At 41.0% G+C, this 288,358-nt stretch overlaps 6 protein-coding genes and 1 long non-coding RNA gene across 20 annotated transcripts in view; 3 read left to right on the forward strand and 4 right to left on the reverse strand.

Moving 5' to 3' along the window:
- Window positions 1-6,025: 6,025 nt before the first annotated feature.
- On the reverse strand, window positions 6,026-28,954 carry bicral (BICRA like chromatin remodeling complex associated protein). 5 transcript variants are annotated; one of them, XM_028820429.2, is made up of 13 exons: window positions 28,825-28,951; window positions 17,978-18,101; window positions 17,573-17,618; window positions 17,310-17,358; window positions 17,063-17,128; window positions 15,228-16,667; window positions 9,218-9,314; window positions 8,892-8,983; window positions 8,282-8,334; window positions 7,589-7,734; window positions 7,399-7,493; window positions 6,591-6,693; window positions 6,026-6,501 (listed from the first exon to the last, which is right to left on the reverse strand). In XM_028820429.2, exons 2-13 carry the CDS (start codon window positions 17,982-17,984, stop codon window positions 6,179-6,181), a joined length of 2,517 nt encoding a protein of 838 aa, XP_028676262.1. In that variant the 5' UTR covers window positions 17,985-18,101; window positions 28,825-28,951; the 3' UTR covers window positions 6,026-6,178. The 5 variants fall into 5 exon arrangements, with proteins under 5 accessions (XP_028676262.1, XP_028676260.1, XP_051775505.1 ...); XM_028820427.2 differs by having other exon boundaries at window positions 9,218-9,317; XM_051919545.1 differs by lacking the exon at window positions 28,825-28,951 and adding an exon at window positions 28,533-28,799 and having other exon boundaries at window positions 9,218-9,317.
- Window positions 28,955-29,152: 198 nt separating this feature from the next.
- LOC127525978 (uncharacterized) lies at window positions 29,153-31,834 on the forward strand. 6 transcript variants are annotated; one of them, XR_007933593.1, is made up of 3 exons: window positions 29,153-29,603; window positions 30,081-30,109; window positions 31,734-31,834. It is a non-coding gene; the product is annotated as an uncharacterized LOC127525978 (long non-coding RNA). The 6 variants fall into 6 exon arrangements; XR_007933592.1 differs by lacking the exon at window positions 30,081-30,109 and adding an exon at window positions 30,566-30,594; XR_007933596.1 differs by lacking the exons at window positions 30,081-30,109; window positions 31,734-31,834 and adding exons at window positions 30,566-30,639; window positions 31,046-31,080.
- A 16,029-nt stretch (window positions 31,835-47,863) lies between these two features.
- On the forward strand, window positions 47,864-49,074 carry tbcc (tubulin folding cofactor C). Its single transcript, XM_028820720.2, has one exon. It carries the CDS (start codon window positions 47,966-47,968, stop codon window positions 48,941-48,943), a length of 978 nt encoding a protein of 325 aa, XP_028676553.1. The 5' UTR covers window positions 47,864-47,965; the 3' UTR covers window positions 48,944-49,074.
- A 19,644-nt stretch (window positions 49,075-68,718) lies between these two features.
- On the forward strand, window positions 68,719-94,099 carry LOC114665811 (peripherin-2-like). The gene is given in 4 exon segments (XM_028820436.2): window positions 68,719-69,253; window positions 69,255-69,565; window positions 80,618-80,864; window positions 93,595-94,099. Coding segments are annotated over 4 exon segments (1,053 nt in total). The 5' UTR covers window positions 68,719-68,983; the 3' UTR covers window positions 93,820-94,099.
- A 4,994-nt stretch (window positions 94,100-99,093) lies between these two features.
- Window positions 99,094-182,244, reverse strand: ubr2 (ubiquitin protein ligase E3 component n-recognin 2). 2 transcript variants are annotated; one of them, XM_028820709.2, is made up of 47 exons: window positions 182,100-182,244; window positions 169,412-169,671; window positions 164,598-164,676; window positions 164,095-164,205; window positions 159,907-160,037; window positions 158,861-158,999; window positions 158,404-158,466; window positions 158,195-158,315; window positions 145,843-145,950; window positions 145,633-145,721; window positions 144,816-144,914; window positions 144,340-144,503; window positions 143,731-143,830; window positions 143,510-143,638; window positions 143,234-143,417; window positions 141,746-141,807; window positions 140,558-140,668; window positions 140,405-140,470; window positions 136,215-136,337; window positions 136,073-136,136; window positions 135,872-135,996; window positions 133,419-133,471; window positions 132,059-132,161; window positions 131,494-131,542; window positions 128,321-128,475; window positions 128,144-128,246; window positions 127,944-128,053; window positions 127,641-127,721; window positions 127,380-127,561; window positions 122,185-122,384; window positions 121,978-122,071; window positions 121,426-121,587; window positions 121,213-121,286; window positions 117,605-117,671; window positions 116,195-116,343; window positions 115,775-115,830; window positions 115,380-115,476; window positions 115,145-115,212; window positions 111,381-111,516; window positions 106,832-106,934; window positions 106,360-106,490; window positions 105,186-105,294; window positions 100,439-100,495; window positions 100,272-100,349; window positions 99,989-100,159; window positions 99,804-99,905; window positions 99,094-99,587 (listed from the first exon to the last, which is right to left on the reverse strand). In XM_028820709.2, exons 1-47 carry the CDS (start codon window positions 182,178-182,180, stop codon window positions 99,446-99,448), a joined length of 5,241 nt encoding a protein of 1,746 aa, XP_028676542.1. In that variant the 5' UTR covers window positions 182,181-182,244; the 3' UTR covers window positions 99,094-99,445. The 2 variants fall into 2 exon arrangements, with proteins under 2 accessions (XP_028676542.1, XP_028676541.1); XM_028820708.2 differs by lacking the exon at window positions 144,816-144,914 and adding an exon at window positions 144,979-145,077.
- A 58,295-nt stretch (window positions 182,245-240,539) lies between these two features.
- On the reverse strand, window positions 240,540-242,708 carry zfp36l2 (zinc finger protein 36, C3H type-like 2). Its single transcript, XM_028820957.2, has 2 exons — window positions 242,445-242,708; window positions 240,540-242,328 (listed from the first exon to the last, which is right to left on the reverse strand). The coding sequence occupies exons 1-2, from the start codon at window positions 242,493-242,495 to the stop codon at window positions 241,621-241,623; spliced, it is 759 nt and encodes a 252-aa protein (XP_028676790.1). The 5' UTR covers window positions 242,496-242,708; the 3' UTR covers window positions 240,540-241,620.
- An 8,979-nt stretch (window positions 242,709-251,687) lies between these two features.
- Window positions 251,688-288,358, reverse strand: part of LOC114666192 (thyroid adenoma-associated protein homolog) — a 200,495-nt gene continuing 163,824 nt past the window's right edge. For 3 of the 4 annotated variants that reach the window (XM_028820955.2, XM_051919539.1, XM_051919538.1), the window contains exons 29-38: window positions 286,520-286,688; window positions 275,745-275,860; window positions 274,541-274,611; window positions 271,749-272,089; window positions 267,248-267,372; window positions 266,306-266,378; window positions 265,902-266,091; window positions 265,621-265,752; window positions 252,679-252,836; window positions 251,688-252,231 (exon numbers count right to left, since the gene is read on the reverse strand). In XM_028820955.2, coding sequence (XP_028676788.2) covers window positions 251,902-252,231; window positions 252,679-252,836; window positions 265,621-265,752; window positions 265,902-266,091; window positions 266,306-266,378; window positions 267,248-267,372; window positions 271,749-272,089; window positions 274,541-274,611; window positions 275,745-275,860; window positions 286,520-286,688 — 1,705 coding nt within the window. In that variant the 3' untranslated portion in view covers window positions 251,688-251,901. The remainder of the gene's footprint in view (window positions 252,232-252,678; window positions 252,837-265,620; window positions 265,753-265,901; window positions 266,092-266,305; window positions 266,379-267,247; window positions 267,373-271,748; window positions 272,090-274,540; window positions 274,612-275,744; window positions 275,861-286,519; window positions 286,689-288,358) is intronic. The other variant, XM_051919540.1, reaches the window with a different exon arrangement.

Here is a 288,358-nt window from a genome sequence, read left to right on the forward strand (position 1 = left end):
AAAGTCTGCATTATATACATAAACGGGCACCATTTATGCTACTGAAGGGGCTTGCGCTCAGCATACCGAGGGGTACAAACAGGTCATTGAACTCTAATAAGAACGACTACCTGCTATAGACAAGGGGCAATGTCCGTCTCCGCCTAAAGCTCCAAATTGGCTTCGACTGGCACTGTAATAGGAGAAAAGATTTATAAAGAACTGACGAAGAACACTGGTGGGAAAACAAAGTACTCTATTGATAGATGAGGCGTCCTAACAAAAATAAACACATTCAATGACAGGAAGCCACTGCCTAGAAGAAAAAGAATAAAAGTAAAAACTTTTTTAAAAAAAGGAAGAAACCTTTACCTGGATGGAAGCTTCTACTGCAATGACATGTCATGTCTTAATAGGCCTAGACAGAAGACTTTAGTGAGATGAGACCACCTGCTCAGATTGAACACTTTTGTGAGTAGGACCCCGGCCAAGGGCAAAGGTCACCTGACCACAAAGGAGGCTCCTATTAAATATGAACTATCCAGGCAAACGTCTCAATGACAGACCACCTGGAGAGGAGATAATCTTTCACACACACACACACACGGCAGGGAAATGTAGCTGATGTCTTTGTGCCTTCGTCTCATCTCCCACTTTTTCACAGTCTATCCAGGTCTGCCTAACAGAAACAAAATCAACCAAAAAGGGTTGTCAGTTTCCATTCACCAGGTGATTCAAAGTCAACACTGAGACATCTCCTTTGCTGTCCCATATTGGCCTTATACTGTACTTGCTCCGTGTCTTTCTCAGGACTATTTACCCTGCTTATGAAGTGTCACCTTCCTTAAGTCTAATGCCAAACTTCATGTTTTTCCTTGCCCCACTTCTTGTCAGTTCCTAGAACAACGTCCATCACAGTGTGTTTTGTGGACAGACCTCAGTTGGAATGAATTTTATACCACAAACAGATCAAGGTGGGTACATATTGTGGCTCAACTAACATTACATGGTGGCTGCTCCAAGTAAAAAGCGGAGCACCGGTAGGCGAATTATCAGATTACACTGAGCTTACAGAGAGACACTTCACACTAAGCCAATTCTTGGTCTCAAATCTCTCAATCTTACACGGTGTGAACTTAAAACTTGTACTAATTAAATATAGAAATATTTTTAAATGACATCATTATGGAGATGTGTTCATACTTCTTTATATTACCATCATCATCCCATAGGAATCTCATTTTTCATAAACAATGAGGACAGATATACATTTAGCTTTCTAACCAACATAACTGAGTTGTAGGAAGATACAGCTCATCTCAGCAGCATTGGAGCACAAGGCAGAACCCAGCCATGACATGGCATACACAATTCCACTTTAGAGTGCAAATTAATCTGTCCTCCACATTCCCTAATCAGTACTCAGTTCTGTTAATATCCTCGATAGATAGATAGATAGATAGATAGATAGATAGATAGATAGATAGATAGATAGATAGATAGATAGATAGATAGATAGATAGATATTCAACACCAGGATACATTTTGGCTTTAACTTTGTAATGGACCATTCAGCCTCATCCTCCCAGTATTTTCTAGGATTTTGGTACCCGCTACGTGTTTCCAGTATGTTACCAAAAATCCAAGAAACAAAGACTGCTTCCCACCTGACTCATTCTCCAAGCTGATGACCATTAAGTTCTGCACAGTACACCAGTCAGCCTGTGGATGGCACAACTTCCATTATGAAATGGCCTTTTAACTTAAGTTTCTCTTGCACCAGTGGCGACAGGATTTCGTTATAGCCATTGTTTAACTATACAAGCCAATTATGAAAACACATTTTTGGGTTGCTTGAGGAGCACTGGAGCACATTTGGAATTCTGGGCCCTGCAATTTAATTTCTTGTCAAATATTTTAATAAAACCAATAATTTAACAGACAGGTGCAAATGAACCCAAGTTATTTAACTGTCAAGTGCCTTTTTCATTTGCCTCTCATTGTGAATTGGAAGCAGGTTTGAGAATTAAGCACTTTAACACAACGCTAAAAGTAAAACAATCAAATGTAAGGCAAAAATGTGCACCATCAGTGACAATAAAGGGTTTCAGATCAAGAAATTGAGGACAGTGAAATGTGGCATGGCAATGAACATTAGCCTAAAATGCTTAAAATTCTTTTTGCACAAAGCTCTTCTTTTTTTAATCAGCCATCCTGCTTGCCAGTGAAGAAACCCAGTCAAGTCCACTATTTATTCGTCCAATTACAAGGTCATGAGGATGGAGCCTATTCCATTGTATAAAGCCAAGGACTGTTGAAGCAGTCAGCGGCACCATGCCATCAATCTACTCCCTCTCATATACAGTACATATACATTCTTTTGTGGTTTACACAGCTGTAGCTAATTTCCACGCTGTGTGTACATTAGCATGTTTTCACATGATGAAGTAAAGATGTCTACACTCTGTCAGTGTGCTCCCAGTGGGTTGTCAGCCATCACAAGAGCAGGAGGCAATGGCCAACAGTGGGGTTTGCAGCACTTCACTTCCACCTCATTTATCCCTCCTGGTTTCATCAAATTGACACAACAGATTTCCTTTGGGCCTATAAATTGTATTTCCCTTAGGCTTTGGGCTGGTTTACCAATACACCAGTAGGAAAATACGGTGCAACCCAAGAATTAAGAGTAACCCCACATGTTGTTTTAGATGATTTATATTCAACATAACAAAAATAACTGCCATTTCTCTCGGAATTAAAAAAAAAAAAAACAAAACAAAAAAAAAAAACTTATAAATATTCATCTTTTCAGTTTTTTTTTCTTTTTATACAAAAAACTGTATACAAATCAAGCTTCAAGTGAGACCCAATCTGTACAAACAAAAGAAAACAGTCTTCCCCAACCCCATTCTACTGGACATGACTTGTGGTCACTGGAGTAAGGCCACAAATCAAACAGCAAATCGCTAGAGGTGCCCAGAATTCAGCAGTAGCAGGGTGGCAGTCCGAGTTGCAGTTAGTTCATCACATGTATAGGGTGCTTCAGTTCATAGAGGAAAAAGTGGGATTCAAAGTTTTAACTGCAGCGTCTCTCTTTTCTTGCCAATACATACATCATGCCAGCAAGTCCCTTTTGACACTTGTATATTTCTATTTGCAATCAGAACGGCACAGTCACGTCAGTTTTACTTTCAAAGACAGGACTTTTGTTTCGTTGTCTAATATTTTAGAGCAATGTTCTGCACATAGTCTCTCCAGTTTGATGCTGACCATATGTTTACATCTAGAAAATTCTAAAGCCAAATCAACCACTGCCAGCTGGAGCCTCCTTGTGGCTGCTGACTTTCATTACAACAAATGTGTTAATCAGGGGTTAACTCCTGTCTCCAGTTTCATTACTATTATTATTACTGTATTTTGACATGACATCTCTGTCCAAGGCGACTTACATGCTCTCATGGTACCTTAAAATTGTTTGTATATGTTTTTACAGTTGGAGCACAGATGAGTTAAGTGAATCAGAGGCAGGAACTGAACTGGCAACCATCTTGTGGTTTAAAGTTCAACACCATATGTTGTTTCCTCGATTCTGTACGCCACCAATCAATTTGGCCTACCTTGTAAAGAATTTTGGAAAGAAATGTGTAGTTTTATTCACAGAAATGGATAACTTTGCTGAGCTTGCATGTTAAGAGATTGCTCAGTAGTTTCTTGCCAAATACACAAGCAGTCAAATGATGATGTGCACAGAATTCGAGAGTGGAAATGAGTTTTCAATTCCCATTTGGGATATGACATTTTTACACTAACTAAAAGAGAACAATATTACCAAAAAAGTGAATCATTTAACATAAAATTAACAAAGAGCATAAAGTCAAACCAGGCATGCTATGAAAACAGAGTGATTTGTCCGTTTCCTGCTTGTACTTTCTTACTCCAGTCATGCCTATAGGAATTCACCACTTGATGTGTTTAATTTCTCATTAAAATTTATTGAACACTACAGCCGCCTTCTTCTCACTCACATTCAGTTTAGGAAGGCTGTAAGATTGCTGGTATTTGTAGTAACCCAAATGTGTGGCTAATCTGTGTCTATAAAAGAGCAGGTAACACTTTATAATAACTTTTTATTTCATTAACAAACCTTTACAATGGATGGGTAGTTTCAACTTTAGATACTGCAAAAAGCTCTACAACTAATGAATGCGTGATTTATAAAGAAGCATTATATAGTGTTTCTTAATGATCAATTAATGAAACTTACTATAAAGTGTTACCAATGCACTCCTCACCTTATAAATGTTGCTGGTTAGTTATTTCTCCGTTCTTAGTACCGTTCAGAGAGAGATACTCTATGTAATCAGGACCTGTATCATTTCCTTGAATTTTTACATCATAGGGAGGCACTCATCCTCTTACATTTGACTGATCTAAAATAAAATTGTCAAAAAAATATGCAGGTATTAATTAATGTCAATATGTGGTTCTTAGTAACAGCAGTCTGAGATTCTCATTCGTCATTCACCAACAATACTGCCCACCGCCTGTTCTCAAAGTCTGAACAAGAATCAGTATTACATTAAAGAGACGAAACTCAGCCATACCACATTCAAGAGACAAAAATCAAAACACGGGAAAACATTTCCAACCCACATATTTACAAATGAATTTATAACGCTAGGTATTTAAGAATAGACAGGTAAACAAAAAAAAATAAAAGGAGCAGGAATTTGACACAGATTAGAATTTCAGAAACCTACAGCCAGGAATGAACTAACTTACCCAGCACTGAGAGATGAGAGGAGAAACGAAGTGTGTAATTAAACAAGGACAAAAAGTTAAAAGTCTGGAATTAACCTCTGAATAGCAGATTGTTTGGAATGAAAACCAACAGTCTGAGTAGGTTGGGGTGTGCAAACCACTGGACTAGTGCCTACACCACATTAAGAAAAAGAAAAAAAACTGGGAAGAAACATATGGCAGCTGTGAGACCAGTGCACGCATATGCAGATGGGACACCTGGCATACAAATCACAAAGAAAGACTTTTAGACCCTCACTAGCCAGTCACACTCCTGCTACACACACTCACCGTTATTATGTACTTCATTGGCTCTACTGTAAATCAGCTGGTTCTCTTATTTCATGATGTCTACGGGTCCACACTTCCAAGTAAAGCTACATGGGCCTGAATGCCCCCACGTCCCCTTCACAACCTGCTCGGTGAAAACAATTCTAAGACTCTGGATTCTCAAGTCTGGTTAGCTGACATTCAAGATGTGATTCAATCAGACTGTGTTTGTTTTGTTTTTTTTCATTCTTGGACCTATTTTTGTGCTCTTTCAAATTTCCAGCCTTAATAAAAAAGACCTTTAAAAAGTTCTTTTCAGGAATATGTTAGTTTAGTTAAAGGTTGTGGTCACTGATTTCAAAATTCAGTTACGATTTAGCAGTAGCAAGGAGCAGGAGGCAAAATAACTCTGTATGGCACACTGTGCCAAGATGCAGACTAGCCAAGACCCACAGTCCCAGTGTGGCAGTTATGTGTGTCTCTGTGTGTACGTATATATATATATATATATATATATATATATATATATATAGTCAGTCAGTCATTTTCCAACCCGCTATATCCTAACACAGGGTCTGCTGGAGCCAATCCCAGCCAGCACAGGGCGCAAGACAGGAACAAACCCCGGGCAGGGCGCCAGCCCACCGCAGTATATATATATATATATATATATATATATATATATACACACACTGTATATACACACACACTTCCTATAAAGTATGTATTTTAAATCTTCATTCTTCTGGCCATATGGAGCATAGTGAGCACTACTTGCTGGGCCCTCCAGGGATCTGCTGACAGGCATTTTCCTTAATGTGAAAGAATGCTCTCAATATCCTGTGGTCTGGCCAAAGAAGGAATAAGCAGACACAGGACAGCGAGAGTGAGGTACACTGGGATCCACATAAACCTGTCAGTGATCAATAGCACACCTCACTGCCAATTTGACTAGCCACAAAATACCACTGTAAAAACAGTGAGGACGGAGTCAGGCTCAAGCATGTTATAGCAGTGAGCAGCATATGAAAATTCATCCAAATGAAAAGTGCTTCAGTAGTAGCATACACCTGAACACAGAGAGCTTCCATTACTCAGAATGAGACAAAATATTTACAACTCTGAAAATTCAGGGATCTAATATGCTATTTACAGCTGCTTCCAGAGCAGAGTCTGTGTGACCCACGGCATGGGTTTGCCCTGGAGACATGCAATTTTGGGAATTCTTGTGTTCCAGAATGCTGCCAATTGCTGTCTGCATGTGTCCACTTATGGGTGCCTCCTTTTCCGAGGTTGAAGCAGGCAGCTCCTTAGAGAGGGATATAGTCCTAAAGGTCTCTGTGGGTGTGGATACATTTTTTTGCTCCAAATGCGGATCATCTTTAGAGCATGAAGAAACTGGTTCTTCTTTTTTTGTCTGGGTCAGGCAGCAGAAGTCCTCAAGGAAGCCATCTGAAAAAATCAAAGAAAGGCACAGAAATGACAAAAAATATATATATATTTAATTTGGGAATCAACTACTAAGAAAGTACATGCCTCACCTGGATCCATGAGAGCAAGGCGCTTGTCTCGGGTCAGGTTGGCTCTCTCTTCCTGATTGAATGTTCTGTCAATCATGACCATCTCTGAGGAGGGGTTCAATCGCTGTAAAGAAACATAACATATGAAATCTGACAAACAAGAGCAGATCACTCAGTTCGTCAAGTGTGTTTGTTTAGCCAATGGCTGAGCTGTTTCAGTATCACATCCAGATATTTCTTAAAGGTTGTCAAGGTTTCTGCTTCAACTACATGACTCGGTACTTTGTTTCAGGTGCCCACAACTCTTTGAGTTAAGAAGTGCTTTTTGGCATCATTCCAAAAAGGCAATCCCTCTTAATTTCCACTGGTGTCTTCAAGTACATTATTCACCATTAATATAAAAATTCTGCTGGATCTATTTTATCAATGCTTTTGAGAATTTTGAAGATCTATATCAGGCTGCCATGCAGTTTCCACTGTTCAAGATTAAACAGGTTTAATGTTCTGAGTCCTTAAGCCCTTGGATACACTTGGTTGCTCTACTCTGAACAGCCTCAAGTGCTGCTATGTCTTTCTTGTAGGGAGGTGCCCAGCACTGCACACAATGCTCCAGATTGTGGTCTCACAAGTGTATATACAGTCTGAGCAAAAAGTCTCCCTTGATTTATATTCAACAGTTTTTATTATATAACCTCACACTTTATTTGTCCTTTTAAATAGCTTCTATACATTGCTTAGATCATTTTTTTCCAACATAACATATTAAGTTTGAGAAGCAGAGATACTGCAAATAAGAGTATGAGCCAAAAGGCAAGAGGCAAGCACATACCTTGGCCTCCTCCAGGAGCAGCCATCTGTACTTGTTCAGCATTGCCTTTGTCCTCAACAGCACCTGCTTTGCAACCGCTTCAAACTCTTCATCCACTGTAGTAATCAAAACAAAGAAACACATATCATACCTCAGGTCAAAGCACCCCTTCATCCTCTCTTTAGCTTTCAAAAGTCGCTCCCTCTAATACCTTTAGTGAACTCTTCTTCAGAGGGCAAAGAACCTTGAAAGACATGATAGGGCAGAAGTCTGCGAATAGCGTCATCTAGAGAGGAAAAGTGATCCCTGTCTGCAGTTTGGACAGAGGCTTGGTCTTTCTGTAGCTGCTCTAAAATGCTATAGTGAAAACAAAAGCAGGTAGTTAGGTCTTTCCAGGGAGGACTACAGAGGAACTCTTCAAGCAGTAACAATATCGACACCAACATTGAGTTCCTCTGAAACTACCCCAATTATCCATCCATCCATTACCCAACCCGCTATATCCTAACTACAGGGTCACAGGGGTCTGCTGGAGCCAATCCCAGCCAACACAGGGCGCAAGGCAGGGAACAAACCCCGGGCAGTGCGCCAGCCCACCGCAGGGCACACGCACACACACACACACACACCAAGCACACACTAGGGACAATTTAGGATTGCCAATGCACCTAACCTGCATGTCTTTTGACTGTGGGAGGAAACCCACACAGACACGGGGAGAACATGCAAACTCCACGCTGGGAGGACCCGGGAAGTGAACCCAGGTCTCCTTACAGCAAGGCAGCAGTGCTACCACTGCGCCACCATGCCACCCCTACCCCAACTAACTACCTGAATCTTACGTTTCTCTGGGACAGCACATGGTTCTGCCCACTTCCAATTAAACAAGCAGAAGGGTACTCACAAGGTGCTTTTTGTTAGCTGATGAGATGCCTGTCTCTTTTTTGCTGCAGAAGCCTGAGAACAAATAAAAATCCTATTTTATCTTCATAGTTCCTAAACTAAATGTTCGTGATGCTGCACTGTTAAACAGTATGATCATATCCATTTCCTATTTCTTATGTCGGAGCAAATAGTAACCCTGATTTCATTAATAAACAGTAAATAGTAAAAACAATAGGAAATAGTAACACTGGTTTCATTATAGGCAGACTGACCAGAGCAGTTAATGATTCCAGAAAAAAACAACTGAATCAGAAGAAGGTATCTAAAATAAAGCCACAGTTAAAATCAGTTTCACTTTGACCAGTATAGGACCTGACTGAAGTAAGCTACTCACAAATCTAGTTTGACCTTAATTTTTCAATAACCTGGGGTGAGCAACAGCAGTCCTGCAATACAGTCTGGTGTTTAATCAGTAACATCACCAGTCTGTGCAAAACCACTAATGGCACTAGTCAGAACTTGGCCCATACATGCTCATCCTAGGATGACCCATCAGTAACTCAGTACTCTGCTGAAGTGGCCATTACAAAATACATTTATGTTAAATTGTGGTTTTCTAAGATTCGCACCCGAACACCGTGCTGCAGAATGGAGTGTCCAGCCACTTTGTTGGGAGGTCCATTCTCCACAAGTGGTGTAGGTCCCCCTGAGCTCTTCAAAACTGAAAGAAACACACAGAGCAAGAATGTAAGTAACTGCTTCTCCACCCTTTATATCGATTGCCCACTACTTTCCCCTCCGGTTTTAACTTTATCAATGTTGGCTTTACAGTTTTACATGCTGTACTCAAGAAAAACGTACAGAAATTGTCGATGTGGTACGCTGCTTAATATATCTCTGATGGTATCAAACCAATGTAAGTGAAGAAAGCCTATCTACGCTCTCATGGTCTCACCTTTTTTATTTAGGAGGTTTGCCATGTGTCCTTGTCTAGGCTCTTGAGGCTTTGAAGAAAGTCCTGGAGAAGTCTGCACTTGTGCCTCTAGAGTAACCTGCTGAGCACATAAGGATACAAACAGGATGGGTAAGACTGGGGAAATTTTGAGGGAAATATCTTCAATATAGTGACCTCTGTGGAGTAATTTAGAATACATTTAAATCGTGTCTGCATGTTGTTCCATGCGAATTTTACTTTAGTATGAAAGACATATCTACATATTCATTCCATAAAAAATAAATACATTGATTCAATGCACTCAAACCTCTAAGCTAACACACCACACACATACACATATATTTTTTTAACCTGCATTTTTTACAGTTTCATGCCAATAGGTGGCAGCACCTGATTTACTCTGTATTTTACGGCAGATCTGAACCTACTGGGCGTGGATATGGGAAGACTGTCTGGGACCACTAAAGCAATCAGTACTTCAGAAGCTGCAGAAGAGTTTCCCCTGGGGACAAATAAAGTATCTATCTATCTATCTAAAAGAAAAAACAGAGGTGATATCTGACAGGTCCCTGATGATGAATGCCAATCAGCTCCACTGTTTAACTTAAATGGCTACAGATTAGGAATGGCAAAACATTCCAAAACAAGCAGAAATATATGTGGTAGTGTGGCACAGCAGCTAAGGCTTTGGAATTCAAACCCTGAGGCTGTGGGTTCAAATCCCATTGCTGATGTCAAGTCAAGCTGGGGAGCATGCACTTGTACAGTGTGTTGCCACACCCACCACACGACGACACAGCTCGGGATCCTGGTTCGCAACCCCCCAGGCAGACACACAGTCCAGTCCCACCCTACAGAAATGACCCTCTATCTGCCACAGCCAGATGTTACATGGGTGACCTCTTGGCCTGGTCTAGCCACTCAGGTCCCCAGCAATGAGGATCCTACGAGCGCGATCACCCTCGGGGAAACGCGCCACATGGCCGTAGTGCCGCAACTGACACTCCCTCACAATGCAGGTAATGTGCCTCATTCGGGACTCCATGAGCAACACAAAGTCAAACCAACGGAACCCAAGGATTTTCCGGAGAGACACAGTACCAAAGGAGTCCAGTCTTCATCTCGGGTCACTGGATAGCGTCCATGTCTCGCAACCATATAGCAAGAAAGGAAGCGCCAGGACTCTAAAGACTTGGACCTTCGTCGTTTTGCACAGATATCATGAGTGCCACACACCCCTTTTCCAGCGACCTCATGACCCCCCCACAATCTCCCAATCCATCTACGGACTTCAGAGGAAGAGTCACTAGAGACATGAATGTCACTGCTGAGGTAATTAAACCTCACAACGAGGTCGATATTCTCTCCGCAGACAGACACATTGCTGATGGCTGTGCATAAGAGGTCATTAAAGGCCTGGATCATGGTTTTTATCCAGGACACCCGCAAGGCCAGACACTCAGACTCCTCGCTGTGATCTCTGCGGAGTCAATGGAGGCTCTGAACTTCACTTGCCTGTGCTCCAAATGGAAAAACAAAAGAAACGTAACCAACTGTATCTGTCAAATGTTGTAAGTTGCTATGGATAAAGCTGTCAGCCTAATAACAACAATACTCAATTAAATGAGGACAAGACAGTGGTAAAGCAGCACCACCAGGACAATGGGATTAAAGCCTAATTCAGAAACTCTGCAAAGTTTGCATGTTTACGCTAGACTCTTACAAATTTTCAAATGGTTACACTGGTTTCCTCTAACATCACAAGTGTAAATTAGGTTGAAATGTGGTTATACACTGGTTTTTAACCAGTATGTGTGGGTGTGTTGATTATTGTGTCTTGTAATGGGATGGTGCTCAATCCAGGGTTGTTTTGTGACTTAGGCACAGTGCTCCCAGAACTGGACTAATCAGGCTTATTCAGTGGATAGAAAAAAGGTAGTATAGAACATTAACAAATAAAAATCCAACAAGTGAAGGAACGATATATAGAAATTATAAACATAAAATACTGTACAAACATAATGGGGTGGAGGTATAATGAGAAACATGATATGAACTCAAAAGGATTGTTCCCTTTTCGATCCTCAATTTCAGCACTCGGTCTCAGTGTGGATTCTGTAACACTGGGACATTGACTGGTAGCAAAATGACCAAAGTGAAGGAGTCAACAGCACAAGGGAAACTAAATCTAGAGCTGCACTGATGAGCATACATGCTGATTGATTAGTTCTCTGTGAAACTCCACCATTCTATAAAATAAACCAAAAGTCATTGCACACAGCCTAAGCCAGGTAACCACACACTGAGTGAATTCTTTGGGGGCACCCTGCCTAAATATTCTTACTGAGGACATGACAACAACTCTACAAACAACTAAGCAAGATATCAAATTCTCTCTGACTGATCAATAAAACTTTGAGGTCTCATACTCTACAATGGTGTGGCACCCCATACTGAGCAAGTTCTTGCCATTCACTTACCATTGCTGGGGTAGGTTTTTCTCTAGGGGGCGCTAGCTCCCTGGTTGGAATAAGTTCTTTTTTAATTGCAGTGTCTTAAGTAACCCAAAACTATATAGATATAATAGTAAAAAGGAGATACCCCCCGGGCGGCACGGTGGAGCAGTGGGTAGCACTGCTGCCTCGCAGTTGGGAGACCTGGGGACCTCGGTTCGCTTCCCGGGTCATCCCTATGTGGAGTTTGCATGCTTTCCCCGTGTCTGCGTGGGTTTCCTCCGGGCACTCCGGTTTCCTCCCACAGTCCAAAGACATTGCAGGTTAGGTGGATTGACGATTCTAAATTGGCCCTAGTGTGTGCTTGGTGTGTGGGTGTGTTTGTGTGTGTCCTGCAGTGCGTTGGCACCCTGCCTGGGATTGGTTCCTGCCTTGTGCCCTGTGTTGGCTGGGATTGGCTCCAGCAGACCCCCGTTATCCAACCTGCTGAATCCAAACACAAGGTCATGAGGGTCTGCTGGAGCCAATCCCAGCCAACACAGGGCGCAAGGCAGGAAACAAACCCCGTGCAGGGCGCACACACATCCACACACCAAGCACACACTAGGGACAATTTAGAATCGCCAATGCACCTAACCTGCATGTCTTTGGACTGTGGGAGGAAACTGGAGTACCCAGAGGAAACCCACGCAGACACGGGGAGAACATGCAAACTCCACGCAGGAAGGACCCGGGAAGCGAACCCAGGTCTGGTAAGAAATCACATAAGAGAAAATAACTTAGCTTTCTTTAAAGACGATTTACGCGGCATTACAGATGAGGAAGCCAATGACAAGACTATCACCGAGGTGGGATCTCGATATATACAGTATGATACATTATAAATATGATACGGTTATTAATTTAGCCACAATCCTGTTTGTGACGCCATTTGTTTTCCTCTAGGGGGCGCAAGGTCCCTGGTTGGAATAAGTTCTTTTGTAATTGCGGCATCTTAAGTAACCCGAAACTATATAGATATAATATAAAAAGGCGATACCCCCCTCCCTTAGTGATACGGCGGTAAGAAATCACATAAGAGAAAATAACTTAGCTTTCTTTAATGACGAATTATGCGGCATAACAGATGGGAAGCCATGACAAGACCTTTGTGTAGAGTCTGCCATTTTCGTCGCTGCGCTGGAAGGATTGTCAGGATCGGATGACGTTATCTCCCATCCGTCCGTCACCTTCCCATCTGTTATGCCGTGTAAATTGTCATTAAAGAAAGCTAAGTTATTTTCTCTTATGTGATTTCTTATCGCCGTATCACTAAGGGAGGGGTATCTCCTTTTTATATTATATCTATATAGGTTCAGGTTACTTAAGACACTGCAATTACAAAAGAACGTATTCCAACCAGGGAGCTAGCGCCCCCTAGAGGAAAACAGGGTAGGACTTGGCTCCCCACAAATCTAAGACCTGCTCATACTAACATGGATGAATATGAAAACAAATTTTTTTTTTTTTTGCTATTTTTGGCCTTATACACTACAACAGCATTTTCAAACACAAAAACAAATTTTTTTCAGAAACGCTTTCCAAAGTGTATAAATTTGTTGTTGCAGAGTGGATGGGGAAAGCTAAGTTAGTTTTTAAAATGCTGATGTGTGATTTTTATGCTATCAGTTTTGTTGTGATAATGCCCTTGTGGCCCCCTCATCTTTACAGCGAGGATTATAATTTTGAAACTTCTCTGCATTAGCTGATGAAAACTGCATCAAATTCTATTTTCTCAATATCTTTGGCCACCTTCTGCATATTTGCAACTTTTAAAAGCAGTTGCACATGGTCTGCCCAGATAAAAGTTGGGTGTTGTGTTTTCTGAAGGTGATCTTGGTTTTCTTTATAGTTTCAGTATTTCAATAAAGTTCTCATTTGCTCTGTAAACAAAAATTGCTCTTAGCTGACAAACCGCACATGCCCAGTCATTAAAAGTTGTACGCTTTTAGTGTTTCCGTGATAATCTGAAAAAGCTAGTGTGAACAGAAAGCTTTTGAAATGAAAGCAGTGTTTTAAATGTATCCAAAATAGTGTGGACTAAGCAGATTCTAAAAATGAGAGCACGAGGTGTCAAAATTACCCCCCCCCCCCCAACGCCAATCCAAGCTCTAATGTTTTGAACATGCAAGATTCTAACCCTCCTATACACTCCTCAAAGAGAGTCTGAAGATGCACCATCTCAACATTTCTTAGTGAGGCCCTATCTGATTTTCTCTTCATCTCACTTAGAATAATGTCAGTGAGGCCCGGTCCACTGTCTGTTCACACATCTTCAATGAAGCACTGCCCAATCTGTTGTCTTCACAAAGATCATGTACAAAACCATCACTGCCAAGCTGTGAACCTTTACACTACAAAACGATTTTATTTACTCCTTAATCAACATTTGTACATGCACCCCTGTTAGGTGTCTCGTTGACTCTAAAACTCAGTAAGGCCCCCTCTATCTCCTACATACACGGTGCCCCAAAAGTCACTATCACACTTCCTTTTTTCTATTTCATTCCAGATGTCATTCGGAGAGACTTAAGCCATCAGCATATGACAACTTATGCTTTGCAGTTTTTGTAAACATATCATTCCCTTTACCATGGCGCCCCTCCCCACTTTGACAGGTTTGTCAGAGATTTCCAGAACATCAAGTTTCCTGACCGATGGATCAGTTGAAAGGGTCCCCTCGAATGGGCTCCGCGCTCCCCTGACCTTACACCTTGTGACTTTTTTTTTGTGGGGCTATATCAAAAGCAAGGTGTATGTCACAAAGCCACATAACCTGTCACAGCTTGAGGAAAGAATCCGCACGGCCTGTAGCAAGGTCGGGGAAGAGATGCTGCAAAACGTCAGAGAGGCTTGCATCTGAAGGTGGCTGAAAGTGCTCAAAAATGGAGGCGTTCACGTGGAGGTATACAACTAGTCTTCAAGGCGTTGGAACGTGATGGCAAGCTTGGCAAGTAAAACTGCAATGACTCCTTTGTTGATGCTAGAAATATTAATAAACTCAGTTTCTTGTGTAATTTTTTGAAATTTATTAAAAGTGTATAGTGACTTTTGGATATAGATATGCACCATCCAATAAGCAATTACTACACTCACTCACATTCTGTGAAAGCTCCTCTCAGCAAGGACTCACTTACTAGGCAGCAATTAAGTACTGTTACATATCAGAGAAGATTCTCTGCTAGTCATTTTGCTCCACCCTCACCCCCTTAGACTAATTCAGATAAGCGGGGCAGACATTTCGTCTAAAAGAAGCCGGAAGCTTCAAGGTAAGGTGGTAATATTCACTGATCATGCTGCTGAAGAGTGTGGCGAAGTGTTGCATGTTGGTTAGCACAAGTAAGAATTTCACTGTACTCAGTTGGCGTGACAACACTGATCCTATAACATTCTTGGTTGGTCTCATTAATTATGTTATACTGAACCATGAATATCTTACTTAACTAAAAACAAACTGATCAGAGAGTCACTTCCTAATCCATTTTTGTACCTTGTTAACCAACTTGTAAAGTACATACCTGGTTCTGTCCGAACTGCTGCTGCTGCAAAGATGAATTATCCTGTTGCTGGTTGCTTCCTAAAGGGATAAGGAACTGATGTCCTACGCTTGGGGGGCACTGTGGCTGAACTTGTCCCTGTGAAAGCAGGATTTGCTGGGAATTGAAGCCCTGAACTGAAGGTTGAGATTGAGTCTCATAGCTGCTAGGGATGGGGCTGTTGGACTGTACAACAGCAAATTGGTTTTGGATCTGCATGCCATGGATGGTCCCTAAAGGAACATTTGCTCTGACCTTGGACATGTCCGGTTGGGGGGCTGCCAGGTGCACAACAGCTGGTGAGACTTGCTGATGGACTATAAATTGACCCCTAGGTGACATAAGATTCTGCCCAGCAATCAACTGCACGGGTGTGCCATGCTGGGGGAAAATGGATTCCGAATAGGGAGTGTTACTGGCAACTTGTGCAGAAGGTTCAGAGGAATTTACAATTGCTTGGCTTTGTCCAGCCTGCCCATTCAGTGTTTGCATTCCTTGGTTTGCGTTGCTGGATGTAATGGGACGGGAGGTGGGGAGAAGAAATTGGTTGTGAGGCAAGCAGGAAGGGTGCTGGTGTATGCTACTTGCGATGCCCCCAGGGTGGACAATCTTGCTCATCCCTGGCTGGTTGATAATACTGACAGTCATTTGCTGCTGGTCCATTTGAGATGAAGAGACTGGAACAAAAGGGTTGCTCTGCTGTTGTACACCCACACTATTGACACTGTAAACAGCATGCCGACCATCCACCATAGGCTTGGGCTGAATGTTGATTGGGCCTTTCTGATTTCCAAGGGGCTGTGATGGAGTCCTCTGAATGATGATATTTTGCAGTGGTAAAGCAGTTTGCATTTCACAGCCTTTGAACGGCAAACTCATATGTCCACTTAGTGAGTTGTTAAAGATATTGCCACTGCCAAGGTTTGCAGAATTTGCCTGCCTTTGAACAAAGAGCCCACTACCCACATTAGGAGAAGATGACTGGCCGTGCTTGAGAAGAATCTGGGAGCGATCCAGATGGTTTATTGTCATTACTGAGGGCTGTGTGTTAAAGGAGCCTAAAAGCTGAATGGGCCCACTTGGGTTATTGTTGTGTGACTGCACACCAGAGAAGGGTGGGAATTGAGAGAGGCCCATGTTACCCAAGTTAGAGGTGTCGTTAGCTACTTGTGTAGCAAAGAGGTGACCAGGGCTGAGACCTGAAGAGGACTCCAGAAACGCCTCCTGCGCCAATGTCTGTTCTGTGATGTTGGCTTCCTGCAGTGACTTCTGCAGAATGTCAAAAGGTTGCTCCTCTCCCAGCTCTGTCTCGGTCCCTGGAGAAGAGCCATCTTCCTCCAGAAAGTGCAAACTGTTAGATAATGGCAGACCCTCCACACCAGGGCTGCCCAGATGCTTAGTCACATCCTTCAGGGTGGTGCTCTGTAGTCAAAAGAGAGGGGAAAAAAAATTGAAAGCAAAAAATAAATTGATTCATGCCAAAGGTCATCCATACAGCTTTCGCACCATGACAAGGAAGGCTGGGCTCACTACAAAAGTGACACAGCGTCACTCACCCACTGATCCACACTCTGCACATGACACAACAGAGGCCTGAATGAAAGTGTCCCTCACCTGTCACCTCTTCCCTACAAACAGACACAACAGAGCAATGATTTAGTGCTGCTCATATTTCAGTCCCCTCTCTCACCACAAATTCCCACTTCACAATGGCAGTCACCCAGCCAGCCATTCCTTGTCATGAGAGTTACAATGCTGTCTTCCCTGACTGGCATTCTGGTTCCAGGATTCAAAAAGATGCCAGCCATGGTACTTACAGTCGTACTAGCAAACAAAGAGCTGGCTGAACTGAATGTGGTCCTGTCCAAATCCTCTTCATCAATCTGTAAAACACAGCATAGGGATGATTACCTGACCGGGCCTTATCTAACGATAAATGACTTTATAGTGTAATAGCCCAAACCCACAGCAAACTGCAAGTGTGCCAGTGCTATTAAGGGTGATTTAAAAACCTTCATTCTTTCAGTCATAAGGCAGGAGGTGCAAGTTTTCAAACTGACTTACTGCTTTTCTGCTGGTGCCATGAAGGTAGGCATTCAGTGCCTGCACGTCCCTGGAGGAGAGAGGAAACAATGATGAGAGAGGAAGAATATGTGCATCTAAACAAAACAGCTCCCAGCACTTGATTTGCTCATATCTTAGTACCACATGACTGCAGCTCCTTGGTATTTCTAATGACAAAGTCAAATTTCAATCCATTATTGCCAGGAGCAATTCTGATGAATGCATTTGGTGACCAGCATAGGAATCTGCTTTGGCTAACTTACCCAATAATGTCTAGAAGCCGGCGGTCATCTTCATCCTCCATGACAACTGCAAATGTGAGAAACTCTGTTAAAGTTGACCCAGCTGTTGAATTATCAAAGTTTACATCTTTTTGTTCCAGCTGCTTACAACATCAGGCAGTAGGATGGAAAGCAAAGGAAGGAGCCATATTCTCTACAAATAACATTTACCTGAACCTGCACTGTGCCATCATACCAGCAATAAAGCCATCTGTGCTTAATGTGCCAGCACTGCAGCAGAAGTTCTCTATACTTCAATTGAAGTAAAATGGACAGCAAAGTGCAAAGACATGTGCTTAAAGCTGACAGTGTGTCTACAAATTATGTTCATTAAAGGTCAAGGACAGGAGTAAGAATAATGCTTACCGAGAACTAACAGCCACATACCTGTCATTCACGTGTGCACGGTCAGACATTTTCTAGATGTTTTACTCCTTCCACACGCATTGCCCATTAAATAAATGCCCTCTGACTCATCCATTGGTCTCCAGTCTTTTTAAGACTTCATGCTCTGTGGAAAAAATGTAAGAACACAGCACAATATTATTCGATATGACTAACAGTTTGAGTGAAGATGCTGGCTTGTCATTATGTAGTACACAACCTGTACAAACAAGTGTCACAGAGAGTTCTTCTTCCTATACAAAACATTGAGCACACAGCTTTACAAAAATCAAACACCTCTGTCTCAATAAAACCCTCCACAAAACAATCTGCTTGTTTCACTTTGTCACCAATTGACAAATAGAATAGCACAGAATATTAGAAACCAGTAAAGGCAGACTGCACAATAACGTGCAGTGAATACACTTGACTTCGTTTCATCCTCTTTCTCTGTATGTTTAGCATTTGTTTGCTCACAGGTTGATGCGCTTGCTGCTTTGTGAGCAGCTTTTTATCTCCACTCTATCGGCCTGCTTCTTCTCTTCTTTTGTTGGCATCTTTTCACGTTAAAACTGATTAAGTCAGTTTTTGTGTTGCAATGACTTAGTACGTTTTTCTTAATTTTTCACATAAGCTGGTAATTAAGTGTTCAATCTGCCTCAAGAATGATTTAAGATATGAAGAGGTAGGGGAAATGACCGTACACATGCACCGCACGGCTGCTTTGCTGGCCCCTGTTGAGAGTTGAAACTACATCCATCCATTGTTCACCGCTTATCCATAGTCGGGTCGCGGGGGCAGTAGCCTAAGCAGGGAAGCCCAGACCTCCCTGTCCCCGGCCACCTCCTCCAGCTCCAGAGCCAGTTTCGGTAGCCAAGGGTCAGAACGCCAGGGCTCCCACCTTCGGCCACCACCCACATCACATTGCACCTGACCCCTATGGCCTCTCTTGCAAGTGGTGGGCCCACAAGAGAGCGGAACCACGTTGCTCCTTTGGGCTGAGCCCCATGGTCAAAGGTCCAGCCAGTAGGCGCTCGCCAGCAAGCCCCTCCCCCTGGCCTGGCTCCAGGGTGGGGTCCCGGGTACCCTTTCCCAGGCAAACGCTGATCCTTGATTTGAATCCATGTGGGGTCTCAGGATGGAGTTAGTCTGGATCTTCACCTCAGACCTGTTTGCCTTGGGAAGCCCTACCAGGTAGCATGTAGCTCCCAACAACATAGCTCTGAGGATCACTAGACCGCGCAAGCCCTTCTGCCACGGCAAGGCCTCGAGTTGAAACTACAATATAATAAAAATAAAAAGAGTAATAAAAATCATCACCCCAAAAGCGGACACATAGTATATGTGTACCAAATTTCAGGTCAATAGGTCAAACAGTTTGTGAGCTACAGGTGATTTAAAATCCTGGACAGACAAACGGACAGTCACGGTAGCAAATTATATAGAAAGATGACAACTGACCCCCCCAAAGGCAAGGCTGAGATGAAGCAGAAAGGCAAGCAAGTAAGTGGAGTAAAATTACACACCCAGTTAAAATATATGCTGTATATTTCTCACAAATACCAGTCACAGTGCAACAAGTGCAATGTTTAATGAACATTTAACTAAAAGGTTTATAGAATATCACTCTGACTTGACGAGCTACAGTTTAGAAACTGAGACTACGACGGAATCAGCATCACACAAGTCAAGCAAATAAAAAGTCAGCCTCTCAGATATTCAGTTACTGTACACAATACCACAGGGCTGGTAACCTATAACTTCGGGGACCTGCCTCAATTCTCCCCGCCTGGTCATAGGTGATGCACTTTTCCGTCATGACACTACGGGTTTGCTCCTCGGTCCTCCAGCCTCTCACCACATCTCACAAACATGTAGATTAACTGTCAACTCTAAACTACCCTGTTATAGCCAGCCATACCCTCATACCCGATACTGCTGGGATCGACTTCAGAAGCCTACGACTATGGAAAGAACAAGGCAGGCTCAGGAAAGTGATGGGTTTTAGACAAGTCTATGTGTGTTCCAGCTTGCAGCATAGTATTTCTATCCAGAGGAGTTTGGGTTTGTCTGCTGTGCAGCTCACTAGGAGTGGGACACTGTGCATGTCGATTTCTGATTAAACACTGATAGCAAGTATGTTGCTTTTTATTTCATAGAACAACAATTGTAATCATACGACTTTCTTTAGGCTCGTTTTGACTTTTAGTTCAATCGATGAACATCACATTTGGCAGGCGCTCGTTTTCTGGTGTAAAAAGATGGATCACGGATCTTTCCTCGAGGTTGGGGAGGAACACTAGAATACAAAATGCTCGAGGAGATTTCTAGTATGAAGCTCAGAAATTTCAAAATAAAGGGACTCGTGGGTGCTGTGTACAAGCAGTAGAGATGTGAAAAAGTAATTAACTAGTCCAACGATATTTTGTACTACGAGGTGATACAGAAAGCTGCGATTTAAAACAAGACAGGACGAGAAGTGATAATGAAAGTAGTGACCATCACACAGAGACATAAGATATTTTAATGAGATTAAACTGTGAAATATACTTTCAAACAGAATGAATGCAGCTGGGTGTTGACAAACCGTTCTCAGGTTGTCTAGTATAGCATTGACCGATCACTAGGAATGAAAACCATGGGACAGTCCAGATGAAGCAGACATCTAGTCCACCACTGCAAAACTGAAAGCATCAACACATTTATGTTAAATAATGAATCATGTACAAAAATGAAAAGTGGAATTGAATGGATACTACCTTCAAAGTGGAACCAGACGGTCTTTCTTTGCATAATTGGGCATGACAATCTAGAACAGGGGTGGGCAATGTCGGTCCTGGAGGGCCGCAGTGGCTACAGGTTTTCATTCCAATTCCGTTGCTTAATTAGAAAGCAATCCTTGCCAATCTCAGACCTTATTTAATCTTACGGCTTGTTACTCTACAATGTAAGGTTCTTATATCGTAGATTTTTTCCTTTCCAAGTCATGTCAAGTCAAGTCGGGGAGCAGGCACTGGTACAGCGTGTTGCCGCACCGACTACACGACGAAACAACTCGCGATCCCGGTTGGCAACCCCCCAGACAGACATGCCCATCCAGTCCCACCCTCCAGAAATGACCCTATATCTGCTGCAGCGAGGTGTTACGTGGCGGTCCCCTTGGCCAGGACTCTAAAGACTTGGACCTTCGTCCTCTTGCATAGATATCGGGAGCACCACACACACCTTTCCAGCGACCTCATGACCCCCACACTCTCCCAATCCTTTCCAAGAATATCCTCCAAATGATTTTTGAACCTAAAACATGTAATTTTCAGTCTGTCACATTCTTCTATTAAGTGTTTTTGTTAAATCAAACAGTGCAGAATGAACACACACAGATATAAAAAGAAACAAGCTAGATGGAGAACTGCTGGCTGCTTTGTCATTTACATCTTAGTGCTGATCAGGAGCCATTAAAACACTGAATGCAGTGGTTTAAGATTGAAATAAGCAGTTAAGGGTGGGGGAACCTTAACAAGCGAGACAACTAAAATGAAGCATCAAAATGTCACTTAAGCAATAAAGGACTTCATCAGCAATAATTGACATCTCATTAAGTAATGGGGTTGGAACCAAAACCTGCAGCCACTGCGGCCGTCAAGGACCGACGCTGCCCACCCCTGATCTTGAACAAACTACAAAGCTGCATTTTACACAAACAGCAATACAACATAAAGGTTTCCTGCAGTTTTTAACATATTTCTGACCTTACACCACTTAATGAAAACAAGGCACAACAGTGTTACTTTATTAGTTTAGCATTTCAGGGTTGTTTTAATGCCACACCACAGACATATTGACTTCCAGCTTTCCTATGCAATACCCCAACCATCTTGATGCCTACCAGAGCTGCAAGCTCTCCATTTTTGACTACTGATAACTGTGATAACTGCACCCCACAGTAAGATTTTATATTTACTGATTAAGTAGAACAATTAAAATAGCTGCCACAGGAAATGAACCTTAACCACACCTGGCAAGAAATTAGGCTTTTCTATGCTTTGTAAAAGCAGTAAAACCGCACAAGACGTGGCCCATTGTTTCACGTAGACGGCTTCCTGAAAGGAAATTCGTGCGTGTGTAGCTCATACTTTTAACGTATGCAATCAGCAGACTGTCAGGCAACATTCCAGCAGTTTTCTGTGTGTGTTACTGCTGTAGACAACCTGTGTTTAGCAATGACTTGATAACTGGAACAGACACATGATGAATTATACTATTAAGTACTAATTACAAGTTACACTTGAAAGGCAAAAGAAACGGAAAGCAGCAGGATAATTTACGATTTCGCTGGGGTCTTTTCACAGACAATATTGAAAAATTGGATCCAACAAAATTATCTTTTTAAACAAGCATATAATAAGTAGCTTAAGGTTGCCTTTAACTTATCAAATGCATAAAACAGTTAAGCCAGAAAACGAAGAGTCGCGCCATTGCTGTCCACATTCCCATGGATGCTTTGTATGCTGGCTTTGCGTGCATTAAATTGTTCTGCAAGGGCACGCAATTGCAGGTTACCTCAGCATCAAGGTAATACAGAATGAACACCCGCCCTGAGGAAAATATGAAAGAAAGAAAAACAAAACTCCATCACTGTGGATTTATTAGATACACATGTGGACAATGACAGCAAAAATATTCAAACCAGGCTTGCGTATCTTTATGTTTTGCAGTTTGGAGGAATTTTACTTGTCGCTTTTGGACAGCCATTCCGGCAAGTACTATATGGGTAGCCAAAATCTTAGCAAAGTTTAGAAGCGTCGCACCAGAATAAAAGTATGATGAACAGAATATCTAAGACTGGGACTTAACTAAAAGACTCGTCTGGAGCACCCAGCGTTCTGTGAAGGCAATGAACCACCAGGTAGGCACAGGCAGAGCAGCACAAGAAATGACAAACAACAAGTGCAGTTTTTAGAGTGCTGTATGCTCCTTCCTGTAGCCCTTTTTTATTTTCGCCTCCTATGTTGGTGAGATTTTTAAGGCACTTTATTGAATAAAATAAGCATTGCTGTGAATTAAGCAATTAACTGAAATGATTCCCAAATCTAAACAGCTACTTTGAATTAGGCGTTCCATTAGCCTCTAAGGAGCTGAAAACTGAACTGCACAAATAAAAACAAGTCCAAGTGCATACTTTACTCATGAACGCAGCTTTTGGTCATTTTAGTTATGGGAGTGAACTCGCTTTGTTTCCAGAAGAATTGTAATTTTTTTTTTTTTGTTTTTGTTTTTAAATAAAACACGCAAGTCATTTCCTGCTCCCTTAACGGGCCTTTCCTGTCCCAGCAGGCTATAAATCTTTCTAGGCCGCTGCCCACCGCACCGCCCCGTTCTCCACCATGAGTGCAGTCCTCAAGCAATGCTTCAGTTTCTCACACATTTAAGTCTCAACTTGCAGTTGTACATGATTACAATACTGAACAAAACAAATTAAGAAATCTGAAAGAAGGGTCCCGCTGTTGCATGACTTCCTTTGACGATCAGCAAGTTCTTCTTGCTCAGGCTGTGCACAGAAACTAAATCTTGAAATTCTTCCAGGAGGCAAAAATCAAAGCCATGTACTGTAACTCACACCCTTAAATGGCGAAAGATTTATTCGGGATGAAGGGAACCCAGAACGTGTACGTATATTTCATTTTAAATTCTCCTCCTGAAAACATCACTGGCTCTTATTTTTCTTTTTTGGAGTCTGCAGTACCCCAACCAAGTTGGTTTCAATAACTACAAAAAAAAAAAAACAAGGGTTCCTTCGAAATAAACTTTAGGTAGGAAACATAGTTTTCTGTAAGAATATTTTTATTTTACTGTCATGCAAAGCGCCAAAGGGTGGGGAATTTTAAACTAATAATGAACCGGTGTAAAAACATGCCGAACACAAGGCAGAGTGTCAGACTAAGGCGTCTCCAAAAACAAACCGCTTTACTTAAAGTGTTCCATGCATAAAATATTCCTCTGCAAACCACACTGAGCTTATATATGAATACGTCTATTTTTACAGCTTGCTTAGTTCGTCTGACAGCATAGAGTTTAACATAAAAACCCACCCAGGATGAACACTAGGCGCACAACTGAATAAATAAGCAAGCATCCTCACATTGTCGGGGCTATAAAGTAGACCTGCCCGCATTGGAATGGGCACGCAAGGTACAGACTGTGCGGGCAAACCTGAGCTCAAGTTCTGCTAGTTAACATTACTGCTCGCAGTCAATAAAGTTCTGTCCAAACTGCAGCAGGATCAAAACAAAATAAAAAAACGAGATTGTGTCGTTTTATTACACATTAGCAGTGTCGTAATATTAAAAAGCACAAGGCCACGGTGATAAGAGCTGCCACCTCACAGATTCAGCAGTCTTGTTTTCAATCCTACTGCCAGTCACTGCCTGTGTGGACTTCACACATTCTCCATTTTGTCAGGGTGGGTTTCCCTTTCACACAACCCCCTCCACCCCACCCCACCCCAAAAGGTATGTGCTAACTCATAATTTCAAACTGTTCCCATGTGAGTGTGGGCGTGCACAGGACTGGGCCCTGTGATGGACTGGCACACTGCAAATACTGCTGGGGTGGGCTCTTGTCATTCCATGACCTTGAATCAGATCAAGTGGGACTCATTTTCTTGGAAACCTCTGGGTGTTTTTATAGAAGCCTTGTATATATTAAACGGCCAAGCATGGTGTACAGAAACAGCGCTGAATAACCCATGACACTGAATTTATTTAAGTAGGTATATGATGATTAATTGCTGAATGCTGGTGTGTATATATATGTACTTTTTTATAAACACCACCGGCCAAAGACAACCCTCCTTCAAGACAAATGTGCATATCTCATTAACAACTAGCAGACTTTTCAGAGTGTTGGCGGCTTTGCAAATTTCGAAGGACAGAAGAGACTCTGGCTTGCCATGTCCCTTAGCAGGACGATTCATTTGTGTTAAAATTAACAAATGGTTAAACTGCAGTGTGTACACTTGCACTCGCTTCAACAAGATGGTATTCACACTATGTGCTTTTTAATATTGCTTATTATGGGATACATTTATTCTTGGGGTGTAAATTAGCTATGTTGAATTACCAAAAACAAAACTAACTCAGTGAACCCTGGAGTGTGTGACATCTGAAAGAAACTGAAACTACCTAACAGTTACAGCTAAAGAAGAAATCTGAATCAAAGCATCCAAAAGGGAATTTTCACTTATGTGTGGAAAAAATGATACTTCGCTTCAGAGATTTTTTTTTTGGCAATTACATGGAGTGCATACAGTATGTTTTATTTCAACTGTCATACCAAGGTGTTAACCAATTTACAAGCAAGTTATCTCCTTTCCATAATGAGAACCTAGCAGTCATTGACACAGCATAAAGCTTTCTGTGTTATAGTGCAAGTTTAAGATCACAACTGCAACCATGAAATTATTGCTTCAATCTTTATTAAACTAGGAGGTATTGCCATGTACAAATAGGTACACATTGGTTTATAATAAGCTACTTCTTTCAAATGGAATCAGTGCCAAGGATGCCACTCTCTTACATTCAAAAATGGTTATAATGAAACACCTTAAAGATATGACACAGTTAAATGGGTAAGAAGACACCTGAAATGGCAATTACATTACCAGAGGAAGGTATGCATAAAATTTTATTTACATACAAGTCAATCCAAGTATACATTATGGGATGATGTGTAACACACTCATAAATGGGGGTAAGGAGACAACCCTTGAAATTACAATTACACAGTACAACACAGACCAAGCACTGTAGTCGGAGTTCTTAATGACACATAGAAAGCTAGAGAGTGCCCGCCTATACTCTACAACGCCATGCAGGGCTGTGTTAAACAAGGAAAAAGTTAACACAGTGAGCCTTTACCCAAATGTGTTCAAATGTTGCAAAAACGTATTGTATGTCGGCAAATGCCCCCAATTCTGATCTTGCAAACCAAAATGGAGTAAGTAAGGCACATATAATGCCAATGTCTGAAAGTTTCAGCACTGCCAAACTTGCCTGAGGTGCTCAGGTTACTGGCGATGACCGACAGAAATCCTTAACATTATTACAGAATGAAACGAAGATGACTGCTGCTGCAAAATTGTCTGGGGTACAGTTGAGCAGTGTTTTTATTCAAAATAAGACTATGCACATTCTGAGTCATGTTTTCAAACATACAGTTTCAAATATACGGAAAGAATTACCTGGAGGAGGAATGCAAAGAATCACCTCTGGGGAGCTTTATGTCTTAACTGAATAGCACCAAAAGGTGTAGGATTGGGATTAGCTGCCTATTCGCACCAAAACATGTCCTTAATGCTGCTACAAAAGGAGGAGAAATAAATTTTCGTTTATGAAAAGCCACTTAAAAGCAAAGACGCACTACTGTATTTTTATGCCTTTACATTTCAGCTGTAACAGCGTCTATAAATTGGTACTTTGCTGATTATTTATAGTTGATGAAGTGAGAAGTTGAGCAAAATGGCGTCTTTAATTAGCCAACGAAAAAAGATTAGCTGTCGAGGCAGCTCAAATGGGCCGGAGTTGCCTCAAAAGCTTCCATATTGTTTATCGTTAGCCAACAAAAGGTGCAATTTTGCTTGACTTCTCACTACATCCATAATGGCTAAGATGGTACAACACCCTAGTATTACATCCAACCATCCATCCATTTTCCAACCCGCTGAATCCAAACACAGGGTCACGGGGGTCTGCTGGAGCCAATCCCAGCCAACACAGGGCACAAGGCAGGAAACAAACCTGGGCAGGGTGCCAACCCACCGCAGGACACACACAAACACACCCACACACCAAGCACACACTAGGGCCAATTTAGAATCGCCAATCCACCTAACCTGCATGTCTTTGGACTGTGGGAGGAAACCGGAGCGCCCGGAGGAAACCCACGCAGACACGGGGAGAACATGCAAACTCCACGCAGGGAGGGCCCGGGAATCGAACCCAGGTCTCCAGATCTCCCAACTGCGAGGCAGCAGCGCTACCCACTGCGCCACCGTGCCGCCCCCCTAGTATTACAGTAGATGTAAAATACAGGTTTAAAAACGGACTCTGGGGCCCACGATTTGGAGGTGGTGGTTCACCGGTTACTTGATCCTTAATGAAGTAACAGCCCAATGCTTCAGAATGGTGTTAGAATTGGCTCCGACCTCTGCATGTAATCCTGTAATGGGGTGCAGGAGGCGAGTGGGGCAGACTGAACAAACCTGGGACTGACACTGGAGAAGGAAGCCAGTTCAACACGAGGCAAACATGCACAACCTTGCTAGAATTTAAGTGTTAAGACAGGATGGATCTTGTAAGGTTTAGCAATACATCTAACACTCCTAACATGGGATCAGCTGGCCTATTTTTTCATTTCTGCGGTCTACAAATAGGTAGCGATCACGCCAACACCGCACATCCCGCACAGCTCACGGTCCTAAAGCTCTGAGGCCGAGTGTTGTGTGGTGCCCGTTATTTATTTATTTTTTTTGTTTGACAGGTAACTCAAACACAAAGCATTAACAGTGAGGAATGGAGCATATAGACCATTGATCTGAAATGGCAGAGCAGATCGGGTGAACCGCAAGCAAAATGGAGGTAATTAAAGAGGAGCGAGACGGCAGAAAACAAACAGGACAAAAAGAAAAGCAAGCACTAACAGAAACGAATGAGCAGCTAAGCAAGCGACAAAAGGAACGAGAGATGAATGTAAAGCAGACGGTGACTAACGATTGTTTTTAATCCACTAACGCTGCGTCGGCCGTAATCCCAAGAGCTACGAAATTCCCCCATAATCGCCAAGGACGCGATTGACCCGTCATCAAAAACTGTACCCAGGGAAAAAAAAAAAAAAAGAAAGAATTGCAGAATCCACGTGAAGGCTGGCGCTGAGGAAATCACCGACGCTGCGGCCGTGCCGATTCCAGTTCACGCGACCGATCAAACCCACAAAACGAGCTCTCGGAACGATTTTTTTTTTTTTTTTTAAACGATGCCCTGTAGGCAACACAAACACAAATGGCCTCGACGGAATATTACAAACACATCAACGCGCTTGACCAAAAGGGAAAAACGGATGCCTGACCATCCGCGCTACGGCGGTGACTGCCTTTTCGGCGCGGTGATCTCCGAAGCGCGAGGCGCGGCCATTTTCTCCAAACAGCTGCGCGAGCTTTGGTGCGGGAAGAGGGCGGCTGACAACGACACGCGAAGAAGGAGAGGCTGCACAACCAGGCCCGCCAGCGCACCAGCAGCAGAGGTAGCGACGTGGAGGGAGGAGTTTGCGAAACATGATTTTTCATTCTTTTTCCCCTTTTTTTTCCCCTCTCGTCGACATTGCAGGGGCGGATAGAGAAGGTGAAGCTCATCTCTCTCTCTTGCTTGCTTGCTCGCTCTCGCGGGGGCTTGTCGCCTCCCCGGCTAGGCAGGACTCGGCTCAGTTCGGCCCGCTCACGCGGCCTCCGGAGCCCCCCATTCGCAGCGCCTGGCCCCTGCACATACAAGCGCTGCGATTTGCATACCATCGAGACGATTAAACCGGGCGCGCCGCCCGCCCGCCTCAGCGCCCTGAAACATAATCTCTGCGTTTGGCAACTTTTAATTTGCCCCCTCCCTCCACCTCCTCCTTTTCTAGTGTGCTCCGTGCTGTCTCTCCCCCCCTCGCTCGCTCTCTCTCGCTCTCTCTCTCCTCTTTTCTGTCTCGGACACATTTCTTTCCCTCTCGCGCGCTTCCCTCCCCGAAGGAAGGAGCGCGTGTTTTTTTTCCTTGAAATTTTTATCACAAAATTATAATACACTCAAAGGGAAACTCACCGTCACGAAAAAGCAGAGCCCTGTCAACGGGGTTTCCTCGCCATCGCATCAGGGGCCGGCGGGGCAGTGCCGCTCGTGCAGACAGCAGAGGCAGTGTGCGGGAGCCGCGCGAACTGGGAGCGTCCCAGTGCGAGAGCGCCGGGGAAATGTGCGCTGGTGGGGCGAGCCCCACCGAGACGGAGCAGTGGTGGGGCTAGCAGTGGAGTCTAGAGGGTGGGAGAGGGACCAGTGCATACTGGTGGTGTCCCAGTTAGCGAGAGAGACACACGCGGTAGGAAGAGGAGGAGGGGGGGCAGGGGGAGTTATTACCAGTCCCGGCAGCATTCGGTCCTGCCAAGACTAATGCTCTGGACGGGTGGCTGAAACTCGTGCTAACCGGGGATATACCGAGTAGAACTTGAGCAGTAACCAGTACTGACTATGAAGGGTCCACGTGAAAGAGCTGGGGAAGAAAAAACAAACAGTCCCAAAAGACTGGAAACTTCGTGAGAAACGGAGGGACCGTCACGGTATTCCAAAAGGAAAGCAGGAACCCGCGTTGACTTTGGTGGGAGTGTCCCCAGGAGATGGGAGGGGTCAGAACAGTCGAGAAAAAAAATAAATAAACACAAGACTAGTGCAAGTAGGGCAAGTGCCAGGACTGAGTGAGTAGGTGTGCTGGGCATAGGGTTAGCCAACTACTTATACGGTGAGCATGGCAGCGCTTATAGGGTTGGCACAAATAATAATACATCATTTACTTATAGATGATAAAGGATGGACATTCCTTACACAGCAAGGTGTTGCTTTTCATTTCCTGAGTGAATAAGTGTGCTGGGCATAGGGTTGGCACAAGTGACCAGCTGTTTATAAGGTGATTATGGCGGAGCTTATAGGGTTGGCACAAATAATAATACATCATTTACTTATAGATGATAAAGGATGGACATTCCTTACACAGCAAGGTGTTGCTTTTAATTTCCTGAGTGAATAGGTGTGCTGGGCATAGGGTTGGCCAACTACTTATAAGGTGAGCATGGCAGCGCTTATAGTGTTGACACAAATAATAATACATCATTAACTTATAGATGATAAAGGATGGACATTCCTTACACAGCAAGGCATTGCTTTTAATTTTCTGAGTGAATAGGTGTGCTGGGCATAGGGTTGGCCAACTACTTATAAGGTGAGCATGGCAGCGCTTATAGGGTTGGCACAAGTAATAATACATCATTTACTTCTAGATGATAAAGGATGGACATTCCTTACACAGCAAGGCATTGCTTTTCATTTCCTGAGTGAATAGGTGTGCTGGGGATAGGGTTGGCACAAGTGACCAACTCCTTATAAGGTGAGCATGGCAGGGCCTATAGGGTTGGCACAAATAATAATACATCATTTACTTATAGATGATAAAGGATGGACATTCCTTACACAGCAAGGCATTGCTTTCATTTCCTGAGTGAATAGGGTATGAGGGCAAAGGGTTGGCACAAGTGACCAACTACTTATAAGGTGATCATGGGAGGGCTTATAGGGTTGGCACAAATAATAATACATCATTTACTTATAGATGATAAGGGATGGACATTCCTTACACAGCAAGGCATTGCTTTTAATTTCCTGAGTGAATAGGTGTGCTGGGCATAGGGTTGGCCAACTACTTATAAGGTGAGCATGGCAGCGCTTATAGTGTTGACACAAATAATAATACATCATTTACTTGTAGATGATAAAGGATGGACATTCCTTACACAGCAAGGCATTGCTTTTCATTTCCTGAGTGAATAGGTGTGCTGGGCATAGGGTTGGCACAAGTGACCAACTCCTTATAAGGTGAGCATGGCAGGGCCTATAGGGTTGGCACAAATAATAATACATCATTTACTTATAGATGATAAAGGATGGACATTCCTTACACAGCAAGGCATTGCTTTCATTTCCAGAGTGAATAGGTATGAGGGCATAGGGTTGGCACAAATAATAATACATCATTTACTTATAGATTGTAAAGGATGGACATTCCTTACACAGCAAGGCATTGCTTTTAATTTTCTGAGTGAATAGCTGTGCTGGGCATAGGGTTGGCCATCTACTTATAAAGTGATCATGGCCGGGCTTAAAGGGTTGGCACAAATAATAATACATCATTTACTTAAAGAATGGGCGTTGCTTTTCATTTCCTGAGTGAATAGGTATGCTGGGCTTATAGGGTTGGTACAAGTGACCAGCTACTTATAAGGTGATCATGGCAGGGCTTATAGGGTTGGCACAAATAATAATACATCATTTCTCTCTATTATAATAAAAAAATTCCTGGGATGAGACGTGACTTTTTCAGAGAGATACTTTCACGTCCCACGAGACGAGACTTTTGTGCCAAGAGATTTAACCACACCCGGGGCCGGAAATAAAAGACAAAGAGTAGATGACGTAAGTAGAACATTGCAAAGAATTTAAAAACGTTGGCACAATACACATGCAGAGCAGGTTAGAGATAATGGAAGTACGAAAATTTGAATGTCTCAAAAAAAATGATAGTAAAGATCACAAACAAATGGAAGTTTTTACTCGGTGATATAACGGAACAGCGAAAAGAGATCGAATATATGGACATGGGTGATATGACAGAAATATGTAGATATTGTTTTGATTTAAACTTTAAATTGGAGACTTGTAGATTGTCTAATTTGTGTTGCCATCAGGGAAAAGTAGTGTTTCTTCGCAATGAAGAGGCTTATCCGCGAGAATTAAAAATTTTGTTGTTTGGTGAAAGTGAAATCCACATACATGAGCGGCAGAGACACGAAATGGCTGGCACGTAGCGCAGGCCGGGTGGTTGGCGAGCAAAGCCCTCTAGCACTTATAGATGATAAAGGATAGACATTCCTTCCACAGCAAGGCATTGCTTTCATTTCCTGAGTGAATAGGTATGCTGGGCATAGGGTTGGCACAAGTGACCAGCTATTTATAAGGTGATTATGGTGGGGCTTATAGGGTTGGCACAAATAATAATACATCATTTACTTATAGATGATAAAGGATGGACATTCCTTCCACTGCAAGGCATTGCTTTTCATTTCCTGAGTATCTCTTCAATGTGCTTCAGACACCCTCTGCCCTCCGAAATATTTCATCTGCTGCTTTTCATTTTGAGGTAATAAGCTACAGAAACCAAATATGTCTGTGTGCAAATTCTCTGAAACTTTCATTAATGTTTGGATAGCATGTTTGCTAATACTGATGAATTTGTGTTAGCCCTCTTTCTTTTAATGACCACCTGTCATGGTTATGTGCAGTTTTTAAAAGTGACTTTGTGACAACCTGCTCACATGCAGGCAAAGTTTTAAGTGTGCCAGTTTTTAGAATGGTAAATAAACTCACGTGTGTGAGTATGGCCTACATATTTTTAATTGTGGATACTGTACAGTACGTGTGAACCATGTGTATACATTGTAGATTTCTCTTTATCTTCTCATCAACTTTTTATGCTTCACCCTTCCTTCCAGTGTTTTTTGAGATTCCTTGATTCCCTGACTCTGTTTTAGTAAGACTCTTTTTAGATTAGGAGTACTGGACACGTGACTCCCACTTCCTGGTCATGGGATCCTGGTTTGTAGTTTAAATGCTGGTATTTGTAGTTGTCACTGAGAAGATGGATAACTAAATAGCCCAAAACAAGGAAAATGTCTACTGGTGTTTAGTGGCCCTCTTAAGACCTTTCTTCTCACTATATGCATTTGTTTGGGTGCACTTTTAAGTTTACATTAAGTTTATACATAAGAGCACAATTATGTTGTGTAACCAAAGCTGAATTATTTCCAGTTGGGAAATTGCTTGCATTGCATATTTTTTTAGTGCCCTTAGGCAACGTACTGTATTTGCCAGAAATGGGTAGGACTTCGGTGACAGTTTCAGATGTGCATCTCGGTGGCTTTTTGTGGACTCTGCATGTTCATCCCCAAGGTTTATTGACCCAATATGTGTATTGATCAGTGATGCAGTGTAGTGTGAGAAGATACCGCTCTTTTGTGTTTTGTAATAGGTGATCATCCAGGGCCTAGTTGAACATCTTGGAGGATGCAACAAAAACAAAATTATTTTAACATTTGTGTTTTGGGGTCAGATACTTGAAATCAGTGGTTGACCAATGAGGTAGGATTACAGTTAGGTGGGCTTTTATTATCCCAGAGGGAAATTTGTTTTTTTTTTGTTTTTTTTGGAATCAGGAAAGTTCAAAACTTAAGGCATTGTTACACAGACACAACAACTGACTGCTAGTGTTATCATAAATACACACACTCATGATTAGTACCAAAATGAATAATTACCTTAGCAGGGGTGTCGAACTCCAGGCCTGGTGGGCCTCAGTTTCTGCAGGTTTTCATTCTAACCCTTCTGCTAATCAATGACCCTCTAATTAACTCATTTTCCATTCATTTTAATTGCTCTGTTTTTAAGGATTCAGTCCTCCTGAATTGATTCGTTTCTTCATTAAATGGCAGCCAAACAGAAATGAGACATGAAACAAGCTGACAGATGACCAGCTAAACTGGGATTTCAAACTCCAACCAGTTTTACTCCCAAGCAATCTCCTCATGAGAAGCCGATTCTTGCTGTTAATTAAACTCGTTATTTAATTCCATGGCTTGTTGCTGCTCTCATTCTGCCACAGCAGACATTTACCAAACTGTTTAAAATCTTTTGGCTGAGACCTTCACCTTTCTTTATTTTCAGGTAAGCTGGTCATGTGACGGCTTGTTTTGTGTCTCGTTATTATTTGGCTGCCCATTAAGAAAAAAGAGACAACTAAGGGGCCTGAGTCACGTCAATTAAAACTTAAGGCAAAAGAAGTTAATTAGCAGCAAAAACGGCTCACTAATGAAGAAGATGGTTAGAATGAAACCCTGCAGCCACTGCGGCCCACCAGGCCCGGAGTTCAACACCCGTGTGCTTAAACCATTACACAGCGTAATTCAGAATTCAGCAGCATCCCTACAGGTACCCAGATTCAAAGTCCTTGTAGTTCTAGGAATAAGAGGTCTTAAATCTGTTGCACTTTACCCTGGGAGCCTAAAGAGCAGCCTAATGGCAACAACTGAAGTTCAGGAAAATGTGGGTGGCTACTGACTGACAGAATCAAGTCAGCCTCCTTTGTAACCTTTAGTCATATGGCTCCGTCACCGAGGTCTGCTGTAAACAAATATTTTTTTCCATCATATTTGTACACTGTTGTTGATATAGTTTATACTATTAATACTGTGGTTGCCAAACTAACGTTTAAGATGATTGTACTCGTAGATACGCTGAGCTGATAGGCAGGTAGAGAATAGCGGACAGACTGATAAAGCACTTCCTGTTTTAGTGAATATAATCTTACGTGTTATTTTTTACAGCACAGTGGCACAGCAGTTAGCACTGCCTCCTCATAGAGCCGGTATTGTTGGTTTGAATCCCACACCAAGAAAATGTCCATGAGATGTTTGTGTGTGTGTGTATCCCCACAGTACAGGTTTTTTCCTCCGCTGTTTCCTGCCCTGTACCCAGTGCTATAGAGATTGTGTCTGCCCTCTTACGACGCTGAGCTGCAGTCAGTGGTTTTGAGAGTGTTACGTTTTATTTTCTAACATTTCATAGAAGTTGAAAGCATCTTGAAGCTCAGAAGGCCATGACATTTTTTGTTGTGACTTTTTGCGAGTAAATCAAGTCATTTGCCAACCCGCTATATCCTAACATAGGGTCACGGGGCTCCGCTGGAGCCAATCCCAGCCAGTGCAGGGCATGAGACAGGAACAAATCCCGGGCAGGGCACACACCCACACACCAAGCACACGCTAAGGACAATTTAGGATCGCCTACCTTGCATGTGTTTGGACTGTGGGAGGAAACCCACGCAGACACGGGGAGAACATGCAAACTCCATGCAGGGAGGACCCGGGAAGTGAACCCGAGTCTTCTTACTGCGAGGCAGCAGCGCAACCCACTGCGCCACTGTGCCGCCCACTTTTTGAGAGTTCCCAGTATAACTCATTTGTGTAAAATTCGCCTTGCTGTTCCGGTCACTTTATCTAATCTTGATTTGTTTTAATGTTTCAGAAACCTGGCACTCTGACTGTGATCTTCATTCACTTCATCTGTAATGGTTACCATTTCCTCTACAAATCATGTAGGCAGAGTGACATAAAGTATACCGCTGTTTTATATTTGTCCCGTTTTGAGGCCTAGCTCCCTTCCTTTCCAGTTAGAGGGTCTCTTGAGCATATTTATTTTTTACAAATTACGATTACATTCTCATTCTTCAGTGTTGTGATTAGTCTTCCTCCCGTCTGTAGCCGACCCTTAGTTTTAAAGCAGGGTCTCCAGCCTTTTTTTCCCCTGAGTGCTACTTTTACAAAATGAAAATGGCCGACAGCTACTCGTGTTTTCTAACGTTTATTCTCATAGCTTATTTCAACCCAAACAAACTGAGTAAGCTTGTTTTTCCTGAACATTTATAAAATGTTGGTGTCCACAACTCACATTTTGCATTAAAGCATCACAGAAAATATTTAGTTCACCTGCACGTGCATTTTCAATGTCTGTATGTATTTTCTAGTGTATTTCGAATTAAAACATGAATGCTGTCAAAACAAAACAATGCAATTCCAAATCCACAGATATGACTTCGTCATTTGTCATTTTGTTCCATGTCACTGTGTCACTTTAGTCACATGTCCAGTTGCATGTGTGATGTGTTTTTAGTTAGATGACTGGCACTGCATGGAGTCAACTAGAGAGGTTGTTGCATACAAGTTGATAAATATTTTGTATGTCTTTATTTGTAACTTATGTTATATTAGTGAGAAGCATTCATGTTTACCCCCCTTTTTAGGACTGAATCTCTTTGTAATTTTATGACAAGGTTGCCTTAAACAAGTTTGGCTAATATTTCTGTACTAAAGTTTCTCAGTCAACCCCCACAGGAAAGCCAGGCTGCCTAACTGCCAAGCGTTACCTTAACATATGGTTTGGAGGGCAGGTGTGAGGGTATTCTGTCCCCCCATTGGTCTGAAGTATGGCTGTTTGGAACTGTCTTGTATCAAAAGCCTTTAAGTACCATGACGTCCTATTGGCTGTAGGGGTTGGACAGAAAACCTATAAATTTGCTTGCTTTACCTCACTCTCTCTCTGTTACCAAACTGATGAAAGGCCATCTCACACCATGAACTGAAAAGGACAACACAATGAAGAGCACAGCTCAGCAGCCATATTGAGACAGGCATGTAGCTTGTTCTGAAGAAAGCGGACCAAAAATGATGCCTTAACTAGAGACATTTTAAGTAACTAACAAGTATGTGTGCCACCTGAAATTACACATCAGCATTTATCAGGTTTTATGGTTGTCAGTATTCAAATGTACTTTGCATATTGTTATTATTTATGAATATTATCAATAATACATTATTTAAAGTGTAACTTAACTCCAGCTTGTCTTTTACTACACCTAATTGCCAGAGGTTATAAACGTAGAAGGGAAGGTGGGGAGAAGTTATATGGTTACAGTACCTTATAAACAGTGGTAAGTCTGGGAGATCTGAGGCATTCTGACAAAGGCTACATATTAATAATACAATAGGGGAAAGTAGAGTAATACTCTACCAAGACAAAACAGAGGTGTATGGTGGAGTGCAGCCACTTCGGTTCACTCTTCTGGAGTCATTTAAATGTTCGTCGTTCAGTCTTGTTCTGAACTTTGATTTCATGACATTCATGTCAGACTCGCAGAGGTATGGAGACCCAAAGATTCTTATACTGTAGTTATCAGGCTCTACTACGCTCCAGAAATGCTGAGAATGCTGTTGAGACTTTAACTGCACATTATTTTGAAGGTTTACTAATATATAATATATAAAATCTAATGTCTGTCTGTTTGCTTTTCACGAGAGAACTACTTCACGGATTTAGATCAGGTTTTTTCCTATAATTTGCTTGACTATTCCGGTTGATTTTGTGACTTCTCTCATTTCGCTATGTATCATATTTCGCTTGCAGTCCCGATTTATTTGTGCGAATCCAAGAAACACGAATGGACCGAGGGGTGGGGCCTTCCTCAATCACCTGCCAGCTTCGGAGCGTGGTCCTTAACTCCACTTAGCTAGCGAACGAGAGAACAATTGAATTCAACATTGTCTGATATTTAAAACAAGGGGGCTCCGCCCCCTGCTCGCTTCGCTCGCCAACCCCCGGCGTTGGGTATCCTGAAATACATTAGTCGACCCAAGCAGCACATTATTCCTAACTTCACTCCACAGTAGTGCCACTCACAATATGGCGGTGACGCCTGTGCCTTCACTCCGCAGTAGTGCCACTCACAATATGGCGCTGACGCCTGCGCCTCCCGTACTTTATGGACCCGTGGGGCCTCCATAGCCTCTTCCGTTTGAATCTGGGCTGCAGCGCAGAGTCCTCTTTTTTGTGTGGCTGTCGTTAGTCGTTAGCTATGGGCGCGTTGTTGCTTCATTTCTCATTCACGTCAGTTGAGCTCTTTCGTTTTTGGGCCGTGACTCCTTCGTGCGCGGTGGATACAACTTCGCGTGCGGTTTACGTCTCATGGTCCCATCGCCGTGTACCTGCGTCCATGCCATCCGGTTTACCATTCTCGGTTAGTAATATGGATAAAAGTGTTACTTAATGTCTTGATGATTTTGAGTCTGGATATTTTCTTAAGTGTATGCCACATTGAAAAGATAGATTGCAGTTCAGATTGTGGATCGTGATATGATTTTTTGGAAAGATCGCCCTCCCCTAATTTGACTAATCAAGTTTTCAAATTTATGTAGGACTCATTAACCCTTTGGCAAGCTACTTGGAAAGGGGTTGCGATCTACAGGTAGCTCGCGAGCGAAGTGTTGGAGACCCCTGTTTTAAAGCTTTCTAAATTTGTTTTCTTGCACTGCAGCAGCAAAGATACACTTCTTATTCTGCTCAGGCCTCTTATTTTCTATCTCTGTCCAGTCTTTTGATCTTGTCCAGTCAGTCTGCATCCTTTCTTCCTGTGTAGATTTCATCCATCCATCCATCCATTTTCCAACCCGCTGAATCCAAACACAGGGTCACGGGGGTCTGCTGGAGCCAACCCCAGCCAACACAGGGCACAAGGCAGGAATCAATCCCGGGCAGGGTGCCAACCCACCGCAGGACACACACAAACACACCCACACACCAAGCACACACTAGGGCCAATTTAGAATCGCCAACTGTGTAGATTTGCTTCTTTAAATTACTTGATTCTTGTTGTCAGGCTTTCTGAACGCATCCTCATCAGCACAAGTCGTCCCTTTCTAACATCCACCGTCACAATAGACACCAGTGGATTCAGAAAGTATTCAGACCCCTTCACTTTTCACACAGTTTGTTACGTTGTAGATTTCACTTTAAATGAATACGTTTGCAGTTTTTGCCCCTTAATCCATATTCAAAAACCCATAATGGCAAAGTAAAAAAAAAAACAAGTTTTCAGAGAGGTTTACAAAGTCATTATAAACAAAAACTGAACTCTCATTCGTAGACATTTTTCAGACCTCTAGTTCAGTCCTTTTTAGAAGCACCAGTTGTAGCAACAAGTCTTCTTGGGTAAATCTCTACAAGCTTTACACACCTGCATTTGGGCTGTTTGTCTCGTTTCTTCCTGGCAGATCCTGTCAAACACCATTAGATTGGATGGGCCGTGTCTGTAAACTGCCATCTTCAAGTGTCCCCACAGATTGTTTTATGGGCTTAAGTCCAGCCTTTGGTTGGGCCCCTCATGGACAGTCTGGAGATTTATTCCAAAACCATTCCAGTATTGTCTTGGTTGTATGTTTCAGGTGATTGTCACTCTGAGGCGGTGTGCATCCTAGAGCAGGTTTTCTTTAAGGACCTCTCTGTATTTGGCCATAATCGTCCTTCCCTCAAGTCTGTCCCTGCTGTTAAAAAGCACCCTCGTAGCCTGGTGCTGCCACCACCGTGCTTCACTGTAGTGATGGTATGGGTAGGTAGGTGATGAGCAGTGCCTGGTCTGTACCAGACACAGTGCTCAGAGTTCTGCCCAAAGGGTTCAATTTTTGTGTCATCAGGTAAGAGAATCTTTTTCCTCGTGTTCTCAGAGTCCTTTAAATGCCGTCATACAAGGTCTGATGATTAAGTTAGTGAACTCACCACTGTGCACTTACAGTACACTGGCAGCGCTGTACAAACAGCTCGGTAAGGTTTCATAACCTTGGTATTCACAGCTGTGTTCGTGTCGATGTGTGGCGGTGTCTTGCTGAGTGGCCTTCATTATTAATGTTGTGTTCTTCTTGTGTGCGGTCGTGAGAATGTCGGCGCTTGCATTACAACAACGAACAAACAAACCCCAGCTCACACGGCACTGTCTGTGAGGGAGCTTTAAACCTGTAAAAATAATAACAGGATGGGGACACCTGATCTAGCCCCCCAAAAACTTTTTCTCTCTACCCGACGATAAAGGAAATATTGAAAGGAAGACATTCAGGACATCAAGAGTCATACAGCTCTGATGGCCACTCCAGAAAAAGAGTTCCAAAATTGCTTTGGTGGGTGGACTAGGCGCTGGCGTCACTGTATCACTTCCCAATTTGAGTATTTTGAAGGTGATCCCAGTGATATTCAGCAATGAGGTATGTAACACTTGTTCTAGGATGAGTTCACAAACTTAATTGTCAGACCTCTTCTATTGAAGGGTGGCTTCCTTCTAGCCCCTCTTAACATAAATGCCTGGTTGATGCAGAGCCACTGAGATGGTCATCCTTCCGACTGGTTCTCTCAACTCATCAAAGGACTTGAAGTGTTGTTGCAGATACCATTGGGTTGCTGGTAATTTTCCTGACCAAGGCCCTTCTTGCCCAGTTTCTCAGTTTGACCGGATGGTCCATGGTGGTTCTTCCTTAACATCATTATTCAGGAGTGAAATTGGTCTGTATGATGCACATTGTAACAAGTCCTTATTTTGTTTAGGAAAGACGGTTATTAATGCTTGTCGAAATGTTTGAGGTAGTATTTAGTTGTCTCTAGCTTCTGTAAATGTTGCCAATAAGAGGGGAGCTAGCTGAGTGGAGAATTTCTTATAAAATTCTACGGGGTAACCATCAGGGCCTGATGATTTCCCGCTTTGTAGTGACTTTATAGCATCTAGTAATTCTGTTAGCGTTAGAGGTTTATCCAGTTCCTCAGCACTTAAAGCATCTATTTGTGGTATCTGTGAAGTATCCAGAAATACATTAGATTATGCATGGTGGTTCTTCCTTTGCACAGTTTTTGAGGCCACTGTGCTCCTGGATACACTCGAGCCTGTAGAAATGGTTTTATATCCTTGCCCTCGTCTGTGCCCCTCCAACCACAATTTAGTCACGGAGAGTTTCCTGGACTTGATAGTTTTGTTTCTGTCTTTTCTGACATGCATGTATGTGAATTTCACCTTGGGATTAATAGAGTATCTATCTATCTATCTATCTATCTATCTATCCAGTGTGATTGTGGACCATATATACACAGGCGTGTGCCTTTCAGTGGCGTAGCTAGGGGGCGGTCCGCCCCGGGCAGCACATTTTTGGGGTCGGCATTAATTGGCCAAACGGCTCGGTACAATTCGTGTGTAAGCAGCGGGGTTTGGAAAAATATCACTTATGAATGAAAAAAGTAAACTTCTCTGATTTTTATCCACAAATACTTCAGAAATAATTTTCAGACTGTCCTTCTGTGACGGCCTCAGAATTGATTCGGACTAGCACTGTGAACGTTTATCTACCAATCTAAAATGGTGGACACTGCCATCACAAATATCCTCTAGGCAGTGATATCATACCATGTCACATGGGAGTAAGGGGTCTCCACTACTAGCAACAACGTGGATGCTAATCTGAAAAATAAACCAAAATGGCACACTTTGAATATAAATACAGTATTGCCCCCAGAATCCGAACACCCCAGAACTCGAGCAACTTGGAATCTGAACGAAAAATTTGAGCAAATTTTGCCCCGGAATCCGAATGCCCAGCACGTTGTTCGTGTGTGTTTGTGCGTACATTTCCCCAGTGGTCAGGCCACCCATACGCTTTGCCGTTCAGTTCGTTGTCGGACGCTGTAGTGAAAGCATCTTGTGTGATTTTCGCTGCTAATTTGATGCGTTTGTGCCTGTTTTGTGTTATTTTTTATATAAGAACAATATTTCTTAATATTTGAATTTAAAATACAGTGTATTTACTGTTAAAATCATTTTGAAAATGATGTGGGACCTAGGAATGGATTAATCCAGTTTCTATTATTTTAAAGGGGAAAAATTGTCTTGGAACTCAAACGGGGTTCTGGAGCGGATTCCAAGGTATCACTGTAATAATTATAATAAAATGATACTAAGGGGAGTTTCATTTGTGACCTGCCAGTGCCAAATCCTGCTCTGGTCTTACTAGAATATACTAAACAATATTTTTTAGAAACCAATCTTTTACAACATTGTCTGTTTCTTCATTAAATTATGAAAGCCCCTCTTCCAGTTTCAACATAGAGTACCGTCACCATTTCTTAGCATAGCAGTGAGGGTCTCGTCAGAGATCTCCATCATGGCACGCGCTCTGATGGATTGTCATTGTATTGTGATGATCTGTGCTTCATGTTCCTGGCACCTTTTCTGTCATTGTATCGCAATGATGCAACCGTGTACTGTAAGTATTACCCCACACACACCCCCACCAAACTATTTGTGTGAATGTCACTGTACCGCCATAACTACCTGTAAGAGTACCATCAGTCATTTGACTTAATATCAAGCACTGCATTCACAGACAGATTGCTAGTTGGCTACCATCTCAGATAAGAAGGTGGCCTACAAATGTGCTCCGAACAAACAACTGTTAGATTACTTGAACCCAGGGGTGTCCAACTCCAGTCCTGGAGGGCTGCAGTGCCTGCAGGTTTTCATTCTAACCGTTTTATCTTCTTTCGACTGCTCCCGTTAGGGGTCACCACAGCAGATCATCTTCTTCCATATCTAGTGGCCTGTTGTTGCTGTTCATTAACTTCTTTTGCCTTCATTATAATTGACTTGACTCAGACCCCCCAAATTGTTCTTTCTCATTTTTCCTTCATTAGCAGCCAAACAATAATAAAACACAAAATGAGCCGACACGTGAGCACCTAACCTGCATCCGTCACATAATATCTGAAAATGAAGAAAGGTGAAGGTCTCAGTAAGGATGATCTGCTCAGGTCACCAAAACATTTCTTAGTTCTTAGAAAAAACAGAAAATCAACAACAAGCCATGGAATTAAGTAACGGGTTTAATTAGCAGCAAGGATCGGCTTCACGTGAAGTAACTGGATGAAGTGAAATTGGTTGGAGTTTGAAGCTTCGATTTAGCTGGTCGTCTGTTGGCTCGCTTCACAGCTCATTTCAGTTTGGCTGCCATTTAAGGAAGAAAAGAATCACTTAGGCAGTGCGGTGTAGTGGTTAAGGCTTTTAGGCCTCAAAGCCTGAGGTTGTGAGTTCAGATCCCACTACTGACACCATGTGTGACTCTGAGCAAGTCACTTGACCTGCCTGCGCTCCAATTGGAACACCAAAGGAAATGTAACCAATTGTACCATACATGGTGTTAAGTCGCCGGGGATAAAGGCGTCAGCCACATAAGTAAATGTAAAGCAAGGGCCTACAGTACCATTCATGAGGTGATATTCAGAGGACTGAGTCCTTAAAATTAGGGCTGTTAAAATGAAGGGAAAAGAAGTGAATTAGCAGTGAAAACTGATTAGGAAATAAGTTAGAATGAAAACCCGCGGCCCCCCAGGATCGGAGCTGGACACCCCTGCTTTAGCCTGTTCAGTAAGAAATAATGGATATATACTAGTTTCATTACCTTTTGTAGATTTTAACAATATTTGATAGCTTTACATTTACAGCCGACGGCTTTATCCAACATTTATGATCCAGCTGGGTTACATTTCTTTTGGTTTTCCGATGGGAGCTCAGACAGGTCAAGTGACTTGCTCAGGGTCACACAGCGTCAGTGGCGGGATTTGAACCCACAGCCACAGGGTTTGAGGCCTGAAGCATTAGCCGCTTCACCACACTGCCTGCAGCTCTTACCTCTTACGTGTGTCACCCATGTTCCTTGTCTGCCTTTCCTGATGACCCTCGTGTGTCTCGATCTGTCTTGCCCGGTGCTTGCTCTTCTCAGTGGCTGTCACTTCGAGGCACCTTGCTCACCTCCCATCCACGTTTTCAGTACTGCCAATGGTAGATGGACCCCCATTACTCACTGTAACAACGTCATTTGTATTCTTCTGAATGCTTCCCATGTTTAAAGCCAATTAGGGCTGTGCCTTGTAATTATTAGGCGAGCCAACATTGTTGAGTACGTTATCCACTGTATTGACATTGAAATGCTCCATTTGAACTCTTTGTTTGTCCTTATTAGGGGTCTCTGCTCACTATGCACTAGCCACTTCAAGGCTCTGCCGCTCGCGTATGGCGAAGCGGATGTACAATTTAAACAGATTATTTTCATATGCATAATAGAACTAACTATTTTACATTACAGCGTGTAATTAAAAAATAGTAAAACGCAATAATTTGAAAGACAATTGTTTCATGTTGCGTTAGAGGTATTCGTTGTGTTATACATTTTCATTCTGTTTGGCTTTGAAATTAACACACAAATACTTTTTAAACTTACACTTTTACTTTAAAACTTCAGCAAAAACAATATGTGGAATTCACTTTTCGTCAATATCGCATTGAATTTTGATTCCGTGTTTGGACTTACATCGTGACAACGCAACGTACAACTGCCCAGGAGTGAATATCATTTCTTTCTCTCTAATCAATAAAATGACTTTTTTGAACGTTTATCCCTGTGATTTAATTGTCATAGCAAAAGCTATTCTAACGGGAAACTGTAAATATTTTAATACAAATGGCATATCAAGAATTCCTTGGGTGTCTAATGTTATCCCATGAAGATGGACTACATTACCTTTCTTGTCGCCTGTTCAAATTTTACATGTTAGAATTGTTTGACCAATTTTGAATACAACTCATCATGTCCAATTGTATAGCCCATCACTCAGGCATAAATTATGCAATAACATTACGATCCATCCTTCTTTCTACAGTAATGTGTGCGGTGGAAGACCAGACGGTGTTAACGGGTGTAGATATTCTACATGATATTGTAAGTTGTTGTTTTCATCTTCCGCACCATCACCACCAACTGTTTCAGCAGAGTCTATTGATATGCAGTTAACTAATTTGCTGTGTAACCGATTGACAATTTTCACGTTAATTTTTTGACTTCATTGTTTTTCAGTGCTAGGATTGCCCTTGTACTCATTTCTTCTGTTGATAAGCCTTCTGGATGGAATTCTTCAATACGATTTGGACATAATACGTCTTCTTTTATTGGGAACTTAAAGTGAGGAAAACATAAAAATGTATAAGAGCTGAGAGCGCAGGAACTGCGTCTGACAAAAGCATTCACACGAATGAGAGGTGAGAGGACTGTGGGCGCGGGCCGTTAACCTGAAATGGTGGAGAGGAGGGCGGGACTTGAAAAAAATCTCTTGGCAATAAAAATATTGTCACAATCAGGAATTGAACTTTGTACCTCTAATGTATGGTGTCATCATCCCTACCACTGAGTCACCAAAGTCAAACCGACCAATCACATTGTTCAGAGGCACCAGACACATGCACGCGCACACACACGGACAGTAAATAGCATTTTATTATATGTTAGACTAACCGTCCAACGCAGCTCCGCCCGCACAGAAGTGAAACAGGACAGTGAGGAGGGTCCTGCCTAATCCTGACGTCACGCTTCCCCCTCCACTCGGCCCGCAGCCTCTGTCTCAGATTAATGCGAATAAATCACTCCAGCGAGCGAACTTTGATTCTTAGCACGATGAAAGAAGTCGCAAAATCAACTGGAATGTTCAAATTATAGGAAAAACCCTGATCTAAATCCGTTAAGTAGTTCTATCGTGGAAGCGGACAGACAGACTGCCTCTCTCTCTCTCTCTCTATATATATATATATATGTATATATATATACAGTGGTGTGAAAAACTATTTGCCCCCTTCCTGATTTCTTATTCTTTTGCATGTTTGTTACACAAAATGTTTCTGATCATCAAACACATTTAACCATTAGTCAAATATAACACAAGTAAACACAAAATGCAGTTTTTAAATGATGGTTTTTATTATTTAGGGAGAAAAAAAATCCAAACCTACATGGCCGTGTGAAAAAGTAATCGCCCCCTTGTTAAAAAATAACCTAACTGTGGTGTATCACACCTGAGTTCAATTTCCGTAGCCACCCCCAGGCCTGATTACTGCCACACCTGTTTCAATCAAGAAATCACTTAAATAGGAGCTGCCTGACACAGAGAAGTAGACCAAAAGCACCTCAAAAGCTAGACATCATGCCAAGATCCGTAGAAATTCAGGAACAAATGAGAACAGAAGTAATTGAGATCTATCAGTCTGGTAAAGGTTATAAAGCCATTTCTAAAGCTTTGGGACTCCAGCGAACCACAGTGAGAGCCATTATCCACAAATGGCAAAAACATGGAACAGTGGTGAACCTTCCCAGGAGTGGCCGGCCGACCAAAATTACCCCAAGAGCGCAGAGACGACTCATCCGAGAGGTCACAAAAGACCCCAGGACAACGTCTAAAGAACTGCAGGCCTCACTTGCCTCAATTAAGGTCAGTGTTCACGACTCCACCATAAGAAAGAGACTGGGCAAAAACGGCCTGCATGGCAGATTTCCAAGACGCAAACCACTGTTAAGCAAAAAGAACATTAGGGCTCGTCTCAATTTTGCTAAGAAACATCTCAATGATTGCCAAGACTTTTGGGAAAATACCTTGTGGACTGATGAGTCAAAAGTTGAACTTTTTGGAAGGCAAATGTCCCGTTACATCTGGCGTAAAAAGAACACAGCATTTCAGAAAAAGAACATCATACCAACAGTAAAATATGGTGGTGGTAGTGTGATGGTCTGGGGTTGTTTTGCTGCTTCAGGACCTGGAAGGCTTGCTGTGATAGATGGAACCATGAATTCTACTGTCTACCAAAAAATCCTGAAGGAGAATGTCCGGCCATCTGTTCGTCAACTCAAGCTGAAGCGATCTTGGGTGCTGCAACAGGACAATGACCCAAAACACACCAGCAAATCCACCTCTGAATGGCTGAAGAAAAACAAAATGAAGACTTTGGAGTGGCCTAGTCAAAGTCCTGACCTGAATCCAATTGAGATGCTATGGCATGACCTTAAAAAGGCGGTTCATGCTAGAAAACCCTCAAATAAAGCTGAATTACAACAATTTTGCAAAGATGAGTGGGCCAAAATTCCTCCAGAGCGCTGTAAAAGACTCATTGCAAGTTATCGCAAACGCTTGATTGCAGTTATTGCTGCTAAGGGTGGCCCAACCAGTTATTAGGTTCAGGGGGCAATTACTTCTTCACACAGGGCCATGTAGGTTTGGATTTTTTTTTCTCCCTAAATAATCAAAACCACCATTTACAAACTGCATTTTGTGTTTACTTGTGTTATATTTGACTAATGGTTAAATGTGTTTGATGATCAGAAACATTTTGTGTGACAAACATGCAAAAGAATAAGAAATCAGGAAGGGGGCAAATAGTTTTTCACACCACTGTATATATAATATATATATATATATATTATAGAGAGAGAGAGAGATTAGATTACATTGAGAGATGTCTCAAGGAATTAGCAGTAAGAGTGCTCAAAAGCTACTGTGTTTATTTACACGACACATCGGCTGTAGACATCAGAGGCGTTTAGTTGTAAACACTGCACTTGCCACAGCACAGGGTTTCCCAGACTGAGCTGCCCACCACCCCAGGGGGTGCGAGATGGCATTTCAGGGGGTGCGACAAAGAGAACGGCTGCATCACAATTCACCAAAATTGAGTGAGATGCTTTGTCGTGGTGCACATGGTGTCTTGGGAGCGTGTCTTCATCTGTGGGTCATTTATTAGTTCGGGTTTCTGTTCTGTGAAATGAAAGGAATCGAGCATTGTGCACACAACTGCCACCTGTTAACGAGCCACAGAAATGCACATTCTTGTGGATTCCTTGCTGCCGTTTTTGTAACAGGGCCATCTTAACGCATGGGCACTTTGGGCAGTTGCCCGGGGTTTGGGGGGGGGCACGTTTTTTCTGATGCCTCTGTATGTTTTTGTTTTGCTATCAGAACAGGGGGCCCAGTGCCCTACTTTGCCCCAGGGGACTATGATGCTATTAAGATTGCCCTGGTTTGTAAAGGCAATTAACTTTTTTAAGAGAATGGAATTTGGACCTTCCAATGGTCTGTAGAGGAGAGTGAGGTGTAGTATTGATTTCTGTGCAGGCCCTGATCGGGAAACGTCACTGATTTCAAGGTTTGATTGGCATTTTTACCAGATGGGGACACAATTGGATGCAACACCTGCTACTTACATTCAGGCCATCTCTCCTGTTGGCGGTCCTGGCAGTAGCGCAGCAGTTTAAACTGTGTGGCACATCTGCAGTGCAGGTGTTATTGGGGCACAAAGCTCGTCGACTGTGTTACATTGCTTAGTGGAGCGGTGGCACCCATTGCTTCACGGGGGTCTCCAATCAGCCAAACACCTCGATCGTTGATTGTGTTTCCTTTCCTCCCGGCACTTGATACTTTACGCGATACCCCAACCTCCGGATCGCCAGTCGAGTGACTAAGCTAAACGTGGCCACTTTTACAAGGTACTGTAATTGAGATTTGTAAAGGTAATTTGCACTGAGTTAAAAACTTATTTTCCGAGTTCAATTTGTTAACCCACAGTATTGTATGTGGTTCAAAAATTATAAATTTTGAATGTGAAAACATAAATATGCGAACATAAATCATAGCATTGAAACGTTTGGTCACCACTGGCTCGACGTGACAGCAGCGGTACTGCAGCTTTAACAACTGTGCAACCAGACGGTATGACGTAAGTGATTGGGCGGGTAAACCGGAAGGGCGCGTCCAATAGCAAAATATCTTGTTGCAGAGCCCGAGCCAATGGCATAATACATTGTTGCCGTCCCCTCGCGCGTAACAGGAAAAGAGCTCAGTGTAGAAGCCGCGTCTCGTCGCTATGGCGTGCGTAGATGATAAAGAAGGCCTCCCGGAGAGGTTGAAGCGACGAGATCGGGAACGACAAGAAGCCCAGGAGAAGCGGAGGGAAACGCGCGAGCGCCAGGTGGTGTCAGAGGAGAAGGCCGACTACTTCACTGAAACCTTCAACAAGGAGAAGGCGTCTGTGGAGGAGCTGCTAGCTACCTGCGGCCCGGAGCAGTTGGAAGACGCCTCCAGCCGGCTCTCCAAACTGCAGGTGTTTGTCAACGACAGCCTCAGTTTCTTGCCTTCTTACGAGGTGAGGCAGGCACAGGCAGCGTTACAGAGGCTCCAGGCATCCCTCACGGACAGACGGGAGCAGCTTCTTCCTAAAAAGAAGTTTACTTTCCGCTCCCGTAAGGCCGCACTTGCTGAAGCTGCCGCTGTTGTTCCCGAATGTAATATCGTACCGGCCGCCGAAGGAGCCCCCGCGGTCGTACCGGAGTCGGCCGTGGAGCCGCGGTGTGGCTTTTCAGACGAGGACTGTCAGCAGCTGGTGAAGACGGCATCGGAGATAAATGGCCAGGACGTGCAGTTGACGCGCCTGACGGGCTGCACAGTCAAGCTGTTCGGCGCTCCTAGCACTCTGCACATCAGGCAGGTGAGGGACTCGCTGGTCCTCTGCGGGCCCGTCAGCAGCTCCGTGTTCATCGATGACTGCTCCCACTGCGTCTTTGTATTCCCTTGCCAGCAGCTGCGCACGCATAACACCGAGGAGTGCAGCTTCTACCTGCACGTCACCAGCCGGGCCATCATCGAGGACTGCCGGAGTATGCGCTTCGCACCCTTCACTTGGAGCTACCCGGCAATCGAGGAGCACTTTGAGACGGCCGGCTTAGACAAGTCCAAAAACAACTGGAGCCAAGTGGACGACTTTAACTGGCTAGCCAGGGATGTGCACTCGCCGAACTGGAGTGTCATACCGGAGGACGAGCGCCGAAGCGAATGGGACTCGTGAGAGATGAGTCGTGGGTTTCATGCAGCTAGTTAACGGTCGGGCGGCTCCCCCCTTGCTGTCAGTAATAAAGTCCCTCTGTCATTGTGGTTGTACTTCTAGTCAAAGGGTGGCACTAAGTGTATGTTGTTGCTCAGCAGTGTGCCTTATCTTTTAAGACTGTATAGTAAAAATGGATTAGTTTCAATCGGGTCCATTATTCAGTGTACGGAATAAAAAAATAAAAAAAATTCCGTTTCCCCTACACGTTTGTGAAAGTCTGTTTGATGAGTCGAGTATTTTTAAATGTTTAAATGGTAAAGCCCTCACGTTTGAGGGGTGTTGGAACAAAGACTGGTCACAAGCTGGTGACAGTGCAGTTGGTAATATACAGTGGTGTGAAAAACTATTTGCCCCCTTCCTGATTTCTTATTCTTTTGCATGTTTGCAACACAAAATGTTTCTGATCATCAAACACATTTAACCATTAGTCAAATATAACACAAGTAAACACAAAATGCAGTTTGTAAATGGTGGTTTTTATTATTTAGGGAGAAAAAAAAATCCAAACCTACATGGCCCTGTGTGAAAAAGTAATTGCCCCCTGAACCTAATAACTGGTTGGGCCACCCTTAGCAGCAATAACTGCAATCAAGCGTTTGCGATAACTTGCAATGAGTCTTTTACAGCGCTCTGGAGGAATTTTGGCCCACTCATCTTTGCAAAATTGTTGTAATTCAGCTTTATTTGAGGGTTTTCTAGCATGAACCGCCTTTTTAAGGTCATGCCATAGCATCTCAATTGGATTCAGGTCAGGACTTTGACTAGGCCACTCCAAAGTCTTCATTTTGTTTTTCTTCAGCCATTCAGAGGTGGATTTGCTGGTGTGTTTTGGGTCATTGTCCTGTTGCAGCACCCAAGATCGCTTCAGCTTGAGTTGATGAACAGATGGCCGGACATTCTCCTTCAGGATTTTTTGGTACACAGTAGAATTCATGGTTCCATCTATCACAGCAAGCCTTCCAGGTCCTGAAGCAGCAAAACAACCCCAGACCATCACACTACCACCACCATATTTTACTGTTGGTATGATGTTCTTTTTCTGAAATGCTGTGTTCCTTTTACGCCAGATGTAACGGGACATTTGCCTTCCAAAAAAGTTCAACTTTTGTCTCATCAGTCCACAAGGTATTTTCCCAAAAGTCTTGGCAATCATTGAGATGTTTCTTAGCAAAATTGAGACGAGCCCTAATGTTCTTTTTGCTTAACAGTGGTTTGCGTCTTGGAAATCTGCCATTCAGGCCGTTTTTGCCCAGTCTCTTTCTTATGGTGGAGTCGTGAACACTGACCTTAATTGAGGCAAGTGAGGCCTGCAGTTCTTTAGACGTTGTCCTGGGGTCTTTTGTGACCTCTCGGATGAGTCGTCTCTGCGCTCTTGGGGTAATTTTGGTCGGCCGGCCACTGGGAAGGTTCACCACTGTTCCATGTTTTTGCCATTTGTGGATAATGGCTCTCACTGTGGTTCGCTGGAGTCCCAAAGCTTTAGAAATGGCTTTATAACCTTTACCAGACTGATAGATCTCAATTACTTCTGTTCTCATTTGTTCCTGAATTTCTTTGGATCTTGGCATGATGTCTAGCTTTTGAGGTGCTTTTGGTCTACTTCTCTGTGTCAGGCAGCTCCTATTTAAGTGATTTCTTGATTGAAACAGGTGTGGCAGTAATCAGGCCTGGGGGTGGCTACGGAAATTGAACTCAGGTGTGATACACCACAGTTAGGTTATTTTTTAACAAGGGGGGCAATTACTTTTTCACACAGGGCCATGTAGGTTTGGATTTTTTTTCTCCCTAAATAATAAAAACCATCATTTAAAAACTGCATTTTGTGTTTACTTGTGTTATATTTGACTAATGGTTAAATGTGTTTGATGATCAGAAACATTTTGTGTGACAAACATGCAAAAGAATAAGAAATCAGGAAGGGGGCAAATAGTTTTTCACACCACTGTACTTAATGTACGTGGAATGGCGGAGACTGAGCCGACAGACGTGTGGCTTCTCAACGCTGCCTGCTCGGTGGTCTTTTCATAACCCAGACTGTTACTTAAAAAGACCCTCTAATGAGAATACAACTGTTCGTGTGAAAATGAATTTGCAGAAGGTGTTTGACGCAAGTCTTAATGCAAACCCACTTAAGGACAAATCATAAAGGAGTAAAGTGACCTAACTTGAGTAATGACACCTATGTATAGGTGACCAAATTTAAATGGCCGAGTCTAAACCGTGATCAGAACCGGGCCTCTTTGACTACTCCACTGTACACGTCCCAGGTTTGGTCACCCTCGGCAGTGTGCCAGGTAAGGCTGCAGCAGATTTGAGACCTGTGGCACAGTGTGACCCTCATGTTTGGAGGACGTGGAGGTAACTTTCTGCAGGATCATATGTGCCATTATCAAATGGATGCGGGTACTTTGGGGTCTGTTTGGGGCGCAAGGCTGTCAACGTGCTGATGAAAACGTCGCTGCAGTTATTACTGACCCCGTGTATGTGCCAGGCCTTACCAGGTTTTGTATTTGGCTGCATTGTCATTGCAAGCTGTTAGAAATCCTAACACAAAGGCATGTTCACGGTTAATATACAGTATCTGCCAAAAGTGAGTCCACCCCTCACACTTTTGTAAATATTTTATTATATCTTTTCATGGGACAACACTGAAGATCTGACCCTTTGATACAATACAGGAGAAAATAGGGTGAAATGACACCTTTTATTGGCTAAATGGATTATAAATACAAGCTTTCGAGGCAGGTAAGGCCCCTTCATCAGGCATCATCATCATCATCATCATGAAGGGGCCTTACCTGCCTCGAAAGCTTGTATTTATAATCCATTTAGCCAATAAAAGGTGTCATTTCACCCTATTTTCTCCTGTATTGTATCAAAGGGTCAGATCTTCAGTGTTGTCCCATGAAAAGATATAATAAAATATTTACAAAAGTGTGAGGGGTGGACTCACTTTTGGGAGATACTATATCATCGTCAAGGGAAGGAAAGACCTCAAACACTTCCATCGGGGTGCAACCTTTCACCTTCATCTCTTTTAACGTGTATAATTTGGCTTTCACACAGTCTCTCAGATTGCATATCATGACAGTGGGGTGGCATTTTGAACATGACAGGCGTATAGTATCTTGTGTTTTGTGCCTTAAATCTGAAATGCACTCGGCCTGCTAGGCAGCAATGAAATGATCTTCAAGTGTATGCAGATAAAAGGATGGTGTTGGTGGGGGATCAAAAAGTCCTCGCAACCAAAGGCTGACCAAGCCATCTGAAACACCAAACACCTTCTTCTTCTCAAATTGTGCTCATCCAGTCAGTTATTTCCAGCCCAACAACTTGTGCAGTTCAGGTGAGCATCTGGAACGTCACCAATCCCTACTGGACTTGCACTTTCCAGCATTTGTAGTTTTTCATCTTCCACAGCCCTTCAAGCTCCTTCCCTAAACTGCCACCGATCAGAGAATTTACAGCCTCTTAGTGTCATTGTCATTGGAAGTGGCAGCGATAGCCAGAACTCCATACGACTAGCAAAGGTCTGGAGTTTGGCTCTTGTCAAACTGTTTAGCTTGTGAAAGCAAATTGACACACAAGGCTGTGTATTTGTCTTTATCATCCATCATTTGGGAAGTCCGTTTTATCTAATTTAGTGTCATGGAGGGCTGTTGGCCATCCCAGCAACAGGGAGTGCAAAGCAGGGACCAGGGATGGAGAGCCAGACCTCACAATGGGTCAAATTGTGCATTTCCAGGTAATCTAACTGTGCAGTGACACCTCCGAATGCTACACAAACTTCTCAAACCCTCTTTGTCAAAGTCTGAGTTTATCCCAGCAGCACCGAGGGCAATGCAGGATACCAGTTTGGAATTTCTGATTAACATCTCTGGAGACGGGGAAGGAGAATCAGCAGATAGGGTGAGAGAGCGAAAGAGAGAGCATGCAAACTCACGTCAACCTGGCCCAGGAATCAAATCCGAGGTGCTGGATGTGTAAGGCAGCTGCGTGGTCCACTATGCCGTCCTGGCAGCAGAAATTCTCTCCTGTTGGTGTTGCAGGTGGTTGGCACCTGCCTTTCGAGTCATTGCTTTTATTCTTAAAAGTTAAACATTAAGCTAATCAAACCGGTGTCTTTATGCCAAGTGCATCTCCCATCATGAAGATGGCGTGTCGTGCAGTGGACCGGCACACGTGGCGTAAAGTCGCTTTTACATCTGGGCAGCCTGCCGCTGGCATTTCATTAAGCTTGAAGTTTAGAATAACAAGTGATTTGTAGAGGGGTGAAGGAGCACAAATTATGATCAGAAAGACTTGAAAATATAAGTGAAGTCAGTCCTGGAGGGCCGCAGTGGCTGCAGGTTTTTGTTGCTTAATTAAAAGCCAATCCTTGTCAATAATTTAATTTCATGGCTTGTTAGTTGCTTTAACTCTGCCATGTCAGGTCATTCTCATATCCTCGATTTTCTTCCCCTTTCTAAGGATATCATAGAAATGATTTAAAGTCTAAAACAGACGAGGTTTTTCTCAGTGCTTCACTTTTTTCTCTTCACTTTCCTTCCAAGTATTTAATTAAACCCAATGGTGCATGATAAATACACACAGGTGTCAATGGAAACAAGCTAAACGGAGAATGGCTGGTTTCTTTTATCATTTGCATCTTATTGCTAATAAGGAGCCATTAAAAACCAAGACTACAGCTGTTTAAGACTAAAATAAGCAATAAGGGTTCAAAATCTTAACAAGCGAGACCACTAAAGTGAAGCAGAAGTGTTACTTGAGCAATGAGAGCTTCTTATTAAGCAACTGGGTTGGAACAAAAACCTGCAGCCACTGCGGCCCTCCAGGACTGACTTTGCCCACCCCTGGATTAAGCTATTAAACATTCATTACTTTAAAGTGTTATTTTAAAGAACTTATCAGCACATTTATCATTACGTTTGTCAGTCCAAAAATCACTTTGATTGCACTGAGCCACGTCCATCCATTTTCTAATTTGTTTGGGGTCCAGGGGTCTGTGCCTAACCCGACAGCAGGGGTGCAAGGCTATCGCCAGGGTCCCTCACAAACACAAGGCCGATGCAGAGGTAAAGCGGAGTGGCTGGAGATGACAAGCGCACAGGAAGAACATGCAGTGTCTGTCAAGAGAAGTAATTGTTAAACACCTCCTTATATGAAAGTTGATGTTAACTTCTTGTAATTGAGGGATGATCCCTAACTCGCACGAGAGACATGGTGGTTATAAGAAGGATGGCTGACCTGTAAATGAAACACTAGAGTAATTCATTAGTAAAGACTTTATTTAAATAAATCTTTGTAATATTTGACTTTAATAAAGTTGAAAGTAACACAGGAAGATTTATTTAAATAAATCTTTGTAATATTTGACTTTAATAAAGTTGAAAGTAACACAGGAAGATTTATTTAAATAAATCTTTGTAATATTTGACTTTAATAAAGTTGAAAGTAACACAGGAAGATTTATTTAAATAAAGTCTTTACTAATTAATTACTCTAGTGTTTCATTTACAGGTCAGCCATCCTTCTTATAACCACGTGCGAGTTAGGGATCATCCCTCAATTACAAGAAGTTAACATCAACTTTCATATAAGGAAGTGTTTAACAATTACTTCTCTTGACAGTGTCCACGCTAATAATCAGACCCCGTGAGCCCCCTGGCATAACCTCCGTGTTCCTCAAGATTACTTGTGGTTTGCACATTTATTGATAAACTCCCCCAATGATAACGAATGGCGATTTGGCGCCTGCATTATTAGGTGTAAGGCACAACGCTCCAGAAATGCATATTGTGAACTTGGGCTGATGGAGTGATGGGGGGGGGGGGGGGGCATAAAATGACTGGTTCAAGTCCCACCTTCACTCGCTGTGTGACTTGGAGTAACTTACTTGACCTACATTTGGAAACACTGTAGCGGGGCTACATGATAAAAGTATGTTATATGTTTGTGCGGAGTGCGTTTCGTTTCATCGTCCCGTTTACTGTCCGTTATGTGTGCATCAGTGAAAGTTGTCCCCGTAAATGAAAAGGGGAAGGATGATGGAGAGAAACCGCCGCCCCGAGACGGAAGTTGTCTGTCAAACGCGCCTGACACATCCGGGACATTGCGTATTTAAAAAAGAGGAGCGAAAGGCAAAGGAGGGAAAAAGAGGAGAGACAGACAGTGACACTTTAGCCATTCAGGGTGGCTGCCGATCATTGCTTTAATCCACTGCTTGCTTTTTTTTCAACATCCGATTCATCATCACGACAGGCACAGCCGATAACCCCGGGGTTCGAATCCATCCCAGCCATTTCCAGGACTTTCACGGTGAGGTCGTTTTGTTTTCGGGAAGGAGCACAATAACATTACAGTCAGTATTAATACCACCGGACTCATTTATCATAGGGTTGCCAGACGTCCCTTACAGCAGGGGTCCCCAACCCCCGGGCTGCAGCCGTCTGACAGCCGGGCCGCGAGAGAACTGCCAGCAACGGAGACTCACTCAGACTTTTCAGAACGCAAGGCTTTGCAGCGGCGCAGAGAGAGGAGAGAGTATTACAACAAAGTACTGTATTTTGATGGTCCCGACAGTTTCCTCATATGACACGAGTCTATAGAAATCTCGTTACTACGAAGTACATTCGGCAGATTTACATTTACACTTTCATTACAACGAAGTGACTTTGAAATGCTTGAATGAATCATCCGCAGAGCAGTTAGATCGCAGCTCAGTTGTGCACATTTGCACAAAGATCCCCAAACAGTAACATTGTTAAAAAAAAAAAAAAAAAAATTCTTTCTTCGAACTTTCCTCGTACTGTTTTTGTTTTCTGTGGTTTTCAGTGATACCTTTTGCTTATTTCTTGTCAACATCTGAAAAACATCCATTGGAATTTAACTCATTGTTACCCTCCTATAGAAGCGGTAGACACGAAAAAACGATAAGAGTGTTAATGTTCGTGATGTGCAATTTGTTGGAATGACAAATGCAATGGACATGTCTTTGTTATATGCAAAAAAAAGAAGAGAAATCTGGGGTTGCAAACGTATGCGAACTGCTTAATAACTTAATAGAAATGTAATGTAAATTGTGTATAAAACTGCCCTACGAACCCGCCCTGAATCCTCAAAATCCCACCCCCAACCGGACCCTGGAAAAATTTGCTTCTAGTAAAGTGGTCCTTGCTGTCAAAAAGGTTGGGGACCACTGCCTTACAGTATATACGGGACATGTCCCATATTTGATCATTTTGTCCCCTGTCCCGTACTGACCTTTCAGGGACATCCAAATGTCCCGTATTTAGTTCATTTTCAAATTTTCATAATAAAAATATATTTTTACTACCGTCTTACAGTACTTAGTTGTAACTTTATAAGTAATTATACTTTCTTTTCTCAGAGTCACTTGATGAAAATAACCCAAATGTAATGAGGAAACTCGTGTCTGCTGCCTGTTTGCAGCTTGCTCAGGTGCTCTGGTTGGCTGAGGACGGCGACACTCTCACCGTTTTGCTCTCCAGCCGCGCTGCTGTGTAGTTCTGGATCAGCACTGCAACATCCAGTGACTATCAACAAAGTGTGTTGTTACTACTCACCACGGCCCACTTTTTTTCTATCTTAAAAACGAATCCATCCCAAGATGCCAAAACGCAAGTGTAAATATCGTGATGAATATTCCAGCGAATGGACATTTATCAAACAAGGCAGAAGCTGTTTTGAAGCAAACTGTAGTGTATGTAATTGCACTTTCAGTAAATAATTTTCAAATGATTTTACTTTTGTTTTCTTCGTAACACAATTAAAATCCTTGCTTTATGTTTTTAAATTGTGTCTCTACTTCTATGTAATATATTGGTCTCGGTGTGTAGAGGGCATGTATATATAAATATACATTATATTTATATTATATCTATCTATCCATCCATCCATCCATTTTCCAACCCGCTGAATCCGAACACAGGGTCACGGGGGTCTGCTGGAGCCAATCAGCCAACACAGGGCACAAGGCAGGAACCAATCCCGGGCAGGGTGCCAACCCACCACAGGACACACACAAACACACCCACACACACTAGGGCCAATTTAGATAGATAGATAGATAGATAGATAGATAGATAGATAGATACTTTATTAATCCCAGGGGGAAATTCACATACTCCAGCAGCAAAAAATATTAAAGAGTAATAAAAAATGCAGGTAAAAAAACAGACAATAACTTGAATAATGTTCAACGTTTACCCCCTCTGGTGGAATTGAAGAGTCGCATAGTTTGGGGGAGGAACGATCTTCTCAGTCTGTCAGTGGAGCAGGACATTGACAGCAGTCTGTCGCTGAAGTTGCTCTTCTGTCTGGAGATGATCCTGTTTAATGGATGCAGTGGATTCTCCATAATTGATAGGAGCCTGCTGAGCGCCTGTTGCTCTGCCACAGATGTTAAACTGTCCAGCTCCATGCCAACAATAGAGCCTGCCTTCCTCACCAGTTTGTCCAGGCGTGAGGCGTCTTTCTTCTTAATGCTGCCTCCCCAGCACACCACCGCGTAGAAGAGGGTGCTCACCACAACCATCTGATAGAACATCTGCAGCATCTTATTGCAGATGTTGAAGGACACCAGCCTTCTAAGGAAGTATAGTCGGCTCTGTCCTTTCTTGCACAGAGCATCAGTATTGGCAGTCCAGTCTAATTTATCATCCAGCTGCACTCCCAGGTATTTATAGGTCTGCACCATCTGCACACAGTCACCTCTGATGATCACGGGGTCCATGATGGGTCTGGGCCTCCTAAATTTCACCACCAGCTCCTTGGTTTTGCTGGTGTTCAGTTGTAGGTGGTTTGAGTCGCACCATTTAACAAAGTCCTTGATGAGGTTCCTATACTCCTCCTCCTGCCCACTCCCGATGCAGCCCACGATAGCAGTGTCATCAGCGAACTTTTGCACGTGGCAGGACTCCGAGTTGTATTGGAAGTCCGATGTATATAGGCTGAACAGGACCGGAGAAAGTACAGTCCCCTGTGGTGCTCCTGTGTTGCTGACCACAATGTCAGATCTGCAATTCCCGAGACACACATACTGAGGTCTGTCTTTAAGATAGTCCACGATCCATGCCACCAGGTATGAATCTAATCCCATCTCTGTCAGCTTGTCCCTAAGGAGCAGAGGTTGGATTGTGTTGAAGGCGCTAGAGAAGTCTAGAAACATAATTCTTACAGCGCCACTGCCTCTGTCCAAGTGGGAGAGGGATCGGTGTAGCATGTAGATGATGGCATCTTCCGCTCCCACCTTCTCCTGATATGCAAACTGCAGAGGGTTGAGGGCGTGTTGAACCTGTGGCCTCAGGTGGTGAAGCAGCAGCCGCTCCATGGTCTTCATCACATGTGATGTTAGAGCGACAGGCCTGAAGTCATTCAGCTCACCAGGACGTGATACCTTTGGGACTGGGGTGATGCAAGATGTTTCCAAAGCCTCGGGACTCTCCCCTGTTCCAGGCTCAGGTTGAAGATGCGCTGTAGAGGACCCCCCAGCTCTGATGCACAGACCTTCAGCAGTCGTGGCGATACTCCATCTGGACCTGCTGCTTTGCTGGCACGAAGTCTCCTCAGCTCTCTGCTCACTTGCGCTGTTGTAATTGTGGGTGGGGATGTCTCTCCTATGTTGGTATCAGCAGAAGGATGTGTAGAGAGTGCAGTACTCCGAGGTGAGAGTGGGTTAGGGTGGTCAAACCTGTTAAAGAAGATGTTCATTTGGTTTGCTCTCTTCACGTCTCTCTCGATGGTGGTACCCCGCTTTGAGCTGCAGCCAGTGATGATCTTCATCCCATCCCACACTTCCTTCATGCTGTTGTTCTGCAACTTCTGCTCCAGCTTTCTCCTGTATTGCTCTTTTGCTGCCCTGAGCTGGACTTGGAGTTCCTTCTGCACGCGCTTGAGCTCATGCTGATCACCGCCTTTAAAAGCCCTTTTCTTCTGGTTCAAAAGGCCCTTGATGTCACTTGTAATCCATGTCTTGTTGTTAGCATAGCAGCGTACAGTTCTTACTGGAACTACAATGTCCATACAGAAGTTGATGTAGTCAGTAGTGCAGTCAACAACCTCCTCAATGTTCTCACTATGTGATCCCTGCAGGATATCCCAGTCTGTAGTTCCAGTCTCTCAGAGCATTCTCTGCCTCAGGGGACCACTTCCTGAATGATTGTGTGGTTACAGGTAGGACTCTCACTTTTGGTTTGTAGTGAGGCTGAAACAGAACCAGGTTATGATCTCCTTTCCCAAGCGCAGGCAGCGGGGTGGCGCTGTATGCGTCTTTAACGTTTGCATACAGTAAATCAATAGTCTTATTTCCCCGGGTGTTGCAGTCCACATACTGGGAGAATGCAGGTAATGTTTAGTCCAGCGTCACATGGTTAAAGTCTCCAGCGATTAGTACAAGTGCTAGAATCACCAATCCACCTAACCTGCATGTCTTTGGACTGTGGGAGGAAACCGGAGCGCCCGGAGGAAACTATATTATATTTATATATTATATAATTATATATCTATATATATATAAAATCCCTATGTGCGTCCAGGTGTCCGTGTGTGGGTGTCTTCTGGTGAAGTGCGCATGCGCTGGGCACGGTGCGATGCGCGATATTACTGTCAGAGAAAGTTAGAGGCGTTTTACGGAAATACAAACCAGTATTACTGCGAGAGGAAATTAAAGGTACACAATACAGTGACGCATATTACAGCCACATACAAGCCAGTATTACTGTCAGAGGAGATTAAAGGCATATTACCGACGCGCACGCCTGTATTACCGCCAGAGAAAATTAAAGGTTTATTACGGACGTACAAGACGGCATCCTTCAATAAGGGCGCGCACAAAAAGGCGAGCCTCAAAAGGGCGACCTCAATTGGGCGCAGCGAATAAAGACGTGCGTAAATAAAGATCTGCACCTTTGTTGCTCTTCACATATTCCAGAGCCATTTGAACTAAATTATCTACGAACGCCTTTATGCGCCGCGCTCAATTGAGGTCGCCCTTTTGAAGCTCGCCTTTTTGTGCGCGCCCTTATTGAATAGAGCCATACAAGACAGTATTACTGTCACAGAAAATTAAAGACACACAATACACGGCGGCAGCCCACGAAGAACGGTCTGCTCAGCAAGTAAACATCAACAAAAGAAAGACTGAAAGAAAGAAAAATACGACCAACAAAAAGAATGAGGTCAAAGTCCCTTGCCACTTAATATAGACTGTACTACTAATGTTTATGCACTACTGTTCTAGCGCCCGTTATTGTAACAGGCTAAATGACTAGTTTTTATATATTATATATAATGTAATATTTAATATAATAAATATTTCTTAATTTTTTAAATATATAAAGCAGAGCCTATGTATGTTTGTTTGTTTGTCCGCCATACAAATCTGCACCGGACGTCCGATCGCCACCAAACTGGGCATGGGGCTGCTTTGTGACCAGGAGGAGGTATTATATATATATATATATATATATATATATATATATATATATATATATATATATATATATATATATATATATAAAGGTCGGGACTCAGACTACGAATGCAATATAGTAATATAGACTGAGATTTTAAGAGTTTCCCGTATTTCTAATTTTCTAATCTGGCAACCCCAATTTATCACCACTTTTCAATTGCTGGGGTGGCGCAGTGGGTAGCGCTGCTGCCTTGCAGTTAGGAGGGTTCGCTTCCCGGGTCCTCCCTGCGCGGAGTTTGCATGTTCTCCCGTGTCTGCTTGGGTTTCCTCCCACAGTCCAAAGACATGCAGGTGAAGTGCATTGGCGATCGTAAATTATCCCTGGTGTGTGTGTGTGTGTCTGTGCGTTTGTGTGTCCTGCGGTGGGCTGGCGCCTGCCTTGCACCCTGTGTTGGCTGGGATTGGCTCCTGCACACCCCCGTGACCCTTTGTTAAGATACAGCGGGTTGGATGACTGAGTTTTCAATTGCTGTATTTAAATAATCTGTGTTTGTATTAATTGTTTAGGAGCAAAGAGAGGGTTCAATGTAAATATTTGTATATTCGTGTTTTCATATAGGAATTAGTCGCTGGTGTCATTGGGATAGCGGTGTTTTGCGCGCACGTATCGACGTTATTGAATATTTGTTGTCTTTTTCATTTACAGTATATTCGTGTTTGATTTCACATTCCTGTCTACTGTTTCTGGTTATTTCGTCGCGTGGGGTAAAAGTACAAGTTGTAAGGAGTTCGGCTTGTTATTCGATCAAGAAGCGTCCGGTGATCCAAGGAATAGTCTCGTAGTGCAGTGGCCGGTCTGGGTAAGGGGTCGGCCGTCACAACACACTTTATATATTTAAGGAATTCTAACGCATCTTAAACTTGCTGAATGGGAGGGCTAATCCATTACTGAAATGTGTTGCTGGCTGGAATGAAGATAACCGAGAGGACTCGCTGAGTTCGGGGGTCTATGAACTCCCCCCCCAACCAAAAGGCCGAATTTCCAGCGGATGTGCAAACACGTTATTTACCTCTGATTTCCAAATTGAGCCTCACCAAGGGAGCAGCTGTGCCATCGCGGACACTTCATACTGCGATCGAATCCACTGTAGCGGCTGCACTTACGTTTGGGTTTAATATTCGACGGCTGATTTTTCTTTTACTCTGGGAATTGTCAGCTGTGTTGTTAACGGGGTCTCAAACCAAAATGACACACAATACGTGACTTCTAACCTTGGCGAATTGTAACTGCTATGCAGAACTAAAGTTGTATTTGATGGTCGGCTAAGGACAGACGCTACCTGTCCCGAGAAGTTCCTGCCTTGTGCCAGATGCTGCTGGAAAAGCCTCCACGCTCCCGCCCCCAAGATCAGGTATTGAGTTAACTAGCTGAAAGGATGTGTTTGGCTTTGGTAAATCTAAAAGATATTGTTCATCTAAAGTAAACCACCATCCTCCATTTGAAACTGAAATAGCGAAATGTACGAGGGACGTTCAAAAAGTTTCCGCACTTTCTTCTTTTTAACGCAATTTATTAAGGATTTCAAAAACAAATGACAGGACTTTTCCACACAGTCTCCTTCGTTTGCCATGCAGTTTTTCCCAGCGCCGTCCCAACGTTTTAATGCCCAATTACATCTCCTCCTCCCGCCTTCAACGTTTCCAACAAAAATAGAAAAGTGCGGAAACTTTTTGGAGGTCCCCCTCGTATGTTCAGGTTGAGATAAGGAGCGGGTTGTGGTGACGCAGTGTCCCGAGCTCCTGCTGTCTTAGATCAGTGGTCCGGGAGACCCCCTGTGGCTGCAGGTTTTTGTGCCGAGCAGATTGACAATCAGTGATAATAATCGATAACAACAATTAATCTCATTTAATTAGCTGGTCTTCTTTTTTACTCTTCTCTTATTCTGCGTTCAGAAAAACACAATAGTATTTTTTTTTACATTTATAAGACATTTAGAAATATTTCTATTTTTTTCTAAAGCTATAAATGTTTAACCCTCTCTTTTGTTGTTTTCCTTTAATTTTCCACCTTTTCTTGTGTAGTTTGCGCCCTTCATTTTAACCCTAATAGTGACACCAGCATAGCAGACACCCAGGACGATGAACGCTGCGGCGACTTCAGTCTCAGGCCCGCTAAACTAGTAAATAATCAATTAAATAACCAACACACCTGGAAAAGCAGAATAAAAATTAGGTTGAAAATACTGGTAACGACTAAAATAACTACTGCTTATTACATATGAATCAAAATCTTCCAAAGTTAGTTTGTAATTTCTACATTCGGTGTTGTACACAGAAACTGAGAAATAACGACTCACTTAATTAGACTAAGAGTCCAATGAAAAATGGAAGTTGGTTGGAACAAAAACCTACAGCCAGAGGGGGTCCCCCATGCAGGGCCGAGTTTGGGAAGCACTGTTTTAGATGACGATATACTTTTCCGAGGCTGTTTTTCTATTACAGGGTGTAGAAGCTTATCCTGACAACACTGAGGGGACGGCCAGCTCTTTTTTGTTTCTAGAATCTGCTTGAACTTTCCGGTTGATTTTGCGACTTCTCTCCTCGCGCTAAGAATCAGAGTTCGCTTGCGCGCCAATCCGAATCCGAGACGGAGGCTCGTGACGTCAGGAGTGGGGAGCTGGGCGGGGCCCTCCTCACTCACGTGCCATCCTCGGGGAGTCCCCAACCCTACCGTTACTGGTAGATGGCTTATAGTGATGGGAAGTTCGGATCATTTTACCGACTCGGACCTTTGTGTCTCGTTCACCAAAATGAACGAATCCTTTTTTGAGTCATTTCGTTCATTTTAGCAAAATATAATTAAAATGTTACCTGTTACCTCCCTAACACATCTACTGCTTACACAAATGTTGATCACACTACAAACAAGACAAAACTATAATGCTATAAGAAACAGAAAATATTAATTCATTGTTTACCTGGGTCTTTAGTCTATGATTCGCTCACCTCGCCTCTTATCTGACAAGTCTTCGGGTTCGAGTCGTTCGTTCATCACGTGACAGCCCCATAAGCTTTACCTATGCAGTCTGAGCCGGAAAGAGAATTGGCTTAGAAAGTTGGGATTTTGGACCTACCTTCTCTGTTTCTGTTGATGGTCCGCTTGTCAAACCTGCTCCTGTTGTCAGAAATCTTGGTGTTTTGTTTGATTCATCACTTAACTTTGAGTTACACATTAGGTCTCTTTCCAAAATTTTATTCTATCATCTCCGTAACACTGCCCGCCTAACAGGGCCGGATTTTCCTATAGGCTAACTAGGCTTCATTCAGTCTAGGGCCTCAAGATCAAGAGGGGCCTACATTCAAATTGTTAGCAAAATTAAAATTACACTATTCTTAAAACAGTGAACACTAAAACACTGAACCGAAAATAAGGAGAAATTCTACACATATGACTAATAAACAAACATAAAAATGTATTGGTTAAGATCAACGCGTATTACGTATTTTATTATCTCTCATGTAATTTACACACTTAAAAATGGAAGGTGAAAGGGCTTCATAAGTGGAATAGCCTAGGGCCTCTTTTCATATAAATCCGGCCCTGCCACCTCCGTCCATTTCTATCCTTATCTGATGCTCAGACTCTGGTTCATTGTTCCATAATGTCTCATATTGATTACTGTCCTCACAGGTGGTGCGGTGGTAGTGCTGCTGCTTTTCAGTGAGAAGATTGTGGGTTCGCTTCCCGGTTCCTCCCTGTGTGGATAGTGCTTTGAGTACTGAGAAAAGCGTTATGTAAATGTAATGAATTGTTATTATTACTGTAATTCCTTCTTCATTGGCCTGCCTGGCCAAACTATACAGAGGTTACAGTACATTCAGAACTCCTCACCACACAAAGCGTTTTGCTCACATCTCCCCATCTTCTCTCCCAACATCACTGGTTACCAGTTCCATCAAGGATTAAATTCAAGATTCTGCTTCTCACCTTCAAAGCCCCTCTATCTATCTTACTCAGCTCCTTACACTCCTTGTCGCTCTCTCAGGTCCTCACTCGGTCACCTCCTTACTGTCCCACACACCAGACTCTCCACCCTGGTAGGCAGGTCCTTCAGTGCTATGGCCCCTCAACTCTCTTCCTCAGCTTCTCTGAGTTTGCTCCTGTTTCTGCATTTTTAAATCTCAACTGAAAACTTTCCTCTTCTACAAACTTTTGTCATCTGTGTAATTTATTTATTTTTTTTACTCTGTATGTAAAGCGATCTCGGGGTTTGTGAAAGGCGCTCAATAAATGTAACCTCTTATTATTATTATTATTATTATTATTACCTCTGCTTAGCAAGCAAACGAGCGAACTACTTAACGGATTTAGATCAGGTTTTTTGTTTTCTATAATTTACTTGAACATTCCGGTGTACCGTAGCTCGTACCACATAGGCCTGGAATCAGGCTGGTTACTCGTAGTCTGACGTTTTCCTTTCTAATTCACAGCCAGTACCTCACACAAAATTCTAGACGAGCCCTCGCCAGTGCGTTGTACAGCTGAGGAAGGACGTCTAGCTCGTCTGAACATCACTCGTACCAGTTTAATCAAAATCTGTCTTCTCACAATCGAGCCTTGCTGCAGTATATCTGGTGCATAATCCCCCCATACTGATAAATAATTTTATGACTTGGATAATCCACATGCAAATATGTGCCCCCTGCCCAGGGAATTAAACTGCGGCCTCACTGAACACAGTGTCTGTACATCTTGATGCTTTGGCCCATTCACGTGAAGGTACAGGAGGTCTCAGCAAAGTGAGAACTGAGACTTCCTTTTTAACAAGCTGTTACCAACCCCAGCTCTACAGAAAGCTCGAGTCCAGAGACGTTTGTAAAGCTGAGCTGTTGATTTGCTTCAGTTTTGTAATCAGGTTACAAAGTGTCAGCATTAAACATCAACCCACCCTAATTACAGGATAAGCGTGTGTCCATCCAGGGCTAGGACTCTGTTATATGCCGCTTGGTATGGCAGGGGTAGGTGCACCAATGATGTTTGTGATGTGCCATCTGTTGGAATGAAGAATGCAATGTGTTTTATTACTACATGCATTACAAAATGCATTCCAATAGATGGTGCACTTCAGATGTTAATGGTGTTGATTACTTGCCTTAGTAGAATACTAAACTCTGTTAAATAACCTTTGTCCTTTTGCTGTTTTACTTACTGTGCACTTTACTACCACAAATAGGTCTTAAGTTTACATTATACTGTATTGTAATATTGTATGTATTATGTATAAATATTGTATCCATATAGTGCAGGGGTAGGCAACGTCAGTCCTGGAGAGCCGCAGTGGTTGCAGGTTTTTGTTCCAACCCAGTTTCTTAATGAGCAATCAATTATTGCTGATGAAGCACTTATTGCTTAAGTGATAGTTTGATGCTTCATTTTAGTGGTCTCGCTTGTTAAGTCTCCTCGCCCTTAATTGCTTATTTCAATCTTAAACAGCTGCATTCAGTGTGTTAATGGCTCCTTATTTAGTAATAAGATGTAAAAGACACTGCGGTGGGTTGGCACCCTGCCCGGGATTGGTCCCTGCCTTGTGCCCTGTGTTGGCTGGGATTGGCTCCAGCAGACCCCCGTGACCCTGTGTTCGGATTCAGCGGGTTGGAAAATGGATGGATGGATGGATATAAACAAAACAATTCAAATCAATCAATTTTATCAACACAAAGAAGAAGGAAGCAAATCCCTAACTTTAAACTAAAGTAAGGGCAGTAATGGAGCACCAACCCCTCTTTTTTGTATTTTTCTTTCACTTCCAGGGCACCAGTGGGATTGCCAGGCTCCATTGCCATGTCACAGCCCCCGGTCCCCCACACGTCCCTGCCAGTCTGGTAAAATCCCCCCTTTGGAGAGTCCCTGTGTGACTTCTGGCTGCCTTGTGTAACTCTGGAGGCTTTTATATCCCTGGTAAGCCCCCGAGGCAGTGTGGTAGCCTTCCAGAGCGGTACACAGGGATAAGAGGATATCAGAGAAATTTACACAAAGCATGCATTCAGTGTGTTAATGGCTCCTTATTTAGTAATAAGATGTAAAAGACACTGCAGTGGGTTGGCACCCTGCCCGGGATTGGTCCCTGCCTTGTGCCCTGTGTTGGCTGGGATTGGCTCCAGCAGACCCCCGTGACCCTGTGTTCGGATTCAGCGGGTTGGAAAATGGATGGATGGATGTAAAAGACAAAGCAGCCAGAAGTTCTCCATCTAGCTGCTAAATGGAGAACTTCTGGCTGCTTTGTCTTTTACATCTTATTACTAAATAAGGAGCCATTAACACACTGAATGCAGCTGTTTAAGATTGAAATAAGCAATTAAGGGTGGGGAGACTTAACAAGCGAGACCACTAAAATGAAGCATCAAACTATCACTTAAGCAATAAGTGTTTCATCAGCAATAATTGATTGCTCATTAAGAAACTGGGTTGGAACAAAAACCTGCAACCACTGCGGCTCTCCAAGACTGACATTGCCTACCCCTGATATAGTGCAATATCACAATCACTGTGAAACGATGTGCAATATTTTCTTCCATCCATCCATTTTCCAACCCTCTGAATCCGAACACACAGTCACGGGGGTCTGCTGGAGCCAATCCCAGCCAACACAGGGAGCAAGGCAGGACACAAACCCCGGGCAGGGTGCCAACCCACCACAGGCAATATTTTCTTTCATATTATATTTCACCCACTGACAGGCTTACATGTATCTTATATATAATTTGCCAGCCTCCTCACTCACTCACTCACTCACGTCCGTCCCAAGCCGAATGTGCAATCACCTTCTGCGCAGCTGGCCGAAAAACCTTACGAGACCGACATCGCGGCAGGCGGCGGATTTACGGCCGCGAAAATTCAAAAAGAAAGGCGACTTCGATTAAAGCTCTAGAGGCCTGAAAGGCGATTTCGACTACAGCTCGAGGCCTAATTACACATTCATTCAATACACCTACAGTATATCAGGTTTGTGGTGCTTATACTTATTATACTATTCCACTCGTGCCCGTTTCATCTTACGTTGTCGAAACGGGCTCTTTGTCTAGTATATATATATATCTTTTGTTTTTATTGTTTGTACTGTCTTACGCTGCCTTACCTACTTTCTGTGTAAGAAGTGAAATGTTTGTAATGTCTGTATGTTGTCTTTTATGTCTGCACATTGAGCCTGGAGAAACGCAATTTCGTTCAGCTATGCATCCGTTGTTGTACTGTTGTATGGTATGAATGACAATAAAGTTCACTTACTTACTTACTTACTTATTAGACAGGTAATCCAAGTAGAGATAAAATAGTTTGAGATAAATTGTGAAATATTGTGTCTGCCTGATAAATAAGGTGAATTGCTGAGGGTTGAATGGGCAAAGGGTGGCACGGTGGCGCAGTGGGTAGCGCTGCTGCCTCACAGTTAGGAGACCCGAGTTCGCTTCCCAGGTCCTCCCTGTGTGGAGTCTGCATGTTCTCCCCGTGTCTACGTGGGTTTCCTCCTACAGTTCAAAGACATGCAGGTTAGGTGCATTGTCCCCAGTGTGTGCTGGGTGTGTGCCCTGTGGTGGGCTGGCACCCTGCCCGGGGTTTGTTTCCTGCCTTGCGCCCTGTGTTGGCTGGGATTAGCTCCAGCAGACCCCCGTGACCCTGTAGTTAGGATATAGTGGGTTGGATAATGGATGGATGGATGGATGGGCAAAACCAAGCCCTTGGTGAGGGGCTGGTCCATCATAGGGCCCACTTAAATGACACACAGCCACTGTCACTGTCACTTGTACAGGGCAGTCATCAGATATGAACCTGGCATCCCCTAAACTTGCACTGTCCTCGGCCTTACCCAAATAGATACATATCACTCTCTCTCCAATCCCCTCTTCAAACCTTCATAATCCCATCCTTGCACCTTCATTTCTCTTTTCATTCATCCACCTCACTGAGATGTTTCAAGGTGTCTTCCTCAAACCCTGATACTCTCTATCCCTCCCGGCCGCGAGTATACTGGGGTAACTAATGGTGACACTCGTGACCTTGTTCACTTGATGTCACCAAAGTTAGGAGTTCCTTCAGAGGGACACTCCTACTTGGTCTTAAGTAGGTGAGAAAGTGCTAGATACCCCCCGCTACTTAAGTTGCATCTCCCGGAGGAACTGACCACCTGACACACCGGCCAATGAGACTGGAGAGCTGCGGATTACTTTGTTACTTCACCTGCTGCCAAGGATTTCTATAATTGGGATAAGGCCGATTAGAAGAATTAGGATGACGCAAGGATCTCCGACTTTCATCACTCGCATCCTCTCGTCCTCCGCCATTAGGAATATCACCTCTAACCCAAGAAGTCTGCACAAGGTGGTGTATTTGGATTCTATTTTGCCCAAAATTAAAAGGTGGCTGTGCGGTCAGCAATGATGGACAGCATTGGATGTTTTCCAAGTATTTTGAAGGGATGAGAGCCAAATTCTGAAGTTTATTTTTTGAAGTTCCCACAATAAGAGCTTTTGTTAATTCTTCAACGGGTGCTCAGCTGAAAGCTTGAAACAACATGGCCATCATGAAAGTAAAGTTTGATGCCAAGAAACGGGTAAAGTTGGCACAAGGCCTTTGGCTCATGAGCTGGTTTGCTGTAATGACTGGAGTTTTAGTTTTCGGCTTGGGCCTCTTCTTCAAAATTGAGCTGCGCAAGAGGAGTGAGATGATGGACAATAAAGAGAGCCACTTTGTCCCCAACTCTCTCATCCTCATGGGGATCCTTGCCTGCTTGCTCAATGCTTTTGGGGGCAAGATATGTTACGACTCATTGGACCCAACCAAGTTTTGTTCGCTGGAAGTCAATCTTGAAACCGTACCTGGTTGTCTGCTTCTTGTTCAACGTACTGCTCTTTCTGACGGCCATCATGTGCTTCACCATGCGCTTGGCTTTGGAGAGTACATTAGCCAATGGGCTCAAGAGCGGCATGCGCTATTACAAAGACACGGATACTCCCGGCCGCTGCTACATGAAGAAGACATTGGATCTGATGCAGATTGAATTCCGCTGTTGTGGAAACAACAACTTCAGAGACTGGTTTGAGATCCAGTGGATAAGCAACCGCTACCTCGACTTCGGCTCCAAGGATGTCAAGGAGTAAGGCTTCATGCATTCTTTTACATATCGCCTTTCAGGGTGGACCGACTTGACACAAGGATTACAAGAGATAAGGAGAACAAAAAGGGGGCTGTAGAGCTGTGGGGCATTAGATATCAACTATAAAGAGTTAAAGGGAATGGACTTTACGGGCCAGGGCTGGCAATCCAACAGGCAAATCCGTGAAAAACGTACACAACCGGTAGACTGCCTAACAAAACTAACGTTTTATGCACGACATCTGGTGTTTAGTGTGACGGGTTTGTTACATGTGCAGAACGCAGTGAAACTGTAACTTGTATGTGCTGATTAACATGTCACCACTCTACGGACCAGGATGAGTTAGCACACCTAGTGTCACGAGAACATGAACCACCCAACATGCAGTGCAACTAACACATGTGCCACTCAGTATCCACAACACAAGACGCACAACATGAACATGGTATGCATCCATTTATGTGGTGTGGCAATCGCTGGCACACTGACACGGGACTGAAATAGTCAGGGGAGAGCAGACAGGCAGGCATCTGAGCTTACGAGACTGTCATGGTGCTGGACAGTCGCCATGTGCAGCGTGTGGGGCAGAGAGGTGAGTAAGAAACGAACCGCACTTCATGCATGACGGTGTTAGTCAGTGTGAGACGCTGCAGTGCCCACACCATTACTGTAGGGGACACATTTGTCTCAAGTCTACAAACAATGTGTCATCGTGTACTGTTAATATGGGAACAATATTGTGTATAGTGTAAGTAATATACAGGTTAGATGTAGGTGTGTTCAGTATATGTCCTATATATATAATATATACAGGGTGAGGCAGAAAGGACGAACGTTTTTTACAAAAATCACAAAATTGTTAATTTTTTCTTACAAAGAAATTTATTGAAAGATTTGTGTTCATGTTGAAATAGCACTTGACAAAATCAAGTGTGGAAAACAACATCTCCCATGTGATGTCCGTTATCACTGATGCATTTCTGAAGGCGTTCATGGAAGTTGGCCTCCACTCTTTTCAACATCGCTCTGTCGATTTGGCCGACTTCCACGCTAATGGCTTCCTTCAGTTCCTCCAATGTACGGGGCTTATGTTCGTATACATGTGCCTTGAAGTGACCCCACAAGAAATAATCGCACATGGATAAGTCAGGGGACCGAGGAGGCCAATGAATGGCACCAAACCTGGAAATGAGGTGACCAGGGAAGAGAGGGCGAATAACATCCATTGATACTCTAGCTGTGTGGGCTGTCGCGCCATCCTGTTGAAACCACACACGTCGGATGGGAATACGTTTTCGTTGTAATTCATGTAAAAAGAAGTTGTTTATCATCTTGATATAGTACTCCGAACGATTACTGAGGCCAAGTTCAGAAGAATGCTTCCGAGCAGATCGACTTGGACTGCGCAGCAGGGCTAGTCGTACGCTTTCCACATTTTCAGGAGTACGTGCCATTTGTGTAGCCCTCGGCTGTCTTTTGTTCGTTAGTGTACCTCGTGTACGAAGTGCTTTAACCCAACATAGGATAGTGTTACGAGCGGGAACAGCTTTATTTCTGTGGATATTGAAATGGCAACGAAACTGACGCTGAATTGCGGTAATAGATTGGTTGTTCTTGACAGAACAGTCGTACTCAAAAACGCGGTGTTCTATCGTCCACGGCTCCATGACTTCAACTAAAAAGAAAATAAAAAAATGCTAAGACTTCGCAAACCTAACGCCACCTACCGCACATCTGTCACTCCACCTAGTGGTGAGTTCTAGCCATTTCAAAGACGTTTGTCCTTTCTGCCTCACCCTGTATATGTGTGTGTGTGTGTGTGTATATATATATGTATATATGAATGTATGTGTAATATTTGTATACATACATATATATACAGTGATCCCTCCTCAATTGCGGGGGTTGCGTTCCAGAACCCCCCACAAAAGGTGAAAATCCATGAAGTAAATTTATAATATATAGTACATTTTAAGCCCTTATAAACTCTCCCACACTCTTATAAACATTTCCTGCACAGTTATACAGCATAAACCCTTTATATTCTCTTAGATATTAGGTAAGATTATGTATGTAAACACACTGTTTATATACTACACACAAATATACTTATCGTATATCTTTGAGGAGTTTTATTTAATACGTAATGATGCCGTAATGGCGGCGTAGCTGTTCCCCTCCTTCAACATATCCAAAACTTTTACCTTTTCGGCAATCGTTAGCATCTTCCATTGGCTTGACTACCTACAAAGATAAACACAAAAGTTAACTCTTTACACAGCGAAACACGTTGATGCTGAATGAGCGAGATGAGATGCTGGCTAACGCAAAGCGGAATCGAATGCTGCTCTCTGTCGCTGAGCCAATCAGCACCCAGGAACTTAACGGCGTGCTCTGATTGGGTAGCTTCTCAGCTCTCCGCCAATAGCGTCCCTTGTATGAAATCAACTGGGCAAACCAACTGAAGAAGCATGTACCAGAAATTAAAAGACCCATTGTCCGCACAAATCCATGAACTAGCCAAAAATCTGCGATATATATTTAGATATGCTTACATATAAAATCCGCGATTGAGTGAAGCCTGCGAAAGTTGAAGCGCGATATATCAAGGGATTACTGTATATATATATATATATATATATATATATATATATACATATATATATATATATATATATATATATATATATATATATAAAACATTAGTAGGAACAGTCTATTTTAAATGGCAAGGGACCTTTTACCTCATTCTGTTTCTTGTCTGAAGAAGATATTTAGGAAAAATTTTCTATTTTTTTACCTCATGAAATTTTTCCGTAAAATGCCTGTAATCTTCTCTGACAGTAATACTGGCTTTGCTGTCCGTAATATGCGTTTAATTTTCTGTCACAACGGTGGGCAATCAGCAGATTCTCCCCAGCAACTGATGTAATGTGCGCGAAAAATAAATCTAGTTTTAAAAGTCATCGTATTGTAATATCATGAAAATTCGTATATTTAGGAAAACCCCTTCAACGACTGACACTTCACACTTTACCGGGTCAAGCTTCTTAATTGCAAATCTGACATCCTCAGAGTGAACACTTGCACAACAATGGGGAAGCTGGTCTCCGCGACTCAGTACCCGATTGGATTTTTCGTGTTTTATGTTTTAGGTCTTACCTCATTTACCGAAATCCGATTGGATCGGCCCTGCAATATTTTATAGGTCCCGCCCTCTCTGTCTTGTGTGACGCTTTAGGCGGCCTTTGAAGCATCACACCGTGCCCCGCGCATGCGCACTTCACCAGAAGACACATACACACGGACACTGGACACACACAGGGGTTTTATTAAAGAGGATACATATATATTATTTATTAAGTGTGAATCTCCGCCACGACCCCTCAGTTCCAAGAGGCAGCTCAAGACAGTATCTGCCAAATAATACTCCCTTATTGGGGCTCATCGGGTGTACGGAGTTTTGCATCCCCTTATGGAGATCGAACCTCCGACATCAGTGTCCGAGGCAACACTGTGCCATGGTGGCTGGTCCGGTTATTTGGCAGGGTGAAGATTGGAGTATTACATTCTTTTTAAATCTGAATCACAATCTGATTATTAGGCGGCTACCTACCAGGTAACACTTGTGATTGGTCAGCCAGTCGGCAAACACCACACATTTTATATATATATATATATATATATATATATATATACACACACAGAGAGAGACATATTGTATTGCTGATTCTCCCGTTAACTCAGTTCAAGGTCTTAAGACATGATAATAATAATACATTTTATTTATAGAAGGCGCCTTTTTAAGCAATGAAGGACGCCAAACAAATAATAAATAAAAAAGCACATTATAAATAAAACTTAAAACCTCAGAAAATATAAAAATTAAAACCAAACAAAGCCTCTGTAATCATAAAGAAAAAGCCATTTTAAACAGATGGGTTTTAAGTTTACATTTGAAGGTTGAAAATGATTCGATATTTTTAAGCTCAGTAGGTAGTTGAGTTCCAGAATGGCTGAATGCTCTGCTCCCAATGGTGGTTAGATGGGTGAGAGGGACGGTCAGATGGATGGAGGAAGAGGATTTAAGGTTATGGGAGGGAATGGCAACATGAAGAAGGTCAGTCAGGTATGGAGGGGCGAGGTTATGAATGGCCTTAAATGTTAACAGCAGAATTCTAAAATCAATTCGAATTTTAATCGGGAGCCAATGAAGCTGCTGCAAGACCGGAGTGATATGGTGAATAGATGAGGTTCGAGTAATGATGAAGGCAACAGAATTCTGGACCAGCTGAAGTTTATGGAGAGAGTTATTAGAAAGACCAAAGAAGAGTGAATTGCATTAGTCCAGATGAGAAGTAACAAGACTGTGAACGAGAATGGCAGTGGTATGGGGAGTGAGGGAGGGGCGGATGTGATTAACATTACGTAGGTGGAAGTTAAGCAGATCGGGTGAAGTTATTAATGTGAGATTGGAAAGATAGAGTACTGTCAAGGATGACACCCATGAGTCAACCAGTCTGTTGTAGGGCCTACTCACCTCCACAACTTTGGAATGTTGGAAGAAAACCAGAGAACTTCCAAAATGATTACAAGAAACACTGAGTGACCACTAGAGTGACAGGTGCTGACAACACTCCAGGTGTCAAAAGGTAAACCTTCCAGTGTGTAATTTGCAGCAGGTGTCAGTCACTTTAAGTTACACTTGAGCAGTTAAGTACTAATTTGCATGGAGATCAAGCATCGCTTAACGGTCTTGTATGCCTGCAGTGTACTGGCGCCTCGTCTGCGGTTGGCTCTGGCATCCCCGGCAAGTCTGATGATGCGATGCTGTGTTATGTTCATGAGTAGAGCACAATCAGATCTGTTGTATCGTCTCACAAGACCGAGGCATGATGGTTAAGGCTTTAGACTTCAGACCCTGCGGTTTTGGGTTCAAATCCTGTTACCGACCCTGTATGACCCTGAGCGAGTCACTTCATCTGTCTGTGCTCCAATTTGGGGGAAAAAAAAGAAATGCAATCAATTGTATGGGCGGCACGGTGGCGCAGTGTTAGCGCTGCTGCCTCGCAGTTGGGAGATCTGGGGACCTGGGTTCGCTTCCCAGGTCCTCCCTGCGTGGAGTTTGCATGTTCTCCCTGTGTCTGTGTGGGTTTCCTCCGGGCACTCTGGTTTCCTCCCAACGTCCAAAGACATGCTGGTTAGGTGGACTGGCGATTCTAAATTGGCCCTAGTGTGTGCTTGGTGTGTGGGTGTGTTTGTGTGTGTCCTGCAGTGGGTTGGCACCCTGCCCGGGATTGGTTCCTGCCTTGTGCCCTGTGTTGGCTGGGATTGGCTCCAGCAGACCCCCGTGACCCTGTGTTCGGATTCAGCGGGTTGGAAAATGGATGGATGGATCAATTGTATGATACATGTTGTAAATTGCTTTGGATAAAAGTAAATGTAAGAAAATGGACTAATGGAAGAAAGAGCAATGATTTGTTTAGATGTTACGGACACCTCTAAGCGGTATGCAGACTGCAGTAAGTGTTTAATGGTCAGTACATGGAATTAAATCTGCAGAGCAAATAACTCACACAATCTGTGGCTTAGCGTGATTTCAATGTAACACTTGTGATGTGTATTGTGTGCAGCATGCAAATAGGGTTAGGTGTAGGGTTAGGGTTTGGGTTTGGTCCAGCATGGAAGACACCTGCAGTCTGTGCATAGTAAAGTAGAGGAATGCAATCCCATTGTAAGGCACACTGTGATGGTACCCCCTTTAACAGGCTAAACTAGTCAACTAGTGTGATTAACACACCAATAGTCTGGCCAGAACAATGATAGCACAGGCCAGGGTGTGCTGTGGTTAAACTGAAGGTAGTTTAATCCTAAATTGGCCCTAAAGTGTGCTTGGTGTGTGTGTGGGTGTGTGTGTGTGTGTGTGTGTGTGTGTGTTCCCTCTGTGATGGACTGGCACCATGTCCCAGGGTTGTTCCCTGCCTTGTACCCTCTGCTAGCTGGGATAGGCTCAAGCCGGGACTCCTGTGACCCAGTTCAGGACAAAGTGGGTTAGACAATGAATGACTGACAGAGTTTAAAACTCGTATAAAATGGAGTTTGCCTAGTGTTGTAACACACAACTACTAATTAGATTAATTCAAGTGATACAAAAAAAGTCTGCTGCTTTCATAACATTCAAGTGTCTGTCATACTAAATGTGTAATATAAACCCCCCCTTGACCTATAGACCACACAGTCTTTCACCAGTGCGTAGTACGTACGAAGTCCAACACTTAGTGGGGATGACGAGCAGACAAGTCTGTTGTGCAAAACGTGTAGTGTGGAAGGTGAGGAACATGGCAACCAACAAGTAGGGAAAACACTCACAGAGCAAATGACACACAAACGGCCGTCTACTGTTGAAGTCTGCCTTCTTTCCCAAACGTACCATCCATCCATCCATTTTCTGAGCCTGCTAATTTCATTTAGAGTCACAAGGGACTGTAAGCTATCCCAAGTAGTATCAGACACAAGGTGGTGGACACTCCTGGATGGGATGCTGGGCAACATTCACTCACACTGAGGCCAATTTAGAGTCACCACAAATCAAACAAGTGCATTGGAGGCTATGTGGAAGAAAAATGAACAACGGGAGAACTTCAGGCAGACAGAGACCCAGACTCCCAGGAATATGGTAGAGCAGCCCAGATCCCTGTGCCCCCAACGTACAGATCACTGGAATTCTCAATTTCAAGTCATTAAAAATAAAAACAAATACAATGGTAAACGGCCATCTCTTATCAGACTTGTTAGTGCTGTTCAAAAGTGGGGAGTGCTTGCAGCTACGGCCTATGTGCCACTCCACACTCGCACACACCACCACCAGTTGAGGGTCACCAGTTAAATCACTGCACATGGAATGGGGGTGTAAGTGGAAGACCAGCGGGCCGAGAGATACGTGAATAACAGGAAACATTCTACGCAAAAGTGAATTCAAAATGGAGGACTCTGAGGCAGGTGTTGAAAATGAATGGATGGAAGGGTGGGCTCGGAAGCTATGAGAGGGGGCAGCATCAACCAGGAGAAAGAAAAGAGAGAGAGAGAGAAAGAAAGAAAGAATGAATAAAACGATGCAAATCTAGTAATGAAGATTGGGGTGGGGGGAAGAGCACAAGCTATCTCTAATCTATCCTTTTAATGCTTATAATAATAATAATAGGCTTCATGGCAATAACTTCTGGGGAAAATTGTAAATTTAGGTCAAAGGTGTCTCACTTCCAGTTAAGACTACAAAATGACATCAGAAATTCAGAATCAATGTCTCCATCATGGGACAGTTAACGTTATGAGCTGGAATGGTAAAGGCCTGAATCACGAATTAAAGAGAAAGAAAATATTCTCTCACCTAACGGGTCTAAACACTAAAATAGTATTTTTACAGGAGACCCACTTATTAAGCAATGATCAGGTCCGGCTGCAAAAAGACTGGACTGGCCAAATGTTCCATTCCAGCTTTACAAAGAAAACTAGAGGGGTGGGAATTCTTATCCATAGAACAGTCTCATTTGTAGCATCAGATGCAATATCTGACCCTGAAGGGTAGGATATGTGATTGTCATGGGTAATTTATTTAACTCTCAAGTGATTCTGATAAATGTTTATGCACCCAATGTGGATGATAGAGAATTCATGCAAAATGTATTTGCATCCATTCCCAATGTGAACACTCATAAAATTATAATGGCTGAGGACTTTAATTGTGTTTTAAATCCAGACTTAGATAGGCCTCCTGTCACAGGGGTGAGGACATCTAACACTGCAAAGACAATTACACAATTTGTAACTTATCAGACCCCTGAAGGTTTCTAAACCCAAACTCGAGAGCATATTCCTTCTAGTAATGCAGATTGAGTATGGTCGGCAACCTACAGCTATTTTCAATATGTGGTGGAGGAGATTCAGTGAGGGAAGCCCAGTTGTTAGCGTTTTGGCTTGAAGACTCCGGTATTCTGGTTTTGAATCCCGGGCCTGTTCTTGCCGTGCCAGGTGAGCATTCTTCCCACATTTCCAAAGATGTACTGGTTGGACTAACTAGCAGCTCTCCATTGGCCCTATGTTTGCATGAGTGGGCACTGCATACTACTGTTTTGAGTACGTACCAAGCCCCCCTGTAACCCTGAATCGCTTTTAAAGCGGGTTTGGTCTGAGCTACTCCTAGATTAGTTCATCCCCAGGTAGAAAGTTTATCTTTTAGAATGTTTTACTAAACCGGTGACTGACAGCTAAACTAAATAAAGCTGAAGCGCAGGGCGAGAATCACAAGAAGCCAGCGCTTTCGTAGTTGTGCCCGTTGTGATCTGATAAGTGACAACTCTGTCCTCACTTTTGGTGGCTCTGAGGCTAGGGATCTGCACTAGCAATCGGAAGGTTGCCGGTTCGAATCCCGTAAATGCCAATAGGGACTCTGCTCTGTTGGGCCCTTGAGCAAAGCCCTTAACCTGCAATTGCTAAGCGCTTTGAGTAGTGAGAAAAGCGCTATATAAATGCAAAAAATTATTATTATAATTACTTTTATACTCCACTCATCATCATACTTTGCATTTGAACACCTTTTTTTTTTTTTAAACTTGCATCTTATGCCACTTGTATCTTAAATGTGGGGTCAGTGAGCCTCCCTGAGCACATTAGGGTTCAGCCTTCATGCCAATGTCAGACATGCCTCATTTTATGCCGTTAATGTCTTGACACAACAATGGCAAATAAAACTGAAATGAATGGCAGGGGTCAGCCTGAGACAATCGTTTGTAATGGCCCAGAAGTTGTGCTAAATGTTGTGCCTGAAAATTGTATTCATTCAGACGCAGAGAGCTGCAAGCACTAATACAAGAGAAATAGTCTGAACCTAAATTTTACAGAATGTCTGTCTCTAGGGGACACTTTACAAATGCAGATCCACAGTTGAGCTGTTTGGAGTATGGACAGGTTAAGTGACGTGCTTAGGGTGACACAGTCTCCCCAGGGTCTCGAGGGCAGCTCCTTAGCCACTACAACACACACCCTGCCAGTCTGATGGGTCACAATGAGCCAGGCTAGTGTGTGGTGCAAGAAAAAAAGGCAACTCGCAAGGATGTGGCGGGCCAGCATGTACTTAATGTGAAATGCAAGCACCAGATGTCCACTTCAGAGGGCGATACGTTAGGATAGTGGAAAGCAGTGGAGAAGATGTTCACCAGAATCAGAAACTGGACTAAATGAACATGTCGCTTCATGAGACTGAACGTTTAGTTTGGTTCTTTTAATAAATATTCACACAGACAGGTCTTATAGCTGGAATCATTCATCTTTGGTCAGGCGGCCTGGTTTGAGGTTGAATTTATGATTAGTGAATTGTAAAGTGGCCGAAACCTGTAATTTATACTGTTTTCAGCTAATTATAAGGAAAATCAGAGTCTGACCATGAGAAGAGTAAGTCACATCCCATGATACCTGTATGGTGTAGAAGGCTAAAAAAAAAAGTGACTGCCTGCAATTTTTAAATGACAGTGTAGGTAAATCATCTCCATCACTGGCTGTGCAATGAAAACCTGCAGCCCTTAAGGACCACATCTATCCACAGATGGGGTAAGTGTCCAATGGGATCTGGGTGGTCTCGTGGCCTTGGAACCCCTGCAGATTGTTGTTTTTTTTTTTTTTTTTTGCTCTCTAGCCCATGGAGTGTTTTTTTATTTTCTGTTCTCCTGGCCACCGGACCTTACTCGATTTTTTTGTTACTTAGTGTTGCCGAATCTTATTTTTATATTTTTTTTGTTCATCTTGTAAAGCGCTTTGAGCTAAATCAGCTGTATGAAAATGTGCTATAGAAATAAATGTCATTCAAGAAATTGGGCATTCCAGGGAGCACTCACACACGGCCTCACCGAGTCAGCTCCTCTGCATGCATGTGCATTGAGGAGCCCCATTGGAAAAAGCACACAGTTTGATCACGGCAGCCCGAAATGTGCCTGTGCTTGTTCACTCACTGAATAATCCGGATTCAGTCTGGTCTCACTACTGAGACGCAACACTTTTTTTTTTTTCATCTTTTAATGAATTTATTAAACGCATGTAATGTTTCATATAAGTCAAACTTAATAGAACTACTCTTTAATTAGAAGTATTTAGTAACTTGAGATTCCCATGCGGGAGGATGAACAGACACTGTGAGAAGGAACCAAAGTCAGCATGACACAGAATCCAGTCAAAAAACACAAATCAAGGAAAACCAAGAGCCAAAGTCAACAGGTCAACAAAGGAGCAGCAAGCACCCTTAAAACTGGGGTGCCATACGTGAGACGGGGGCACCCACTCATTTTGTCTGAAGTGGTTTTTGAAAATGAGGTTCATGCTTCTGAGAAGTCAAGAGACTCCTAGCTATTCAGGGTGGGTTATGCAGGAATATTCCGAAAACTAAACATCAGTCCGAACTGAAATAAGGAAATAGAAAGAGAAAGAGTGGATTTTGCTTTGTCCTTCAGACAGACAGACAGGTAGAGAAGGGAAAATTCATTCGCTCCAACTACAACATAGAACGTGCAATTTTTAAAACAACCGTTAACTATAACAGAAGTTCAAGACAATACAAACAATATAATGACATGACAATGACACAGACTCCTCTCCAGATGGACTGAACAGTCAGTCACTCATTGCCTAACCCGCTATATCCTAACACAGGGTCACAGTGGTCTGCTGGACCCAACACAGGGCACAAGACGGGAACAAACCCCGGGCAGGGCACACACATCCGCACACCAAGGACAATTTAGAATCGCCAATGCACCTTACCTGCATGTCTTTGGACTGTGGGAGGAAATGCACGCAGACACGGCGAGAACATGCAAACTCCATGCAGGGTGGACCCGGGAAGCGAACCCAGGTCTCCTAACTGCGAGGTAGCAGCGCTACCCACCGCGCCACCATGCCACTAGAATAACAGACAAGCACATTTCTTTATCGTGCGGAGAGTCAATATAAACACGCTGCCATGGTGCTTTATGTCTAACGTGACGCTGTTCTTTTCTTCTTCGGCAGCCGCATTAAGAGCAATATCGATGGGAAATACCTGCTAGACGGAGTGCCCTTCAGCTGCTGCAATCCAAATTCTCCGAGGCCCTGCATCCAGTATCAGATCACCAACAATTCAGCACACTACAGCTACGACTATCACACAGAGGAGCTGAACATTTGGACACGAGGATGCCGAGAGTCCCTGCTCAGCTATTACGGTGGGATGATGAACTCCATCGGAGCCCTGGTTCTTCTGGTTTGGCTTTTCGAGGTGAGTGGAAGCCCAAAGGTCTCGCTCTATATTGGCATGTCACTACCTTCTCAGAGCAAACAAAAAAAGGACACGTTAAAAAACATGTGCAATTTTGATTTTCTAGCTTTATGTTAAATTTGGGACACATCTGGAACATTTACACCCTGAAAGTCTATGAGGTTTTGATGAATGTGTGCGCTTGTAAACGTGTCAGAGTGCCATTAACAGGACATAACCCATACACACCCGTCAAATGGACATGATAAGAGGCTGGGTCTTCTGTTCACGCTAAACAAGAGGCATATGGCTACAGACGAACGTTTGCATCATAAAGTACAAGGGTCTTTCTCAAATATTAAAAACAAACTAAACTGACGTGATGTCAGTAAAAGTGCGCGACAACAGGATGATGTCCTGTTTGGAATCATCTCCTGCCTTGTTGCTACTACCTAAAGCAAAATGAGGTGAGGAGACTGGACATAAAAATGCTCAGTCCAGGATTTTAGAGGGCAGATGGATGCCACCAGCCATACAATATTTGATTAGCAAGAATGTCAGCAGTTGACGTTCCACAAAAGGTTAGTGAAACTGTATTTTCATCACCATGTAGACTGGCGCTCAGAAGACACAGCTGCACTAGAAGCCATATGATGCCCTTATAAAAGGACCTCTTCAGGCGTTTAGTAGACAAGTCAACAGAATGTTGGGAGGAGTGAATTGGGCCAAAGGGAATTCCTCCACTGGAGTTTCTGACAAATGTCCAGTCAGGTTAGACCCAGAATACCTTTTAAGAAGTGGAGGGATGAGACCCTGAAATTCAAGTGATCAGTTTATCAGAAAACCGAGATACACTTACAGTATAAGTGGATAGGACTGGCGAGCTTTGTTGGGCTGAATGGCCTGTTCTTGTCTTGAGTGTTCTAATGAGTTTAAAGGAGATGCATCATCTCCTCTTTGTTTTAAACCAGGGGGCGAATATAAGAACAGAAACAAATCGCCAAATTCCATGAGATCTGCTTAACACACAAATTGGAACCAATAAAGCCAACACCAGTGGCAATAAACAGCCTCGCCATCCAAAACTGTTCCTGTAGACACTCCTGGCCTGATCATGTCAAGCACAACAGCTTAGGGACGTCGCTTCACTACGCAAAACACAAATGAGAGCAAGCAAACATAATGTGCATGGTAAAGAGAAGTGGACTCGTCTCGATCCAAATGATTAGTAAAATGTGTTTGGGCTATGATGGGTATGGAGGAAGGGCAGGGTGCAATGCCTGCCATTGGGATATCCATAAACATCAACAACAGTGTGCATGGCAGCACACAGAGCCATTTTTGAACTCCACCTGTGCAGTTCTCACATTTGCACATCTCAACCCACGCATGTGGACTGGCACTTGGTCCACTGTCTATGTGTACAGCTGGAAGCATTTTCCTGGCAAACTCAAGACCTTTACCATTCATTTAATGGCCAGTAAAACACAAGCATTGGGCACACAGACATCCCATCATGATATAATTCATCTCATCGGCCTGAGTAAGCTGGTTGGCAGTCCACTAGTGACAAGTAAGCTGAGCTCTTCTGTGAATCCAGCAGACTGAGCCAGTCAAGGCAAAGACCACACCTCATTTTATTTATGATCATATATTGGTTGTTCCTTGCCTTGTGCTCGATTCTGTGAGGACAACCCATGACCCAGAAACAGCATGAAACTGGTTTGACTTCCACGAAATGTCTTTCTCAACTCCGTTTCCCCTTACGACATGCACTTTGACTTTTAAACCCAGATCACTAGATATCAGTGGTTCTCAAACTGTAGCATGTAAGCAGCTGCCATGTTGTACATGAGGGAACAGCAAAAAAATAACGAATGCACAGCAGCCAAACCCAGATTTCTATGCTGAGCTACACTTGAATTCCACCACCTTGCCTCACTGTGCTCCTGCTGCAAGACTTCACTCGCATGGCCTCATTCTTTTATTTGCCCATCATCCATGCCAGTTCAAAGTCTCTCACTTCTGACACGGGGGTCCGAGACAATAGCTCCCTCTGAATCTCCACCATGATGAGCCAATCCATACCGTGGTCAAGGCTCCCCAGGAATCCATGTTAATCTGAACTCACATGTAACTGTGTAAGTGTTAATAGTGAAATGTATGAAGATTTTAGGCTTTCTAGTTCTTTCTAATATCAAACCACACTACAGGGTGGTCCAGATCTAATTATGCAATTTTCATTACGCTATAACTTAAGTTTATTACATAGAGAATTCACAAAAATTATTTTTGTTGCCGATAGATGGCAGCACCTGCCCTGCATTCGTTTATTACAAGATATTTCAAACAATTCTTTTGTCTTGCATTGTTTTCCTGCATTGCATTAAAAGTTGCATAATTAGATCTGGACCATCCTATACTGTTCTTACACAAAACACTAAATCTATTGCAAAAAGTATTGTGTGTACATAAACAAAAGTAAAAAAAATACACACAAATCTGTAATCCCTTATTAAAATCCACAAATGTAACTTATTACGTGTTTCTTTAGAGCTCAGTACGTAATAATTTAAAATGGTAGTACTTTGAAACATTTCAATTCCTGTAGGTGGACTGATTGGGGGGGGGGGGGGGAGGTTGAGAACCCCTGCTACACACTCTTAAAAAATACACCTGCCCATTTCTGAACTAGCTTAATTCAGCTGAGGACTGTGTGGCACCAGAACCCATCCTGGGCATGTCCGCCAGTCAGTCACTCACATGGGCAACTGGAATGTGGGAAAATGCAGGAGCACCCCCGAGAGAGAGAGGAAAAAATAAAAAACTTACAGACATATAAAGAACGTGCAAACTAAAAGGAAGCAGTGACTGCGCTGGGATTTGAGCCGAGTCCATTGGAGCGGCACTAAAATAATCAGGATAGTGAAAACACAAAATTACATGGAAAAACTATCACACATTGTAATATATACATGTATGTATCTACTCTATCTATATCTAAATATATCTATACACATCTCTCTATATATCTATACATATCTCTCTCTCTCATATATGTTTATTATATATCCATCCATTTTCCAACCCGCTGAATCCGAACACAGGGTCACGGGGGTCTGCTGGAGCCAATCCCAGCCAACACAGGGCACAAGGCAGGAACCAATCCAGGGCAGGGTGCCAACCCACCGCAGGACACACACAAACACACCAAGCACACACTAGGGCCAATTTAGAATTGCCAATCCACCTAACCAGCATGTCTTTGGACTGTGGAAGGAAACCGGAGCACCCGGAGGAAACCCACGCAGACACGGGGAGAACATGCAAACTCCACGCAGGGAGGACCCGGGAAGCGAACCCAGGTCCCCAGGTCTCCCAACTGCGAGGCAGCAGCGCTACCCACTGCGCCACCGTGCCGCCCTATTTATTATATATATACAGTATATATATATATATATATATATATATATATATACAGTATATATATATATATATATATATATATATATATATATATATATATAAAATCCTAAGCCTAAAAGTGCAACGATTTTATGTGGCGTTTTTATGTGACGTTTTTCTCACGCTTTAAATCGGGTTAATTTTAAAACCTACACATATATGTTTGGTATCATTCTTTTCAGAAGTTGTCGAAATTTAATGTGATGTTGTTAGATTTTCAGATTCTTACTCCACTTTTAAATTATAAACTAAAATTTCAAGAACTCATGTCCCATGAGACGAGACTTTGTGCCAACAGATTTAACCAGGCCCGGGGCCAGAAATAAAAGACAAAGAGTAGGACAGCTGCTGTACAGGCTTTTAACTGTTTGAAGCACTGTGTGAGATGCAGATCACACGGCACGGCAGCAGCAGCAGCAGCAGCAAGCCAGCAGCTGATCGAGCAAAGAGGAAGTATAAAAAAACAACTTATTTGTTTCCGATTGTATCACCATTTAAGAGGGGGTTTCGGAGGAGTAACCACGTCTCCTTGGAATGCGTTCAGCCCCCCTTTTCACAACGGCGTGTAGGGCTTGGGGGGGGAGAAGGGGTAGGCGAGCAAAGAGTAGATCACACGGCACTGCAGCAGCAGCAAGCCAGCAACTGATCGAGAAAAGAGGAGGTAAAAAAAACAACTAATTGTCTCCCATTGTATCGCCATTTAAGAGGGGGTTTCAGAGTAGCGACCACATCTCCTTTGGGTGTGTTCAGCCCCCCTCTTCACAACACAAGCGGCAAAGACGCGAAGTGGCTGGAGAGCAAAGTGACCGGGGGTAAAGACCCTAGTGAGTGTGTGTGTATATTATGACAGATAAAGGTCTCCGTGACCCCTTGAACCCTCAGACTAGACGTCAGACACCAGGTAAAAGTCCAAATAATGGTTTATTAATAATAATTATAATAATAATTGTGCACAAAGCACCCTCCTCTCCACAGTACTCAATAATAAATCAATAATCAATCCTCCACACTCCCAGACACTTTGCCACCCTTCCACCCAGCTCAGCTCGACGTCTGGGATTTCCCATCGTCCTTTTATACACCCTGACCCGGAGGTGTTCCTGTCCAATCCGTCCACAGTTCCTTATCCCTTCCGGGTCAGGGTAAACAGTCCTTTTCTTCAACCCGGGAACACATCGTTTCTTCCTGTCACGTGACCGTGACGTACTCCCGGGTTATAGGGCGCATAAGAGTCCACGAGCCCCCCTACAGCGACTCCTGGTGGCCCCCAAGGTATCCAGCAGGGCTGTGTATAAAAACTGGGAGAGCTCCTCCTGGCGGCCTGGGGGTGAGGACCGGAGTAAAAAGCCGGCAAGCCTTCACAATATACAGTATATAATATATACTATATACACACAGTATCACCAGGATGTTTTCTGAAATACTGACCCTGTGAAGTGTCTTGTTAATTGCCATGCAGTGAGGTGGTCCAGCACCACAGCACTGCTTTATGGTGGTATTTATACTAAAAGGTACTGTTACCTCTGCAGGTCACTGCCAAACCGCCCCAGCTCCATTTAAACCAAAAGGGTGAACTGACAAATGCTGGCATGGCCTCCTCCCACTGGGCCTTTAGGAGTGTACAGATGAAGAAGCTCATTCTCTTAATAATTCAAGTTCTCTGATGAGAACAGTATGACCCTGGAAAAAAAAAAAAAAAAAAAAAAGACAGGAAACCAGCCATGCTCTTGAACATCTACCAAGTAAAAGCATTCACGTTCAGAGGTGTGTATCATCAATAACTGAAAATGGTATTTCCATTTTCTTTCAATTGTATTCAAGAGTAAATTGACATCAATTCTGGCTTTTGGCCTACATACCTAATGCCAGATAATAACAGCCATGTAAAGAGGCTGGGATGGGGATGGCCAGTGAGAAGCACAAACACAGAGAGGTGCAAATTCAGAAGTCATTGATGTAATGGACCATCTGAGGCTCACTACAGGCCCTCCTGGATGTTTCACTTAGTAACATATGAAGTGGGATTGATTTGTGAAAAAGCCCAATTCAGTTTATTCTAATGCAGTTTTTGCCTTTTACTCAAAGGGTCTGGGGTCAGCTGCCTGGGGGAAATAAGGCAGAGAGAAAGAGAGCGTCTGCCACTGTGTAATACTGTAACAATTTAATAGAAATGGACTTCACTTCACCATTCACTAGGTAGGTGGACGATGTTAAACAACATTCAAGCAGAGGCAAATAAATAAAGAAAAGAAAATATTATTATTATTACGGGCAGCACTAACACTACAAATAACATGCAGTAATATATATTCAAAAGAAAATACAACACACCAACAGTAAATGCTCGTCCCAAATTCTTACCCTTCTCCAAAAATGAACAGTACTTGCACCCTATCAGATATATACAAATATCAGTCATTGAAACAAAACAGGGTAAAGATTTAATGAAAACGTATTTTAGTTTAAAAAAGTTAGGTGTAAATATTCAACCCAACATGCTGTGGAAGACACAGGTCCAAAGTCAGTCGTACCCACACAAGCAACTCAAACAAGAATGCAGGTAGTGCTATCGCAAACAAAAAACAAGTCTGACTCACCAATCAGGAGAAACTCGGATACTCGATGTTAATGAGTTCTGTTCTCATCTGTTTAGGGATCACCGCACATCACCGTTCTCAGTATTCTTTTTTTTTTTGTTTTGAAAATGACTACGAATGACCAAAGATACACAATGCAAATGTCAATTGTGGAAGAAATTTACTTCATAATGTGCTGAAGCCAAATTTAACAGGATTTTGTCATAAATTCAGAGTAACTACAACAGTGGCACCTACTGTACATCATCATCCTCATTGTCAGCCTGCTTGTGGCACCAACAGGCTGGGCTGCTCTGATCAGACCACCCTAGCCGCAGTAATTCCTTTCAAAAACCGCCTGGGGAATTAGCAACACTCTCACGCCAGCTGAATGATTAATTTCCTCCAGCATGTCCCGGGTTCTGCTCCTCAGTTTTCTCCTACTGTACCATTCCTTGGACATTACCAGACGGGAAGGGCTGGGGCATTCGAACTACATTCCTAAAACACCTTTGCTAGCTTCTCTTGATCAGGAGAAGCAGCAGTTCTACCCTAATCCTGAGTCCAGTAATGGTACAGAAGCCAAATTACCACCATGGTTGTTTCTCATCCACTCCTGTGGCCTTGTCACTATGGACCTTTTTAATCACCACTGCAATGTCAGACACCGAGACGAACACAGACCTAACCGATGCTTCTGGCTCTGGTTTAAGAGTTACTCGCAGTGCACTTTTCACTTCTCGACGATATCTTCAGATGGGGTCAAGGTTACTCCACCATTGCCAAGAAAAGTCTGAGTGACGCCCCACCTACCTTTCTTCAGTTGTTGAACATTGTGCTAGAACCTCTTTTAGGTCGCCCTAAATGAATTCCTCATGGCCTCACCCAACTCCACCCAAACGCGGACTTTCACAGTGGCCTTATTTCTCACCTGCTTGTACATCTCAGTCAAATCTGGGTACTCTTGGTAACATTGCCTGAAAGTGCAGTTTCTTCAACTTGGCAGTGTTTCCACGAATGGGTCATAGGGTTGCTGCCATGACAGTAACCAACAAGGCTTTCACCACAGTTCTTGGCAGCTGTCCCCACTGCGGAGATCTTGGATATGGTGTATTCAGTTTCCAAGTCCCAGACCTCACCCAAGACGCAAGAGATGCTCTTCCAAGGTTAGAGTTGAACTCATCCCAAACTTGATGAATCTGCTTAACATTCCCAACACACCCTTGTTATTTTTTGGGGTCTTTCGAATCTGTCCATGGAGACTTCATTTGTCAGAGACAGCTTCGTGGCAGCCCTGACAACACTTTTCTTTACCTGATGTCTGGAAAATATGGCATCAGATCAGACAACATGACTACAAAATCGATCACTGATCTTTTGTCTAAGGTACTCTAGTACCATGTACAGTTATGAGAAACCTTGGTTTTGATTATGGTGTTCATTATGGGCAAACCATTAAGAAGAAGAAATATCCAACAACAATCCATGCACCAGATTCAGATCAGGCAGACTATTCCTCCCAATTATGCCCCATCATATGGTATCTCTGTCATGACCCACGTGAGCACTGAAGTCTGCTAGTAGGACTATGTCCCAGTAGATGCATCTTTTCAAGCAGGGAGCATATTGTCTCTAAAAATGTCAAATATTCTGCATAGTGATCTGGTTCATGTGTGCAAACAACAAAGTTTTCCTTCCTGCAACTTGAAGTTGCGCTGAGGAGGCAAACTTCTCACCCCCAAAATAAATCCCAAATGCATGGGTCGCAGCACTGTTCTGTCCAATGGTGCAATTGCAGACACTTAATGGTGCCATAGGCCAATGGTCTGGATAAAGATGAGGCTCAACTGTATCTAGTTAGTCTTTTTCAACAACATGCAAGGTTCCAGGCTCCTTCACTGGCACAAAAGTCATTTTCCAAGTTCTAATGACTGGTTTCCATCGCCAAGGTCCAATATGCCTCAATCCATCTCACTGTTGACTGTGGCCAGACTGGCATTGCACCAGACTCTTACCCATCACCTTCTGTGGGTACTAAATCCACATCACGACTCTATGCCGCTTTTTCCACTACAGTTATGTCCATAAATACTTGGACAGAGACAACTTTTTTCTAATTTTGGTTCTGTACATTACCACAATGAATTTTAAATGAAACAACTCCGATGCAGTTGAAGTGCAGACTGTCAGCTTTAATTCAGTGGGGTGAACAAAACGATTGCATAAAAATGTGAGGCAACTAAAGCATTTTTTGAACACAATCCCTTCATTTCAGGGGCTCAAAAGTAATTGGACAATTGGCTCAAAGGTTATTTCATGGGCAGGTGTGGGCAAGTCCGTCGTTATGTCATTATCAATTAAGCAGATAAAAGGCCTGGAGTTGATTTGAGGTGTGGTGCTTGCATGTGGAAGATTTTGCTGTGAACAGACAACATGCGGTCAAAGGAGCCCTCCATGCAGGTGAAAGAAGCCATCCTTAAGCTGCGAAAACAGTAAAAACCCATCCGAGAAATTGCTACAATATTACGAGTGTCAAAATCTACAGTTTGGTACATTCTGAGAAAGAAAGCAAGCACTGGTGAACTCAGCAACGCAAAAAGACCTGGACGTCCACGGAAGACAACAATGGTGGATGATCACAGAATCATTTCCATGGTGAAGAGAAACCCCTTCACAACAGCCAACCAAGTGAACAACAATCTCCAGGGGGTAGGCGTATCGATATCCAAGTCTACCATAAAGAGAAGACTGCATGAAAGTAAATACAGAGAGTGTACTGCAAGGTGCAAGTCACTCATAAGCCTCAAGAATAGAAAGGCTAGATTGGACTTTGCTAAAGAACATCTAAAAAAGCCAGCACAGTTCTGGAAAAACATCCTTTGGACAGATGAAACCAAGATCAACCTCTACCAGAATGATGGCAAGAAAAAAGTATGGAGAAGGCGTGGAACAGCTCATTATCCAAAGCATACCACATCATCTGTAAAACACGGTGGAGGGAGGCAGTGTGATGGCTTGGGCGTGCATGGCTGCCAGTGGCACTGGGACACTAGTGTTTATTGATGATGTGACACAGGACAGAAGCAGCTGAATGAATTCTGAGGTGTTCAGAGACATACTGTCTGCTCAAATCCAGTTAAATACAGCAGTCAAATTGATTGGGTGGTGTTTCATGATACAGATGGACAATGACCCAAAACATACAGCCAAAACAACCCAGGAGTTTATTAAAGCAAAGAAGTGGAAAATTCTTGAATGGCCAAGTCAGTCACCTGATCTTAACCCAACTGAGCAGGCATTTCACTTGTTGAAGGCTAAACTTCAGACAGAAAGGCCCACAAACAAACAGCAACTGAAAGCCGCTGCAGTAAAGGCCTGGCAGAGCATTAAAAAGGAGGAAACCCAGCATCTGGTGATGTCCAGGAGTTCAAGACTACAGGCTGTCATTGCCAGCCAAGGGTTTTCAACCAAGTATTAGAAATGAACATTTTATTTCCAGTTATTTTATTTGTCCAATTACTTTTGAGACCCTGAAATGAAGGGATTGTGTTATAAAAATGCTTTAGTTGCCTCACATTTTTATGCAATCGTTTTGTTCACCCCACTGAATTACAGCTGAAAGTCTGCACTTCAACTGCATCGGAGTTGTTTCATTTAAAATTCATTGTGGTAATGTACAGAACCAAAATTAGAAAAAAGTTGTCTCTGTCCAAATATTTATGGACCTAACTGTATGTAGTATTTTTTTCCTACCTTTTAGCATAACTCTCATGGGGTCCTTCTTACTTGGTTCTTGTTTATACCCATAAATCCTGCCTGGTAGGTCTTGCCAATGGGGGTAAGACACTGTACTGTAACTCTGCAGTAAGATGATATTTGACGCTTACCAACTCACTGTGCCAGCCTATAATGAAATTGTTAAAAAAATTTTAAATAATAGTTAAAAAAATAATAATAAAGCCATGGAAGTCTGTAAGCAACTGTAATAAAATGATGCACTTGAAAAGCTCCTTGAGATGGTGGCCAGTAAATACGTTGTAAAGATACTATAAAAGGCACCTGTTCTTTATTTCTGTATCCTTACTTGCACGCTTTTGATATTCCCCTATCAGATTTTAATAGGTAACCTCTCTCATGCTCCTTTCTGGACAATCCTGTATTCTTTCTCCTAACCCTTCAGGTTACCATTCACCTTCTGCTCGACTCTCCTGCCATGGTGCTCTTGGGACTCATATTACCCCATATCCACCTTGGAACCCCTTGGATTTGACTTCTATTGTCTTCCGCATGTAATCTTTTCTTACTTGTACTCTTTGTGGTGCATTGACCTATCAGTTCCTGCCACACAATTTCATTTTTCATTTTATTAAGCATTGTTTCTAAACTAAAACATCACAAGTTTCCTCTTATGCCTTACCCCCCAGTATGCCACAGACATTGTTTTATACCCCCAATGAATCGGTACTTCTAGGAGAACTTGTGTTTATAAGACCTCAGTGCCTGATAGTAACCCAGGCAGGAATTCAGACTTGATAAGTGAACTCCTACCTGGTTCCACATCAGCAGCACTGCCGCACATCTAATTCCAGAACCATTATTATGTCTCCAGTGCCCAGCACTCAATGTCAGCATCTTGCCCGGAGATCCAAGTTTTTTTGGAAAGTTAAAATGAGGTCAATATAATATGAAACATTCAAACAGGAGTCACTACACAGATTGTCTTGCACGACTACAGACAACATAAGTGGCATCTGCCTTTAAAATATACAGTATCAAAAAAAAAAAAGTTAAATATGTACTTTGGATTTAAGACTTTGATTAGTCAGTCCAACCTAATACGAGGCCTTACTTAGGTCTCACCTTTTTTTATTTTTATTTTATTAATTTTCATTGTAATCATTCCATACAAATAGATCAATTTATAACCCAACAAAATTGAAGACAAATCAAACCCCACCCCTGAGAAGGAGAGCTTAGCTAAAGGAAAATTGCTTAAGGCTTTTTAATAAGGCAACAATAAATAAAAGAAAGGGAGAAGTAAATATATATGTAAATAAGAGATGGAGAAGGGAATTAAATGCGGTAATAGTTATTTCTCTTATTCTAAAATAATATTGATTAAATCCTGCCAGGTTTTGAAAAAATTTTGTACAGATCCTCTAACTGAGAATTTGATTTTTTCCAATTTCAAATAATATAAAACATTGGTTTCCCACTGACTTATCAGAGGAGAATTAGGATTCTTCCAATTTAACAAAATAAGTCTGCGTGCCAAAAGTGTAGTGAATGCAATCACCGTTTGCTTGTCCTTCTCCAATTCAAGTCCATCTGGAAGAACACAGCTGTTAGTGGGTTAGGAGGGATTGTGACCCCAAGGCTGTCTGAAAGGCACTTAAAAATTTTTGTCCAAAATGATGTTAGATTGGTGCAGGCCCAGAACTTGTGACCCAGTGAGGCAGGAGCTTGGTTGCAGCGTTCGCAGGTTGGATCCTGCCCTGGAAACATTTTGGGCAGTTTTGAGCTCGATAAATAATTTTTAGTTGAATAATTCTGTGCTTTGCGCATATAGAGCTCGAGTGAATTCTCTGCTTTGCTACCTTCCACTCCTTTTCTGATATATTGATTAAGAGATTTTCTTCCCAATGTCCTCTTGGATCTTTGAAAGGTAGGGACTCTATTTCCACATTATATAAAATCTTATTAGTGTTTAATTCCTCGAAATTGAGCAGTATTTTTTCCAGCATTGTGGAGGGTGTGAGGTGGGGGAAATCAGGCAATTTCTGTTTAACAAAATTTCTAATTTGAAGATAGTAAAAGAAACGTGTAGCTGGGAGGTTGAATTTTGAACGTAATTGTTCAAAAGATGTAAATATGTTGTCTATATAAAGATCTCTGAGCATTTTAATCCCAAAACTTTTCCAGGTATTAAAAACTGGATATACTTGCGAAGGTTGAAAGAGGTGGTTGTCTTGCAGAGGTGCCACTGATAAAAGATTTTCCATCTTAGAATATGGAACCAAATTAGAAAGCATTTTAAGTGAGTCTCACCTTCTACTGGAGATGTTTGTAACATAAGTAGTGACAGACTGAGACAATCACCTATAATAATCCCGACAGTTTTGACTATATAGCTAATCCAGCCTACTGAGGTGGCACCTCCAAACTCCCCAATTCAGGTCCCATGTTGAACTACACACCATGTTGCTGCCGTGACTGCTTATCCATAGCCTGAGTAACAACCTTCCTATGCTGTTCCCAATGCCCACTAAGTCCATTAGAGTAGCTTATTATTTTTTAATCCTTATTTCTTTTATCCAATTAAAGTGTTTGTACCTCTCTCAGCCACAGGCTTTTATCCACTTCAGGGACTTACAGTATCATTTGCCTTTTATGTCTTTGAAAAAAATTTCCAGGTGAAACACGGTTTCCTTTTATAGATTTAAAATGAAACTTTAAAACTTATGCCCACAAAACCAGACTGAATTTAAAGAAACGTGCGTCAGATCTGGAAACTGGCTAACCCACTGGAAGCTACAGCAGGAACGGGATATTCCAGCTGCCCACCAAGTAACAAACAGCACATGCTGTACAATGAATATTTCTTGGCCAACCATTTTTTCTTTAGCGGTTTTAAAGCCCCAGATGATAAATGTCAAAAGTCTAAACTCATGTTATTTCTGCTCCTAACTGGTTTTTATCATTCTCTACAGATGGCAGTCATGGTTGGCTTACGCTACTTGCACACATCTCTAGGAAGTCTGTCAAATCCTGACGATCCAGAGAGTGAAAGTGAAGGCTGGCTACTGGAAAAAAGCATCAAAGAAACTTTCAGCTCATTTGCAGAGGACCTCAAGTCCATGGGTAAGCTCAACAAGGTTGAGGCTGGAGCTGAAGGTGGTGGAGGAGAGGCTCAGACTGTGGCGACTGTCAGCTGAACAGGACATCACTGTGGAAGCAAATGAAGGAGCAGTAATCCTCTCCAGGAGACAAAACAAAAATCCAACAAAAAGTGAACAACATTTTTGAATGAATTGCAAATATAACCATTGTATACTGGTATTTTCAGGAAAATGCAACATGCAATAAATGCCATCGATTTACAGATGCTGGACACCTGGGCTTTCTAAACACCAACATGACTGTGAGCAAAACTCAAATCAGAGTGGAATACAACCCGCATCAGCCTTCAGGACCTAACAGCATGATTTAAAATTCACCCCCCAGTGCAAGCATCCAACTGTCTGTTCAGGCTCTCAAAGGTCGACTGGCTCACATTTTACGTTCTCTTTTAGTTCAGTTGTCCTTGTAGTCTTAACCTGTCTCTGTGTTCAGTCCTTTCCTTTGTGTTGGTATAATTCTCTCTGCCAAAGAGACACCCTTCCATATCCCAATTCTAGCAGGATGGATAGAAGACACGGACATAACCCGCTATTCCTCTCTCCATGGCAGATCCAGGCACGCAATAAATCACAAGTTTACTTTTCTTGTTTTGTGTTTTGAGATTTTCTAAATTTCATATTTTATTTTTAGTGATTAAGAAATGTAAACTTCTGATGTGAAGCCTGATGAGCCCTGGGCCTTTAAATCCTACAATTTCAGGGAGGTTTGCACTCATCTTAGAAAGCTCAGGTGTCTTAGATTTTGCTAATGCAGGGACAGCTGGTGAAACCCATCAGGAGTCTCAAATGGACCAGTTGGTATATCAAATGGCCTCACAACTGCAGCCAGGAGAACACAGCACGAATAGAAACTGCGTTCATCTATCAGAGAGTCAGGGAAGGCAGAAGATAGAAGGTTGGGCTGCTCTGGGAAGCACTGATCTTTGAAGTGTTTCCCCGTTTTCCATTTTCTTTGCACTTATATGTACTATATTTGGACTGTACTTGCTAAACCGGGTCTGTTCATCTAGCAACCTATTAGATGAGGAGTATTTTATTGCTGGAAAAAATGTACATCTGAGATCACTTAAGACTGCAAATTGTACTTGGGTGTTGATATTCTACTTATTATGTTCTAGTCAAAACATTAAAAGCATGCTGCATGAACCACAAATTTTAATTTGTTCAATAACAGCAAGGCCTCAAAGCAGGAAAACTCCTGTTTTAATTAAATAATGAAAGTTAAAAAAAAAAAAATGATTATTATTAAATACTGTACACTGAAGCAAAATGCAGAAACCTTACTTCATTCATAAACATTGTCCTCTTTTGTGTAATGGAAAATTAATGTCTCATTAGCAATCCTAACTTACATGGCAGCAGTTACTTAAAAATGTTTACATTTAAAAGTAGTCCAAATAAATTGTACATTTATTACTGAATTTCTGATGCATCATTTCAACTCTATTAGCTTGACGCCACGGTAGGTGGGCGATTGGTTATTTTAACTTACCACAGTAAATAAACTCTACAGCATTGGTAATATGTCACGAACCATTCTGAGAATGTGCAGTCGTCATTTCAATTTCAGCTACAGCAGTGTCTGCTCTAATGGCGCAGCAGAGGACCCTTTGTAGCCATGTGTAAAAATGCTGAAGTGTTGTGGCTAAAAAGAAAATTAAGACAGGCATTTGGGTTTGCCATTCAGTTAACACAGATAATAAAAAAGAGAATGCAGACCATAGAAAGCTTCTTTTACATTCACTGTTCGTATAGCATAGCAGTAGATGTGTAGCAACAAACATTTTTTTTTATAAATATTGCAATATATGTAGTATTAACATCTGACCTAACAATTTATTTTGTTAACACATCTCAAATTATAGATTTTTATGCATTTCCTGAAACTCTGTACTCCTATGATAATTGTGTAAGCTGGAGTTTACTGAAACAGCATTGTGCAAAAGGCAGGAAACAACCTTTAAAAAATGGAGCAAGGTACACTGCTGGCCAAAGGAAATCCTGTATCTTCCTGGTCATCCGGCTGCTGCTTCGAACCTCATATGAATAAGCATACTTGAAACAGATGGTGGATATACTCTATGGGATCCATTCATATTTCTTCCCCCAGCTAAGGATAAGAATACAATCCACAAAACAAGCTGCAATCAGATAAAAAAACATATTCAAATACTGGATTAAAAAGCTCATTTCAAAAATAAAAAGCTTGCATCTCTCCAGAAACTTCAGCCTTCTACACATCTGCCCAGTAGAGACACTCATCTGGCTGAAAATTATTTCAGAAACTGGTTCAACTGAATGATGCCCTGACACCCATGTATTTGTTACCATCACAATTGTAGTTTTTGTTTGTTTAATTAAACACAGAAATAAAACAGTTTTAAGAATAAGCTGTATACTCAATTATACCTGTATTTTTCCATGAGTAAAGCTAGACTGTCCCATAACTATTTTCAAAAATAAAAAACGTAATGAAGTCCATATCATGCTGTTCTGCAAGATTCAGGGGTATAAATAAAAGGTGGAATTATCTAAAAGAAAAGAGTTTTCTTGCAATTTGGTCACAAGTTGTAACTGAACAATCACTGCAGAAGTCAATGTGGTGAGGTGGCACTGCCCAGGCCTGGAAGGTTCATAGCAGACCTAGGTACAGACCCTTGAGCAGTGGTTACATTGCTTTCTGCATGAAGGAACTCAGTCTTGTTTTACCACTTTAAAAGGGCTGCCCAGTTTTGAGAACAATGGAATATTGCAGGATGACAGAAATGTCTCCTAAACTAGCTCAACGGCTCAGGGCTCCAAAGAAGCTTTACTGTCCTTTATTGGATTCACTCTAATTGTGCATGACAGACGGTGAAGGACAAATGGTATTAACACCTTTTTCTAGGACAATTCCTGCTGAGGAGACACTAACAGCCTGTCCCAAGAAAGTCTTTGGTGATCCAGTCCCCCCCCTCCCAATATGCTGCCATTAAACTCAGAGGTAAATAGAAAGGTAGGCACTTTCTGACTGCATGTAGTTGGGAAGGGCACTGAAGAACACTACTTTAAGGAACTTGCTGTACTTAAATTTCCATATATCAAAGACTAAAGCAGAGGTAGAAAACACTTAAAAGTAGAAATTTGTGGACACCATTATAGAAAAGCATTCCTATCTCATTAAAGTAAACAAAACCAACTCTTTTTCCCCAAAAAGATGCAAATGTACATGTGATACATTCAGTTCAGAAGCAACAAAGTAGAGTTTTGACCAAGAGAGCCCTCTAAACTGTCAGTTGCTCCTTTTCATATAGAAGTGAGAACCAGGACACAAATGCATGCAAAAATATCCATAAATATATGAAACCACTAAATGATTATGCACACAAGCATAAGAACCCCACCTTTGTCTCAATGCACAGATATATGAAGCATAACCACAGGACCACATGACCAGGTGCTGAAAATGTCACATCCTCTTAGCAGTATCAGTAGAGTAAGGCACACTCATGTGTAACACATTTAGAAATGTACAGGGACTCTAAAGCAGCAAAACTGTTTGTTCACATAGGTGCTAACGATTTGCAGCGATTCTGAAAAGCTCACTCATGAGGTGTCCACTATTGGTCATATTTCAGACTTCCTAACACAATGGAACAGACCTTAATATCTAGAACTAGGCTTAACAGTATAAAAAAAACCCACTCAGTGTGTGCTAAAAGTGTGCTTTCCATTTGTCATGGCCAAGTTCCTAATAAAAGGATCTTGATAAAAATAGTTTAATAAACTTAACAATACCATGAGTGATTCAAGGCTGCACTGGGGCAGGTAAACAACAGCAGCTTTATCAGTGTCGAACCTCCTGGAAATAAAACACCACATTTACTTTGAATCCTTCCTCAGAATAACAGCTTATTCATAATTTCTAAGCAGCACACCCACATTTGAAACCTCATACATATATCATCAAAACATTGTCAAAAAAAAAAATACCCCCCCAATAACATGCAGTGAATACACTTCACATGAGCATTCCTAGTTTTCATACTCTTTCTCTGTATATTTATCATTTGTTTGCTCAGAGGTTGATACGCTTGCTTCTTCCTAAGCAGCTTTTCTTTTCTCCACCCTAGCGGCCCACTTCTTCTTGTCTTCTTTTGTCGGCATCACTTCATGTTAAAACTTTGTATTAAGACTAATTAAGTCAGTGTTTGTGTTGCAATTACTTAGTAGGTTTTCTTAATTTTTCACTTAAGCTGGCACTTAAATCTTCAATCTGCCTCAAGAATGATTTAAGATATGAAGAGATAGAGGAAGTGACGGCGAAGGTGGTACATGTGATTTCTCAGTTTTTTTATTTTTAATAAATTTGCAAAAGCCTCAAGTAAACTTTTTTTCACGTTGTCATTATGGGGTGTTATGTGTAGAATTCTGAGGAAAAAAATGAATTTAATCCATTTTGGAATAAGACTGTAACATAACAAAATGTGGAAAAAGTGATGTGCTGTGAATACTTTCCGGATACACTGTATAATTATTATATTATATATATATATATATACATATATATATATATATATATATATATATATATATATATATACACACACACACACACACAATATATTATATATATACATATGTATACACATACATATATTCACACACTAGGGGGCTTTGCCCCCTGCTCGCTTCGCTTGCCAACCCCACCCAAAACCCATACCCCCCAAATGCACTTTGCGCCAGCCACTTCGTGTCTCTGCCGCTCACATGTGTGGATTTCACTTTCACCAAACAACAAATCTTGCAATTCTCACAGATACGCCTCTTCACTGGGAAGAAACACTACTTTTCCCTGACGGCAAGATGAATTAGACGATCTACAAGTCTCCAACTTAAAGTTTAAAACTGAACAACATATTCGATCTCTTTTCGCTGTTCCGTTATTTGACTGTGTAATAATTTCCGTTTGTTTGCGCTAATGCGATCTTTACTATCATTTTTTTGAGACTTTCGAATTTTGGTACTTTCATAATCTTTTACCAGCTCTGCATGTGTATCACGCCAACATTTTTGTACCTCTTTACGACATTCTACTTTGTCATCTACTCTTTGCCTTTTATTTCCAGCCCAGGGTGCGGTTAAAACTCTTGGCACAAAGCCTCACCTCGCCGGGACTTGAAAGTAAATCTGTCTGAAAAAGTCATGTCTCGTCCCAGACTAACAAGTCGCATGTCATCCCAAGATTTTTTTTTTTATATAATAGATATATATATACATATACATATACACATACATACATATGGTAAATTATATAAAAGAATAGCATACTGTGAGAAAAAATTAGAAATTTATTAATTTTTTCACTGCTCTGACTCATCTGTCCCATTATCACACAATGAGGAAGATGCACATAAGGCCTTCCCAGCAATATCGGGTGCTGGGTGCTCTGCACGTGAATGGAAGTCCAGGGATTTAAAAAAAAATCCAATACCATAAAACAGATAAAACCAACATGCATTCAGCAACTCCAGACACACTCAAATGGCAAAAGACCACAAATCTGTCAAATGTGGCGCTGCAGCTCCAGCATACTGCCCTTGGTGTCACTGCAGGACGGCACATCATCATGATCTCTCCAGATTTCAAGTGCAGTTCACATGCCTTGTTCAGTTCAGCACTTTCATAAGTGCTGCCAGTCAATGCCCACTAGCGTTTGATTAGCTTCTTGTGCATGGCCAATCTCTTCTGTGATACTGTGCTGTTGCCACAGCCTCTCTATCTTGCGATAGCGCTCTTGACAAAGATGGAGTGGGTTGCCACGTCTAGAAAGAAAAAAACAGACATTTTTGGAAACCATCAGGTGACCCCAGAGACCAACTATGACTAATAAACTAATGCCTTCCAGTCTTCACTGCAATGCAAAAAATATATGCAATGTCCAAATTGCTTCATTGCTTCTGAGGAAGCAGTAGCCATGGATTTTATGAGACGTAACTTAAACAGGTTTTTATTATGAATTCCTTAGCTTAAAAACCCACCTGAGCCCCTGATCTGTCTCTCCATAATCATCCAGATATGGAGGTGGATAGAAGCAGCCTTTTGTCTTTCCAGCAAGGAACAGCACCTGACATTCCCGTACCCTGTAAATATAGAGCAAACATATGATTACACAAAGTACAAGATGTAAAATTTGCACCCATTCAAAAAACGTTTGCCAACTGACCTGAGAAAAATGCCCACACCAGCCCCACAGGTGAAGGTATGAGCTGTGCAGGCTCCAACATCCTCACCATCCAGCTCTGTCTGGCAGCAGTAACTCTGAGAGCAAAGCATTGTACCACATACCAGGCATAACGTTGGGGCTCGACTCTTATCTCCACCAGACTTGGGGCACCTGAAACACATGAGCGTTTCACAAAAGAGCAATGTAGGCCTTCCCGATTTCAAAAAGCAAAAGACTGGACGCACAAACGTTACACATGTGAAGTCCAAGTTTGCTGACTTACGTAAAGCTAGACGCCTGGTTAATAAGTGAACTATAGTCTTCAGGAAGAGGTACCAGGTGATTGGATTCCCTAGGATAGCTAAGTGCAAAAAGACAGTTTAAGGAAGGAGGAAAGAACAGACCCCAAACTATGCATCCAGAATGTCTCACCATGTGTCACGTGCCTACCTTAAAGATACGTTGTGACACAGTAAATGGCTCTGTGTCTCAGGATGACCGCACCATCTATTGAGAAAAGAGAAAAAAAAATTAGTGGAATTTACTCTGTCGTTAGGCAAACTGGACATGCTTTTTAGCACGCTTTTACCAAAACCTAAGCTTTAGATAAATATACAGTTGTAGCAGCACTGCAGATTAATGGACTCCATTTCCCAGTTGCCCCGAGGGTATATTGCCCTAATTGGATGACTGCAATGGGTGCAGGGGCTGCCGAGGACAAAGGCCGGAGGGAACTTTAAAAGGGAGCCGGCAAAGCAGCAAAGGCCCCCATTGTTTGTATTTGTGTTCACCAGTTTGTCTCATCTGCAATAACCTCTGTGGAATATCATTTATACCCTGGATCGTGACCCTGTAAGGATGTATGGACTTGTCTCATGCCTGCCTGTCATGTAAGTAGTGTTGGATTGGTCATCGTGGTTCATTGCAGGGAGCGCTCCCCAAATCTCATCACCCCCTCAACACATCAGGACTACCAGTAGGACTGTTTGTTATATAACTTACAGAAAGCTGTTCCTGGGATCATCATCTTTTATGCCATACCTCTTCTTCCATTACGGTTGCATTGAGACTGTATTAAGGACTTTGTCGTGACTGTTTATTGCTGTGTGTTAGTGTTTGTTATCATCGTAGTGGAAGAGGAGGGTTACCCATTTACTGTATTAGTTGTTTATATTTGTCATTCAATGCATTGCATAGTTATTTATTTGATTTGCTGTTAATTAGTGTCTGTGTGTGTGAGTAGTGCGAGTCGGCCAAGGCTGGGTGCATTCCTGGAATCCTCACCAAAAAAGTAAATCAAAGTTCTGTCAATGGTGTGAATCTGAGTGGCACTGAACCGTTACACAGTAAAAAGATCTTGCTAAATATATATTTAATTATATAATATATATTAATTATACAGTGCATCCGGAAAGTATTCACAGCGCATCACTTTTTCCACGTTTTGTTATGTTACAGCTTTATTCCAAAATGGATTAAATTCATTTTTTTCCTCAGAATTCTGCACACAACACCCCATAATGACAACGTGAAAAAAGTTTACTTGAGGTTTTTGCAAATTTATTAAAAATAAAAAAAAGAGAAATCCCATGTCCATAAGTATTCACAGCCTTTGCTCAATACTTTGTCGATGCACCTTTGGCAGCAATAACAACCTCAAGTCTTTTTGAATATGATGCCACAAGCTTGGCACACCTATCCTTGGCCAGTTTCGCCCATTCCTCTTTGCAGCACCTCTCAAGCTCCATCAGGTTGGATGGGAAGCGTCGGTGCACAGCCATTTTAAGATCTCTCCAGAGATGTTCAATCGGATTCAAGTCTGGGCTCTGGCTGGGCCACTCAAGGACATTCACAGAGTTGTCCTGAAGCCACTCCTTTGATATCTTAGCTGTGTGCTTAGGGTCGTTGTCCTGCTGAAAGATGAACCGTCGCCCCAGTCTGAGGTCAAGAGCGCTCTGGAGCAGGTTTTCATCCAGGATGTCTCTATACATTGCTGCAGTCATCTTTCCCTTTATCCTGACTAGTCTCCCAGTTCCTGCCACTGAAAAACATCCCCACAGCATGATGCTGCCACCACCATGCTTCATTGTAGGGATGGTATTGGCCTGGTGATGAGCGGTGCCTGATTTCCTCCAAACGTGACACCTGGCATTCACACCAAAGAGTTCAATCTTTGTCTCATCAGACCAGAGAATTTTCTTTCTCATGGTCTGAAAGTCCTTCAGTTGCCTTTTGGCAAACTCCAAGAGGGCTGCCATGTGCCTTTTACTAAGGAGTGGCTTCCGTCTAGCCACTCTACCATACAGGCTTGATTGGTGGATTGCTGCAGAGATGGTTATCCTTCTGGAAGGTTCTCCTCTCTCCACAGAGGACCTCTGGAAAGAGTGACCATCGGGTTCTTGGTCACCTCCCTGACTAAGGTCGTTCTCCCTCGATTGCTCAGTTTAGATGGCCGGCCAGTAGAGTCCTGGTGGTTTCAAACTTCTTCCACTTACGGATGACGGAGGCCACTGTGCTCATTGGGACCTTCAAAGCAGCAGACAATGTTTCTGTAACCTTCCCCAGATTTGTGCCTTGAGACAATCCTGTCTCAGAGGTCTACAGACAATTCCTTTGACTTCATGCTTGGTTTGTGCTCTGACATGAACTGTCAACTGTGAGACCTTATATAGACAGGTGTGTGCCTTTCCAAATCATGTCCAGTCAACTGAATTTACCACAGGTGGACTCCAATTAAGCTGCAGAAACATCTCAAGGATGATTAGGGGAAACAGGATGCACCTGAGCTCAATTTTGAACTTCATGGCAAAGGCTGTGAATACTTATGTACATGTGCTTTCTCTATTTTTTTTATTTTTAATAAATTTGCACAAAAATCTCAAGTAAACTTTTTTCACTTTGTCAAATGGGGTGTTGTGTGTAGAATTCTGAGGAAAAAAAATGAATTTAATCCATTTTGGAATAAGGCTGCAACATAACAAAATGTGGAAAAAGTGATGCGCTGTGAATACTTTCCGGATGCACTGTGTGTGTGTATATGTACATATATATATATATATATATATATATATACACACACACACTAATACACACACACACAGTACTGTGCAAAAGTTTTCGGCAGGTGTGGAAAAAATGCTGTAAACAAAGAATCCTTTCAGAAATATAAATAATGATTGTTTCTTGTTATCAATATACAAAATGCAAAGTGACCGAACAAAAGAAAAATCTAAATCAAATCAATATTTGGTGTTACTACCTTTTGCCTTCAAACCAGCATCAATTCTTATAGGTACACTTGCACAAAGTCAGGGATTTTGTAGGATTATAGTCAGGTGTACGATCAACCAATTCTACCAGACAGGTGCTAATGATCATCAATGTTACACGTAGGTTGAAACACAGTCATTAACTGAAACAGAAACAGCTGTGTAGGAGGTTTAAAACTGGGTGAGGAACAGCCAAATTCTGCTACCAAGGTGAGGTTGTGGAAGACAGTTTCATGTCATGGCAAGATTCAGCACAGCAACAAGACACAAGGTAGTTATACTGCATCAGCAAGGTCTCTCCCAGACAAAGATTTCAAAGCAGACTGGGGTTTCAGGATGTGCTGTTCAAGTTCTTTTGAAGAAGCACAAAGAAACGGGCAAGATTGAGGATCATAGACGCAGTGGTCGGCCAAGGAAACTTAGTGCAGCAGATGAAAGACACTTCAAGCTTATTACCCTTTGAAATCAGAAGATGTCCAGCAGTGCCATCAGCTCAGAACTGGCAGAAACCAGTGGGACCCAGGTACACCCATCTACTGTCCGGAGAAGTCTGGCCAGAAGTGGTCTTTATGGAAGAGTTGAAGCAAAAAAGCTATACCTCCGACGCGGAAACAAGGCCAAGCGACTCAAGTAATAATGATAATAATAATTCATTACATTTATATAGCGCTTTTCTCAGTACTCAAAGTGCTATCCACACAGGGAGGAACCGGGAAGCGAGCCCACAATCTTCCAGTGTCTCTTTACTGCAAAGAAGCAGCGCTACCACTGCGCCACCTGTGAGGATATGCATGAAAACATAGGAACTGGGGTGCAGAAAAATGGCAGCAGGTGCGCTGGACTGATGAGTCAAAATTTGAAATATTTGGCTGTAGCAGAAGGCAGTTTGTTCGTCGAAGGGCTGGAGAGCGGTACAATAATGAGTGTCTGCAGGCAACAGTGAAGCATGGTAGAGGTTCCTTGAACGTTCGGGGCTGCATTTCTGCAAATGGAGTTGGAGATTTGGTCAGGATTAATGGTGTTCTCAATGCTGAGAAATACAGGCAGATACTTATCCATCATGCAATACCATCAGGGAGGCGTATGATTGGCCACAAAATTTATTCTGCGGCAGGACAATGACCCCAAACATACAGCCAAAGTCATTAAGAACTATCTTCAGCGTAAAGAAGAACAAGAAGTCCTGGAAGTGATGGTATGGCCCCCACAGAGCCCTGATCTCAACATCATCGAGTGTGTCTGGGATTACATGAAGAGACAGAAGGATGTGAGGAAGCCTACATCCACAGAAGATCTGTGGTTACTTCTCCAAGATGTTTGGAACAACCTACCAGCCGAGTTCCTTCAAAAACTATGTGCAAGTGTACCTAGAAGAATTGATGCTGTTTTGAAGGCAAAGGGTGTGGTCACACCAAATATTGATTTGATTTAGATTTCTCTTTTGTTCATTCACTGCATTTTGTTGATTGATGAAAACTATATCCCAGACAGTTGATTCAGGTAATGTTAATGTTTTACTGATGTCTATGATGGTTTTATTCTTGCTTTCAGCTTCATAATGGCTTCTTTGACTTTCATTACCCCCACTTTTATCCTCATGTTGAGCAATGGCAACTACAGACTCCAAAGAGTAGAAGCAAGCCTAGGTATCTTATGCCTGCACTAACGAAGCAATAAACCACACCCGAGTAATCACAAATACCTCTGATGCCAACTGTCCTAAACAGAAATGGGATATGTATAAAAAGTGTCATCATTTCTGAATGGTTTCCCAAAATGTATGCAAATACCCTTAAATGAAAGTCTGCAATGTGCGCTTTAATCACATCTGAAGTCTTTGTATATACAGTGCCCTAATAATGTTTGGGACACACATATGCCCCATGCAATATTCCATTAACAGAGTTCCATTATACAGATCAGATTACCTCTGAAATATGGGGCTCAACAGCTCACTGTTGCTCTCAAACAACAGAAGAAGGTTGGTTGGGAGGCACAGATACCGGCATAGTTGCTCAAACTGGCAAGCATCATGACCTGAAGAGACGGAGATGCATCCATTAGCATGTAAAAGAGGATATACTAAAATGTAACATATCTGGTAGAACTCAGAGAAAGATTGGGATACAGTAATCCCTCGCTATATCGCGCTTCGCCTTTCGTGGCTTCACTCCATCGCGGATTTTATATGTAAGCATATTTAAATATATATCGCGGATTTTTCGCTGCTTCGCGGGTTTCTGCGGACAATGGGTCTTTTAATTTCTGGTACATGCTTCCTCAGTTGGTTTGCCCAGTTGATTTCATACAAGGGACGCTATTGGCAGATGGCTTAGAAGCTACCCAGCATACTTTTCTCTTTCTCTTGCACTGACTTTCTCTGATCCTGACGTAGGGGGATTGAGCAGGGGGGCTGTTCGCACACCTAGACGATACGGACGCTCGTCTAAAAATGCTGAAAGATTATCTTCACGTTGCTATCTTTTGTGCAGCTGCTTCCTGAAACGACATGCTGCACAGTGCTTCGCATACTTAAAAGCTCGAAGGGCACGTATTGATTTGTGCTTGAAAAACAAACTCTGTCTCTCTCTCTCTCTCTCTCTTTGTCTGCTCCTGACGGAGGGGGTGTGAGCTGCCGCCTTCAACAGCTTTGTGCCGTGGTGCTTCGCATACTTAAGCCAAACAGCCCTATTGATTTGTTTGCTTTTCTCTCTGTCTTTCTGACATTCTCTGCTCCTGACGCGCACTCCTTTGAAGAGGAAGATATGTTTGCATTCTTTTAATTGTGAGACGGAACTGTCATCTCTGTCTTGTCATGGAGCACAGTTTAAACTATTGAAAAAGAGACAAATGTTTGTTTGCAGTGTTTGAATAACGTTCCTGTCTCTCTACAACCTCCTGTGTTTCTGCGCAAATCTGTGACCCAAGCATGACAATATAAAAATAACCATATAAACATATGGTTTCTACTTCGCGGATTTTCTTATTTCGCGGGTGGCTCTGGAACGCAACCCCCGCGATGGAGGAGGGATTACTGTATTAGTAGAAATTTACACAAGACAGAAAAAAAACTACAGAAAAGTTGTTTTTTTTTTATCTCACCTAGTAATTCTGGAGAGGGTTTCACACCATTAAGATAATGGAAAAACATTGCTGAGCAGCGCAGATAGGGCATTATTCCAGCTTTTATACAGCGCCATAGATGCCATCCTGAAACATTCTCCCTTAAGGCACTGCAAACACAGAAATGCCATTAGCAAAGCAGTTTGCTGCAACTCCTGCAAAACTATTATTTTGGGGAACGTTTCAAACACAAGTTCAGTCTGTGAAAACCTGAAGACAGTGAGTGGGCATTAGGGCTACATTCTGCTGTGAGGAAATATCAGACATTGACCTTAGGATTCAAACACTGCCAGCATATTAAGGTTAGAGAAACATTAATATATTGATCTTACAGGAGCTGTACCAACAGTTCTACAATAAATTAACTGTGGTGGCACCACTGTGCACTTTACTTCTATTTACTACTGCTTTAAAAACAAGCCATTGCAGCAAGACCTGCCATTAATCCCACCTTCCTGTGTACTGCCTAAGTAAACAAAACAAGGACTCCGATGCCACTTCCTCATCTACACCTTCTCCACCACCTCCAATGTCCTGCTCCATAGCACCAAGTCCTGCAGAAAGAACAGGGAGATAAATAAACAAAAACAAATATATTAGCTACTAATTAAGGAGTTCAGGAGACCATAAACTAAACATGTTTACGTTTTTTCACTGAATTTTTATGTACAAGTCCTGCACTGAATTTACATTGTTGCATATTTTCCAGTGAAATTGATTTTTTTTTTCTTTGCATTAAGAAGTAGTATATCAGAGACACTAAAAGAGAAACAGACAGAGTTTGGTGATGTTTTTGCTTATTATGAAAGGTAATCAAACATGAAATCTTTAAGTTTGAAAATGCTATTGGCCAAAACTTGTAGCCCAGGGCCCCTAACCTGATGATCAAGCCACAATTGAGTTGTGAACTAAATCCAATTAATGAGAAAATAAAGATCAGCAGTTTGAATATTTTAAAAATTGTGCAACATTTACATTAGCTCCATACAAAATAAATCTTACCATCTTTCACCTTCACACAGATCCTAGATACATAAAAGAAACTCCAGTAGAAAATGTTGCTGCTGACTAAGACTAATAAGCATAAAAATGCCATTACTACAGTTTAGAAGCTCCACTAAACCACAGTTGGGTCCATATGAGAAAATTTGGGGCTGTAGATCTTCAGAAGCAGCAGCTACGTCAATTTTCTCAAAGAAAAAGGTGTAAAATCTTCCATGCTTTCACTAAGAAACATATTTATACATATACAGTACTCCTCTTTTCTTCCAGTTATGGTGAGTGTTCTTGACTTCACCATAAGCAAGACACATGGGGTGGAGAGGGGCACGGGGATCCAGAGTGGCTGAGTAAAATCCACTTTTCTAAATAAAAAACAGGTGCTGTCCTCAGGTTTGCCAAAATATACCATGATGATCCTCAAGTGGACATTTGACATTTATTCAGAAACGTGAAACATTTTGATAAGCACTGACACAATTATGTCTGAAGAAAATGCTGCATTTCACAGTATGAAATTCTGTACCAACATTTCAGCATGGTAGTGGTTATCACAGGTGTGTTATCATAGATTAGGGATGCTTTGTCGTATCAGGACCTGGAGAACTTGCCATTAATGAAGGAACTGTGAAATCTGCTTTATGTCAGGACATTCTTCAGGAAAATATCAAGTCACTTGTCCCTGGGATGAAGTGCAACTAGGTCATTCAGCAAGATTATGACTCAACACGCCCAAGTCAGCCTGTATTAGAATAGCTGAAGAAAAAAAATGTTTGCAAAGGCTTAATAAAAGGTGAAAACAAAGATGCCGTACAAGGATCTGAAAGATGTACAAGTAGTTAATGCCCGAAAAGCCACAAATGTCACCGAAATGAAACAGTTCTGTAAAAAGATGTGGGCCAAAACAGCTTCACAGTGCTCTAAAAGTGAATAATAAATTATAGGAAACGCTGTTTAGAACTTCATGCTACCTTTTAGCACCCATAGCTTCAAAGACAACTGTCGCTTCATACAATGTGCAGTTGTCTTTGGTGAATGAATTAAATAGGCATGAAAATTTTGTTATATGCACTTTCAGAGTCTGCTTTATCATATCAATTTTCAGTTGATGATCTAATGAGATTTACTATGAAAAACCAGCAAGAATGCAGAAGAAGCAATATACTTTGTCGTGGCACAACATATACAGTGGGTTCTGAAAGCATTCAGACATCTTCGCTTTGTGGACACTTTATTGTGCTGCTGATTTTATTTTAAATGAAAAAAAAGCCATTTTTGCCCATCAGTCTGCATTCAACATGCTTTGGGAAAGGTTTGTAAATTAATTAAAAAACAAAAATTGAATTCTGTCATTCATACACACCAATCAGCCACATCAGTAAAACAACCTACCTAAAAGAGTGTAGGTCCCCCTTTTGCCACCAGAACAGCTTGGACCCCATTAGGCACCAGTTAACAATAAATCCTTTAAGTCCTGTAAGTTGTGAGGTGGGGTGCCCATAGACTGGAGTTGTTTTTCCAGCACATCCCAGGGATACTTGATCAGACTGAGATATGGTGTCACCATGTATTCATTGTCATGTTCCTCAAACCATTCCTGAACAATTTCTACAGTGCAACAGAGTACATTATCTGCCACTGCCATCAGGGAATACCATTGCCATGAAGGAGTATATGCTGACTGCAACAGTCTTTGGGTAGGTGGTATGTATCACAGTAACACTCACATGAATGCCAGGACCCAACATTGCCCAGCGCATCATACTGTCTGGATTGTCATCTTCGCATAGTGCATATTGCTGTCAATACTTACTTCCCCAGGTAAACGAAAAAACATGCAGCCAACTGTCCATGTGATCTAAAAGAAAACATGATTCATCAGGCCAATCCACCTTCAACTGCTTCATGGTTCATTTCTGATAGGAATGTGCCCATTGTAAGCGTTTTTGGAGGTGGACAGGAATTAGCATTGGCACTCCGACCGGTCTACTGCTACACGGCCCCATAGGCAGCAAGCTGTGATGCACTGTGTATTCAAACACCTTTCTTTCATGCACAGCATTGTTTTTCAGCAATTTGTGCTATCATAGCTCTTTTGTGGGATCTGACCAGACAGGCTAGCCTTTGCTCCTCATGTGCATCAATGAGCCTTGGACACTCATGATTGTGTTGTAGGTTCACCAGCTGTCCTTCCTTAGACCACTTTTAATAGGTAATAATAATTCTTTACATTTATATAGCGCTTTTCTCATTACTCAAAGCGCTCTCCCCACACAGAGAGGACCCAGGAAGCAAACCCACAATCTCCTTACTGCAAAGCAGCAGCACTACCACGGCACCACCTGTGCGGTACTAACCACTGCATACTGGAAATGCCACCCGAGACGTACCGTTTTACAGATGCTCGGACCCAGTTATCTAGCCATCACAATTTGTCCCATGTAAGATTCGCTCAGATCCTACACTTGCCTATTATTCCTGCTTTCAGCACACAACGTTTACAAACTGACTGTTCACTGTCTAATACAGTATATCCCACCCTTTGACAGGTGCCACTGTAATGAAATAATCAATGTCAGTTGTTTTAATGTTGTGGCTGATCAGTGTTAAGTACCAAGACATTTTACTATAGCAATAAAAATTGTGCTCGGGAGCACCCATTTGATTTAATTATTCTTAAGATGCATATGGAACTCGACTGGAGTCCACCTGAAGCAAAATGAATTGATTGGACATAGTTTAGAAAGAAAGACATACACCTGTGACTATAAGGTCCCACAGTTCACATTGCATGTCAGGGCAAAAGCCAAGTCCAGAAGTGCTAAGAACTCTCTGCAGACCTCCACAACAAAATTGCATTGAAGCATAGATCTGGTCAAGAAGATAAAACCATTTCTAAAACTGAGTGTTCCTAGGACCACAGTGGCTTCACTAATTGTGGAATGCAAGTTTGGAACCACCAGGACTATTCCTAGAGTTGGCCATGAAGCCAAACTGACTCATCAGAAAAGAAGGGCCATGGTCAGAAAGGTGACCTAATGGTCACTCTATCAGAGCTTCAGAGGTCCTCTGCTTTGATGGAAAATGTGCAGAAAGGATGACCACCTCTGCTTCACTCCATTATTCAGGTGTGTATGGTACAGTGGCAAGATGGAAGCCATTCTTTACTAAAAAGTTTTAAAGGATTCTGAGAGCAGGAGGACAAAAAGTCTCTGGTCTGATGAGAAAAAACACAAAAATCTACACTCTTTGGGCAAAACTCAAAACTCACTTTGTCTGCTGAAGACCAGGAACTACTTATCTTCTACCTAATACCATTCCTGCTGTGAAGCCTGGTGGTTGTAGCATCATGCAATGAAAATGCTTCTCATAAGTAGGCCCAGAGACTGGTTAGAACTGAGAAAAGGACGAATGCAGCTAAATACAGAGAGGTTCTTGAAGAAAACCTGCTCTACAGTGCAATGACCTCAGAATGGCTCGACAGTTCACCTTTCAGCAAGACAATGAGTCAAGACAACTCTGGAGTAGCTTCAGGTCATGTCTCTAACTGTCCTTGAGTTGCCCCACCAAAAACCAGACTTGAACCCAATAGAATATCTAGGGAGAGATCTGAAGATGGTAGTTTACAGAGGCTTTTTATCCAATCTAACAGAGCTTGAAAGGATGTGCTACGAGAAATAGGATAAACTGTCCAAATCAAGGTGATGAGGACTCAAACCTGTAAATGCTGCCAAAGGGGCTTCTACTGTTGAATTAACGAATTGAAATACTTACATGAATGACAGTTTTTCAGTTTTTAACAAATCTGCAAACCTTGCTTTAAACATCTTTTCATTTTGTCACTATGGGTCACCAAGTGTAGACTGATGAGCTAAAATGACAAATTTATCTGCAATAGTAAAAAAGTGAAGGTGTCTAAACACCTTCTGAACCCACTGTATGCATATATTTGGTGTATGTGGCAGCAAAAGTGTCCACCGAAGGTAAAATATATTAAGTACCTGGTGCAGAAGTGAGAACAATCTGTACAATGTGAGCCATTGTCACCAAATGAAAAAGGTGTAGCTCCCCAGTGGCGAGGCTGTGACTTGAGAAGTCTTGACAGTGCACAGATGAATATGACAAAATGAGACTGACCTGAACAAGGACAGAGAGAAATAGTTAGACCATGTTAATTTAAGGACAACATTTGTTGTTTTTTGCCATTTCTGTCAAATGAAAGGCCTTTAAAGCAGTCCATTAAGGTGCTACAAAAAGCTACAGGCCAGGGATATTCAATTACAAATTCACTTGGGCCAGATTTTTAAACCATGAAATTTAGCTGGCCTGACATTTTCAGCAGCCGGTAAGAAGCAGGTAATACATTTTAAATCAACACAAATGAATGGATTGAAAAGCAAGTAATGTTTATTCATTGTTTCCCTTTTAAATCTGGTCATATCTGTCATAGGCACATCAAGAAGTGCATTAAAAAAAAGCTACAACTGAAAAGAATCTGAAGAAGCAGCATTACTTTTTTCTACTTTTGAAATAAACATTTTGGTCATATCTGATCTAGGTACATCTCAAAGTATATAAAACATAATAGTGCACAGTATTAGCAATAACATTTGTTTCCCTCTTGAAATAAACATTTTGCTCACATCTGACCTAGGCACACCTCAAAGTGCACAAAAATAAAAGAGTGCACAGACTTAGCAATAAGATTGTTTAATTTCAAAAGGGAAACATGTACGACCCTGGTACATCACAAAGTACATTTAACAGAATCAAAAAAGAAGTTCTATCATTGTTATCAAAGCTATCAGTGCACAAACGTGTAACAAGTGCTAACAGTAACACACATGAACACAACGTCTTCTGCACACTGAAGGATCACAGTTTTGTTTTAAATCACGTGTGTGATTAGCAGTGTCTTTTTTGTAAGCAAAAAGGTGGCAGTACGCATACGTTGTGTTTGGAAGTTTCAGGCACCTTGAAGGTATATAAAAGCCAACAGTCTAAGCCCTATTTTTTTTTTTTATTTGATGAAAAAACAAATGTTTAAAATTTGAAATCGACAAATCATAAAGTATAATAATTCTTTACATTTATATAGTGCTTTACTCAAAAATCAAAGTGCTTTTCAAACTCCACGCATGGAGGACCTGGGACGTGAACCCGGGACTTGAACCCATGATCTCTTTATTGCCAGGCAGCGACACTACCATTATACCACGTGCGTAGGTACTGCATAATATTGTCCTTGACAGTTTAAAATTACGAACACAGAATTCACATAATTAAAAAATATTAACAACAGGTTAATGATGAGCTCTACATTCTACAAAAAAGTCCTGGCAAAGCAATCAGTGTTAAATTTGAAAACGTTTTAAAGAAAATTCCAAACTTTTTGCATGTTTTCATCAAATGTAGTCTTTCTAATTTCATTCTTTGCTTTGAGTGTCAAGTCAATTGCTGATTGTCATCCTCGTAACAGCCATGAATCCTAAGGATCGACGCATGCGAGTGGATGGCCAACCAATCGTATGAAGAGAAGTGCGAAGACGGCTGTTGTCAGTAAAGAGGCTCTCTCATTGGAGAAATAATAATTACATTCATTTGTGAAAACCCACATTCACACTCGCTTGATGAAACTGGAATACAACCAAGACACAGCACACAATTATAGAATTATTTAATATACAGGGTGCCCCAAAAGTCACTATACACATCCTTTTTTCTATTACGACCACCATTACAGGGGAAAATTACCTGGAGATGCTGCAGGAGTTTGCTGTGCCAAAATTTCAGGAGAGGAGTGACCTTGCTAATGTCTTTTTTCAACAAGATGGAGCTCTTCCCCACTTTGCCAGGTTTGTCAGATTTCCAGAACATCAAGTTTCCCGACCGAAAGATCAGTCGAAGGGGTCCCCTCAAATGGGCTCTGCGCTCCCTTGACCTTACACCTTGTGACTTTTTTTTTGTGGGCTATATCAAAAGCAAGGTGTATGTCACAAAGCCCCGTAACCTGTCGCAGCTTGAAGAAAAAATATCCACGGCCTGTAGCAAGGTCGGGGAAGAGATGCTGCAAAACATCAGAGAGGCTTACATCCGAAGGTGGCTGAAAGTGGTCGAAAATGAAGGCGCTCATGTGAAGGTATACAACTAGTCTTCAAGGAGTTGGAACGTGATGGCAAGCCTAGCCAAGTAAAACAACGACTCCTTTGTTGATGCTAGAAATATTCATAAATTCAGTTTCTTGTGTAATTTTTTACAATTTATTAAAAGTGTATAGTAACTTTTGGGACACCCTGTATAGTCAATGGCACAACCAACAATCGTAGCCGGTAATGGCACGTACCATTACAAGAAACTATCACAGACTACCACCACAGTTTCTAGACACGCAATAATGTGCTGCACTGTGGGTTAAACGTTGCATTCATGGGCTGCACTACTGTAGGAATTTCTGAAGGCTTGCGAAATATGTTTTTCTAGGTTTTTCTCAGTATTTCTGAGAAAATGGGAGATTGCTTCTGGGCTGCATTCAGCTTAAAACTTTCACATCCCAACCCACCGCTGTTACTTCGGGTGTGCCCCAGGGCTCTGTCCTGGGGATTCTTCTTTTTAGTATTTACCTTCTTCCCCTTGGCAATACCTTTCGTAAACATTACATTATTTTTCCCTGTTATGCTGATGACATCCAGCTCTACCTTGCTAGTAAACCCACCTCTTCCTTTCCACCATCTTCATTTATTGACTGTATTGCTGAAATTAAATCCAGGTTTTCTTCGAATTTTCTTAAATTAAACTGTGACAAAACTGAGATTCTCCTCATTGGCTCAAAATCATCATTATCCAAAGCCGATAATCTTTCTCTTGTGATTGATAACTACGTTGTTTCCCCATCACCTCAGATTAAGAGTCTAGGTGTCAAACTTGACAGTACTCTATCTTTCCAATCTCACATTAACATCATCACCCGGTCTGCTTATTTCCACCTACGTAACGTTAATCGCATCCGCCCATCCCTCACTCCCCATACCACTGCCATTCTTGTTCATAGTCTTGTTACTTCTCGTCTGGACTACTGCAATTCACTCCTCTTTGGTCTCTCTAATAAATCTTTTCATAAGCTTCAGCTAGTCCAGAATTCTGCAGCTCACATCATTACTCAAACCTCATCTATTCACCATATTACTCCGGTTTTGCAGCAGCTTCATTGGCTGCCGATTAAGTTTCGAATTGATTTTAAAATTCTGCTATTAACATTTAAGGCCATTCATAACCTCGCCCCTCCATATCTGTCTGACCTTCTTCATATTGCTATTCCCTCCCCGTAACCTTAGATCCTCTTCCTCCATCCACCTGACTGTCCCTCTCGCCCATCTAACCTCCATGGGGAGCAGAGCATTCAGCCGTTCTGCTCCCAAGCTCTGGAATTCATTACCTACTGAGCTCTGAAATATTGAATCATTTTCAACCTTTAAATGTAAACTTAAAACATATCTGTTTAAAATGGCTTCTTCTTTATGATTACAGTGACTTTGGTTTTAATTTTAAATCTTGTTTTTTTTTTTCTAATGTTTTAAGTTGTTTATAATGTGTCTTTTTATTTATTTATTTATTGTTTAGTCGGTGTCCTTGAGTTCTCAGAAAGTCGCCTTATATAAATAAAATAATTATTATTACTATTATTATGAACAGGCCTGCAGCAGGCATTCTTTTCAGTACATACAGATGTTTAGTCCAGATCACATTTTCAAGTATAATGGGACCTTACCAGCAGGTGAAACATATCAATGTCTAAGATTCCAGGAGACTTTTCCACATGGGCATTTGGCATCAGTGCTATCGTAAGGAAAACAAGAGTAGTGTAATTAGCAGTGATTAAATGACCTCAAGTATTAATCAAAAGCTACAGCCAGAGGGTGAATGATCACAGGACAAGCTGTGCCACACAAAGAAAATGTGACTCGTTATATCTGTTGCATAATGGCTTATTGTGTGTGGCTTACCTGCAAGCAACCTAATGAAGTGATTCTGCACCACTGACAGAGATGCTACTCTCCAGGACGCTGCCCCAAACCTTGTTAGATACTTCAAACAGTCATCCTGTAAAAATAACAGCTACTCTTGGTCTCTTATATAAAAATTTGAAAAAAACTTAATGACTGTGCTTTCTATGACAGATGCTACTTTGACAAGGGTTGGTTTCTGTTTAATGCCCGAGACAGCTCAAAAAAGTATTTAGTTTTAAACAGTTATAACTGAAGAAGAGGGTATAAGAAAAATACAGGAGTTCCAACCCACTAGAGACTACCAACACATAAATATTAGGGTGGGGGGGGGGGGGGGCAAAAGGGGGGTATGAATGTGTAAGAGAAAAATGCAAAGAAACTGTTAATCTCACCTGTCGACATGGTAAACTGCAGAATAAAGGCTTGTCCTCATCCGACAAAAGCCGCTCTAAAAGTGAGACAGAACAGCTTCTCAGAAAAGGACACACGCACATGATACAACTGTTGTAAAAAGCAGCCGCTTAACAGGTGGGGCTGATGGGTCATTAAGGTGGAAGCAGACAGCCTCAGGTTACTGGCAGTAAAAAGGTTTAAAAATACATTGTAAGAATAGGAATGTAAAAGCAACACTATATTTATTAGATTACATGGACAACAGTTAGGTAAGAGTAGGAGGAGAGATCCCAGTTTAGCACAATGGGGATAGCAGCATTTGTAATTGTGACAGGATGAAAGTGATTAAGGAGCACATTCCATGTAGAAATGCAAACTGCATCAAAAACAATGGCGCTAATCAAAAGATAGATCCTCACCTACTGTCTGGATACTGTATGCACAACTTCCCCAACACACAACAGGAAGGCGAGGGTCTCTCTCATTTGGGTGCACCTTAAGGCCCACCTTGTAAGTGGCAGTCCCAAACGTAGTAAGCATTTCTGTAATACTGGCAGAAAAAGGATTTCTAAAAAAAAATAAATAAATAAAATATCTAGAGTTGCATGTCATTAGGTGTTCTGTCACCAATTAAAAAGTAATAAAAATGGCTAGTTCATAGTACTATTATTTTCATATTTCTATAATTGGGGGAATAACAGGTTATTCTGTAACAAACAGTGATTTAGTGGTGGACAAAATGGCAACATTGCAAATTAAAGTCCAACACCTCGCCAGTATACCACGTGGTTTAACAAGGCATAGAAACAACCAGTTTGCTAACACACCAGGGCGGATTCAACAACTATGTGCTAATCATTCATAATGTTTTGTTTCAAATATATTGTACAACAGGCTAAAGTGTAATGAAATATGGACACATTTTTAAAAACACCAATTGCTATTTCAAAGGATGCTGCAGCACTTTTTATAAATCTCAAAGGACACCCCTTTTTCCCCCACTGTTCACCTTAATGTTCTACCCAGTGTAAAAGGAAGATGAGAACAACAAGCCATTTCAAGAACATTTAAGTGATATAGTACTTCCCCATTTTAACATATAATGGGTCAAAATGTATTCTTCATAGAAGGTGAATCATCTCATATGGGCAACATAAGCAAGTCAACATCCAGTAGCAAAGACTACCAGTGGAATGAGGGGTTTATACAAAAAGATTAACAAAGCAAACATACTTCTCTCTTCAAGAGATCATATTTACTAGGTTTTTCTACTGAATGAAAAAAGGGTTTACAGGACAGCACAGGCCAAAATACAAGACAGTCTCCACTCAAGAACTGAAAGAACCCAAATGACTCAAGACAGAAGCAGTTGGTATCTCATGTTTATGCTACGTTCATACCAATCACACTAGACTCAAAACAAGATGTCACCAGTGTTACATGTCACAACAAATCTAAAACAACCCCACTTAAGATTTTATTTTCTTACCGGAAAAATGATAAGTAGTGAGCAGTTTTCCATATAAATAAAAAAAACTAAGCATTAACTCAGCTTTTGTGTGTGTTTAAAGAAAAAAAAAAAAAATCATACTCTGCCATTCCAAGGAGCATCACAGTATCATTGTGATCCATGGCATAACCACCTGTTTTGAGCACACAAACAAGGGTTGGGGGAGTGGGGCTGTGAGCACACTACAGAGTAAAACCATTAGCTCAATGTTGCCTCTGCTGAATTGTAGGTGCTTAGGTTTTCAAGGAAGAACCATGTTTCAAGTAAAGATGGTCTAATGCACCATTTCTAAAAAGACAGAATTACAACAAAAACTCACGGAGGTAGGATGTCAGGCCTGAACCCTGGTGGAACTTTCGAACTGTCCTGTCCACACTGAGAGTCACCTGTGCAGATAAAAACATTGAAACAAGTCAACAAAAGCAAACAGCCAGCGCATTACCTGGTCTTTCCTTGTCACTTGAAGCTGTGCTAGGGTCCTTAGTTAACTTTTTTTTTTTTTTTTTTTTTTTTTTTATAATATATAAACTGATTCACATTTGGTTTCCAATTCTGACACTGGCTGTATTCAGTTATTATTTGGACTTTAAATTGTGCTCTTTTCCTTTATAATTCTTGTCGCTAATAAAATAGAGTAGCTTAAGTTCACAAATTCAGTTTTCGGATTTATTTATTTTTTTATTTGTAATGTAAACCTCCAGTTTTATTTTAGTCAAATTATACAGTTTTACTCTTTATCTGGATTTGGACCCCTTGTGGATGTTTTGCTGGTATGTTGGTGCCATTTCTCTGTTGTGGTTCTTAAGTTTGGGTTTGAATTTTTGCAAAAATATATATACCTATCTACCTATCTTCTTCTATAATACGCTACCGTGGCTGTTCGTTTGTCTGTCCAGGATTTTAAATCACCTGTAGCTCGCAAACCGTTTCACTTATTGACTTGAAATTTGGTACACATATACTACGTGACATCTACTATCCGCTTTGGGGGCGATAATTTTATTACTCTTATTTTATTGTAGGATCAACTCTTGACAGCGCGCAGCAGGGCAGCCATGCGGTGCATGCGTACAGGCGCCGTTCTTATTCCCTACCACTTTCGCTAATCATTCTTGAGGCAGATTGAAGACTTAAGTGCCAGATTAAGTGAAAATTAAAGAAAACATACTAAGTAACTGCAACACAAAAACTAATTTAAATCAGTTTTAATGCAAAAAGATGCCGACGAAAGAAGAGAAGCAGCGGGCCGCTAGAGTGGAGTAAAGAACAGCTGCTCAGGAAGCAGCAAGCACATCAACCTCTGAGCAAACGAATGCTAAACGTACAGAGAAAGAGGTTGAATACTATGAATGCTCAAGTCAAGTGTATTACTGATATATATATATATATATATATATATATATATATATATATATATATATATATATATATATATATATATATATATATATATATTTACAGTAGACCCCCGCAAAGTTATGGTTCAGAGTTCACGGCCTCAGTCATTTGCAGATTTTTCCTTAGAACCTATCTAATAATTGTTAGCGGAAACCGCAAATACCCTCCGCAATTTTTATGGCTTTTATCATGGCAATACTGCACTGTAGAGAGAACAGGAAGCAACTGTAGTGGAAAACGTGGCTTGGGAAAGTAGCAAATAGAATTTGAAACTGCAACTCCCAGCAGTCCCTGCAGTGGCTCCGTTTGGTCTTCTGCTGGGGGTGTTGGGCTATTTGTAATTTGTGCTACAAGTTCCTGTCTGTCTGACTTCTGTTGGGTTACATGTACTTATTCATTTTGTCCTGGATCGTTTCGTGTGTCTGGATTGTCTGCCATCTGCCTGTGTACATGAGGACTGTAAGTGGATTCATGGCCATCCTGCAAAGAAAGGAGTGCTCCTAAACCCGTCTTCACCATTTTAGGAACTAGCGGTAGGACTATCTTTACATTCCCATTCAACATGCGGATCACTGGACTATCTATTTTCATCATTACATTTCATCCTTTGCCGTTTTTCATGAAGGTTTTTCATGATTTACTGTGTGTGTTTTCTTTGTGCTTTGTTGTATTTAATGTATAATCGCCGTATGGGGAACAGGAGTGGTACCATTGTTTTAATTTACTTCCATTTGTTTTCATTATATTCTTTATTTGCTGTTTGATTACCAATTTGCTTTGTTTTTGTCTCTGTTAATGCGTGCGGTTCTGGCCAAGGCTGGGTGCGTCCCTGGAATCTCCACCATAAAAATTAATAAATCGCTGTCTTCTCGATGGTGTGAATCTTAGCAGCACTGGACCGCTACAGCGTTATTCATTTCTCCTTGCTGCTGATTGACTGTGATGCATCTCCAGCTGAGTGTTCTTGTGTTTTCCATTTTGTTCATCTTAACTCTTAAACCGCCACAACCGGCTACAGTCGTTTCTCAGTGCCATTTGCGAGCACGCAGGAGCTGATCAGTCAGTGCCATATATTCGTTGAGCAGCCAGCTCATGACCACTGCCAGCCACTTGTGAGCAGGGGGCTGAACGCACCCCTAGAAGACACGGCTGCTCCTCAAAAAACGCTGATAGACTACTTTCAAATTGTTCCCCTACTTGCTGGGCTTTCTTGCGGCTGCTCTGTCGCGTGATATGCTTCTCGTGCGATGCTACGCATACTTAAAAGCCTGAACAGCACCTGTCCTTTTTGGCTGATTGCTTTGTTTCTCTCGCCTCCCCCAGACATCCTCTGCTCCTGTTGGGGGTCCCGCTCCCATTGTGCTCCCCTATGATGTTTGCCTATTCTTTAAGTCGAGAACTAACTGCATACTGAGCTCGTTTTTACTTCTGAAAGAGACATGTTTGTTTGAAGTGTTTGAATAAAGTTCCTGTCTCTACAATCTCCTGTGTTTCTGTGCAATTCTGTGACTCAAACATGACACCCTGTAGCCTCACTGTCTCTGGGATTGAGCCGCTGCACTAGACTAGCCTGCCTGCATCAGCGCTTACCTCTGTGTGTTTGAGTGCAGCCAGTTCAAGCGCAGTTGGCTCGGTGATTTACTGAGTTTCATCCGTGGCGTCAGTTGCACTTTGCACATATTGTTCCAGTAGTGTTGTTTTTTTTTGTTTTTTTTGTTTTTTTTTTTTTTTTTTAAATAGTTTTTACAGTTCATTAGCAGTGTGTAAAATGATTAGTGTTGCAGTAATTGTGATGCTCTGAAATTTTAATGGCACATTTTTTTCATGCACTTTTTCTTTGTGAATTGGGACGTTTACTTAAAGTACAGCAAGAAAGTATTTGGCGTCCAGGGATGCATTAATCCCCAAGTATGTGGCAGTTGAAGGGTTAAAGCCCCAAGATGCCACCAAAACGCCCTGCACCTTCTAAGGCTTCTGGCAATGAAAATGCGCTTTCATGAATTACAGTACATATAGCGGTAACACCAGTATTTTACATTCTAGCACTGCGGGTGACATATCAGTACAGTACTGTACAGTACGCAGGTTTACCTTTACATTCTTTTTATTAGGTAATATGTTAAGCTGAGTTTCAAATTAAAGTGTTTTGGGGGCATATTTAGGGTTTAAACTATAAAAATAGGTATTTTTTTAACCACATCCAAAATTCGCAGTTTTTCACAAATCGTGGGTGCTCTAGGAACATAACCCTCGTGAATTTTGGGGGTGTACTGTGTACATATATATACTTGACTGGCATTCTGAATCAAAAGGGTTACCACAGTTTGGCTGTTATATCAGCAAAAGGTGGCTACTTTGATGAATCCTTGATTTATTATTTTTATTTTCCATTGTTCATTTATTCTTGATTTAATGATAAATTAAGATATTAATAAATGGTACTGTGAAAACATTAACCTCAATTTAAAAAATATATATATATATTTCAACTAGATAGTTCCCTACTATAACAAAGGCAAAAATACTTACCAAGGTGAAGACAATCTAGTTGCTTGGAGAGATAACAGAACCATTGACTTAGGTTTGGATGATCAGATGAGCTGCTAGACAAATGAACAAACAACTAATTAATGACTCAATAGCTAAAGCATTCACTCAGGTCAGCTATAACAAGAATTCTGTGCAAACAAGACTAACACAATATACACACATCAATTAATACTCTCTCCCCAAGGCTCTCACCTTTCACTGAGAGTTTGACCAAGGGGCAAAAGAGGTATCACAGTGTTGCTGAGACATTCACAAAGTGGACAGAGAAATTCACCATTTTCCACATCATAGCTAGTGTGCACACGCAATCGTTGCTGTCGTCGCTGCTCCTTGGCCTGGACAGCATCGAAGTACCTAAAATATAAGAGCACAAAACAGCAGGGGTATGGAAGTCATCAAGCATTCTCTGATTCCATGAATTCTTTTAAAAAACAACTCAAAATTCATCTGTTCAGGTAGGCTTTTAGCTCTACTTGACTTTATTACCCTTCTTTCAGTTTACCTCTGTGTCAAGATGCTCATGTAACCTATGTGTGTGTGCTAGACCATCAATTATGCTTTTCTCTGAATTACTATCCTACTCTATTTATTTATTTGGTTTAGTACAATGCTATGTACTGTATACCCTGCCATTCTTTCTTAAGCTCTGTGAAGTGCCTTGAGCATGGGAAAGGTGCTATATAAATAAAATGTATTAATATTATTATTCTTATTCTTATTATTATTATAGGAGATGCCTGCTACCTTTGCCAGCACTGAGAGTGCATTACATGTCCACAGCTACCTGTGTGTGTACCACAGGGGAGATCCTGGAGCATAAACAAAGGGTCAGAATCCTCTAGAAAATACAAGAAAAAACAATGCATGAATCCATGTTAAAATACTGTAGTCCAACTACAAAGTAACTATTTGCAAACCAGTCACAGAAAATCATGTGAAAAGGCTACTCACCTTGGTCAGTCACTATTCTCTTTCGGTTTTTGGACATAACAGTGGACCTTTGAACAAAGGCAGCCAGGACCATGGCTTTACCATCCATCTTTATTTCTTGTTCTTCCTGGCAGAGAATACATGTGACTACCTGTCTTTTGTCAGGAACCCATGTTTTCCAGGGTCCGAGGCCAACCAATACTGCATCAGGAATGCTTGGACTAAGAAAAACATGCAAAAAGAAATAAAGCAGGTGACTTCATGCTGCTACCTTATCGTATCCTTAACTCGTAACATTTTTAGCAATGGCCAGATATGAACCACTTATGCCAAGATTCTGTATCAATGTAAAAAACTGAATTAATAGTACTCACTGCAAATACATTACAAATATTCATGTAAAAACAAACAACTTTCATTTTAACTTCCTTAGCATTATTTTTTTCTCAAAATAACGTAAAAAACGTTGCATTCTTTGGCTTGTTAAATGATATTTTTATTAAGTCTTTCTATTGTAAAAAAATGCAAAATAATACAAGTACAAAGTCAGAAGTGTAGAAAGTATAGTGATTCAAATAATAATGATGAATAATAACATGAACAGCACACTGCACATGTACGAGTGATGTGTCACTTTTGGATTCAGATTCTGTTTCACTGCCTGAAGACAGATTCACCTAGTCATCTCTGCTGATCAGAGACATTTCTTACAAGACACCACTATGATACTAGGAGGAGACACGTCTACACTGTTGCCCGGGCCCAGCGCTTACGCAAGACATGCCTATACCATTGCCCAAGCAGTGCTCAGCACTAACGCTGCTGGCACTTTCACAACCTGAGTGACGTTTAGGTCTAATGCCAAGGATGTTAAATATATTAATATAGCTTTAATTTCACATACAAGTTCCACAACTTTTTTGGAAGGAACCAAGTCTTTTTTTTTTTATCAAAAAGGCTAAAATTAACACCTATTGCCAACATGCAAAAAGACTAACCATAAGGCATTAAGAGTCTAAGAAGCAACAAACAAAGAAAAACTTTTGCTAGGTCCTTCACACACAACATGCTCATTAACTTTAGAATTCCTGAACCCTACAAAAAAAGTAATGCTGGGCCACCTTAAATTCCTTCGCACCTCTCCACCAGTGTCTTTGTTTTGCAAATGTATCAATCAGCAGTGGCAGCAATTACTCTGCTACCCCATCTCCCACCAACGCTGTTGAACTTCTCCCAGCTCAAGTCTGTCTATCTGGGTGTGAGGTGCCTGGAATTGTATAGGGTAAAAATTATATTGTTATTTGGAATAAATACATTTTATGTGTGTTCTATGTCTACAACGATCTGTGTAATTGTAGGACAACAGGAAATGCGAGGCAAGAAATGTTGAACACAACTAAAAAACAAACTTTTTTCATGTTATAGCAGACAAAATACTGACGTGAAGTGTATAATGTGTGAAGACTGAAGTCCAACTATCAAATACAGTGATCCCTCGCTATATCGCGCTTCCCCTTTCGCGGCTTCACTCTATCGCGGATTTTATATGTAAGCATATTTAAATATATATCGCGGATTTTTTGCTGGTTCGCGGATTTCTGCGGACAATGGGTCTTTTAATTTCTGGTACATGCTTCCTCAGTTGGTTTGCCCAGTTGATTTCATACAAGCGACGCTATTGGCAGATGGCTGAGAAGCTACCCAACTTACTTTTCTTTCTCTCTCTCTTGCGCTGACTTTCTCTGATCCTGACGTAGGGGGTGTGAGCAGGGGGGCTGTTCGCACACCTAGACGATACGGAAGCTCGTCTAAAAATGCTGAAAGATTATCTTCACGGTGCTACCTTCTGTGTGCAGCTTTTAAGTATGCTGCACGGTGCTTCGCATACTTAAAAGCTCAAAGGGCACGTATTGATTTTTGACTTTGTTTCTCTCTCTCTCTGCTCCTGACGGAGGGGGTGTGAGCTGCCGCCTTCAACAGCTTTGTACCGGCGGTGCTTCGCATACTTAAGAGCCAAACAGCTCTATTGATTTGTTTGCTTTACTCTCTGTTTCCTTTGAAGAGGAAGATATGTTTTCATTCTTTTAATTGTGAGACAGAACTGTCATCTCTGTCTTGTCATGGAGCACAGTTTAAACTTTTGAAAAAGAGACAAATGTTTGTTTGCAGTGTTTGAATAACGTTCCTGTCTCTCTACAACCTCCTGTGTTTCTGCGCAAATCTGTGACCCAAGCATGACAATATAAAAATAACCATATAAACATATGGTTTCTACTTCGCGGATTTTCTTATTTCGCGGGTGGCTCTGGAACGCAACCCCCGCGATGGAGGAGGGATTACTGTAAACACTTTCACAAAAGGTATAACAAAACAAGTGCACTTTAATTCAAGAATATATGTGTAAAAACTAAAGCCCAACTATCAATTGACAGAGAGTCGACACGTCTGCTTGGCTAATGCAGAGGTAAGAACTGTGGCCTCATAATCAAGAGGTTAACAGTTTGAAAAAGTGTTCTTCCCATTTTGAGTAGTGAGCTGCTATTATTATTATTATACTATTACTAGCAAAATACCCGCGCATTGCAGCGAAGAAATGGCGTGTTAAAAAACATGAGGATGCGATTTGGAATATTTAGAAATAGCGTCTCTATGAACTTGTGGATTTGCCCGAGAGTATTTAGCGGCAGCCTGACAAAGTTGCTTCCGTCTAAGTTCATCTGAAAATGTATCACGATGTTTTTTACGGCGTGTTTGTGTTGTTTTGTCACTGTTATGAGTGTTTCTGTCATCAAGGATTTGATTATTATTTCTTTCAATGAGGATCGTATTTGGAGGACATGTGTTCAAGTTACATTCCGCGTTTGTCAACCATTGTAAAGATACAACAGGTTTCATTGATAACTTTGTGTCTACATTGTCAGAGCTGAAACATTCATAAACATCGAAGTATCCACTACCCAAATCGGTACCTGTGGATCTAAGATGTTTAATAGGCATTCCCGGTTGTCCAAAGGTGTAAAATATTTCCCCATTTCTAAACACTTGAAAGCGTCAACAAAACAATTCCATGGCAGTTATCAGTTCACATGCAGAACCATAGGTTGAGAGCTTAGGCATTTCACTGCTATAGTGGTCCTGTGTAGTATAATTGCCTCCTGTACCATCATCAGTCCACACACTTGAACCTGTCCGAGTCATTCAATGCATAAGACACAATGTCTCTGCGGATATCAAGGCTGAGACTGATATGGCCATGCAATAAGTAAGAGAGAATGGAAGAGGCAGGCGTAATCTCAGAGCATGGAAACCACTGGGTATGGGTCGATGAAATTGTGATCAACGGTGATCACCAGAATAGACATGTTACTCGGGGTTAACTTGCACCCGTTGAGAAAGAAAGTACAAAGGAAGGCGAGAAGCGGTGGAACAGGGAATGAAAAGCAGAATCAGCAACAGGAAGACTTGAGTACGTGAGCAAGTAAGGAAGCCCAACAATGACAGCCTTGAAGCGGTGGAGTAAAAGAAAAGGCAACAGTCACGAGGAGGGAGACGTGAGGAAGTAAGGAAACCTAACAATGTCAGCCTTGAAGCGGTGGAGTAAACGTAAAGGCAGGAGTCACCAGCAGGAATACGTGAAGGAAAGCGAACAACAACAGGCTTGAAGTAGTGGAGTAAAGAAGAAGGGAGCAGTGAGCATGACGAACAGCTGAAGAACGTAAGGAAGTGAGTGAGGAGGCACATGAGTGGGGGATGTCGTTAATGTATATAGGCAGGGAGCTGACCACGTGGTAGGTGCGCGGACAGCGGCCATGAAATAAATTGTCTTAACGGAAATAAGGAATGAAACCGCCAAAAGGATAGGTCAGTTCCAAAAGTTCCTTACAGCATAATGGTGAGACCCACCAAAAAGAAGAAATTATTTTTGAAAGTTCGTTATGGGGCACGGCACAAAATGAAACGTACTTAACATTTAAGCACAGTGTAAAGGATGAGCATGGGAAATTTGGCCTTTCTACGTATATTGGAAGTCGAAGAAATAGTGAGGAGGACTTTCCTATATCTATATACTGTTTAGGGGGCACACCCATTTCCCCCCCTTTGGGTGTTGCAATAGGACATGAAACATACCTAACTTTTGTAAGTACACTGCAAGGAATGAGCACACGAAATTTCAGCTTCCCACCTATATGGAAAGTGGGAGAATTAGTGATGAGTCAGTGAGGGCTTTGCCTTTTATATATATAGACTTGAAATTTGGACTTCATTCTTCATACATTATACGCTTCACGTCAGCATTTTCTCAATTACTATAACATGAAGAAAGTTTTGTTTTAGTTATGTGTTCAACCTCTCTTGCCTCGTATTTCCTGTCATCCTATATTTACCCAGATCGCTGTAGACACGGAACACACATGAAATGTATGGATTCCAAATAACGATATATTATTTACTCTGTACCAGTGCATGCTCCCCAATCTGACCTGATACAATTCTAGGCACCTCACACCCAGACAAAACGGACTTCAGCTGGTAGAACTTCAGCTACCACTTCGGTGGGGGACTGATAGGAAACCAGGCTGCTGGCTGCTTGTGCTGATTGAGACATTTGCAAAAAACAAAGATGTTAATGAAGAACTGCGAAGGAATTTAACGTGGCCCAGCATTACGACTATTTTCGTAGGCTTCAGGGATTCTGGTATTAAGTTCCACTTCTGAAATATGTTAGAAAACAAACATTTATCCTCACCTGTTCATCTTAATGAACTTAATTTCATTTATTTACAATTCTAAGTGTTAAAAACAACTGAGTTTAAAGAAATGTGCATTTGTATACTGATACTGCACAGAACTTTATTAATCATTTTTATTTTTATGTTTTAATTTTGGCTACTGTATATTTGTAAATGTGTGCAGTGATATGAGCTTTCAATGTAGAGTGAGCTACATAATAAAATGAAGTGAAAACTAAAACTGGTTTAGTTTTAATAGCTTTTTTTGTACTGAATTCAGCTGCTTGCCACATACTGTACTACATTAAAGGAGTGAAGCATGAAAACAAACCACAATCTTCTTATATACCTTACCCATGTATCCAGGGGATAACTCATTCTTTACAAAAATCCAAAAGCTGGCAACTCACACTATCCAGAACTAGAATTTCATAGGGCTCTTGCCTACACTGCAACTGACCAGTATATTAGCTTGCACAATATCACCTGTGATCCAAAGAAGAGGACGTTGAAGGTTCCAGCTCATCCATCGTTTGCTGAAAAAGTTCCTTATTTTCATCAATAAAGTGTCGCTGCATCTCAGACATCTGAGCCATAATTTTCTCCCGTCGGAGGCGTGCAATCTCAGCCTTGCGCTTCCTCTCTGCTTTATCCTTGTCATGTACCAGCTGCATAAATATAGACAACTAGGTAAGAGTCATTTTTAAGTCAAGCAAACAAAGATACATAACAGAACATGTGCCATACCTCATCTAAATCTAGACTCCGAGGATCAGATACAGGACTGAAAGTGGTCTGCTCTCTTATTTTCTTAATATAGGCAAAGGTCTGCAAATAAACAATAACAAGAATGTCCAAAAGGCACACAAATGCCACTCAAGACAGAACAGTTATGGTTTTTCAAAACCGCTCCGAAGGGTTACTTTAACATTTGTTTGCAGAAATACAATACCTTAAGTGACTATGATAAAAATTACCCAGCACCAATACATAATACACATAAGAGTGAAGCTAGCATGTTTCCTTCCCATGTCAGCTGTTTGCACTCACTTTCAATATCCATCGAATCATGTCTTTATGGACTTCAAGGTGAGGTACATTCTGCAGTGTTTCCAGCATTGCCAACATACTGGGAGTATTACCGGGAGCATCACCTGGACCTAGAGAGGTACAAGTAAGTAAGTAAGTAAGGACATTAGAACATGATGATATTAGAAGCCATCCTGATGATCATCAATGAACACACATACATGAGATCTTGTTGGTAAAGTTAAATGTGACAGGGATGTCTTCACCACCAGTCTGAAGCTGCTGTCTCTCTTCTAGCAGGGCCATTCCAATCAGATGGAGAGCCTGCAATATACAAGTGTCATAAAATTGACTCTGAGAAAGTGACAATGAATAAAGATTTAAGTTTGTACACCTACTCTTTGTAGCATGGACTCTGTCCATGAGCAGCTGTTTGGCTCCAGGGCCCACTGAAGAATACTGCTTAGTATTCCAAGAAAGACATCACACTGCAGCAGATTCACAAGGCTAGCATACAATGGGCAGAAAGGTGGGAGCTCTGGAGGAGGAAGTGCTGGAAACAGAAAATAATCATTAAGAGCTGCAAAAAATAAAAACCAAGACCAGTGTTCAGGCAAGAATTAAATCTATTAATTTAAAGCTTTGCAATTTTGATATTCTGATTTAATAATTATTTGTTGCGTCTTTTTAAAGATACTTCCATTCACCTGTGAGGCAATCCCTGGCTGATACAGGAGATATAAACATGTATGGATGACATATGTACAGCATAATTATACTTAAACACAATAAAAAGAAATATCTTCCTTAACAGTTTTTTTTTTTATCTCTCTATTATATAAAAAAATCCTGGGATGAGACAAGATGTGACTTTTTCAGAGAGATACTTTCAAGCCCCGCGAGACAAGACTTTGTGCCAAGAGATTTAACCATGCTCGGGAACGCAAATAAAAGATAAAGAGTAGATGACAAAGTAGAATGTCGTGAAGAGGTTCAAAAACTTTGGTGCGATACACATGCAGAGCAAGTTCGAGAAAATGAAAGTACTAAAATTCGAAAGCCTCAAAAAAATGATAGTAAAGATCACATTAGCGCAAACAAACGGAAATTATTACTCAGTGAAATAACAGAGCATCGAAAGAGATCGAATATGTTGTTCAGATTTAAACTTTAAGTCGGAGACTTGTAGATCATCTAATATGTGTTGCCATCAGGAAAAAGTAGTGTTTCTTCCCAATGAAGAGGTGTATTCACGAGAATTAAAAGATTTGTTATTTGGTGAAAGTGAAATCCAAATACGCGAGCGTGACAGACGCGAAGCACAGGCGGGGGGGTTGACGAGTGAAGCCCCCTGGTTAATTTAAAAAAAAAAAAAAAACTGCACACCAGTACATGTGCTCAAACTTTTGCAAGTTGAAGACTAGGATACACCTGTCCATACAGAATTTTTCTAGCAGGATATTGTAAGAGTAGCTATTTTGATGTTTACATTATTATTGGGTGTAATTTTATTAAAATGTTTCATCATTCCCTACAAAGGGAGATTTATAGGATAGATAAATAGTTACAAATACAAAAATAGACTTGTTTGATCATTCTGAAGCAGAAATTATTTCTACCTTTATTTTGCCTAGGAATATATTATTTATAGCTTTAAAATATACACAAAAAAGTGTTTAGTCTCTTACTAGTATTAAAAAAGTATTAGAAAAAAGGAATATGGTTTACATTTTTAAGGATTTATTTAAGCATTCCAAGACTTTCAGCAAACTTGTAGCTTTTTAGACATATTGTCAGGAGTAGAAAAAAACACCTAAAAAGGTAGCATTTTAACCAGAAACCTACAGTTTGTAACACATATTGTAACAATAAATAATATTTAAGTTTCTTATTTTGGTTAACATAATTTAGTGCTTCATGAAGCATTTTATAAATATGAAAGCTTAGATACTTTTGACTTTGCATTTAAAAAAAAACAAAACACGGAGACAGAGAAAAAAGACAAGATACGAGTTAAAGAAAACTTATAACTGAAATTCTGTTCTAGGTTAATAAGAATAGTTAAGGCACTAAGGTGTCAATCAGATATAGTTTATTTAAAAGAACAACTATTACTACTGGATCAACAGAAAAACCCTTTAGCATTACTATATTTTAAGGGCAGGTACGTATTCTGTCAGTGAAACCCCCCTTACATTGAAACTTGCTTTGTTTGCGTTGTTAACTGTGCTTTTTTTTTGCCAAATAAGTGTATACAGTAGTAAAACTATACAAAATGGATTAGAGAACATTAAATGCTGTGAAAAATCAAAACTGCATTACAACACCAAAACAGCTGAGCCAATTTTAATGCATCGGCATATTGTTTAGGCTTAGTCCTACTTATAGTGAATGCAACATTCCATGTTAGTGATTCAATGGAAACAACGACCTTGGTGAGGTGATTGGGGACCAACACAAAAAAAAACTAATCACTCAAAAACAGCTATGTATACTTTCACAAAAGTCTTTATTTCATTACTGTTCATGCAATTTAAAAAATAGGTTTCTTGGAGGTTCAGGAATTTCACTGGGGAGTCATAGTGGGAGGGCCAACAGCACAAAATCATGCATTACCCCAAAACAGGTGAATGGATATGCATGAAGTTTTGCACGTATACTACAGTTAATCCAACTTAACATTCAGAATTCACCAAGCTTCAAAGATTTCACCATGAATAAGGGTTCAAAAGAGGGAACAACAAAAAAAAAAAAGTAGTCTTGATCAACAGAAATACCCAGCGCCTCATGGACACTGGATGACAATTGGTCCCAGAACTGAACATGTAGGAGTGTGTGGTTTCTTTGACTGAGCAGACAGCAAAAGGGTTGACTTAGAGATCCAGCCCTCCAATGGCCACAAAAGGTGAGAATTAGTGGTACAGAGGTATCAGGGGAGTGCAGAGAGAGACAATTCTACTATGGTGCACCTGAAGCAAATTTGCAATTCTGGGGCTTAGTCAGAGGTGGCTCGAGGATGAGGTTTCAACCTGTCACAAGGCCAAGGTTAACTTAATGTTGGGTACACTGCTGGACAAAAAAAAAAGCTAGCCATTTCAGCTGATACAGGGTGTGAGACTTATTTAGTTTCAATTGTTTAACAGTTGGGTCTTTTTTTTTTGGGAACAGTGATCACTCAAAATTCAACATACAATCAAACATTGCAATTTTCAGTTTAAAAATCTAAACACAATGCCAGTATAATATGGAAAAGACAACCACATGGAGACTTCCTTTTTGAGTGCTTCCACTGTACACTAGTACTCTGCTTTTTCCTACTACCTGAAGGACATTAAAGGAGGCTCTTAAATTCCTTTTGTAAGCACAAAGCTGTAAGACGGGCTGATGCAAATATATAGATCATGGCACAAATGATACAGGACTGGAAATACTCACACTCAAAGAGATGGAACAAGTGCATACTGAATAAAGAATTTTCTTTTAAACCATAACTTTAAAATTAAATCCAAAAGGTGGCTATGTATTAAAAAAACGGTGCAATTGTCCAGTGTTTTTATAAGCTTACACCCACCTGGGTCTTCTCCATTTTGTCTCTTTCGTTTTCTTTGGGCCTCTTCTGCCTGCAGATTAGCAAAACCAGCAAATTAGCAAAAAAAATCTCTGCTTTCTACTTTCTATACACACACACATAGAATTACCACTCCCTCTTTATCTACCACTGCCTCTGACACATTTAACCATAACTCCATTTCCTATTTACTGAAAAATTCACCACTGATTTTATTTATATTTGTTATGATCCTGTGGCCTTTCACGTTCTGAAAAACTGAGAACTAGGACTTGTGATGTTAAATCTTTATCTACAGATATTCAAATGAGGTGCAAAATTTTTTTCCAATTGTATCACAATTTAATGACTATTTCATCCCTCAAACAAGTTCACTTGAATTTATCTTACACAAATTTGACTATCACACGGAAAAGATCACACCTCTCCGATTCACCACATCCATAATGTCCCTCCATTAAAATACTTCAGTATTTCAAAACCCAGCTACTAAAGCTTCCCACTGGTCAATAGTTTTGGGCTCATTTTGATATTCTGAATAACCCACCGATATAACCGAGTACTTTACCTTGGACTGATCTGCTCTGGAGTAGTGGTAGAAGTAGAGGTTAAACTGTTGGCTACATTCAGGCTTTAGCTCATAAAGACCTCTGCCTGTCAGACCTGGCTTCCTGAAGCAACAAGAGGAACATTTTATAAAAAGTTACATTTTATAATTATAGGACACAACAAAAGTATTTAATCCACCTATTTTACATTTTATAAAATTTGATATAACCAAGTGTTAGAAGGTTACTCATTACAATAAAATATACATGTTAATTCACTTATGACTTTAACATATATTTAACTAAGGCAGTCAAACACTACATCAAAATTGAAGGTTAAAGGGTCCCAGCAAAAGAAATATACTTGTTGTCTTCACTTAACTCTCTGACCATATCTTTTTTTTGGCTTTCTTAAGTTATTTAATGGTTCCTCATGTTTGGCATGAAAAAAAAACTTGTGACGACACAAAACTTTTTCCCAGGGATGAGATGTGATTTTTTGAAGAGAGACAGAGACTCTTTCACTTCCCACGAGACAGACAAGTCACGTCATACTTACAACCTTTAGATGCAAGTCCCGTGATACACATGCAGAGCAGGTTAGAGATAATGGAAGTAGGAAAATTCGAAAGTCTCCAAAGATGAGAGTAAAGATCGCATTAGCGCAAACAATCTGAAAATATTACTCGGGGAAATAACGGAACAGCAAAAAGAGATTGAATATTCAGGTACTGTACAGGCTTTTAAACATTCGCAGCTCCGCATGAAATGCAGATCACACGGCACAGCGGCAGCAGCAGCAAGCCAACAGCTTCTTGAGCAAAGAGGATGTGAAAAAACACCTGTTACTTGTTTCCCAATGTATCTCTGTTTAAGAGGGGTTTCAGAGGAGCGGCCGCGTCAACAAATTGAAAATATTACTCTGGGAAATAACGGAACAGCGAAAAGAGATCAAATATTCAGGTGCTGTACAGGCTTTTAAACGTTTGCAGCTCCACACAAAATGCAGATAACGCGGCTCGGCAGCAAGCCAGCAGCTGATCGAGCAAAGAGGAGGTGAAAAACACACCTGTTACTTGTTTCTCAATATATCACCATTTAAGAAGGGGTTTCAGAGGAGCGGCTGCTGGCAGGGGGCGAAGCCCCCCTAGTATTTAAAGAAAAAAATTTAAGCTTTCATTAAAGTCAAGACAGACTCTCTGCACTTAATGTATGCAGGTAACTTCATGAACATTCAAACAAATACTGTAAGGATTGTCCCGGAATGGTTATGAAAAGAAGAGAAACTAACCCAAGGACTGAAAATAAAAAAATAAACTGCGCAATGGAAGGACAGTTTTCAGAGCATTCATATAAACATAACTAGAACACAAAACATACTTAAAGTAAGCTACTGCCTCAATGACTGCTTCCATTCCTGTCTCCTTGTTCTCCTAAAACAAGAAGAAAAGCACTTTAGTAGAAGTATCATTATGAACAAACATAACTTCATAGCAGGTTTACTATAAAAAAGCCAGTCGTTACTCCAGCCATCTTCATGGACTAGTCTCAAAAGCCTTAATTGTAGCACAATGTCATAAAAATTTAAAGAAATGTATGATAACAGATAGCAGGGCAGCGATCCATGGCAGAAAACCACAATGCCAAAAAAATTATATAAAAATATAAAAATTTCATTTTTTTTCATAGTAGTGACCTATAGTTCAGAGACAACAATACATCATTCAACAACATGCAATAGAAGTCTCACAAATGTATTCCAGTTTCAGGAATTTGATCCACACATTTCACTCTTACAGAGCTATATAATGAACAGCTGAACTTTTTAAAATAAATAATTTTGCAGAACATCCTCTTAAAACCAATAGATTATGAATTACTACACATGTTTGTGTGTGCGTGTGTTACAATGACAGTAGTGGTAAATACTGCTAGAGCTCCACAAAGTCCTTAACTGGCATTTTAATAAACCAGATGTATGTTAAAACTCCTTTGTAAGCTGAATTTTCATAGCCTGAACACATAATTACCATTAAGTTAAATGGAAAAAAACTCAAGTATTTACTGGCCCACAAGAAATAACCCCACATTTTTGCTAAAATACATGAAAATTGATTAAATTATTTCAACACATTAGACATCAAACAAACCCTAATAAGACATTACCCTTCATTAAACACTGTTCATATGGTTTATTACTTCAAGTTTCACATTCAGAGCAAAGACCTTTGAATCTTTCCTGGGCTTTCCAAACTGTTTCACAGTCCACTTTTATGCCATGATGGTTAAAATAATGAAAGGAGGCACATGAGCAAAATGCCTAAGTAGATTATACGATACCAATGTGAATGCAGCATCAGCTGTAAGAATCAATGACACTGAGATGGCATTCACCAACATCTAGCTCTGCCCCATCATAGGCTTCAGTGAGGTGTACTTTATTTAAAACAACTGTGACGATGGCCAGGTGTTTGAGCCTGGGATGATTTTCAAACGTGTGCCATTAGCTCAGTCTTTGTAACTGCAAGAATCCAGATTTATTAGGGTTTACAGTATAAGACAAGGCAGAGTATAACTTTCTTCATAAACACAATGTTTAGTATAGCCATCATTCATACTTCAGTAAAAGACTTATCATCCATATGTGTACAAGAATATTTTACAAGGTAGGTAAGTATATATCAAGGAGAAAGTTTTGCTGGCTAGTTAAATATGGACCCATCAACTCAACAGTTACAATAGGTAGGTAGTGTGTACAGTATGTCCAGTACCTCCATATCAAACTTAGATACTACACTGATTTTATGTGCTTGCTTACGATTGCATAGTGTGCATTATCCACCCTACTTTTTGCCTCATTCTATGTATTCAAGGAGAACAAGCTCTGCAAGCAAACATAATACATGTGTGTGAACTGAACTGAATATCAGCACGGAAAAATGTAACTGCGTTAAGTCAGCTTGGCTGCTGTTGGCAATGTGTGCAGCTCACAGTTGTTAGTCAGTAGTAATCATGGCACAATAAATTAAGGAAAATGGGACAGTTTTTTTTTTTCTCAAAATAACACCTCCATTATTACTCTGCCTGAAATAATTATTGTTAATAACTGCTTGTTTGTTCACAATTCCATTTCATTTTTTATTTATATTTGTTTAATATGACTCATAATACAATGAGTTTGGTTGCTTGTTATGTACACCAGTCATTTTTTATTTTAATATTGTCATTTTCATAATTTCCATTTAATACTGGTATGAGGCAGTAAATAGCCTCATACCTGTTTGATGGTGATTCTACAATTATCATTCATTCAGACACCAAATGCAAGGGATATTAGTTGAAAAGTCAGACAAACCTTTTGCTCAAAACCGTTTATTGGGAATTATTTGGTTAATTAAGAAACTAAAAGCCAGTGGTGTCTTAGATAAATGTACCAGCAGCAGCTTCAAAACAGGACGCCCATGGGGAAGCGACTCATGACTCTGAAATCAGCAAAATTATGCATGCTGTGGATTTAAGTAGTAGTCAATACTCTAAGCAAAGAATATGTATTTTTTTCATTTTTAAAGAATTAGGGTATTTTAGAAACAAAGAATCTTGCCCTCAGAAGCAGTTACGGCATAGTAGAGGCAAATATCCATTAACACTCTACATGGATCCCTTACGAAGATGACAGCAACTGGGACAATTTATAGGGTCATTCATTAAATTATAGAAGAGAGGTTTTATTTAGAATGAAGGGATCCCTCAAAAACATCTCATTAGTTTGAGTATTTTCACTTCAATATTTTTACAAGGACTAAATACAAAGCCGAACACTCTGAAATACTTACATCTTCTGGCAAGGCCTTGACTAGCTCACTGTGTGCCATGGGGCGTATACATAACTGGTGAATGATCTCCCGTTTGATTTCATCGGAATCCCCAACGTGACCAACACCAGGAACAAAGCGTTCTCCTGCACAAATACATAGGTGAATGAGAGGTATCTGCAGTAGGCTAAAGATGGGAAAATCTAAATTAAAATAACTCACCAACAAGCATGATAATAAGGTGCAACATCTCCTCAATTAGCGTATTATTCTGATTCAGGACATCCTGCAAAAAATACACAAATAAAACTTAAAGACCTTCATAAAGTCAAAGCATCAGGAAATACGTAAAGCCACAGCTTACCTTGTTAGTCCCATCACTACCATAACGTTTGCCATACTGGTGATTGTTAAAGACCAGGTGCAGCTCAAAACGACTCAAAACAATCATGAGGAAGTGGTTGGGATCCATCATTGAAGCTCCAGCCTAAGGAAGGAGACTGTTAGCAGACACTCAGCAATGCTAAGTAATCTAGATTTCCACTAGACGAAGTTACACAATAAGCATCTCAACCCAGAGAGCAAAATCTTACGTAAATCTAAATCAAAATAAGGTTTCCATTATTATCATATTTAAGAGTTTTTACTATTTAAGATCTGAATTTGATTTTAAACAAACATTAATATACTAATATCTGTCATTTACCAATTACCTTAACTACTATAAGGGCATTCTGTAGGGGATTGCAAGAGAGATAATAAAATTATATTCTTGGTTATTAAAGCTTTCAGACATTCAGATGATGCAAATAGAGAGTACAGAAACAATGTTTCTTTGCTTTACTGGTTAACCAGTTATGGTCAATGACAAAGACACTATTATGTATATGCCTAGCTGTTTTTGGCAAAGAACCTTTCAAACTGGCTAGGCAGATTCATGAATATGCCCTGTTAGGTGCTGGGATTAACTTAAAGTAATGCTGATTAAATGTTCAGCATTGCCACCATACTTTCCATTGCATTCTAACATACAAAAACCACAATGCATGTCTGCTACTTTCAAAAGCACCTGTAGATGTTCACATTTCTATAATATATGTGTGCATCCATGAATCCCCCACACACTTCACAAACCTATTGTAGCTAATGCAGCTTAATATCACCAGCAACTTATAATATGCAACAACTTTTTGGGAAGTGCAAAATTAATTTACAGTTAAGAATATTTTGTCCTTTATGGTATTATTAGGGTTATATATTTATGACATTGCACTTACCAGCATGTCACATATATTTTTACTATTTATTATTCTTATGTTTTTGGTTTACTATAATAAAACATCTTAAGAATATTGGTTTCCCATAAGAAACATCATTATTTAATGATGTAAATAACTTAGTTATAAAGGTATTTTCACAGAGATTATAATGCTTTAACATGTTACTTTGAAGAGGAGCAATTAATTACTAATATGGTACTTGGGTATACGTATTGCAGGAGTAAAAAAAAGCGTAGCTGCAATGATATTAAATTCAACAACATACACAGAGAAAGAAAAGCCACTGTGGATCTCACAAAGAGGACTAAACATTAGAGACAAAGAAAGGAAAAAAATAATAAATAGTTTCAAGTTAAGTACTCTTCTGCCCAATAACCTTCTTACAAATAACCTCATATGTCTATCAGAATCTACACTCAGCTTGTGACATACTGTGTAAGGAAAGTACAAAGCGTTTTAGTTTCTTAATAACATACCTATTAGACATCTATAAATTAAGAACTGACCCTTATGGAACTTTCTTTAGTTGGAAAAAATATACTCTATAAAATATACATCAATATCCGTGCATTATGTACATATATTAAGGTTGCACACATTGAATGCAGCTTATGAAAGATGAAAATTAACTATTTTCAAGCTATTGTCCTTTCTATTACAGCTTTGATACCAATGATTTCATATTAGAATATAAAAAGGAGATCAACAAAATAAGAAATGTTTTAAGTGACTACATGATGCTGAAGAACACAAGATTAAAGAAAGTGAATGATTTATAGTTGCTCTATTTTCACTAGCAAGGAAGTGAGCCATGAACACCATATCTGAACACAATCTCTCCGAGACCACATCTCTTTTAGAGTCAAATTATTATGCTTACCAAGCAGCAAAGGCTGAGGAGGATGATGTGTTTGTCTTGCTACATTGCAGACCTTGTTTTAGCCATATGCTCAGTACTACAAGCTACATTTTGACTTGAGAAATTGATATACAGAAAATCAGGGCAAAACTAATTTTGGTTGAACACTTTTCCTGTTAACTGTGGGCACAAAGAAAGATATAAAGCTATCCTTTAATAACTATTAGCAAAAGTGGTGTTCCCCCCAAAACAATTTAAATATGAAGTTTAATTTTTAACCCCATTCCTGACATTTTCTTTTTTAAATATACCATATCAATATTTCACTAGTAGGGTTTTTAAAATATATTAAAGAAATGTTTAATAGTGATGCAACTTAAATTTTATTAAATGGTGCAATTACATTAGAGATAAACGTGATTAAAATTGAAGGATCAAAAACTTTAAAAAGAAAAAAGACAAATGCAGCACTCAAAACAGAGAATTAGTACAGCAAATTGCATCCTACAAATATTTTGGGAAGACAGGTTCATGATCATTTGAGGATTTAATTACTGTGAACTGGGAAAAGGTGGGAAATTTCCAAAGTTTATTTTTCTTACATAAATGGAATGATTTAGCTGGCGTATTTTAACATTTTCTGTTTTTTTTGCAAAGTGTTCTGTGTCTTGGGAAGCATGCATGCTCAAAATAAAGTTAACAAATGACACAAAATTAAAGCATTGTGAAGAATCATTGGGGTTGATCACACGAGTGTGGAACAGCTACAGATACATGCAGATTAATTTTAAAAAAGCTTTAACCAATCCCAAATGATCCAGGTCATCCTCTGCACCATAAAATCAACATAAGAGTTTGAAAAGCAATACAATTCTGCAATTCAGAATGATAAAAAATGGAAATATAAAATGACAATTTGTACCTGCAACAATTAGGATGTTAATGGTAATGAGTACCGCAAGTTACTTAATAACTAGCCATTCGTGGCTGTGTAGCATCACAATATTCAGAATCCCACACTGCTTCTGGCATGTCCTAGGGACGTCAGAAAAGAAAATTCATTTCCAGTGAAAAAATTCTGTTCACGTGGATGTTCACGATGTCGCAGATGGATCACCCCAACTACTGAATTTAAATTTGCCACCAAGGATGACACCCTCTTTGGACCTTGAGGTTTCCTTTGTTGCTAATCTTCAGTAAACTTTCTAAAGCAAGGGTGCATCATCATTTATGACTTTACTATCCATTTGTATTTCCTATTATACTTTCTTCTGTTGCTATTACTCTATTTTGTTAATAAATACTACACTACTTTCAGGTTACTTTGTGTATCTTGAGTGACTGAAATAACAAAATAGATACAGAGCACCTGGTGTGGGAAGATTATCACTTTCTTTCCCACTGAGTGTGAGAAGGTTAAGACGGACATCCAAAAAGAGCACAAGACAGTAGAAGTAATCCATCATTAGTTGGTAAGTGACATTAACCAGGTTGTATTAGAATTCATGTGTCTACATTACTCTCAGGGACTAAGGTATATCAGCATTTAAGCTTAGGTTATACCTGGGGACAACATTGAAGAAAGCGAGTCCCTGTGTGGAACACTGACGTGTGACAGGCTGTGCAGCCATCACAAATAACCAGTGCTTAAGTGGACAAGGTTTTTATGGGTGTGTATTACACTTAGGGTGCAAGAGTAAACCAATCCAAAAATGAACTTAGCGAGTTCCACTCAACCCGCAGCAACAATACAGAAGCAACAGAGAAAAACATGTTTACTGAGAGAGCAAGTCCAGAAGATAATGCAAAAGAGGAAAATAAACCAAAGAAGAACTGCTTTATACAAAAAAGGTGTCCATACTCTGTATATATGAAACTTGCAAATAAACGGCATGAGTGACTAATATGTCAATTATGTAACTGATGTATAAATAAGGTCACAAGTGTGGTGAGCTGGTATTGTTTCTGCAAAACTGTTTCATGCAATCTATAAAAATAAGAAATACCATAAAATTAAAAATTTGAGTAATACAAATGTAAATATCAATAGAGAAAAATTCAAACAAGTTTAGCTACTTTTCATATGTAAAATTATTTGAAAAACTTGAATGGAAAAAGCAAAAATCATTTTACCTCATTCAAAAATTCAAGAACCAATCTTCAATGATATTCAACTGCATTGCTCTAGGTACAGTGCAAGGCACCAAACAGATAAGGACATTCTGCTGGTACAAAGGCCCTGCTGACTAGAACGCTACAAAAAATAATCTAAATAATGTTCTCTCGAGAAAGAACTCACACCACATAATGTCTCATTTTCCTACAGAGATTCGGTCATGCCCTTGACCTCAAATTCTTCCACCTCCTCTTTCTTCTAAGAAAGTGTGTTTAAGTACAGTGGCTTCTTTGGCTCACCTGAAGAACAGAAAGGTCCTTGTCAAACATCTCTGCCCTGCACTTCACATTATGATAGTAATAGATCTGCAAAACAGAATAAAAATTAAAGCTGGTATGCAGTTTGAAGATCAGCACTTAATGTATTTTTCAAAAGTGGAATGCATCACTCACCTGATTGACAAGAGAAAAGCCATTCCTTCTCCACATACCAGCATGCACCTGAGCACACAAAACTAGGCACCGTAAGGGATGCTCGATCAGCATCGGGGGACTTAATTCGCTCTGGGGAAATAGTTTTAAACAATAAAAGAGGGAGGTAAGGAGTCAGATCTTAAATAGATAAATGTGTTGTGTACATGGCCCCTCAAGCTAGAACTAAGACCGGTTTCATATTTATCACTTTATTAGCAAAAGAGTGAATAAATAAAATGGCCAAGTTGAAATAGTAGTGGCATCAAGAGGTACACATGATTATGGAGGGTACCCTTATACAGAAACCTTAGCCATATCTGTGGTTATGTAAATGCATTTGCCTATGAACCCAATACATTGAGTCTAATGGCATAGTTGTAAATGCATGTTCACCCATTAGCCAAAATGTTGTTTTGGGGTTGTAGTTTTGACCAACATTCTGTGCTTCTATACAGGCCTGTAGATGAGAGAGCTAGTGACACACAAACTGTATACAGTATGTAATCGATTGTTTATGGGTAGATTATGCGCGTATGCAGTAGACATACTGACCCAACCATGTGTTAACATCCTGAATGTATGCCTAACCCTCAAGAAAACACAAAAATGTTTTCTAAAAGCATAATCAGGAATTAGAAATTCATATGATTGAAAATCTAAACATGAGTATGTATGTTTATTCCTACACAGTCTTGGGTATCCTCAAGTATGCTGTTAATTCTACTCATGCTATATACTGTATACCACACATTTCTTCGTGGTTGCTCTTCTTATAGTGTACAGACATTCCCTGCCTTTCACTCCATATTTACAAACTACTGTAGCCCATTTCCCACTGACACAACTTTCTCTAAGCTCTGTAGTTATTTTGCATTCTCATCAAAATGCAAACGTAATGTTCAACACTGGAAGAAATGTCACATTTCAATGTCTAACTGATGCCATTTTTCTAGAAGGAAAAAGGAGTGTGAAATGAAAGCAAATAGGAGTCCATAGAAATACAAAGTAACAAGAAAGCTCTGGAATGAATGAGCCAATGATAAGAGCATACAAAATTCATCATTTCCTGAATAATTAGGTAGAGAAGGAACCCACATGTAGGCACTGACTCTTAGAGGACTTCCTTCACTTGCAAGACTTGTAGAGCTGTGTGCGTTACATACTCACCAGAGATAGCTGCTCTGGAAATCTGTATGCCACAGTAGTTTTGCTTAAGAGAACATGTAGACCTTAAGAAGAAACAAAGAAGGTGCATCAAACAGAGTTAGGTTGGAGGCCATGGTCATTAATGATTCACATCACTTATAGATAACATTTAGTAGCATGGAAAACTCTTTAGGGCTATAGCAAGCAATATTTAGAACTCTCAATTTTTAATTTGTGCCAAAACCTTTTTACAGACACTTGTACCGCAGATTCAAGCCCAAACCATGCAATAGTGAATATGCTGTGGCATTGTTATACCATGTATCAATTATAAGATATAAAGGAGTTATGTCAAATATTGTGTTCACAGTATAATTTTCTTGATGTAATATTGTTGAAGTTGCTGGTAGCTATGGTGTATAATACATAGCAGTCAAAAATGGTATCACTTATAGCGTGACATCCCTTATTAAACAAAAAAAAGCTTTTCCAAACAGCAGTTGTTTCAAACTGTTTCATACATTAATTCAAATGCCAGATAGTTATACTTGAAAGAGATCCACGGCGGTAGACATTTTTAGAGCAACAGTAGGTTTACGCTCTGGGTAGAAGCATAGGAGCACATTATCGTTGTGGAGTAGCTCCTAGTGCTGATGAGGGAGTTGGCAAGCCCGCACTCATGTACAAACAGGTGCAGATCGGCTAGTTTCTTCATTGGCGCTCCGAGATGTGTAATTAGCAACTGCACCCACTTAAAAGAAGCCGGATAGCGAGGAGGATGGATAGAAATGAAACCAAAAGGCAGCATTAGTAGACCAAATCGGCCCAGTGGAGAGGAGGCCTGCATGGTCAGAGGTCCCAAGATGGAGTGAAGGGAATGGAGCACCAAAGGATGTCCCTGCTAATGCAGTGTTTTGGAGCAGGGACATTGATGAAGCCTCCTAAGGATCCGATAGATACCAAGCCAAGAAAGTGTTAATTGAAGATTGAGGACCGGCTCGGTGCATCCTGTGTGGAGCCAGGCAGAATGAGAGCTGGAAACAGGGGACCATAGCTTTAACCATCACTGGCAACTAAGATGACCCAGTGGGGTGAGATGTGGAGACAGGCAGAGGCACGGTGGACTGACTGGAGACAGTAACCACTGCCTGGATGGTTTTGTATTTGTATTTAAATTTATTTTTGGTTTTTATTTTCCACATTATCACCGATTTTATTGGAATATTTATTTACCTATTTATTTAAAAGAAAACGGCACCACACTTTATTGTTTGAACATTTCATTCAGTGAATAAAGAGCATTAATCACTCTGCACACTAAATCACATAGCCGTGAGGCCCACAAATGTGGGCTGTTGACAAGGCAAAAGTAAAAATTAGGTTACTAATAAAAATTGCACAAATGCTTGATGTCGCAGAAGCAGAACATGCAAATGTTGAGGATTGACAGTACATTAATTCAATAGCACACGTACACACTATGGGAGCTTCTACAAGAGCGAAACATACCTGCCAGTAGACGAGACACAGGCAAGTGAACGCTGACCTTTTCCTGAGACACACAGTATCGTATTGTGTCCACTGAATGACCAAACATGTTAAGCGTAAGAGGCTGCTCTCCATCTGTGAATCCACTGTGGCAGTGAATCAGCAGTGCCAGGCACTTTTTGTAGGCATCTATCAAGACCTGCTCCTGTTAAAAAAAACATTAAATAGCACAGAAAAGTCCTTCAAATGTCTGTTTTTCAATGTAGGCAAAGCTTTGAAATAAGCAGCAAAACTTACATCTGAGGCACACCACTCCTGCATCATGGAAATGATGTGCGTTAGCTTCATCTGTAAAGTAAAAGCTGCTTCCCACTCGGGCTCCATTTCAATATGCTGTCCCACCTGCCGTGTGACCGGATCCATACCCTTTCAAATATATATGTTATATAAATAAAAACATTGTAACAAAGGCCAGGAGTGAAGTTAAATAACTAAGCTGACACTGCAAGAACACTTACCTGCATGCACTTCAGCAACTCCAGAAAGGCATCAAAACCTTCTAGAAACTTTTCCCTTAGCTTATCTGTCCATTCATTAGGCCGAGTGATTAAAACATACCTGAAACAGAAACAAACATTTACTTTACAAATTCTCCATTTAAACTGCATAATTGTCACAAATTGGCAATAAACTGCTGGATTCTGCTTTGAATTCTAAATCAAAAATTGGCTGAATGTAATGGTGGACTTTGAAAAAGGCTGCCTGTGCTTAATGTGTAAAAAGTGCTGCTCGTGTCATTCTTACCCTTCATCCCTCATTATTGCTAGAAACTGTGGTGGACAAAGTTAACAAATCCGTAAGCAACAGTCAGCACTCTACTCATTTCTAGCGTATATACAGTGTGAAATTAAAACAGATGAGCAAACTAGATTAATCCTAATCAGGTAGCAGTCAATTAGTCATAACTACATCTCTGAAAGATACAGTATAACCTGCAGTGCTCATTTCACAAACTGTTTGTGCTTCTAAACATCTATAAATTTTTATGTGCTGACAATGTTTACGTTTTGATGATATAAACCACTATTTCAAGTAGTCTGTAGTAAATATGTATGTGTTAAGCTTACTTCAAGTCTCCAATGAGACTCTGTACCCTGCGGAACTTGAAGGCCTGCTGGGCAGTGTATCGTTCAAACTGGAAACGTCCTTGGGGATCTCTGTGTCGTAGATGATCCATAAAGGTGCGAATGATTGTAGTCAGGAGGTCTTCTTCAGTGATCAACATCCGTGCCTGAAATTAAAAGAGTCTCTAACCCAACTTGGAGAAAAAGTACATATAAAAAAACAGGTCTGCTGTGAAAGTTTAACTTGAGAAGTAAGCACAGAACATGGAACAATTTTCATTTGGCAATATTGGACAAGCACAGAAAGACCAATTCTCTATGCAGTGTCTACAGTATCTATAGTAACATCCAAAGCTATAACAGATATGCAGACCAAGTATGGGGACACCTCTTTTAACATCCAAAAGGAAGGCATTTTAAACAGCACCATCTTCATATGGAAGCACCTCCAGGTTACAAAATCAGCTGCCTGTACTCACCAAAGATGGCACTGTGAAAATTTGCACGGAGAGATCCGTGATAGAGAACTGTCTGTCATGGTCATCGTTCACAAAGTCACACTGCAATCGTTCATAATTCTAATAGGGAGGCAAAGAAAAAGGCAGGGAATACAACCTTCAGTTAGCATGTGTGGGTACTCACCAGGGTGGGCACTGTGAAGAGCTGGACAGACAGGGCAGTTACTGACACCACCCGTTCATGGTCATCCTCCATAAAGTCTGTCTGCAGCTTCCTGTAATTCTAGACAAAGGAGGAAATTTGCCTCCAGGTCAGACTTCTCACAATCTGCTCCTCGCAGATTTAGTGAGAAATGCAAATGTGCAGAATGATTCCCCACCCAAAATATTCTACATGGTTCAGCACCTTTTTTTGACCTGTATACTCCAGGCAAGACGGGCCAAAGCTGGGCTGGGGCAGTCCTGTTACGGTACAGATAGACAGGACTGCCACAGGCACACCTGCTTGGAGAAGTCCTGTTACTGCTTACCACACTCAGGACCATGACCATCAAATGCACAGTCTAGGAAAAGTTCTTTTTAAAATCTTCTGTCATTTGTATTATAGCTCAGTTGACTATGCAGGCAATGCTCATAATATCTGACTGCTTCAAAATATTTTATTTGCACTGCTTACAAATGCTGCCAGAATGAAGGCAGAAAAGACTATTCAGAATTAAAATGATACAAGAAGCAAAGTATGTCATTAAGTTAGGTTAATAAACCCTGTACAAATCTATTTGCACAGCATTACTAACACAACATGATTTTATGTCATTTCACATGCACTGGCACTTACTTTTGCAAACTGAACTGCAAATAGCTTCTTGTATTTCAAATCCATGAGAAGACTGCTCATGAAGAGTTGGTGATAAACATTCCTTGCACCTGCAGGTACACAGAAAACAAATGATAGTCAAGGAACTTAAGCAAGACAATAAACTGACCTATAGGGACCACTTGCTAATTAGATATGAGATTTCAGAGCATAAAGGCACTTCCGACTCACCTTTCCAGAGCTTTGAATCACAAAGCATTAGCTTGTCCACAAGAGATGAATTCTCTCCTTCTGGTCCCAACTGTAACCAGACCTGGCATAGAATTCGACGCAGTCCATCTGTAACAGCAGTAGAGAAAAACATAACATGGGAGGTAGCTGTTCGGTGAATTTAGGTAAAACGCCATTCAGTAATTCATGCATTCTAAGATGTAAGATGTACTTTTTTGTGCAAATCCAGATTAGGATGATTTTTACAGAAAGAGGAGACTGTCGCTGAATAATGAACTTATGATTTATTTATACTATTTTTTGTTTATTATGCTGACTGAGGGAAAAAAGAAGATCAGCCAAGCAACCATCAAAATGTACATCCCTGTATTTAGTTCTAACAGCTGAACGGATTTTGTACCATACATGTCACAGCAACCAATGAAAGGTGCACAAAAAACAAGAAAGCTGCGTTTAAAAACAAAAGCATGAATTAATGTCCAACTAATTAATTAGTCAACACGATTACTATAATGCATTCCTAACTGGAACACCTAAGAAGGACATTGATCAACTGCTGTTAGTTCAGAATACAGCAACAAGAATCTTTGAGCACATCTCATCTGTTTTAGCAAGGTTCCATTGGCAACCAGTGTCCTTTACAATACTGCTAATGGTATATAAAACTCTATACTCTTGCTCCTCCTTATATGTCAGAATTACATTCCAGGTCACAACCTTAGTTCTTGGAAGAATAAGCAGACCACTATTAGAAGTTCTAAACATAAAAGAACTGGTGAGGCAGCCTTTGGCTGTAATGTATAAAAAAATCTGACATATATACCAACTGAGAGGCCAGGTTAACACCACAGATCATTTAAAAAAAACTATTGAAATCAATTTCATTTATATGGCTTTTTCATAACTACATTTTAGTTCTACTTACAAAATACTATAAATGACTTAACATGCTTCATTGATTTGCAATCATTATTGATCTCTACTTTTGTGGTTTTCTATGGTGGGGTTTTGAATCACCACCTGATTAAATTCAGCCACCTGTGATTTTCAAATGAAAGTGGATGCCCATGACTATCTATACTAATAAAAGGCAAAGCCCTCACTGACTCACTCATTCACTCACTGACTGACTCACTCACTCATCACTAATTCTCCAACTTCCCGTGTAGGTGGAAGGCTGAAATTTGGCAGACTCATTCCTTACAGCTTACTTACAAAAGTTAGGCAGGTTTCATTTCGAAATTCTATGCGTAATGGTCATAACTGGAACCTCTTTTTTGTCCATATACTGTAATAGACTGCAGCTCGATGGCCGTGGGAGGCGGAGTTGCGTATCGCGTCATCACGCCTCCCACGTAATCACGTGAACTGACACAAAGAGCGCTGAAGAAAACATTCATTACACAATTGAGAAGGCAGCGAAACAATAAGAAGCGAGCGAGTGACGCATAAATTAAGTTCATAGACCTACAAAAGGTTGCCATTGATTTGAGGCAAGATTGCTTTTCTCCTGTACAACTATACGTTGCATTCTCAACAGTAAGCTTGCACGGCTTGGTCATATTACAACCGGAGTGCTGAACTGACAACATGGTATACAAAGAGAACTATAACAATCGTAATAAACGAACAATAATACAGCGGAGAACCCGTGGATTAAATAAAAAGGCTGCTTCCTTGGCGAAGCAATGAAAAAGGATGGCCTTATATGGCGTTCATTTATAAAACAGCGGAGAAGCTTTGTAAAGGCAGCTTCACAAAAAAACAGATCCTTAACAAATTGTTATTGGTATATTTTCCCTCAGTTTAAAAAGGTTTTCTTTTCTTCTTAATAAAAATTTAAAAGCAGTACTTCGCCGCTGCACGGGGATTTTGCTATATATATATATATATATATATATATATATATATATATATATATATATATATATATATATATATATATATATATATATGACAGCAACACTCATAACAATGACAACACAATTACATTGACAATCATGTAACGTTATTTTTAAAATGTTTCCTTTTCTTTTTCATAACCTGTTTAAAGCACTACTTCGCTGCGAAGCACGGGTATTTTGCTATAAAGAATATAGCGGACAATGGTTTAAAGGAGTACATATTTAAAATTGGCGGTAAGAGTAAATTGTTTAGCAAATGAAGTTCTTCATAAAGAGCTAAATGAACACATCGAAGAACTGTTGGTCTCATCCATTATGAGAAATGGATGTCTAGGATGGAACTCTAATGACAGCGATGTTATTTTGCCTTTTTTGAGGTATCCTGTATTTAATCAACCTGAGAGGTTTTAATTACGTATATGTACATTAAATCATGAGCAGAAGATCAAAGGTTCAGAAAGATAAGGAAAAGGCAACTAAAGCTTCATCAAAGCCTAATCCAGTCTTAAGTTTACAATACGGCCTGCCAGAGACTTATTTGGAAGAGACTGGCGAAGGAATGGATCTACTTGGATCTCACACTGCAGCATCGGCTCCAGTCGAGAGCGAAAGTGGAAGCAAAAATATGAGTGAGGAGGACAATGAGAATTCACAGATCTCAGGTGGGTTAAGGGAACTGAGCTTTACCTCTCTGTCTCCACTGTCAATTACTACTAATTCCCAAAGTGAATCAACAGTATCAAGTCCAACCGGAATCATGGCTCCGCCTTTGTAGGGTATCTATACTAATAAAAGGCAAAGCCCTCACTCACTGACTCACTCATCACTAATTCTCCAACTTCCCGTGTACGTAGAAGGCTAAAATTTGGCAGGCTCATTCCTTACAGCTTACTTACAAAAGTTAAGCAGGTTTTATAGGGCCGAACTGACAACGTGGTATACAAAGAGATCCTTAACAAATAATTATTTGTATATTTTCCCTCAGTTTAAAAATGTTTACTTTTCTTCTTAATAACAATTTTAAGGCAGTACTTTGCCGCTGCGAAGCGCGGGTATTTTGCTAGTCCAATATAAAATCCACTGCATCAGAGGCCTAAAAAATGTAAGGAAAGCCTTGCATACATTTCAGGTGGAAAGAATGCTTTGAAATCTCAGCAAATTGATATATATATATATTATATATTATATAAAGAAAAAGAAGTGTTTTTCTTATGCAAACTCTTATTGATTTATTTTCGTAAGTTATTTCATTCATTATCATTCACACCCAATTTTAATCTTATTTTTCTTTTCTAGTAACTATTTCCTTGACATCTTACTAAGCACTTTAGCAGATTTTCACATACAAAGTGCAGCTCAAAGAAATAATTGGTTTTTTTTTTTGTTTTTTTTTTTTTTTTACAGCATTTGACCAAGAGATACTAGTAAACTAGAAAAGGGACAAAGTAATCACTCTGTTTGTAATAATTGGTGAGATTACAGGGAAGAGGGAAAAAATAAAATAGCCAGAATGGCTTTCATTTAGATCTACTAATATGGTTCATTTACATAACTTTAAACTTAAAGGGACTGTAGTTGATGGCATGCATACTTACCTTCAATATGAAAATGCTGCTTAAAAAATATCCAAGGTGCATCATGTGTTTTTTGTTAATGATTTATCTATAAAGACCGTGACTGGTACTGTTTTAACATGGTGCACTCTGGTTGAAATGGGTACTTGTTTTCTACTCAGGAATTAAAATAAATAACATCTCATCAACACTATTCCAAATCTAAAAACTTTTGCAGTTTTTTGCTCTTACATTTGTGAGAAAATAATCTTGAATTCCTTCATGAATGGCTCCTGAAATATAATCAGATCTTTAACTCATGATATATACAGTCTAATTAAATAAAACACACACACAAAAATGTATATTGCCATATCAATATTGAACAGTAAATATTCAAGATCAAGAATGGAAAGAAAATACGTGAACCATTTGATTCTCTGTGTTAGCAATACAATCTAGCCAATAAATTCTGTAGGTGCTAATCAGACCTGTGTAGCATCTAGAATTTATTGTGATCCACTTTATTCTGCAAAAAAGCTTTATTTTATTAATTTATTTACTGTACATTTCTGGAATGTCTTGCATGAATAGCCCAAGTCAAATCATGTAGCAGTATGTCAAACAACCAGAACTTCAGCTTGGAAATTCTAACACGTGTAATTTCGTCTGTTTAAGCTTCACAGTCATTGCCATTACACTGGAGATTCACATCAAATGCCTTGATATTCTCTCCGAGAACTTCCTGGATACAAGTTAGAATGAATTGTTCTCTCACTATATGCAAATTGTTGATGCCCTGAGGCAGCAAACCAGCTCTCTTCAACATCCTTTACTGTTGGAATGTGGTTTTGGTGTGGATATGCACTGTCCTAGCAGTGTTACAAACACCAAAATGATCTTTAGAAAATATTCTTGCTCATCGAGATTTCTGAAGCAGTGCCTTCATAATTGGTCACCCTCAAGCACATTACAAGGCATCTCAAAATACAGAAGCACTGTAATGGATCCAAAAAGCATTAAAATGGTAAGAGATAAACCTAAAAAAAGGGAATTGCTATTGAGGCTAAAGGAAATGATTTTTCCTAATACATAAGTAAATAAAACACAACAAAATTTAGAAAACCTCAGACACAAACACAAAGGGAAATGATTGAAAATGATAACCAAATGTACAGTGAATAAAATAAGAACAAATATAATCAGAAATTGAAAGACTATGAATAAGAGGCTAATATACTGCATACCCATAAAGGATTTATGAGAGAAAGATCTTGCCCATTGCAGAATAGTTTGTCAACTGAAGTAAACAAAAGCAAATATGACAGTTTACTTGTACATTCAAAAATCATTTGATGCATTACTGCACTAAATATTAATTTTGAAACTAGAACACAGAGGCATCAGAGGTAACTAACAACAATGGGTTTCAAGAATGGTTATCATATATACTCGCGTTTAATTCCTCTCACACATAAGTCAGGGCTTGATTTTATCGTATAATTTCTGGTATTTTATAATGTTGTTCGTACAAGTCAAATGCGGAAAACTCACGCTATTAGTCCAAGAGATTATGATATGTAAATGCCCACCTGAGAGAGTAACCACGGAGTACACGACGTTTTGTTTTCTATGTATTGTGCCTATGTGACCACATAATAATACCCAAAAAAATTCCAAAGTGACGTTTGCACTGTTTTGTATCACACACCCTCATACAACTTTATCGTAAGAGCATCCCTTATCTACGATGGAGCGTTCGATCAGAAGAAAATATGAAGCTGGTTTTAAATTAAAAGTCGTTGAAGTGGCGAAAGAATTTGGTAACTGTGCTGCTGCAACAAAATGTGATGTGTCTACTGGTGCAAGATTTGAGAAAGCAAGAACGAAGTGTTGCATTTTTGAACGGGCGTATAAGTCGGGGTCTGATTTTATGATAGATTTTTCAGGTTTCAAGACTCGCTTAAATGCGAGAACATACGATAATTAGACAGTCACAGAGTACCGATAAGAAGAGATGGCTTGACAGAGGATAGGTTATCAGTCGTGTCTTTCAGGTGTGTGTTATTTAATTGTTACTTTTTCTAATTTATATTACAGGTTATGATTCTGGTTTAGTTAGTAAATTAGTGAAATTTATAGATGGCACTAATATTTGAGGTATAGCAGATAGTGAGAAAAAATGTAAAAGACCTGGACAATCTTCAAAACTGGGTGGAAAAATGGAAAATGCAGTTTAACATAGGAAAGCATAACATGTTACATGCAATTTAAATGCTTAAAAGTCTAAATATTCTTGATTACAATTTAAAAAAAAAAATCAAACATTCATAATAATTGACCTTGAAATAATCTAAATGATAACCCAAAAGCTGATGTTTGAAATTTGTAAATTTTTAACCTAAGACCACTGGTAAAGAATCAAATACATTTGTGATCAGCAACCTCAAAATAGCATAAGATGACACTCCACACACTGAAAAAAATAACTTGTTGGATAAACTTAAAAAAAATTATGGCAATCAATTGCATTCACCTTTTTAAGTTCTTTCAACTAACACTACTTTTAAGTAAATCCTACAATGGTATTTAATGTAAATTTAACATTGCTTTTTGAGTTGAGTGAAAATAAAAAAGTGATACGAATTTTTTGGATTAACTAAAATTTTCTTTTACAAAATATTTACTTTTTTAAGTTGAAACAACTAATGTTCATAATTTAACCTTACACAAATGGTTTATGTATTAGTAGAACAAGATTTTAATTTGAATGAACTTAACAAGGTTTACGCAATCAATTGCCATAATTTTTTTTAGTAAGCCTAACTTAATATTCTTAACTGTTCGAACGTAAGAAATAAATGTGGAGAAAACACAAAAAGCACAAGAGAATAGTTTTTGTATTTTTAATGTATAACACATTATTACAATATTGTTCTTTATGAATAACAGCAATTACAATGTACATTTTATTTTACCTTTATCTTCACAAAAACATGTTTGCCAGTCACAGTATGTTACTTTTACAAAATAAGCTTAACTGTGAAGCTGTAACTTTAATAACCTTAACAAATCCATCCATCCATCCATTATCCAACCCGCTATATCCTAAGTACAGGGTCACGGGGGTCTGCTGGAGCCAATCCCAGCCAACACAGGGTGCAAGGCAGGAACAAACGCTGGGCAGGGCGCCAGCCCACCGCAGGACACACACACACACACAATTTAGGATCGCCAATGCACCTAACCTGCATGTCTTTGGACTCTGGGAGGAAATCCACACAGACACGGGGAGAACATGCCAACTCCACGCAGGGAGGACCTGGGAAGCGAACCCAGGTCTCCTAACTGCGAGGCAGCAGCGCTACCACTGCACCGCCCACCTTAACAAATTCTTATGTACAATAGGGCCTCTATATTGGTAGGTAAATACAAAAAAAAAATCAAGCAAACAATGCTTTTTTTTTTTGACCAAAATATGGTCATACGCTGTATATACATACATACAAAAAAATATGGTCTTCTAATTTTGCAGTAAATAATGCTTTATTTTTTGCATCAGCTTTAACATTAGCACATTAACCTGTTTTTTAAAGAAAGAACTTTTGATCTAAGTTTGAGACCATTCAATTCCAAAAACAATTTTTGGAATACTTCTAAAGTATATCCGAGCTCTGCGGTGGGCTGGTGCTCTGCTCGGGGTTTGTTCCTGCCTTGCGCCCTGTTCTGGCTGGGATTGGCTCCAGCAGACCCCCCGTGACCCTGTGTTAGGATATAGCGGGTTGGGAAATGACTGACTGACTGACTGACTATATCTGAGCTCTTAAGGGTAACTTAGATTCAGTGAATATATAACACCTAGTAACATGGCACATGCTGTTACAAATTCACCAAAATTATTTACAGCTTCAGTTCCCTCAACAATCACACCAACATCTGCTGCTTCTGCATCAGGAGCTCCTTCATGCTTTGCCACAAATAGTTTGAGAGCATACTGACTCCAGTCAGACTGAATACTATCAGCTTCAACATTCTAAAGAAAATAAAATGCCATAATTAATATCAATAACAAATACATCTACATTTCAAAGGAATACTCCACCAAAAAATAAACACTTTAACTGCTCCTTGTTCTACACTGGTAGAGCTGGCTGAGAAGAATTTTAATCTCGGGTTTTAAAGCAAAGAAAGCAAAGCAAATCAATAGAAACTAATTCTGGATAGTACCAAACAATATCAAAGTGTTCGTGAACAAATTTCAGATTACTGTTTTATAATCAAGATGGATGACATCCAGTGTAGAGGGCATCACCCAAAAAATGAAATAAATTGCTTTTCTTTCAAGCCTATTCTAAATTTGACTTGGCTATTTCTTTGGTTTTCAATGTTTTATGCATCACTATCCATATGTGTTATTTTTGACATGCAAAAGGGCGATATATTGTCAAAGCAAAGAAAAATTAAAGTAATATAAACTACTGAGTGAAAGAATATAGTATTACTAACATATTATAGTAGTATATAGTATATATTTTATTTATTAGTTTCTTAGAGTTGTCATCGTATAGATTAGAGCTTTTTTTTTTAAACTCCACTCAGTCAATGCAATATTGAGAAACAGGCTGTATTCTCCGCAAACAGAAGAGAGAAAAAAATAAAACTGATCCACTTACCACACACTCTTTGAGAAGATCCTCTACATTTTCACCAAGGTACTTTATCAAACAGCAGAGAATAAGCTCTCTTCACTTGTGGAGAGTATTTTCCTGTATAAAACAGTATTAAGAGGCATTGTGAAAAAGCAACCAAACCAGGTCATTTAATAAATATCTCTGCAAGAATTTACGTATGTTTCTTACCCCGAGTACGATATCTAGCATCATCTGGATTTCTTTTTCTACAACCAGATGGACTGTTGTGATTCTTAGAATTCTCTGCTGATCTGCACATATAGAACACAAACCATAAAGTGGAACTAATTACAAACAATTCTGAAATGATAAACAGGTGTTTCTTTATTAGCTCTAAAACTACACCATATCACACAGAAAAAAAGAAACTAACAATTGAAAATAATTTAGAAGATAAATTACTTACATTTTTTCAGTACATGAGTGGCACTGAAGACAGCTGGCCATCTTGCTTTGAAATCTTCAATCCTTCGGAGAGAAAATGTTTTCGCCATTTTTTGGGTGATAACACTGTGATTATCTTTCTTCCTCACCTCACTCAAAAGCTCCTCTCTTTCTTTGTCAAGACTTTGCTTGTCTTCCACCTTATCCAGCTGGGGAAGCAAATTCACTTCAGCCTTCTTGTTTTTTTTTTTAATATTTCTTGCTGAAGAATTTTCCTGCAACTGCTTCTTCTTTAATGAATTCAGCTCAGGGCACCCAAGGGATGTTAATGTTGTCCTGTAATTGGCCATTTTATATTTTAAGCTGGTCTGCCAACCATAATAGCCAGACTAAGAGCCTGGCTCCTTTAAACATGGGTGCTTTGCTTCTGCTACTGCACAAATCTGACCATGTACAAAATTGCTATGAAGAAGTCAGTAGTGCTTAAGCAGATCTGCAGCAATTACAATACCACCTCATTTCACACCTACAAGAACTGCAAATAGTACAGCATTAATTATTAAAAGTAAATATGTAATTTTAGACATGGAGTAGTATCAAGAGCAGCTATAAATATATATTTCACTGGTGATTATCTGTCATAAATTTAAACACACAAAACATTTTGCATGAATGTATAATGTTTGTGTAAAAATAGAAAACAAATGACAAAATTAATTTTACTTGTGATTTCCAAATAATTTATCTTTTACCATAATAACAATTACATAACTCAGAGATATATCTCCTTTATAAACTTAGTATACAAATTATCTGTTAATACAGGCTGCCACCTGCAAACCATACGAAATAGTATACTAAGAGAATATATTAAAAATTCTGATCGAAAATAATGAATACCTCTTATAAATAACCATTTTTATATGTGCCATGAATCAGAACAATACATAAAATATCAATTCAACAACTTAACGCATAAACGATATGCCTTGTAGTCTTCTTTAAGTTTCCCCATTTTCTCCCTTGCAATGACATTTTTGTACCATCATAAGTTACCTATTCTGAAACTTTTTTTTTACCCAGGAAGTACCTTTATATTGAAACTGCCGATACTGTGTATACACAAGTATTTTAAAAAGTTCGCTGAAAGTAAGATCTTCGTTAAAGATTTTTTTAAACTTACACGAGCAACTGTACATCTCCAGGTCTTCAGATAATTAATTGCTCTATGTAATTTATAAATCCAGTTGCAAATTGTGCAAACTTTGATTATCGCTAAACAAGTGCTCGAAAAATGGCTCTTGGAATGGAGGGAAAAAAAAAAGGACATTAAACAGGTTTTGATTACGAGGAGAATAAAAGTAACTTGTAGTAAATACTATAATCACACACTTTCACGCTATAACTTAGTCAGTTCTTTGGAGAGTTGTGGACACATTAACAACAAAAATACTTACCCATATGCCTACGATTAAGCCGCAGTACATAAACATCTTAACAAGCTGTTCACATTATCGAAGCTTATATGGAATGTAAGTTATTAACGTCTTAACAAAACTGCTCACATAAAAAAACTGATATGAAATGTAAATAATGAATATCTTACCAATTCCAAGAAATGTAAAGAAAAATGGCTTAAAGACCCACCAGTTCTATGAATATAAATCATGTGATTAATGTGCACAAATCGGAAGCTCTTCAGTGAGCACACACGTATGATGATCACTGTGTACGAATGAGAAACTGCTCAGTGTGCATGCGCAAAAGTAAAAGCCCGCCCAACTATGTATAATTGAATTTAAACAAAAAAATCTTAGTAGAGGCAATGTAATAAGTAATGCAAAGTTGAAAGTCCTTGTATTTTGTTGGGTAAACTATTAAATATAAGTAAATTCTAAATTTTACCATTTGTATGTAAAACTCATTTATATGAGTAAAATAAGCTAGACCAAAAAATGATTTTTTTCAGTGCAGGCCTATATTAAAGATAAACGTTTTTCCTATATTTTGAGAGGTGCAATATTCACCCTTCATATCCCTTTAGGAGGTGAACCCCTGCAGTCGATTAATTTGGCATACACAACTTCAAGTCATTCTGATTATTTCTTCGGAAGACACCGGCTGGTTTACTCTTTATCATAAGGGTGTAGTTTCCTGTACCAAACATGGTCCTCAAATTGTCTAATAATTAGAATTGTTTTGGTTCTTTACATGGGGTTCCCAAAAAAGCTCAACGCCTTCCATAACTAGACATCAATACAAGTCAAACAGCAAGTCATATACTGGCATTTTCTCATACAGGCAAGCTTGGGGGTATTGGAAACAAAATAATAAATAAATAAAAAGATAAAAACTGAAGTAACTTCAAAGTGTTGATTAATTCTTATAAACAATTAAAAATACAAGATGGACAAAACTGTCTTACAGGAAGCACTCTCTGAAAATGATTTAGAGGTTTACTTTCATGTCATATTCATCATCTATACAAAATGTGCAAGAACAATTATAATAGGTAAATAAAATTTTAAGTCATACTTAAAATGCTGAATATAAATAATGGGATATTAGGCTCTAATTTCTTAATGTGCTTGTAAGACTGTATGATGCACATTACAAAAATACATACCAAAACTAGACCTGGGCAAAAATAAATAAATAAATAAATCCAGCAACCAAGTACGCGGTAGGACTAAATGGCATAGCCCTATTCTGACAAGCTAAAGGAACTGACCGTTATTACTGTGCAAAGGTCTATAAAATTCTCAAAGGCATTAATAAAGTTGATCCAGTAAAATTATTTTTATTAAATAGTGAATCTTGGACTCAAAGACTCCACTGGAAAAAGGGGTCACGTAGTTGAAGAGGAAACCTTGGCAACTTGTAAAAGTATTTGGATGAGATAACTAAGCCAATTTAACTATTGGTGAACCAAATGAGCTTGATGGATTTAATGGTCTGCTCTTGTCAAACTTTTCATATTCTTAAGGGAAGCATATAGAACTTCAGATTTCGCCCCTAAAGCATTGTACAACATGCTTGTGCAATGTTAGAGAGAAGCAACAGAAGGAATTCCTTCTATTTGGACATTCTCTACATGAATGTAGACTGATCCTAGTCCCAAATCTTTTGCAGCATTTGTATCACTTCATCACAGGTTGGAGTGGTGGCTCTGAGGCTAACGATCTGCACTGGTATCCCGAAGGTTGCCGGTTCGAATCCCCGTCACTGCCAAAAGAGATCCTACTCTGCTGGGCCCTTGAGCAAGGCCCTTAACTTTTAATTGCTCCAGGGGCGCTGTACAATGGCTGATCCTGCGCTCTGACCCCAAGGGGTATGTGAAAACTAACAAATTCCTAATACAAGAAATTGTATAAGGTGAAATAAAGATAAAAGGTCTTACTTTGTTTTGATCTGATCATATTGCAGTTCTACATATTTGTTGGTAAATGCAAAGAAAGACAGCACTTCAACCTCACACATGAATGATCGGATGAGGCAGAACACCAGATTCAAATGATCACTTTTAAGGTTCACATTTTTTTTTTAAATTTCTTTGACCTTGAATATAAGCAATAAGTTCAAAATGAAATGTAAATGTACAATTTTGTGTATGCCATTTGTTTAATTAAACGGTCTTTTCAATTGAAAGACAGATGAAGATCATTTCACATTTTAAAAGCCACTTAAGCAAGAATCCTAGAAAATATAAATGTAGATTTCAATGTTTTCCAAGTACTAAGTGTTAAAATATTACTGTCTTGTGCACCGTTAATTGGCACTGATTACCTAGGTGTAATTTGTAGATAGGCAGAATAGTTACCAGAGTAGCTGATCACTTGACCCAACCAGGAAAGCACTTTGAGCGCAAAACACTGATGTGCAACAACAGAGGAGTGCATCACTTGGACCTTCAGGGGTTTTGACTGCCTGCTGGTGTTCCTCTGAAATTAAACAAAACCTCTTCTATTGGACCATACATCAGAGGAGGTTTCTCAGTCATGCACAAATACTTGCTCAGATCATACTCACTACAATAACATTCTTGGCTTGTTCGCAGAACTGAAACTCTCCATAACGAACAGACTTTCGCCCCTGAAATGAAATGCAAGTAGAGTAAATTACTATTTGAAAGGATATCCTCTCAAATCAAAACTGGAAAAAGAACTGCTAAAGATCTTAGTACTACAACTACTTGTTTCATGTGGGGGTTTACTGTCACATGCTGTTAGCGTTGTCCTCTGCCATGATAAAGTAGAATGCATTGAAAAACATGATTGTATTTCCTTAAAAAGAAAAATCTAATAGATGACCAACATGTATGTAATTTTTATGATGCAAGCAGAATCATAAAACAAATCAATAACTTTTTTTCTGCAATATTCAGTTATGCAGAGGAGAAAAAGAAAATCATTCATGAATGAAGCTTTTTTAGGAGAGCCCAACCAGTTGCTGCTTTAAGGCTTGCTTTCCCAAATTAAACACTTACATCTCTATCCACGGTTGTTGCAAAGCTGACCGCTTCCTTCTGTGAGCAGTTAACTGCCTTCTGCAGTGTGTAGATCACCTGTTCATAAGTATGCACTTCATCATTAAACAGCATACAGTAGTAGGTGTCATGTTTTTCTCTGAAACATAAAATACACAAAAATAGGCAACTTTGCCAAGTTTTGCTTTTCCCCTGCCACCTAAATCAGTAAACCTTATCTCCCATATCAATCTTCTAACCTTGCACCTTCAGCTTTGCACAGTGTATCATGGGATAATTCTATCACTCTTTTCATATTCCCTATATCCTTTGCACTAACTGATGAGTCAATGGTTGTGATAAGACTCACTGATGGGCTGGAAAAGGATGGGATGCAAGTTGTGAGCATTGCAACGTGCCAACTATTTTGAGTGAGAAACGCCATACTCTTGTCAAATACTGTATAAGAACAGAAAGAGAAAGGAAACTCCAAAGTGACTCAAAAGCAAAAAATGATTTGTAAAGACAACAAAACAAGTCAGCAACATGACAGGAGTTGTTTAATTATATCCCGCTCCTGATAAACATAGCAAGGAAGCGGTGTTGAGAATGAGAAATTACGTATTTCTAAAATCCCACAATAAAATAGGCATAATTAGGTCTTGCTAGTTTTAGAACACTTCATCATTCATCAGGACAAATGCACTGCTAATGGCATCCGTAAAAATATTTCTGGATTTAAGAAACTTTAAAGTGGCTTGGATCTGGACAAAGTTCAGTTAAGAGTAGCTGTAATGAAACATGGGAAGGTTATGCACATTTATCGTTATTTCTTCTTTTTTGTGACTTAACTGTTATAGACAAAAATTACTTGCAGTTTTTGCCCTTTTCTAAGTACACTGGCAGGAAACAAGGAGGTGTGTTGAAAGGAAAAACAAACCCAGTAGCTTTACATTTTATAAGCAACTTTATGCCAAATTAGTCTAGAAAATCAGGAATAAAAGTTAACACTATAACACCATTTGATTATTATTAATAATGTATTATTATTATTAGAGTACACTTACAGAGGCTGCAAACCTGTAGGCAGTTCATCATCTTTCTCCCAAGTCAGCATGTCCACAGCATACTTCAGCAGGATAGAGAAGATGTTATAGCATCGTGCCACCATATCCTCAGACAGCGGAACCAGTGGGTCCTGATAAGAATCATCAATCAGAAGCCAGGCCCTACAACCTTAAATAACTCCACTTCCCCCCCATTTCCTATTCAACGTTAAACCAACATGTATACTCTGGTAACACTTTAGTTTAGGTACTGCAAACATGAAACTATTATTCATTTACTTCTATGTAACAAGCCCTTAACTTTTGTTGAAATTCAGGGGTAGAGGACAATAATCGGCTGTAAACTGCAACAAAACTTGCCGTTACGTTTTAGTTTGACTCTCTTTGCTAGAAGGAAAGATAGCTTTGTTGATTTGACCTCGATTTCCTGCACATGTATGAGTAGTGAAGAGCAAACAGCCTCTAAAATAGCATCAGCATGTGGCGAGAGACCAAAGTGAATGCACAGAGCAAAAAACTCTGGACTGAGTCGGACCCTGACCTGTTGGACTCTGATTTTGATGCAAGTGATCTAGAGATGGAGATTGAAAACAAAAGTGAGGTACCAGCATTCGCCGATCTGTCCCCAGCTGGTTGTGGTGCTGAACATGTTTGTGTAGCTGATGCGCCCACGGCAATGGGAGCTCTGCCACTTACGTTGACAAGAAGTATAGACCAGATTGTACCACACTGCAACCGGCACCGCTACCCACCAGCTGCATGAAGACAGCCAGGCTGCCGGCTCACCATACATTTCTGCTGGCCCTTGAGCCAGCAGAGACGGCGAACAGGCGCAGACAGCAGCCACATCACTGCGTAACAGTAGATTTATGTTGATTTATGTGTGAGACTACTGCTTTGTGTGCTTTTAAGAAAACAAAAAAAATTCAGCCCTCAAAGAGTTATAAAAAAAAAAAAAAAAAAAAAAAAAAAAAAAAACTGTCCACAACACTTACAAGCATCAGTGAAGTGGGTATTCATTTGTGCAATATGGCCTACTAAAGTAACTTCACTTTGGAATGGTCAGAGGTCTCTTAAGTGAAAAGTGTGCCCGTTGATATTGTATACAGACCTGTGAATCCTTCATGTTCCTAAGTTATGTTACCAGCATATCAAATGCCACATTGCAGCGATGAGCAGGCACTTTACTGATGCTTTATAAGTGTTATGAACACCAAAAGAAGAGTTTGTTAAGGTCTTCCTACGTAACAATAAATGAGTAATTGATGCATTTTTGTAGAAGCTAAACTAAAGTGTTACCCATATACTTTGGTCAGCCCCATAGCCATCCATCCATCCATTTTCCAACCCGCTGAATCCGAACACAGGGTCACGGGGGTCTGCTGGAGCCAATCCCAGCCAACACAGGGCACAAGGCAGGAACCAATCCCGGGCAGGGTGCCAACCCACTGCAGGAGCCCCATAGCCTCCAGTCCTTAATTTAAACTTCTATCCAATATCATTCCAATGATCAAACCTACCCAAACACACTAAAGAGACCATCTCATCCTGCAGCTGACGTGATGCACAATGCAAACCGTGCACTCTTAATTTGCATTACAAGGTTGCCATCCCAGTTGGCAAATCAAACTTTAATGTGCTGCTGTTTGCTTTAAAACCAAACACTTGCAGATTTAAATACAGACTATCTGCAAATAACCAGTGACATCACTGAAGACCTTCTTATACTGGATAACCAATTGGTTTCAAACCTGCTTCACAATAGTGTGGAGAATTTACACTACCATAAAACCCATATAGCTCTGACTTAAATGCATCTGAAAAGAAAAATTTTTTAAAACACCTCATAAACTAACTGAAGCCAAAACATTACGTGGTGTTAGACTTGTTCTGGCAACGTCACATGCTTTTGTTTAAAGATTAAGATACACTGATCAGAGTACAGACAATGTACTGAACAATGAGAGAGCCTAGAAATGGAGTTTTAATAACTAGGGATGCACCGATACCGAAACGGGTATCTGGTATCGGCCTCGATACCACATTTTCTAAAGTACTCGTACTCGTTAAAAGTCCCCCGATACCGGGGACCGATACCACGGTCTGAGAAATGTCTATGTTTGAACGGCGTGTAAGGGGTTAATCACAGGCGCCGAGTGCCCGCCCCCAGGCCCCGGCTGCAGCTCAGAGCGGGAAGAAGGCGAGGCGAGACATGTCAGCCGTGTGTAGGGTTGCCACCCGTCCTTCAAAATACGGAATCGTCCCGTATTTGAGAATGAAATTGCGCGTCCCGTTTTGAATCAATACGAGACGGGTTTTGTCCCGTATTTTTTTTTATCATTTTTTTTTAAAGCAGCGTCTCATGCAAATCATCCCACACGCATTTTATGAAGATGCCTCCTTTCCTACTTTTGATTGGGTAATACGGGATGTGGCCCCCGCTGCAGTATGCGTCCCTTATTTTTTTGTATTAAAAGTGGTAACCCTAGCCGTGTGGAACTATTTCAAAGTGAATGAAGACGACAAAACAAAGGCGGACTGCAAATTGTGCTCAGCGAAATTGTCCAGAGGAGGCTCAAAAGGTAGCGCATTTAACACAAGTAATTTAATCAAGCACCTAAAATCCCAACACGACAACGAGTACAAAGAGTTTACCCACGCTTCTAAACCAACACAACCCACGCTGCAGCAAACTCTTGCAAGACGAGAGAAAATGTCCAGAGACAATCCACGTGCTGTGAAAATAACACAGGCAATTATCGAGTACATTGCATTGAGTGACCAGCCACTCTCGGAGGTAGAAAATGTGGGATTCCTGCGTCTCCTCCATGTTCTGGAGCCCAGATATGATGTCCCAAGCCGCCGCTACATGACTGACACGGAGCTGCCTAAACTACACGACTCCGTGAAAAAACATATCCACAGCCTACTGCAAGCCTCCTCTGCGTTTAGTTTCACCACGGATATTTGGACAAGCAGTGTTAGCCCCGTGTCGCTAATTAGCCTAACCTCCCAGTGGATAGACGAGAGTTTCTTGTTTTTTTTGTTAAATTATATGACTAAAGCTGATACCTGTAAAATTAAATCATGTTTTTATTAAGTACTCGGTATCGGCAAGTACTCGGTATCGTCGAGTACTGAAATGCAAGTACTCGTACTCGTTTTCCAAAAAAGTGGTATCGGTGCATCCCTATTAATAACGATTGCAAGTAATTTTGTTAGTACTCTGCAACACTGCAACATTAACACCACAAGATCAGATGAAAATAATCCGAGTAGCACCACATCAAAGCACTCGAGACACTTGACTCATACAAATCATCCTCCAGGATTGCAGTCCGACAGCTGTGCTCTGCATACGACTTGGTAGAAGAAATCCAATAGCATCAGAATAACCTTCACTATTTAATTCACACAGAACCAAGTACTTGCCAAGCACATGTCCGCAATGTCAAAACAAACTTTTAGCTACCATATATCCGTTCAACTTGATGTCACAAGTAAAATAACATACTGTATTTCATGTTTTCCAAAGTCTGTTTTCTTACAGTACAACCTAACTCTGTCAGTAAATGAAGCATAAGCACAATGAGACAAATGCCACAAGCAAACAGCAGCTTATAAGACATGAACTGTCCATTGACTAGAGAGGGCATGGGAGTAATTAGCTACAAGTTCTAAAAGCGACAATGAGCTTTGCTCTGCCATTTTATGCACTAATCTCTTAGCCAATTTGTATTTTTAAATTTGACGAGGCATTTTTTTTCATACTTTGCGTTTTAAAACGGCACTATTGATGTAATATTTTTTAATGCAATATTTCTCTTGAGGACTTTGCCTCAAATTAAATACAAGCTAAGTCTTACAGTTACTTGGAAGACAATTAAAAGCACTCAGAGGTTACACTAAATTATCACCATAACAAGCTACACCCAACAAGGCAATATAATATACCAGTTTAAATGTAAGGCTTTATATTCTGGTCCATTCTGATACACTAAAGTGTTGGCCAGTATAAAAAGGCTCCGAGATTTCATAGCAGCTCTCCTGGGCAGACGTTTATGATTTCTATAGTTGCCTTTTGTACACCCAAAAAGGCTCTGCTAAGTTTTCCTGTCCTCTCACACTAAAGCTAAAGCTTTCATTTACAGTGAGAACTAGACAAATCAAACCAGCATAAACACTCACTTCCTCAGATAGGTTGCTCTTGTTCAGCATGTGCTTCTGACAGTAAGGGCCTTTTTTCCATGCTTCAGTGTCACCACAGTCACAGAAGCCTCCACCACTCGAGGTTGTCATCTAGAAAACAAGTAATTAGTGTAGAAAAAACATGGTATCCTTCACCTCTGGCTCCTTGCTCCAAAAAAAGGTTTGGACTGAACAAAATATTGTACAAATAATTTATCATAAGGGCAGTGATGTTGTAAGGACCGAATGTAATAGGCCACAACAGTATCCAATGATAGCAAAATTAATAATTGTAATAGAAGCTCTGCTGGAAAAGCTACAATGCAACCACAACAGCTGCTGCATAAATATAAATCATTGTATGATTTTAGTGTTATAAAATCCTGGAATTTACCCAATATCAAATTGTAAACAGAATTGTGATGAGTCCAATGCAAACATTATTTTCAGGTTCACTACATATTAAATCCAATAAAACAGGATTCTACAAGCCGCTTACTTACTCTGTACCGATGGTCCTTATGGATGCTCCCAAGGAAACACTCCATACACAAGACACAGGTAGGGTCTGATGCACAGTCTCTGTGGAGTGCAAAAAGTTACAGGGAAATCAGGGAATGAGATGCACCATAAGACAGTACAAATATTGCATGTGCAGTCTTCTGCAAAGCAGATGTTCGGCTTCTTTTTTAAATGTTAAAAACATTCTGACAAAGTCTATTCAGCTGTTTCATATTTACTTTTTTGACTGCATTTCCAAATATGGAATTTATAGCTTTAAAGATATATCAAGTACATATTCACTGAAAAGCACAATTACATTTGCAATAGTCAGTTACCATTATGTACAGTACAATTTTTAAGAACACAAACAAAACATAAAATTTGAATACCCTGCAGCACGAATTGTTCTGCAATATGATGTTACATTTAAGAGCTTTGTCATAACTGCTTTACAGATGTTTTATTTCAGATATTATATCACCCAATGAATTTGAAAGGTCATGTGTGGTGTATATTCAATCTGGCTACTGATAATGTTCTTTCTACAGTGCTACACATTTATTTATTTAAAATAGCATTTGCAAATATAGTAGTGAAAAAAATTCCTATGAAAATGGCAAAGAGTAGTTGAATCAACAGAGCACAAGCCGGGTTATTAGACACTTAAATGCAGGTATTTGTCTGGGAGTCTAATGTTTAGCTTCTCCCTTTTTCAGCAGTTAGTAGACCGCTTGTATTTGGATACCGAAAAGAAGGTCACTTGCTATTGTGATCTCTATTTGAATGACAGAAACCCATTTCATTTTTGCATTTGATAAAGCAAATAAATACAGTAAATGAGTAAAAAAGGTTTTGCTCAGATGTCAGCCAATACTGTATCATACATAAAAAGTTTGTTCCTACATAAGAGCAGGTCCTTTCATTCAGATCAACATAAATGTGTATTCTAAACTTGTGTTGCCAACTCAAATAAAAAAGTCTTATAGCATTTAACTACCTAATCATTTGTGTTTCTGAACATAGCAGTTCAATAACCAATTCAGCTGCTTTCACCTAGAAGTAGTACTAGGGTGTTGTACAGTGTTAGCCATTATGAATGTAGTGAAAAGTCAAGCAAAATGACACCTTTTATTGGCTAACTAAAAAGATTACAATATGCAAGCTTTTCAGGCAACTCAGGCCCCTTCTTCAGGTGAGATGTAAACCTAGAAGTAGACAGATGACTTCTAATTCAATATTTTTATTACAGATTTAAGGCTATATAATTGAAATATTTTAGAAATATTTCAAACATATCTATATATCCATTTAGCTGCATCAAGCTCGGGAGAAGAATTAATCCAGGAAGGGGTGCAATATGCAAGGCAAATAATGCTCATACTTAAATATGGGCCAAATAAACCCAACAATCAATATTATGACACTAATGTGTTAGTGACGAGGAAGTGTATCTCAGTAACTTGGGGAAAACCTATGAAGAAATGGGGAGACAATGCCAATTTTACACGGATAGTAACTAAGTATGGATTTTAACCCAGGTGCTGTGACTTCTGGTTTCTACAGAAATAAGTGTTTACTTTTCATATTTAGCTAAGGGAATTCAGAATATTTTGCTGTCAGGACTTTCATCTTCCTTCAGCACTTTTGAGAAGGCAAGTAATTTATAACAAGCAAGCTTAGTGTCAATTACAACACACTAGACATTCTGTTGAAGAGTATAAAAGTGTTCACTTACTAAATGACTGCAATATGACAAGAGATCAGACACATGATAGATAGACATGCAAATATCAAGTCTTAATCACCAAAAAGAAAACCATCTCTAGGACAAACAAGCTGTAATGGCCTTTACTACACTATTGGCACGTAGACTTGTCTCGCTCAATTGGAAGAATCCTAACTCGTCTCTTTTAAGTCAGTGGGTAACTGATGTTATATACTATTTGAAACTGGAAAAAAACAAATTCGCACTTAGAAAATCTAAGTTTTCAAAACCTGGCAGGATTTAATCAATAACATTTTAGAATAAGCATTTAAATTGAGGAAGCAGGATTTCTCCCCTCTTTAGGTCCATTTATCTTTATTCATTTATTAATTTATCTATTCACTTATCTTTACTAGCAAAGTTTTACACTGCTGGCCCAGTTCTCTTTCTCAAGGGTGGGGGTTGATTTGTTTAAAACCTTTTTTTTTTTTGTAAAACTTGAGTCATGTATAGAATGTTATTTGATTTTAATAGAATCAATAAAATTGTAAAAAAAGGAAAAAAAAAAAAAACACATTGAACTTACAATCCTCTGATAATATTCACTGGCAATAATTAGCAACCCTTATGATTCAAAATTAAAAAATACACTCTTATGTTTCTTGTCTTACAACACTAGAAGTTAGTGTATGTACTCTCAGTTGCCAAATTGTCTTGTTAAATGACAGTTATAATGATGAACCCAAAACTGTTCATCAAATTGATCCTCTAATCTAAATGAGGGTCATTACAGTTTGGATCCTTTTAGATAAATGACCTTACTTGTACAGTAGGACTCTCTCAAAAAGAACACTCCATAATATGCACGGAAATAAAAGATTTCCAACACAAATTCTCAATTTGAACCTAACTCAGCAGTGTTGGGCCCAAGGCAGAAAAAAACCTCTCGATGGGAAACATCCATGGCAGAGGATAATTATCGTACAGTCGACCCTTGATATACGACTGGCCTGACATGCGAACAACTTGGTTTACGACAAATATTTTTGTTTTGAATTACGACCAACGTCTTGCGTTACGACCCGAATGCGGTCACGTGTATCCGCTTGTGCGAGTAAACAAACAGCCAAGAGCGTTTGTAAGCATCAGTCAGAGCCCAGATACATGTGTTTGTGGACGTAATTTCGGTCAGTGCAGTGATTTATATAATTTTTTTCGATAACTGCTAAGGAAGGAAGAGAAGGTAACGAAGGTAAAGAAAGTGATCACAATCGAAACAAAGAAGGAAATTGTGTGGAAATATGAGAGTGGCGTTCGTGTGACCGATCTCGCTAATATGTACAGCATGTCGAAATCCACCATCTCGACAATTTTACAAAGAAAAGATTTGTATAAGGAAGCTCCTTCCAAACAATAACCACCTTCCATTTCATTCTCCTCCTCTTCCCTTCCTGCAAGCCAAAGATGTCAACTTAAATGGTGAGTACAGTATGAAATTGTTGTTTCTGGTAGGCTAGGCACTTTTTATAACTTTTTGGTTAGTACATTACAAAAATCATTGGTGTTTTTGGTAAATTATGCACATTATACAACCCTTTTTTATTAAAAAAAGTTAAGTAAGTGTTGCTGTCGGAGGTTCGGTACACATTAAGGGCATTTCTATTATTTCTTACGGGAAAAATAGTCTTGACTTACAACCAACTTGAGTTACAACCAGCCACCGCGAATGAATTGAGTTTGTAAGTCAAGGGTCCACTGTATATAGATATACTCTAATTTGGCCACATCGTGTGTGTAACTATCTGTTTTTTCTATGGATAAAACTTTATATTGTGATTACAGAATTACAACAAAAAATGCATTTCTAATTGATATGCTTGAATCCTCAAATCAAATTCCATAAATTGACGTGGCACTAAAGTAAACTGAATGCAATCATTACAGCACAGAACTACTTCTATAACTGACACCAAAATACTTACTGTCTGTTTTAAATAACTACTGCACCACCATTACATAAATATACCATTTATCTTAATCCTAGCAGACTATGCAATGATTGTAAATAAATGCAATGGAAAAATGCTTCTTTTCCCAAACCACTAACTAGGAAATCTGGAAAACTAACACAGTATTACTAAACAAACAGTAGCACTGTGGTACAATAGCTTCTACTGATGCTTACAGCCCATTTGCCATCTATGAAAGCTCTGCATATGCCCCCTTTGTTTCATAGGATGTGTCTCCTTTGGAACTTCAATCATTTTCACAAGAATAGCTTACAGTTGTGAATTAACCTATTATGTATACTGGGACATTTAAGAGTTACCAGTTAATCTGCCATGCACATAATCAAGATGTGCAAAGAAGACTGTAGGTGTGCATTGGTCCCAAAGAGGTGTACAGTCAAACACATACTTATGAGGCCAACTGAGAATCACTATAAACGCGCACATTTCTGGAAAAAAGAAGGAATGCTAGAGTACCAGGAGAAAGAACTAAAATGGATGGAGTTGTGCTTAGTGCTGCTACTTCACAGCTCCAAGAGAAAAAGTCTCAAATTCTGTCCCAGTAACTGCCTGTATACTTAGCACAAACTTTGCTGTGAGTTTTTCTTGAACGTGTTAAACCTGTGCACAGTGGGTAAAACCAAATTGTCTTTACACGAGTCAGTGTGCAATGGACATGCAATAAATACTTCCAGAGCTGGTTTCTATTAATTAGCACGACAACGCTAAATGAGACTCCATCCCCTGTGACACCGAATTAAAGGGATGACACTTTACAGACCTCCACAACGCTGACCTGGAAAAAGGAGGCTCAGTAACAGAAGGATGACAGAATGGTTAAAAGTCGAAGACTAAACATTGTTTGAACAAGCACATCCAGACCCAATACCATTTTAAACATCTTCTCAAGCCAACACCAGGCCCAGACTAGAAACTGCTATGATACCACAATCACTCACTGTGTAAGACACGGATGTCTATAATCATATGACTTGTCCATCTTTTCTTAATCTTATACATTCTAAAGTTGAAAGCATCTGAGGTAAGTTTAGATATGCAAACATAGACAACCAATACAGAGACAAGGACTTCAACTTACCTGCAAGAGTAGGTCGGCTCTCCTACCTTGAAAACACGTCCACAGAGATGGGATGGCTTGCTAGCCTGCTCTAGTTTGGCAAAGCCTGTGGCAGGATCCTCCCCACAAAGATACCATTCCATGGGCCCAAGAAGAAGGTGCTGTGTTAAAATGTCCTCGCTCTGAGGATTTGGGTTTGGACCCAGGCAATAAACTTTTGGCACGTAACATGCCAGGTGCAAGTAAACATCTGACAAAAGGTCTTCGGCTTGCAGCCATATCTGTAATTTGTTAGGAAAAACAAACTGTTACATTGCATATGTATGTAAAGCTGCTGTATATACTGTATCTCTGACTGGCTTACTGACTGCCAGCCAAGAAAATCTTGGCAATTTGAAGACAACCTTGAGAAAACATTTTTCCCTAGTGGATCAGTCTCATGGCTGTTAAAGGCTCACAAAATCCTATCCTCATGAAAAAGTTAATTGTGAAAGAAAACAGAGGTGATATGACTATTAAATATGACAGAGAAGGCGATCTTCATGCTGGTCTGAAGAACAATGCAGATGGTAGCATGTCCAACTGTAAGACAGAGGCATTGTGTTTCAAGTCCTACCTGTATTCTTTTTTTATCATAGTTTTATTAATATTTCACATAAACACATACAGAAAAACAATGACACGACACCAAAACTTAGGTTTTACTATAAAGTTCTCTCATAATAGAAATCTCATACTACTGCAAAATATTTAAGATATTCACCCTGTTTAGTCTATTTCTATCAATTTCTTAAGAATGGGTTTCTTTTTTTACACTGTCTGGAACCAAAACATCTTTTAGTTTCCTCTGAATTTTAATTGCCATCTTCTATAATCGGTATATTAAATACTACATTATCAATGTTACGTAAGAATTCAGAACTGTCACCATTTCCATCTATCCTGCATTGTTCTTTATGAGCTGCACCCAGACAGTCACTTAGCTGGGAGCTTAAAATTATCCCACCAGTTCATAAGGATATCATTAATACTCTATAAATAACTCTGATCCTATATGTACTATCATGATAACTATTACATTTTCCACAAAAAAATAATAATTCCCATTGATATTCTACATAGCTCTGGTTAAGCTGCATTAATATATTTACCAATTTGCATTATTCCATCATTTTGCTGACCATCTTCTATTATGAACACCTCAGACTAAAACATAGGATTCTGGACTTTAGAAAACAACATTGTCAAAATTCAGACTAGGCCTAATTTAAAAGTCAATGTAAAATTTTAAATTGAGATTAAACAGCAGGGTTTTAGGTCTTTTCAAATAATACTGTACTTAACTCAAAGTAACAGTATTTACTAAATTAGACCATTTAGCCAATGACAAAACTATTGCATATACTTGCGTACAAGTTGAATCTTGAAACCCGAAAAAATCGATCGTAAAATCAGACCCCGGCTTATACGCCCGTTCAAAAATACGACACTTAAGATGATGAAAAAAGGAAAAAAAATTGCCTCCTCCAATCTCGCACCAGTTTCTCTGACACATCAAATTTTGTTACAGCAGTGCAGTTACCATTTTCTTTCGCCACTTCAATGACTTTTAATTTAAAACCAGCTTCACTTTTTCTTCTGATCGAACGGTCCATCACAGATAAGGGATGCTTTTACGATAAAGGGGTATGAGGGTGTGAGATACAAAAAAAAAAAAAATAGTGCAAACGTCACTTCAGAATAGTTTGGGTATTACCGTGTGGTCACGTAGAGCACGATTAATGGAAAACAACAAGGGTCGTGTGCTCCGTGGTTACTCTTTCAGGTGGGCGTTAGCATATCATAATCTCTTGGACCAATAGCGTGAGTTTTCCACATTAGACTTATACAACCGACATTATAAAATACCAGAAATTATACTGTAAAATCAAGCCCCGACTTATATGTGGGAGAACTTAAATGCGAGTATGTACGATAGATGATATTAACAGTCCAATTGTGCAATTCTCAAGTGGATTAAGTAACACACATTCACATACATAATTATACATTACCAACATACAGTGTACACACACTTACCAACTGAAAATGTTGCACATAAAACACGCAGGGGGAACCAAAGAATTTTAAAGTGTCTTAATTTTAATAGAAATTTGTATTTGGTTACCTTCAATTAAGCAGTTAAAAAAATGGATAGCTAGTTAGAACTTTTTGTACCAGGTGTGAAATATGAATGAAACAAGACATTAAACAATGTTCTAATTTATTCCTCTTTGATCAGGGCATATTAATGCCATTATTTTCATATCTGATCTTGCTTGTAGATTTTGTGAATAGAGTCATTTTCCTTTTTTGAAAACTGACAGCACAGATGTCTGATTAGCCTAAGTTTTCAACATCATTTGTTCAGTAACGTATTTGTTTGGTCACATTAAATATTTTCCTATCTGCAAGTCAATTTGAATGTAAAAAAAAAAAAAAAAAAAAAATTACACAACCTACTCATTCTTATCAACTGAGATAAACATATTGTATACAACATGTGGCAAAAACTATTAATGTGACCAGAAGTACTTAGATAAGGTTACAGAAAAATCAACATAACTAAGGGAAGCGTAAAAATGTTATAGTAGGTATCCACTCTGGAATTTTTTTCTAATTAACAGGATTATGATACCCATTTTAAATTTAGCAGTTACGTGTATGTGTTACATCCCTGCCTACTTATTTATTCATCATTCAACCAATTTAGTCAAGCTTAGGATCTGCAAGGGCCAAAGCATATTCCAGCAGCATAAGGAAAAAGGCAGGTCCAGGGTATCGCACACAAACCAAATGTCATGCTTATGACACCAAATAAGTTATGCACACCTTAAATGGTTAAGTCTGTTAAAATACTGTATGTAAAACAAAGCTTTTGATTTGCTTGGCTGGGCTGTAACAGAAGAAATGGTCATCATCTGTTTGAAGGTGAAGTCAAGTAGACCACACACTACATCTAGCCATCCTTAGATTTTCAATCTCTACTTACATGGAAAAATGTCATTTTTATTCTTGCATAAAAATTGGAGTATTTAAGAAAATCATAAATGCAAGCAGACAGAGAGTCATTCTCATTGGGGTATTGTAGAATGTGAAAGAGGGAGGTGAAAGTACAGCTGATGTAGGACATCAGAAAAGTAGCTTTGACTGTTATAAACAGTGGACTGTCCTGTCTCTTTTCTCCATTAATGCTACTGACTGGAATTTGTTTTTCTCTCCTCATCTGTCAACTCGCCTTCTCTCATTTATCAAGTTAATTACCGTAATTTGTGCATGCCACTCGGACTGAAACTGCTCTATTGTACTATGTGCTGTGGGAGCTGGCCCGGACACAGACAGGCGGACACTGAAGGTTCAACAACCAACACACATTCATTCATAATTACAGTGCACACAACCCAGTACTCCTGTACCAAGCAGACTTCAAATCCTGGCCTCTCTCAATGCCTCTCTCTCTTCTTGACCGCCTCCACTCCTCTCCTCCGAGCTCTGTCCTCTTCCACACGACTCCAGCCATCGAATGGAGGGAGGTGGCCCCTTTTATATTCACCCGGACGTGCTCCAGGTGCCTCCCAATGAACTTCTGCCGGCACTCCCAGGTGTGGCGGAAGTGCCGGCTGTGCATCTGGAAGCACTCCGGGTGTCCCTGGTCTTCGTCCCCCCAGCACTTCTGGGTGTGGCGAAAGTGCTGAGGACCAGGGCTCTCCTGGCATCTGGGTGCCCCCTGGCGGTGACCACGAGCCCCTATAGGGTTCAGCTTCCATGCTCCTTTCACGTGGTCCCCATAGCAGTTGCCCCTTCATGGTCCGAAGGAGGCGTAATCAATCCTTTGGTCCTTAAGGGCGTCCCGGCTGGGTACCTACCCCAGGCGCTCGCCACAGTGCTTAACTTAGTTTGTGTGTCACGTTTGGTCTAGCAAATTGTTATCAATGGATAACTTCGGTGTTTTTCAAGGCAAAGTTATTTCTTTTCAAGCATAGCATACATGAATTTGCCTCATGAAACTGCATTCTAAAGTATACTTTATAAATAAATTAAAAAAAAGGCCCGCTCTTGCATTTTATAATGGAGCTTATGGGTAACAGCATCCCATTATAAAGAAAATATAAAATATACACACATACATTCTTTAAACAACCATGACTGAATTTGCTTAAAACTTGGTGGGAAAAATTTGACACCTCACCGATTGTCACATTTCTAAACCAATCCATATTACTAACCGAGAATGGTAAACCAGAAGGCACAGACACAGGTCTCGGTAAACCGGAAGGCATGGACGCAGGTACACGGCGATGGACCCAGGAGACATAGTGTGCAGGCGCCTACAGCGCGCACCTCATAAACCGCAAGCGAAGTCTGATCCAGCGCAAACGAAGGAGTTACGGCTCAAAAAACGAAAGAGCTCAACTAACGTAAAAAGGACATGAAGCAACAACGTGCCCATAGCTAACGACTAATGACACAGCCACACAGAAAAGAGGATTCTGCACTGCACCCCAGAGTCAAACGTAAGACACTATGGGGTCCGCAAAGGCCAACAAAGATAGTACGGAAGGCGCGAGAAAGTACGAAAGGCGCAGGCGCCTACAACGCACTTCTGAACTAAACGTCCACACTACACAGCATGGTCCGGGTAATAAGAATAAACAAACTCTCCATATTAAACGTACGGCATCCTCACACGTCCAAACCATATAGCATATGTGAATCACATTACAGTGATGCATTATTAACGGTACAACCACAGAAAACGCTAAGTATTAACAGTAAGTGCAATTATCCATATTACTAACGGTAGACAACGGATAACTAATGGAGTCACGGTCACGGCTCCAAAACGATCCAGCTCAACTAACGGAGCTACAAAAGCGAGCCCGCATGGATAAAAACAATAGACGTAGGCGCCTACAACACGCGTCTCAAACCGCGGAAGCAAAACTGTCTCGGCTCCAAAACTAAACAGCTCCACATGGACAAATACAATGTACATAGACGCCTACAACGCGCGTCAGAAACTGCGGATGCAAAGCAGGCACAGGTTCAAAACGAAAGACCACAACTGACGGAATGAACGCAGGCGCCTACAGCGCGCGTCTGAAATGCCGCAAGCAAAGCAGGCACAGCTCCAAAAAGAAAGAGCTCGACTAACGGGGCTACAAAAACGAACCCGCCTGGATAAAACAAATGAACGCAGGCGCCTACAACGCGCTTCTCAAACAACGCAACCAAAGGAGTCACGGCTCCAAAACGAAACATCTCAACTAACGGACATACAGAAACGAGCCCGCCTGAATACAATTAATGAACGTAGGCGCCTACAACGCGCCTCTCAAACAGCACAGTCAATAGATATACGGCAAAGAAAGGAACGACAAACGGCCGCTAAACAATTCTGCCAATCAGCTGACAACGCATTCTGTAATGAGTCCACTATTAGTGAACATTCATTAGGATTAATGAATATACTTCCTTTGTTCGTCATCTACACCTTTACACTCCAATATATCTCATACATTCATCAATGTATTTCGGGTTACCAAACACCGGGGGTAGGCAAGCGAAGAGAGCAGGGGGCGGAGCCCCCTTGTCCAACATCTAATGAAAGAGATGCTCAAATGTTCAGAGATACAACAACAGTGTAGGAGTCATGAAAATATGAATTCCAAAAAATGCACTTGGTCAAAATCACTGCTTTTAAAACAGGTGGTAACTAAGAGCCCCAGGAAATGCAGAGCTCAGTACTCAAAACACCCGAATCAACAAATCTGCCTAAGGACACGAGTAGATGTATGAGGCTGTTCAACATCCACATTCTGACTATACTTCTACATGACTAACTAAAGAAATGTAACATTACTGTCTAAACAGAAATGCAAATATGCCATGAAAAAAGAGCTGCGGCGTTTTATTAACACGTAGTATATCCATAGACTACAATGCTTACTTAAACTCTATATGCAGTTTTGTTATATATGCAACTGTAAGAATCACAGAAAGATCATAGCAGACAGAGGCACTTCTCAAATGTGTAGCTGTGGTGGTCTATGTCTGTGTGTGTCTGTCTGTCTCCACTGTCGCAGCACTCATTTCAAAATGCAAACTAAATTATTAAGCTTCAGCTACCTTGTGCTACTGAGCTCCTGCATGGATGAGAGCAATTTTAGCTTTTTGTTTTCTCTCAACTTCAAGTCTTTTGTCCAGTATCTTTTGCTCGCTCCCTGTAATCCCAGTGGGTGTTTAAAACATGCGGACCGGAGGAACTGGGGCCAGGTGTTTTAGGAGGAAGCCCTATGGGTGTAGCCTTTGTAGTGTAGGATTTCGCCGCTGTACTACTTAATGGGCTGTTCACAGATGTGTATTCTCGTTTCAGAAACACATCTGGCCCCGCGAGACTAGAACTACATTAATGAATAGTATACAGGTGCTGGTCATAAAATTAGAATATCATGACAAAGTTGATTTATTTCAGTAATTCCATTCAAAAAGTGAAACTTGTATATTAGATTCATTCATTACACAGACTGATGTATTTCAAATGTTTATTTCTTTTAATGTTGATGATTATAACTGACAACTAATGAAAGTCCCAAATTCAGTATCTCAGAAAATTAGAATATTGTGAAAAGGTTCAATATTGAAGACACCTGGTGCCACACTCTAATCAGCTAATTAACTCAAAACACCTGCAAAAGCCTTTAAATGGTCTCTCAGTCTAGTTCTGTAGGCTACACAATCATAGGGAAGACTGCTGACTTGACAGTTGTCCAAAAGACGACCATTGACACCTTGCACAAGGAGGGCAAGACACAAAAGGTCATTGCTAAAGAGGCTGGCTGTTCACAGAGCTCTGTGTCCAAGCACATTAATAGAGAGGCGAAGGGAAGGACAAGATGTGGTAGAAAAAAGTGTACAAGCAATAGGGATAACTGCACCCTGGAGAGGATTGTGAAACAAAACCCATTCAAAAATGTGGGGGAGATTCACAAAGAGTGGACTGCAGCTGGAGTCAGTGCTTCAAGAACCACCACGCACAGACGTATGCAAGACATGGGATTCAGCTGTCGCATTCCTTGTGTCAAGCCACTCTTGAACAAGAGATGGCGTCAGAAGCGTCTCGCCTTTGGACTGCTGCTGAGTGGTCCAAAGTTATGTTCTCTGATGAAAGTAAATTTTGCATTTACTTTGGAAATCAAGGTCCCAGAGTCTGGAGGAAGAGAGGAGAGGCACAGAATCCACGTTGCGTGAGGTCCAGTGTAACGTTTCCACAGTCAGTGATGGTTTGGGGTACCATGTCATCTGCTGGTGTTGGTCCATTGTGTTTTCTGAGGTCCAAGGTCAACGCAGCAGTCTACCAGGAAGTTTTAGAGCACTTCATGCTTCTTGCTGCTGACGAACTTTATGGAGATGCAGATTTCATTTTCCAACAGGACCTGGCACCTGCGCACAGTGCCAAAGCTACCAGTACCTGGTTTAAGGACCATGGTATCCCTGTTCTTGATTGGCCAGCAAACTCGCCTGACCTTAACCCCATAGATTTTCTATGGGGTATTGTGAAGAGGAAGATGCAATACGCCAGACCCAACAATTCAGAAGAGCTGAAGGCCACTATCAGAGCAACATGGGCTCTCATAACACCTGAGCAGTGCCACAGACTGATCGACTCCATGCCACGCCGCATTGCTGCAGTAATCCAGGCCAAAGGAGCCCCAACTAAATATTGAGTGCTGTACATGCTCATACTTTTCATGTTCATACCTTTCAGTTGGCCAACATTTCTAAAAATCCTTTTTTTGCATTGGTCTTAATTGATATTCTAATTTTCTGAGATACTGAATTTGGGACTTTCATTAGTTGTCAGTTATAATCATCAACATTAAAAGAAATAAACATTTGAAATATATCAGTCTGTGTGTAATGAATGAGTCTAATATACATGTTTCACTTTTTGAATGGAATTACTGAAATAAATCAACTTTGTCATGATATTCTAATTTTATGACCAGCACCTGTACAAAAAAAAAAACTGACAACAATTATAGCTTGCACAATTACAATCTTCTTCAATCTTTTATGCTGAAACTGAGTTAGATTTCTTAAGACCTTAATGATAAAACAAGATGCTAAAATCTCCTCTGGTGGATCACTGCTGAATTTCCATTTAAATTTGCATTTTCTGTTGTCGGCTTCATTGCTTCTGATGAGTCTGCGATACTGTATTGTTATTTTCCCTTTAAAGTACATTATCAGGTGAAGGGCATAAAACAGTTGTTTGATAAGTTTTAATTAGGAAAGATTTATTTTGTAATTTTAAAAAAAAAAGTTTTGCACACTAGGACCTTAAAAGTTGTATTAGTAAGTTGATCCACCTAAGCATGTTGGTTACCTGGTCATATTTATCATTCCACGACCATTTCGACTTTTTTACTTTCTCACATACGACATACAGGGAAAGTTTTGTAATCGTAAAAAGACTCAATGTCGAGATTTTGATGAATCTCGACGTTTTAAACCTCCCTGCCTTTCTGGTATACGAAGTATAGGAATCCTCCAAAAATTCCCTTCGATGTTTTAGACCTCCCTGAGTCTGAAAATACAATTTTTAGAATAATGTCTGTGTGTGTGTGTATAAACACGATAACTTGAGTGCACTTTCACTTAGGTCAACCAAATTTTGCATACAAGAATTAGGTACAAAACGTGGATTTCTATCAACTTTTGGGCTAGTTCCGTTAACCAGAATTGGTACTTTACCTTTTATTCATGCAGCTGCAGAGTCTGATTTGTTCAGCTTTACGTTTGTAATAATTGTTCAATATATTATTAATTTGATTTGTTGTTGATGGTTCTTTAATGTACTTAATATACAAATATAATCATCTTGCAGTTTACTCCTCAAATATCCATCCCCATATTCTAGTATACGGGAAAGACAAGGGGAGACCACTCCCGGTTTTTATTCTAATACTGAATAGGTAATTGAAAAAGTGCAAAACAATGCTTAGTAATAAAAACAATTCCTAAACTCAACAGTGGCACATCATAAGGTAACTTAAAAAACACCAAAAAAACAAAATATCAATCAACATGCTGTCACTCAAGGGCACACCGGGACCCAAAATATGTTCCTCTGGCTCCAATTTTAAAATGAAAATGAGCAGTAAACAGCATGGGAGCACCTCTTGGAGAGCACACTTCTACTCTGAGCAGAGAAAAACCAGCAAAACACTTTCATATACACAACTAATCTCAAAACTACGGATTTTAAACATCAAACACACAAAGCATATGCAGGCTCTTTTTACACACGGAGGGGACATTGACTTCACACTATTTTTAAAAGTTTGCATGGGTTCAAGCTTGATAAATATGGGAACACCACAAAAATGGATTTTATAAAACCTGACGTATGCACATTTCTACACAACTTGCCTTTTTAAATCATTAATTCTATAAATGTGTGGTTGTGAGCGTGCCTCACACTCTACTTTGCTGCTGCCCTGAAATAACTTTTGGTAAGCGCAGCATTTTCAATTTTTTTTGAAAAGATTTCAAAATTTCTTTTAATATTAAAAAAGAGAAAAAGAGTAAAACATAATTAATTGCAAATCCAGTGCCTTATTAATATTCTACCTTTATAAATTGTCAGAAATGTTTTCATTTTAAAAGGTTCAAACGCAGTTCACAATGCCCAGCCACACTGCGAGCATCTGAAGAAGAAAAAACACACATGTATTTCCAAGTAGCCATGTGTCAATACATGGTTTGGGAACATACTTTCCTGATTTTTACATACGACCATAGGCACTGTCTGGGGGGTTTCATTGGGAAATACTGGAACAACGTTAAGAGGTATTGAGAAGTCTGCAACAGCTGCGTTTCGCGCTCTTGTGTTGTTAAAGCCTATTAAGGTTACATTCAGGCTGCAGAGTCCGAATTCCAGAATTTGGATAAGATGCAATTCTTTTGACAGTTCAAATTAATTTTGCAAGTGATTCAAATCCAGTATTGCTATGTACTGATAAATATCCAGAATCTGTAAATTTAATAAAAATGAATTCATCCAATCAATGCAACCGAATAAACAAACCCGATTAACACCTACATGCTGACTTTAAATTGTTTCAAGTGCTTTGAATTTAACCTGCGAGTCTAACAGGTACCCTACAGTGATGGTGAGAGTACAAAATTTTTTTTTTAACCCTGTAGTCCCATACACTGCAACAAGTCTGATTATACGAGGGACGTTCAAAATGTTTCCACACTTTTATATTTTCGTTAGAAATGGTGAAGGCAGGAGGAGTAGTAGTAATTGGGCAAGTTGGTAAGACGCTGGGAAAATTGCATTGCAAAGGAATTTGAGTATGTAGAAAAGTGACATCATTTGTTTTTGAAATTCTTAAGAGTTTAAAAAAAAAAAAGGGCAGTAACTTTTTGAACGCCCCTCGTATTTAGACCTTTGAACTAAACTGACTAGAATAATAACAATTAGCTGTATACATTTGCCCATTATTCTTGTCTCCAGTTTCGTCACTGATGCATATAAAGCAGGTAATATGACCATCCTATCAATGCAAAGCATCAGTTTTTTGAAGTGAGAGACCATAAGGAGAACTGTTTTAGTACACCAGTAGTGAATGAAAAGAGTACAATCATCAGGTGACAGATGACGGTGAACAAGGGAGGACAGAATTTGTGGAGTTTTAATGTAAATGCGTCTCTTACATGGGGGATACATTTACCTTTAATTAAATCTGTCTTTAGCAATTCACTCCCGGTCTACATTAACAGTCCTGTTAATGTGTTATCGTTTAATTTTACTTTGCCACATCAGTGACCTCTAATGCTATTACAGTGTATTAATATTGTTGTTGCCGAATTGAATTTTCGGGGTTGCAGCCTATACTTTTTTTGCCTCTGATGTTTATGACAGATTGACAACCATGCTATCACATTGCATATAAATTGATTGTTATTTTGTAATATTGTCAATTTTCTGGAGCATTAACGTGTCAGTCACATTTCTTGTATGTCTTGTTAGGCTTGCACAGCGTGCACTTATTTTAATAGGCGTCTTTAAGCTTGCAGAGCAGTTAGAAACTGTCAAGGTAATTTAGAGGTGTGGACAGGAGGAGCAATGCAATGGAGTTTCACTTTCTTTTCACTCTTATACACATATTGGCTTTAATACATTTGTGTATTTTATTGCTTTAAAGATTATCATTTTCACTATTTTTCAAAAAATATTTTGGTTTGATGTTCAGAGAAAGCACCGTACCTGTATAGCAATACAGATTGTTTGTTAATTGTGTTTTTGTCTTATGCCATGTTGTTGTGGGGGTTGCCTTTCAAGATTTACCTCGCATTATTTAACAAGCCCGGCCGGGTTGTAAGTATCCAGGACAGAGCTCAGTAATTACCTGCATTGTGAGGGAGCGTCAGTTACAACACTATGACCATGTGGCACGATTCCCCAAGGGTGATCCGGCTCACAGGATCCTCATTGTGGAGGACCCGAGTCACTAATCCAGGCCAAGGGGATGCTCACGTAACACCTGGCTGCAGCAGATAGAAGGTAATATCCGGAGGGTGGGACTGGACCGCGTGTCTGCCATTTGGTGTTGGTTGCCAACCGGGATCCGGAGTCGTTTTGTCATGTTTTGGGTGCGACCAACCTGACCTGCCGTTCTGAGAAAGCACTGTACATGCACAACAATATATACTGTATGTTAAATGGGTTTTTGTGTTAGTGCTTTCCAAATGTACCTTGCCTATAGTTGCATTATTTAACACGCCGAGCCTGGCTGCAAGCATCCATCCAGGACAGAGCTCAGCAAGTCTTACGTATTGCTGCAGGCTAAATAAAAGCTAGCAGACATCTCAGCTAACACCATTTACTTCAACTTGAAAAAGCGCCCCGAGGGTCGAGGAAATCTGTACAAAATAACAGTTCCTATAAGGTAGTATTTCTCTGACAATTACAGACTACAAGCGTACCGTATTTTGTTGATAAAGCGTCTTACCAATCAATTTCAGTGCACCTACCGGTACTTAAGGTACATTTATGTGGAGCAAAGGCAGGTTAAATGACTCGCTTGGGGTCTCATTCTCTTAAAATCCATTGCTATCTCCACTATGACACCCTGCCTGACAAACAACCAACCCCATTATTACATCTGCGGAGGAAATAACAAAATGGATATAACCCTTAAAACAACAGGTTTAATCTTGTGAAAGTGGACTAAAGAAAGAAAGAAAAAAAGTGTTGACTTGCAGTCCAAAACACAATCCACATTCATCACAAACAGCACGTTTAGAATAAAGCACGAGAAGTCTGCACAAAACGATACTGCCTAAACATGATCAGCAGGCTTTACATGTACAACTAAACAATAAATAGTGAACGAAAACGTCATCCCTTTATAATAGCACTATCTTCACACGTATTGATACTATTTGGATACAAAAGTAAGGCAGGGACGTTTTGCCTTCCATGACAAAATAACAATAAAAACAATGTAGCAAACAAACTACAAACATCAGACACACAAACATAACAACCCTCAGAAGCCCAGTGACGAACAGCAGCGCCGAATAAACAACGGGGCCCCCCAAACAGTCTGAGTCAATCTCCGCAACACGACAGGCGCACGCGCAGGCTCCCTACCAGGGAAGTGTCTTTCGGAGAAAAATCCAGCAGGTCACCACTTAAAAACGTCCCTACTTCTCCAGCAGCCTCCGCCGCCATTTTTCTTGAAACAGGAAGAGGAAACAAAACATTCGAGTCGCTTCCGCCTTGCTGTCGCGCAAAGGTGTAGGCGGGGTGTCACCGGCCACAACGAGTGTTTTTATTGGACAACGCCCAGACATATATGCAAATTAGATCGCTGTTCACCTGTAAAAGGGGAGTAAAGTCAGAGGCGGCCTCCTTACACCGGAATGAGCGAATGGACTCTGCGCATATGCGATTGGAAGGAAACGGCTGCTGTCCAGCCCGGCCATTTACGGTCACTAGTCTATAATGTGTCTGTCCGAACAAACTCTTTAAAGAAGGCAGCTGTTATTTGTTGGCGTCTCCCCAGAGATGGGGCAGGTATCTTACTTATTTCTCTTGGGGCCTGCAACTTATTTTTTAAGTTAACTGCCAGCTGGTGAAGGAATTATGCCATTAAAAATTCCCTTAAAATTGCACCATGCTTTGCATTTTTTAAAACTAGCATCTTTGAAATGTACTTGTGATTTTCATATTGACATATACTTATTTGGTTGACGCCTTTATCCAAGGTGACTTACAACATTTATGATACAATTGGTTACATTTCCTTTGGTTTTCCAATTGGACTCAGGCAGGTCAAGTGACTTGCTCAGGGTCACACAGTGTCTCTCACAACCTCAGGGTTTGAAGTCCAAAGTACACTGCGCCCCACTGCCTGCATATTGAGTCTCCAATAGTGCCTTTTTCTGATCAGTTAGTATTTTTTTATACACAGGCCTTTCAAGGATCATTATAAACCTCTTTCCATTCATTTTCAAATCAAATTAAACTTTATTTGTCACATGCAATTATACACACAGTACAATATGTAGTGAAATGCATAGTTGCAGAGCACCAAGACTATGAATTGGAAGAATATAAAAGACAGTAAATCAATATATATATATATATATATATATATATACAGGTGCTGGTCATAAAATTAGAATATCATGACAAAGTTGATTTATTTCAGTAAGTCCATTCAAAAAGTGAAACTTGTATATTAGACTCATTCATTACACACAGACTGATGTATTTCAAATATTTATTTCTTTTAATGTTGATGATTATAACTGACAACTAATGAAAGTCCCAAATTCAGTATCTCGGAAAATTAGAATATCAATTAAGACCAATGCAAAAAAAGGATTTTTAGAAATGTTGGCCAACTGAAAGGTATGAACATGAAAAGTATGAGCGTGTACAGCACTCAATATTTAGTTGGGGCTCCTTTGGCCTGGATTACTGCAGCAATGCCGCGTGGCATGGAGTCGATCAGTCTGTGGCACTGCTCAGGTGTTATGAGAGCCCATGTTGCTCTGATAGTGGCCTTCAGCTCTTTTGAATTGTTGGGTCTGGCGTATTGCATCTTCCTCTTCACAATACCCCATAGATTTTCTATGGGGTTAAGGTCAGGCGAGTTTGCTGGCCAATCAAGAACAGGGATACCATGGTCCTTAAACCAGGTACTGGTAGCTTTGGCACTGTGTGCAGGTGCCAGGTCCTGTTGGAAAATGAAATCTGCATCTCCATAAAGTTCGTCAGCAGCAGGAAGCATGAAGTGCTCTAAAACTTCCTGGTAGATGGCTGCATTGACCTTGGACCTCAGAAAACACAATGGACCAACACCAGCAGATGACATGGTACCCCAAACCGTCACTGACTGTGGAAACTTTACACTGGACCTCAAGCAACGTGGATTCTCTGTCTGTCCTCTCCTCCTCCAGACTCTGAGACCTTGATTTCCAAAGGAAATGCATAATTTACTTTCATCAGAGAACATAACTTTGGACCACTCAGCAGCAGTCCAAAGGCGAGACGCTTCTGACGCTGTCTCTTGTTCAAGAGTGGCTTGACACAAGGAATGCGACAGCTGAAACCCATGTCTTGCATACGTCTGTGCGTGGTGGTTCTTGAAGCACTGACTCCAGCTGCAGTCCACTCTTTGTGAATCTCCCCCACATTTTTGAATGGGTTTTGTTTCACAATCCTCTCCAGGGTGCAGTTATCCCTATTGCTTGTACACTTTTTTCTACCACATCTTGTCCTTCCCTTCGCCTCTCTATTAATGTGCTTGGACACAGAGCTCTGTGAACAGCCAGCCTCTTTAGCAATGACCTTTTGTGTCTCGCCCTCCTTGTGCAAGGTGTCAATGGTCGTCTTTTGGACAACTGTCAAGTCAGCAGTCGTCCCCATGATTGTGTAGCCTGCAGAACTCGACTGAGAGACCATTTAAAGGCTTTTGCAGGTGTTTGGAGTTAATTAGCTGATTAGAGTGTGGCACCAGGTGTCTTCAATATTGAAACTTTTCACAATATTCTAATTTTCCGAGATACTGAATTTGGGACTTTCATTAGTTGTCAGTTATAATCATCAACATTAAAAGAAATAAACATTTGAAATACATCAGTCTGTGTGTAATGAATGAATCTAATATACAAGTTTCACTTTTTGAATGGAATTACTGAAATAAATCAACTTTGTCATGATATTCTAATTTTATGACCAGCACCTGTGTATATATATATATATATATATATATATATATATATTTATATATATATATATATATATACACACACTAGATGTCCCTCTTTGGTCCGCCCGCATAGAAGTGAAACAGGACAGTGCTTGTGCTAATAATTTGCTTGACCATTCCAGTTGATTTTGTGACTTCTCTCATCGCTACTCTCAAGTAACATAGTTCGCTTGCAGTACAGATTTATTTGTGCGAATCCAACAGGCTGCGGACTGAGGGGGAGGGGGGCCCATGCACCAGCCTCTGTTCGAGTCGCTCTACCTCTCACCAGTGTACCTCGCCTCTGCTTGGCTAGCGATACCTGTTTGCTCAACAGACAATATCATCTACAGACTGTTAAGGAGTAACGTTTGACGTTTATGAGAGAGAGATCACAGCTACGTGTGCTTTAGAGGGTAGCTGCTGATTGCCAGAGATATCATGGCCACGTACTTTTCTCCCCACACGGGGGACGCTCTCCCGTCAGAGCTGAACACGATCAGAATCACTGCCAACGTTTGACGTGGGAGCTTACCTTCCTTCCGCTTGGTCAGAATTCCATATTTTTTTTTTTTATTGATTTTTAAAGTTTGTCCTGTTTCACTACTACATGGGTGGAGCCACGGGGGACAGGTAGTAATAAATAAGATCCTATAAATATCAACAATTCAGACGTGAGCGTCAGTAGGCTTTGTGCCCTAGGAAACAAGTTACCCCAGCTATTATATAACATTTCAGTAATTATTTACCGCTCTAATGCTGATCTTTCTGATCGTAAAATAGGTCATTACAATAGCAATTGCTGAGAAGAATTAATAATTAATAGCAGAAATACGGTATTTGCGTGTTCCTCTTGAGTGTCTCTTTCTCTTGCACAATTTTGCGCAAAAACTAATCATCACATTGTCATCTTATAACAGGCTTAAGTTTCGACTTTGGTATTTTTCCTGCCAGCCGTTTTAGCTCTAGACCATCCTCAAGATATTGTGACATACAGACACACACAGACAGACAGACACACTCACCCATCATCGAGATATGAAGGTTTTTGGTATCGAGGGACCCTAAAACGTCGCAATCCATCGAAAACCAGAGATCACAGTTTTTGGTGATTCTAAAGGTTTCGCACCCCCCTCTCAAAAATGATAGGTTATGGTGGGGGAGGGCATAAAGCAAAAATCCGTATGTACAACGTGAGCAGTAGTGTGCATTATATTACAATAGAGCATCAGATAACTGTAGGCACTGACCTCATTTAGAATGTGGATGGACTGTAGATAGAGATTCCTCCTCAGTCTCTCTAAACTGGTCTTCAGGCGGCACAGAGAAGAGGCCATTGTTGCGATGGATGGCATCTCTCTGTACCCTGATCCAGCATCTCTTGGTATAGATGTTGTGGAAGTTAGAAAATGCACAACCAGTGATGTATTCAGCTGACTGTAACACCCTCTTGCGGTTCTGCTTAGTGGCATCATTGGGGCGGGGGTGGGCTTCTGGGGCTTTAACCTCAATCTTTAAAGCCCACACCCGCCCTGTCCCATGATCTTAGGACGTTCATCCTTTGATTTTCAGTAGCACAGGCCCTTCTTCCTCCCAGTCTGTGTTTCTAATATGCATTCATGTGCGACAGCTCCATGGAGAATGCCTCCCAGCTCTCCGTCTGCACTTAAACTCCACTGAAGTGGAGAATCACCCCCACTCTAATGCAAAAACTCACAGGTACCTCCTGCATGTTCATCAAACATAAGGTTGGACTAATAACATTATCAGAGGGAGGGCTAAACCCCTAATAACTTTTTAAGCTTGTGACACCCCTGGTCACACTATGTGCTGTTTTCAAACCAGGCTTTAATACTTAGAGTACTTTTCATGATGGATATGTAGAAGTTTTTCAGTATCTTCAAGGGCAACCTAAGGTCTCTGAGGTGGGAAAGATGCTGTTGTGCCTTCTTCACCAAGGTGTCATTGTGCTTGGTCTAGGTTAGGTCCACCGTGATGTGGTATTTCAAACAACCTACCTTCTCCACCTGAGTGTAGTCAATACTGGTGTTCCCTTTACTGTTTTCTCCCATATTCTCCATTCATCTCCTTTGTCTTGCTGACACTACGGAGAAGACTGTTTTCCTGACATCATTGCGACAGACTCTCCATTCAGGTAAACATTATCATTTTTGGATCTACAGGAGCGATATGCAAACTTTAATGGATCCAGTTTTTTGGGCAGTGAAGAGCTTACAGTCAGATTTATAAGTGACACAGTTTTCATAATTTTGGCTCTGTACACCACCACAATGCATTTAAAATTAAGCAATTATTATGTCATTGAAGTTTAGACTTTCAGCTTTAATTACGCATTTTACCCAAAATATTTTATGAGCCTTTTGGGAATGATAGCCATTTTTCTGCTTAGACACACTCTCCCCCATTTTCAGGGGCTCAAAAGTATTTGGACAGTTGACTGGCAAGCTGTTCCCTAGCCAGGTGGGATCAGGTCCCTCATTATTTCATTAACTAGTAAGCAGGAAAAAGGTCTGGAATTGATTCCAAGTGTGGAATTAGCGTTTGGAAGCTGCCACTGTGAGCTCTCAATATGAGGTCTAAAGAGCTGTCCATGCAAGTAAAAACAGGCCATCATTAGGCTGAGAAACCAAAACAAACCCTTTAGAGAGATAGCAGAAAAATAAGGAGTGGTCAGATCAACCATCTGGTACATTCTTAAAAAGATGGAATACAAGGGTGAACTCAGCAACACCAGGAGGCCTGGAAAACTACAGAAGACAACTGTGCTGGATGATTGCAGAATTCTGTCATTGGTGAAGAAGAAACCCCCCTCACAACATTTATCCAAACCAAGTACACTCCAAGGGAGGTAGACCTGTCATTGCCAAAGTCTACAATGAAGAGAAGACTTCATGAAAGTAAATGCAGAGGGTTTACCACAACGTGCAACCCACTGGTAAGCCTCAAGCATAGGAAGGACAGATTAGACTTTGCCAGTTCCAGTTTCCAGTTCTGGAACAATTTTCTTTGGACAAAGGAAACTTAGATCAATATATACCAGAATGTTAGAAAGAGAAGTGTATGGAGAAGAGAAGAAATGGCTCATGGTCCAATGAATAGCACATCATCTGTGAAACATCGTGGAAGCAGTTCCTGCATGGCTGCCAATGGAAGTCGGTCACTGGTGTTGATTGATGATACGACTGCTGTCAGAAGCAGCAGGATGAATTCTGAAGTGTCCAGGGCTCTACTGTCTGCCCAGATTCAGAAAAATGCTGCAAAACTGATAGGACGACTCTTCACAGTACAGACGGACAATGAGCCAAAACATCCTGTGACAGCAAATCGAGTGCTTTTCAACACAAAATACTGGAAGATCCTTCAAAGGCCAAGTCAGTCAACTGACCTCAACCCAACTGGACATGCATTTGACTTGCTGATAGCAGAAAGTCGAACAAACAAGCAGCAACTGAAGACAGATAATGCACAACAGTAACACAACACATAGTGCATAAGAGTAACACACAACAGGCAACGTAGACATTGCAGCAGTGCACTGCAAAAGAGAGGGCCTACAAAACAGGACGGGGAGACAAACTTAATAATAATAATTCATTACATTTATATAGCGCTTTTCTCAGTACTCAAAGCGCTATCCACACAGGGAGGAACCGGGAAGCGAACCCACAATCTTCCACAGTCTCCTTACTGCAAAGCAGCAGCACTACCACTGCGCCACAAGCTTAACATAAGCTTGCGTAATAGAAAATATAAAATGCTTGGTAATGACGCAAAATCAAAAAGAAACACTACACAAATTCAGTTTATATTAAGTGTAGTGTACTTCCACTTTTGAACCCAAGCATCTTATATATAAACGTCTACGTGTGGAAGTGTGTGTGTCTGTCCAGCCCGGACGTGAGAGGTGGAGTCGGGGTGGTAAGGGCTTTGCCTCAGAGGAAATAGAAAACTTGCTTAGCCACTAATAACACAAGCGAGGCCAGCACGTCAGCAAAACGAAACCTCAGAGGAAAGACAAAGTCGCTTAGCCGCTAACATCTACAAAACAGTATTCCTTTTACTTTTCCTCCCGCCGCTAATACACAAGTGTTGTGAACACATCAGCAAAACGAATCCTCCTAGGAGAGAGATGCCCAGAGCAGTTCCTTTCAATTACCTGACGTCTCTACATTTCAATTTTTTTTCTGACGATTTCAATAGTTTCTAGGACCCCGGGCTTTTTACAGCACAGGCTTATACAGCTAGTCTCTCTATTATAATAAAAAATCCTGGGACGAAACGTGACTTTTTCAGAGAGATAATTTCATGTCCCGCAAGACGAGACTTTGTGCCAAGAGATTTAGCCACGCCCGGGACCAGAAATACAAGATAAAGAGTAGATGACAAAGTAGAACATCGTAAAGAATTCAAAAACGTTGGCGCAATACACATGCATAGCAGGTTAGAGATAATGAAAAAAAAAATTCGAAAGTCTCAAAAATATGATACTAAAGATCGCATTAGCGCAAACAAACAGAAATTATTACTCGGTGAAATAACGGAACAGCGAAAAGAGATTGAATATATTGTTCAGATTTAAACTGTAACTTGGAGATTTGTAGATTGTCTAATTTGTGTTGCCATCAGGGAAAAGTAGTGTTTCTTCACAATGAAGAGGTGTATCCGCGAGAATTAAGATTTGTTGTTTAGTGATGGATTGTAGACCATCATTATCTAATTCTTCCAACCCAGCCACAGGGGATGCACAAACCAGTGTGTTTCTTCATGCCGGTCCCAAGCCTGGATAAATGGGGAGGGCTGCGCCAGGAAGGGCATCCAGTGTAAAATTTTGCCAAATCAATATCCGGACAACAATACAAATTTCCATGCCGGATCAGTCGAGCCCCTGGTTAACAAAGACCGCCACCAGTACTGTTAGCCAATAGGGTGCTGGTGGAAATTGGGCTACTGTTGGCCGAAGAACAAGATGCAGAGGACAGAAAGATATGGAAGAAGATGATCCGCTGTGGCAACCTCTAACGGGAGCAGCCGAAACAAGAAGAAGAAGAATTGTAGTATCATAAAGAGTTATGTGAACTGATGCCACACCACAAAATTCACACCAGCAGCACAAAATGCCTATAAGTGAAAGTCATCCATACTTTTTAGATGTTTTCTCCAGCTTTGAGTTTAATCTCCTTTGTCTTCTCAGTTTCATCAAAACAGCCTGAGAAGAGGTCTGCCATTCTCTTGCTCATGTAGCAGTCCTTAACCGTGCAGCTTGCTTAGGACTGTTTCCATGTGCTGGTTTCCTGGATTCATGGTAGTAAAGAAGATTGGTATACCATAGCGCTCTGGCTTGACAATTACACATCCAGAAAGTCCAGCCATGAACCTTTTTTTTTATTCACTGAATCTGCTTGTGCAGTGTTAGGTTTGCAGAGAGCCAAAAAGCCTGTTCTGGAACTGTCAAGTACAAGTAGTCTTAAAACGGGTGCACGGGGGCTTACAGAACACTCGCGCTTATAGCCGCACTCACTGATACTCCGCCAGTTTGCAGTCGCACATTCATTTAACACACACACAGCTTAGGGGTGTGAAAGGAAAACCAGAGTACTCGAAGGAAGCAGCAGAATTAAACAAAAGACTGAGCTGTCTTCAGAATCAAAGAATTGCATTTCCACCCAACAGCAGTTGAATGACGGCAGCCTTACAACAGTGTGGGAGATGAGGCAAACACACACACACACACACGTAATTAACTTCATGCCATATAAGTGTGATGATGCAGGCCAGCCCAGAGATTTGTAATCTTGTGAAAATCAGTGTGTGTGTTTAGGTCAGGGGTCCTCAATCACGGTCCTCGAGGGCCGCAGTGTCCTAATTAGAACTCAGTCCTTGCTGATAATGATAGTTGGTGTTTAACTCTATGCCTTGTTAGTGCTTTCATTCATCAAATACATATTTAATTTCCTTTGTAGGTCAGTGGTCCTCAGTTACAGTCCTGGAGGTCTGCTATGGCTCCAGGTTTTCCCTCTAATCAATTTCTTAATTAGAGCCCTTTTATTTACTACTAAAGCAATTCGTTTTTTGGGCTTAATTTTAGTTCTCTTGCCTGTTACCATTCAGACCCCTTAATTGCCTATTTTAGATTTTAGCAGCTGCATTTAAGTTTTAATTGTTGCCCATTTTCTTAATCAGACATCTTAATACATAATTCGCCTGCCTCCTCACTCACTCACTCACTCACGTCCGTCCGAAGCCGAAAGCGCAGTCGCCTTCTGCGCAGCTGCCTGAATAACCTTACGAGACCGACATCCAACCCCAACATCGTGGCAGGCGGCGGATTTACGGCTGCAAAAATTCAAAGAGAAAGTCGACTTCGATTAAAGCTCTAGAGGCCTGAAAGGCGATTTCGACTACAGCTCGAGGCCTAATTATGCATTCTGATTCAATTACGCATTCATTCAATAAACCTATATCAGGTTTGTGGTGCTTATACTTATTACTATTCCATATTGCACTGGAACATTCATCATTCAATATTATACTATAGGCCTGGAAAATTCATCAACTAACAGTACAAGCCTGTACAGTAATGAGTAAAGCGGACTACAATCATTACAAAACAACTTCTTCATTACTTACCATTTGTTCTTCATACACTGCTGACACAAACTCGTGCCCGTTTCATCTTACGTTGTCGAAACGGGCTCTTTGTCTAGTTAGTTAATAATGAGATGCAGATAACCAATAAACCAGCAGCTCTCCAGCTCACCTGCTTACCATGAAGTATCTGTGATAAAAAAAAATGTTTAGAAATGAATGAGAGGGGAATTGGGAGGATCATCAAGTTTAAATCTGTTCTGGTCCACAGAACTCTTGGATAACGTTCTCACAGAAGGAAACTCTACAGTGCCATTAAAATTGCTCTTGGACGAATGCAAGCATTAACAAGCCAAACGGGTCAAAACCAAGTTTCATTATCAGCATGGACTGCTTGGAATAAAAACCTGCAGCCACTGCGGCCCTCCAGGACCGTGATTGAGGACCCCGGTCTAGGTGTTTCATTTGTAATTATTTAAATAAGGAAAATTTTCCAGATGTGCCTTTCTGTAGCTTTTTAGAAATGTATCTTTATGCACCCTCTATTTATCTGTAAGTACAATTAAACCACAACCAACAATTCTCAAGTTCCGGCAAATGCTTCACTGTATTATTATTATTACCACACTTATTTTAACTTCACCTGTTTGTTGTCTGGTACAAATCTTGTCATCGATATTTAACCCACTTTCTGTTGTACAAATGAATTAAAATTTTGCACAATTACTCACTTCCGATGGCAATACATGAATCAATAATCAGTTTCACTAATTGATCAATTAATCCATGTTAATTAAGACATTTTCATATGAAGAATAGTTAAAGATCTCACCAATAGATGGCGCTAGTAACGGATAGAAATATTACAGGAAGTGTTAAAATATTGATTACAAAATTATACTAAAACAAACCCAAGACTAAAAAGTTGAAAATAATTATATATACAGTGCATCCGGAAAGTATTCACAGCACATCACTTTTTCCACATTTTGTTATGTTACAGCCTTATTCCAAAATGGATTAAATTCATTTTTTTCCTCAGAATTCTACACACAACACCCCATAATGACAACGTGAAAAAAGTTTACTTGAGGTTTTTGCAAATTTATTAAAAATAAAAAAACTGAGAAATCCCATGTACATAAGTATTCACAGCCTTTGCTCAATACTTTGTCGATGCACCTTTGGCAGTGATTACAGCCTCAAGTCTTGTTGAATATGATGCCACAAGCTTGGCACACCTATCCTTGGCCAGTTTCGCCCATTCCTCTTTGCAGCACCTCTCAAGCTCCATCAGGATGGATGGGAAGTGTTGCTGCACAGCCATTTTAAGATCTCTCCAGAGATGTTCAATCAGATTCAAGTCTGGGCTCTGGCTGGGCCACTCAAGGACATTCATCAACTCCTTTGATATCTTGGCTGTGTGCTTAGGGTCGTTGTCCTGCTGAAAGATGAACCATCGCCCCAGTCTGAGGTCAAGAGCGCTCTGGAGCAGGTTTTCATCCAGGATGTCTCTGTACATTGCTGCAGTCATCTTTCCCTTTATCCTGACTAGTCTTCCAGTTCCTGCCGCTGAAAAACATCCCCACAGCATGATGCTGCCACCACCATGCTTCACTGTAGGGATGGTATTGGCCTGGTGATGAGCGGTGCCTGGTTTCCTCCAAACGTGACGCCTGGCATTCACACCAAAGAGTTCAATCTTTGTCTCATCAGCTCAATTTTGAGCTTCATGGCAAAGGCTGTGAATACTTATGTACAATATGGTTTCTCAGTTTATTTATTTAATACATTTGCAAAAACCTCAAGTAAACTTTTTTCACGTTGTCATTATGGGGTGTTGTGTGTAGAATTCTGAGGAAGAAAATTAATTTAATCCATTTTGGAATAAGGCTGTAACATAACAAAATGTGAAAAAAGTGATGCGCTGTGAATACTTTCCGGATGCACTGTATATATATATATATATATATATATATATAAAATACTTTTTAAAAACCACGCTTATATTAAGTTAAAAAGTGTAATTAAAAGTAAAAAATAAGTCTGTCATACATCACTCGTAAAATAAAAGCGTGGGGGCTTTTCATCAATCAACATTCAAAAAACACTTCTTAAAATGGGTGGCACGATGGCGCAGTGGTAGCGCTGCTGCCTTGCAGTTACGAGACCTGGGTTCGCTTCCCAGGTCCTCCCTGCGTGGACTTTGCATGTTCTCCGTGTTCCTCAACACGATCCTGTCTCTAAACTCTATGGGCAATTTCTTCAACCTCATATCTGGTTTTTGCTTTGTTATACTGTGGGACTTTATATTGCTAGGTGTGCGCCCTCCCTAATAATGTCCGCTCAATTAAGACTCCAAATAAGGTGTAGAAACAGCTTAAAATGACCAATAGACTTTGAAGCACCTGAGACAAATTTCAAGTGTCATAACAAAGGGTCTGAACACTTGTGTCAATGTGATGTTTCCATTTTTACTTGTAATAATTTTGCAAAAATAAATAAAATCCTAAATTGTCCCTAGTGTGTGTGCTTGGTGTGTGGGTGTGTGTGTGTGTGTGCCGTGCGGTGGGCTGGCACCCTGCCCGGGGTTTGTTCCTGCCTTGCGCCCTGTGCTGGCTGGGATTGGCTCCAGCAGACCCCCATGACCCTGTGTTTGGATATAGCGGGTTGGAGAATGACTGACTGACTGACTGACTGACTGACTGACTGACTTCATAAAATCTTAGCAAAAGCGTCCACCTTTTATTTTATGAGTGATGTATGAGAGACTTATTTTTGACTTTTTAGTACACTTTTTAACTTAATATAAGCATATATATATTTTTATATATGCTTATATTATATTTATTTTTCAGGTTTTTCATGAACCCGCTGCCAGTGATAGCAATGTGTCTGCTGAAGTGCTGTTACTTTCTAGTGACTGTAGATGGCAGCCTGACCTCAGCTGTACAAGTTTAAAAATAAAACAAAAACCACTTGCATTGCCATGTGGTAGAAAACAAGAATTTAACAGACAAACTTCATGGGACCTGTCAACATGAAGAAGATAACGAGATTCCACACAACACTGAAAACAGAACTTGCAGATTTAGGTGAAACTGGGCCCCAGAAAATGGAATGTACTACTTTAAGACACCAAGTCCAACAGAGATAAGAACATGTTGTGGCCTCGGAGACTAAAATGGGACTCCACATACAGTATAAAAAGAATGTTTTTAAATGAGTAAAAGGGGGAGATCCAGCAGGAGAACACTAGAATTGCCACCAAATTTAAAGACAGATGACAAAGAGAGGAATGGGATGGCACCGTATAGACGATGAGTGGAGTGGCGATCTGTGCACAGTAAGTGGGATGCAGGTTTGCAGACAGTGGGAACAGGGAGTACCTGCAGCCAATGAGACAGGGTCCTGCAATGTTATATTTCAGCCAGGGTTCCTCCTTCTCCAACTGGGGTTCACACCTTTGATTTATGTCATCTTTGTTCATGTTTGATTCATTTGTTAATGATAATCTTGTGAATTATGTTAGAGTAGTTTGTTTCAGCCAGTGCTCACAGTGGTACACCATGAGAGCTACCCAGGTGTGCTGTGGAAATAATAGTGTACTGCACCTGAGTCTGAACCCTGTGGTGGAGACCTGTCTGAGGAGGACAGGACTACCTGAAGAAGCTGGCATAAAAGAAACTCTGCGATCGCTATGTTGCAGACACTTGGAGCACTTCGGACACGTCTCCTGGCTGCTACAGTCCCATCTAACTGGGACCCAGGGCCTGCAGTGGCGTGCAGAGGGAGGGGCACCAGCCATCCATATCTGGTGGGGCATCCAATCCAAAGAGTGTTGTTCTCTAGGAGAGCCCTGTTTTGAAAATAATTTTCATTTAATATGAACAAATTTAAATTATTATACAGTTAAGTCCATAAATATTTGGACAGAGACAACTTTTTTCTCATTTTGGTTCTGTACATTACCACAATGAATTTTAAATGAAACAACTCAGATGCAGTTGAAGTGCAGACTTTCAGCTTTAATTCAGTGGGGTGAACAAAACGATTGCATAAAAATGTGAGGCAACTCAAGCATTTTTTTGAACACAATCCCTTCATTTCAGGGGCTCAAAAGTAATTGGACAATTGACTCAAATGCTATTTCATGGGCAGGTGTGTTCAAGTCCGTCGTTATGTCCTTATCAATTAAGCCGATAAAAGGCCTGGAGTTGATTTGAGGTGTGGTGCTTGCATGTGGAAGATTTTGCTGTGAACAGACAACATGCGGTCAAAGGAGCTCTCCATGCAGGTGAAAGAAGCCATCCTTAAGCTGCGAAAACAGAAAAAACCCATCCAAGAAATTGCTACAATATTACGAGTGGCAAAATCTACAGTTTGGTACATCCTGAGAAAGAAAGCAAGCACTGGTGAACTCAGCAACGCAAAAAGACCTGGACGTCCACGGAAGACAACAGTGGTGGATGATCGCAGAATCATTTCCATGGTGAAGAGAAACCCCTTCACAACAGCCAACCAAGTGAACAACACTCTCCAGGGGGTCGGCGTATTGATATCCAAGTCTACCATAAAAAGAAGACTGCATGAAAGTAAATACAGAGGGTGCACTGCAAGGTGCAAGCCACTCATAAGCCTCAAGAATAGAAAGGCTAGATTGGACTTTGCTAAACAACATCTAAAAAAGCCAGCACAGTTCTGGAAAAACATTCTTTGGACAGATGAAACCAAGATCAACCTCTACCAGAATGATGGCAACAAAAAAGTATGGAGAAGGCGTGGAACAGCTCATTATCCAAAGCATAGCACATCATCTGTAAAACACGGTGGAGGCAGTGTGATGGCTTGGGCGTGCATGGCTGCCAGTGGTACTGGGACACTAGTGTTTATGGATGATGTGACACAGGACAGAAGCAGCCGAATGAATTCTGAGGTGTTCAGAGACATACGTCTGCTCAAATCCAGCTAAATGCAGTCAAATTGATTGGGCGGCGTTTCATGATACAGATGGACAATGACCCAAAACATACAACCAAAGCAACCCAGGAGTTTATTAAAGCAAAGAAGTGGAAAATTCTTGAATGGCCAAGTCAGTCACCTGATCTTAACCCAACTGAGCAGGCATTTCACTTGTTGAAGGCTAAACTTCAGACAGAAAGGCCCACAAACAAACAGCAACTGAAAGCCGCTGCAGTAAAGGCCTGGCAGAGCATTAAAAAGGAGGAAACCCAACATCTGGTGATGTCCAGGAGTTCAAGACTTCAGGCTGTCATTGCCAGCAAAGGGTTTTCAACCAAGTATTAGAAATGAACATTTTATTTCCAGTTATTTAATTTGTCCAATTACTTTTGAGACCCTGAAATGAAGGGATTGTGTTATAAAAATGCTTTAGTTGCCTTACATTTTTATGTAATCGTTTTGTTCACCCCACTGAATTAAAGCTGAAAGTCTGCACTTCAACTGCATCTGAGTTGTTTCATTTAAAATTCATTGTGGTGATGTACAGAACCAAAATGAGAAAAAAGTTGTCTCTGTCCAAATATTTATGGACCTAACTGTAGCTCATTCTCAGTGAAGCAGTATGACTTCTAAGCGCTAGAAGTGCTCTGACCAGGCCCTGCATAGCGAGAAGAGGCCTTCCCATGAAAACATTATGAAAACGATGTTTATTTCACAAGGGACAGGAAATTGAACCCATGAATTAAACAACCTTGAAAAGGGGCTTCAGCACGAGAGAGATGCTCCGCTCCCTCAGTCCCGTATATGCACAGTGAACGTCTTAAGGGTCATTTGTCCAACCTTAGTGTTTTTCTGAGACCGAGTTTACCTCACTTACTTCATCTCTTGTGTTCTTTTTCTAGCTCCTCCAGTAAGGTAAGTTGGAGAAATATGTAGTCTGGGTAGCCCGAGTAAATCTGCGTTATGTTATAACTCTTGCATTTACAGGAGTTCGGTCGCGGTTCTCGACCTTTCAGATCGTCCTTGTCACAAGAGCGTCTGACCAACCTGGCTTTAATCAGCATTGAAAAAGAATTCCTCACAGATGATGTAAAAAATGAAGTAGTACAATTGTTTTCGGAGAGGAGATCTAATTTGGGGAAGCAAACTTTCTTTATCATATTCATATGCCTTCTTTACCATTCACTTTGACAGCACCTCACCTTAGGGGGCATACAATCAACCATCTTCTAGCCTCTGCACGCCACTGTGCAGGAAGTCATTGGTTTCTAAAAATAAAGTTCCTGTGGTGGGGGAAACACATTAAGGCCCTCTTTAACGTTGATTTCGTTTATAATACTAACCTGTGGTTAGAATGAACTGCTAGTGACCCTAAAAGAAGGGGACACACCCCACTGTCACGAGGTGTTTCAGCTGACCGTGTCATGAGGGAGATGATGATGATGCTGCCGCGCTCACTTTGGAAAGCTGCACCGCTGTCAGGGTCGGCTGGCATTGCATGTCTTTTCCAACGACTTATTTGTCATATGGAGAAAGAAAGAAAAGTAGCTCTGTAATGAAGGTATGAAAGAGAGATTAATTCTGCCTTTAAAAAAAATTGCTTTTATTTTCAAGAAATACTAGGGGGCTTTGCCCCCTGCTTGCTTCGCTCGCCAGCCCAAGTGATTGCGCTGCGCACTAGCCCAGTGTTTCCTAAACTCGGTCCTGTGGCCCCCCTGTCGCTGCAGGTTTTTGTTCCAATCAGCTGTTTTTATTTGGACTCCTGGGCTAATTAAGTGATGTGTTATTTCCCATGTTCTGTGTTTTGGGAACAATTTAGAAATTAGAAAACTAAGTTTGTAAAAAATATATGTACTGTATACAGTCATATGAAAAAGTTTGGGAGCCCCTCTCAGCCTGCATAATAACTGACTCTCCTTTCAACAAAAAATATAACAGTGGTCTGTCTTTCATTTCCTAGGAACATCTGAGTACTGCGGTGTTTACTGAACAAAGATTTTTAGTGACGCAGTATTTAGTTATATGAAATTAAATCAAATGTGAAAAACTGGCTGTGCACAAATGTGGGTCCCCTTGTCATTGTGCTGATTTGAATGCCTGTCACTGCTCAATGCTGATTACTTACAACACCAAATTGGTTGGATGAGCTCGTTAAGCCTTGAACTTCATAGACAGGTGTGTCCAATCATGAGATATAAAGGTATTTAAGGTGGTCCGTTACAAGTTGTGCTTCCCTTTGACTCTCCTCTGAAGAGGGACAGCATGGGATCCTCAAAGCAACTCTCAAAAGATCTGAAAACAAAGATTGTTCAGTCTCATGGTTTAGGGGAAGGCTACAAAAAGCCATCTCAGAGGTTTAAACTGTCAGTTTCAACTGTAAGGAATGGAATCAGGAAATGGAAGGCCACAGGCACAGTTGCTGTTAAACCCAGCAGGTCTGGCAGGCCAAGAAAAATACAGGAGTGGCATATGGGCAGGATTGTGAGAATGGTGACAGACAACCCACAGATCACCTCCAAAGACCTGCAAGAACATCTTGCTGCAGATGGTGTATCTGTACATCGTTCTACAATTCAGTGCAATTTGCACAAAGAACATCTGTATGGCAGGGTGATGAGAGAGAAGCCCTTTCTGCACTCACATCACAAACAGAGTCGCTTGTTGTATGCAAATGTTCATTTAGACAAGCCAGATTCATTTTGGAACAAAGTGCTTTGGATTGATGAGACAAAAATTGAGTTATTTGGTCAGAACAAAAAGCACTTTGCATGGCGGAAGAAGAACACCACATTCCAAGAAAAACACCTGCTACCTCCTGTCAAATTTGGTGGAGGTTCCATCATGCTGTGGGGCTGTGTGGCCAGTTCAGGGACTGAGGCCCTTGTTAAAGTCGAGGGTCGGATGAATTCAATCCAATATCAACAAATTCTTCAGGATAATGTTCAAGTATCAGTCACAAAGTTGAAGTTACGCAGGGGTTGGATATTCCAGCAAGACAATGACCCAACACAGTTGGAAATCTACAAAGGCATTCATGCAGAGGGAGAAGTTCAATGTTCTGGAATGGCCGTCACAGTCCCCTGACGTGAATATCATCAAAAATCTATGGGATGATTTGAATCAGGCTGTCCATCAAATTTAACTGAACTGGAGAGATTTTGTATGAAGAATGGTCAGAAATACCTCCATCCAGAATCCAGACACTCATCAAAGGCTATAGGAGGACAGCGTCTAGAGGACAAAAGGAGGCTCAACTAAGTATTGATGTCATATCTGTGTTGGGGTGCCCAAATTTATGCACCTGTCTAATTTTGTTATGATGCATATTTTCTGTTAATCCAATAAACGTAATGTCACTGCTGAAATCCTACTGTTTCCATAAGGCATGTCAGATATTAAAATGAAGTTCAGCCAATGAGAAACAAAAATCCAAAGAATGAAGAGAGGTTCCCAAACTTTTTCATATAAAAATGTACCAAGCAGTTATATGGGAATAGTGTATTTTTTTCTTTTTAACAATATTTTTCATCTTGATTTTCATTCTACTTTCATAGGTTTTCTAATTGTTTAATTAATCCATTATTTACTAATTAGTGAGTCTAACGCTAAAGTACTTGCAGCCTTTGATTATTTAGTGTTGTTTGCCTGGGTGTCTGATCTGCTCGTTTTAAATTGTCATTATTAAGATACAACAAAGGGGAAAAACTGCACAGAAAAGGGCAAAATATAATGAAATCGACAAAAGAGAGTTAAGCATTTAAATCTCTAGCAAAAGCAGAAATATTTCTAAATGTCTTATAAATGTAAAAATCATATTGCTGTGCTTTTCTGTATGTAGAATAAAAAATATATACCAGCTAATTAAATGAGATCAGTGCTATCAGGTGTTGTCACTGATTAGGAATGTGATTGGAACAAAAAACCTGCAATCACAGGGGGGCCACAGGACCGAGTTTGGGAAACACTGCGCCAGCCTCTTTGCGGTTCTGCTGCTTGCGTATGGGGATGCAGATGTACAAATTACTAACTATTTTACATTACAGCGAGTAATTAACCATATTAAAAAACAGTAAAATGTAATCATTTGAAAGTAAGAGTAGAGTTTTTCATTGCGTAATACGTTTTCATTCTGTTTGCCTTTGAAATTAACACGCAAATACTTTCTAAACTTACACTTTTACTGTAAATTACATTTTTTAAATTAAATTTTCCTCAATATCACATTGAATTTTGATTTGGTTTGGACTTTCATCGTGACAACGCAATGTATAACTGCCGGTGATTGAATTTTGTTTCTTTCTCTCTATTAAATAAAATAACTTTTTCGCACATTTGGCTCTGAGATTTGTTAACTGTCTTTGCAAAAGCTATTCTAATGGGAAACTGTTAACATTTTAATACGAATGGCATATCAAGATCTCCTTTGGTGTGTAATGTTATCCCCTGAAGATGTGCTACATTACCTTTCTTGGATTCATCCTTCGATCTACAGCAATTTGTGCAGTGGTAGACTGGATGGTGTTAAGGGTTGTAGATATTCTACGGGATATTGTAAGTTGATGTTTTCATGTTCCGCACCATCACCACCAACTGTTTCAGCAGAGTCTATTGATACGCAGTGTGACAGATAAGGTTGCTGTCGACTCCTTGAACTCTCAGACCACACATCAGACACCAGATAAAAGTCCAATAATAATATTTATTATTATAAATAAGTGCACAAAGCACCCTCCTCTCCACAATACTCAATAAATCCACAATAATACACTAATCTAATAATAATAATAATAATAATAATAATAGATAATCTATCTATCTATCTATCTATCTATTATATAGTGCCTTTAATATCTAAATATCTATAATTTAGTGATCTATCTATCCATTATATAGTGCCTTTAATATCTAAATATCTATCATTTAATGATCTATCTATCTATCTATCTATCTATCTATCTATCTATCTATCTATCTATCTATCCATTATATAGTGCCTTTAATATCTAAATATCTATAATTTAGTGATCTATCTATCTATCTATCTATCTATCTATCTATCTATCTATCTATTATATAGTGCCTTTAATATCTAAATATCTATAATTTAGTGATCTATCTATCTATCTATCCATTATATAGTGCCTTTAATATCTAAATATCTATAATTTAGTGATCTATCTATCTATCTATCTATCCATTATATAGTGCCTTTAATATCTGTCAGTCTGTCTGTAATCCTTCAAATACTTTCAGTAATGCCCACTAGAGGGGGTTAATCACCATCAAACTGTGGCTAATAGTAAAACACATTGTCCAGGGGTGTCCAACTCCGGTCCTGGTGGGCCGCACTGGCTGCAGGTTTTCATTCTCTTTTCCTAATCAGTTTTCGTTGCTAATTAACTCCTTTGCCCTTCATTTTAATAGATAGATAGATAGATAGATACTTTATTAATCCCAATGGGAAATTCAATAGTCATGTTTTTAAAGATTTAGTCCTCTGAATTGATTCCTTTCTTCATTAAATGGCAGCCAAACAGAAATGAGATGTGAAACCAGCCGGCAGATGACCAGCTAAACTGGAACGTCAAACTCCAGCCAGTTTCTTAATGAGAAGCCGATTCTTGCTGTTAATGAATATCAGGACTTGTTGCTGCTCTCGTTCTGCCACAGCAGACTGTTGATTTTCTGTTTTTTCTAAGACCACCGTCAAGATGTTTTGGTGACCAGAGCAGACCAACATTGCCGAGACCTTCACCTTTCTTTATTTTCAGGTTAGCTGGTCTTGTTTTGTGTCTCATTATTGTTTGGCTGCTCATTAAGGAAAAAGAAACAACTAAGGGGTCTGAGTCACGTCGACTAAAACAGAAAAGAACTTAATCAGCAGCAAAAACTGGTCACTACTCTCAAACTTGAACTTGTTTTTCTCGGAGATTCTCTTCACTAAACAGAGTGCACAACTGCAGTATGGACAACAGAAGTGACTGAGCTGGCTGAGATTTCACCTGAAGTCCCTCAGCTCTGCGGTGTGCTGCCTGCCTGTTTCTCTCTCCTGCTCCTTTAGATGCTGGACACTTTTTTCTGCCCTTTTTCCTCCTGAGGCTGAACACACACACACACACACACACACACACAATGCTGGAGTGATTCAGGGGCAGCTATTAACCAAATGGTATAACCAGTAGTGTTTATATGTATCCATATATCCCAGTATGGATTTCAACGATCTGTACGACTAATTTGGAGTTTTGGGACCCAAGGATTTGAATTTAACATTAGTTTTGCTATTTAAAGCATATTGACAACAGTGAACTTTTGTAGTGCTTCGCCGTGACGCCATCTTTGCATTTTTATGGGCGCCACCATTTTGTAACATTTGCGTCCGTTTTCTCCATAATAATATGGAGGATCGTTTCATTCTTGTCATATCAGCTGAGCAACAATTGGCCCGGGCATTTCTGGGGTATTTGAATGTACAGATAAAGCTGGTTTAGTGTTTCTGGTTTTGACGAAAGATTGGTTTGTCTTGCAGTTCTGACATTTCGTACCCCGTCTCTTGTGAGTGAGTACACTGTAAAAAAATCAGGTTAAATTTTCGGTAAAGTACTGGCAGCAGAATTTTACCGTTTAAAAATAAGGTGACAATATTTTTAACTCTACGGTATAACTGTGTAGTAAATAACTATTTTTTCTTTACAACACGTTCCAATAGGAGTGAACGTTTAACCATAACCTGAAATCCATGTACTGTGATAAATATGCCAAGTGAATAAACCCTTAGAAAGTATTGTCGGGATCAAAGACCAGTACACAGTGTGCATTAGTAAACCAATAGCATACGTGTTGCATTATTTATTTTAATACATTGAAAACAATTCAGTGTTTAAGGACGTTATGGCACATTGTCTGGTGGAGAAGTAACGTTTGCTTTTGTGCTGTTTGGTGCCCTGCCAGTGTGCCAGCTTATCGAACACAACCCACCATAAGTCAGCTTCCATAACCTTAAAAAACCCTTCAGCACACAGAGAAAAATAAGTTCGCTAACTTCAAGTTGTTTATCCTTCTGTGTAAACGTATGCGGATCACCAGGACCAATACGGTAAAAGGGGGCGTGTCCTTATGCAAATATCTTACACAGCGCTTTACCGTTTTACAATTTACGGTTTGTCTACCCTTCGCTATTTAACAGTTTTACACTGTCGATTTTTTTCAGTGTACCTAATATGCATGTCATGGAGTTGTGGCAGGAATTAGCTGTCTCCGCATTATTTCTTCCATCCATCCATAATCCAACCTGCTGTATCCTAACTACAGGGTCACGGGGGTCTGCTGGAGCCAATCCCAGACAACACAGGGCGCATGGCAGGAACAAACCCCAGGCAGGGTGCCAGCCCACCACAGGGCACACACACACCAAGCACACACTAGGGACAATTTAGGATCACCAATGCACCTCACCTGCATGTCTTTGGACTGTGGGAGGAAACCCAGGCAGGGAGGACCCGGGAAGCGAACACTCAGGTCTCCTAACTGTGTGAAACAGAAGAGCTACCCACTGCGCCGCCGTGCCGCCCATTATTTCATCCCTTTATCCATTTTCTGTTTTATTCTTTTCTGAATCACAGTGGCTGGACACCTTCTATGCAGGACTGGGGCGTAAGGCGAGAAACCTTCCTAGATGGGATGCCAGTCTATTGCAGTACTTCAGTTCTGACAAGTTGATACTCCTTGATATTGGACAGAATAAATAAAAGGTATAATGATGGAGAAATGCAAGGGCTGTCCAGAACATTCTGTAACAAAGTTGTCTTTTTTAACGCATTTGCCATAAATTTGTTATATTGTAAAATAACTTACTATGTTCAATTTCAGGTTTTGTGGCCTGGCCCAGATCCTCCAGTGCTGCCAGAGAAAATCCCCCGGAGATGCCAGCGGACCACAGCATCTGCAGCCCACTCACTGGCACAGGCCCAGCCTGTCATTGACATTTAATCAAACCTGCGTGCCTTTGGGGATGTGAGAGGAAAACCAGAGTACATGGAAGAAACCCCGTGCAGATATGGCGAGAATGTGCAAACTCCACAGGATTCAAACCCAGGATGTTCGATCTGTAAGACAGCAGCACTCCCCACAGTGCAACCTGCAAAGACAGAACGCAAGAATATTAGAGGTACCTGTAATGTAATACTAATAGTTATGTGCTAAGTTAGTTACTGAAAACTATGAAGATATGAAGCCAATAGCCACTAAGACACCGTCACGTTCGCAGTACTGAGCAGTTTCTTTTCATTTCTTTCTTTCTTTCTTTCTTTCTTTCTTTCTTTCTTTCTTTCTTTCTTTCTTTCTTTCTTTCTTTCTTTCTTTCTTTCTTTCTTTCTCTCTCATTCGGTGAGTCTGTCCAAACCACCACCACCCAGGCCATCATACTACCATCCTTCTCAGGTGATATTACAAGGCACCCGGGGTCTCATTCGGAACCTAAGAAGACATTGCTAAGGAAGGAAGGAACAGACAGAGCGGTCAGACACCTGGATTAAGGCGTTGTACTCCTATGTGCTCAGACAGGTCAGAGCACAAACCAAGCATGAAGTCAAAGGAATCGTCTGTAGACCTCCGAGACAGGATTGTCTCGAGGCACAAATCTGGGGAAGGTTACAGAAAAAGTTCTGCTGCTTTGAAGGTCCCAATGAGCACAGTGGCCTCCATCATCCGTAAGTGGAAGAAGTTCGAAACCACCAGGACTCTTCCTAGAGCTGGCCGGCCATCTAAACTGAGCGATCGGGGGAGAAGGGCCTTAGTCAGGGAGGTGACCAAGAACCCAATGGTCACTCTGTCAGAGCTCTAGAGGTCCTCTGTGGAGAGAGGAGAACCTTCCAGAAGGACAACCATCTCTGCAGCAATCCACCAATCAGGCCTGTATGGTAGAGTGGCCAGACGGAAGCCACTCCTTAGTAAAAGGCACATGGCAGTCCGCCTGGAGTTTGCCAAAAGGCACCTGAAGGACTCTCAAGACCATGAGAAAGAAAATTCTCTGGTCTGATGAGACAAAGATTGAACTCTTTGGTGTGAATGCCAGGCGTCACATTTGGAGGAAACCTGGCACCACTCATCACCAGGCCAATACCATCCCTACAGTGAAGCATGGTGGTGGCAGCATCATGCTGTGGGGATGTTTTTCAGCGGCAGGAACTGGGAGACTAGTCAGGATAAAGGGAAAGATGAGTGCAGCAATGTACAGAGACATCCTGGATGAAAACCTGCTCCAGAGCGCTCTTGACCTCAGACTGGGGTGATGGTTCATCTTTCAGCAGGACAACGACCCTAAGCACACAGCCAAGATATCAAAGGAGTGGCTTCAGGACAACTCTGTGAATGTCCTTGAGTGGCCCAGCCAGAGCCCAGACTTGAATCCGATTGAACATCTCTGGAGAGATCTTAAAATGGCTGTGCACCGACGCTTCCCATCCAACCTGATGGAGCTTGAGAGGTGCTGCAAAGAGGAATGGGCGAAACTGGCCAAGGATAGGTGTGCCAAGCTTGTGGCATTGTATTCAAAAAGACTTGAGGCTGGAATTGCTGCCAAAGGTGCCATCGACAAAGTATTGAGCAAAGGCTGTGAATACTTATGGACATGGGATTTCTCAGTTTTTTTATTTTTAATAAATTTGCAAAAACCTCAAGTAAACTTTTTTCACGCTGTCATTATGGGGTGTTGTGTGTAGAATTCTGAGGAAAAAAATGAATTTAATCCATCTTGGAATAAGGCGGTAACCTAACAAAATGTGGAAAAAGTGATGCTCTGTGAATACTTTCCGGATGTACTGTATGTGAACAGAGAGCGACCATGCGGCTGTGAGGTATCAGAAGAAGGTGACGGCATTTTGTTAACAGGCCAGTCTACTTTCGAATTGTGACCAGCCCGTCCTGCACTAGTATTGTCTACCCATCCATGTATTGAGCCCTTGTAATGTGATGTTGAATCAGAAGGTGGTCTGAACCTCCTTCATCAGTACCAGAAGTAAGGGAGCAACACACCCTGGACTGGTATTAGTAATTTGTTTCACTTATTACATTTATGTAATGTCATGGTGGCACAGTGATGCTACAATATGTATGAGTCCTGGGTTCAGAGATGACTTGAGAACTACGTGTGAACACTCTGTCCATGTTTGTGTATGTCTGTGTTTTGTCACACAACCCAGGAATACGTGTGTTATGTTAGTTCTGGAGTACCATGTGAACCTGACTGAGCAAGTGTGAGCTGCTGCTGTAATAGGCTGGCACCCCGTCCAGGCCTCAGCACACTGGGCACACAGACTAGACAAGTGGATAATTGAATGGGTGACCACCATACAGTAAGTGAGTGGTAGAGAATGAACGGCCCGCATCGTGTTTTACAGTCCATTAGCCCGTACTGTCTACCCAGAGTGAGTGACTCTTTGGTACCGAGGATCACTGAACGTTCTTGTGTGCTTTTTTTCATCATAGACGTGCGGGCCTCACTGCTGCGAGGTAACGCTGAGGCCTTCTGTTTCACCCACCAGCCCAACCCTGCTTGCAAAACAAGCATGACTGTCTAATTGCAGTTGAAAAGGACGGGAAACTCTATGCCCTTTGGTGTTTAATTAATCTGGCCCTGTTGAGGCTGCGACAAAGAGCCCATTGAGAGCACCAGTCTCTCCTCCTGAGAAATTGTTATATCGAATAAGTTCTGCCAGCAGGGACAGAAGGGAAATTTCAGCTCTGTGGGAGAATATGGGTGAGCTGTGGGGCCTCCAATGGGCTCTCCAGATTACTGTCTGACCGATGTGGATTAAAGAGTCACCAGCAGGTCTACAGAGCTCCTGAAATCCTGTCTGATCCGACTTAGAGACATACGTGTGTGTGTGTGTCTACACTTCGACTCGGCTTGTACAGTATGTCTGCGTACAAACAAAGACGAGCACAAAACAGATAAACATTCATGGTGTGCAAACGTCTGATGGTGTGCTGTAAGCCCCGCTGCGGGCCTGGAACAACTTAAAAAAATGTGGATCTGAGGACTGATGGTGGAGCCCGCCGGTTAACGTTTAGTGTAACGACTGCCTGACTGTGAAATTCCATTTATTTAACGTGCAAAAGAAAGAAATGCTTTTTCGTTTGTTATATGGCATCCTTTCCTGCCTTCTTCTTAGCACCGCCAATAACTAAAAAAAGAAAAATCTTCAGGGTTTGGTGACATCACTGCCACTTTCAGGTGGCACCACACTGAGCACCACTGCCTCACCTCACCTCACCTCACCGGGAACTCGGGTTTGAGTCACAGCTGGATTCCTATGGTTGAGATATTTTTTTTTTTTTGTGATCACATTTTTCTTAAGGAATTGGTGTACATTAAAACGAACAACCATTATCTAAAACCAATATTTATATGCCGGATGAAGGAATGACAACTCCACCAAAAGGAAAAATTTGTGGCACCAATAAAGTAACACTTTTCAGTGCGCGTGTCCCACAAAACGAGGAAGAGGTCACTTCCATGGTGGAGCTCTTGTCAGAAATGACACGTTCCACCAAGCTCAGGCTTTTATGGAGAGTCAACCAGAAGGGGTGGAGTCAGCCATGGAGAGAGAAAGACATGACAGTGTTAGTGACCACGCCCCCTCTCGTCATTGGGTCATACAGAGCCTCCAACGCACATGTGGGACAATTTATATATAAATATATATACTGTATAGATAGGCGTCTGGAAACTGAGAGGACGTGACGGATGTTTGCTGACTGGCTGACCAACCACAAGTGTGACCTAAAAAATATAAATATATATATACAAATGTATACACATGTGGTCCACATCACGTATTTATAAGAAAGAACAGAGAAGATTGTTTTTCCTTAGGAGACTGCGGTCCTTCAATGTGGGACTGACATCCTTCACATCTTTTACAATTCTGTGATGGTCACAGTGGTGTGCTGGGCTGGTAACATCACTTCAAGAGAGGCCCACCACATCAACAAGCTAATTAAAAGGGGAGGCTCAGCTATAGGACACACTCTGGACCCCCTGGAGGTCTTAGTGCAGGAGAGAATGAAAACAAAACTGAGTGCCGTTATGAAGAAAGCTGCACATCCTCTCTCTGACACACCAACATGGAGGACTTTCAGCCATCGAATCATTCAACAATGAAGTGTGTCAAGAAACAATACGGGGGCTCCTCGATACTGACAGCAATACGCCTGAATAATGTGGGGCTGGGACTGAGACGGGGGGGCTGCTCTTTGTAATTTTAGCCAAGATAGTAGTTTTTTTTTATTTTCTTGCATTTTTTGTGGGTGTTCAAAGTTGGTTGTTGGTTTTAATATTTATATATTTAGCAGGCTGCTGTAAAAGCTAAATGTCCCCTCTCCTTCAGACAAATATCTACCTATCTATCTATCATATAGCACCTTTCACATCTATCTATCTATCTATCTATCTATCTATCTATCTATCTATCTATCTATCTATCTATCTATCATATAGCGCCTTTCACATCTATCTATCTATCTATCTATCATATAGTGCCTTTCACATCTATCTATCTAACTCTCTATCTATCTATCTATCTATCTATCTATCTATCTATCTATCTATCTATCTATCTATCTATCATATAGCGCCTTTCACATCTATCTATCTATCTATCTATCATATAGTGCCTTTCACATCTATCTATCTAACTCTATCTATCTATCTCATATAGCACCTTTCACATCTATCTATTTATCTCTCTATCTATCATATAGCGCCTTTCACATCTATCTATCTATCTCATTTAGCACCTTTCATATCTATCTATCTATCTCTCTATCTATCTATCATATAACGCCTTTCACATCTATCTATCTATCTATCTATCTATCTATCTATCTATCTATCTATCTATCTATCATATAGCGCCTTTCACATCTATCTATCTATCTCTCTATCTATCTATCATATAGCACCTTTCACATCTATTTATCTATCTATCATACAGCGCCTTTCACATCTATCTATCTATCTATCATATAGCACCTTTCACATCTATCTATTTCTCTATCTATCTATCATATAGCGCCTTTCACATCTATCTATCTATCTATCATATAGCGCCTTTCACATCTATCTATCTATCTCTCTATCTATCTATCATATAGCACCTTTAACATCTATCTATCTATCTATCTATCTATCTATCATATAGCGCCTTTCACATCTATCTATCTATCTATCATATAGCGCCTTTCACATCTATCTGTCTATCTCTCTATCTATCTATCATATAGCGCCTTTAACATCTATCTATCTATCTATCTATCTATCTCATATAGCACCTTTCATATCTATCTATCTATCTATCATATAGCGCCTTTCACATCTATCTATCTATCTATCTATCTATCTATCTATCTATCTATCATATAGCGCCTTCAACATCTTATCTATCTATCTATCTATCATATAGCGCCTTTCACATCTATCTATCTATCTATCTATCTATCTATCTATCTATCTATCATATAGCGCCTTTCACATCTATCTATCTATCTATCTATCTATCTATCTATCTATCTATCATATAGCGCCTTTCACATCTATCTATCTATCTATCTATCTATCTATCTATCTATCTATCATATAGCGCCTTTCACATCTATCTATCTATCTATCTATCTATCTATCTATCTATCTATCTATCTATCTATCTATCTATCTATCTATCTATCTATCTATCTATCCACAGCTAACACAATGATAAAAGAACATTTCAAAGCACATGATTGTGGTCTCACCCTCTGATGCTTTTCCTGCACTCTCACCAAACTGGCTACTAGGCTCCTGTACAAGTCCTTTACAGCAGACATTCCGAAGGAGTATTTGCTTGGTCTTTTTGCAAAAGATGTCTTTCAATTAGTCAGCCATTGTTATTAATTTTGAGAGATGAAATGATTCTGCCCAAAAAGTGCAAAAAAACAAAAAAACCCAGCAGCATTAGGATCAGAGTGAAGCTGGACTGCTGTGCCTGAACATTGAACAGATTTATTGTGTTCACGATGTTTGGCCAGCAGATGGCGGCAGAGACTCCGTGGTGTTTGACTAGCGGGGCTTTTATTGTTTGGTGTTGACAGCTGGTTAAAATAAAGCAATCAGATATGATGAACATGCGCAATTAGTCCCACCACAGCCATCAGATATGCACAAATAGCACACATCAATAATACATGCCCACCACTTGTTGGTTAGCCAGTGACATCAAGTTCACTCAGTACCTTTTACATTTACATTCAGGCAGCAGCGGGAGCAATGGAGGGTTTAGTGGGGCCAAGTGAGTGAGACATTGGACTTCAGACCGCATGGGCCACTGAGTCAATCCCTGTGACCACTAAAGTTTAGGAAGAGTCCAATCATCTCCTAGGACAGATAGACGTAGGATCAACGTCAAGCCCGTTTAATGACTCGGTACATTCTGCCCTCTCTTTTTCCAGATACTTCAGCTCTCGTCCCATTGGAAAGGCAGAGTTAACGAGTGGCTCCAGACCTGGAACTGTGTGGATTTGTCTTGTGGGTCGCTTTCTTTTTTGCTAGAATAAACTCCAGCTTTCCAAAGCAACAAGGAAGGGGGCCAATAGCTCATGTCAATGCCTGTCCTTTACCTTGAGAAACACGAGCCTTTTAAAACTCCAAGAGGATAATGGTACATTGAAATTTCAGGCACAGCCCGGCCTTACCATTCAGAGGGACAGCACACTGCCAGGAGGCGGATGGGACAGGGAGATGGAAAGTCACTCACTGAGAGGGTGGATAGAACCGTCCAGAAATGTGCACTCGTGTTTTGTTTTGTTTTATTTTTCTTTTCCATTAACTGATTTCCCAAACCTGCCCCTTTATTGCACTTGCAGTATCCTTCCATACTCTGTAGGTGTGATTATTGTGGGATGGAAATATACAAAATAGGATGTCGTTTGTGCGTTTCATGTAAAATCTGACATCGGTTTGCTCGTATTACTGCCAGTATGTGTGCACCTCCATTATACAGTACATCTGGAAAGTATTCACAGCACATCACTTTCTCCACATTTTGTTATGTTACAGCCTTATTCCAAAATGGATTAAATTCATTTTTTTCCTCAGAATTCTACACACAACACCCCATAATGACAACGTGAAAAAAGTTTACTTGAGATTTTTGCAAAATTATTAAAAATAAAAAAACTGAGAAATCCCATGTACATAAGTATTCACAGCCTTTGCTCAATACTTTGTCGATGCACCTTTGGCAGCAATTACAGCCTCAAGTCTTTTTGAATATGATGCCACAAGCTTGGCACACCTATCCTTGGCCAGTTTCACCCATTCCTCTGTGCAGCACCTCTCAAGCTCCATCAGGTTGGATGGGAAGCATCAGTGCACAGCCATTTTAAGATCTCTCCAGAGATGTTCAATCAGATTCAAGTCTGGGCTCTGGCTGGGCCACTGAAGGACATTCACAGAGTTGTCCTGAAGCCACTCCTTTGATATCTTGGCTGTGTGCTTAGGGTCGTTGTCCTGCTGAAAGATGAACCGTCGTCCCAGTCTGAGGTCAAGAGCGCTCTGGAGCAGGTTTTCATCCAGGATGTCTCTGTACATTGCTGCAGTCATCTTTCCCTTTATCCTGACTAGTCTCCCAGTTCCTGCCGCTGAAAAACATCCCCACAGCATGATGCTGCCACCACCATGCTTCACTGTAGGGATGGTGCCAGGTTTCCTCCAAATGTGACGCCTGGCATTCACACCAACGAGTTCAATCTATGTCTCATCAGACCAGAGAATTTTCTTTCTCATGGTCTGAGAGTCCTTCAGGTGCCTTTTGGCAAACTCCAGGTGGGCTGCCATGTGCCTTTTACTAAGGAGTGGCTTCCGTCTGGCCACTCTACCATACAGGCCTGATTGGTGGATTGCTGCAGAGATGGTTGTTCTTCTGGAAGGTTCTCCTCTCTCCACAGAGGACCTCTGGAGCTCTGACAGAGTGACCATCGGGTTCTTGGTCACCTCCCTGACTAAGGCCCTTCTCCCCCAATCGCTCAGTTTAGATGGCTGGCCAGCTCTAGGAAGAGTCCTGCTGGTTTCGAACTTCTTCCACTTACAGATGATGGAGGCCACTGTGCTCAATGGGACCTTCAAAGCAGCAGAAAGTTTTCTGTAACCTTCCCCAGATTTGTGCCTCAAGACAATCCTGTCTCAGAGGTCTACAGACAATTCCTTTGACTTCATGCTTGGTTTGTGCTCTGACATGAACTGTGAGACCTTCTATAGACAGGTGTGTGCCTTTCCAAATCATGTCCAGTCAACTGAATTTACCACAGGTGGACTCCAATGAAGCTGCAGAAACATCTCAAGGATGATCAGGGGAAACAGGATGCACCTGAGCTCAGTTTTGAGCTTCATGGCAAAGGCTGTGAATACTTATGTACATGTGCTTTCTCAATTTTTTTATTTTTAATAAATTTGCAAAAACCTCAAGTAAACTTTCTTCACGTTGTCATTATGGGGTGTTGTGTGTAGAATTCTGAGGAGAAAAATGAATTTAATCCATTTTGGAATAAGGCTGTAACATAACAAAATGTGGAACAAGTGATGCGCTGTGAATACTTTCTGGATGCACTGTATCCCTTTTGTTCTCTTCGCCTTTTTTACTTTCTCGTATATGAAATCCTCAGAGAGTCACAGTCAGGGCAGCTGATGGGACGGTCCTTACGAATGACCCTGCAGTTGTGACCCTCTGGGCTGGCTACTTTGAGCAGTTGTTCAAAGCTGATCCTCTGGCTAGGATGTTGGATATCTCTGGGTTCGTGGTTCTTGAGGCTGATCCTCCAATTAGCTGTGAACCCCCCAGTCTCACTGAGATTGTAAAGGTGGTGAACTAGCTGGGTGGGAGTGGGGGGGGGGTTACAGACTGCAGAGATCTGTGGTATCCGGGGTGAACTTCCCCAGGCTGGTGGTAAGGCTGTCCTCCTGGCATTACAAGCAATCTTTGCTTCCATTGGTGAGACTTGCATCATCCCAACTGACTGGATAATGGGACTTGTCGTCCCTATCTGGAAAGGGAAGGGTGATCACCTGGATTGCAGCAACTACAGGGGGATAACACTGCTCTCGGTGCCGGGTTAGGACCTTGCTAGGGTCATCGTCAATAGGATCCATGATCACTTGCTCACCTACCAGCGACCGGAGCAGTCTGGCATTACGTCTAAGAAGTCTAACATCGACCACATCCTGGCACTGAGGGTTCTCATGGAGCGCAAACACGAACATCATCAGAGTTTCTTTGCAGCCTTTGTTGATTTTCGCAAAGCGTTCGACTCAGCTGATTGCTCTGTGGGACATCCTGAGGGTTCGCAGGATCCCCTTGAGGTTGCTGGATATCATGGCCGGCCTGTACACTGGTACTATGAGTGCTGTGCAGAGTGGAAACAGGACCTCTGCGTTTTTCCCTGTTGATTCTGCGGTTCATCAGCGGTGTGTTCTGCTCCTACTCTGTTCAATGCTTGTATGGACTGGGTGTTGGGCAAAGTCAGGGGGTCCAGTGGCTGTGGGGCATCTGTTGGTGAAGAAAGATTCACGGATCTTGACTTTGCTGACGATGGTGTGATCTTTGCGGAGTCAATGGAGACTCTGATCAGGTGCCTCGAGAGATTGAGCGAGGAGTCTGAGTGTCTGGACTTGTGAGTGTCCTGATAAAAACCAACAGCCAGGCCTTTAATGACCTCTTGGGCACGGCCATCAGCAGTGTGTCTGTCTGCAGAGAGAGTGTCGACCTTGTCGACAGGTTTGCTTACCTCGCCAGTGACATTCATTTATCTGGTGACTCTTCCTATGAAGTCAGTAGATGGATTGGGAGAGCATGGGGTGGTCATGAGGTCACTGGAAAGGGTTGTGTGGCGCTCCTGATATCTCTGCAGGACAACAAAGGTCCAAGTCTTTAGAGTCCTGGTGCTTTCCTGTCTTGCTATATGGTTGTGAGACATGGACACTATCTATTGACCTGAGACGAAGACTGGACCTCTTCTATACTATGTCTCTCCAGAAAATCCTTGGTTACTGTTGGTTTGACTTTGCATTGCTCATGGAGTCCCGAATGAGGCATATGACCTGCATGGTGAGGGAGCGTCAGTTACGGCACTACGGCCACGTGGCGCATTTCCCCGAGGGTGATCCAGCTCATAAGATCCTCATTGTTGGGGACACGAGTGGCTGGACCAGGCCAAGGGGTCACCCACGTAACACTTGGCTGCGGCAGATAGAGGGTCATTTCAGTAGGGTGGGACTGGACCGCATGTCTGCCTGGGGGGTTGACAACCGGGATCCGCGCTGTTTCGCCGTGTAGTCGGTGCGGCAACGTGCTGTACCAGTGCATGCTCCCCAACTTGACTTGCATATGAAATCTAGGGAGAGTATTGTAATCGTCCAAAACTTCAACCTTAAGATTTTGATTGATCTCGACATTTTAGACCTCCCTGAATTTAATTTAATTTCTCGTAGGGAAAATATTGTAATCGTCTAAAAATTCAATTTCGAGATTTTAATGAATCTTGACATTTTAGACCTTTGAGTCCGAACATAACCATTTTTGAAATTATGTCTGTGTGTAAACACAATAATCTGAATACGCTTTCATTTTGGTCAACCAAATTTTGCATACAAGTATTTAGTACAAAATGTAAATATCTGTCAACTTTTGGGCTATTTCCGCTAACTGGAAGTGATATTTTACCTTTTATTCGTGGAGCTGCAGAGTCCGATTTATTCAACATTACTTTTAAATTAATTGTTCAATATATCGTTAATTTGATTTGATTTGTTGTTGATGGTTCTTTCTTGCCGTTTACTTCTCAAATATCCATCCCCATATCTGAGTATATGAGAAAGTCGAGGGGAGACCACTCCCGATTTTTTTTGTGGGTTTACATCCATTTTTAACAACATCTCAAAGTTATTATTAAAGAATGTTAAACTGAAGTTACCTTTACAACTCCACACAGAAAACATGTCCATTTTCTACCGTGAAGAGTCTTTCATGCAACTGTTTTTTTCTATAAATATCTTGTGATTCATGCATTCTTTTGTTTTCTGGACAATTAATAACCATGCACTTTACTGTGGAGAGAGGTGAAGACGAGAGTGCAGGCAGGGTGGAGTGGGTGGAGAAGAGTGTCAGGAGTGATTTGTGACAGCAAGAGTGAAAGAGAAGGTCTACAGGACAGTAGTGAGACCAGCTTTGTTATATGGGTTGGAGACGGTGACACTGACCAGAAAGCAGGAGACAGAGCTGGAGGTGACAGAGTTAAAGATGCTAAGATTTGCAGTGCGTGTGACGAGGATGGACAGGATTAGAAATGAGGACATTAGAAGGTCAACTCAAGTTGGACGGCTGGGAGACAAAGTCAGAGAGGCAGAGATTGCGTTGGTTTGGACATGTGCAGAGGAGAGATGCTGGGTATATTGAGAGAAGGATGCTAAGGATAGAGCTGCCAGGGAAGAGGAAAAGAGGAAGGCCTAAGAGAAGGTTTATGGATGTGGTGAGTGAGGACATGCAGGTGATGGGGGTGACAGAACAAGATGACGAGGACAGGAAGAGATGGAGAAAGATGATCAACTGTGGGGACCCCTAATGGGAGCAGCTGAAAGAAGAAGATAATTCTTGTCTGCTGTGTCTACTGAGGTGCAGGTTGGTATGGCGGTCAGCACTGCCTCACATAGCGCCAAGGATCTGGGTTCATACTTTGGCCTGCTCATTTATTACTTTTACTGTTACTGTTTTTTTTTTTCTGGGTGCTCGGTTTAACACTTGCAGGTTAGGCAGAGTTGGCCTGATATGCAGATGCCAAAAAGTGGGCTCACAAACGGGATGGAGGCCGTGTCTCTTCTTACATCTCATGTACAAAGGTGAGTCCCCCACATATCTCCTCATTCTCACAGCCTTTTCCCTTTCGTCTCTGCCATATTATGTACCTGTAATACTGTATGAATTACCGTCCACTTTATATTCTTTTTTTTCCAGATTAGTACTATAACTGCTTGGTGTGTGTGTGTGCCCTGTGGTGGGTTGGCACCCTGCCCAGGATTGGTTCCTGCCTTGTGCCCTGTGTTGGCTGGGATTGGCTCCAGCAGAACCCCGTGATCCTGTGTTCGATTCAGCGGGTTGAAAAATGGATGGATGGATGGATGGATGGATAGTACTATAACCCTTGCTATATGGGACCAGATATCTAGAGATTCTTCCATGGGTTTGTTAAGAATTTTCTCAACTCAAAAATGTTTTTGGGCCATAACCATTTCCAGGTGAATACTGTATGTATTTTGATTTTTGTCAAACCCTTGTGTGTGTTTAACAGATGCATTAGACTACTCTGGAGATACGAGTCTGTGGGATTTACTGTTTGTGTCTTCTTTGTGTAGCTCCTTGACTACCACATACTCTACCATATCAGCCAAATGTTTTTAACCATCCATTCATTCTGTGCCACAGGGCAGATCCACACTAATGCATGTCGTACTCCACCTTATGTGGGGCCAATTTCGAGACACTAAACCAACGTCACACACTGTGTCCCCCCAATCTCATCTACAAAGGTCAAGATCTCTGCAGGTGAGGGAAGGCTTTTCCCACTGTGGTCATCCAAGAGAAAGACAGCACTTGACAAAATGTGCATATGTCAGGACGCCAACCCAGCCGTTCCCATTTACTTCAACTGAAACTGAAGAAAACAAATGCACAGTGGCGTCAAAACTACAACAAATGATAGCCTCAAGAAAGCTCGGCGGCAAAGTAATCTTACTGTCTTAGGTGACGGAGAAGCTCCATCTCTTCACTTGCTCAGTCATGAAGTGACGCCTCCTTCCCGGTGGTCGTGTTTTTATGGCCCAGGGACTGGAAGAGGCAGAGTCAGTTGCCCTCACTAGCTGGTTTGTCATTACTGTGTGGGAAAAGGAAGACAACAGAGTTAGCAGCAGTGCCCCCTTGTGGCCTGGGATGGAGCTACATACATGGGAAGAACTTGAAAGGTGACCCTCAGACGCAACTGTGTGACACCATCCTATCTATCTATCTATCTATCTATCTATCTATCTATCTATCTATCTATCTATCTATCTATCTATCTATCTATCTATCTATCTATCTAATCCTGCCTACTATACTAAAATTAAATCCTATCTATCTGTTTTATAATGCCTTTCATATCTATATGTGTCTATTTATTATATAGTGTCTTTCAAATTTTGCCTACTACACTAAAATTAAAATCTTTCTATCTAGTCTATCTATCTATCTATCTATCTATCTAATCCTGCCTACTATACTAAAATTAAATTCTGCCTGCCTATCTGTTTATCTATATAATGTCAGGTTATATAGCACCTTGAGGTGTGGAGTACAAGTCACAGGAGGTTCTGCTCAAGCTTTATAACACACTGGTGAGGCCTCATCTGGAGTCCTGTGCACAGTTTTAGGCCCACCAGACACAGCAGCACAAGAAAAAGTCCAGAGAAGAGCGACTAGGCTGATTCCAGGGCTACAGGGGATGAGTTATGAGGAAAGATTAAAAGAGCTGAGCCTTTACAGTTTAACCAAAAGAAGATTAAGAGGAGACATGATTGAAGTGTTTAAATTATGAAGGGAATTAGTCCAGTGGATCGAGACTGTGACTTTAAAATGAGGTCATCGAGAACATGAGGACACAGTTGGAAACACTTGGAATAAGCTACCAAGTAGTGTGGTAGACAGTAAGACGTTAGGGACTTTCAAAACTCGACTTGATGTTATTTAGAAGAAATAAGTGGACAAGACTGGCGAGCTTTGTTGGGCTGAATGGCCTGTTCTCGTCCAGAGTGTTCTAATGTTCTATTACGAGTGAGTAACAATAAAGACATATCATATAGTGCCTTTCATTATCTATCTATCTATCTATCTATCTATCTATCTAATCCTGTCTACTATACTAAAATTAAATCCTATCTATCAATTTTGTAGTGACTTTCATATCTATATGTAACTATTAATTATATAGTGTCTTTCAAATCTTGCCTACTATACTAAAATTAAAATCTTTCTATCTAGTCCTGCTATCTATCTATCTATCTATCTATCTATCTATCTATCTATCTATCTATCTATCTATCTATCTATCTATCTAATCCTGCCTACTATACTAAAATTAAATTCTGCCTGCCTATCTATCTATCTGTCTATCTATCTGTCTGTTTTCACAGCTGGCCCTCCAATGACAGATTTACTGTAATAATAATAATAATAATAATAACGAACGGCCGTGGCACATGGAGGAGTGCAGGGTTACTCAGCAGCGACCTCATCTTTTGAAGAGCAGGTCAGAAGAAGTTTGACTTTTGTGGCCGGCCGGAGTGCCGAGGCTTTTCTCAGCGGCCTTGCACCTCTTGTCCTCCTCCACTGTCCTGTCTTCTTTCTGCAGCTTTTTCTTTGAGTGATCTTGCGGCCCAAGGCGATATGAGGACAACGTCAGTCAGTCAAGCGATTCAAAAACAAAGATGACACATGACTGGAAGCTTTCTTACTTCGTTGCACATGAATCATCCTCCACCTTTAATCCTGTGTGAAGAAGATATAAATTATGGTGAAGCAGAAATGCGATTATTTCTCTGGCGGCCTCACGTTTTCTGCTAAGACTCATCTCCTTTGAGCAACATGTATGGCAGTGCCTAGCAGTGTGGCGCTGCGGCCGCAGACAAATGGGTTTGACTCTCAGTCCCGTCCCTGTCAGCTTGCCGTTTCTCATTGTGGCCGCGTTGCTCTTCTCCAGTTCCCTCTCACATCCCAAAGACGTGTGTGCCTGATAATTATAATTGGCAACTCTACATTAACCGAGTATCCATGAATGTGAGTTGTGTGCGTGTAGAGAGCTATTTGGGGAGCTGGCATCCCCATCGAGAGTTGGTTCCTGCCCTGTAGCTGATGCTGCCAGGATAGGCCCAGGGTCCTGTCATGTTAAATGCGAGATGAGCAAACAAATGGCTGGCGATATTTGACCAGTGAGCTCCTGTCGTCTCATCCCACATCCCTGAGGTCGCTCAGGTTTGGTTCATTAGCAGCAGTGACCGTCCCAGTGGGATCGCGTGGGTGGGCACTGCCATGGACTTGCTCTCGTTGCTGCCAGAATGAGCTCCAGTTGCCAGTGACCAGGTGTCAAAATGGATGGAGGAACAGTTTAAGCGAATTATCAAAATGCAGAACTTTTCTTGTAAACGTATGAAGGTTTCTTTCTATGTAAAGAGCACACAATTAATGCATCGATTCTGTATGCCCTTCAGTAGGCACTGCCAAAGCCGGAGGACACACGCTGGAAATTCCTTTCACATTTTCGAGATATTGCAACCTGAACAAACAGGGACTGTTTGTTTTCTCTGCAATGACGTAATTTTGTTTGTACAGGCCAAGCTAATATGGTTTCTACAGAAAGCAGGCCTCAGGTTTAAAGCCTGTGAATACTTCACACTAAGACGAACACAAACTGGCTGGGATGAGGGCAAACATCGTGGGCACAGGCCGAAGGTTGTCGCGCTTCACTTGCGGATCCAGAAGCCAACACACACATTGGGAGATCGTCCCCTTTTGAAATGAAAGCCATGTTTTAGTAAAAGAAAGGAAAAAAATTTGAATACCCATTCAGAAAACGCTAGACCCCTAAATACAAAACATCTCAAATCTTACATTATTGTTTGATTTTGCTATATCAAGCTATGATTTTTTTCCAGCAGTGTACCCCGGTGGCACAGTGCCCATCACGGCTGCCTGGCAGCTCCAGCTTTAAATCTTGGGGTTGTTCTCAGTGGGTCTGGAGTTTGGCGTTTTCCCCGTGGCAGTGTGGGGTTTCCTCCAGGTGGTCCACTTTACCTCCCCTCATCACAACAACGTGCTATCATGGGCTGCATCAGGAGTGGGCAGGAGGAGGAGTATAGGAACCTCATCAATGACTTTGTTAAATGGTGCGACTCAAACCACCTACACCTGAACACCAGCAAAACCAAGGAGCTGGTGGTGGATTTTAGGAGGACCAGGCCCCTCATGGACCCCATGATCATCAGAGGTGACTGTGTGCAGATGGTGCAGACCTATAAATATCTGGGAGTGCAGCTGGATGATAAATTGGACTGGACTGCCAATACTGATGATCTGTGCAAGAAAGGACAGAGCTGACTATACTTCCTTAGAAGGCTCGCGTCCTTCAACATCTGCAATAAGATGCTGCAGATGTTCTATCAGATGATTGTGATGAGCGCCCTCTTCTACGCAGTGGTGTGCTGGGGAGGCAGCATAAAGAAGAAGGACGCCTCACGCCTCTAAAAAAAGGTGAGGAAGGCAGGCTCTATTGTAGGCACGGAGCGCGACAGTTTGACATCTGTGGCAGAGCGACGGGCGCTGAGCAGACTCCTATCAATCATGGAGAATCCACTGCATCCACTGAACAGGATCATCTCCAGACAGAGGAGCAGCTTCAGCGACAGACTGCTGTCACCGTCCTGCTCCACTGACACACTGAGGAGATTGTTCCTCTACCACACTATGTGACTCTTCAATTCCACCCGGGGGGGTAAACGTTAACATTATACAAAGTTACTGTCTGTTATACCTGCATTGTTATCAATCTTTAATTTAATATTTTTTTTTTGTATCAGTATGCTGCTGCTGGAGTATGTGAATTTCCCCTTGGCATTAATAAAGTATCCATCTATCTATCTATATATTATATACTTGCAAACTCCACACAGGGAGGACCCGGGAAGCAAACCCAGGTCTCCTAACTGCGAGGCAGCAGCACTACCCACTGCGCCACCGTGCCTATCTATCTATGTATGTTAAGATGATCGGTGACTTTAACGTCGTCCCGTGTAAAAGAGTGTGGGTGAGAGGCTTCAGGCTTTAGACTCCAAATCTCGCTACTGGCACCCTGTCACCATAAGCAGGTCACCTCACCTGCCTGTGGCCCAACTAGAAAAATCAAGAGAAATGGGACCAGTCATATCTGGATAAAGGCATCAGCCACTTAATAATAATCCTTTAGGATGGGCTGTGACTCTCCATGACCCGGAATCAGTGGGTTCAGAGGATGAAGAAGTTGAGATTTTTAAAGCAAAGAGGCAGACCAGACAGACAAACCCTAACCCTAACCTACTGCTTGGGACTTGGTGGCAGCCTTTAATAGATCCACTCTCCTGCTCCAGGGCCACCATACTGGTCTGGATGGTCTGACTGATACCTGGTCCTGCACACCTGCTCTAGTGGGACTCTGGACAAGTCACTTTCAGGTCACAGTATTCAAAACATACACAGGGTGGCGCAGGGAAACGGGAGATTTTCAATTGACGTTCAATGCACGAATAAACGGGGGGTAGCAAATGGCAAGGCGCGGGTTCCACAGATTCTGTCATTCTAAAGACTTAACCCCACTGGCGAATGGAGAAGCTCATGAAATGCCAGTCACTCGAGGACGGTATGACGTATTTATTTCAAGGGTCCTCCAGAGGGCATTCCAGAACATTGTGGGCACTGAATTGAGAAAAAGAGGTCACAGCAAACTGGAAGAATTCTGCCTGACCAGGAGGTGGCAGCAAGTGATTTTGTGAGGCGGGCAATACAGCCCACCTAATGAATAAGACCCAGTGTTTTGTCTGCTGTTTAACGCACTACTTTAGGTGCCCCCCCCCCCCCCTTTAGTCACTCCTCCTTTGTGTGTTTTGATCAAATAAATCCCCAGTTTTGATAAAGATGTTGATTTTGGAACACTTTTTCCTCGGTTCAAGTTGGGATGTCTCATTTGCTCACGCTCATTTTGTTGACTTTTTTGACGATTTTTGAAGCATTTCTTTCCTTACGTGGTGTAGATGCCACATGGACTGGACGGGCATCCCGGTCGGGAAGGAAACAAGAAGCAGACCCAGAAGGAAGGATACAAAAAGACGGATGGACAGCCCATGTAAAAGTAAAAGATATCGCTGGGGAGTTTTTATTCCCCCAGCACACTAGATGGCAGCAGTCCTGGATATCCATGCCCAGGGCATGCTGTGAAGTCCATTATAACAGGGAGCTTGTCTCCCTGCCACACCCTCTCGTGGAACCCGGTGCATGCTGGGAAATGTAGTCCAGCAGGGCAGCCCTGCTGGCTTCCCACTGGGCACAGATATCCGGGGCTGCTGCCATCTAGCGTGCTATGGGAATAAAAACTCACCAGCGATATCTTTTTCTTTAAAAGTCATATGAAAAAGTTTGGGAGCCCCTCTCAGCCTGCATAATAATTGACTCTCCTTTCAACAAAAAAGATAACAGTGGTATGTCCTTCATTTCCTTGGAACATCTGAGTACTGGGGTGTTGTCCGAACAAAGATTTTTAGTGACGCAGTATTTAGTTGTATGAAATTAAATTCATACAATGTGAAATCAAATGTGAAAAACTGGCTGTGCACAAATGTGGGTCCCCTTGTAATGTTGCTGATTTGAATGCCTGTCACTGCTCAGTGCTGATTACTTACAACACCAAATTGGTTGGATGAGCTCGTTAACCCTTGAACTTCATAGACAGGTGTGTCCCATCACGAGATATAAAGGTATTTAAGGTGGTCAATTACAAGTTGGGCTTCCCTTCGACTCTCCTCTGAAGAGTGACAGCATGGGATCCTCACAGCAACTCTCCAAAGATCTGAAAACAAAGATTGTTGAGTCTCATGGTTTAGGTGAAGGCTACAAAAAGCCATCTCAGAGGTTTAAACTGTCAGTTTCAACTGTAAGGAATGGAATCAGGAAATGGAAGGCCACAGGCACAGTTGCTGTTAAACCCAGCAGGTCTGGCAGGCCAAGAAAAATACAGGAGTGGCATATGGGCAGGATTGTGAGAATGGTGACAGACAACCCACAGATCACCTCCAAAGACCTGCAAGAACATCTTGCTGCAGATGGTGTATCTGTACATCATTCTACAATTCAGCGCAATTTGCACAAAGAACATCTGTATGGCAGGGTGATGAGAAAGAAGCCCTTTCTGCACTCACGCCACAAACAGTCACTTGTTATATGCCAATGCTCATTTAGACAAGCCAGATTCATTTTGGAACAAAGTGCTTTGGACTGATGAGACAAAAATTGAGTTATTTGGTCAGAACAAAAAGCACTTTGCATGGCGGAAGAAGAACACCACATTCCAAGACAAACACCTGCTGCCTACTGTCAAATTTGGTGGAGGTTCCATCATGCTGTGGGGCTGTGTGGCTAGTTCAGGGACTGGGGCCCTTGTTAAAATCGAGGGTCAGATGAATTCAACCCAATATCAACAAATTCTTCAGGATAATGTTCAAGCATCAGTCACAAAGTTGAAGTTCCTCAGGGGTTGGATATTCTAGCAAGACAATGACCCAAAACACAGTTTGAAATCTACAAAGGCATTCATGCAGAGGGAGAAGTACAATGTTCTGGAATGGCCGTCACAGTCCCCTGACTTGAATATCAGCGAAAATCTATGGGATGATTTGAAGCCGGCTGTCCATCAAATTGAACTGAACTGGAGAGATTTTGTATGAAGAATGGTCTGAAATACCTCCATCCAGAATCCAGACACTCATCAAAGCCTATAGGAGGACAGCATCTAGAGGCTGTTAGATTACAAAAGGAGGCTCAACTAAGTATTGATGTCATATCTCTGTTGGGGTGTCCAAATTTATGCACCTGTCTAATTTTGTTAATGATGCATATTTTCTGTTAATCCAATAAATTTAATGTCACTGCTGAAATCCTACTGTGTCCATAAGGCATGTCAGATATTAAAAGGAAGTTCAGCCAATGAGAAACAAAAATACAAAGAATTAAGGGGGGTTCCCAAACTTTTTTGTATGACTATACGTGGGCTGTCCATCCCATTTTTTTGTATCCTTCCTTCTGGGTCTGCTTCTTGTTTCCTTCCCGGCTGGGATGCCCGTCCAGCCCATGTGCCACCTCCAGCGGACAGGGATGTATTCTTTATTCCAGGGAGCTTTCAGGAGCGCAGTGCTGTCTGCCTTGAGGGGGACGCGGGAGGATAGGCCGACACAGTCATTTCAGTCGGACCCTGCCGAGCAGCACTGCAGCGCTCAATCTTTAAACATCACGGGACTCCTAGGTGGAGGTCAGTGCTCTGGCTCGGCCACATCTGGGCATGGCAATGAACACAGCAAAAAATGTTAAAGTAAAAGTTGTTGATAAGAGAGGGAAAAGTAGAGCAAGACTGTGGCCCGGAGGGCAGGCGTATAAATCTGGTGAATAACAAAATGAGAAAAAAAAAAAAGTCACACGACTGCCAGGGTGAAAATCTAGCAGAACATAATACGCTTATTCAGGAGATGTCGTGGGTGGCAAAATGGCGTATAAAAGAACCAGTGTGAAATTCATGGAGCCAGACTTTAATGTGCAAAGTTCAAACAGTGAGCTCAGTGCAGTTCCAGATGAGATATGAGACTTTCTGAATTCCTTATATCCTCGCCTTCATTATGTTCCAGAACATTGGAGCGGCGTCCCGCCGGGTATCATCAAAAACGTATGGAACTCCAGTCACCCCACAGGACGCGCACAACTACGGTATGTCAGGCCAATTTAGAGTAACCAGACGCACCAACAACAATCTCTGTGCTGTGAAGGGAAAACAAATGAGCGACATGAACCTCAAATGAGCAGCAGACAACACAGAGACTCCACTCTGCCATCCTGTTGTCGGTGTGTCACTGGCAGGGACAGTCGGAGTCGTCCCAAGAGGCTTGGCTGGCAGCATTCGCCGAATCCCTCAGTGCCTTTTTAGGAAACACAGGGTGTGCGGATCAAGAGCAAAGAAAACGGAGATTAGCCGCAGTTTACTATCCAATGCACCTTGGCCTAAAATCAGGGCACCGAGTCAGACTCTAATGCACTCACACCCGCCTGCTGCCATTCCATGCACCGATGGTTCCCCCCCCTGATCCCGAGCCACGAATAAAGAATGGCACTAAAACCTCATCCGGGAGCAACTCCTCCCGACCGTCCAAGAATAGTTTGGTGTCCAACATGATGGAACACCGGGCCATAAGGCAAAACTAAAGGGGGCTCGGGGGAACAGGGTCCATGGCCAGGAAACTCCCCAGACCTTAATCCCATTGAGAGGCAGGAGGACCCCACCAAATTCTGACAGACTCCAAGCATCAAACAATGGGTTGCCAGGGCCCAGAAGTTGATGGACAGACAGCCTGCCAGGGCGAACTGCAGAGGTCTTGAAAAAGAAAGAAGGGCCAACACTGCAAGTATGGACTCTGTGCATAAACTTCATGTCATTGTCAATAACAGCCTTTGAAACTTCTGAACTGCTTGTCGTTCTACTTCAGTATCCCATAGAAACATCTAACACAAAGATCTAAAAACACTGAGGCAGCAGACTTTGTGAAAACCAATACTTGGGTCATTCTCCAAACCTTTGGTCACGACTGTGTAACCTAACATGAATCTGAATGAGTAATTAGCTTAAAGACTGGGATCTCTGTCCTCTGACAGAGTCACTTATGTCAGTCATACACTCGACAAGGATAAATCAAATTTATTCCATAATAAAATCAGAGGGGCTTGCTGAATGACAGCAGTAAATCATCAAATGCGGTTAACCGACTCCCCATTGTAGTTTGTTCAAAGTATTTTGTCACATCAATAACGAACGAATTGTACAGTAAGTCTGCTGTCTTGGTGAGAAGGTACAACAGGGAAAGTTTGGCTTAAAAGATGTCCACCTACAGCTCTACCTCAAACCATGAAATGGAAAAATCAGCCTCTCTGAAGCTTGTCGCTGTATTTAACTATACGTGACTCCATCCATCACTCCACTGCTATGCAGACAATGCACAGTTACATCTTAGCACAGACTCCCCTCCCAGCACACTCACTGATCTTAAGCTATGGATGGAAAATCACTTTCTCAAACTTAATGCCAATAAAACTGAAGTGTTACTGGTAGGCCCAAACTCCCAACTTTCTAAGACATCTAACTTCTCTGTTTCTGATGATGGTCCACTTGTCATATCTGCTCCTGTTGTCAGAAATCTTGGTGTTTTGTTTGATTCATCACTTAATTTTCTGCTACACATTAGGCCTCTGTCCATAATTTCATTCTATCATCTCCATAACATTGCCCACCTCCGTCCATTTCTGTCCTTGTATGATGCTCAGGTTCATTGTTCCATGATGTCTCGTATTGATTACTGTAATTCCTTCTTCATTGGCCTCCCTGCCCAATCTATACAGAGGCTACAGTACATTCAGAACTCCGCACCACACAACTTCTGCTCATATCTCCCCTGTTCTCTCCCAACTTCACTGGTTACCAGTTCCATCAAGGATTAAATTCCTAAAGATGTGTAGGGTGGGTTAACTGATGACTATACCTGGCACCCTGGTGGGGGTGTACACGAGTGGGGCCTGCTATTGGACTGATGCTCAGCCACCTCTTGGCTTCTGCCTTTCCCCCGGAGCAAATGGAATAAGATATGACGCTGAATTGGATTCAAGGGGACTACGAGAATGTTATGTTAACTAAACATAATGAAGTGATAGCAGGGGACTCGATTAGAAGATACAGGTTAACAGATTTGCTGGGTTTGTTTAAGGAATCAAATTCTAGCAATAAGTTTGATACTGACTACAAGGACTTGGCTAAACCAAACCCACGACTAGTCATTTAAAAAGGATTACAGCCGCTGCAACTTGGCAGGTACGAGGGTGAGTCCAAAATGATCCGCACTCCGGTTATATTAAAACTTCTGTTGGCAGCACTGTCTCATCAGCGCTTTCCGTACGAGGTCCCCGTCTCCCCAGTCACTGCTATGTTATGTCAGATCATTTGTAACTGTGGTGCGAGAAACCATGGCTGCCCCACTTGTGAAGAGCGACGTGCAGCAATTAATTTTGTGTGGCCTGAGAGTGTGCCTGTTTATCGAAGACTCTGTGCGCAGTATGGAGAAAGTGTTTTGTTGCGAAGAAGTGTGCATGTATGGGTAGAGAAGTTCAGGGAAGGCCCTACAAGTGTCAGCCATGAAGAAGGAGCCGGACGCCTGTCTACGACTGAGGACAACATTGAGAGTGTGCGTGAAATGATTCCGTTAAATAGACGCGTGACAGTAGACAATGTGGCAAGTCAGCTGCGGCTCTGCCTACGCAATAATCCACGACAGACTTGGGTTTCGAAAGAAGCCCTACAAAGACGAAGATTCACGTCTGATGAAGAGGTGGAGACAGCAGTACATCTGTGGCTCGCAGCTCAGCCTACAACATTTTGTAACGAAGGAATATAAAAGCTTGTTGACAGATGAGCAAAGTGTGTTGAAGAGCAGGGAGATTATGGCGAAAGGGATGTTTTTGTCTTTTTCTGAAATAAATTCTACAGTCAGAGTGTGGATCATTTTTGACTCACCCTCGTATAAAGCATAACGAACTCGGGATATACAGTGCATCCGGAAAGTATTCACAGTGCATCACTTTCTCCACATTTTGTTATGTTACAGCCTTATTCCAAAATGGATTAAATTAATTTTTTTCCTCAGAATTCTACACACAACACCCCATAATGACAATGTGAAAAAAGTTTACTTGAGATTTTTGCAAATTTATTAAAAATAAAAAAATTGAGAAAGCACATGTACATAAGTATTCACAGCCTTTGCCATGAAGCTCAAAATTGAGCTCAGGTGCATCCTGTTTCCTCTGATCATCCTTGAGATGTTTCTGCAGCTTCATTGGAGTCCACCTGTGGTAAATTCAGTTGACTGGACATGATTTGGAAAGGCACACACCTGTTTATATAAGGTCCCACAGTTGACAGTTCATGTCAGAGCACAAACCAAGCATGAAGTCAAAGGAATTGTCTGTAGACCTCCGAGACAGGATTGTCTCAAGGCACAAATCTGGGGAAGGTTACAGAAAAATTTCTGCTGCTTTGAAGGTCCCAATGAGCACAGTGGCCTCCATCATCCGTAAGTGTAAGAAGTTCAAAACCACCAGGACTCTTCCCAGAGCTGCCCGGCCATCTAAACTGAGCGATTGGGGGAGAAGAGCCTTAGTCAGGGAGGTGACCAAGAACCCGATGGTCACTCTGTCAGAGCTCCTCTGTGGAGAGAGGAGAACCTTCCAGAAGGACAACCATCTCTGCAGCAATCCACCAATCAGGCCTGTATGGTAGAGTGGCCAGACGGAAGCCACTCCTTAGTAAAAGGCACATGGCAGCCCACCTGGAGTTTGCCAAAAGGCACCTGAAGGACTCTCAGACCATGAGAAAGAAAATTCTCTGGTCTGATGAGACAAAGATTGAACTCTTTGGTGTGAATGCCAGGCGTCACGTTTGGATGAAACCTGGCACCATCCCTACAGTGAAGCATGGTGGTGGCAGCATCATGCTGTGGGGATGTTTTTCAGCGGCAGGGACTGGGAGACTAGTCAGGATAAAGGGAAAGATGACTGCAGCAATGTATAGAGACATCCTGGATGAAAACCTGCTCCAGAGCGCTCTTGACCTCAGACTGGGGCGACGGTTCATCTTTCAGCAGGACAATGACCCTAAGCACACAGCCAAGATATCAAAGGAGTGGCTTCAGGACAACTCTGTGAATGTCCTTGAGTGGCCCAGCCAGAGCCCAGACTTGAATCCGATTGAACATCTCTGGAGAGATCTTAAAATGGCTGTGCACCGACACTTCCCATCCAACCTGATGGAGCTTGAGAGGTGCTGCAAAGAGGAATGGGCGAAACTGGCCAAGGATAGGTGTGCCAAGCTTGTGGCATCATATTCAACAAGACTTGAGGCTGGAATTGCTGCCAAAGGTGCATCGACAAAGTATTGAGCAAAGGCTCTGAATACTTGTGTACATGGGATTTCTCAGTTTTTTTATTTTTAATAAATTTGCAAAAACCTCAAGTAAATTTTTTTCACGTTGTCATTATGGGGTGTTGTGTGCAGAATTCTGAGGAAAAAAATGAATTTAATCCATTTTGGAATAAGGCTGTAACATAACAAATGTGGAAAAATGATGCGCTGTGAATACTTTCCACATGCACTGTAAGAATGTATGTCTTTGTCAGTAAATGACTACAAGTGACCGACAAACCTGCCAGAAAATGTCCAAAATGGTAAAGAACACATTTTGAAATGAAATCTACCAAAAATGGAAGAAGGGCAATGAAACTGACCATCTGCCACCAAAACTGAGCCATACATGATCAAACGTCCTATTGCTTCATTTCTCGTAGGGTTACATGAGCACTCCTTACGTGAGCACCTGCAGCTCAGCACATGCCCTGCACACCTCGCTCTCGCTCTCACTTGGTGCTTCACTCTTGTTTTGCACATACCACAGACATCAGAGGTGTCACTGCAGAGTGCGTGGTGCTCTGCTCTGGTGCTTCCTGTTAATCTTCACACTAAGGGTACTAGGTGGGCACTAATAATGGATGTGAATCAAGAGCTAATCTGCTTGACAACCATGCTAAGAAGCATTTGGTTATGTGCTTCACAGAGGTGACGATGCATCCCTCATTCTCACATGTCTAAGTACATGACACCTTGTAAAAAACAACGTTTAAGAACAGGCCATCAAAGACATTCCGATTTCACGAGTGGCCTCCACATAGAAATTGGGGCTTTGCAACTGAAATCCAGTAGGCATCAAAACCTTCACACACTGACCTTCAAAAGAGCCAGAACAGCTTGAGTAACTTAAGTAATATGATTCTGTCATGAACTTCCGAGGAAGCTGAACTTCTTAAACTACTTCTAGAAGCCAGATCTTTATAGGTGACCTCAGCAGACACCACTGCTTCTGACATAACCTCCACAGCTAGCTGTACTTTGCAAGTGAGCACTGGAAGATATGAGAGCCTCAAGAACACGAACAAGCGGTTTTCTGACGTAGCAAAGTGGTCACAGCCCATGTAGCGTTTGCACATGATGCACATATTGTCTGTAGGTACTCCTGATGCATCCCAAAAAGACTTTAAATCTGTGGGGTGGGCACAGAAGAGCCCTGCAGTGGACCCATTTTTATGGTTGTTTCCTTACCTTGCACCCGATGTTACTAGGAGATGCCGCTTCCATGCAAATCTTAAAAAGAGAAAATTGTTAGAAAATAAATATGGCTGTTGCTGCCTCTCCCCTGCATGACAAGTTTCCCAGAAGCACCTCTGCATTATTTTAGTTTGGTCTGCTAAGAGGGGCTACTGTGGCCTTTTTGCCACAATCATCATACTGAGTAGTTCCTCCCATTCACGATACGTATCTTCAGTATATCCAGAGACAAATTAGGATTGGGCCGATGTTTCTTTAGAGACACCACACGTCTTAAAGGTACACGGCATACACTGTGCATAGCTCTGGATTGTGCTTTTCTTAGATAAATAGATATGAAAGACACTATATAATAAATAGATACATATAGATATGAAAGGCACTATAAAATAGATAGATAGATAGATAGATAGATAGATAGATAGATAGATAGATAGATAGATAGAATTTAATTTTAATATAGTAGGCAGGATTAGATAGATAGATAGATAGATAGATAGATAGATAGATAGATAGATAGATAGATAGATAGATAGATAGATAGATAGTGTAGCTGGCAGGGTTAGATAGATACACAGACAGATAGACCACTTTATTAATCTTCAAGCACTTCGGCTCTACAGCCCTGCTTCTCTTTTCCCATTCAAACCCTTGTAAGTTGACCCCAGGTGATCATAAAATCATTTATACCAGATAACAACAGTAACACCTGATCTAAGAATATTATCTCATTTTTACTTTTCCATTGTAGAACGGCTCACCATTGTTTGAGTCCAGCACAGTCCACAGAGAACCCCATCATCTCAGTGGTCCCAGCTGTAGAAGAGACACGCTAAAAGCCCTGGTGCACTGTGGGCTTCTGAGTACTCCCATTAAACAGATCTGAACCTCATGCTGCACAGACCGTCAGTCTCTTTGGTGCCAGTAAACAGTTTTAAAGAATGAAGAAGAACAACAAAGGCAAAGCGCTCCTTTCATTGCAGGCGGCATCAAGAACAGATTCCGACTTTGACATCAGTCAGTTGCAGTTAGTCCAGAATGCAGCAGCTAGAATCTTAGCCTGAAAAAGAAGATCTAAGCACATGTCATGAGTTTTAGTGTTGTTACATTGGTTACCCGTGCTTTTTAGAAATACTGCTGATGGTTTTTAAAGCTATAAAGAATCATGCGCCTTCCTATATTTTGGATTCCAAGTCGTTACCTCCGATCTTCTAATAGCAGTCCGCTTGTTATTCCAAGCAGTGAGGTGGCCTTTAGTTGTTATGCACCAAAACTCTGGAATACTTTTCCATTGCAGACACATAAGGCTAATACTGTGACACATTTTCAAAGAACTCTTAAAACCCCACTTGTTTAATTTGGCTTTTTGTAGCCACATTTTAGTTCTACCCTTAATAAGCATAGAGTTACCACAATCCTCAATGACTTTGCAGTCTTTATTAATCTTTACTTTTCTCGGTTCTTCTGTGGTAGCATTCTGGACCTCCACCACTACCACCTGCAGCCCACCTGTAATGTTTGAATTAATGCAGATATCCCAACCTGCCACAAGAACCACTGCACCAAATCCTTGAAGACAAAGCCTACAATTTACATTTACATTAGGAAGAATGCCCAGTGGGAGTTGGGTGGTCTTTTGACCAGGAACCCCTAAAGATTTTGTTGTTTTCTCCACAGCTTACTTGGAGTTTTTGTTTTTTTCCACACTGGCCAACTGACCTCATCATCAGACTGTCACTTAGAGACAATTCTATATTTAAGGACTCCATCTCTGTGAATTAGATGTCTGTCTTATGTAAGTGTGCATTATTCATTTTTATATAGTATTAGGGTGTTGTGCCGTGTTAGCCATTATGGATGTAGTGAGAGGTTAAGCAAAATGACCCCTTTGATTGGCTAACTAGAAAGATTACAATATGCAGGCTTTCAAGGCCCCTTCTTCAGGCGAGATGTGATCAAAGAAGAAGAAGGGCCCTGAGTTGCCGCAAAAGCTTGCATATTGTAATCTTCTCTAGTTAGCCAATCAAAGGGGTCATTTTGCTTGACTTCTCACTACATTCATTTTTTTTTATCTAGTTTTGTTTTTCTTTGCACGTAATTACTTCCTTAACATCTTGTAAAGTACTTTGATCTACATCGGTTGTGTGAAAACGTGCTCTAGAATTAAATGCTGTTGCCGTTCTTGCTTCAGACAGCTTGAGTGGGCGAGAGACACGCCAGACACGGGCAGAATGGAACACTGCATCAGACAGCATGGGTGGCAAAAGACGCCGGGCCTGACACTTCCCCACGTAACCCTCAGTGTGATCAAATCTACCTACTGTTAATATAACTTGATACCACTTGACAGACCTTTGCATTCCCAGATAATGACCTATAGGTTGAGGTATTTAGGTCACACTGGGCCTCGTGAGGCAAAGCTCTTGTGTCTCTGAGAGTGGAGGATTTAACTGTGGTTACATCTCACTGATTATACAAGCTTCTCGTGAGGACATCTCGAAAACAAATATTAGGCTTGACAGAGGGGGTGCAGCACATGAGCTGGCAATGTTGTGAATGCTCACTTCAACCAGTGAAATGTTATGGGAGTTAGCCCTCCATCTGTACCGTGAGACAACTTAAGCTTGTGAAGCTCCCTTTGCTCCAGTCTGAAGGTGGTGTGTTAGAGAGCATGAACAATGCCGTCAGCTGCATGTACGAGGACCACTCATTTTAACATACAGCAATTTTAGGCACTGCTGTTCATCACTCACTCAAAACTCCTCATGTTTGGCATGACATAAAGTAGTCAGAGTGGATCTGGTCTGAAGTACCAACATGTGGTTCCCTTTCTGCATTTGCTCACCTCCCAGACTGTGCTGACCTCCGACTGCTATGCCTCCTAGGGGCAAAAGATAATGCTGACGGCGGCCGCTGCACGCACAGTGGTCTAGCTCTGTGTAACTTGTACGCCTAAAGGTATGTTCTGTGTACACCGCTTATCACTTCACATCATCAGGGCCCGTGTCGCTCGTTGCCTGCACGCTACATTCACACTCATGTCAAACAGGAAGCAGCAGCTCAGTTTTCCTTTCAAACCAAACCACTTTAATCTGCCCTTAGATGATGCATTTTGTAACAAACCTAAAAATTTAAGCGTTATCGCTCATATTCTAAATTTCTCATCATTGTCGGCAGATTAGATGATAAGCACTTTCTACATTACCCGCCAGACCTGCAAAGCAAGAAGTTCATGAAGTTTGCCAGTGAAAAATTCAACATCACCACTTTCCAAGGTGTTTCTCAGTGTTCTTTGCGAAGGGTCAAACATAAGCGCATCGTTCCTGCAGTTCAACATTTTGACCACCTTTGTAATAATAATAATAATAATAATCCATTACATTTATATAGCGCTTTTCTCAGTACTCAAAGCGCTATCCGCACAGGGAGGAACCAGGAAGCGAACCCACAATCTTCCAGTCTCCTTACTGCAAAGCAGCAGCACTACCACTGCGCCACCTGTGAACTTCTGTTATCCACAGGTGAGGGGTGGATGGGCTTTGGGAGTATGCAGCAGGGGGCACATTTGAACCAATCAGTTCCGTTGTGTTGTTCAGCACCTCCACATTACTGTCCGACACCACTGGAACAGAAGGAAATGTCAACCAGCATTGGCCAGCCCAGCTGATAGCCCCATGCAGACTGGTGATGTTTGCTTGTGTCTTCTTGTAGGTTGCCATTCTACATCATTCTTCACTTTTACCGTGAATGCAGAAAAAAAGTGAGATCTGTCTTCTGCAGAATTGGATAGCAAGATGTCTTTTTCACAATACCATCCGAGAAAACTTGGCAAGCAAGCTTTATCTGTGAATGTTGGAAACATCCAATGCCTGGTCTCGGTCCAACACTATTTTTAAGAAAAGACTTGAAGACTACGATTTACATCACACTCCATTCTTTTACAACTAAGCCCGACACTTGTGTTGTGTGCGTTGACTTTTTTAATTTACACTAGTCAACAGCTTTTGTCCTTGTTAGGTTGTTCACCATTCTGAGGCATATTAATCAGCCACAACATTAAAACCACAGACAGGTGAAGTGAAGACGTCAGATATACTGTATGAGACAGCAAGTGAACAGTCAGTTCTTGAAGGTGAAAACAGTGGGCAAGTGTTAAATATTTGGGCAACTTCAAGTATGAAGGTGTGGGTCGGCTCCTGGCGCCCTCTTCTATAATGGGAGCCACTTGAACCCGACACCATCAGTACCATAACAGAGATGAGCTTGGCAGATGAGGACAAACGCACCTGAAACAAGGGGACGGTGAAAAGTGCTGAAATGCTTTAATTAAAAGTGTCCCAAAGTGCAGTGCTCAAAACTGTCAATAAATAAATAATCCATTAAATGAAGTTTAAAAAATGATCACATTTAATAAATCCATTAAAATCGAGGTTAAAATCAACTGGCAGGAAACTGTCTTTACTAAACTGCCCCGGTGCCTTCTTTATCCCATACGGGTCTTGCAGCAGAGGAGTCGCCTTACTGACAAACGCAGCTAAATTTCCACAGGTCTGGGTCCCTGATGTCCCAAGGCTACAGTAAGGCTCCCTCTCCACACCCAGGCTTGAGACCCCAAAGGCTATGGCGCTCATATTGGACCTCTCCTCTCAAGCCTCCCTGGTCTTCTACAGCGAGTCGCTCCTTTTAACGCACATGGCTCTGACTCCCCAAGTTGCTCAGCCAGATCAATCATTCTTCTGCCCCCAGGCGTCAGCCTCTCGCTCCACTCACTCCTTCCCAGCGGCCTGTCTTCTCTCCCTCGAGCCTCCTGCTCCTGTTTCACACCGGCTCCTTCCAAGTCCTGCTTTCTCCCTTTAACCTCCATATTTTCTTTTTCTTTCTCAATTCTCCCCTCTCTCGCACTCGTGCTTCCCTTTTAAAATGGGGTTGTGGCACAGCTGTGGCAATCAGCAGCTTCCCGGCATCAATTAGGGTCACGGGTGATCCTACACCTGGGCACTAAGTGCAGGACTGTCTGCGCTCGCATCGTGCACAGGAACCGCTCTTGCCAAACTCCCACACCACCCCCCCACGAAGGCGCAAATGCGGTAATTATTTATTTAAACAGTCACGGACCTCACTTTACCACACTGCGTCTCCAAAACTAGTGATGCTCTGATCAATGTAAATCAGCCTATTTTCACTACAAAACACTTGATCGGCAAATTGGCAGATCACAAAAAACGACTTTTCAGCATCTGCCTAACTAAGGTAGTGGTAGTTTAGTTGTGGTGCTCCTTCATGCGATGTATTAAAGTAGTTGAAACTGCACACATCTTTTTTTGCTGCAAACAGAGAGCAGCAAGGCAGACTGTAACAGAGAGAGAAGATTGGAATATTAGCCTTTACATTAAAGCAAGTGAGAAAAAGGAATCGGAGGAGTCACCCTGTGCAATTAGATAAATGGCAAGAAGGGCTACTGTAATGAATTCAGACCTTTTATTATCCTTTAATTAAAACAAACACTGCTTTTCTGAAATTAGACGATAAGTGACCTTGTGTTAAGTACAGCAGCTTACATTTTCAATTAGAAAAAAAACGAAGAAGAATTTGAAATTTCTGGGCACAGACAGCCATCAGCAGTGTGTCTGTCTGTGGAGAGAGCGTCGACCTTGTCGAGAGGTTTGCTTACCTTGGCATTGACATTCAGGTCTCTGCTGACTCTTCCTATGAAGTCAGTAGACGGAGTGGGAGAGCGTGGGGGGTCAGGAGGTCGCTTGTAAGGGGTGTGTGGTGCTCCCGATATCTCTGTGGAAGGATGAAGGTCCAAGTCTTTAGAGTCCTGGTGCTTCCTGTCATGCTATATGGTTGCGAGACATGGACGCTATCCAATAACCTGAGACGAAGGGTGGACTCCTTCAGTACTGTGTCTCTCCGGAAAATCCTTGGGTACCGTTGGTTTGACTTTGCGTTGCTCATGGAGTCCCGAATGAGGCACATGACCTGCATCGTGAGGGAGCGTCAGTTATGGCACTACAGCCATGTGGTGCGATTCACAGCCAGCTCGTTGGATTCTCATTGTTGGGGACCCAAGTGGCTACACCAGGCTAAGGGGTCGCCCACGTAACACCTGGCTGTGGCAGATACGAGGGTCATTTCCGGAAGGGTGGGACTGGACTGCGTGTCTGCCTGGGGGGGTTGCCAACCGGGATCCCGAGTTGTTTTGTCGTGTAGTGGGTGCAGAAACACACTGTACCAGTACATGCTCCCCAACTTGACTTGACTTGAAACAACAGGCTTGTTAGCTTAACAGCAAAATGTTTCTGTTTTACTTGTCAAGTGGTCGGGCATGTTAGCTCTGTATGTTCTTAATAAGCATCTCTGGCACATTTGATAGATTTGTGGCTTCTTTAAAGGTTTGCCTTGTGGTTTGTTTGTGTGTGCAACGCAGTTTATGATTCAGTAAGATTACACAATTACAGCATAATTAAAATGGTAGTCCATATTTATAATTACACCTCAAGAATTAGGAGGGTCCAGCTGGTACACGGTGGAAATAAAAATCTGTATAAACATAAACATTCCCTAATTTAATAGCAAAAAAATCACAGTGCAATTAATGAATAGAAATCTTTAACCTGTAAGTGCATGTGTATTTCTATTTAAGCGGTATTTAACTAACAATACCAATTAGCCGAATCAAATATATACTTTGACATATTTTTTGTTAAATACTGAAAACTACTATTTTAAAAAAAAATTAATTTCTAATTGGAAAGAAAGCTTAAACAATAGGGTAGCTTGTAATTATGAGAAGCATTTTTTCTTTTATGCCATATGTATTATGAATAAACATTTTCTGTTCATATTTGTTGAAAAGTATTTTAACAGAATTTTTTAGCATTTGTATGGTCACTGAACAATAGGCCTACAGTATTTCAATTTATTATCATAAGATGAACAGGTAACATTACAGTTTAACTTGAAAATTAAAAAAATAGATAAAAGATAACACTTTAGGGTTCTATGCACCTAATTATGCAGGCGCTTAGTATGAAACATTTTTAAAGGGATAAAGAAAAAGAAAAATCGGAACTGTCCGGTTCAGTAACACGAAAGCACTGATCAGTATCACCTTTAAAAGGGTCTGATCGGAGCATTCCTATCCAAAACGGCAGGTCCTGTGGGGTGTTCCTGGTATGCAGTGGTTCGTACCTACCAAAAGTGGTCCAAAGAAGTGAACAGGTGACAGGCTCAGGGGTACCCAAGGATCACTGATGCTTGTGGGGAGTGAAGGCTAACCCGTCTGCTCCGATCCCACAGAAAAGCTACTGTAGTGAAAATTTGTGAAAAACTTTATGCTGTCACTTGAGACAGAGGAGTCGGAACACAGCGGCAGACCACTCAGAGTGCCCATGCTAACCTTGGTTCACGGCCAAAAGCGCCTACAATGGGCACGTGCGAGTCAGAATTGGACCATGGAGCAATGGAAGAAGGTGGCCTGGTGTGATAAATCACATTTTCTTTTACCTGCAGATCTTCTTTCTGGTTTGTGTGTGTCTTTTACCCGGAGAAAAGATAGCAGAAGGATACACTATGGAAAGACGACAAGCCAGCAGAGGCAGGGTGATGCTGGAAAACCTTGGATCCTGGCATTCATATAGATTTTACTTTGGCACTTACCACCAACCTAAACCACATCTACCACTGCATGGCAATGACATTCCCCAAAAGCAGTGGCCTCTTTGTGTAGGATAAAGTGCCCTGCTTCACTGCAAAAACATTGTCCTGGAATGGCTTGAGGAATATGACAAAGAGTTGAAGGTATTACCTTGGCCTCCTAACTACCCACTCTGATCAACCATCAATGGGATCTGCTGAAAAAACAAGTCCAATCCATGGACGCCTCGCCTCACAACTTACAGGCCTTAGAAGGATCAGCTGCTAATGTCTTGGTGCCTGATACCACAGGACGCCATCAGAGGTCTTGAGGAGTCCATGCCAGGCAGAGGGTGCCCTACACAAGATTAGGCAAGTGGTTTTAAGTTTTGTGGCTAATCAGACTACTGCTGTTGCTATTGCCAAGACTGGCATGTATCCAACATGCAAGCAAGCACCTTCCTTGGTGAATTCCATCTATAAAAGCACTTCAAATGGAGATTACAGTCCAGACTGCACAGATCAAGCAGACTGAATGGAAGAGGGTCTTAGTTACAGCAACTAACAACCTTACACTTGCATAACATGTAAGCAAATCACAAGGATCTGAGCGGCTTCTTTCAGCATGACTTCATATGGCTGCTCTTCAGGGTGCCTCTAATCAGCTGAACATCACGTGACATAATGGGTGCGCCTCTGTTATCAGCACACGCCATGCACTGGAGATATGAGACAGCAAAGCAAATGGCTCACAGCATGATCAAACATCACGCTCGCTGCATGGAGGACACAACTCTTACATGCAATGGGTTTCGACCCATTAGACACAACTCTTGCCGAGGCTATTATTTAATCACACATCAAGTAAGCAGCTGCACGACTAGATTTCACACGCATTCAAGACACTTGTATGGGTTGGAGACGGTGGCATGGACCAAAAAAACAGGAGACAGAGCTGGAGGTGGCAGAGTTAAAGAGGCTAAGATTTGCATTGGGTGGGACGAGGATGGACAGGATTAGAAATGTGAACATTAGAGGGTCAGCTCAGGTTGAGACGGTTTGGAGACAAAGCTAGAGAGGTGAGATTGCGTTGGTTTGGACATGTGCAGAGGAGAGATGAGGGGTATACTGGGAGAAGGGTAGAGCTGCCAGGGAAGAGGAAGGCCTAAGAGGTGGTTTATGGATGTGGTGAGAGAAGACATGCAGGTGATGGGTGTGACAGAACAAGATGATATGGAACAAGATGATCTACTGTGGTGACCCCCTAAAGGGAGTCGCCAAAAGAAGAGGACGACAACAATCCCAAATAGTTGGCGATACTAAGCAAAATAATGGCATAGAAATAATGAACCTCAAAGCATAAAGCTTTCACATACCACCCAGTAAACAATGGCACCAAACTGCTCATTACAGAAGCACTCTGGTCCTTGAAGCATTCATAATGCAATTGTATAAAATGTGGCCCACCACTTGGACTTTCTAAAAATCCTCAAGGGTTACATAAACTTTCAGGCACTCTGCTCAAACAACTTTCTTTGGACACCGTGCACACAAGAGGCCTTATATAATCCAATGAATGCCACTACGGTGGAAACATTCTACGATTCAACAAATATCTGGACCAGGTGCAACACATGCAGCTTCCTTCTTCACCTCTTGACCTTGGGCAGGTCGACAGGCCCCGTCACATAACACCCTTCTCCCTTTGCCCTGTACGTCCTATGGGCTTTGTACTGGAATATCTCCCACGCGCTGGATGCGCTCTCACTTTAGCAAGCTGCTGGAATGCTCCACAGCACAGGGCGTGAAGCCAGAAATCAGAGTCGGATAAGCAAAGCAGTTCAGCCCCCAAGACAAAGAAAGGACTAGTAGGGCAGGAGCAAGAGGGTCAGGCAGAGCGACTTCATTCAGCTGGATGGGCCAGTCCTAAAAGCGAAGGCAACTTCAGACTGTGCGTCAACACGGCAGCACAGCATCTGCATTGCTTTCCCGACACGTTCAGAGAGCTGCTGCTAGAAACCACGGGCCTTGTGCGTGTAAATGTACCGAGATAAAGTGAATACACTCATGCACGTCACAATGTGGATTCAGAATGTTGGATCCAAATGGAATCTCACCAATACAAGACATTTCCTTCAAATATATTTTTTTTATTGGGAACTACAAAAAATAGATATATAGAATACAACCTTTGAGCCTCATGAATAAACTGCAAGTGGACAGACTCTCCTAATCCGCTCGACTGTTTGTTCAATCTTCTGTTACATTCAAAAATACTGACAATCTCAGTCCAGTGCCACACTCCTGCTCACCAAATGGGCTCATGTCACTCCTGACCAGCAAGTAAGATTTAACAAATCCTTCACCATTACATTAAAAAAATACTTTTATTTGACGAAAAAAAAAAAAAAATTAAAGATAACCTACAAAAGAAAATGGCATTTTTCAGAATTGATCAAAAAAGTGTATAAAGATACTGGAAAAAAAAAAGATCTCCACAATGTATTGAATCGAATAGTAAAAAAAAATAAAGACATGTTAAGGAAAGTTTATTTGGTTCAATTTTAAGGCATGTCACTGGAAATCTACAAGGCACTAACAACAACACCTGGTGATCCCAGCTATTGCTACAATTGTATGGCATGAGCAAAAGAAAAGAAAAGATCTAAAATCACAGTGCAGTTCAAACACTTTTGGTTACATTATTAGGCTTTAGTCTTTCCTCACCAACACTTGGAATTGCTCATCATAACACTGAATGTTTTTTAAAGCTCTGGAGTTTTGTTTTTTTTTTTTTGCTCCTTGCACAGGCCACAAAAACCATTTCTGTATCAGATCATCATCCCACTAAATCCCAGAAAGCAAAATATAAATTTCTGCGAACAGACTAGACCTCTTAAAAAAAAAAAAAAATAATAAAAAAAAAAACCAAAACCATGCAATCTTCTCATGTAAACAAGAAAACAAAAATTCTTAAATAAATATTACATATATAGTCTCTTAAATTAAGATTTTACTCATTTAACAATAAAATAAGCATCTTAAATATATTAGGGTGAAATGAACATCTTTTTGCATATAATTAAATTATACATAATAAAAAAAATGAATATATTTTATAGGTATTGCTCTCATTATACTCGATACACAGAGTATGGACAAAACAAATTTCTAAGGCAGCCTACACAGTTAAATAGAATAAATAAGTTAAATAACCTCAGCGAATTGTGCGCGCCGCTAAGGGACCAACTCACAATCTTAATTAAAAAACATACACAATGAATACCCAACTCGACAATCTGCAGTTCTTCCCACACAAAGTTAAACTCGAAGATCCGAGTGCTTAGCTTCAACACGAGAAAAGTTGCAAACCGCGGCTTCGAAGTTCAGCCGGGTGGGAGGTGGGGGGAGACAATCGGCAAAAAGAAAAAAAAAAAAAAAGGAGGGGGTTGAAAATGAAAAGCTCAGGCACATTCTTGGTATTTCGAATTGGACTCTCGTTTCTCTCTCCCGGTTGGAATGTCTCGAGCTGCGTCCTGCACCCCAACACCTCACATCAAGGCATCCGGATGAACCCACCGACCGCAGGGAGTCCCCGCTTTTCCACCTCCTTTAATCATCCGAGACCGACAGCCTGCTGAAGATTGGCAGCCGACGACCGGACTCAAAAGTTGGCGACTCGGAGCCACTCAATGAGCCAGAAGAGCTGACAGATCCCGAGCCGCACCCTGAGCCAGAGGGGCTGGGCGGAGAGTCCCACCCCGTCGAGGGGAGAGTCTGGGCGAGCAGCAGACCATCATAGAGAGGCGGCGGTGTGTGCGAGGTGGGACTCCGGAGACCCGACTGGCTAGGGAAGCCCGAGAAGCTGACGCTGTGTTGTAGCCTCGGTCGCTCTTTATCCCGCGACTGGGTCACCATTCCTGGAACTGAGCGCCGCTCTTCGGCGTTATGAATGAAGTGGCAGCGAGGACCATAGGGGCAGAAGCCAATGGTGTGGAAGGTGCGGCACGGCTCGGTCTTGTACTTTGGGTGCCGTGACAGGCTACGGAGCTCATGAAAGCCGTGGGCAAACTGACACTTTTCGCCGTACTTGCACACGCCGTTCTCCTCGTATGGCCGGCAGAGCTCAGTCTTGTATCGGGTCGAGTTGACCGGAGTGCCCGACTTGGGAGAGAGCGTCGCCACAAAACTGGGGCCAGCGCTTTCACTGAAGGAACGCTCCCGCAACTTGGAAGAACCGAAGACAGCCTGCGAGAATGTTCCGGAGGGCGACAGCGGGGCGTCTAGTAGGCAGGTCAGATCGAAAGCTGCGTCCGAGTGCTGAAACGAGACACACACACCAGTGTCAGTCATGGACTTCCCTAACCTAGCAGTTAACTGCAAGCCACGTACAAATGTACATTAGCAGCACCCACGCCCAGACATTTGCCGCTTACCTTGTATATGAGCTCCATGTCGCACAGGGCGGATAAAAATGCTGCCGACATGGCAACCGCAACAGCAGGACCCTAAATAGAACTCTCGCGCGCCGCCTCAGAAGCCACGATTGCTTCTCAGCGTTTGCACCGCCGCAAAAAGAAAAAAAAAAAAGAAAAAAAAAAACAAAACGAACGCGAGCGCGTACTTGACTGGAAGCAGCGGCCCAGCGCCGCTCCAGTATATAAACGCTCGCGAGGACGGCCTCTCTACTGCGGTCGCTACGCGACTCGGCTCAAAGCGAGTCCTAATTGGACAAGGGAACTTCAGTTGAGAACGTTTCAGTTCAGCATTGTGTTTAAGCTCTCATTGGTCCTCTAAAGAAGGGCGGGGATAAAAGTGAAAAAAAAAAAAACAACAACACGGTAATCACCAGTTCCGAGACTTGCGCGTGCGTAGTAAACGAAGTCTACTAAACCTGTGAAACGTTTGCGAACACTGACCACAAAAACGTGACCACCTGTTTGTTTTTTCGAGGTGGTTAATTTTTGATCGTCCATCTTTTGCAAACAAATCTAAAAAAAAGAAAAACAAATAAGTTACCGTCCCCAAATTGTCACACAGCATAAAGAGGCCCGTGAAAAAAAGTTTTACAGATCAGTTCAATTACATTTTATATAGCGCCTTTCATAGTAGGTTGGCTCAGAGTGCTGCACTCCAAAGTAAAGCGACATAGATTATAATGAATATCTTACACGGGCATGCAGGCTTAAAACTAAGAAAAAAATCGTTTCGTTATTTTATTTGCGTTTATGAACACAATAGAACAATATAAATAGAATGTTTCCATCTCTCCTGCCTTGCGCCCTGTGTTGGTTGGGATTGGCTCCAGCAGACCCCCGTGACCCTGTGTTCGGATTCAGAGGGTTAGAAAATGGATGGATGGATGTTTCCATCACGTTACATTTAAGTATAAAATTGAAAAGAAATACAATTACAAAGTGACAAACTACTCAATTTATTCATATATAAAATATTGTTCTCAGTCAATTTAACATATGCAGACTTGTATTTAGTCAATCTAATGTTTTTAAGCATATATCTAAAGAAAACTTTAATGTATATGCGTTGGCTTAACATGTAACGGCAACCCGTCACGTTCTGTCTGGTGTGTCCCTCCCAGTCATCCAGCAGCAGCCTGCCATCCTACTGACATCCTTGAAAACTTGATGGAGCCTTTCACTCTGCTCTTAAATTACACATGCAAATTCAAAAAGTGAACTCTGGCACTCCTGTTGCAGCCCAATTCCTTTAAAAAAATAAAATTTTCACCATTTTTTTGTATCCTCTTCTTTTGGCTGCTCCCGTTAGGGGTTGCCACAGCGGATCATCTTCTTCCATATCTTTCTGTCCTCGTCATCTTGCTCTGTCACCCCCATCACCTTTATGGCTTCTCTCACCACATCCATAAACCTCCTCTTAGGCCTTCCTCTTTTCTTCTTCCCTGGCAGCTCTATCTATACCCAGCATCTCTCCTCTGCACATGTCCAAACCAACACAATCTCGCCTCTCTGACTTTGTCTCCCAACCGTCCCACTTGAGCTGACCCTCTAATGTCCTCATTTCTAATCCTGTCCATCCTCGTCACACCCAGTGCAAATCTTAACATCTTTAACTCTGCCACCTCCAGCTCTGTCTCCTGTTTTCTGGTCAGTGCCACCGTCTCCATCCCATATAACATAGCTGGTCTCACTACCGTCCTGTAGACCTTCCCTTTCACTCTTACTGATACCCGTCTGTCACAAATCACTCCTGACACTCTTCTCCACCCATTCCACCCTGCCTGCACTCTCTTTTTCACCTCTTTATTTCTTTATAATTTGGATTTTTTACTGGTACCTTAAAGCTTAGAAGTGACTTCTTTGAATGATACCCATGTTTCTTGTTCCAGGCCGTTCATCACACTGCCAAGTTCTGCCATCGGAAATCAATTTTCTAATATTAGTTCTGGCAAAAATGCCCTCTTTCAATTTAGCCTAAGAAACGTTTGGCACAAATGCATAAAACAGGCTCCATCTTTTGAGAGGGCTTTGACAAACTGATCATTAAACCGAGCTTCGTACAAAGCGGTGGTAGCTACACTTTATCTGGATCTGCCAAGCTAGGTCTAGTGATGATGTTGGCACCAAGCTGTGGCTCTTTTCTGAACCCAATGTCAATTCTTGGCTCTGCTGTCCCATGTGAGGATTTTGTCTGCCCTGACTGTTGACCCAGTAAGATACACCGAACGTTCAGGTCACCACGTCTGAATCAAAAGTGGTCAAATTATAGTTAATTGTCTCGAAAAGGTTTTCAACGTTCTTGTAAGTTTCTTTCAATGCACAGAATAAGCAATAGGATCTGATGCTTATGTATTACTGTTATGAGGAAATGCTACTTTTAGAGGAGTCCATAAATAAGTCTCCATCCTTCTCCATTGTAATTCTGCCGAGATTATGCATTGCTTTATCAAATAAAACAACTGTTTTGCTTTAAAAACTTATATTAGAAAATATTTAACTAAAACCAATTATGTCTAAAATACTGATATTTATTTAACACTGGTGTAAAAACAGCAACAAATATCATGGACAGCTAAAAAATGTTATTGACAGAGAACAATGTTTCAGCATCAAAAATATATTATCAGTGCATACCTGTAATTAAACAATAAATATGTGAACATTTTAACAGTTAAAAGTTCATAAGTGACACCAGCATCCTGCACTGTAAGAAAGTGATGCTATAATTCAGCCAGGCCAGCTAGTTGTTCTGCTGCCCCCAGGAAGTCTAAGGTCGTAGATTCAGGTTCAAGTTCCGGTTGTTGGTGACCTGCAGCACGCCTGATGCAACCTCTTGCAACAGATCACCTGTACAGGATGATTAACACACAAAGAGAACGTCATCTTCATTGGCACTCAGCTGAGCTATCCAAGTATGGTGGTGTCATTTCATGGACTTTGGCCTTGTCAGGTGATCTTCACGTGCCACCTGCACCACCCATATTTGATCTTTTCTACTCATTACATTACACACCTCTTAACTTTCTGTTCTGACACTGCAATTTGCTTTTCCTTCAGGATACATCAAGGAAGCTTTTATTCTGAAAAGCTCCATATCTGTGTTCACACAAGTTTGATGTAGATGTGTATTCAATAAACCGGCACATTACGTTACCTGGTGACCCTGAACAGGCCTGGCATGAGGTGTACATATATCAGCCCCTATAACAGCCTGGGATTCCAACCATGACTGGTTTCTAATTTGCTTAAGCCTCAGTTCCCTGTAAAAGGAAAGAAGTTCTGAAATTGGATGATACTTAATTACATAATACACTCACCAATAAATGAAATCTATCAAATCCTCCCCTCCGTTTACTTCTTAATCTCATGAAGAAATCTAAAGAGTACTGCCCAGATTTCCAAAATATTGAAATGTATTGCTTTTTGCCTAGCTTAATATTTATTGTCTATTAAAAGTACAGCTTCTGAGTTGAACATAGCAGGCAGAAGGATAGATAGATATGAAAGGCACTATATAATAGATAGATATGAAAGGCACTATATAATAGAGATAGATAGATAGATATGAAAGGCACTATATAATAGATATGAAAGGCACTATATAATAGATATAGATATGAAGGGCACTATATAATAGATATGAAAGGCACTATATAATAGATAGATAGATATGAAAGGCACTATATAATAGAAAGATATGAAAAGCACTATATAATAGATATGAAAGGCACTATATAACAGATAGATAGATAGATAGATAGATACTTTATTAATCCCCAAGGGGAAATTTACATACTCCAGCAGCAGCATACTGAATAAAACAATATTAATTAACGAGCAATAAAAGCGCAGTGCAAGTTAAAAAAGGCAAGGTGGAGAGTGCGAGGTAGGTATAACAGACAGTAACTTTGTATAATGTTAACGTTTAACCCCAGGCCCCCGGGTGGAACTGAAGAGTCGCATAGTGTGGTGGAGGAACGATCTCCTCAGTCTGTCAGTGGAGCAGGACGGTGACAGCAGTCTGTCGCTGAAGCTGCTCCTCTGTCTGGAGATGATCCTGTTTAGTGGATGCAGTGGATTCTCCATGATTGACAGGAGTCTGCTCAGCGCCCGTCTCTCTGCCACGGATGTCAAACTGTCCAGCTCCATGCCAACAATAGAGCCTGCCTTCCTCACCATTGAGGTGGATTTATTATACCTGACAGAACTATACAGTATACAAATAATAATATTATTATTATTATAATGTATGAATAGACGTTTATTGTCTATCAAAAGTACAGCTTCTGAGTCTGCTCCTAGCTTGAGGTGGATTTGGGGATATCTGGCACAACTATAGAGAATACAAATAATAATTGGGAGCGGTTGGCCTGATTTTGACTTTTCTCTCACTTTTATCCACTTATTGATAGTTGACAGTAGTCTTGAACTGAAACTGAAAGGATTTTTAGAATAGTGCACAGGCATTTTAACCTCCTTAGCGTTGCATTTTATTAAAAAAAAACATGTAAAAAGTGTTGCATTTTTTTGGCATGAAAAATTACATTTTTATTAAATGTCAAAAGTATAATCATGATATAAATAATAATAGTAATGATGAATAAAAATAATATGAAATGAACAATAATAACAAAAACAGTAACAACACTACTACTAATGATGCCAAAACACTACAGTATATAATTTCAAAATGAGTCCTTTGTGTGGTAAATCTTAAAGCACAGTGAAAGACTTAATCCAACATCACAGTCAGGACTATAATAATAATAATAATGATTCATTACATTTATATAGCGCTTTTCTCAGTACTCAAAGCGCTATCCACACAGAGAGGAACCGGGAAGCGAACCCACGATCTTCCACAGTCTCCTTACTGCAAAGCAGCAGCACTACCACTGCGCCACCTGTAGTGTGTTTCTTTTTGGATTTTCTGTCCAGATTGATCAGTTTTTGAACAGCACAGAACAGATACAAGTTGGATTCTGATTTTTTTCTTTTGGAGGTATATAATCAATAAAATGTCTACCAATAAGACACTCTGGGGTGACCGTGTCTCTTTAGCGGTAGTGTGGATGGTGGATGTGTGGCAAGGATTTGTTCTACAAGCTGATGTAAAGTTTGCATGAGATACAGTTTTGCCAGCTTTTCGTTTGTATAACACAAGTGCACTCCAAATGCACTGTTCCACCAGATAACAAAATATCTTTTTGTAGTATTTTTGTTGCCACCACATAACGGGATAGAAAGTCAATTCTAGATCCACATGATTTACGCCGCCCATAGTGCTATTGTAGTTGAGCACAGCACAAGGCTTTGTAATCTGCTTGTTGCCTACACAGTGACTGTAGCTGGATTATGCACAGTGTTAAGAAGACAAACATCTCTGTTGTCTTTCCATTTCAGTGCAAGCACTTCACCCTTTTGCCAAGCTACTAGCACACCTCACTGTAATTTAGCTCTGCCCAAGTCTTCATGTATGTCTCAACGGTTAGGACACACTGTTTCATATAAGTCAGTCTTTCTTTGCAGCAAGATGTCAAACAGCTCCGGCAAAGTATAAAAATTGTCAATGGTTACACCCTAACCTTGATCCAGCAGAGCATCTATCAAAGTCGGCACTGATGACATAGCAATGCCGTACTGATTGTATTTCGGATCAAAGATTGTCCCTTTCCCTGTGTACAGAGCAGACTTTCAAATGTATCCCGTTTTAGATTCACAAAGCTCGTAAAACTTTCAAATCTGCCAAATCTCTTGCTCTTTTTTGACTCGATTTACCTTATCCATGACAGTCTGCCCTTATAAGCCATGAGACTTTCATCGATGCTGACATCGCAGTCCGGAATGTAAACGCTCTAAAATTTGACTACAATCGCCTGGTATATCTCCCAACCTTTCTTCATTTTGGGTGCTGGATGGGTATTCTCATCAAAGTGTTCATTTTTAGTGAAGTGCAGATATTTCATAATTAGTGAAAACCTGCACTCAGACATCATTTCTGCTAAGAACGGCAGCACTGACAGCACTTTTACAGCCCGAGTGATTCTCGGTTCTAACGCCAGATGCATCTGTACAGTTGGCACTCGGGACTAATGCTTTTTGCTGGGTTTTTCGCAGCCCGAGTAACGCTCAGCTCTAATGCTAAGGAGGCTACAGCACAACTGCACATTGTGGAGAGTAACCGGTTTATAAAATGGGAGTATCAGAAATTATGCTTTATGTCATGTCTCAAAGTGCAAGGGATGCTAATATGTATACTACATATTTCCTTATTCTGTCCGTCTCTTAATGGCAAATATGTTCTGAATTATTTCAAGTATTTGCAGACCATCCAGCGGAAAGGAAATTGTACTTAATAACCAGAGAGAGTGACATGTTGTGTGTTGATTAGCACATTCAAGGGAGAATTTCACTGTACTCTGTGCTTGTGACAAAAATGACCCTATAAACCTACAATTTCAACATCATGCAACAGTATGGCAAAACTCTTTAATGTCATACCACTCACTTTAGAACTAGTTTCCCCTCTTGTTTTATTGCAAATACTGCAGGGTTTAGCTTAAAGATAGTGAACATGTCTGCCTGCCAGCCAAAGAAAAATAAATCACCTCATGACAGACACACACCAACCAACAGATCCTCGGCCCTGAACTGCCTCCCAGTAGCCAAGATGTTCAGCAGAGAATCACCTTGTGTGCTCCCAACACAACATCTTTGCTTCACCTGTGGCACAAGCTATCAGTCTACAGCTGTTTGTACCAAATGGCTATGAAAGGCCTGGAAGTCTCCTGACTTTGGCTCACATGATTAGTATCTAGGGCAAGTCATCTGAGCCTGGCTTTTCAGTAACTAGAGTCTGCAGTAGAGGGGACTCTATGAGTTCCACTTGACAGTCTGAGGAATACTGCCCAAGGTTATTAGCACTGACAAGGTTGTCTATTCTGTTAAAGACATGGCGTCACTGCAGATGAAAGATACCCGTTATATACCCGAGGTCTAGAGTGAAGGTCAGCAGTTTGCAAATACATTTTTCACATGGGCCACCGAGACATCTCAGCAAGCTCTCTGTTTAGGAGGACACGTCTTTGTGTATTTTTATTACTGGGTAAATCTGACAGTGTACTTTGATGGACCTCCAACTGTTTGGTTTTGCATTAAATCCTAATCAAAGCAGAAAATGTAATCATCTTCTTGATCACATACGGCTTTCACAAAGCTGAGTAAATATTGTCTCTCAGAGGCATGTCAGTGGATATCGGAGATCAGAGAGATGGCTAAAACCAGGCCCAGCAAAAACTTGTGTGAAAGGCCTGTGCCGGACATGTATTAATATTCATTTCAAATTGGACAACAATTCCAAATATCAAGACCTCAATGAGTGGGAGGTTCTCTTGGAACAAAGATGTTTTTCTACATCCTATACCTTTAATATTATCCTTAATAATTAAATTTATTTAATTTAATTTATTTATCTGGTTTGTACAATGCTATATACTGTATACGCTGCCGTTCTTTATTATATTCTGTAAGTGCCTTGAGCATGGGAAAGGCGCTATATAAATAAAATGTATTATTATTGTTATTATTATTAATAATAATTCTATGCATTTATATAGCGTTTTTCTCACTACTCAAAGTGCTCACCAATGGCAGGTTAAGGGCCTTGCTTAAGGGCCCAACAGAGCAGAGTCTCTTTTGGCATTTACGGGATTCGAACCGACAACCTTCCGATTGCCAGTGCAGATCTTGGGTCTTTCACCTCTCGTTCACACTTTAGCTGCAAAAAACACATCAGCCCTGAATACCCAGCAGGAGTCCATGCAGCTTCAGCTCCATTTTTATAAGAATCCAGATCTCCACATAGAAATTAAAAATGTTAAAACTGACACTATAACTAGAGCCATTTAAATCCACCAATTAAAGTAACAGATGGCTCTCAACATGCATCTTAAACCCCCCATCACCATACAGAAGAGCAACATGAAATCAGTCAGTCATTCTCCAACCTTCTATATCCTAACACAGGGTCAGGGGGATCTGCTGGAGCCAATCCCAGCCAACACAGGGCACAAGGCAGGAACAAATCCCCAGGCAGGGCGCCAGCCCACTGCAGGGCACACACCAAGGACAATTTAGGATCGCCAATGCACCTAACCTGCATGTCTTTGGACTGTGAGAGGAAACACATGCAGACACGGGGAGAACATACAAACTCCATGCAGGGAGGACCCGGGAACCGAACCCAGCTCTCCTTACTGTGAGGCAGACTGTACGTTAACCTTTGTAACTGTTGTTAACCTTTATAACCTTGTAACGTTAACCTGTAATGTTAAACGTTAGGGCGGAGTGGTGGCTCTGAGGCTAAGGATCTGCGCTGGTATCCCGAAGGTTGCCGGTTCGAATCTCCGTTACTGCCAAAGGAGATCCTACTCTGCTGGGCCCTTGAGCAAGGCCCTTAACCTTCAATTGCTCCAGGGGCGCTGTACAATGGTTGACCCTGCGCTCTGACCCCATGGGGTATGCGAAAACTAACAAATTCCTAATACAAAAAATTGTATAAGGCGAAATAAAGAACAAGAACCTGCTCCCAGTGAACAGCCATTGCACTGTTTTTGTCAACCTGGGATTAATCTTAAGATTTCACAAACACATAGTGCACATTTGTCAAATAGCCAAAATACTAACTGGTTGGCTGTTGCAGGTTAAGACCAGGGACTCCTCCTTCAAATATCACAACTGTTTTCATAAGGAAAAAATTGTGTAAAGGCCCCAAAGCGTTGCTATGCATGTATTGAAGAGCCCAGGAGAGTTGCTGGTACAGACGGAGAAGGAGTTTGCCTTTCTTATTAATCATTAATCAATGTAAACAATGTAAGAGGTTGGCTAAACTGGCATGGAAATTACTAGCAACAGTGTCACTAGTGTCACATTTGCTGCCCTTGGTCATCCTGAAAGTGCCGAAGCTCAAGTCAGTTTTGGTAGCCACAGAGGGACTCGTCAGATTGTCTCACATCACTACGTATGCTGTACCTCCACATCAGCTGTCTATTTCGTTTCAGATTTGCTATTACAGACCTTTCTCCAGCAGTAGGTTCACAAATGCACAGCGCAGTCCGCTAGCCTATACTGACCTTTTGAGTAGCCCTAGAATAGCAGCTCTGATCACTAAATGTAAGATTAAAAAGGACTGACGACAATGTTAAAAAACAGACAATCTTTATTAGAGAAACAAGGAGGAGGGTAGAAGAGTTCACCACAATGCGACACCTGCACTCTTAAACATACCTGTATTTAAAGGGCCTGTTGCAGTTCTGTTTGTCACTCATTAACTGGTAGAAATATGAGACACAGGAAGAATGGGAGGCAACAAGGTCACTATAGTCAACTGAGAGAGAGGGGGGATGTGGGAGAGTCCTCAACAACTGAGCACGACTGCAGGTTTTTTTTGCAGCGAGTTCAAGATCGTCAGGGCGCTAGCTATCCTCTCTTCTTCAATATGAACCTGATTAAAATCGTAAGTCTTGGAAAACTTTGGAAAGGGTGGCATTTGCTTAAGGAGCTGCTTAACACTCCTTTCTCGGCTTGATGCGAGTTTTAATAACTGGGACACTTCCTCCTCCTCAAACAAAACAGGCTGAGCAGAGGCAAGAAGCTTAGACAAATGCTTGAACAGCATTCGAATATAAACCAGTTTCTCTGCCCACATATTCACCTCTCCTTTTTCAAACAAGTATTCCTCGTCAACCTAAAAGAAAAGAAAAGAAAAAAAAACTATTAAACAATAGTAAACGTCTTGCTTCTCAAAGAGCAAATCAGGCTGTGTCACCGAGTAATATCAACTTTTCCCCAAGTTCAGCCACTGACACCCAGTATGATACTCAGTCATCTTATCACCCATTTTTTTTTTGTTATCACTGGTTCTCACAAAATACCACCTTCCAGTTCTGGAACAGAGTTTGCCTCGGAATTAGATAACTTGGGGGATCAGACGTTTTTGACTACACCCACGTTTCCAAATCAGCATCTTTCCTTAACTAGCCGTTCAGCTGCATATCTCCTCTTATTTCTGTTCATTGGCTTTTATAACTACTCAATGTCATTAACTCACCTTTCCTCTTATTTCAGTCACTTTATGTTCATAGTTACAGGAAGTCATTAAAGAACTTTTTCTATTGCAGAAAATCTTATTTACCAAGCTGCAGTCTTCCTCTGTGTTTTCCTTTGGAGATGCATCTCTCAACAGCCACTCTGTCAAAACGATTACACCAGAAGAGGTTTGGTCCCAAAGCTTGAACAGCTGACACAACAGGCTTAGGCCCTTGTCTAATGCCATAACTGGATGGACAATATCTGCAAAGATAAAAAGTTAATGACAGTGCAAGGTGGTGTCAAATGCAGGACATTTTGCAACCTCTGGAGGGCAGCCCACACATTTTTAGATTACAATATGTGCAGCAGTTCTCGGTTCTGGCCTTGAATTGAGCTTCAGTGAAGGATTTATTTACACTCATTCAGTGATGCAGAACAGAACAAATCCCTTAAACCTGGCATAACAGATACAGAGAACAGACTAAGACGAGAACTAGACGCACATATGAATGACTAATGAGATACCAGCTGTTAAGACAACAGGGCTTAAGTGTCTCATATTAGGAAACAACCAGCACAAAGGCAGCTTTCTGAGTCTGAACTAAACTAAACTGATGTCTGCTTTCTAGAAAAGCACCTTCAAGGACAAACCAAATGTATTTACAATAATATGTGCTAACAGACTGATGGCAAACGTGAGACTGAAAGCCAGCTCAAATGATAACCACACAACTTCCAGATCTGACAGAAGATACAGTGCAACAGTACTCAGCTTCTTAACAGCTTTATGTTAGTCGAGGACATGCAACACGTAGACTGTAACGGAGCATGCCTCTCTTCCTCGGCTGGGTGGATTAATTAAACCCTCAAGAGCCTGATACATTTTCAGAGCAGTACTAAGTCTTCCAATAAAATTAAAACACAATTCTACCATAAGCAACACTCGCATAAAAATGATAAATGTATACATTAAACTTAACCATGAAAAGTAAAATTACAACGCAACACAGATTTTTCAAAACAGATCCAACACAGAACAAACACCTTCTCTACTGTAATAATTATGAACCATTTGTTATTCTCTTTCCTTTGGTCGTTAACCAGCTCTGATCTTTACCTCAAATATAAATTATTATTACCGCATATACTAGCAGATAAGTCGGAACTTGATTTTACTGTATAATTTCTGGTATTTTATAATGTCGGTCATATAAGTCGAATGCGGAAAACTCACGCTATTGGTACAAGAGATTATGATATGCTAATGCCCCCCTGAGAGAGTAACCACGGAGCACACGGCCTTTTTTTTTTTCTATGTGGGTGCAGCAATGCACTGTATCAGCGTGTGCTCCTAACCCCTCTCTCTGTCGTGTCTACGTGACTACACAGTAATACCCGAACTATTCCGAAGCAACGTTTGCACTGTTTTGCATTTTTTGTATCTCACACACCTTTATTGTAAGAGCATCCCTTATCTACGATGGAGTGTTAGATCAGAAGAGAATATGAAGCTGGTTTTAAATTAAACGTCGTTGAAGTAGCGAAAGAAATTGGTAACTGCGCTGCTGCAAAAAAATTCGATGTGTCCAAGAAACTGATGCGAGATTGGAGGAGGCAAGAAGATGTTAAAAAAAATAAAAAATAGAAAATTAAGTGTCGCATTTTTGAACGGCCGTATGAGTCGGGGTCTGATTTTATGATCGATTTTTCGGGTTTCAAGACCCAACTTATATGTGAGAATATACAGTAAATCTGATAGGAAGTAAAGAGGGATCCGCACTAACATTTTGAAGGTATACTCCACATTTTTATGTTACTTATTCTGTGTTGTTTGTAGTGATAGCTGAGGACAATATTTCAAATAAATTGGAAAAAACAAAGTTTCTCATACAATGGGGCTTCAGTGGGGGGCCCAATGCTGATGAACAGAAAAAAATGAGTGAAAAAAATCTTCAATTATACATATTGCATAATCCACATGTCAGCTATCCAGTTGTGTGCTCACAACACAATTTTAATGTGGCTTGTCATAATGTACAGTACACAGACAAATCACTTCCCACCCATACATGCAGGCCTCAGTGGCGACACCCTGCAGTTGTGTTTACTATCAGCTTTCACCCCATTTTTTATGACTGTGGACACATTCTGACAGCCAGCAACATTAAGATCACATTTCTGTGGGAAACACGAATGACATTAGAACTTCTACATGGATTGAAACTTGAAGAACAAAAGCGTTTAAAAATGCAGAATAATTTTATCAAATGGAGGAAAAAGTACCTTATTTTATTAGAATACTTAATACATACCCTTCATGGACGAGTAAGGTAAGGCCAAGAATTAATCTACAAAAACACACCAGTATTAACTGTATGACATCTTTCTATGACTGTCCTCATCTCCTCTGTGCTCATTTGTTCTTTCTTAAACTGTTTTCATGCCATCTTGGCTCAAGGCTGTTTACTGTGGCAGTCATTAAAACCCTAATCTGTTGTCCAATGTAGAAGACTCTACTTCTTTATCAACACACAAGGGGGCTCCGCCCCCTGCTCGCTTCGCTCGCCTACCCCCGGCGTTTTGAACCCGTGCCCGCTGGGCAGCCACGTGTGAGGATGACGCACGTTTAATACGGAGCGTTCGCCCGTGTCACTCTGGCGCTCCCCACTGTTAATACGGAGCTCCGTCCGTACTATTATGCGGTGCATTGTGGACTACTGCGGACCCCGTAGTGTTTCCCGTTTCAGTTTGTATCTCGGTCAGTCGAGCTTTTGTTTTTGAAGCGTTTGAATTCCAGTCTTCATTATCTGTAACCTGCTGTCCATGTGTTTGGCCCACTCGTTTAACCTATTTATGACGTTTTACTTTGCTTTCTACTCTGTCTTTCATTTGTGATCTCGCTTTATTCTGCTTTTGTTTCAATGACACCTGGTCCGTGGTGAATATATTTTCCCTTTTTCGAGTAATAATTTTCATTTGTTTGCGATACTGTGATGTTTATCGTACTGTTAATAATGCATCACTGTAATGTGATTCACCTATGGTGTATAGTTTGGACGTGAGAGGATGACGTATGTTTAATACGGAGCGTTCGACCGTGTCACTCTGGGTCTTCCCACTGTTACTACGAAGCTCTTTCCGAACTATTATGCGGTGCATTGTGGAGCACTGCGGACTCTGTAGTGTTTCCCGTTTCACTTCGTATCTCGTTTAGTCGAGCTCTTTCTTTTAGGAGCAGTGCCTGCCTGGTCTGCGGCATTTCAGACGCACGTTGTAGGCGCCTGCGTTCATTAATTATATCCAGGCAGGCGCGTGTTTGTATCTCGGTCACTCGAGCTGTGTCGTGTTGAATCCGTGCCTGCTTTGCCTACGCAGTTTGAGACGCACGTTGTAGGCGTCCACGTTCATTAGATCTGTCCACGCGTTTAACTGTCGTTGTTTCTGCCTTTATATTCTGTATCTCGGTGTGCATGTGTTTCGTGCCTAGGTTTTTTTGAAGCTGTTGCATTCCAGTTTTCATCATCTGTAACCCGCTCTCCATGTGTTCGTCCCCGTTCTTTAATCCCTTTATAAAGTTTTACTTTGTTTCCTACTCTGTGTTTTATTTCTGGCCTCGCTTTATCCTGCTTACGGCATGTCAGACGGTTCGTAGTCTTTCTCGTTTTACTCTGGGCAGGGGGGCTTTGTTCTGTAACCTGCTCTCCATGTGTTTGTCCCTGTTCTTTAACCTCTTTATGACGTTTTACTTTGTTTCCTACTCTGACGGTTCGTAGTCTCTCCCGTTTTGCTCTGGTGCGGTTTGGGGTTTGTGTGGCGCCTGCGCACATGCGTAGTCTCTCCCGTTTCACTCTGGGGTGGGGTGGGGCTTTGTGTGGCACTTGCGCACTATGTCTTTTGCGTCCACGGGCAGGTCCCTGTGTCCATATCCGGTTTACCATTCTCGTTTAGTAATATGGATTGAAATCCAACATTGTTTAAAAGCTTAAAGGTGACCGGAGAAAAAAATGTACAATGAATTAACAAGTTAACTCACAGTTTGTGGTATTATTATTATTATTATTAGTGTTTACTCGTGTCCGAGTATTCAGTTTCTTACCTCCTATCTGCTGTGTTTCTATTGTTGGTGACCGACGAGGCCAATCCTTGCATAGAACACACAGCCACATACATGGTAAATATGTGGTAAATTTAAGGTAATGGTAAATGAGGAGATATAAAATACACCTTCAAAATGGTACAGATGAAAAACATTGATAAGGAAACCACAACAATGTGTCAGAAAAACCTATTTCTCTGTGGTATGTGGCAATTAAACAGTAACAATATGGCAAGTAAATTGCAGACATGACTTAATTTATGTTAAATACAGAATAATGTATGACCAAGGCACAAGCATGGCTTACAGCAAAAAAGTTATGGGACCACAAATTTATTCCAGTGTTCTCTGAAACAGAGAGGTATGATTTTTAAACCTTTAAAGTTTATTAAATGAAACAGAGTTGCCTTTACATTCTTTTTTTTAATCGCAGGAGTGGTGACAATTTCACTGTAGTCTGAATTACTCCTATAACTGTCACCATTTTAAGAAGAATGTGTACAATACCACATGTTGTTGGAATTATACTATTATCACTAGTTCGTGCGGGACCTGCAATTCAGAATCTCATTGTACTATGTACACGACAGTAAACGTGAATCTGTTATATAAAGCAAAACATTCAAGTGAGGGTTCAGTTACTTTTAGAGTATAAGATAGCAGGAGATGCTGTTCACAGCTAAGCAAATTCTATGCTGCAACAGCCCTGACCACAGTTTTCATTTACCAGAGCCTGTGTTTACTTTGTGCCTGTAAAGGAACGCATTGCTTAATTTAACTTCTTGTTCATCTTCACCTGCATTTTACAGTTTGGCAAGGTTTCGTTTTCTCAAAAACATTAGTAAATATTAGTATTTCTCATGCAAACAAAGGAATGTATTTTATTTAGTGAAGGTGAGTCAGTTTTTACTATTTGAGTACATGTGATTGCTTTATTTTTAATAAAACAAGTTTTACATGAAGGCAACTACTTTATAACGTGCAATGGTACTTGCTCTTTGCACCATTCCGTATATATCACATTGTTTTGTGAAGGTATACAGATTGTTATTTAAATAAATGACAATGTGAAGACTTATTTGCAGCTTTTTTTTTTGCAAGAGCAGCAAAAAACAAAATCGAGTTGCCTGTCAGAAAATGAAAAGGCAGGAAGCAAATCTTAGATAAGAAAATGCACTGTAGCTTAGCTATAAATGTATAGAATTTAGAAACAAGAAATTAGGTAAGCATAGCTTAAGCATGGGTTGACATTTGACAAATGAAATCACCAGCCCTTAATGAAAAGCTGGTCTGCAAATGAAACTGGTAGCCACTGAAAAATCCCTGAAAGTTGTTTTCAGTATTGCAGGCAGTGACCATGTTCACTGTTATCAGTTTTAGGTTAACTACCTCTCTTGAATTTTTGAAAAGACTTAAGAGGTCTAACTTAGAATAGTCAGGTGCCAACAACAAAAGATATGTGAGATTCTATTGACATGAAACATTTAAACTTGACATTTTTTAATTCAAGTTCAAGTTTTCATCTTAAAACTGATGTGAAGAGAATTATAAAAGCATTTTTTTCTAACTTCAGATACAAATATATTGTTCTGCTAAAATCCACCTTAAGAGAAGTAAGACTGTTACTGTCACAAACTGTAAACTGTATTTAAAAGAAATGAAAATGTGAAGTAATGGTGACAAAAAGTAGGGGGAGTTTTTTTTTTACAGTTAAAACTGCCAAATGATTAGTAGATTTATTGCTATAAAAATGTAAAACCACTGCAATAGCCATTCTCGACCAATGTGTTTAAAATGTTTGCTTTTACTTAACTCACCATTAATTTATAGCATCACTGTTTCATAGCAATAATACTGCAATTCAGTACCTTCTTCTTTTGGCTGCTTCCGTGAGGGGTCACCACAGCGGACCATCTGCTTCCATATCTTCCTGTCTTCAGCATCTTGTTCCGTCACACCCACCACCTGCATATCCTCTCTTACCACATCCATAAACATTCTCTTAGGCTTTCCTCTTTACCTCTTGCTCCATCCCTAGCATGTTTCTCCCAATATACCCCTCATCTCTCCTCTGCACATGTCCAAACCAATACAATCTCGCCTCTCTGAATTTGTCTCCCAACTGACCCTCTAATGTCCTCATTTCTAATCCTATCCATCCTCGTCACACCCAATACAAATCTTAACATCTTTAACTCTGCCACCTCCAGCTCTTTCTCCTGCTTTCTAGTCAGTGCCACTGTCTCCAACCCATATAACATACCTGGTCTTACTACCGTCCTGTAGACCTTCCCTTTCACTCTTGCTGATAACCGTCTGTCATAAATTACTCCCGACACTCTTCTCCACCCACTGTATCCTGCCTGCAATCTCTTCTTCACCTCTCTCCCACAATCCCCGTTACTCTGTACTATTGATCACAAGTATTTAAACTCCTCCACCTTCGACATCTCTACTCCCTGCATCCTCACCATTGCACTGACCTCCCTCTCATTTACATAAATGTATTCTGTCTTGTTCCTACTGACCTTCATTCCTGTCCTCTATACGGCTTATCACCACCTCTCCAGGGTCTCCTCAACCTGCTCCCAACTCTTATTACAGATCGAAATGTCTTCCGCAAACATTATAGTCCACGGTGACTCTCTGTCAACCTGTCCATCAACATTGCAAATAAGAAATTACTCAGAGCCGATCCCTGATGTAATCCTACCTCAACCTTAAACGCATCCATCGCTCCTACTGCAGTCCTCACCACTTCACACTTCCCTTGTACATATCCTGTACCACTCTTAGATACTTCTCTGCCACCCCCGACTTCCTCATACAATATCACAACTCTTCTTGAGGCACCCTGTTGTATGCCTTAAAGTAAGTTGTAATGTTTCTTTGCATTGGTATCTCATCCAAGATTAGTTCCTACCTGCTGCCCAGTTCTACTGGTATTGACTGCACCCCTGCTATGGCTATAAACTAGAAAATGAATAGCTGAAGTGTAAGCAATGGGTCTGCCACTCAACGTGTTTTTCTTCATGCCCACAACACATTTTCAATATTCTTACAATTTTTGTGTGGTAGGTTACCTGACCTGGTCGGGTCACACATTTAGCTGGGAGTCTTTGCAATCCTGTAATTTCAACACACACTTGAATGGCAGTAATATTGATAAAGTCTTTTTATGTAATGTCCCTGGATGTGGATTAAAGAAAGAGTCTAACTGTACAACCAGATGTCTTGTATGACATTCCAAAAACTTTACGAATACAGTGATCCCTCGCTATATCGCGCTTCGCCTTTCGCGGCTTCACTCCATCGCGGATTTTATATGTAAGCATATTTAAATATATATCGCTGATTTTTTGCTGGTTCGCGGATTTCTGCGGACAATGGGTCTTTTAATTTCTGGTACATTCTTCCTCAGTTGGTTTGCCCAGTTGATTTCATACAAGGGACGCTATTGGCAGATGGCTGAGAAGCTAGATTGCTTACTTTTCTCTGTCTCTCTTGCGCTGAGTTTCTCTGATCCTGACGTATGGGGATTGAGCAGGGGGGCTGTTCGCACACCTAGACGATACGGACGCTCGTCTAAAAATGCTGAAAGATTATCTTCACGTTGCTATCTTTTGTGCAGCTGCTTCCTGAAACGACATGCTGCACGGTGCTTCGCATACTTAAAAGCTCAAAGGGCACGTATTGATTTTTGACTGAAAAACAAACTCTGTCTCTCTCTATCTCTCTCTCTCTCTCTCCCTGCTCCTGACAGAGGGGGTGTGAGCTGCCGGCTTCAACAGCTTTGTGCCGCGGTGCTTTGCATACTTAAAAGCCAAACAGCCCTATTGATTTGTTTGCTAGAGATTGTTTTCTCTATCTATGTGACATTCTGTGCTCCTGACACGCACTCCTTTGAAGAGGAAGATATGTTTGCATTCTTTTAATTGTGAGACAGAACTGTCATCTCTGTCTTGTCATGGAGCACAGTTTAAACTTTTGAAAAAGAGACAAATATTTGTTTGTAGTGTTTGAATAACATTCCTGTCTCTCTACAACCTCCTGTGTTTCTGCGTAAATATGTGACCCAAGCATGACAATATAAAAATAACCATATAAACATATGGTTTCTACTTCGCGGATTTTCTTATTTCGCGGGTGGCTCTGGAACGCAACCCCCGCGATGGAGGAGGGATTACTGTACTACAATTTTACGATCTGCAGGAATATAATATTATACAGACTAAACAACAAAGCAGCATTAGATACTAAATGCAGTGAAAAATAGAGTTTCAGAGGCAAAGCAATCGATGGGCTAAAAGGTTATGATACACACACTTCTTTATACTTTATACTTTATAAGTACATATTGTGGCAAGCGGCTGGGGGTGGTACCCAGGCAGGACACCCGGAAGGACCGGAGGAGGGATTACGCCTCCTTCAGACCACGAGGGGGTGACCGCCTTTGTGGCTATGGGGACCACGGGAAAGGAGCATGGAAGCTCAACCCTATAGGGGCCTGTGGTCACTGCCAGGGGGCACCCCGATGCCTGAAGAGCCCACACCCTCAGCACTTCCGCCGCATCCGGAGGGGGTGGGGGAGAGAAGACCAGGGACACCCGGAGTGCTTCCGGGTGCACACCTGGCACTTCTGCCACACCAGGGAGTGCTGGCAGTAACTCATTGGGAGGCACCTGGAGCACGTCCGGGTGAATATAAAAGGGGCCGCCTCCCTCCATTCGACGGCTGGAGTCGGGTGGAAGAAGGGCAGAACTCAGAGGAGAGGAGTGGAGGCGAACCTGAAGAGAGAGGCATTGGAAAGAGAGGCCTGGACTTTGGGTGAAAAGTACAGGAGTACTGGGTTGTGTGCTGTCACTTGTATATAATATGTTCAATAAACGTGTGTGGTGTTAACCCTACGGTATCCGCCTGTCTGTGTCCGGGCTGGCTTCCACAATATCTTATATATAATTCGCCAGCCTACTCACTCACTCACGTCTGTCCGAAGACGAATGCGCAGTCGCCTTCTGCACAGCTGCCCGAAAAACCTTACGAGACCGACATCACGGCAGGCGGCGGATTTACGGCCGCGAAAATTCAAAGAGAAAGGCGACTTCGATTAAAGCTCTAGAGGCCTGAAAGGCGATTTCGACTACAGCTCGAGGCCTAATTACGCATTCATTCAATACACCTATATCAGGTTTGTGGTGCTTATACTTATTACTATTCCATATTGTACTGGAACATTCAGAATTCAATATTATACTATAGGTCTGGAAACTTCATCAACTAACAGTACAAGCCTGTACAGTAATGAGTAAAGCGGACTACAATCATTACAAAACAACTTCTTCTTTACTTATCATTTGTTCTTCATACACTGCTGACACAAACTCGTGCCCGTTTCATCTTACGTTGTCGAAACAGGCTCTTTGTCTAGTGTATGTATATATATATATATATATATATATATATATATATATATATATATATATATATATATATATATATATATATATACACATACATACATGCATACAGTATATAATATTGTAGTATAGTTTGTAAAACTGTAACCCTCTATTAATAATACAATAAACACAGGATATCATTGAAGGCAAAAAAGTATTGAAAGGTAAATGCAGCCAAGCTTGACAATTAAACATGCATACTTATTATTTGCCAACCTGGTTGTTTTTGCACACAGTATTTATTTTAGTGTTAGTTAGAAGAAAGTGACTAATTTTGCATGCTTCTCAGATTTTCTAAGGCTTAACTACAAAACCCTTTAAAAATACCTTGATATCTACATTAATTACTTATAGGAAGGCATACTGATCATCAACAACATTGCAATAGCACAACTTAAACTAGTAACACACAAACAATTGTGCTTCTTCTTGTTAATATTGAACATATTGTTTAAATATTCACAGTCTATATCTAGGCTAGCTTGAGGCTAATGACTTATCCTAGAGCTAGTTAGAATTAGACATTTCAATCATTCAGATGAAATTAGAGGTGCAGCTAAAAGGGTATTACAAAATGCCTGAGTGTTCATCATTCCACAGTAAGACAAACTGTCTATAAATGGAGGAAATTAAGTACTGATGCTACTCTCCCTGGGAATGGGTATCCTGCAAAGATCACGGTATGAGTGCAGCACGTCAAAGTCTCTGTTAATGTGTTCACTATAACAAAAACAATAAACAAAGATTGGATTCATGGAATTCCATGGATTCATGGAAGAACATCACACGGGAAACCACGTCTCTCTAAAAGAAACACTGCTGCATCTCTAAATTTGGCAAAAGACCATCTGGATGTTTCATATTGCTTCTGGAGCAATGCTCTTGTCTACTCTTTGGTACAAACATGCAATTCTATGTTTAAAGGAAAAGAGCAATGCACAATAACAACAAAACCTCATTCCAGCAATGAAGAATGGTGGAAAGGGCATCACGGTCTGGGGCTCCTTTGCTGTCTCAAGGTCTGGACAGCTTGTTGTCACAAACAGAACAGTGAATTCAAGGAATTGGACAGGATGAATGTCAAGGCAGCAGGCAGTTACCTGGAGCTTAATAAAAGTTGGACGATGCAAGATAATGGACCAAAACGCAGAAAGGCTTAAACAAAAGAAATGACCAAGTCAAATCCCACAGCTCAATGCAACTGAGGTAATGTAGCATGGTCTAAATAGAGTTGTTCATGCAATGAATCCCAGAAATATCAATTATCTGAGAGGAATGGTCTGAAATTCTTTCAGCCCAAAGGTACATGAGTACTGTAAAATTCCTAATTGATGATTATTACTAAACGAGGAATGTGAAAAAAGCTCTCGAAAACATCAACAGAAACCAAAGGAAAGTTATATATACAACAAATAATGCATGCATAGTTAAAACTGGACACATATACTTGCTTTCCTCATTTGTCAAATTTAATATTGTTCTTTATCAGTATGCTGCTGCTGGAGTATGTGAATTTCCCCTTGGGATTAAAGAAAGAAAGAAAGAAAGAAAGAAAGAAAGAAAGAAAGAAAGATAGATAGATAGATAGATAGATAGATAGATAGATAGATAGATAGATAGATAGATAGATAGATAGATAGATAGATAGATAGATAGATAGATAGATAGATAGATAGATAGATAGAATCTATCTATCTATCTATCTATCTATCTATCTATCTATCTATCTATCTATCTATCTATCTATCTATCTATCTATCTGACTCCAAAGACCCTGAATTAGATTAAGAGAGTTTGAAAAAATTATGTGACATTATATTAACTTTGACAGAGCATGATGCAGAAGACAGGAAGATATGTGTTTTGTCTTGGTAGAGTATTATATTACTCTACTTTTCCCTTTTGTATTATTAATATGTAGCCTTTGTCAGAATGCCTCAAATCTCTCAGATTTACCACTCTTTATAAGGTACTGTACCATATAACTTCTCCCCACCTTCCCTTCTACGTTTGTAACCTCAGGCAATTAGGTGCAGTAAAAGACAAGCAGGAGTTAAATTATAATTTAAATAATGTATTATTGATAATATTCATAAATAATAACAACATGCAAAGTATATTTGAATATTGAGAACCACACAACCTGATAAATGGTGATGTGTAATTTCAGGCGGCACACAGACTTGTTAGTTACTTAAAATGTCTTTAGTTAAGACATCATTTGTGGTCAGCTTTCTTCAGAACAGGCCACATGCCTGTCTCAATATGGCTGCTGAGCTGTGCTCTTCATTGTGTTGACCTTTTCAGTTCATGGTGTGAGATGGCCTTTCATCAGTTTGGTAACAGAGAGAGAGTGAGGTAAAGCAAGCAAATTTATAGGTTTTCTGTCCAACCCCTACAGCCAATAGGGCGTCATGGTACTTAATAGCTTTTGATACAAGACAGTTCCAAACAGCCATACTTCAGACCAATGTGGGGACAGAACACCTGCCCTCCAAACCCAGAGTTAAGGTAACGCTTGGCAGTTAGGCAGCCTGGCTTTCCTGTGGGGGTTGACTGAGAGACTTTAGCAGAGAAATATTAGCCAAACTTGTTTGAGGCAACCCTGTCGTAAAATTACAAAGATACTCATTTCTAAAAGGGGAGAAGGGGTTCTTAAACCATCAAACCATTGCTGTTATTAGCAATAATGTAACACTAATATTACATTGCTTTGTCTAAGTTACAAATAAAGACATACAAAATATTTATCAACTTGTATGCAAAATTTCACACCACAACAATATGGAAAAAGATGATCCGCTGTGGTAACCCCTAACAGGAGCAGCTGAAAGAAGAAGATGTGATATTATGTTAACATACATTAAAAGAAATGAAGGGAAAGATGGATGTTGAGAAAGGAGCAAGAACAGTATATACAATACTAAAACTCAGTTTTGGAGACTAGCAAAACATGGTGGCAAGGGAAAACTGCAACCACAGCATTTAAGAAGAATTACAGACAGAGTACTGTGTAGGTGACAAGTCTTTTGTAGGAAGAGAGGGTGTTTAAAAAAAAATTAGATAAAAACCACAAAGAAAAGAGACAAGCAGGTGGAGCATTTTTTTTTATACTTAACTCATCCTGTATAAATTTAAGGTAAGGATAACACTAAGAGTTCAACATGATATAAGAGAACCTTAAAGAAAAGTATTTTATGAACAGAGAGCTCAAAAATAAATGAACAACAAAGTAGTAGGCTTACAAAGTGGATAGGAAGATACACCACAGAATGACAGCTACTTGTTTAAATGTAGCTTTGTGCCACATTGTATCAGCATAACCAAAATATGGGCCTACGAAGAAGTCAGATGCAACACAGTGTCTTTCTGACTGTGAAAATTACAATCAGTGCACCAGTTCCTCACAACGCTAAAGTTAGAAGATGAGTTTAAAGAAGTTCCTTTCATTTCCACTCAGCTCCAAGTCCCAAAGCTCAGGATGCCTTACCTGTCAGTATTTCAGAAGCCAACTCTGATGGCACTTGTCCTATAAAGTCAGCAGCACATTCCCTTACATCTTGATCTTCATCCTGAAGAAGTGTGAAGAGAATCCTCCACAGTGTTAAAGTCTCTTGAAGACCTGAAGAGCAGAGATAATTACATATTTCATTCTGGAGTATCACTGCTAATATGACTTAAAAAAGACAATCACAGCTCCAGCAGAAACAGTTTATGTGGACACATCCCTTCTGAGCGGTTTACTATACTATGAAAGATGTGCACTCTTACCCAGAGTTAGCTTGACATTGGACAGTATGGATGTTGTGCCTCTAACCAAAATATCTGCAGCTGTCATCTTGACATCACACGACTGTGCCTCTTCACAGCACTGTGCCATGAGTGTCACCCATCTTTGTACATCAGGTAGCATGGAATCACTTAGGTCCTGAAAGTGTTGAATAGTAAAATCCAGTGAGCACTATTAGAAATGGAGGGTGCAAAACATAACATCTAGGCACAAATAATCATCAGGATATACTGGGAATCCACTAAGTGTGAAAAGGAACACATAGGACTGAAGGCAAAAAATGGAAAGTAATGAATCAGAACTGATTGGTACCCTACAGACTGCACATTAAAAGGTAGGATTCATGGTCAAACAAAGAAGGTTTTTTAAAGTATAAGACTTTTACCTTGCAATCACACTGTACAAGATATAGAATAAGTTTGGAGGTGAAAAAGAGAGCATCACAGAAGAGTTCCTCACTAAAAGACAAACAAACAAATAAATGAAATTAATATTCCTGTAAAAATATGTTGCTTTCTTCACTTAAATATTTGAAGGTTACAACCACCAGTTGCTCTCAGTCCATTATAGGTTTAAAGGTTCATTACGTGGTAAAGGTAGTCATCGACTTACGACCTATCGACCTACGACTGCACCTCATGGGCAAGCGACAGTTTTCGCCAGGCCAGCTCCATATTCCAGACTCATTCATCTTGATCTCAGTTTATTACTTGCAGCAGTTTCGACTATTTGTCTTACAATTACAGGAAAAAAGGCAATTTATCTTGACACAAAAATGAAGGTGATCAAGCAGTATGAGGGAAGAAAGAAAGTGAATGCGATTGCATGCGACTTTAAGTTATCCCATAGTAGCCGGTGTTCCCCACACACACACACTGTACTACTGCGCATTCGACTTTGAATCTGGTTAACCTCCAAAGCTTCTGTGAACCACGAAGGGGTAATGAAACCACACTGAACTCCTTTATCTGTTAATGTTTATTATTAACAGGCTGAGATGTTAATACAGAAAAAACCTGAGTGCCCAAACTCTACCGGTATGATTCCTGCTCTCGCAGTTAACACAATGAACACTGGGAGAAGTACACGCTGATGACACAACATAACATAGACGAAGAAAGGATTTGTGAAGCTGTTATAGGTTCGGCACCCATGTGAGCAAAAGTAATAATGAAACAAAATAATAAAATAAAAAAATATTATAGAAAATCTACACAGGCTGCTAAGAATGACAATAAAAAAGCATATAAAACAAACAATAGGACTTCCATCATTGACTTAAAAAAAGGTCAGTCAGAACTGAACATGGTCGTATTTCGACGACTACCTGTATATTGAGCTTTCTGTCAATGAAACGGCCCACTTTAGGAGATCGCCAAAGCTCATTGTTCCCGACTCTGTGGTCCATGGTAGGAGGGAATCCATGTTCAAACAGGAGAGGATCCTTAGCACCTAGAAAGATATTGATACTTGGTGGATATCAACATTCAGTAGGCTCATACCTTAGTCTCATTCATCCATCCATCCATTTTCCAACCCGCTGAATCCGAACACAGGGTCACAGGGGTCTGCTGGAGCCAATCCCAGCCAACACAGGGCACAAGGCAGGGAACCAATCCTGGGCAGGGTGCCAACCCACCGCAGTTAGTCTCATTCAGATTAGCATTTCAACTCGAAGCTTCCAGTTTCTCATTATAAGACAGAAAATGCTACACCGGCTACAGGAGACATGTAATGACTCTTAATCTGTTAATACTGTGATTCTGGGACTTTCTCACCTTGGCTTTTGTTAACGGGCACTAAAAATTTTTTTACAAGAAACTGTATTCTTCTGAATTTAAACAGGTAATTAGTAGGAACTGTTGAATTCTGGGTATAAATGTAATTTCACCCTGTAGCTATAGCTCCAATCGGATTCACCAATAGACTTGAATGTAATGCATTTATCTGTAATCTTGCATCGTTACAACGTTTTTGAGGGTTTAGATGAAAAGCAATACACACACTGAATCACAATTTGCTTTACCTTATTACATACAACATTGCCATTTACAGGCTGCAGATTTATGTGATAAAGTGTAACAGTCTGAATGTTTTAAGCATTGTACAGAAAAGAACAGGTGAAAATAAATATCATGAACTATGCACAGCGTTCACCCCATCAATTTCCCTTTAGTGGGCTGTGCAAGTGTTTAAACTGATCCAGGGCATGCAATTGCTACTGGCTTGTGTTGTACCTAGGGCTTGAAGTGGGCCGGTACACTAAACTGGCACTTCCCTCTTTGTGCTTTGTGAACCAGAGTATAGCGGTCTGACCTTCAGGGGACACCCCAGTTCTCTATAATACTGCATTTCTTTTACTATCAAGGGGGATCCCCAACACCTCTCCCAGATGTTTTAAGAAAATGTATAGAAGTGTGCACGACACTCCAAAGGTGAGAAAGCTGCTCAAATTTGTATCTTTAATGGCACTGCGAGGAGTAACAAGAGGCTGACAGAATATGTGTGCACCCAAGGATGTCACTTCATCCTCTACTTCTTTCTCTCTCTCTCCATTTTTGTTCTGGTGAAGCAATGCCAATGCTCACAGCTACAAAGTATGTCACACACTTGAGCTTTACAGCGCTTGCTAACCACATTATCTTTGAGCTTTGATGTACTTTGCTCCTTCGACTTTGCTTCTGCTAGCAGCCTTCACTTACATAAAATGGCAAACCCCATTTCTCTGTGCACTCAGCTAAAAAAAAAACGGACACAGTGCATTAGTATAGGCTACCTGCTACAGCATTATTATTGACAAAGAAACAAACGTGTCGGGTAATTTTTTTTACTATAACGTCACCAAAAACACTTTTAGATTTTGGGATATTTCATTTTTCCATTGTAGGAGGTTTTTATTTATCCCTAAATATTGAAATGTCCTGTCTCCGCAGATACCTATTGCCCCAGATGTACAATCCGGCCAAATTTTAGCTTTTAAACTAAAAGGGAAATAGGGTTTCTGTATCAAATTTATATTTTATATATGGTACAGAGATGGTCTTATTTTGGTTACATGTTCAAACCCTGTGGTGGGCTGGCGCCTTGCCCAGGGACTGTTTCCTGCCTTGTGCCCTGTGTTGGCTGGGATTGGCTCCAGCAGACCCCCCGTGACCCTGTATTAGGATATAGTGGGTTGGATAATGGATGGATGTTCAAACCTCTGTATCTTACAATAATTAAGTATACTGCAAAACCATTATAGCAGACTGATAGTATTTTTATAAGACATGATAAAATGTAGAACTAATACATTGCTCAAGTAGGCTCATTTGCTGTACAAAAATGTTTCAATTTTTGCATTCATTTTGAGCTCTCCTTTTTTAGCACTGAGGCTGATGTCTACTATGTCTGTATGATAAATTATGTGGAATACTCCACTGACTTAAACATAAACAACATTCATAGCATATACACAGTCATATGAAAAAGTTTGGGAACCCCTCTCAGCCTGCATAATAATTGACTCTCCTTTCAACAAAAAAGATAACAGTGGTATGCCTTTCATTTCCTAGGAACATCTGAGTACTGCGGTGTTTTCCAAACAAAGATTTTTAGTGAAGCAGTATTTAGTTGTATGAAATTAAATCAAATGTGAAAAACTGGCTGTGCAAAAATGTAGGTCCCCTTATAATTTTGCTGATTTGAATGCCTGTCACTGCTCAATGCTGATTACTTGCAACACCAAATTGGTTGGATGAGCTCGTTAAGCCTTGAACTTCATAGACAGGTGTGTCTAATCATGAGATATAAAGGTATTTAAGGTGGTCAATTGCAAGTTGGGGCAGCACGGTGGCGCAGTGGGTAGTGCTGCTGCCTCGCAGTTGGGAGACCTGGGGACCTGGGTTTGCTTCCCGGGTCCTCCCTGCGTGGAGTTTGCATGTTCTCCCCGTGTCTGCGTGGGTTTCCTCCGGTTTCCTCCCACAATCCAAAGACATGCAGGTTAGGTGGATTGGCGATTCTAAATTGGCCCTAGTGTGTGGGTGTGTTTGTGCGTGTCCTGTGGTGGGTTGGCACCCTGCCCGGGACTGGTTGCTGCCTTGCGCCCTGTGTTGGCTGGGATTGGCTCCAGCAGACCCCTGTGACCCCGTGTTCGGATTCAGCGGGTTGGAAAATGGATGGATGGAACTGCAAGTTGTGCTTCCCTTTGACTCTCCTCTGAAAGTGACACCATGGGATCCTCAAAGCAACTCTCAAAAGATCTGAAAACAAAGATTGTTCAGTCTCCTGGTTTAGGGGAAGGCTACAAAAAGCTATCTCAGAGGTTTAAACTGTCAGTTTCAACTGTAAGGAATGGAATCAGGAAATGGAAGTCCACAGGCACAGTTGCTGTTAAACCCAGCAGGTCTGGCAGGCCAAGAAAAATACAGGAGCAGCATATGTGCATGATTGTGAGAATGGTTACAGACAACCCACAGATCACCTCCAAAGACCTGCAAGAACATCTTGCTGCAGATGGTGTATCTGTACATCGTTCTACAATTCAGCGCAATTTGCACAAAGAACATCTGTATGGCAGGGTGATGAGAAAGAAGCCCTTTCTGCACTCACGCCACAAACAGAGTCACTTGTTGTATGCAAATGCTCATTTAGACAAGCCAGATTCATTTTGGAACAAAGTGCTTTGGATTGATGAGACAAAAATTGAGTTATTTGGTCATAACAAAAAGCGCTTTGCATGGCGGAAGAAGAACACCGCATTCCAAGAAAAACACCTGCTACCTACTGTCAAATTTGGTGGAGGATCCATCATGCTATGGGGCTGTGTGGCTAGTTCAGGGACTGGGACCCTTGTTAAACTCGGGGGTCGAATGAATTCAAACCAGTATCAACAAATTCTTCAGGATAATGTTCAAGCATCAGCCACAATGTTGAAGTTACGCAGGGTTGGATATTCCAACAAGACAATGACCCAAAACACAGTTCAAAATCTACAAAGACATTCATGCAGATGGAGAAGTACAATGTTCTGGAATGGCCGTCACAGTCCCCTGACTTGAATATCAGCGAAAATCTATGGGATGATTTGAAGCAGGCTGTCCATGCTCAGCAGACATCACATTTAACTGAACCAGAGAGATTTTGTATGGAAGAATGGTCAAAAATACCTCCATCCAGAATCCAGACATTCATCAAAGGCTATAGGAGGTGTCTAGAGGCTGTTAGATTTGCAAAATGAGGCTCAACTAAGTATTGATGTCATATCTCTGTCGGGGTGCCCAAATTTATGTGCCTGTCTAATTTTGTTATGATATTTTCTTTTAATCCAACAAACGTAATGTCACTGCTGAAATACTTCTGTTTCCATAAGGCATGTCAGATATTAAAAGGAAGTTGCTACTTTGAAAGCTCAGCCAATGAGAAACAAAAATCCAAAGAATTAGGTGGGGTTCCCAAACTTTTTCATATGACTGTATAGTCCTAACCAATGCTCATTAACTCCTGAAAATAAAATCTGCCACTTCATTGTAGAATAAAACACCTCAAATTGTACACAGGAAGTAAGCTGAGCATTAAGCATTTAGGACCATAGGATACATTAATTGGTAAATGGATGAGTTAGTGCTTATTTTATTGTGTCTATGTGCTTTATTCATTATTTTCCTACATGGAACCATACCCATGCTAAAACATTTCTCTTCTGTAGAACAGCTGTCTGGCTTAACCCACTTTAAATTAGGAGTAACTCTGTTATACCAAATGAGGACACAGATGGAGCCATTTCTCATAATTGTTGAAGAAGATACTTCAAAAGCAACAGGCACCTTTTCACACAAAGCTAGATGTACCTTCCCAAGGCAGATGGGGTGTAATTCTTGAAGGGCCATGTTCCTTAGAATGCTTTTGACTCGAGACAGTGAGCTGTTTTCAGTGGTGCCATCTAAACCTTGCATCCATTTGACTAATGCATCCAGCACAAGTGCACGGACCTCATAGACTTTATTTTTAAGAAGGTGGTGAAACAGTGTATTCAGCTGGGTCTGTGGATTAACGGACAAAGCAACCGAAGTGATGCTGATTAAGTATTGTGTCCATCCTGGAGCCTCCACTGAACAAGACGAGTGGTCAAGGAGCTCTGAATCAGAGACAGTTGCTTGTAACAACTCTTTAAGCTCTTCAGACGCAGAAGCTGGAAGAGAATATGGTAGGAATAAGTCTACTTATTTATCATACACAGTATATATATCATATACATAATCACTATGTGAAAGGACAATACAAAACTCCTCCTCTACTTAAAAGTCTTAAATAGCTTACTATAAACATATTAAACTGTACAGGCTTTGAACAAGTTTCAAATTAGTGAAGGAGAAAAAGTAGTGATGCATAAGGGCAAAGGATCCACATCTGTTACTGATACATGTTACAGTTAGGTCCCTAAATATTTGGACAGAGACAACGTTTTTCTAATTTTGGTTCTGTACATTACCACAATGAATTTTAAATGAAACAACTCAGATGCAGTTGAAGTGCAGACTTTCAGCTTTAATTCAATGGGGTGAACAAAACGATTGCATAAAAATGTGAGGCAACTAAAGTATTTTTTTAACACAATCCCTTCATTTCAGGGGCTCAAAAGTAATTGGACAATTGACTCAAAGGCTATTTCATGGGCACGTGTGGGCAAGTCTGTTGTTATGTCATTATCAATTAAGCAGATAAAAGGCCTGGAGTTGATCTGAGGTGTGGTGCTTGCATGTGAAAGATTTTGCTGTGAACAGACAACATGCGGTCAAAGGAGCTCTCCATGCAGGTGAAAGAAGCCATCCTTAAGCTGCGAAAACAGAAAAAACCCATCCAAGAAATTGCTACAATATTACGAGCGGCAAAATCTACAGTTTGGTACATACTGAGAAAGAAAGCAAGCACTGGTGAACTCAGCAACGCAAAAAGACCTGGACGTCCACAGAAGACAACAGTGGTAGATGATCGCAGAATCATTTCCATGGTGAAGAGAAACCCCTTCACAACAGCCAACCAAGTGAACAACACTCTCCAGGGGGTAGGCGTATCGATATCCAAGTATACCATAAAGAGAAGACTGCATGAAAGTAAATACAGAGGGTGCACTGCAAGGTGCAAGCCACTCTTAAGCCTCAAGAATAGAAAGGCTAGATTGGACTTTGCTAAACAACATCTAAAAAAGCCAGCACAGTTCTGGAAAAACATTCTTTGGACAGATGAAACCAAGATCAACCTCTACCAGAATGATGGCAAGAACAAAGTATGGAGAAGGCGTGGAACAGCTCATTATCCAAAGCATACCACATCATCTGTAAAACACGGTGGAGGCAGTGTGATTTCTTGGGCGTGCATGGCTGCCAGTGGCACTGGGACACTAGTGTTTATTGATGATGTGACACAGAACAGAAGCAGCCGAATGAATTCTGAGGTGTTCAGAGACATACTGTCTGCTCAAATCCAGCTAAATACAGTCAAATTGATTGTGGAAGTTTTATGATACAGATGGACAATGACCCAAAACATACAGCCAAAGCAACCCAGGAGTTTATTAAAGCAAAGAAGTGGACAATTCTTGAATGGCCAAGTCAGTCACCTGATCTTAACCCAATTGAGCAGGCATTTCACTTGTTGAAGGCTAAACTTCAGACAGAAAGGCCCACAAACAAACAGCAACTGAAAGCCGCTGCAGTAAAGCCTGGCAGAGCATTAAAAAGGAGGAAACCTGGCATCTGGTGATGTCCATGAGTTCAAGACTTCAGGCTGTCATTGCCAGCAAAGGGTTTTCAACCAAGTATTAGAAATGAACATTTGATTTCCAGTTATTTAATTTGTCCAATTACTTTTGAGCCCCTGAAATGAAGGGATTGTGTTAAAAAATGCTTTAGTTGCCTTACATTTTTATGCAATCGTTTTGTTCACCCCACTGAATTAAAGCTGAAAGTCTGCACTTCAACTGCATCTGAGTTGTTTCATTTAAAATTCATTGTGGGAATGTACAGAACCAAAATTAGAAAAACGTTGTCTCTGTCCAAATATTTATGGACCTAACTGTATGTTATACAGAGGATTATAAAACGATAGGATAACGAGACAACATAGATAAGGCACACAATGAGAGAAAACTGAGAGACTGATGGGAAGGGAGGAGGCTGCACTTTATATGTGGGGGAAAAACATATGAAAGCAAGTTATTCAGATATACAGTAAGTACCTCAATTTTGTCCATCTGTACGTTCAGTGTTATTCAAAATGTACTTTAACATTTGTGTAACAGTTTTTGAAAGGTGTCCTACTATATTCTTTTGTCTTCTTCAGAAAACCAGCAATGAACTGACATTAGTTAGTAGGTAAGGTATGAAATCTCCTAAAAACATTTTATAAATAAAAAAAAAAAAAAAGTTTCCAGGGGGTTTAAGTAATGTGGTTCAAAAATGCACTCGGACAATGGATATGCTTGTGGTTTCAACTTTAAGCTCACAGCAGAGACACTGAATACTCTTCTGCTCACAATATTTTTGCAGTCCTAGCTATTACGCTACTTTGAGCAACTTTTCAGATTTTATTACAAAAGAAATGTGACAGATTATAAACAGTACTAAATTACTTGAAGTTGTACCTCTGTACGCTTTGTTAAGACAGGTCACAATGTCCAGAAAGCAAGCTCTAGTAACATAGCAGGGGTTCACTCTGTTAAAACAAAGACAAGGTAAGAAGGGAACCTTTTTTATTATTGGCTGTGTTTTTACATAGACATGATGGCTACAAGGAAAAGAACGGCACTTAGTTTCATTGCTCCTATAGAACTTATTATGTTCAGGTTAGTTACTTTAAATTACTGCATTGACAAAGCAGCAAGCACCCAGTCTACCCATCCCACACACATTCCAAGGGCAGAGATAAACATGATTTGGGCATCCAAGGAAAACACAATGGCTTGCCAAAAAACACAAGAAATACAAAAAAACTTATATTTCCAAAACTGCTTTTTAACAAATGTGTCATACTTCAGCAGCACAGCAAATTCACTTAAATATTTAAGAATAAATAAAAATCAAAACAGTAAAGTGCCTAGTCTAACTAAACACAGTCCCAGCTGCACACTAAACAGCAGCTTTCTATCTGCTCGCTCTGTTTTACTGCCGCCTTGGCTTGGCTAGGGACCAAATTCCTTACCCTTCAGCTCCCCTTCCACTCCACTTCACCAGTCCGCTCAAGTCGGGGGGATGTTGGAGTTTTGGAGAAAGAACAAAAAACACTTTCTCATTTGTTACTAACTGCACACATATATGCATTGCCATATTTCAGGGCACTTTGCTGGCTTACACTTTACATTCGTATTGGACTCCAAAGGGCACACCTAACTAGACACTAAAAACGTCCACAAACCGATTCCCAGGGAAAAAGCAGCATGTAACAGAATCTGAAAAAGCACAGTCAGTAAGGGGTAGAAGTGCATTATGCAGCAACCACAGTAAATTAGAGTTCTGCAGCTGAACACTTCAAAACATAGACACATGAATTAATAAGATAATTCTGCAAATTACTGAAATCTAAGAGGATTTTTGAAAAGTTAAAGCTACATAATAATTTTTCTAGACAAAATGATAGGAGGTTACACTTTATTCATTCTCTACATTATAACACAGTCATGGTCACAGCAATAGGATATTATTTTTTGGTGGTTGTTGCTTATATCCCCAACATTTTCATAGGCTTGTGCACAGCGTTTAGAATCACAATGCCCTTTTTTGGCAAACCTTGGTGGTTCTCAGGAAAGGCTATTAAAATAGCAAACAGAGAGAGTGAGAGAATGGGATTACCTTGATGCCAGCCAGAACTTGGAGTGGATTTGGGAGGCGAGATCTCCGATAACTTGTAGGTTCTCTAAATCAGTTCTTTGTCTGGACTCCAGGTGAGATCTTAACAAATAAAGGATCTAAATTGAACAAAGAAAGCACAAGCAGCTGTGTTAAAGATACTAACTGATCTTGTTTCCGAGACTCTGCTAATAGTGGGACATCCACCACACCAAGAATAAAGGCAGAAGGTAGTCAATCAAAGAATGTGGAACTTAACAGTTACCAGATAGACACCCATATACACTCCTGTCTCGAGATCCTGTAGGTTAGTACATCACTCCCACACCCCATTTCTCTACTTTGTGTTGCCCTTTTTGGCCTATTCCCTGCACTTCCACCACTATTCACATCTTGAATCAAGTAAATTTTCCAATACTGCTCCTCATAGCCAAACCACACAGGCCTGTTTATTCAGCATCAACAGTTTTTCTCAACTATGCACCTTCTACACCAGGGGTGTCGAACTCCGGGTCTGGTGGGCAGCAGTGGCTGCAGGTTTTCATTCTAAGTCTTTTCCTAATCAGTGACCAGTTTTCACTGCTAATTAACTTCTTTGCCCTTCACTGTAATAGCCTTGTTTTTAAGGATTAAGTCCCCTGAATTTATTCCTTTCTTCATTAAATGACAGCTGTGGTGAGTGGCTGGGGGCGGTACCCAGCCGGGACGCCTGGAAGGACCGGGAGAGGGACTACGCCTCCTCCAGACCACGAGAGGGCAGCCGCCCTGGTTTGGATGGTGGCCATGGAAACAGAGCATGGAAGCTCAACCCTATAGGGGCCCGTGGTCACCGCCAGGGGGCGCCCAAATGCCTGAGAAGCCCTGGATGTCAGCACTTCTGCCACACCCAGAGGTGCTGGCGGAAGGAAAACCAGGGACACCCGGAGTGCTTCCAGGTGCTCGTGCGGCACTTCCGCCACACCAGCAAGTGCCGCAGGAAGCTTGTCAGGAGGCACCTGGAGCACGTCCGGGTGGACTTAAAAGGTGCCGCCTCCCTCCATTCATCAGCTGGAGATGGGTGGAAGAGGACAGAGCTTGGAGGAGAGGAGTGGAGGCGGTAAAGAGAGGCATTGAAAGAGGCCCGTATGGTGCAGGGGCACCATGTTGTAAATAGTTTGGAAAATGTATAATAAACGTGTGTTGGTGTCTGAACCATCGGTGTCTGCCTGTCTGTGCCCGGGGCGGGTCTCAACACAGCCAAACATAAATGAGATGTGAAACGAGCCAACAGATGAGCAGCTAAGCTGGGATTTCAAACTCCAACCAATTTCACTCCAAGCAATTTCTTAATGAGAAGCTGATCTTTGCTGTTAATTAAACCCATTATTTAATTCCATAACTTGTTGCTGCTCTGATTCATCCACAGCAGACATTTCCCAGACTGTTGATTTTCTGTTTTTTTCTAAGAACACAGTCAAGATGTTTTGATGACCTGAGAGATCACCCTTACCAACACCATCACCTTTCTTTATTTTCAGATATTGTGTGATGGGCACAGGTGAGCTGGTCATATGGCGGCTAGTTTTCTGTTTAATTATTGTTTGGCTGATAATTAAGGAAAAAGAGACAAGCAAGGGGCCTGAGTCAAGTCAATTAAAATTAAAGCAAAAGAAGTTAATTAGCAGCAAAAACTGGTCACTAATGAAGAAGAAGGTTAGAATGAAAACCTGCAGCCACTGCGGCCCTCCAGGACCGGAGTTTGACACACATGTTCTACACACATCCACCCTATTCAATTAAATTTAGATTGGTGAAAATGTATATGTTATTCTTCACTGAAAATGGGTTCAGAGCACATAAACAGATGGAAACAGTACAGCAACAGAAAAATCATATAGGCATGTGCACACACATATATTTACTTCTGTTAACAGTGAGGTTCACAAATCATGGCTCAAATGTAATTGAAATAAGAGAGACATAAGATGAAATTAATAAAATGTATTACCAGTAGACAGATGATGAGATGTAAGCAAAACTACAGTTAACAGCACCCCTTGAAAATTAAACCTCTGAGGAGCTTACTGTGTTTTGAATACGCAAAGTAAAAGCTGGGCTGATTTCAACTTCAAGGTTCCTTTCTTTCATTTCCATACATCCTAATATCATCAAATGAAACATGCTTAGTCCGTAAATTAAAACAGTAAAGAAAATATGGCGACCTGATGCTGTGCCATTAACCATTGAAAGCCAACGTTTCCAACCCTGCAGATGTTGCATTCCTTGACCAGGAGTACCACCTTGGTCAAGGTAACAAAGAATGGGGAAAGGAAAACTAACAGCTGTTAATGATTGCCACACTTTCATTGATGAAAAATAACAGACATTTCTACCTAATGAACAGCCTAGTCACTAGGTGTTATAAGTGTGCGTGTGAATAAAGTAGCAAGTTATCAGCCCTGATTTAAATGCCATAAATGAATAGGGCATCCCATACACCAGCAAATCATGGCAAAGTTTAGGTGCCCTGTAAATAAATAAAGGCTCTGCCTTTCCACAGCAGCTTTTCATACGTATGTACATGTGCTTTGAACTTTAGAAGATCTGCCTCTTGCATTCATAAAGTACTCTCAGCAATTTACAGATTAATATGTTCTTTTATAATTTTTGGAGCACAATGTCTGTATTATTGTATTGATTGTTATCTTTGACTGAATTATCTTTTAACTGCTTGTGTTTTGTTCTCTTAATAATATATGTTATGTTAAGTAACGTGCGTCTAAGCTATCTAAATTTTTATATGTTACAAAGGACTAGACCTTAAACGTAACTAAAGGTCAATACAGAGACTAAAGAACGGGAGTTTTATGGTTGAAACTTTCTATTTTTAATGATGTTCCTTAGGGTAATGTTTTGAATGAAATACAGGACAGAAAAAATGAAATTGGAGGACACTGTAAGTCAATATGACATGAAATAAAAGCATGAATGATCTTTAAATTATCCTGCAATGCAACAAGTTGACTCACTTACCCCTTTCCTAGCAGAAAAAGCAGGTCATGGATACTAATGCAAGTACTAAATGATAGCTTAATCTTAAAAGATAACACTCAAGCTTCATGCTGATTCAGCAAAGCTAACATTCAGGCCTTCAGAGTTAAAAATTGACAGTGTTTTGTTACTGTATGCAGCATTTCCATCAACTAATAGAATTTATAGTTTTTCCATCTTTAAAGAGGGGTAATTTTCATTCATCCAATGCTTCAACTCAAACTTTTAATGAAAAACATAGGAGTTGACATTAGATTTGTTTGTTTGTTTCTGTCCTTGGAGAGATAACATACAGTATCTAACATTTGAATATAAGAATGGAATATCCTCTGTGCACTACCAAAAACATTAAAAAGAATTTAATTACAATAATATGATACAAGACCTGTGCCTATAAGTTCAACATAACAGTAAAGCCAATTGTGTAATAGAATGGTGCAGTCAATAGCATTAAAAGTTAGACCTAATTCGAATCTAAACATAATTCTGTCTGAATGGTCTTAAAGTCTTTTCATTCTCATTTTTTCATTGATTTTCAACACTAGGGTCATTTCATAGTGTTTTCTCTCTATTATCTGCTTTTATCATGTATTTGTCAGCTGAACTCTATGATATTAGTTACTCTCAGTTTGGTTACAGAGCGTTCTTCCCACATGGCTGCTCTTTCTGACTGGGTGAGTCAGCATGTACTCGTACTGCTATCTTACAGAAGGGCAAATCTGACTTCTATTTGTCGTCTGAAGCTTATAGAATGTAAAAAAAGACTTTGCTAAGAAAGACAATGTAGGTCAGTAGTTAAAAAGAATTGCAGAATACCAAGCCTGGCATCAAGTTAAGCTTTGACCCCAAAAATCACCGTAAAAACATTTTTTTCCGTTTCTGCCTTCAGCCTGCTAATTATCTTTCTACCTCTGATACTACAAGTCATCCGTTACACTTTAAACGTACTGTATCTGTTACTTTGTCAGATATTTGTGATCCTCATAAACTGTAGAACAACATCTACTTTAATACAATGTCACTGATAAAGACAGTTAAGGAAGTTATAGCCACAATGTAACTTTCTAGATTGCTTATAGTGGTTAATGTGAGGAAATTGGTTTATCAATTTTACTCTGGTCTAAATCTGATTTCTTCAGAGATATTGGCCACTTTCTAAGGGAAATCATCAAAGAAAAATGACTTTTATTAATATTATTAAGAAAGAGTATAGTATTTTTTTTAACCATTTTCTTTAGACAGGGTCCAGAGTGTACCTAGGTGGTCCATTGCTGCTGAAGTATGTGAATTTCTCCTTGGGGCTTAATAAAGTATCTATCTATCTATCTATCTATCTATCTATCTATCTATCTATCTATCTATCTATCTATCTATCTATCTATCTAATTAATTAAAAGAGATAGTTTCCAGTTCTCTTTTAAAAATTACCAAGGAGATGTGCACAATGAATGGTACAGTTTGTCTCTACAATACAGTATATTGTATTTTAAAGCAGATACTGTATATCAATTTGTAGCCTTACTCTGTCTAGTTTATGGTTTAAAAAATAATTTGTGGTATTGATGTTAGGGGTTTACATGTCGCCTCAGTTTATTTGTGTGTCAAATCAGCCACTGTTCTAAATACTGCATTGCATATAACTTTTACAGTGGAATCACAGCCAGTACCAAAAAATACTTTTATCTTCTTTTGGGTGACATATATTGTCGGGCAGGAAATATACTTTTTAAGCACAGCATTAGGCGAGTAGACACTAGGTATACAAATTTACAATTAACAGGTTCACAGCCTTGCCAGGTTAATTCAATACATTTTTGCAAATGCTGTCCAAAGCTTGTATTATTCTAAATCCTAAGACTCGGACTCAGTGTGGATAAATGATTAGTTTTTGTGATGTTGCAGCATTGGTTTATGCTGCACAAGAGATGTAAGTCTTATAATGCTTCACCTATTACTTGCTCTTTTTGTGTTCCTAATCTCTGCCGATTTTTCTTTTAATAAAACTAGGGGGCCTATGCCCCCTGATCGCTTCGCTCCCAACCCCCCCCCCAACAAGCACCACGCGTTGTTGTGAAGAGGTAGGCTGAACGCACTCCAAGGAGATGCGGTTGCTCCTCCGAAACCCCTCTTAAACGGTGATACAGTGGGAAACAAATAACAGTTGTTTTTTTTCTACCTCCTCTTTGCTCAATCAGCTGCTGGATTGGTGCTGCATTTTGTGAGGCGCTTCAAACATTTAAAAGCCTGTACAGCAGCTGTCCTTTTGTCTCACTGCCTTGTCTCTCTTCCGCCCCCCCAACCAGACATCATCAAACACTATTCGATCTCTTTTTGCTGTTCTGTTATTTTACCGAGTAATATTTTCCGTTTGTTTGTGATCTTTACTCTTATTTTATTGAGACTTTCGAATTTTCCTACTTCCATTATGTCTAACCTGCTCTGCATGTGTATCACGGGACTTGCTTCCAAAGGTTGTAAGTATGACGTGACTTGACTGTCTCATGGGACGTGTAAGTGTCTCTCTTCAAAAGTTCTCTCTTTCAAAGATCACGTCCCGTTGCAGGAAAAAAGTCTTGTCTCGTCTCAAGAGTTTTTTTTATAATAGAGAGAAAACCTAACTGCATTTATCAGCACACTTTTTACTTCATCAATGTAACATTTGTCTATAGAACATTCCACAGTATGAACAGGTGCTGAAGCTCTGGTCTAACAGACAGTTCAAATTTTTCATGATACTGATAAGGAAATCTTTGCTATTCATTAAATGATTCAATACATCAACTAGAAAACGCCTAAAACTTAAATTTTCATTTCCTACATGGGTTACTTTCCGCATTTGCTTGGTCATTTCGAATGTACTCACAAAACAATTTCCACTGTTGCAGCTGCAACCCCTGCTGTTCTTTGGAAGTCCACCTTGGACCACAGTAGTGCTGATGTATGACATCATCATTAAATACTGATTTAGTTTATTTATTTATTAAACTGGCCAATTAAAAGTTGCATGATTAAAAATTATTTTTAAAGAAAATGGCTGATATCTGAGAACATGCTAAGAAAGAAAAAAAAAACAAATATACAGACTCATAGGACAAATAACAATAAATCAATAGATAGATGAATAAATAACTAATAGTAATTGTTTACTTGTGCAAAACAGAAATTAAAGAGTAGAGCAGGGGTCTCCAACTCCAGTTCTGGAGAGCTACTGTGGCTACAAGTTTTCATTCTAACTCTTTTCTTAATCAGTGACCAGTTTTTGCTGCTAACTAACTATTACCCTTTATTTTAATTGACTTTTGTTGAGACTGTGACCGCTGAATTGGCCCTTTTTCATTAAACAGCACCTAAACATAAATTTGATGTGAAGTGAGTCAACAGATGGTCAACTAAGTTGGGGCCTCAAACTCCAACCTTCATTCAGTTTCTTAACTTAAAGCCAATTCTCGTTGCTAATTAAACCCATTATTTAATTCCATGGCGCTCATTCTGCCATGGCAGACATTTCCAAAATTGTGGGTTTTCTTTTTTAGGAGCGCTGTCAAAATGTTTTGTGGACCTGAGCAGATCAACATTATTGAGGCCTTCACCTTTCTTTATTTTCAGTTACTGTGTGATGAACGTAGGTTGTTGTTTATGTGTTGGTTCATTTTGTGTCTTAATATTGTTTTGTTGCTGATTAAGTAAAAAAGAAATAATTAAGGGGCCTGAGTCTTAAGATGTGCATCAGTTAAAATTAAGGCAAAGAGTTAATTAGCAGAAAAATCTGGTCACTAATTATGAAAAGGGCTAGAATGAAAAACCTGCAGCCACAGTAGCTCTCCAGGACTGGAGATGGAGACCCCTGGAGTGGAGCTATTTAGTCTGGAGTGTCAGGATAATTCAAATGAACTGTTACCAAGATTCCACACTTGACAATAGATATCCCAAAGTGACAGCAGAGGAACAGTGGGCAAATTAAATGGTTACCTATCAAAGAGTGCTGCTTGTTTGTTAAAGGATTTTGGTCTTTCTAGGTTACATAAATTGAGTAATACAGACATATCTCAACTGCATATTACATACCTTTAGACAAAAAGCTGCCTTTGCTGAAACTATTTCTTGACTAAACTGAAAGGAGGCAAACACTAGGCATACTGATATCGTGTCTGTTTGTAAAGTAGGGAAACACAAAAGCATACTGTGTATCTGGATTTTTCTTGTTGGTGCTAATTTGAGCAAATCTGCATGAGAAAAGCAAACACAACTTTGTTCCTGCTCAGGTTTGTCATTCTTCTGTTTACAGGAGCACCAGTAACAAATTCATCATTCCCAGAAAAGAAATGTTTAAATGCTATATTAATGTTGTGTTAAAACATTTACTTTAACACTGAAAAAGGCTTTAATAGATAGATAGATAGATAGATAGATAGATAGATAGATAGATAGATATGAAAGGCACTATATGACAGACAGACAGACAGACAGACAGACAGATAGATAGATAGATAGATAGATAGATAGATAGATAGATAGATAGATAGATAGATAGATAGATAATTAATCCCAAGGGGAAATTCCCATATTCCAGCAGCAGCATACTGATAAAGACAATATTAAATTAAAGAGTGATAACAATGTAGGTATACAGACAGACAATAACTTTGAATAATGTTAACGTTTACTCCCCCAGGTGGAATTGAAGAGTCGCATAGTGTGGGGGAGGAACGATCTCCTCAGTCTGTCAGTGGAGCAGGACGGTGACAGCAGTCTGTCGCTGAAGCTGCTCCTCTGTCTGGAGATGATACTGTTTAGTGGATGCAGTGGATTCTCCATGATTGACAGGAGCCTGCTCAGTGCCCGTCGCTCTGCTATGGATGTCAAACTGTCCAGCTCCATGCCTACAATAGAGCCTGCCTTCCTCACCAGTTTGTCCAGGCATGAGGCGTCCCTCTTCTTTATGCTGCTTCCCCAGCACACCACCGCATAGAAGAGGGCGCTCGCCACAACCGTCTGATAGAACATCTGCAGCATCTTATTGCAGATGTTGAAGGACGCCATCCTTCTAAGGTAGTCGGCTCTGTCCTTTCTTACACAGAGCATCAGTATTGGCAGTCCAGTCCAACTTATCATCCAAACAGTTTAGGATACACATGGGTAATAACGGGTGGTTTTAGATATCACAGATTACACATTTTTATTTCGTTTAATAAATTACCACCATATAACCATTTTCATCTATTTTTGTTTACACCTAAAAGCAATAGAAACTGTGGGGAATAAGGGCTTTGTTCCTCTAAGAAACATTTGCCAATAGAATATCCTGAATGGCTGCGGTGGGTTGGCACCCTGCCCGGGATTGGTTCCTGCCTTGTGCCCTGTGTTGGCTGGGATTGGCTCCAGCAGACCCCCGTGACCCTGTGTTCGGATTCAGTGGGTTGGAAAATGGATGGATGGATATCCTGAATGGTCGGTGAAAGGCAGAATAAGGAAATAATACGTGTGGATGAGTAGTAAAATTTTAATGACAATTTAGTTTTGACTGTGCAGGCAAGATACATTTTTCAGTAATGACTAGGAATGTCTCTGAAAGGGGGTTTTAGGTAATCTGTAAAGGGCACTACCAAATAGTTCAAGGACATGAATTGCTGGTATTTATAGATCCACTTCATAAAATGCCCTGATACAGTAGTGTACTCAGTTTGGAAATCCTAGAGTTTAATCACCTACTGTAAAAAAATATTTCTATACAGATAGCAGGAACCTCCTTTTCCTGTTCTCAGACAGCCTTACCTTGAAGGGGAAGTTGTCTCTTTCACATTCCCAGATAATGAAGTAATAAAGGTCTCCTTTCCCTAGCCTTTGTTTAAGGTACCCTTTCTCTTTTTTTGTAAGTCTCATTCTTTGGACTATAGCCCTGGGTACAGTTTGAGACACCAAATGACACAATGAACACAAACGGAGACAAATTTGGAAATATTGCTCATCAAGGGGATTCACGAATCACAATGCCCATGGCAAAAGATTTAAGAAGTACTGATGATGATTAAACCACAGCAAAAAATAAGGGGTGAATGGAAGCTGAAACTGCATGGAAGAAAGGTTCAGGAGATCCAAGAACATGAGTCAGTGAGGTTTTGGAGAGTCAAATCACACCAGACGGGATGCCTAAGCATGTCTGCCAGGCAATGCTTGCTGGCTTTGTTGTATGTAGCGCCTAGCCTCACAGCATGGTGTGGCAGGCACTTTCAGCACAAATTACGCAGTACTTTAACTAGAGTTCTGTACGCACTCAAGCTGACTGTATTTTTCTGCAATTAATTTTATAAACTTGTGGCACAGGTCACTGCACAGTCACAGCTCGGGAGCAATTAAGTACTAAAAATAGCTCTCCTTGCTCAAGCCAACTCACTGCAATCACGCAAGCGAATGATAACAGAAGACAGACGCAACCCTAACTGAACCCCCACTTCAACTAACAAATGAAGGCCAACATACTTAAACTAATGGCATACTTAGGGGCAAGCACAGTCAGAAATGGGGGCACTGATGTCTGGGATGCAAGCCTGTTTTCTAAAATCACCTGGAAAAAAAGTAAATCTCATAGCTAGAAAAGTCAACCCCAGGACCTAATACTCACATACTAGAGGTCCTTTCAATATTGTATATTTTTTTTTTACTTAAATAATGGTGCACTTAACCTCCAAGGGGCATGGTTATCTAAATATAGTTAAAATCAGTGTGTTCATCTCACATCTTCTATCTACTACCTATACTTTGCATTCATGATTCTTGTAAATAGTAATAAACCTTTCATTATTATTATTATTTCATAGAGTCTACTCTGTCGTTGGGGCCATCAGGCTCCTTTCAAGTTTTATTTTCACTCTCGCCCTGCCACGTGGCTAAATATTATGCAGGCATACGGCACACATCTCCTTTTCTTATACTGATGCTTAACTCGAAGATCGACCTGCACTTTTGGCTACAAGCACAGAATATTCTCCCCACAGAGTCTGTAATGCAAATGATCAACATTATATACTCGGGGGAGCAGTCTCATCAATGTTGACTATTACAGCTCCTGAGGACGTTGCACTGGCCTCGCAAAGAATTATGGGACGCCGGTATTTAGAAGAAAAAAAAATTTCCTAACTGGCTGAATTATCAGTTGTGGCGGATAGCTGGGACGCCTCTTCTTTGTATGGCCCGGGGGAACAAGTATGGACAGAACAGTACCTCACCCGGGACACCAGAGGGCAGCCCCCAAGCGTAGCAGTGGTTCCTGAGGCCGTGTGGGCGGTTCTTCTGCCACACCCGAAAAGTGTAGCTGGAAATAGGTCATCAAACACCTGGAGCACTTCCGGGTGGGCTATAAAAAGAACCAGCAGCCACCACTTCGAGAGCCAGAGTCGAGAGGAGTGGAGGAGAAAGAATAAAAGAAAGAGAAGAAGTATCGGTTTTGGGCTGTACTTGTGGGACTGTGTTGTGCCTGTGGAAAACGGGGAAGGCGTTGCCCACAGGTGAAGAAAAAGAAAATAAAAACATTTGCTTGTTTTAGAAGTGTGCCTCTTGCGTCTGTCTGTGTCGGGTTAAGCACTGGTATAGCGCCTTTTGTCACACAGTAAATAATTTGACGAACAAGTGCGAACGTGAATGCAGCAAATTTGCTGCAAATAACGCTTTTTGGGGAAATTCGCTGATCAACACTATTCATGATACATTCACAAAATGGTGGTACCACTAATGTTGGCAAAAAGATATCTCACCTGCAAGAGGGTTCCATGGAGATAGTTTTGGGGGACAGCAGTGCCTGGGTGGTCTGGAAGATCTTGAAGCAGTTGCTGGAGGATTAAAGGTGCTTGGCTACCAGTAACAAATGGGACAAGAGCCCGTGCAGCCATCTCTCTGGACCTGTATACTGGAGAACGTCTGCACCTGAAGAGGACATGTAAGGTCATTGAATCTTCAACAAGTCCAAGACGTGTTTTGCAACAAAACAGTTGCAGGTCACTCAGTTATCATAAAAGTAATTATGACTTTATTACGTCATTGCTGGGCTCCATTATACAGTACATTGACATACATGTACTGTATTAATGTAATGTATACATAATATTAAATATGCTGAAACAGAAAAAAGGCAATCATTTGAATAAAGAGGTTGGCCTGGCCAGGTACTACAAAAGCTTTCCTAGGGGTTGTGAGGGTGGGCAGATGTTTCTTATCGCAGCCCAGGAATTTACTGCACTCACTGGGTACCAGCCAAGCAAAGCGAGTGGAAAATGGGAGTCCAGCCAAAGAGAAAGCAGCTAATGATGTTAACTCTTTTTGCACTGCATGCTTGTCCTCACTTTATTTCGATGCTTAGTTGAAGTTAGGAAGAGGCTTGAAATGGGGGATTGCACAAAGACAGTGAAACGTTAGATTGTTAGAATTTGTAGAGAGCTTTCAGTGCCTTTTCACACCTAAATTTTCACTAATTCCTAGTATTTACAAATGTGTTCCAGTCTACCTTATGCACAAAGAGCACCTTTTACTCTTTCTCAGTTAGGTATAAATTCAATTTATTGTCACAGTATTTGCATGTTGGGTAACAGTTACGTAAAGAGAAATAAACTCTTTACATATAAATATAACTACATGAAAAATTACAAAAAGAAATATCAGAAAAAGGAAGATGTCAAAATAGTGATATATAAATGACACATCTGTTGAACAAAAGTTGATTTATCTTCTGATTTTGTTCATATTTCTTAAATCTTTTAGCTTACTGCATCCCAGATTATGAATGAACTATCTCAGCACTTGCTGGAGTGGTGTGTTTCTCTGTGAAGAGAGGGTTATGCCTCAGTTGGTCAGCGTTTTCTTTTTTTAAAGCATTTCTCCTTTGATATCAACCACAAACATATGTTTCTACCTCGTTTGTGTTACACTGATTGCTACATCTCTTTTCTCTAGATAGCTAGATTTTCAGTGCAGATCAGTCTCAATAGACAGAATTTGGTCACATAATTGCTCAGGAGGTGTCTGTATCATTTGCCACTGTCAATGACAGGCTTTTTTTTTTGTTATCATTTGATTGACCTGCTTATCTGAGTATTTTATTCTTTCTTCTATTAAGACCTGAATGTTTCAAGACCTTTGACATCCTAACATCTACTACCACTAAACTATTCAAGCAGGAAGTTTTTGTTTTCCTTTTCTATAACCTTCTGAATGTTTAAATAATTCTATCACTGTACTTTCTTAATGTCTGCATTTTATGCTGAATTTTTAGAACACATTAGAACAATCTAGATGAGAACAGGCCATTCAGCCCACCAAAGCTCGCCAGTCCTATCCACTTTTCTTCCAAAAATACATCAAGTTGAGTTTTGAAAGTCCCTAAAATCTTAATTTAGTTTTTTTTTATGTAAAGTGGGCACTTAATTATTTACATGTATCTATTAGTAAATTGGTCTTTAAATTTTTCCTTGGAACAGCCTGAACTAGCTAAACACAAGGCACAGTACTGGGATGCTCTCTCATGTACAGTGTTTGCCATGGTTTACACAAATCAGCTGGTGAAGGGCCAATGTGCTTGCTCTAGTCCTTGAAATGCTTGA

Source organism: Erpetoichthys calabaricus, chromosome 15 (genome assembly GCF_900747795.2).
Source record: "Erpetoichthys calabaricus chromosome 15, fErpCal1.3, whole genome shotgun sequence".
Taxonomy (NCBI): Eukaryota; Metazoa; Chordata; class Cladistia; order Polypteriformes; family Polypteridae; genus Erpetoichthys; species Erpetoichthys calabaricus.

Bases quoted from the DNA above. Each gene is read 5' to 3' on its own strand.
- bicral (XM_028820427.2), bottom strand. The intron at 7,735-8,281 runs GTGAGTACCCTT...TTTTCACTATAG, and splicing joins CAGCTAACAAAAAGCACCTT to CATTTTAGAGCAGCTACAGA. The intron at 6,502-6,590 runs GTGAGGCATGTA...TGATTTTTTCAG, and splicing joins CCTTGCTCTCATGGATCCAG to ATGGCTTCCTTGAGGACTTC.
- ubr2 (XM_028820709.2), bottom strand. From the start codon at position 182,180: ATGGCGGCGGAGGCTGCTGGAGAAGTAGGGACGTTTTTAAGTGGTGAC. The intron at 135,997-136,072 runs GTGAGTTATTTT...GTATTTGTGCAG, and splicing joins CCTTATTATCATGCTTGTTG to GAGAACGCTTTGTTCCTGGT. The intron at 115,831-116,194 runs GTGAGGATCTAT...TCTCACTTTTAG, and splicing joins ATACAGTATCCAGACAGTAG to AGCGGCTTTTGTCGGATGAG.
- zfp36l2 (XM_028820957.2), bottom strand. From the start codon at position 242,495: ATGTCGGCAGCATTTTTATCCGCCCTGTGCGACATGGAGCTCATATAC. The intron at 242,329-242,444 runs GTAAGCGGCAAA...GTCTCGTTTCAG, and splicing joins ACATGGAGCTCATATACAAG to CACTCGGACGCAGCTTTCGA.
- tbcc (XM_028820720.2), top strand. From the start codon at position 47,966: ATGGCGTGCGTAGATGATAAAGAAGGCCTCCCGGAGAGGTTGAAGCGA.